The 288,358-nt window shown below is 41.8% G+C and overlaps 1 protein-coding gene across 1 annotated transcript; it reads left to right on the top strand.

Moving 5' to 3' along the window:
* Nucleotides 1–98,414: 98,414 nt before the first annotated feature.
* LOC137502782 (uncharacterized) lies at nucleotides 98,415–241,300 on the top strand. The gene is made up of 3 exons (XM_068229769.1): nucleotides 98,415–99,331; nucleotides 221,256–221,420; nucleotides 241,119–241,300. Exons 1-3 carry the CDS (start codon nucleotides 98,578–98,580, stop codon nucleotides 241,298–241,300), a joined length of 1,101 nt encoding a protein of 366 aa, XP_068085870.1. The 5' UTR covers nucleotides 98,415–98,577.
* Nucleotides 241,301–288,358: the final 47,058 nt, after the last annotated feature.

The following is a 288,358-nucleotide window of genomic DNA, read 5'->3' as shown; positions in this document are numbered from 1 at the left end:
GATGTCCTAACAAAATCCCAGAACAAGATGTGGCTGTTTGAAGATGAGGGTACTCCTGTGACTGTACGAAAGTCAAGGTCAGTGAAGAAAAAGGTGATTGTAGCATTCTTCACTAAACGGGGCATCCTGACTTGAGTTGTGCTAGAAACACAAAGGACAGTTACTGCGAAGTGGTACAGTGAGGCTTGTCTGCCTCAGATCATCCAGGTTCTCAAGCAGCTCCGCCCAAGGTCACGGCTCAACACTTGGCTCTTGCATCACGACAATGCTCCAGCACATCGTGCTAATGTAACAATGGATTTTCTTGCCAGATCAGGGTTGACTGTGCTTGATCACCCTCCATACAGTCCTGATCTTGCCCCATGTGACTTCGCACGCTTCCCAATAGTGAAGATGAAGCTGAAAGGGCGGCGTTTTGCATCCGACGAGGAGATTCTGGCAGCATGGGATCAAGAGTGTGAAAATGTACGGAAGAAAAGTGGCAGAGTTGGTTCAGTGACTGGTTTCGTCGTATGGAGAAGTGTATTGGGTGTGGTGGAAATTATTTTGAAAAAGCGTTCACTCACATTGCAAAGCTTTCCTAGTGCCCTTTGTATTTATTTATTTGTTTGTTTCTTCTGTTTGATCTTTTAGAGGTAAACAGTATACTCATTTATGTTGCTGGAAGGGATATATTCTTGATCGCGTACCGTATATCTATGGTGGTTTGTAGTGTGTTTTGTTGTATCTAAATACGCATATGTATTAAGATGAACACAAACACCTACCCCCGAGCTAGGTGAATTAATTTACATACGCTGAGTGGACCCCGAAACAACCCTCAGGTCCAGGTAAAAATCCGTGATCTGGCCAGGAATCGAAACCGGGGTCTTCGGGTGAGAGGGAGACACGCTAGCCCTAGAAGTTAACCCTGAGCTCTGTACACTAGGGTCCCACAGGCTCACATACATCATTTGTATAGCTTTATCTGTGCGTGAATTGTAGTCTACTCTCTCTCTCATTTGAAGTGTTGGTTGTCACTTCTGTAGCACGCTTGTCAATGTTCTCCATGGTCTCTAAGCATTAATTAGCAAGTGTCCTGTTGCATGCATATATATATTCTTTTATATATTTACATAAGAGCCTCCGTGGCTCAGGCGGCAGCGCGCCGGCCACTCACCGTTGGGTTCTGTGGTTCAGATCCCGGTCACACCATGTGAGATTTATGCTGGACAAAGCGGAGGTGGGGCAGGTTTTTCTCCGGGTACTCCGGTTTTCCCTGTCATATTTAATTCCAGCAACGCTCTCCAATATAATTTCATTTCATCAGTCATTCATTAATCATTGCCCCAGAGGAGTGCGACAGGCTTCGGCAGCCGGCACAATTCCTATTCTCGCCGCTAAATGTGGGCTTCATTTATTCCATTCCTGACCCGGTCGAATGACAGGAAACAGGCTATGGATTTTCATTTTGCATTTATAGTTTTACATTATTTCCAAATGGGGTCTTCGAGACGAATTAAGAGAGGCATTATTCAGCTAAGAGAGGTCTGTGCAGCAAAACTAATATGTCTGCACATTCGAGTAATGGTTTTCGCACAGACAATCCCTAAATATTGAGGTGACGAGAACGTGAATATGGAAACCAAAACGTACTGCGTGAGAAACATGTCTTATATCAAGAAAGATTCCCTGCACGAATATTACGGTACGGATTGCGTCTGTGTCTTTCATGGTGCAACTACAACAGAAATAAGAGAATCTTTAATCAGCATGAACTTGCTGAAGGTGCAATGCTTCTATGAAAGCAATGTATGTAGATCTTCTCCATCTGATTTGCTGAAAAAAATGGCGGTAGGCTGTTACTATTGTAACGGCCACAAGGTCTTGAGGGTTTCGTAGATTTACTTATTAACTAGTATTCGCTTTATCAGCTAACCACAACGACATTAAAAATATAGACTGCTAATCTGATGGCTATCTTCGAATCTACTTGAACCACTGGAAGCCATGACACTTGCGGGCAAAACATATGTTTATTTTCTCTGAATCTGCCATAGGAAGGATCTGCAGAAGTTGTTGTGTGATGGAGTAGGTCTTTGAGAAGGTGTGCAAGGTTAAAATAAATAAATAAATAAATAAATAAATAAATAAATAAATAAATAAATAAATAAATAAATAAATAAATAAATAAATAAATAAATAAATAAATAAATAAATAAATATTGCCTTACTTTGAAGCGCTATTTCATGAAAATTACGTTTCAGACTTTTTGTTTTCTTTTTTGAAACAGGTAGCATCCCTTTTTTTCTGTCAATTGAGACATTAAACGTAATCATAAGTTAAATACTCTCGCCGTTCTACTCAAACACTAAAAGCGTCTTAAATATTTATTTCCATGTACCCGTTCTCGAGGAACGTAAGTCTACGTTAAAAGTGCTTGCAAGGGAACATTCAAACTGCCAATAAAAGTTATAAAAATGTAATTTGGAATCGTGTGCCTAAAAGTGTTCCTGTGGGACACAAAATCTTAAAACAGGAAGTACATGATGTTGTGATAATATTTAAGGTGGGAAATGCAGGAGAAGTTAGGGTACTAGAACATCCAGATAGCCAACCAGGGCTCAATACAGTCGGCGCTCGAAACAGTTTTAAAAGTGTTTATGGTGGAAGCTAATGCGAGAAAGAGAAGCAAACCAGCCAAAATAAGTCTAGAGGGTAAGAGAAATGAGTGATATGCAACAGGGGGATTCTTCAGTTTTGCTCAAGTAAAATCTGTATCAAGGAAAATGTAAAGTAATTTTCTCAGCTATTGTATACTTTTGATTTTAGGTATGATTGGTTAAAATACTGCAAAAGGTAGAACGTTGAAATACTTAACTGTAGTACTTCTAAACATGCTGTATCTAAAGATATGCCTTCACGGGAAAAGATCCGGCTTCATGGCTAAATGTTTAGCCTTTCGTCCAGGGGGTCCTGGGTACGATTCCCGTCCGCGCCTGGGATTTTAACCTTCATTGGTTAACTCCGATGACTCGGGGGCTGCATAGCAGTCAATAAGGATAATTTATGTATGTATGTATGTATGTATGTATGTATGTATGTATGTATGTAAACTTTTAAGTTTTTGAGATATAGTTGTCCTCATTTTAAAAATTCACCCCCGTTTTTTACCCCGTTAGCGACGGAATATCCAAAAATCCTCCCTTAGTGAGCACCTATATCCTAATATATGTCTATCCTCAATTTTTTTTTAATGTCCAGTAGTTTTGGCTCGGCGATGATGAGTCAGTCAGTCAGTCAGTCAGTCAGTCGGGACATGTTCTTATACAGTATATATACTAGCAGTTACTCGCGGCTTCAATCGCGTGGATTTCGATATTTGATAAAAGTAATCGTTCCTCGGCACTGTACTAAGACATTGTCTGAAAATCCCTAAAGTGTAAAAGCTCACCGAAAAATTGAGTTTCATCTACCCCAGAAACTCTGTGTAAACCACGTTTGTGGTATTGCCTTTGGCGCTAAGACGACCATGCGACATAGAACTGTACATGTGAGAAACAGTCTTGTCCCAGGTCGAAAAAAATACATGTTTATTTTTAAAGAAGATTCCAAATACCTATTTCCACGTCTGTAACAGCTTCAGTTTTTGAGACATAAGTATCCTCATAAAAGGTATTCAGCCACTTACCCACTTTTTACCCCCTTAATGAAATTTTCCGAAAAAAAAGTGTTTCTTTATTTTTAAAGGAGATTCAAAATACCTATACGTCTGTGAACTTTTGAGATTTTGAAATATAGATATCCTCATTTAAACATTTCACACCCCTTTTCACCCCCTTAGCGACGGAATACCGGAAAATCCTTAGTGAGCACCTACACCCTAATATAAATGTATCCCCAATACTTCATTTCTTTATGTCCAGTAGTTTTGGCTCGGCGATGATGAGTCAGTCAGTCAGTCTGTCAGTCAGGACATGTTAGTTTATATTTATGTAGATTTCGAAGAAAATAGATCTCTGGATGAGTGGAATAGACTGATAAGTCCTGTGCCCAGACTCCTTTTGTCTCCAGGAATTAGCGTACCTGGTGTTGGCTGAGGGACACACACGGACAGGTGTCTATGTAAGAGGGGCAGCCTCGTTTGTAACCCACGTTCTTTCAAATGAACCGAGCACGCTTTTTCCATCACGGCTAGGCAGTACCTAATTTTGAAGTTCAGTTGATAATTAATTATTCGTCGTTTTCAACGGTCTCTTATGACTTAGAAGCTTGTTGCTCACCCACTTCTCTTTTTAATTCTCCAGGGAGCTAAGTTGGCACTTGATCAAATATTGCAGACGCCGCCGCTCGATTCAAATAAAACAGCGAACGAATGTACAGTAGGTAACAAATGTGAAAATAATTTGCTACAGTAGTTTCTAAGCTCAGGTGAGCATCTATAGTGCAAAGCATATTTGTGGTGAAATCTCTCTGTTTGTTATCAGATAAGGACATAGTTGTGAGGACACGACGAAAACAGAATGAGATAGCTCACTGAATCATCTCTCACTTTCATCCTTAACATAATAATAATAATAATAATAATAATAATAATAATAATAATAATAATAATAATAATTCCGTGTGACTATTTCTAGCCGAGTGCAGCCATTGTAAGGCAGACCCTTCGTTGAGGGTGGGCGGCATCGGCCATGCGTAGGTAACTGCGTGTAATTGTATTGGAGGATAGTATTATGTGTTGTGTGTGAGTTGCAGAGATGTTAGAGACGACACAAACACCCAGCCCCCGGGCCACTGGAATTAACCAATGAAGGTTAAAATACCCGACCCGGCTGAGAATCGAACCCGGGACCCTCTGAACCGAAGGCCAGTACGCTGACCATTCAGCTAACAAGTCGGACATCTCTAACATGATTTGGTATCACAGCATGATCTGCAAGTGATCTTGGAGTAGTGAAGAACAACACTCATATTTATTGGCTAGGCTGTATCGGGCTCTACCATTATTTCGTACGTTTTCATCAAGTGACAAATTTAATTGCGTTGCGCGCATGGGGTACTTAGAAGAAGAAGAAGAAGAAGCTGGGTATGAATGAAAACTATAAGTTAATCAAAGAATGGCGAGTCTAAACCTATTTTCTATTTTAGGTCCTTAGAGAGGCAATATCGCATATGGATAGCCCACTTCACCAACGGGGAGGTCCACCGTCGTTTTGGGAAATTATGTAAAGTTTTAATCCTCACAAAACGCAGGAATGCATGTTATTTCGGTCACATATTCAGAAATGTACACACAGCCCGATTCAACTGATCATAGAAGGCAAGATAGTACGGAAACGCAAACATGGGAGGAGAAGGTTATCCTTGACCCGGAACTTATGACAGTAGTTCGACATCAGTACAATTACGATATGCGAAACACAAAATAAGGGGGAAACTCCATGATGGTTACTAATCTTCTGTGACGAGGCAACACCAGAAGAATAAGAAGTGTAAACATAATAGGTACTAATGGTTTAAGAGGACAGTGTTAGACATTACAAAACTGACATATACTAACTACAAATGAATAAACTGACTTTAAAACTGAGGAGCCTGAGTTTCCTTTCAGGACGAAATCCTCAGCCTCGTTGCGGAATTCTAACAGACTCTGTCATATGCTGTATCGTGTAAGAACAAACAACTTCCGGTACTGGGCATTTCCGGTTCTAATTTGTATTGCTTGATTATTATGGTGAACGACACTGGGAGAGCAACTGATAATATTAAGCTAGAGTAGGGTTTCCCAAACTTTTTGTGTCTGAGAACTTCTCAGCATATCGCATGCATGTCCATGACCCCCTAGCCATAGAAAATAATTCAATAAATAAAAGACAGAATGTTGTAATCTTACCATGTTCAATTTTATTCGTACAATATGTATGTATAGACCGAATATTTACTTTCCGGTACTTTCTTCTTCTTCTTAAGACCCCGTCTCCATAAGGAGGTTGGCGATCCACGTAGGATCTTGACAATGCAACATGAAAAGCTTCTTCCGATGTACATCTGTGCCATCTTCGAATATCGTTTAGTCATGAATTTCTCTGCCTACCAACGGACCGTTTCCCTTGTATCTTTCCTTCAATAAGTAGCTGTAATAATTGATAACACTCGCCTCTCATAACATGCCCTAAGTATTGTGTTTTCCTTTGTTTTATAATAAGGAAGAGTTCCCCTTGCTTTTTCATCCGATAAAGGACCTCGACATTTGAAATTTTCAATATCCAAGGTATGCGCAAGAGACGGCGATACAGATACATTTTTAAGGCATCTATACGTTTATCAGTGCTTGGATCCAGGGTCCAGCTTTCACATCCATAAAGGAGCATAGGGAATATGTAGCAGCGGATCGTTTGTGTCTGGTTCCATGGCTAAATGGTTAGTGTGCTGGCTTGTGGTCATAGGGGTCCCGGGTTCGATTCCCGGCAGGGTCGGGAATTTTAACCATCATTGGTTAATTTCCCTGGCGTGGGGACTGGATGTATGTGTTATCTTCATAATCATTTCATCCTCATCACGACGCGCAGGTCGCCTACGGGTGTCAACTCGATAGACCTGCACCTGGCGAGCCGAACTTGTCCTGGGATATCCCGGCACTAAAAGCCATACGACATTTCATTTTTCATTTCTTCCATCTGTTTCCTATTTTCGCTACTACTACTAATTAATTCTTCCATCTGTTTCTTATTATTTTCGTTATTAATATCAATATTTTCCTCCATTTTGCTACTTAACTCTTTACTAATATTTTCGCTAAATTCGGTCATTTTGGCCATCCACAAATTAAAAAGAACTTGGTTCATCCCCCGCGACTTCCTTTTGAGTTTCAGTGTGCCTCTCAATTTCTGCACTTTCCTGAATTACCTCAGAGCTTCCATCGTATTCACCTGCTCCCTACTCTCAACCTCACCTTGGATATCCTTAGAAGCAGCAGCCTCGTCATCACGTGACTGGCTATTGTATTCCTTGTCCATCTTTGGTTCACTAGTAATAGTACGCGATCTCAAATTAATTTCCCTCTTCAAATCCCTGACTCGCTTACTTTCTTTATAAACGTATACATCTGAATTAAAATGAAATATATGAAAATTAATATTCATTAAAGAAAATACTCATTCGTCGGATTATGTACTCACACTTTGTTCTTACCTGATTACTTACACATATAATATTTGATGGGCGCCAGCTACAACTCAGTGCAGCAATATGAGAATGAGAGTCTTGAATATCTCTAGGGTGTAGGGTAATAAGCTTACTTTTGACAACATACCATATAGGTTATAGGAAAATGAGATTGTTGTTCGGTTTCTCCATTAAATTTGAGGTTATCTAATTCTTCCATTGAAATAAAACGATAAATTAATTTGATAGAACAAAATATATTCTTTAAATTGTATAGAAAAAATAGCAAGATTTGTTGCGATAAATCAGGTGAAAAAATAAAATTAAGACATTACAACTGAAATAAACTAGGCGTTAAATTTGAATTCCGCTTGACCGGACATTTAAACATGATACAAGAAATTTATCCCTCACTGGTTCACTTGACTGTACCTTCAACACTTTGAGTGTAATTACGACGTATTCCTTTGAGTTGGTGTTTTGCTGTAGGTGTGTCAAGCTTTATTTGGTGATGTATCCTTTTTGTTTCATTGACGACTACTGTAAGTATCCATGTGACTGCTGCTTCTCCATTCAGATGACTGACTAATATCATACCAGTACAACACTTCTTGGCAAGTGTCTCCACCCATATGACTTCTTGGCAAGTCTCTCCGTCCACATGACGGACGAACCAACTGTGGCCTCACTCTCCCAATGACTCCAACTAAGTAACCGACTGAGGGCTCTCCATCCCTTTGACTGACTCTATAAGACGCTGGTCCTAGTAGAATAGAATAGAATAGAATAGAATACTCCCGTCCCCCAATTCCGGATCGCCTGGAGCTGGGGAGAGAGCATTCGTTTATTGCAATTCCTTGAATTATGATACATGACTTACAATACCCTCTTACAATTATTGGCTGTTACTATACTGAATATGAATTATTTTGTCCTAGACATTAACAATATTATATAGTCTAGGACAACATGTATCTTCCCTACCTTAACTTACTAACTGAACGAATTTTTATTTATTACGTTATAACATTAAAAGAAAAGTTAGAATCAAAATGACAAATTTACATTGAATATATACTACATCTAACCTGAATCTGTCTGGTCGCGACATCCCCCCTGGTGAGGAACTCCTACCACCCTTCCCAGCGATGTCACGACCAGACCCGTCTCATGAGGCTCCGAAATCGAAACCTCGTAGACCCCTTAAGTTGTCAATATTGTTTCCTCACCACTCCTTCGTGTGACAGCCCACATGTGTGCGGATGACCTAGCTCAACATGTAGGCTGCCTCGCCTGTATTCCACTGCCGAGACGGAATCCATAACTCGGCTCATATTTCGCTGACTGATTGACAACTTGTTTCCTCTGGTTTAATATTGTTCACACCTTACTCTAATCTACACGTGCAGGAGTACTGAGTCAACACTATGCTTGAGATAGGATAGGCCTATCTCCTCCTATCTCAACTCTACTATACTACAGCAGCCAGAACAAACTAACAATCCCAAAGCAAACTAAAAACAGGCTAACAAACAACCTCATTGTAAGGAACACATTACTGCTAACATATTAATGAACTAAATTTACTAATTAGAAATATACAATTCCTAATGTATGAAACAACACTGAACAACTATAAGAGAAACATACTGCTAAACTTATAACCATTGTCGCCCTTACTTCTTAGCGACTTAAACTCTATAATGTTCTGTAAAGTTGTATTATATACTTATATGGTTAGAAGATATCGTTCTTATAACTCATACACATCTGCTATTTCAGAGATCTCTTGTTGTACAGTCGTCATATTGCTTCTCTGCTGCGCTTCTAACTTACATTGTCATCATGTTTTGCTTATTACATTTTTCTATTTCCATATTACCTCTCATTCCTCTAATAATACTTATAGTTACAAATTACTTGTCTATCCTCATGCTCATCTACATACATTTACTATCATTTACTAACACTGGTATTACTTTCAGTTATTGCTAATCTCATTTTAATTTCTTACACGACCTGATTGTAGGGAACTCATTACTGTTAGCATGCTGCTGAATTAAATCTGTTACTTAGCAATATACAACATCCAATATAAATGAACACTGAACAGTTACAAGAGAAACATAGTCCTAAACTTATAACTATAGTATTTCCGAGATCTCTTGTTGTACAGTCATCATCGTGCTCATGTATATTACATTTACTATCATTTACCTGTACTGTTATTACTTTCTGTTATTACAAATCTCATTTTAATTTCTTTCTTCCACATGCTTCTTAGAATACAGAAAAATTTAGCTAGTTTTCCTGGGGTAATCCATTCTCTATTTAACAGTTTGGTTATTGTATAAAATTCTTTCTCTCTTTCTACTTTTAATTTATATTCATCACCAAGGTATTTAGTTCTCAGTGCCTCCGTTCCCTTACATGTTCTCAGTAAATGAGCTTCTCCCATTATGTTATCACAAAATAAACACTGATTTACGTTATGTTTCTCACTTATTCCCTTATTTTTGTATAAACCCAAAAGCCACCACAACACACCTCTTAGTTCCCTATTTGTGATTCTATTTTTTCTTATTGACATGTATTGGATAATGCCACAGAATTCTACTAGTGTTCTTTTGGTTTCACATTCTTCTCTGATCGTCTGTTTCTCTATGTCCTTTACTCTAATCGTTAGTATTTTAATGAAGCTGTTTTCTTTACCGTTCATCTCCTTATCCCAATATAGCCCCATTCCTATTTTGTCTAGCATACCTTTTACTTTCGATAACCAATAATTCTCATCCAAGTGTCTCATCTGGTGCTGGTAGGCTAGATTTAATATTTCCCTCCCCTCTCCTCTTTTTAATCTTAACCAATATTTTACTATTTTCTTACTTATGTCTGCTTGGATGCTGATATCTCCACATATAGTTCTCACTCCACTATTTGCTGCACATTCTGGTAGGCCCATTATTATTTTACAAAATTTGTTACTTATGATATCTAGTTCTTTTTTATCAACTTCTATACCCCATATTTCAACCCCATACAGTGCTTTTGATACCACAAGGGCATTAAAAACATTTTTATATACTTTGTATTGCAAATTAGGCATCTTCTTTTCTAAGGCCTTTATACTTGATAGGGCGGCCACACCTTTTATTTTTGCATGGCGTATCTGTTCCTTCCACAACCCATTCTTTGTTAATATTATTCCTAAATATTCTAATTTATTTACAACTTCCAATTCAGCACCATCTAACAGCCATCGCCTTTCATTTCTTTTTAATTTATTTCCTCTTTTGCAAACCATTACTTTTGTTTTTTTGGTATTTATTTTCAAATTCCATGTATTACAGTATTCCACCAATTTTTTGAGGTTACTTTGCATACCTGCTGTTGTTAGTGAGAGCAGCAGGATGTCGTCTGCGAAGACTAGACCGGGGATCTCTTTGTTGTATAAGCAAGGGCTAGTATTATTCTCTTTCGCTAGGCATTCTATTACATCATTAATAAAGAGCAAAAACAGTATTGGTGATAGTTTACATCCCTGTTTAAGTCCAATGTTCGAGTGTATCTTTCCTATCATTACATCTTCTTTGACTTTAACTGAACATATTACTTCGGCATATAGTTCTTCTATGGCTTTAATCATTTTCATTGACATTCCTATTCCGGCCAGCTTCACAACGACAGCCCGTCTGCTGACTGAATCAAAAGCTTTTTGTAGGTCTATTGCTGCAATGTATAGTCTACCACCTTTCTTTCTTATGTACTTATCCATTAACGTTTTGATTATAAATACATTGTCAGTAGTTCTCATTCTTTTCCTAAATCCTGATTGGTATACCGAGAGAATAGAGTAATCTTCTGCCCATTTCATAATTCTTTTCGCTAAAATCCCAGTGTAGATCTTACTTAGTGAGTCCAACAATGTAATCCCCCTGTAGTTGTTCGTATTCGTTCTTTCTCCCTTTCTTTTGTAGATCGGGCAAATTACTCCTTCCTGCCAAGATCTTGGAATTTTTTTCCCCCTCAAATATTTTATTGAATATTTTAGTTATTATTTCAATCATCTGACTGTTGTTACCTATCTCTTTCCAGAATTCATGCGTAATTCCATTAGCAGCACCTGATTTTCCGCCCTTCCCTTTTTTCATTACATCTAGTACCTCGTCTGTGGTTATTATATCGTCTAGTATAGGCAGCGTACACTCCATTTGTCTCAGTATACCAATTTCGTTTCTGTTCTCTACCCATGTGTCCTTACCCCCTAATAACCCCTTAAAATACGTTAACCATTCCTCATTAGATATTTTTACTTGATCATAGCTTTTATAACCCTTACATATTGTGCTAATTTTGTTCCATACTTTCTTTGTTTCATTTTCCTTACAGTACTTTAGTAATATTTTTGATTCTTTGTCCTGCCATTTACTTTTCTTATCGCTTATTAAATCTTTGTATTCTTTCCTCTGGTTACAAAAATCTACTCGTAAGGCCTGCGATCCCTCATTTCTATACCTTTTTAAAGCCTTAATCACTTGATTTCTATTCTCCTTACACTCCTCCGTATACCATACATTTCTTTTATATTGTCTACTCTTACTCACAACCATTTTTTCCCCAGCTATTTCTATTGATCTTTCAAGCATTCTTATTGCCTCATCTAGGTTATTATCCTCTATCATATACTCCATGCCTATTCTCAGAATTTCAAAGGTTTTACCCCTATAGTAATCTCTAAATTGTTCTCTCTTTTCCTCATTCCACCTGTATCTTACTAATTTTCTCTGTTCATAGTTAAAGAATTGTTTGTCTACTTCATTATCTTCCTCTCTCTGTAGCCGAATAGCAACTGGGAAATGATGAGACGCTGTCCAATTTTTTACCTGGATTTCTTTAATAAGAGTTAAAGCCTCTCTAGATGCCAGTACTAGGTCTATAACACTCCCTCCTGACTCAACTATATATGTTAGGTTGCCTGATTCATCTCCCGGCCATCCCCCATTTAAAATGTACAATTCCTCTATCGCGCATATTTCTAATAATTTCTCTCCATTTTTATTACACTCTTTGTCTTTGCTGCTCCTTTTTTCTATTAATAATTCCCCGATTTCTTTATCGTATAATGGATTATTTAGGCCAACCCTTGAGTTAAAATCCCCCATTATAATTATTCCTGCTTCTTCATTTAGTAATTTTATCTGATTTACTGCGTCGACGAGTTCTTCAAAGAAATTTTCCTTCTCGAACGGGGACCCCGATGGATGGTTATAGCCAAAGCCAATAAACATATCTCTCCCCTTTTGATTTCCTTTTTTTGTTTTGACCCAGATCATGTCCTCACATCCTGATTCCCATATCTCCACTTGTTTGCAAATTTCATCTTTTGCGATAACTGTTATCCCTCCTGGGTGACGCCCTTTCGTACTCCTTTTATATTTTGTTTTACTCCAGACCTTAAATCCCGGTATTATCACATTTTTACTAGGCGGCAACCATGTCTCTACTATACCAATAATCTCACTCTCTCTCATTAAATCTATAAATTCATCATTTCCCAGTTTACTTAGTATACCCTCTATGTTGATTAATCCCACTACCCAGTCTAGTTACTTGTTCATAGGTATATCTGCTGCTACCAGGGCCTTGCTTCTCGTTATTCGTGGTTTTTCTATTTGTATAATAGATCCACTTGGGGAACTAATTATTTCCTCCTCTGACCCTCTAGCTTCCTCTGACCTAGTCAATCCTTTTTTTGCCCATATGTCCTTTAAATTTAACGCTGGCTTACGTTTCTTTTCTTATTTTCTCCCTGCGGTGTCTTGGTTTCTCTGGATCACATCTCCTTCTTGGGTAGATCTCCTGGGTTGGTGATGTCCGGTTTCTGTCGTCACAACATCCAGTTCGTTGTCCTTGCTTGGTAGGATTGCACACGTACCTGTTGACTCAGGAGTGCTGGCGTCGCTCACTGTACTGCTGTACTTCCGCTTATCTGACGTATCAGGACAATGCCCTAGCTCACGTAGTTGACCAGCTGTCCATGCCCTGCTCCACGAATCGTCTGATATAATAAGTCTGTTTCCACGTATAAAGGCTTTTAGTCCCGAATGCCTAGCTTTTCCTTGATGAAAGCGTAGTGTTCGTACATTCTCCATTTCTTCCTTGTCTAGATCTTTCTTTATCCATATCTTCGTGCCTTTCAAGTTTCTGCTATTTTCCAAAATTTTACGGGCCTTCAAACCAGATACCATGCAGACTTTTACTGGTCTTTTTCCCATATTTCTTCCTAATCTGAAGGCGTTATCAATATCACTATCATTACACTCTATTTTCAAATTCTCTCTGATTAGAGAGAGTACTCTATCTATCAAGTCATTGAAGTTCTCTCTCCCTGGTTCTGCCAATCCATAGATTATTATGTTTTTCTTCCTCGCTTCTTTCGACCGTGTTTTTTCTTTTTCCTCGAGTTTCCTTAATTTTTCTTCTACCTCCAGTGCTTTCTTCTTCAAACCATGTATTTCATTTTTGTTTTGTAATACACTCTCTTTAATACCCTTCAGTTCTGTTTGTATAAATGATTTCAAGTCCTTGAAATCATTTTTCTGTTCTAGTAGCATTTCTTTGGTCTTTTCTGTATGGCATTCTTGCATGATCTCTTTAATCTTCTCGATATCGTCCCATGTCAGTCCTGGGCCAGGGTTCATCTCCACTCCGCCAATCACTAATAGTACCATCACTACAACTAATGACACTATTGTATGAGTGATGTTGATATCGTTTTTCACCGTTTGTAACGATTTCTTCCTACATCGGGCCTGCCATCTGCCTATCGCACATCTGTATTGTTCAATTGACACTCCCATGCTCGCGCACTCCTGTACTTGCCGCACGTTCAGCACTACGTCCGTTCACCTCGCTAGCTGAATTGCAACTCTGGTCCTAGTATTTATAACATTTGCTGACACACCTACGCAATCACAAGAAATAACTATGATATACTCCCACCCGGTGACAAATGTTACATACAATGTTGAAATTGCCTGGGGCGGCAGTAGGTTTCTCCAAAAAATGAGCTCACCGCTAAATGCACACAATGACAGAGCGATGACTCGGTAGTTACGCTGGCAGTATTGCAATATGTAGTAATGTCACAAGTTATTACAAAGCATATCCATATATGATATTATGTAGCAAGTCTTACTTTACATGATTAAAGGCTAATATTCACACACATATATATACTCAATAAATTAATTACAATCACGCAAGCGATAATCTTTTCAGAATTGAATTGAACATTAATAATAATAATAATAATAATAATAATAATAATAATAATAATAATAATAATAATAATAATAATAATAATAATAATAATAATAATAATACAGATATCACCTTTTAACGTGATTTCAATCGTTACAATGTCATTTTTTTTTCGTCCGAGTTGAGTTAGTCTCTGGTTCTAAAATTTTAGTTCTTTCTTCTACTCTCCAAAAACTTTTTCCAGGACGAGATTGTAAATGAGTGGTAACAGTCCATCGACTTGTCGAACGCCAGTCTTAACCCCGAAAGGACCTAATATTTCGCCGATGATTTTTACTCTCGATTTTGTGTCAGTGAGTGTTTGCTTGATGAGGTTTGAAGTCTTTAGGTCAAGTCCCTGTTCTTCAAGGATATCGGTCGATTGAATCGTATGCCTTCTTGAAGTCAACGAACGTGCAAATGATTGAACTTTTTCTGGTTGCCCCATATTTCAATGTCATTTTAAAATTGAAGAACTGTTCAGCGCAGGTATGCTCTGGTCGGAAGCCTGCTTGGTATTCACCGATCTTATGTTCAAGTTGTTCTTGTATTCTTTGAAGCAGTCATGCCGAGAGGACCTGTAAGTGACTTGAAGAAGGGAAATCCCTCTGTAGTTATTCACATCTGACCTGTCATCTTTCTTATGTAGTGGATGGATGAGTGCACATTTTCAGTATTCAGGTAATTTTTCCGTATTCCAAATGTCTATGATGCTTTGTGCGAATTCCTCAAGCTTGTTTGTTCCTAGATTCTTTAGTAGTTCAGCTATGATTCCAGGTTATTCAGATGTCCTGTTATTTTTGAGTCTAAGTGTGTGTCTGTGAATGTTTTCTTTCGTCGGTGGTTGATATTCTGGGTTTGTGTGAATGGGAGTCTCTTTGAAATATCTCAGTGGTGGTTCCGGACAATTGAGTAACTCAGAGAAGTACCGATCCAACTCCTTGCAGTAATCTTGATTGGTCAGTGCAAGTTTTCCATCTTGTTTTCTGAAGCATAAATTATGTGGGGTGTATCCTCGGATCTTTCCTGTAAATGTCCTATAGAAGTCTCGTGTGTTATAGTCTCTGAAGTTCTTTTCAATGGAGTCCAATTGCTACTTCATATGTCTCCTGTTATTTTGTCTGATTAATTTTGGAACTTGCTTTCTGGTCACGAAAAAATGTTGTTGAGTCTCATACGATTTTGTACTGTTGTATTTTTCAAAGGCTCTCTTCCGTTATTCCAGTGCTTCTTCACATGCCGAGTCTCACCATGGGTGTTTCATTTTCTTCTTCAGCGGGATTATCTTGTTGGCTCTCTGTATGATTTTGGTGCGAAACTGATCCGAAGTGTTGGTCTGTTCCTTATCCCATTCTTCTTTTATATTAGTCTTCTGGGTCCTTTTCGTGTCGAATTTCTAAATGTATGTTTTCTTATGGTGGATTCTCTTCGGGGTGAATTTCACTTTGACGCACGGTCGATATTTGCACCTTTACGGACTTGCACATCATGGACTTTTTGTGAAAAGAGTGCGTTATGGCCACGTGGTCAATCTGGTATTCGCCCATTGTGTATGGGTGACCTCCAAATATTTTGTTTTAGGAATAATAATAATAATAATAATAATAATAATAATAATAATAATAATAATAATAATAATAATATGGACCCAGCTACTGTGTGGAGACATTATGATATGATACCATTTAGGCTTCCTGGTTTGCTCTATCAGATGATCGAGAAACTGGCACTCTATCGGAGGATCTGTCTCTGAGCTTTTAGTTAATTTTATCGGGTAGACAGCGAATGAGTCACAAGAGATCTGTAACATAGGAGTACACATGGAGACCCGAAAGGACTTTTTTTTCCACCTTTCGAAAAATACAACTGTCTCTGCCGGATTTGCACCCTCTATCTTGGGATCCGGAGACCGATAAGCTTCCAATGATCCTGGCACTGAGACATAGAAAACATATACAAATGGAACACCCTAATTCTAGGTAGGAGCCGGAGGCTGTCTTTGGGGGCGACTCGTACTGGATGAAGAGGCCTCGGTCCTACGGGAGGAAGGAGGTGGAAGGGAACCTGATTCTACCCGACTGCGGTGCCTGCTGCTGCTGTTGCCCCTGCTGCCCCTCGTCCGCCGAGGATCCTTCCGCGGCGACCGCCGCCGCGACTGACCGAGGACTGCCGCTGGGGTATCTGGAATTTAAATCCGGGAGGTAAGTCGATTACTGCGTCGCCTGTTGCCGCGCCCAATTCTAGGGCGTATGCCCATCCCTTTGTCATAACCACGTACAGAAGGCTGGCTCGTGTGTAGGCATACTTCCGTTGCGTTGGGTCTAAGTCCGGTCATGCCGAAATCAGCCAAAGCGTCGGCTATGCGTCATAGTGATCGCGTCCGGCAGGTGTAAGAGTCAATTGTACCTGAAGAGCCTGTGCAAACTGATAGGCACGATCGTCCTGAGGGAGTATCACGCCGTTGGAGTAGAGGGATGGGTGCAGCTGACGTCATCGGTCTGGTAGATGAGGTGCTCGGAGTGGATGTCGGAGTTGTTCTTGTTGTGGTTGTTCGTTCCCCGGATTGTTCTCCTCGTGTTCTTCCTCTAAAAGAAGGCTGGTTTTGGTTAAGACACTGGGTTATTGCCTGGGTGCCCTTCCGGAGCTCCTGTAAATTAACTGTTCTCCAATCTTTTGTTACCGGTACACGAAGAGAAATCATATTTATTCTTCTCTCACTTTAATTACCGACTTTGAAATCAAAGCTGACTGATTTGAATGCTGACGATTACATTACAATAGTTGTCACTGTTACACCTTCTATGTGGAATTAATTACCGAAACTGTGGCAAATCAACTGTTCTTCATACTTTATAAGATACAATCAAATACATTATTTTAGGCAATGTTGAGCTGTTATTGGACCATACTAAAATGAAAAATGCAATCATGATGAATTAATTTTCTATAAATACACTCTCGTAATCCTGTGACCCATAGAAGGGTGTTGATTATTCCTCCGTATTGCTCAGTGAGTTCTGATTGGTTCCAGTGTACCACAGTGAGTAGCCATACTTGCTCCCCATGCTGCTCGTTCTATCAGAATTGGAGTTTAGCCAACATCCACATTTGTAAATTATCCTGTGGATGTAATTACAGTAGCCGTTCTACGGGAGGATAAGTCAGACACACATGTCAGGACGTGTATGACTGACGTTTCAGCTTAAAAGACTTGCCATCACTCTTAATACTTCAGGACAAAGAGTACCAACAACTTAACCCTCTACTGCATACTGTTGCCTTTAGGCAACAAATAACTCTTCACCTGTATAAATGGATAAATATTGTAGATAGAGGTAGTTTTACGTCACACCTTCAACTGTACAATCAATTAAACACTTATCCCAGTGATGCCTTGTTTTTTTTTACATAACATAAGACAAAATAGCCCTACAACCAAAGGTACTCCTTCCACCCCGTCAACATCCACGTGAAGCTACCACCGTTTATTTTACGTGGGCCCTCCCCATCACATTACCACAGGCTTTAGGAGTACCTCTGGCTCAATCTCAAAGACATTACCGACCTACTTGCAGAACCGGTCTTTGAATGTTAAAAGCTTAGCGTAAAATCGTGAAAAATCGTATATATATTCAACTATGGCAATCCACATCACATATGAGTGTTAAGCTATTAGCCCCAGTTAAGAATTGCTGGTACATCTAATACACTGAACGTGTGTTGAACATTAAAGCTTGAAATTTTCTTCACCAAACGAAAACGAAAAATAATTCATGCAGTAGAGGGTTAAAGGAAAAGGCCATACAATAAACAGAGAGAGCTGGACTATGATAGACAGAAAGAGGAAGGTTATAGGCTAGATTCTTGAAGAGAGTTTTATGCGTTTCTAAATATACATTATCAAGGCTAGTATACGTTCTGGCAAAGGAGACGTACTTCATTGAAGACATACGACTTAGATTGTTACTCTCAGCGACAAGGAGTTACAGAGAGCTGCTACAAGAACTGCAAGCAAAGAGGGCTATGATATGGGACGAGTTTTACTCAACTGATGCGATGTTAAACAGGGACTGGACACGTGGTGGATATGACCTGAGGCATACAGTGACCAGGTTTGCCGTACACGGGTTCCACCATAAGGTGTGCAGAACCATGGAATTTCACAAGTCAGGACCGGGTTGCGTATGTGTCTTCTGTGACCAACGATGCGGCATATACCATGCTATCGAATGTGTCCATAGAAAAGGAAGCTTGACACAACTGTGTAAATAAGTGATCATGTTTTGCAAGCATTGACTGCATATTATCACTATTAGTGATATACATCTCAGTGTATTTAAGTGTATATATCATGACCATTTGGTTGCAATACTATTATTATTATAGTCTACTACTGTAGTTTTTACACGCAGTAGTGGCATCGGAAGAAAACAATCGTTAACGTGGGAAGGTCAGACAGGAGATATGAACATGTTACTCTATTAAGATGTGGAAAAATCCAAATCCCAGATTCAGTTCGGAGAACCCCGATTTTTAGCCACATCACAAAGATTAGGAAATCTTGACTGTTTGTGTAGAGATTAGGTAATCATCTCTTATATTGTTGGATCCAATTCGATACAATCAGTTGATATTTAAGAATGATTAAAGGCGAGAGATCGATGTCGGTTAAAGAACTCCCTTCCAGGCTACGTTACGGCACCCCCGTGGAGAGTCATTAAACATTATAGTAACTTATCTTGAAGTAGGCTTTCACGGCCGATATTAACTGACAAGTGATGAGTTTCTTGCAACATGTTAGGACACGTTGACACTAAATAATTATGTCGACATTGTTATTACTATTACTATTATTATTATTATTATTATTGAGTGAGTTCTTGGTTCAAAGTAGTTAGGCAAGGCTGTAATCTTTAAACTTTATTGTTCGTCACATACATCGATATTCTGCAGTAATGTATACAATCGGAGAGAAGGACCTATATGAGATATGTGACTATAAACATTTATCACAAAGGAAAATCACAAGTATTCTGTCTGAATCGCTTGCGGATCTACAGCACAGTACAACAAAACAGCAAATAAAGTCTTCGAAACTTATTAGAATAAATTACACTACACACCCCGTCCAAAAAAAAGAAAAAAGAAAGAAAAGAACACCACCACCACACACGCAGATAAACTGAAACAATGATAAACAAAAAAAAAAAAAAACACCCGATAAACCTTCTTCTTCTTCTTCTTCTGTTTACCCTTCAGGGTCGGTTTTTCCCTCGGACTCAGCGAGGGATCCCACCTCTACCGCCCCAAGGGCAGTGTCCTGGAGTTTCAGTCTCTGGGTCGGGGGATACAACTGGGGAGGATGATCAGTACCTCGCCCAAGCGGCCTCACCTGCTATGCTGAATTGGGGGCTTGTGGGGGAATGGGAAGTTTGGAAGGGATAGACAAGGAAGAGGGAAGGAAGCGGCCGTGGCCTTAAATTGGGTACCATACCGGCATTTGCCTGGAGAAGAAGTGGGAAATCACGGAAAACCACTTCGAGGATGGCTGAGGAGGGAATCGAACCCCCCTCTACTCAGTTGACCTCCCGAGGCCGAGTGGACCCCGTTCCAGCCCTCGTACCTCTCTCTCTCTCTTAATCTGTTTACCCTCCAGGGTTGGCTCTTCCCTCGGACTCAGCGAGGGATCCCACCTCTACCGCCTCAAGGGCAGTGTCCCGGAGCTTCAGACTCTGGGTCTGGGATACAACTGGGGAGGATGACCAGTGCCTCGCCCAGGCGGCCTCACCTGGAATGCTGAACAAGGGCCTTGCGGGAGGATGGGAAGACTGGAAGGGATAGGCAAGGAAGAGGGGAGGAAGCGGCGTGGCCTTAAGTTAGGTACCATCCCGGCATTTGCCTGGAGGAGAAGTGGGAAACAATGGAAAACCACTTCCAGGATGGCTGAGGTGGGAATCGAACCCACCTCTACTCAGTTGAACTCCCGAGGCTGAGTGAACCCCGTTCCAGCCCTCGTACCACTTTTCAAATTTCGTGGCAGAACCGGGAATCGAACCCGGGCCTCCGGGGGTGGCAGCTAATCACACTAACCACTACACCACAGAGGCGGACCAGCCCTCATTCCACTTTTCAAATTTCGTGGCAGAGCCAGGAATCGAACCTGGGCCCCCGGGGGTGGCAGCTAATCACACTAACCATTACACCACATGGGCGGACATACCGGATGGTTCACCAGCCCCTTATTTTTTTCGGAGGTAGGTAATCCAACTAACGCGTATATCATAGTCATCTGAAAAACGTTAGTACCTGCTTCTTTGTGGCTTTAGTACAACCATACCGATTATGTAATGTTCGCAAATACGGTACAAATCATAAGCGGCAGTGTTATTTACTTAAACTATAATGAATGTGGAAAACAATCGCAGCTGCGAAGAGTATCTTACGTTTGGACAGGAAGTGTCCGTAAAGCTAGCCATACACGTACAGGAAATCCTCTAGGAAAAAGCCTCCTTGGGGATTTCCTCAACCGAACCCTCGCCCACACACGGAGAGGAACGGAAAAGGCCTTGGAGATTTTCTCAAGGTTCAACTCCAGGTGAAACACAACAGTTCTGTTGACTGATGGTGGTTGGTTGCTCACGTGGTGTCGCAAATAGTTTTCATAGTGGTAATTTTTTGAACTCACTTGCCAGAAGCAAGGTTCGTTCTGGTATATTTGTATAAATTCTGTTAAAAGTTCTCGCGACATGACGATATAGGACACTCCCGACAATCACTTCACTTCACAAATCCTCAAGGCCTACTGCCGTCAACACATACACGCAGCAAGAGACTCGGAAAATCCGGCCTTCTTGGTCTCAAGGCGGAAAAGAATTGAATTTTGTTCGGGATTTTTGGATCTCTCGCACCCAGCGCGGCCTCAAGGACGCCGCCACACACGTTGCGGAATTCCTCAAGGATTGGACTGTTCAGGCCGAACCTTGAGGAAATCCCGCTCGTGTATGGCCGCCTTAAGGACTACAACGTGCGAGCAACGCACTGAGGCTCGCGGTGGCTAAAGTGGTCAAACTACGTATTAGTGCTAATAGATCGGCCGAGCTATGTGGTAGTAGGTTCGAATCACAGGCTGGTACATATTTTTCTTCGATTAACGCCGTTTACAGTGACTATAATATGGCTGCCTATCATCCTGTTCCAAAGAGTGAATTTTTATTCGGTCCTGAAAAGGGCCGTTTTTATTTGATGTTAAATAACCAGATTGGACTACGACGTGATGGTCTGTAGGTAGGAAGTAGGGTACCGTGCATATTCAGAGTAACAAGTTATGTTGACCACTTTACACTGTACATTTAACTTTTTACCATTACGGAGCATTACATTTTAAGTCGACAACACTTTCCCCATAAATTAGCAACAATAATGAATGTACTGTTCTTAGGAATACATCGTGAGGGAATGAATAAGTGCTGTGATGTGACCTGGTATATGTGGATTACTATTTGCGTGCTTTGGATTCGGTGGGTTGTGGATTCGAATCCCATGGTGGCCGTCCTGGAAACGGTTTTCTTCTGTTTCCCATTTTCACCACCTTAATAAAAGACAAATGCCGATTTCCTTCACAATCCTTCCCCCGGTCCGCCTCTGTGGTGTAGTGGTTAGCGTGATTAGCTGCCACCCCCGGAGGCCCGGGTTCGATTCCCGGCTTTGCCACGAAATTTGAAAAGTGGTACGAGGGCTGGAACGGGGTCCACTCAGCCTCGGGAGGTCAACTGAGTAGAGGTGGGTTCGATTCCCACCTCAGCCATCCTGGAAGTGGTTTTCCGTGGTTTCCCACTTCTCCTCCAGGCGAATGCCGGGATGGTACCTAACTTAAGGCCACGGCCGTTTCCTTCCCTCTTCCTTGACTATCCCTTCCAATCTTCCCATCCCTCCACAAGGCCCCTGTTCACCATAGCAGGTGAGGCCGCCTGGACGAGGTACTGGTCATACTCCCCAGTTGTATCCCCCGACCAAGAGTCTGAAGCTCCAGGACACTGCCATTGAGGCGGTAGAGGTGGGATCCCTCGCTAAGTCCGAGGGAAAAACCGAACCTGGAGGGTGAACAGATGATGATGATGATGATGATGATCCTTCCCCCACCCATCCTTAGGGGAAATACGTCAAATCAGATGGCACCCCTTAAAACCAATAGCAAAAAAATAGTGTAGCAGTAGGCTCATCAGTTGGATTGCTACAGCTTTCCAAGACGCTGGCGCTATTGCGCCGTTGAGACACCACTGCAAGCTTCTTATGTAGGACAACGCGGTGACGGTGCACTAGGGGAAGCATGTGCCTCCACTTGAACAAATGCCTGCCTTCCTAGAAGGAAACCCTAATTTAATTTCATTGATTACAAATGTTAAAAACATTTAAGCTCTTTAAGTCTTTAGGGCTTTTTCAATCGTGAAATTACTAGCGTTTTGCCCCAGTGTAGCAGCGGGTGCGATAAAGCTGAACAAAGAGGAGACAGAATGGGGTAGATCACAGAATTTATTGAACGATACATTTCCTGGTCCGAAGTTGTGAGTAATTCTCTTTATTTCTCGGTTACGTATTGTTGTTCATCTGAAACCGGGAGTGGCACTGTGGCTGAAGAATCATGAACTCAGTCGTTGACCATGTATGTATGTATGTTTAGTTTTTAGCCCTAAGGCTGGTTGGATCCTCAACAACTCTGCCATCAACTGTCATATATGGCCTAGGCATCACTGCAGAGGCGTACTAGGGAAATGAGGAGTAAAGTAGTTTGCCGTTGCTTTCCTCACCGAGCCAGAAGTTGCTATTACATATCAGTCTGCCAAGCCCACTGAAATAACATCTCTTATTATCTGTTGTATCGGAAAGAGTAAAATGGCTCTTAAGTTAGACCATTCAATCCAACTTGAAATGGCATGGCAGCCTGTAAAACAGACCATTAATAAAAACCCCGCTGTTATCCTCCTATCGAAAAGGTGCATATGAGAACAACATTTTAAGAAATTGATTTCCATTAAGGCTGGTAGTTTTCCATTAAGGTTGCTAATGTATATTTTTTGGGAGAGTAAAATCACTGTTTCGACTTCCTATAAACCCCCAAACCAATCCGGAATTTAGAAATAATATTGACCCTAATACCTACCCAAGGACAAATATATAGTTTGTAGAAACATATATAGACTAGTTTGCCAATTATAAGAACTCAACAAATGGATGAACAGACAAATCGACAAAAAAGCTAAAATAAAAGTCCCCTCGAACTTGGACTGAAAAACGGCCTGTTAACGGTATTTCCCTTATTAATCCTCGAATCGAAATTATGCACATGAGAAAAGAGTTTTAGAAATAGATTTCCATTAGGGCAGGCAGATTTCCATTAAGTTTGGTTATGCATATTTTGTGGGAGTGCACGGTTTCGGTTTCGTTTAAACCCGTAGTTAGTTAAGGGATTTAGAAACAATAGTGTCCCTAAAACCTACCCAAGGACAGGTGAATTCTAATTATGAAGTTTGGTAGAAATATATCCAGTAGTTTTCAAGTTATAAGAACTCAGACAAACAGGCAAACAGACAGACACCAAAACTTAAAAAAAATGTGCAGATGGTCATTATTATACCTGAAACGGATAACTGAATGAAAATTTCGCCAAAAAAGTCAATGTACAGATACACGGTCGTTATGGTTTTATTTATATATATTACTGGAGGAGGAAGAAGAAGGAAAAACGAAGGATATATCACTGAAATTGGCGCGTGCTCCCTAGAAGACCCTAACGGAGAAATAATAATAATAATAATAATAATAATAATAATAATAATAATAATAATAATAATAATAATAATAATAGATTAGGGAGTTATGAAGCGAGGGGGCAATGCAAGAATCCCTTGGCCTCCGATGCCCTAATAACGACGAACCGGAAGAAAATTAAACGCGATGGTCAACAACGGCCTAAGCGATAACACGTATCAACAATAACATTACACTCATTGCTGTTCTGTTTCTACGACCCCCTGTGGGTGAGGGTGGGGGGTAGAATACATCCGCGGTATCCCATGTCTGTCGTAATAACGGGGGCCAGGGGCTCTGAACTTGGAAGTGTGTGTTGACGGTACGGTTCCCTAGCTAAGTATCGCATTGTTTCCATTTACTTGTGTTAAGGCGACACTCCGGAGATAAAAATACATTTTTACCCAATGCATGGATTTTCACGAAACTTTGTGGGAATGTGACCTACTTAAAAATAGAGTCAGGAACGTTTCATTCATGTACAATTAATAGTTTTTACAAAACTTTCTTTTGAAATTTTAATTCCAATTTTTCATGAAATTTAATGAAGATGTTAATGTAAATTCGTAATTAGGTAGATCATACTTCTTTTAAAAGCGCTACGTATCGATTTTTCTGTACAGAATTTATGTAAGGAGATATATCGTACTAAAGTTTATGTAACTTTTTACATTCAAAAATTTTGGACTTATAAAATCCCTACTACTCGAAAAAAAAATTGCAATCGAAAATTCCATAAGCAGGTTTCTTAATATAACTCTGATACATAGGGCCTATACCATACGAATTTTGTTACATTTGGCAGAATATTATGGGAGAAAAATGGGATTTAAAAGTAAAATTACAATTGGCAAACAAAACATTATTACAGCAATCAATCAATCAATCAATCAATCAATCAATCAATCAATCAATCAATCAATCAATCAATCAATCAATCAATCAATCAATCAATCAATCAATCAATCAATCAATCAATCAATCAATCAATCAATCAATCAATCAATCAATCAATCAATCAATCAATCAATCAATCAATCAATCAATCAATCAATCAATCAATCAATCACTACTGATCTGCAAGGCGCCCAGGTGGCAGATTCCCTATCTGTTGTTTTCCTAGCCTTTTCTTAAATGATTGCAAAGGAATTGGAAATTTATTGAATATCTCTCTTGGTAAGTTATTCCAATCCCTAACCCCCCTTCCTATAAACGAATATTTGCCCCAATTTGTCCTCTTGAATTCCAACTTTATCTTCATATTGTGATCTTTCCTTCTTTTAAAGACACCATCCAAACTTATTCGTCTACTGATGTCCTCCCACGCCATCTCTCCACTGACAGCTCGGAACATACCACTTAGTCGAGAGCTCGTCTCCTTTCTACCAAGTCTTCCCAGCCCAAACTTTGCAACATTTTTGTAACGCTACTCTTTTGTCGGAAATTGCCCAGAACAAATCGAGCTGCTTTTCTTTTCTGAAGCTGTTTTTGTCGTAGTTAAAAATAAATTGTTTGAATTCAGCGGAATAACTTCGTGACAAGAAAAAAGAAACTCCATCCTTTCAATTTCAGTCATAACAATTTTTCACCAAAATGACCCTAATATCGATTTCTATCTCCGGAGTGTCGCCTTAAGCTCCTCACTTTCATCTATACGACCTCGCTCAGTCATATCTTGTTCCCTTTGGAACCCAGTATTAGGTTGGCGAGGCCTAGGGAACCTTTCTTTTTTCGCTCTTCATGGCCTTTTCTTTTCTGTTGCCAATACTTCGAAGTGTCGGACCTCTTCCATTTCCATTCTGATTGGTATTAAGAGAGGATGGTTACTCAGTTGTATTTCCTCTTACAACAATAATCACCACCACTAAATCTGTCTTTTTGGTTGCCATTCGTCTCCGCTAGATGGCATTACAGCTGCAATTGCATAAAAACTAACTCGTCAGCCGCAGGTTCAGCAGCTAGTTTTACATAAATTCAGAACTAACTTTTGATTACGATAATTTATCGAAATATATAAAATACAATGAAATGTACATTGCAGATTCGCAGGACACTAACATTATTTTCAAGTACAATAAATGAGAAAGTAATTAAATATTATTATTATTATTATTATTATTATTATTATTATTATTATTATTATTATTATTATTATTATTATTATTATTATTATTCAGAATATACGTTTATGAAAGGCTATTCTAAAGATATTGGTAGATATTTTTGAAAACACGGTTCACCGGCAGCTGAACGGTGTGGTCAAGACCAAGGCCAACTCTCTTCTGTCCTACCAGCAGACTAATCTTTATGTAAGCTGGATCACGCCGTTCCCTCTGCGTCATCTGGTTCAGCAAACACCGTTTATTTAAGGATTTCAATATGTCATTCACTCAGATAAATTCCCTAATTAGTGGAATAATCCAAAATAACGGAGACTGAGAAAACGGTGAACGAAGCTAGGAATGAATACATTTTCAAAGAATTGTTCTTGCTTTGTATAAGGAGCTTGAGATATAACCAGCCTTGTGTAGCCTACATGCTTTGTGCGAAGTTTCTTCTTGTACTGTGAGTTGATGAACTGTTTGTTCTGATGTGTGTGTGTATTTGTAATTCCTACTGAAAGATTAGTTTCCCCGGGCACAAGCACGATTGAATACATCACGAACACTGCCTAAGGATATAATGTTGGTTCTTTTATTAAATCAGTATATGTGCCGTGGATATACTCGGTACTGTTAATTATACACACACACACAATCTCTTAGAATCGATGTCTTCCTGGAACACATAATTTATGTATTTCAAGGCTGGTAGTAGTTGACGGGCTGTTAAATAGATGAAATAATAATAATAATAATAATAATAATAATAATAATAATAATAATAATAATAATAATAATAATAATAATAATAATCCACCTCGGGAAAACACATCTGAACGTGCACGAGGCTGGTGTATTTGAGCACTTTGAAATAACGCGGGACTAAGCCGGGATCAAACTCTCTAACTTGGGCTTAAAGGCCAGTGCTCTACCGCCTGAGCCACTCAGCGGACAGATTAGCTTTAAGAGGGGATGGTTATCTTGTAGTACTTCCCCTTTAAACAATAATCACCACCAGCAGCATCCCCACTAGCAGAGTAGCAGGTCACTCCCACTTTCGTGAAATATAGTCAGCACTTCTAGTAGTGAAACAAAAAATAAAGTTGGATTTCAGTACTGAAAGAATTCAGTCGAATGAACACTGAACACAAGCGTTTGTTTACATTCTGAAAATCCACCGACCAGGGTCGAACTACGTATCTTGGGTACAAGAAAATACTCGTATCATGCTATCCAATCAACCCCCTACTTCTTAAAATCTTTGAAACGAATTCTGCTTGGCCTTATGTATGTGAATTACGGTAACACATTTGTATGTTCTAGCAAGCCTTATTTACATAGGATAATTTCACATTTTACGGTATTGATGGCTATAAAGTCCCTAGATCACGAAACAGAAGATACATAAACTAATACTGTAAACAATGATGGAAATTATACGAGATTTCATCTAGTAAAATATTTATAGCAAAGCAATCAGCTGCACGGGTACATTTTAGGCACTATACAGTGCGTTCCTTGGAAGTACTACTCTTCGTTCAGTTTGTCTACATGATACAGAAGGTAATTACTAAACGAGTCGTCTTTAAGTACATACAAACTTTTCGTGTGGTGTAGGCCTATGCAAAATTACTTACCTCGTAAGAAAAAATTATATGATTCCGTCGCTAGGAATGCCATATTATACAGAAAACAATAGTATCTTCAAGGTGGCCATTATTATTACAAAAACAACAACAATAATAATAATTAAAATTTCTTACTCTAATATTTTTTTTTTGCTAGGGGCTTTACGTCGCACCGACACAGATAGGTCTTATGGCGACGATGGGATAGGAAAGGCCTAGGAGTTGGAAGGAAGCGGCCGTGGCCTTAATTAAGGTACAGCCCCAGCATTTGCCTGGTGTGAAAATGGGAAACCACGGAAAACCATCTTCAGGGCTGCCGATAGTGGGATTCGAACCTACTATCTCCCGGATGCAAGCTCACAGCCGCGCGCCTCTACGCGCACGGCCAACTCGCCCGGTGCTCTAATAATTAACAATATTATACGTACTCAAGTAAGAAACACTGTTTTGATAATCTAATTTCTGCTTCCTTGTCTTTCTTTGACCGATACCTTCATTTTCGAAGTGTCGGAAACCTTCCATTATTTTCTCTATGCTTAGTGTTATATAGCGGATGGTTGCCTAGTTGTACTTCCTCTTAAAACAATAATCACCATCACTACCACCTCAGTACACAGGTAGACGTGACTTATCTTCAGATTCAAGGCATTCACCACCTTTGTGTAAAGTCTTGCAAGTAGAAGAGCTCCGCACAATTCTAGAAGAGGGAGCGATGGTTTCTTCAAAGGGGCGACATCTGACTTCGAACATAGTAATTTTACTGCATGGATCCCTGCTCGTATATATACAGCAGGTAGATGCAACTGCCGTACATATTCTTCGAAACCATGTAGCTGCTTATCAATGAGTGGTCCTTCAGTCAAAATTATTCTGCTAGTGCGTATGTCGTCTATCATTGTAAGGTGGTCATACATGTCTTGCCATAAATGTACCAATTCTGTGGACAAAGGTTCGTACCAAGGTAAGGTGTTCCTGACATAGTCGCTGGAGAAATATCGTACACAAAATGACAACAGAGCTAATGAGATCCAAAGGATCAAATATTGATGAAATAGGCCTAATGGACAATACAAGGCGTTTAGTAAATGTGCGGCTATACGTTGTAGATTTAACTTTATTATTTACGATTTTAAAATTGTCAGTTCTGGATGCCATAAAAACCTAAGGATATGACATCGTCGTCATTCCTACCATCGAAGCGAGGAGGAAATTAAGATTCTCGTAGTTTAAGTGCAATATTCTCCAGTAAATCACTTTCGTAGTAAAAATACACCCTTACAAAGTAGCTTCATCAGATTTTGCTACGTATAAAGTGCTTGAGTGCTTCGTTCACCGTCTCACATCCCGGAATAAAGTCGTCAGCGTAGAAGTCCGTCAATAAAATCGCAGCTTCCTCAGCTGCTTCTTCAGCGAGTTGGTGCAGGCACCGCGTGACAAGAAAGAGAACGCTTCCGTGCCATAGATGACGGTTTTCAGTTCATATTCTTGAAGCGAATCAGCTGGATTTATTCCCCACAGTACGCTTTGATAGATACAATATCTGTACTCAACTTGTATCTGCTGGTACATTTTAGCAATGTCAACTGTAGATACTATAGCATGCACCCTGACTATGACAATAATGGAGCAAAGAACCTGTTGAATTGTTGGTCCAACTAGTAGAAATATTTCGCAGAGCATTCAAACACAATTCCTGCCTTAGTCGTTGAACTAGCGTCCTCGAGGACTGAGAGATGAGGCATGTAGTACAGTGGGTCAGCAGTTGGGCGAGCTGCTTCTATATGTCAGAGTTCTTAATATTCATCCATAACTTTGCTCCAGTCTTGGGTTTCTATTCATTCTTTTCTCCGATAAATAGAACCGCTTGATTGCCATCTGACGGGATTCACTCAATTTGTTGGGGTCGTCTTGAAAAGGGAGTCAAACCATGAACCTTCGTGATGAGTCTCGAGAAGCACGTTGTGCAAAATGTTCTTCACATTCCTTTCCCTGCCGTTTTCTAAGAATCCGATGCAATTCACTTATTTGCCAGGATTTCTGAAGTTGTCTTTCAGTTTTGATGTCACTCTCGGCGAAGCATGAAAGCACCGGCCACCGTGATGTGTTGGAGAAAAATGCGATTTCTATCTTTCAGAAAGGATCCATCCAAATTCAGTTTTTTTAAGAACAGAGTGGTTAGAATCTCTGACGAGTTTACCTGGCCGTTGAATGTAAGAACAAACTTTTGCACCTAATAGCCTACAATATAATGTCGATCTTACTAGGCCGAAAGAATCTGAGGTCTGCTAATTGGATAATAGCGGGTACATTCCAACTACTAAAACCAAAACCAAACCTCATGGCACTACAGCTCTTGAAGGGCCTTGGCCTACCAAGCGACCGCTGCTCAGCCCGAAGGCCTGCAGATTACGAGGTGTCGTGTGGTCAGCACGACGAATCCTCTCGGCCATTATTCTTGGCTTTCGAGACCGGGGCCGCTATCTCACCGACATATAGCTCCTCAATTCTAATCACGTAGGCTGAGTGGACCTGGAACCGGCCCTCAGGTCCAGGTAAAAATCCCTGACCTGGCCGGGAATGAAACCCGGTGCCTCCGGGTAAGAGGCAGGCACGCTACCCCTACACCACGGGGCTGGCACATTCCAACTACTACTACTACTGAAATGTTTTCATTCCTCCCCTGAAGGGGTAAGCGGGCCTCTTAGACGATAACGCCGTCTCTCAGGCCGGTAGATTTGTTACGGTGAAGGGGATGTGTGGAGAAGGTGAGGGGTTTGGCGGCCGTGGCCTATACTAGGATCTGTCCCGGCATTCGCCTTAGTGGAGGAGAATGAAAAACCACGGAAACCCATTCTCAGGACAGCCGACGGTTGGGGCCAGCCGTGAGGTCCAGCCCTGTCCCGTCTCCCGAATGCACGGTAGAGCCGTGGCCACCCCTCCTTTGCTCGGTTGGTCGGTCGGAGTGTAGAGCTGTTGGACCACGGACCAGCCGTGGCCACTTGTAGGCCGAGACCCATTCTGCATCCACGGACCCCTAAATTCCAACGACAGTGTTTTATATTGTGTCCTGGCAGATTTTCAGTGACCTTCGGGAGTACGAGAACGCAAGTATGTAAAACGATTTAAACGGCCGGTTCAACTATCTGCTGGTAAATTAGCTGGCAGCTACGCGGGAGGTAAACTACCTGGGGGGTGAAAATCAGCTGGTACTTTGGCTTGCGTGCTACCACACCGCGTAAGTCCTAGGTAGCTACCCGGAGCTAGACACCGATATACGCGGTTGACTAGACTGATATTCAGCGACTTCTCGCTTTCGAGTGAGGTGCTATCTATCGTTAGATGTATGAAGCTCATTTCGATTGTCTTATTTTCCCGTGCTTGCATCTGCTGGTTATCACCAACAGGTCTAATAAGGAGCAAGGATCATATAAGAGAAATAGATCCGTCACTCCTGTATAATAAAGGTGGCTGAGAAAACAGGTCATGGAAGCTACAGTGGCCACTTTCTCTCTGCCAACATAAGGAAATAAATCCCACGATAGTACCTCGTAGTAAAAACGATGATGATAGTTGTTACTTTGTTAAAATTTTAATTGTGATAGAGATAATGATTGTATTTCGGTAGGAAAGTTGTATCTAAAGCTTCTCTCGTGTCTTTTACTTGAAAAGTAAATTGCAATTACCGTATTTGTATGTTGGCAATACTGTTATAACGCTAGCTTGTATCGTTGTTTCACCATTCGTATTTTAATGTAAATTTACATCTATTAAGTGATAAATGCAACATTGATTACTGAAAATGTGAATGCAATTCATATAAAACACCAAAAGCCCATACTTGCCTAAATCACGATCTAACATAACGTCATTCTTTCGTTCGTTCGTTGAACCCTTCCCACGACTTTTATGTATGGGAATGGAAACACGAGAAGGAAAGGATGAAAGTAAAACACAGCATAATGCACACAGTTTATATTTTGAATTTATTTATTCCAAACAGCAGGTAAGAAGCACAATCACACAGACGTTTACTAGCAACTTCAATGTGAAGTACGTTCATGATCATAATACTATTTCTTCACACTAAGAACGCGCATAATTATAATTTCACACCATACTCTCAAAAAACTGGATCAAAAATCTCGTTCAATGCGAGAGAATCTCAACAAATTTTCGTCTAACAAGCACTATTACATACCGTACGACCAAGGTCCCTTTGCGCGCAACGATAACGGTGTTATGTTTTGAATTTGCTGTACCATGCAACTGAATGTGTAATGACAACCTCTGCCTTCTAAATTAACCCTCTAAAAGAGAATTTTAGTTTTCATTAGTTGGCGGAGATCGATTGGCCCATCTCAGAACTGCTTCGGACGCTCCCTATGAAGTGTCACCCCCCTGATAAGGAGAGTCTGAGAGTTACGGACAATGATTTATGTCAAGCTTTCATAAGGTTAATCTATGAGCTTCAAATTCAATACCTAATTGGGATTAAAATCTCGAGATTACATTTTCTTACGCCAGTTATAACCTGTCATGTAAGGCATTTGGAAAGTATTCTCGTAGCAGATTGGTCAAGTCGCTCGCTCCGTGATAGAAGGCATGCAGGTTCTCTTTGTCCTTCTAATTTACATTTAAAAAATTATTTTCATGCCCTGCCGTTGTTCTTAACTCACTTTTACGTGCTTCCATACACGTATATACACACATCTTCCTTATATGCCTTTGAGCATTCTATCTGAAGGCTTCTGTGAATTGATTATCTCCACGATCTTCTATTTGCAGTTAGCTCTGTGACCTCGTTTAGTTCCACATGCTTCCATTTATTGATAATAAATTGCGTTCTAATGGTTACCTTTATGAAGATAAAGTTGGAAGGTAGGCTACTGTAAAGGTAAAGAACAATTTGGAGGTAAATATCCATTCACAGGAAGATTTCGGGAATGGAATAGTTTCCATAGACGACTAGGTGAACAACTGATACGGAATATGCTACCTGGGTGACAGTCCTATATTATATTATGCTTTACTGCTATAATGATGATTATTCCAATCATAACATCAACTTTCTATAAGTAGCACACATATAAAGCATTTTCCTAGTAGATATAATATTGTGATTAAACATTTCAATGAAATGTGTTATTAACAAAAGAACGTATGAAAGAGGCATACATATGAATACAACACTAATTATGAAAATAAAAATATTCGGCACAATGAAATCTCAAACCTACGTACCTCATCTTACGGGGCGAACGCGTTAGCCATTACGCTACAAGAACGCCTGGGGTAATCAAGATACATATACTAACTTATATCTGGTGTCTAAAAACTGAAAAATTAAAATCAGAAAATTAAAGCCCATTTGAAATGATTTCCAAATAGGTTTGGATTTTATATCCTTGTAGAGTTTCTTCGCGAAAGCTTCACGTATAAAATGTGTCCCCGAAGCTGTCGATACGAGAGGCTGGTGTGACCGTCGCAACTCAAGCGAAGCGTTCATGTAATACAATATCGATCACTGTTACGGCATCGTGCTTTTATCAATATACTAAGCTAATTTAAGCTGTATGTCACCAGAAATACAGCAAATAATGTTCAGCTCTCAAAACTTGCCCCGCAGGTAAAGTCTTATCGGGTCCTCGAAGTGGCTGGTAAATTACGCGCCGGGTCACTACGATTTATGCTACCGATAGCGCTACCCGGGAGTGACTGAACGGAAATATCCTTTTACGCGGGGGGCAAGTTATGCGCTACTTTACCCGTAGGTGGTAGAACCGGTCCTAAGTCATTTAAGAAATCCTTAGCGAAGCATTCGGTGTTTATTCCTCTAAATGAATAAAACAGAGCGATTTTCTGTTTGCTAGCTGTTTAACATGGCACCAACACTGGCAACAGTGGAACTGAAAAGGATTTGGACAGGGAAGTTAGCGACCATAGCCTTTATTAAGATACCTGGTGTGAAAATGGAAAACGACGGAACGCCATCTTCATGGCTGTTGCCGGATTGATCCTGAAGCTTCGTACGGGAACACGCAATGGCACGTAAAAAGGCTTCTGGTGGACAAGATTCCGGCACCTCGACGTCTCCGAACACCGTTAGTGGGACGTAATACCGAATTCTTCTTAGAGGTACTGACAGTGTGCCTCGAACCCACCAGCTCCTGAAAGCAAGCTTACAGCTACACTACCCGTACCGTGGAGCCACTTCACTCCATGAAACGTCAAAGTTGACACGCAGGTAGTCCATATGCTCAATTCAAAACGCCGTAGCAGAGTCTGATATTATTATTATTATTATTATTATTATTATTATTATTATTATTATTTCTTTTTTTTCTTTCTTAAACTGTTTACCCTCCATGGTTGGTTTTTCCCTTGGACTCAGCGAGGGATCCCACCTCTACCGCCTCAAGGGCAGTGTCCTGGAGCTTGAGACTTTTGAGTCGGGCGATGAGGCTGGAGAGGAGGACCAGTACCTCGCCCAGGCGGCCTCACCTGCAATGCTGAATAGGGGCCTTGTGAGGGGATGGGAAGATTGGAAGGAATAAACAAGGAAGAGGGAAGGAAGCGGCTGTGGCCTTAAGTTAGATACCATCCCGGCATTGGACTGGAGGAGAAGTGGGAAACCACGGAAAACCACTTCGAGGATGGCTGAGGTGGGAGTTGAACCCCCTTCTATCCAGTTGACCTCCCGAGGTTGAGTGGCCCCCATTCCAGCCCTCGTACCCCTTTTCAAATTTCGTGGCAGAGGTGGGAATCGAACCCGGGACGTCCGGGGGTGGCAGCTAATCACATTAACCACTACGCCACAGAGGCGTACGTTATTATTATTATTATTATTATTATTATTATTATTATTATTATTATTATTATTATTATTCTTTCTTTCTTTCTTTCTTTCTTTCTTTCTTTCTTTCTTTCTTTCTTTCTTTCTTAATCTGCTTATCCTCCAGGGTTGGCTTTTCTCTCGGACTCAGCAAGGGATCCCACCTCTACCGCCTCAAGGACAGTGTCATGGAGCGTGAGACATTGGGTCGGGGATACAACTGGGGAGGATGACCAGTACCTCGCCAAGGTGACCTCACTTGCTATGCTGAACAGGGGCCTTGGTGAGCAATGGGATGATTGGAAGGGATAGACAAGGAAGAGGGAAGGAAGCGGCCGTGGCCTTAAGTTAGGTACCATCCCGGCATTTGCCTGGAGGAGAAGTGGGAAACCACGGAAAACCACTTCGAGGATGGCTGAGGTGGGAATCGAACCCCCATCTACTCACTTGACCTCCCGAGGCTGAGTGGACCCCGTTCCAGCCCTCGTACCACTTTTCAAATTTCGTGGCAGAGCCGGGAATCGAACCCGGGCCTCCGGGGGTGGCAGCTAATCACACTAACCACTACGCCACAGAGGCGGACATTATTATTATTATTATTATTATTATTATTATTATTATTATTATTATTATTATTATTATTATTATTGTCTGAATTATACGCATTTAAACAACGTTTTATTAATACTACCAGCTTTGTCCTGATAATGCAGAATTTTATGCTTGAAACCTATTGCTAGAACGAGAAGAAGAGTTTCAGCCGTTACTTAGTCGCCCTAACATAAATGAACCGAATCTTATCAACCAGTTATCGCAACGGAAGAGTAGATTATTAGTCGTTTTACATAATACGACTTCGGCAGCGGAAACGCCGTTTACTGAATACCGAAAACACACCTTGTCATTTCAGTGGGCTGCTTCATGACGTGCCCACATGTGGTGTATGGAGCTCGGTCATGGGGGGTGGGGAGAGGAGGGGAGACAGGAACTGCTGTTTTTCTTTATCGCTTGACGTACGTACTTAGCCGGCAGTAGTGTGTGCAATGTGTGCTTGTGTATACACCTTTCGTTATATTCCGTATTGTACGTGGCAAACAGATGGAGCTCAATCAATTACACGTGCTCTCGTCTGAGGGATGAGTTGAGAGTTTCGCACAGACTGGCAGATATTTTTTTTTTAAATTCAGGACTTAACTGTGTTGCGTCGTTTGTGCACGTGTATTCGAGTGTAAGTTGACGATCATTATTGGAACTGATTTCTTTGCACATTAGTTCATCATCCCCAGGCATACAGTCCTGAAGGATATCACGATGCCATTGTAAGTAGTTCATGGATTGTTTTGTTCTTGACCAATGGTTAATGGAAACCAGATATCCTAAAATAATAATTTCCATTTTATTAGCATGACTTTGAACATGTTTAAAATGTATTAACTTTAACACGAAATTCCAAATTTCCCTACATATTTTAACGTCGCACTAACACATACAGGTTTTTCCGCGACGCGAACATATGAAGAGGCTAGGACTGGCAAGGAAGTGACCGAGGACTAATAGGAACGGACTCGGCACTTAAGTTTTGTGAAAATGGCGAATCACAGAAAACCATCTTCAGTGCTGCCGATGGTGTGGATCCAAAACATCACCTCTCGAATGTAAGTTTATACAGTAGCTATATCTCATGCAACTCGTAGAGAACTTACTCGGTACTAATTCAATTTCTTTCAATCCCAGGTATTGAATAACAAATGCTCATTATTCGTAGAAAATGTTTAAAGAACGTGTGAATTTCGTTAGAATGAACCACAATATATATATTCACCTAGATTACATGTAATGTGGTGTGGGGAGGTAGCGTTCGATCCCCTTCCAGTCCAGGGATTTTAATTTTCGACTGAGTTGTGGAACGGGCTCCACTCAGTCTCGTGAGACCAACTGAGGATCTATCTGGTTCCAGAGAGAGGGAATCCTGTCACGAAAGCCAATGTCATTGCCTACAAGATTGTGGTTCTCTTATAGAAAATGTCCAAAGTAAATATCTGAAATGTCAAAATCAAAGGCAGTTTGAATAAATATTCCAAGATAGAGGTTAGAAATGCTGCTTTGTGAAATATAAAAACTTCAGAGTAAAGTAATTGGAAGTTGAAGGGATCACAGTTGCAAATTATTTAACGACTATGAACACAAATTTACATAGCGGAATACTAAGGAGTGTTAATATAATTTTGCCCTGTTAAAACTCCAAGGTTCCAGTGGATTCCCCATTATCTATCTCCAGACTTACTAGTATATGTAATTTCGTGTGGCTATTTCTAGCCGATTGCAGCCCTTGTAAGGCAGACCCTCCGATGAGGGTGGGCGGCATCTGCCATGTATAGGTAACTGCGTGTTATTGTGGTGGAGGATAGTGTTATGTGTGAGTTGCACGGATGTTGGGGACATCACAAACAGCCAGCCCCCGGGCCGTTGGAATTAACCAATTAAGGTTAAAATCCCCGATCCGGCCGGGAATCGAACCCGGGACCATCTGAACCGAAGGCCAGTACGCTGACCATTCAGCCAACGAGACTTACTAGTGAGTAGCTGACTATATCATGAGTGAAATATAGTCTCTGGACTGCAGCCCTCATGAACTGGAAGTTGGCAACACGCGTGCTCAAACTGGTATATTTCCCCACGTGCAAACATTTATTCTAGGTGGGTATTAGCTAATAAATGTTAACGGAAATATTTTTAAAATAATAATTCGCGACTAATGACATTGTTGCATTAGTAACAATTACAACCAGTTTATAACTAAAATATATATATTTAAACCTATGTAGTTTAAAAAGCAGCATCATTCGATTTTTCAGTTCTGTAAGTTAACCAAGTAAATGTCTATATGAAGCCAAAACTATTGAAGGAAATATTTTGAGATATTTAACATTAACATAGTACTCATTTGGCAGTCATTTTCCTGTCCGGCTTCATAGCTGAATGAACAGCATGCTACCCTTTGGCCCAAGGGGTTTCGGGTTCGATTCCCGGCTGGACCGGAGATTTTAACCGTAAGGGGTTAATTAATCTGACTAGGGGTCTGGGTGTTTGCGCCATCTTCAGCATAAAAGTATCCTCACACGTACCTTCATAGACGCGCAGGTTGCCAATAGGGCGTCAATTGAAAAGACCTGCACCAGGCTTCTATGGAGGCCACACCCCATTATAGTTCCTTTCCTTGAAATGAACTAAATGCAATATTAATCAAATGCAGATATTTCTTTCACATAAACGTCTCTTTATATGATACTGCGTTGTCTGTACATTTCACGTCCCCTGCGGTTCAATCAATCAATTAATCAATCATCTGCATTTAGCGCCGAAGTGGCAGATTTCTTATCAGCCTTTTCTTAAATGATTTCAAAGAACTTGGAGATTTATCGAACATTTTTCTTGATAAATTATTCCAATTCCTAATTTGCCCCATTTGTCCTCTTGAATTCCAACTTTAACTTAATATTATGGTCTTGAGTACCTTCAAAAGCTCCACTCAAGCTTATTCGTCTACTGATGTCATTCCACACTATCTCTCCAGTGACAGCTCTTAACATACCACTTAATCGAGCATCTCGTCTCCTTACTCCCAAGTTTTCAAAGCACAAGGATCGTAACATTTTCGTAACACAGCTTCTTCATCGGAAATCACCCAGAACAAATCGTGCTGCTTTTCTTTCGATTTTTACTAGTTCTCGTATCGAGTAGTCCTGGTGTGGGTCCCACACACTGGAACCATACTCCAATTGGGTTCTTACCAGAGACTTATATGTCGTCTACTTTACATCCTTACTGAAAATGAAAACCTACAACCTGTTTTCCAGTCATTGACCGGGTCAGGGATGTAATGAATGAAGCAGATATAGGCTGTTAGTACGGTGGGGTCGCCACTCCCAAAGTGATATATTAATGACTGATAGATGCTATGAAATGAGAATGGAGAGTGTTGCTGGAATGAAAGATGACAGGGAAAACCGGAGTACCCGGAGAAAAACCTGTCCCGCCTCCGCTTTGTCCAGTACAAATCTCACATGGAGTGACCGGGATTTGAACCACGGTATCCAGCGGTGAGAGGCCGACGCTCTGCCGTCTGAGCCACGGAGGCTCCCTTACATCCTTACTACAACCCCTAAATCTTTTGAATACTGCGTGTTCTAATACCCAGGCCGTCCATTGTTCGTCCATTGATCTTCATTTATTTGTGCACGCCATCTTTGGTCAAGGATGTAGTTAACTCCTTGCCTCACAGGCAAAGGTCATTACTCGAGTGTATGTGTTTCTGTGTCCGATGTGATGACTTAATTATGTACTGTGCAGTGTATGATGATGATGATGATGATGATAATATAGGGAGAGGGTGAAAGCTGGTGTCGGCGTATAGACTACTTCTGTTAAATAATACACACGGGCCAGCTCAAGGCCTGAATGTATCCGACGAATCAACATGAACCCAGACTTTTTGATTAGGAATTTGTGTACGACCACGACTCTTACTTTGCCGGCTAACATTTCGATGGTGAAAAATCTTTGCCACGAACAGGACTCAAGCCGGTTAACCTCGGTGGTGTCAGACCATAAAGACATGGCACCTTATAACGATGTCCGGCTCCATCGCTAAATGGTTAGCGTACTGGCCTTTGGTCACAGGGGTCCCGGGTTCGATTCCCGGCAGGGTCGGGAATTTTAACCTTAATTGGTTAATTTCGCTGGCACGGGGGCTGGGTGTATGTGTCGTCTTCATCATTATTTCGTCCTCATCACGACGTGCAGGTCGCCTACGGGAGTCAAATCAAAAGACCTGCATCTGGCGAGCCGAACTTGTTCTCGGACACTCCCGGCACTAAAAGCCATACGCCATTTCATTTCATCTTATAACGATCATGGCCACCGGGCGGGCTTTCCTTTCAATACTCATGCAACATACAGTACGTTGCGAAGTCCTCTTTCTGATAGCTTACTGTTAGATACCTTCCTTATCCAATGTTGTCGATTGCGTTGGGGCCATATTTCCCACACGTTTCCGCTGTGATTTGCCCCGATAACAAGTATCAGCTCTCTGCTCGGGGGCAATAGATATCCTAGGGTCGGTAACCTTTGAGTCTGCCATTGTTCCAAATAAATTCTCCTTACTTTTTACGTGTAACGTCGTCCGACTCGTTGACTGAATGGTCAGCGTACTGACCCTCGGTTCAGAGGATCCTGGGCCCCGGGTTTGATTCCCGACTGGGTCGGGGATTTTAACCTTCATTGGTTAATTCCAGTGGCTCGGGGGCTGGGTATTTGTGCTGTCCCCAACATCCCTGCAACTCGCACACCACACACAACACTATCCTCCACCATAATAACACGCAGTTACCTATACATGCCAGATGCCGCCCACCCTCATTGGAGAGTCTGTCTTACAAGGGCTGCACTCGCTAGAAATAGCCACACGAAATTAATTATGTGTAACGTCTATTATATTTCTATTATTTCTGATCTCGAATACCGAGCTCGATAGCTGCAGTCGCTTAAGTGCGGCCAGTATCCAGTATTCGGGAGGTAGTAGGTTCGAACCCCACTGTCGGCAGCCCTGAAAATGGTTTTCCGTGGTTTCCTATTTTCACACCAGGCAAATGCTGGGGCTGTACCTTAATTAAGGCCACGGCCGCTTCCTTCCCATTCCTAGCCCTTCCCTGTCCCATCGTCGCCACAAGACCTATCTGTGTCGGTGCGACGTAAAGCAACTAGCAATTTCTCGAATGCTCAGGTATCGTTCATTCTCTCGCTTTGCATTGCCCAGTCTCTCTTCAAATGGACTGCTACACACCCATTGTTTTCCTTCTTTAACAACAATCACTGCCAGTCACATAGCGGAATACTAAGCAGATTTAATATACTTTTGCACTTTCGTTAATTTTTACTCTTGCCTTTAGTAGCCCTTCATCCTGATAGTTTCCATCCGACAACCTCCCAGGCGGTGGAAGTGTGCGGTGATCATGAGGGCGCATATGAGATTGGAATTACTCGCTTTCTCTGTGATAGACTACCGGTACTTCTTTCTGTACCTGTTGCCCTTAAACTCTTCTTTAAAGAAAATATGTGTTGGACCCTATTCAAACTCTGGGGTGCAGTAGGTTTAGTCGCTGTTCTATTGGGTTGAATCCTGGCTGAGGTGGTAACATCTGCACATAATTGGAACAACTCCGTACCGTTGGCTTCTAACACGTTAAAATAACTACTGTAGGCGTCCGGCTCCATGGCTAAATGGTTAGCGTGCTGGCCTTTGGTGACAGGGGTTCCGGGTTTGATTCCCGGCAGGGTCGGGAATTTTAACCTTAATTGGTTAATTTCGCTGGCACGGGGGCTGGGTGTATGTGTCGTCTTCATCATCATTTCATCCTCATCACGACGCGCAGGTCGCCTACGGGAGTCAAATCAAAAGACCTGCATCTGGCGAGTCGAAGTCCTCGGAGACATCCCGGCACTAAAAGCCATATGCCATTTCATTTTTACTACTGTGGGCCGAAATCACGACACTATAGAATCTCTTAAAATCTGCAGCAGTTGAAGAAGTGTTAACCAATAACAAATAAAATTGGAATCGAAGGCACTATCACCACCAACTTCGAGGGATCCTTTCCTGTATTTTTTCTCTTTCTTTTCTCTCAAAACTTATGGTTAGACCCTACAATCAATCAATCAATCAATCAATCAATCAATCAATCAATCAATCAATCAATCAATCAATCAATCAATCAATCAATCAATCAATCAATCAATCAATCAATCAATCAATCAATCAATCAATCAATCAATCAATCAATCAATCAATCAATCAATCAATCAATCAATCAATCAATCAATCAATCAATCAATCAATCAATCAATCAATCAATCAATCAATCAATCAATCAATCAATCAATCAATCAATCAATCAATCAATCAATCAATCAATCAATCAATCAATCCAAAGGTAAGGAAGTCTTTTCAATGTGTGCGATATGCTGCTGAGTCTCTAAGACAACATGTCACGATAAATTTCACCCTGGATTTGATATTTCTATGAGGGACTGTTAAGGAGTTAAGTAGTAAGTAGCGGTAGTTGAAAGCAACGTATGAAATCTCCTTTTCTAGCTGTTATGATTTCGTGAATGAAAAGGCTCATGCAGTGCGCTTGATACTGTACTTCAAACACTGAGGAGCTGCAATGAGTACGGCATTAGATTCTTGTTTTAAAGGTTGACTTCCTGTCATGTAACAGAATGGACTACTACACTGTTTTCCCCCTTCGAACTTGCTATCAGAGAATTACTGCGGTAAATACGTGTTTGAAGTATGAGCTAATGAATTATGCCCATTTCTTATCTGTCGTATCCACTTCCGTAGTAGATCTTGTCAAGGCACTTTTATTCCATTATTTTAGTATTTGAACATTACTTTTTCTGCCATTTTTCCCACACCTTATTGAGGTCACGGGCGCTATTTGTGTTGTACATGTGAACTTAGTCCAGTTTTAGGGCCGGTTACCCTTCCTGACGCTAACACTATGCTGAGGAAGGCTTCCGACCATACGTGTTACGTGATGGCTGCTTGTGCGGTATGTTTTATTTTAATGAAGAGGCGTGTATTAAGACCACAACAACCAGCCCTTAAGCCAGAGGAGACGCCTCTAACAACCCCCCGTTCTGCTGAGAATCGATCCCGAGTCCTTCTGAACCGAAGATCATTACGCTGGCCTTGCAGTCATGCAGCTTGAATTTAATATTAAAGTATTTAATCTGCCTCTCTGTATTGGATATTATCCTTGAGCGATTAAGACCTTCGTTTTATTGTTGTTGCCAGCGACTTTTTTTTACAAGTTGTTTTACGTCGCACCGACACAGATAGGTCTTATGGCGACGATGGGACAGGAAAGGGCTAGGAGTAGGAAGGAAGCGACCGTGGCCTTAATTAAGGTACAGCCCCAGCATTTTCTTGGTGTGAAAATGGGAAAACACGGAAAACCATCTTCAGGGCTGCCGACAGTGGGGTTCGAACCCACTATCTGCCGAATACTGGATACTGACCGCACTTAAGCGACTGTAGCTACCGAGTTCGGTGCCAGCGATTTAAGGTAGCACTAATTCAGATAGGTTTACTGCGATAATGGAATAGGATCGGGTACGGACAGAGAAGAAATCGGCTATGGCCTTAATTAAACCCCATTTGCCTGGCGTGAAAGTGGGAAATAACGGAAAAGTCGAAATCATTTCTCCTTTCCAATCCTGTCTCTCCATCTCACCGTTTACCTTCATCTTAACCTGTTCCCTGTGATTGATGTATTCCTTGCTCTCTCTACAGCCTCTGTTTCCTTCCTTCTCGTAATATGACCGTGATCCGTCAGTTTAATTTCCTTTGTCCTCTCGGCGATGACAACCATTCTAGTTCTTCCGTGAATTTCTTCATTTTATAATCATCCACCGTAACATTCTCATTCCAATCTTCTCTAGCATCTCCAGCGCTCTTTTCCGTAATAGCCATATTTCTGCTCCATACATCAGTACCCCTGCCTGTTGCCATTTCTTGATTGATGCAGTACTGTTGCATTGTCTCTTGTAGCTTCCACCGAAGTTTCAATCTCATCCATGGCTGCGACAATATGGAGGCTGCTGAGGTATGGGTGGTGCTGAGTAATGACATTCGGAGCACAGCTAGTGTCTGAGTGTTATGAAAGGTATTACCCATAGAGCTGGTCGTGTTGCACTAGCGTTTTGGTCTAGTGAGGAAAGCAGTGGCAAAGGTAATAGTCGGTAGCATACCGTGACATCTTGAAATTATCCTAACCTGTATCAGTTGCGATCGGACATCTCGAGAGTGAGTGCAAACACTGTCTGTGCTGGTCACGGCAAGGGGATGTGAACCGGTGATCGCTACCTTGGCGACACTTGTAGACTTTCGTGGACTTCACGCACCTACACAACGATGAGATATCTAGCAGTATAATGCACCATGACATCGGGCTCAAGGTGTCCAGAAATGAGCATTCCAGAGAGGTTCAACGTCGTTCCGCCACAGTGTGCTAAGTTGGACTCATCAGTTGGTAAATAGCACACTCAGCAAGACGCATGGCTAATGCATACCGTGGAGGCTGTTGCTGCTGGAAAGTTTTCATTTCCCGCCCGAAGGACGGGGCGGGCCCCCTAGATCGTGTCGCGATCTCTCGGACCGGGAGAGATGACAAGAAAGTGGGATCTGATAGAGGAGGGAGATGGGTAGACGATTTGTTGAAATAAGAGATGGCTACGGAGATGGAAGTAGGCGGAAGTGTGTGGGAGGTAAAGATCAGAAGAGAGTATCTGTAGGAAGATGCACGAGGAGGAGTTGGAGGGTAGATATGAGATTATTAAAGGATGTGATGAGAAGGCGAAGTATATCTAATGTCGGAAGGGGTGGGACGAAGTAACTAGATTGAGGAGGGGGTGAACAAACGAGTTGAGGGGGTGAGACAGGTGGAGGAGCAGGCCGGGGGCGATGGTAGATGTTGTTAGAAGAAGAGCGAGCTGGTTGAGGAGGGGAACGAGATGGCTCCACTCTGTAGTGATGACGGTACATGTAGATTCCAGATGTAATAAGGTGTTGGTCGTCAGCTGTAGTCGGTAGAAGAAGTCGTACCATGTAGGTTGGGCCAGTATTTGTCTGTATTCGAGATTCACGACGGGCGGGGACCCTGGCGATGTGTAGTTCTCGGAGGATGTCCTGGCTTGAAATGGATGGTTCTATGCCACGGATGGCACAACTAGGTAGACCGTGGGAAGGTGGGGGCTGCGTTGACGGTGATAACGTCGTTACTGCTGAGGCATCTGCTTGAGGCGTTGGTGAAGGCGATGGCTGTGTTGCTGGTGTTGAATCCAGTGGTGGGGTGGGAGGTTGTTGGGGACTAGATTGGGCGGGGTTCTAAGAAAGGGGAAGTGAGGATGACGTGATAGGCGAGGGATGACAAGTCGAGATCGCAGTGACTGAAACGTGGGAAGGGGTAGAACCGTATGTTGTAGTGGTAGTAGTAGTGGTGGTGGTGGTGGTGCGGTAAGTAGGAAATGAGGGTGTTGTTCTGGGTGGAAACGCGGAGACGACGGAAGGAATAAATGGGTCTGGGAAGAGTTGATCTAGGATGGTCTGAGGAGTTGGTACCACTGGGTGGAAGCTGTCTTGAAGTCGAAGCATGTCGTCCTCTCGGCGGAGATATAGTAGAATCGTCGTGGATGGCAAGGATGTTGTGCTGTGCAACAGCCTGATGACATCATGGACTGGGACGCCAGCTGTGCGAAGTTCGGTAAGACGTCATCCTCAGAGAGGGCCAGGACGACGTCAGGAATGAGACAGGTGTACTTGGGGAGGCCGACTGCCAACTCGGTGTCAACCGATGTGCTTTTTTAAGGTCGGCGAGGTAGCGAGCTAGAGATGTGAGCCGCCCGGCCGAGCAAAAGACTTGGAGCTTCTGCGAAGTTTATAAGTCCGGATAGAGAGACGTGCAAGGGCGATCCTCCCGTGGAGGCCACTGCGTAGGCTACTTGGAGCCACCGGCAGTGCCTATGCACTATGAGAGACTTTCATTTGGCAAAGGTGCCAGGCATGTTCTTCTTTCGACATATTGTTTATTCTTTAACTAATTGATGGGGTGTTATATCGGGTGGCATAGTCACTGGCTTGTCACTAAGGCGGTTGCAGAACGAATTCCCGCCAATGCCTGTGAGATTTTTGCAATGAAAAATAACGTTCCTGTGGTTCGGATTCCTTGTAAACTGGAGGTTTCAGGTTATGATCACGATATCAACAATCACATAAACCTACAAGCATGCTTTTGATTTTTTTTTTACTTCACTGCTTGTAACATTGCAGCCCTCTCTACTTGCTCATGCTCTTACCAGCACGGAGTTAGAGAAAGTGCAGTATCACAGTATCACAATGGGGTGATGTCTTCCATGCAAGTGGGCGAAACGTTGACGTCAAATAGCAACTGAGGTAACTTTAAGTCTCGGAAGTACCGAGCTCGATAGCTGCAGTCGCTTAAGTGCGACCAGTATCCAGTATTCGGGAGATAGTAGGTTCGAACCCCACTGTCGGCAGCCCTGAAGATGGTTTTCCGTGGTTTCCCCATTTTCACACCAGGCAAATGCTGGGGCTGTACCTTAATTAAGGCCACGGCCGCTTCCTTCCAACTCCTAGGCCTTTCCTATCCCATCGTCGAGATAAGACCTATCTGTGTCGGTGCGACGTAAAGCCCGCAGCAAAAAAAAAAAAGAAAGAAGTCTCGGAAGTATCTAGCACATTTCATGGCGCTCGTGTTTAACTTGTGTTGTATGTACTCTGTTAGATCATGTATGTGTTGAGTGCTCAGCCCGGAGGCTGGTTTGGACCTCAACAGCTCTGCCATCAGTCGTCATAGGTGTCCCAGGCGTCACTGAAGAGGCGTACTAGGGAAATGAGGAGTGCGTCAGTTTCCCGTTGCTTTCCTCACTGAGGTAGAAGTTGCTATTACATCTCAGTCTGCCAAGCACACTGAAATGCCCGTACCGACTGACCCCATGAGCAACATTTTCATATCATTCATAACAGGGACTGGCTGCCTAAGGAATGGCATTACTAGCATCGCTCTCATACCTCCGTCACTTTCACATTGTAAAAGCCAAGGATGAGACTGAGACAGGTCAATGGAAGTAACACATTTGTTCTAGCCCACACCAGAAGACATAGTGCACTGTAAACACTAGGTCTCACCATAAAATGGATTCAGTTGAAACAAGTCAGGAGTAAGATTGCTGACAGTGTTCATGATTATTGTTTTAAAAGGAAGTACAAAATAGGTAATCATCCTCAGAAAATATGGAGATCATGGACAAAATTCCCTTCAGACGTTCTGAAGTAGAAGGGGAAAACACACACACCCACATTTACGTTCCGGATGTCATTACCTTGATGTGGAAATCACGTCATTATTTTTTCTAAAGTACGTGGTATATTGCTAGTTCCGGTCAGACTTTAGTGAGTTTTGACTCTATTTGGGCACCTTCGTTAATTTACCGGCAGTAGACGAGGCTAACTCGACACCTCGTAATCTGCAGGCCTTCGGGATGAGCAGCGGTCGCTTGGTAGGCTAAGGCCCTTTGGAGCTGTTGCACCTTATGGTTTGTTTTGTCTGTGTATAAGCAATTACCCACCACCGGGCCTTTCGTCTTGGGAGCGTGGATTGGTAACCACGGGACACCTGAATATGTCACTGTGTTCACTTGTGCCGCGTTCCTCACTTACAGCTTTCATACTTGACCTTCCCTTGTCAACTCTTGTCCTCGACATTATTAGATTTGCTAGGTCTAGGGAGTCTTTCATTTTCACGCCCTTCGTGGCACCTTCTCTTTTCTTTGTCAACACATTCATTCTTCGAAGGGCCAGACCTCTTCCATTCCCTTCACCCTCCTCATCTATGATTGTTAATTGAGGATGATTGCCAAGTTGTACCTTAACTTACAATATCCACCAGCACCATTCGTTTTAAATTCGTGAAGAACCGAACTTAGAATCAGGCTGACGGTTTGAAAAATATTTATTATTATTATTATTATTATTATTATTATTATTATTATTATTATTATTGCCGAGCGAGTTGGCCGTGCGGTTAGGGGCGCGCAACTGTGAGCTTGCAATCGGGAGATAGTGGGTTCGAACCCCACTGTCGGCAGCTCTGAAGATGCTTTTCCGTGGTTTCCCCACTTTCACACCAGACAAATGCCGGTACTGTGCCTTAATTGCCGGGCTGAGTGGCTCAGACGATTGAGGCGCTGGCCTTCTGACATGTTCGATCCTGGCTCAGTCCGGTGGTATTTGAAGGTGCTCAAATACGTCAGCCTCGTGTCAGTAGATTTGCTGGCACGTAAAAAGAACTCCTGCGGGACTAAATTCCGGCACCTCGGCGACTCCGAAAATCGTGAAAGAGTAGTTAGTGGAACGTAAAGCAAATAATATTATTATTATTGTACCTTAATTAAGGCCAGGTCGCTTCCTTCCCTCTCCCAGTTCTTTCCTATCCCATCGTCGCCATGAGACTTTCCTGCGTCGGTGCGACGTAAAGCAACTTAAAAAAAATTTATTCAAGTTTTCAGTTCAAACGAATGTGAAGGTCTTTAAATATAACTTCAAAAGAGGAGAGGGAAGACGTGAGTGTGATATTTGTGACATCGTCAAAGGTTTCTCATTAAGGTGGCCGCGATTTGAATCCCCAGCCAGTGCATACGGGATTTAGGGAAAGGAAAGTAATATCCCTATATTTCGCATTGCACGTACAGTTATTTCTGCGATAACACTAATGGTCACGTAAAACTCCATAGTTTTTCTTTGGTGTGGTGATAATGATTGTGTTCACGGTGTCACCACCTGGCCCATTCGTTGCTGAGACGAACACCTGCGTGAGGCAATAAACTACTGCTGGCCTTGGTGTGCAGTGTATGTGTGTAGCAAGGTACTGTCTATTTTAACTTGACAGAAACACTGTTTCAATTAATACGGTGAATGTATAGCACACTCAGGCAGGACTTCCGATTTTTATTTATTTCACATCGCACCGAGTCAGACGGGTCTTATGGCGACGATGGGATAGGACAGGGCTAGGAAGCGGACCGGGGTTTAATTAAGGTACAGTTCCAGCATTTGCCTGGTGTTGACATAGAAAACCAGAACTGCCCATATTGGGGTTTGAACCCACAATTTTCCGAATGCAAACTCACAGCTACGTAACTCGAACCACGTAGTCCACTCAATTAAAGTCTTGAAGTCTTTTTATATATCATTACTTCTTATCCTTCTTCGCTTTGTCCCGTGAAAGACAGTCAGGTTTTATGATCATAAGGCAAGACTGTTACTGTTGGATGGTCGACGTCTTGATCTTCGGTCCTCGAGGCAACCGGTTCGATTCTTCGCCAGGTTGAAAGACTTGAATCGTAAACAGGTGATTCCCTTGGATCGGGGCTGGGCGTTTGTGTTGTCTTCAACATTCCTGCAACTCACACGTCGCACCCTCGCAAGAATAGTGGCACAACTCAAAAATGTCATTTTTTAATGTTAATGACGTGCACCTTATACAAAAAAAAAAAAAAAAAAAAAAAAGAGATCTCTTTCGATCTAGAAAACTGTCATAAGGGTAACTCCTTTCTTTTTTCTCGAAAAATCAAAAATGCCGTTAGACCACTTCAGCATATTGACACTTCTTAGTTGTGATTTATTCCATTGAAACTCTGTGAAAATGTGATATAACTTACTATGTGCTAAATTTTATCATGTAGAAATAGTCCGGTAAAATATTATCCTTGATTTGATATGGTGCTTTATACTTTCAGTTTTTTCGAAAACGTTCATTTTTGAGTTGTGTCACTATTCTTGCGGAGGTGCGACATAACACTATCCTTCACCACATCAAGTCGTGTTTTCCCATACACGGTTGACGCCGCTCACCCTCACTAGATGGTCTGCTTTACAAGGGTTAAACTAAGCTAGCAATAACAATACGAAATTATTATTATTATTATTATTATTATTATTATTATTATTATTATTATTATTATTATTATTATTATTATTATTATTATTGTTTCGTTTCGGCCATCAAAGGACCACGTCATTTCAACTGTTTCCCTTGAGCTTTAATGTTGGTCCAGTATACCTTCATTCGTATACGGTGTTGCTCCTTTCGCTCTTCCGTCCATGCATTTCCAGTTTTCATCTTCGGCTTTGGTAGGAAACTCTGATGTTCTTGGAGTTTGTTCTTAAGTGGGACACGCTCCTGGATATCTTCAAATGAGATCCAATCTCCTGCAGATCTTTCTGTACTTCACTGAACCATGCCCCCTTTGCCTTTTTCTCTTGGAGGAAAGTGAAAATGCGGTTGGTTAACCGTGTTGAATTCATTCGGGCCATGTGTCCATAAAAAGTAATCCTCCTTTTTCGCGTCACATCAGTTATTTTCTCCACATGCGAGTACAACTCCTGGTTGTGCCGTCTCCTAAACCCGCCGTTGTCTTTGACTGGACCGAAGATTTTTCTCAAAATCTTTCTTTCCTTGGCCTCCAATTTCTCCATCATGCCTTTTTTGTTCATGGCGATACATTCCGCTGCATATAGAGCCTCTGGCCAGATAACAGTGCAATAGTGTTTGATTTTTGCATTCAGAGATATAGATCTTTTGTTATAGACATTTTTAGTCAGATGGTAAGCCATTTCCATTTTATTCATGCGTGAAGAAAAGGCTTCTTTTTCGGACAAGTTAGGTTCTATCCATTCACCAAGATACTTAAATTTTTCAACTCGCTTGACTTTTCCGTGAGTCCCTTCTAGCTCACTTGGCGCCAGTTTGATGTTTGTAATGAATTTCGTTTTCTCAAAGGAGATTTGGAGGCCCGCCTTTGCAGCTTGTGTTTGCAGCTGGTTGATCTGCTTCTTGGCCATATCCAAGGAATCAGCGAAAACCGCGAGATCGTCTGCAAATGCTAGACAGTCAATTGAAAGGTTCTTGTTATTGTGGCCTAGTCTGACTCCGCTTTCGACTCCTTCATAACTCATTTCTCTACGCCATTCACGGATCACTTTCTCAAGAACGCAGTTGAACAACAGAGGCGAGAGACCATCACCTTGCCTAACTCCTGTCCGTATTTCAAAGGCCTCTGAAATCTCTCCTCTAAACTTCACTTTTGAGATGGTGTTGGTGAGAGTTTGTTGGATGATCACTCTTGTTTTACCCTCCAAGCCAAATTCCTTTAAGATCTGAAGTAGGGTAGTTCTATCAATTGAATCATAGGCCTTCTTAAAGTCGATGAACGTTACTACAAAAGTATTGCTCCTTAGTTTAAGATATGAAAGGACAGATTTCAGATTCATAATCTGCTCCACACATGACCGTCCTTTCCTGAAACCTCCTTGGTAATCACCCAGCTCTGGATCTAGCTGTTCTTCTGCCCTGATTTGAAGAGCTTTCGAGAGAATTTTGTAGGTTATAAGTAGGAGGGAGATGCCGCGATAGTTGTTAACATCCGACTTGTCGCCTTTCTTATGAAGTGGGTGGATTAGGGCAGATGTCCAGTCACTTGGAAGTCTTTCAGTATTCCAGATTTCATGTATGATGTCCGTTAATTTCTCCACTGCATTGTCGCTAGCAAACTTCCACAATTCAGCTATTACCGAATCTTCACCCGGCGCTTTATTATTCTTCAAGGATTGGATAATCTGTCTGACTTCCTCTTTCGTAGGTGGAGCTGAATCTCCATGAACTGTTGTTTTATCTTCAAATGTGAATCTGGACATTGGGACCTCGCAGTTAAGAAGGGATTCGAAGTATTTTGTAAGGATCCGGCAGTTTTCCTTGTCGTTATGGGCTAGGTTTCCATTGGAGTCTCTGAACTGTAGGCTCGGTGGGTCGTATTTCCTCAAGTTGCTTTTAAATGTTTTATAGAAGTCGCGTGTATTGTTCTTCTTGAAATCCTGCTCAATTTGAGCCAGCTGGTGTTTATCAAAAGCACGTTTAACGCTGCGGATGGTTTTTGCTGCACACTTTCTCTCATTCAAGAAGTTTGACCAGTTGACTTGGCTCTTTAGCGAGTTCCATTTCTGCCAGGCGAGCTGTCTTTGCCTTATCGCTGCATCGCATTCACTGTTCCACCAAGCATGCTTCCTGGGCTTAGTAAGCTGAACCGTCTCTTTAGCTGTTTTGACCAGGGCCTCACGCAGTTGTTCCCAGTTTTCTGCATCCACCGATTGTAGTTTCTGAGTGAACTCATGGTTCGATCCTAGTTTTTCTCTATCAAATCTTTCAATCCTTTTGGCTCGAACTCTCCTTGTGTTTCTCGGGAGCAGTTTGATTTTTATCTTGGATAGATAGTGATCTGAGTCCAGTTTTGCTTGTCTTAGAACTTTAACATTCTGAATTTCTCTTTGAGCCTTCCGTGCGATCGCGACATGATCAATCTGGAATTCACCAAGGTGGTGATTTGGGGATTTCTAGGTTTTCTGTTTCTTGGGCAGGTGTTTAAAAGCAGTAGACTTCATTACGAGGTTAAATGCCTTACACAACTCTATTAGCCTTTCTCCATTACGATTTGTTCTGTGGTGAGCAGGATAGTTTCCAACGATGTTTCGGAACTTTCTCTCTTTGCCTACCTGGGCATTGAAATCTCCAAGCACGATTATGGAATCTTGGATAAAATCTCCTCAAGTTCTTCCCAGAATCTATCAGTCCCCTCTTGGTCTCTCTTGTTCGCTTGGTTGATCGGCGCATGAACATTCACAATAGTATACATTTTGTTTGTGCTTCGAAAGGACAGACTCGAGACTCTGCTATTCACAGAGGTGAAATTTGTTATTGAGTCCAGAATCATTTTGTTGACTACAAATGCTGTGCCAACGTGGGGGACAGTTTGTATGACACGTTTACCAGGTTTACCCTTGAAGATTCTGTAACCTTCAGATTGAAAGGGCTGCTCATCTGTAAATCTCGTTTCCTGAATTGCTGCAATCAAAATTTGCTGTTCTGATAGGATATCTGTGAGCTGTTTCAGTTTTCCTACCTTCTGGAGAGAATTGGCATTAAAGGTAGCAAAGAAATTCTTGACTCTATGTTTGATCTTTCGTGGAGTCTCCGGTACCTCCGAGCATGTCGGTGCAGGCTCCCCAGAATCCGAAGGCCCGCTAACGTCGTACAAGACGACGGTGGATTGGTTACCACCTGGGATAGTAGCTTTAGCTGAAATTTCCTCCATGCTTTTTTCACAGTTGAAAAACTGTAGACTGGGGTCGGTGATATTTCGCACCGACCAAGGTACTACCAAGGTTATGAGCCTTGGAGCCCCCAGCACTGATCGGTTCACCGACCCAGTTTCCCGCTGGGATTGGTTACCCAACCTTCCACTGGGTTGCTCGGCTTAACAGGGGCACCTCTTGTAGGTTACGTGCTGGAGTTGGAGTGAAAGAGGCTAGTTGGATTCTCTTGCTGAATCCAATAGTTTATTGTTGCAGATGGTCGCAACGACGCATTTCACTCCCATTTGCCTGGACCGTGAAGACCCCTCCTAGGTTGACTCCTAGGACCCTATTATTATTATTATTATTATTATTATTATTATTATTATTATTATTATTATTATTTCTTCCTGCTAGGCAGGTTGTTAGGGATCTACTCCTTTCACCGCCCACCTGTGCGTAGGGGTGGTAGAATACATGCACGGTATCCCCTGTCTGTCGTAAAAGGCGACTAAAATTGGGACCAGGTGCTCTGAACTTGGGAGCGTGGGTCGGCGCTCCCCGAACTGAGTCTCACATTGCTCTCACTTACTTGTGTAAGGCTCCTCACTTCGATCTTTATCACTCAAAAGTGTAGAATTTTCATCTAAAAATCATGAGGCGACAGGAAGTGCATCGGATTAACAGGAATGTGGCTTCAGCGACTCCTGAAACAACTGCAATAAGCTGTAGAAAGAAAGAAAGAAAGAAAGAAAGAAAGAAAGAAAGAAGAGAGGAAACGAGAGGTTTGGGACTCCCTTGTCAGTCTTGTACACATGTGTGTGTGTGTGTGTGTGTGTGTGTGTATGTGTGTGTAGAAACCTTCGATGACCTGCTTTATACGTCACTGCACATGTAATTAAACTCTAATTAATGCTAAGTAACACTGCATTCGTTCCTTCCCGTCCAAAAGCTTGACAAACTTTTTCCACGAAGTAGTTAGCGGAATCTCTACTACTGGCAGCACTCGTAGAATAGAGAGATCGTCTACGACGTAAAAAAAAAAAAAAAAAAAAAGAAAGACACAAAGCGGGAGTATAATCGATCCAGCCATCAGATTCGAGACTGATGCGACACAGCTGGTAGAAGTTGACAAAAAGAAAATGAATAGATACAACTCGTGTATCCTCTACTATCTTAATATCAGCTTATAAGTCGTGGGTTGGAGCTAGAGGCACGTTTACATCTCCGTTGACTTCTGCTACAGACTATCAGCAAAGATCTCAATCAACACGGAGTAGAGTAGGCTTCGGTTTAATAGCGGCTAGCTTTCCCTAGACTTGCAGCTCTAGGTAGGGGACTCTCAACATGGGAGAGTGGGCTGGTGACCACGGAGTTCTTAGCTGAGTCCTAGCATTCCTCCCACTTACTTGTGAGAGGTTCTTCACTTTCATCTATCCTATCCGAACCACCCTGGGCCAACTCTTGTTCCTTTTCGTCCCCGACGCTGTTACGTTGCGAGGACTAGGGAGTCTTTCATTTTCAACGCCTTTCGTGGCCCTTGTCTTTCTTTAGCCGATATCTTCATATTTCGATGTGTCGGACCTCTACCATTTTTTCTGTCCGATTAGTGTTATATAGAGGATTGTTGCCCAGTTGTACTTTCTCTTAAAACAGTAATTACCACCACCACCACTACCACCATCTCTCTGCATTCGGGAGGCGGAGGGGCTAGTCCTCACCGTCGGCTGGCCTGAGAATGGTTTTCCGTGGTTTTTAATTCTACTGCATTAAGGCGAATGCCGGCACAGTTCATATTTTAGGCCACGGCCGCACCCACCTCACCTTATCCGAAAACCACACTATTGCCACACATCTCCCTGGCCAGGCAGACGGCGTTACCGTCTAGGAAGCCCGCCGTACGGAATACAAACTTTTGCCCTCTCCCCTCAGATATCGTCCATGCTGTTGCCCTCATAGCCCTGCAGGGATTCTTCAAGATATTGAGACATCATTTACATCTACTTCTCGTTAATGAACACAATTAATCACAGGCTTCTCCTTTTGTATTTGTATTTCATTCAAGACTTCCGTAGATTATTAATTTGTTGTAGCATTGTGGACTAAAAGGCGCCCCAGGGGCTTTGAACCTTGGAGTGTGGGTTGGTGACCACGGGGCTCTTGGCTGAGTCCTGGCATTGCTTCCACTTAATTGTTCCAGGCTCTCCACTTTCATCTGTCTAATCCGACCTCCATACCCAGACGGTATTAGACGGTATTAGGTATCGAGGCCTAGGGTGTCTTTCACTTTCGCGCCCTTCGTCGCCCTTGCCCTTCTTTGGCCGATATCTTCATTTTTTGAAGTGTCGGACCCCTTCCATTTTCTCTCTCTGATTAGTGTTATAAAGAGGATGGTTGCCTAGTTGGTTGCTTAAAACAATAATCACCACCACCACCACTCTCGTGGTCATCTAATTTCAGGCAGGTTAAAAAAAATCCTCGTAGAGTTTCCTTGATTCCCCATTCCAGATCGAGGGCCAAGCTGGGATTAGTTTTATTCAAGACCATGTCTGCTTCTTACCAATACTATGAACATTAGAAATGACATCACGGAGAAGACGTAATTCATGCACGGAATTAGCATGAGGGGTTTGTTGGCCGGTATGAAACAATGAAGCAACCACCACCACCACCACCACCACCACCACCACCACCACCACCACCACCACCACCACCACCACCAAACAGTGGATTTGTTATCCGAATCTTTGGCTGAATGGTCAGCGTAGTGGCCTTTGATTGAGAGGGCTCCGGGTTCGATTCCCAACCGCGACTAGGATTTTAATCTTGGCTCGGGAACTGGATATGTCTGTGCTGTCCTCAACATCCTTGCAACCTTTTACACCACAATCAACACCTATCCTCCAATTATCCTCCTATTATGCACAGCAGATGCCACCCACCCTCGTCGGAGGGTCTGCCTTACAAGCGCTGAATCAAGCTAGCAATATCCGCACGAAAGTACTATTATTATTATTATTATTATTATTATTATTATTATTATTATTATTATTATTATTATTATTATTATTAAATCAAAGAAGACATCAAAAGCGATACAAGGACCTTAATATGAAGTAGTGCTAAAATTGACACCGTCAACGCAGCGTCTGATCGGCCGACGTAGTGACCCACAAAATTATCACCAACAGCTAATAAAAGAGAGTGTAGAAAGGAGCGAGTAAAGAGAAGAAATTACCATGACTGCAACTACTCTGTACTTTAGAAACGCTGTCCTTTTGAGGTCCAGTTGGGGGCTCGATCTCGGCTCAATGCGGTGGTATTTGAAGGTGCTCAAATACACCAGCCTCGTGTGGGTAGATTTACTGGCTGGCGTGTAAAGGAACGGCTGCGGGATAACATTCCTGTACCTCGAATCTCCGAAAACCGTAAAATAAGTTGGGACGTAAAACCAACCCCCTGTGGGTGGGAGTGGGGGCGGTGGAATAAATCCACGGTTTCCCCTGCCTGTCCTTAGAGGCGACAGAATGAGGGACCAGGGGTTCTCAACTTGGTCTGGCATTGCTTCCACTGACTTATGCCAGGCTCTTCACTTTCACCTTTCCTATCCGACCTTCCTTGGTCAACTCTTGTTTTCTTTACGACCCTGACGGTATTAGCTTTGCCGAGGCCCTTCGTGGCCCTTCCGTTCCTTCTGTCGACACCTTCATTCTTCTAAGGATCGGACCTCTTCCTCTTTTCCCCATGATTAGTATTAAGCGAGGATGTTTAAGTAGGTACTTACTCTTAAAACAACGATCACCACCACGGCAAAACCAATAATAATAATAATAATAATAATAATAATAATAATAATAATAATAATAATAATAATAATAATAATAATAATAATAATAATAATAATAATAATAATAATAATTTCCGGTTCGTTGTATGAGTGGTCAGCGGTGGGGCCTTCGGCTCAGAATGTCTCAGGTTCGACCTCCGGCTAGCTGGGGGTTTTAGCTTCGTCCGGTTATTTCTTCTGACTCCTGGATTGTATGTTTTTGTTCCAATACGCATGACCACATTACCAACCACAATAGAAACACACAATAGCGAATGCATCCTTCCACATAGGGTTGGAATCAGGAAGGGCATCTAGCCGTAACACAGGGCCAAGTCCACTTGTGTGACACAGATCGCTAGTGTGTAGTATAAACTCGTGTTGTCCTCCACCCAAGGTGGTGCAGTTCTTTTGAGGTTCACCTCCAGGTGAACTGCGTGTAGCTTTCCAACCACATACCAGCTCTCCTGCCATTCTTAAATGTCTGGCAATACCGGAAATCTAACCCAGGCCTCTGAGGACGGCAACTAATAGTGCTAACCGTTCCGATACGGAAGCGGACGCTAGGGTGTAGTGAAAGTGACAGAAATAGGTCTGCAATAACAAGGATCTTTGACAGATTTGATGCGCCAGGATTGCGGTAGAACTTGTGCTTTCAGCCATCTAAGAACCCATAGTCGGCGAACTTGATGCACTCGGAAAACATCATCATAGCCGACAGCGAGTAAATGCCTGTGATGATATGATGACGATGAGGAATAATTACGATACTCACAACTCTCTTTCTCTCTCTGAAGTTCGATATCGTTAGAATGATGCAAGGTCCGAAAATTTGGTGAACAAGTAGTAGACGTTATATTTCCTCATGATACATAGTACGATGTTCATAGAAAGGTTCCTGAATTCTTGTTCATGTAACTATAGTTCAGGGGCGATTTCTCCGAGCATGCTACGCTTGCTGCGCAAGCGCAATATTTTTCTAAAGTAGGCGAGTTAAAAAAATTACAATATGTACCGTATCTGTAATAGATCTGCATTATACAAATCGCATGTTGCATTTATCTTGGCGAGTCTAGCGAGGCTTGCTCGTATCTTGGGAGCTTCAGCGGAGCTGTCGACACAGCGAGAAATGTATGCGCGCGCAGGTTTCTTCTCTCCAAGGCCGGTTGCAAGCTGTCACATTTGTAATGTGTAGTTGGAAGCTCTGGTCTGAGAGCTACAGATCTAGTGTGTTATGTCAGTGAGTAGTGTACTGTAAGTTCCTGATCATCTATTCTGAATGATTTGACGTGCTGCAATGGGTTCCGAACCGTGCATTATTGACAGCTTGTTATCAAATCTATTTTCTCGCAGGACTATCCAAGAGAAAACTGACATTATTAAGAATGGTAGGCCCTGTCCGGCGCTGCCAGATTTAAAGACACGGCACAGGGAGAAAAACAGAGATTATGTACGTTCGTTCTCTGTATCTCAGCTATGTTGTCGATTGAAAAAGGATTGCTTGCAAAAATTAGATTACAGTCCTCTTTCTATGATGAAGTTATGGATGGTTTCGTAAAGAGAAGCCGCAGAGTAGAGTTTGTTTTCAAGTAGGAAGATCTAATAAATAGTTGCAGTTTTTCTGTGTACGTAGTTTGACGTTTACTTCTTTAAATGATATAATCACGGGCTTGTCATGATTTGTTAATAATTATAAAATTTGTCTGATTGTTATTCTTTTGGCCATTCTTGAATGTGTGACGTAACCAGTTTGAATGCATGATTAAAATGTTCGTGTGATTTAGCGATTTTTGGGTTTATAAATTTTATTCATTCAGAACTATGCATGTCCCACCCCACCAACTTTCACGAATGGAAGAGCAAGCCTGACTTTCATGACCAGCATTCGCCCCTGCTATAGTTTGCAGAAACACAACTGTCTGCTTATCTGTGGTATGATTATATTTAATTTTAACTGTCAAGTCATAAAAGGCTTTGTTATTCATGTATACAATATTATAGTTTACAGAAGGAGAGGAAAGCTTGACAAACAGAATGTAGGAGGAAGAGTGAAATTAAGAGAGTTTATGATGACATTTAACGAAATTAACTTTAGTTAAATATTAGGGCTGGCTCATGTTACACCGCTGTGGTTTCCTTCTTTCTTGTCATCTCTTTAATTACTGAGGATATCTCTTTTAAAACTTGTCATTTGAAATTTAAAATATGACACTGTTTCTTTAGAAATCTACCCCACTGAGAGAAAACAAAGAACTGTCTGTCACTCTGATGCTACGAAAGTTAATTTAGCACCAAACTGATGATACTAAAGCCATGAAGACTAAAGAGATGAGGGTTTACTTTAATTTGTATACTATAACTATGAGACTCTAACTTGGAATTAACATATAACTAATGTATACAGAAATTTTCATGTATCCTTTTGTACACTAAAGCAGGCAGCATCAACTCAATGCCGTATGATGTCATGGCAGAGTGCTCTGCCACTAAATATTCTGGATCGTGCGCTGTCCTAACGATAACGTTAACGGTGCAGGTCCGTTGCATATTTGATAATAGTTGTTCATCCTTGATCAAATTAATCTTACACTAATGTTAATATTTAATATACCGTGCGTTTATTTCAAAAACCACACACCTTGAATACATTAAATGGTTCGTATTTTCCTTTTTCTTTTTGTTCCTATTGAGGAAAACATGTCAATTTAGGGGTGGTACATAAAAATCAGTCAGCAGTGGTTTTGAACTTCCACCTCAAAAAATTAATTGATGTGATTTTTCTCAGCAAGAACAAGAAAAGAACCATTATATTTATTCAAGGTGGGGAAGTTTTGAAATGAGTAGGTGCATTAGAGGCATATAAAATCAACTCACTGTGAACGAAATATTTGCAGTAGTAACCAAAATACTTATTTTACAACTGCTATTATACCAAATAAAACACATTCAACAATTTTATAAACTGCAAACTGCGTCGTACATATGGTCTTGGCCCTGTTTTACGGCGGATGCCCTTTCTGTCGCCACCCTACGTGTAGGGGTGTAATAATTAATGCGTGTTTCTGTCCTGGTTGGCAATATGGTGTGTTGTCTGAATATAAAGATGAGGGTGTTGGCACAAACACCAACACCCGCTCCCCAAGTCAGAAGAACCAATGAGACGCGATTAACATCCCAAACTGGGCCGGGAATCGAGTCCGGGACCCTGTGAACCGAAGAGGTCAATACTGACCAAACTCTATAATTACCCAACCATCTACAAAGGCGTAATAAATAAATAAATAAATAAATAAATAAATAAATAAATAAATAAATAAATAAATAAATAAATAAATAAATAAATAAATAAATAAATAAATAAATAAATAAATAAATAAATAAATTCTATGTTATGCTATTCTATGCTATCCCAGAATTTAGTTTAAAGTAGCATTTGTACCCGTTCCTTGCACGGGAATTTGCAGTGGATTACATGTTACCTTCAGGAATTTATACGAAGTAACATGGCTCTATTCACACGTTTATGCGACATGTTAAAATATCTTCGTACGAAAGCGCGTGGCAGTAACGTGAAATGTGATGAAGCTGAACAAAGTCGAGAAAGAACGATGACGATTTCCGAATTTATTGTACGGTACAGTTCCTGGTCCGAAGTTGTGCGAAATTCTCCGTGGTTCTCAGGTTGCATATTGTATCTCTGACCACTGGCGTGGCGCTCTGACATTGATGATACCTCCCTTAATATCTGTCATATCGAAAAGAGTAAAATGACTCTTTAGATTTTTCCGTTGCCCACCTTGAAGTGGCATGCACGCACGGTATGTCCCACGGGACTTGGACTAAAAATCTAATTTTTCGTAATCATCTGCGTTATTATCCGTCATAAGATAAATACGTACATGGCGTAAAGGAACGGAAATAACAAATTCTTAAACGTTTGTTGTATATAGTCTTTTGGTAGACCAAATAATAACGAAAATATTTGAGAATAATATTCCTATAAATACCAACTCCATGTGATTACCATGATATCATATGCACCTGATAACACAATCCTGGGTGAGTAGAATTCAAATACATAATTTGGTTGAAGTAAGTCCAGCAGTTTTACACTTTTAGGAATAGACAGACAGACAGACAGACAGACAGACAGACAGACAGACAGACAGACAGACAGACAGACAGACAGACAGACAGACAGACAGACAGACAGACAGACAGACAAGGGGAAAGTTCTGCGTCATATTTCCTCTGTGCTGAGATACATTAGATGGGGGTAATTTCAAAATCGAGATAAATATGATGAATTTTCTGATTTTCTCCTGTTATGTATCCTTCAAATAACTGTAGGTCTCCAAGGGTGTCCGTTACTGGTTGCAGAGCATGAAGCTTGTAATTTTCTCCGTCATTTTAAGGGTAAAGGAAATTGTGTACATAACAACAATTATTTAAAATGAAGGGGCGTTTCACATGTAGCTTGCAGATCAATAAAATCAATAGTGTAAGAAAAAATTGAAAGAAAACTCTTCTAATCTTCCTATAAACTCAGTCTGCTCAGTGCGAGAGAAAACTGGATAAACTCTTCTGGTCTTCCTTTAAATGATACGCATATCGAAACCTGTTCCTGGAAGAGTAGACTCCAGATATGACGTTTGGTCGAGATATAACCAATAGTGTAAGAGAAAACTGGATAAACTCTTCTGGTCTTCCTTTAAACCCTCAGTCTATTTACTGTAGTGATTTTTTAATGATATGCATATCGAAACCTGATTCTGGATGAATAGACCCTAAATGTGAAGTTCAGTCGAGATGTAAACAATAGTGTGAGAGAAAATTGAATAATCCTCCTCTTTTCTTCCTCTAAACCCTCAGTCTATTCAGTGATTTTTAAATGATATGCATATCGAAAACTGCACCTGTATGAGTAGACTCTAAATATGAGGTTTGGTGGAGATATAATAAATAGTGTAAGAGAAAAGAAAAAATCCTCTGGCCTTTGTATAAAACCCCAGTCTGTTAAGTGATTTTAAAATTATATGCATATCGAACTCGCTCCTGGATAAGTAGACTCTAAATATGAAATTTGGTCGAGATATATTCAATAGTGTAAGAGGAAACTGAAAAAGAAATCTCTTCTTGTGTTCCTATGAAAGCTCAGTCTCTTCTTTGATTTTTAAAAGACATTCATATCGCAAACTGCTTCTGGATGAGTAGACTCTGAATATGAAGTTTGGTGGAGATCTATTAAGCCGTTTACCCGTGATGGTGGAACAAACAAACAGACAAACAGAAAACAGACACGAGAGCTAAAAACTACTGATACGATCTTGAATTGACCTGAAAGGGATAAATGCACTAAAATTTGGCAAAATAAATGATACTACAGACAACGGGCCCGCTAGAATGTTACTTATAAGATGAAAATAGGGAGGACGTAGTACCGTTTCATGTTTGGCTGATAAGAACGGTAGAATATTTACGACTCTAACTTCCGGATCCTAGATGGACCCTGTACATGTGGTAGTTTTATTTTTATTTTATTTATTTATTTCATTTCAATATAGGCACCTGAGCCAAGGCTCTTCTTGGTGCAATACAAATAAATGACAATGGCAGCTATATTCACAATCTGATTACAAAATAAAATACAGTAAGTATATAATTTAACATGGTGTAAGAGATAAGATAGGACAAAGCTTCCTAACCATAATTACCATACTACTTCAGGTATTTAGTTAAATTACTTTTGAAGATAGATAAAGTTGGTAACATTTTTATATTTTTTGGAAGCGAGTTATACATAGTTATAGAAAAATGCCAAAGAGAGTTTTGACCATAACTAGTGGAATGAATCTGATTGTAGTGAATATTATAAATAATTCTTGTTTCATAATTATGAATCTGTGAATTGGTAATTACTGATGTGTTTGAGCGGACTAATTTGTTTTGAATTTTATAGATCATAATTATAGAAGCCTTTATGCGGAGGTTTGGAAGTGATAATATATTACAATATTTATACAGATCTTTAGTTGGTGTCAGAATGGGCAGTTTGAAAATTATTTTTAGTGCTCTCTTCCTAAGGACCTCTACCTTTCCAAATAATTCTTTATTACAGCATGCCCAGACATGTATCATATAAGAGATGTGGCTTTCAATAAGAGCATAGTAAATACCCTTCAACAACCCACGAGAAAACTTATATCGCAATCTACTGAGGATACCAATCACAGGGATAATTTTATTACAGATAGTCTCCACGTGATTACTCCACGACAGATTTTCATCTATAATCAGTCCTAAGAATTTAGTACTGTGCACTTTCATTACTCTTTGATTGAAGAAAAGCAGATTTTTATCCAAATTTAATACATATAAAGGTTTGTGAAAATTTATGTAGTTTGTTTTTGTTAGATTGATAGTTAATCGGTTGGAATTAAGCCATGTTTCAAGTAATCGAATATCCTGCTGCATATTTTGTTCAAGTTCATGATTGCTAGAGCCTGTATAAAAAATATTAGTGTCATCAGCAGACAGACAGACAGACAGACAGACAGACAGACAGACAGACAGACAGACAGACAGACAGACAGACAGACAGACAGACAGACAGACAGACAGACAGACAGACAGACAGACAGACAGACAGACAGACAGACAGACAGACAGACAGACAGACAGACATTTCGACATTTTCGACATTTGAAAATACAGGATCGAACTGGATCTTCCAATTACAGCGATCGACTATGGAATTAGGCGAGAACAAGCAATGAAAGTCCCACAGGTTACTTCGTAACACTTAACGTTAATGGGATATGAAATATGTGTTGATAAACAACGCGCAGTAATTAATAGCAATGGGAAGTGATCTATGCTTCTTACAGTCGTCATACGGAAGTTGCGGTAATCCTGGGTATTGATAATGAACAACAGTAGCACTCCAAGCCACGATATTTTTAAGGTTATCCCAAGGTTGTACCGCTTGCTGTGAACGTGACAATTCAGAAATTTATTTTTGATAGTAATTTAAGGTCGCACTAACACAACAAAGGTTTTCGGCGACGGAAGGATGGAAAAGAGCTAGGATTGGGAAGGTAGCGACTGTGGCCTTAATTACGGCACAGTCTGGTGTGAAAACGGTAAAGCACGGAAAACCATCTTCAGAGCTGCCGACGGCGGGATTCAAACCTACCATTTCCCTAACGCAAGCTCACAGGTACGCGACCCTAACCGCACGGCCGGTCAGTTCATAAATAGTCTGTTTTGGGTTACATATACCGAAACTAGCCCTGTCTAGCTCATTAATGCCAAGAGCATAGATTTACTTGTTGCCGGTAGGGAGTAGTATTTGCTATCTGCTTTACGTCGCACCGACACAGATAGGTCTTATGGCGACGATGGGATAGGAAAGGCCTAGGGATGGAAGTGGCCGTGGCCTTCAGTAAGGTACTGCCCCAGCATTTGCTTGGTGTGAAAATGGGAAACCACGGAAAAACATCTTCAGGGCTGCCGACAGTGGGGTTCGAACCCACTATTTCCCGGATGCAAGCTCACAGCCGCGCGCCCCTAACCCCACGGCCAACTCGCCCGGTAGTATAAGTTACTAGTGCTCGGGTTGGTATGCTTCATACACTAATGCAACGCCTACTGAAGTCAGTCGATAACTATAAGGCCTATAGAACTTTCCAACTTGAGGACATAATTATGACCGATCAAGTGGCTGTGCGGTTTGGGTACGTAGCTGTCAGCTTGCATTCGGGAGATAGTGAGTTCAAAGCCCACTGTCGGCAGCCCTGAAAATGGTTTTCCTTGGTTTCCCATTTCCATACCAGGCAAATGCTGGGGCTGTGCTTTAATAAAGACCAAGGTCACTTCCTTCCCATTCCTAGGCCCATACCATCGTCACCATAAGACCTATCTGTGTCGGTGCGACGTAAAGCAGGTAGTAAAAAAAAAGGACATAATTATGATGATCAGTCATATCATAATTAATTAATGTTATTTGTTTTACGTCCCACTAACTACTTTTACGGTCTTCGGAGACGCCGAGGTGCCGGAATTTAGTCCCGCAGGAGTTCTTTTACGTGCCAGTAAATCTACCGACACGAGGCTGTAGTATTTGAGCACCTTCAAATACCACCGGACTGAGCCAGGATCGAACCTGCCAAGTTGGGGTTAGAAGGCCAGCGCCTTAACCGTCTGAGCCACTCAGCCCGGCAGTCATATCAAAACTTACTGTAATGTGCATTATGTTTCCATAATATTCATTGGTATAAATATCATTAAATTATTGCTGGTGATTATTGTTTAAGAGGAAGTAGAGCTGTACAGCTGTACCATTGTATTCAGAAGAGAAAGAAGAAAAAGATCTCTACCTTCGAATATTTAAGGTACCGGTATAAGAAAAGAAAGGTCTATGAAATATCATGAAAATTAATAATAATAATAATGCTATTTGCTTTACGTCCCACTAACTAATTTTCTGTCTTCGGAGACGCCAAGGTGCCGGAATTTAGTCCCGCAGGAGTTCTTTTACGTGCCAGTAAATCTACCGACACGAGGCTGACGTATTTGAGCAGCTCCAAATACCACCGGACTGAGCCAGGATCGAACCTGCCAAGTTGGGGTCAGAAGGCCAGCGCCTCAACCGTCTGAGCCACTCAGCCCGGCATCATGAAAATTAAAGACTCCCTAATACCGTCGGGGTCTGTAGAAAACAAACAGTAAACCGAGTGAAGTCGGATAGGAAGACGAAAATGAAGAACCTAGCGCCTGGAAGCGGAAGGAGTGTCGTCCCGTGGTCTTGAACCCACGTCCTCAATTTGAGAGTCATCTCTTGTAATCGCTTCTTTACAATTTGCTTTACGTCGCACTGACGACACGTCTGATGGCGACGTTGGGGTAGGAAAGGCCTAGGAGTGGGAAGAAAACCCCCGTGGCCTTAATCAAGGTATAGCTCCAGCATTTGCCTGTTAGGTAATGGGAAACCACGGAATATCATCTTCAGGGCTACTGACAGTGGGATTCCAACCCACTATCTCCCGGATGCGAGCTTACAGCTACGCGCCCCTAACCACACGGCCAACTCACCCGGTAATCACTTCTTATTAATTGTTAATTGGTTTCTTTTTGCAATTATTACTCCACATTCATAAACGAAGGCCAGTCTGAAAAAGAAAATATAAATCTCAGTCAAATCACTAAAATAATAAACACACATTTGTTTCAATCCTGAAAAACAGTAGTTGAGATCTTAACCACAGACAGGGATATATTCAATGACCCCGTCTGCAGGGGAGTAGATTAAACATATTTTCTCTCTCTCTCTCTCTCTCTCTCTCTCCCTCTCTATTTTCGCAAGGAGTACTTAATGCAGAAACCTGCAGATATCGTTTGCTGAGAACGTTAGTAATATACGTTTGAAAAAAGTGTGTAGTTTCATGATAACTGCCTCCAAAGTAGTTGTATAAATTTCATTCACAATTCCTCCAGTAGTGGTGGTGGTGGTAGCTGTTTTGGCAACCATCCTTCCTTAATTCGACTTCTTAAATTATTTATCTCTGTATAGCTCCCTCTGTGGAGAAGTGGTAAGAGCGTAAGCCTCCGCATCCCAAGATCGTGGATTTATACTCGGCAGAGGAAGCTGGATTTTTGAAGGGTGATAGAGCGTCTATTGGACGCTCCACGTCGTACGATGTCAGCATGCAAAAGACCTCTGGTGACATGTTTGGTGTTTATCCGACAACTTAATATTATTGGAAAATAATAATACAATGAAAACAGAGCAAGAACTAAACACAATACATAGAAAATTCCAACAGTCAATCAACACAAGGGAAAATAAGGAAGTAAAAGGAAACCATCTCAGGTTCTGAGTTAAAATCCTCAAACACAATACCTTAGCCTGATAACAGTGGAAACAAGGAACTAATGGAAAGATAAGTTTATAATTGTTTTTATGCAATTTTTACTCCACATTCATAAACGAACACCAATCTGAAAATAAAAATAAATCTAAGTTAAGCCACTAAAATAAGTTGAGATCTAATACACTTTTTCAGGATGCATTAATGGTTCCCTCGTCTCTTTGTTCCTCAGTATCACTTAGTTGTGACGGAGTCGGAGTTACAGTATCTTTCAAGGTTATGAAAGTGGTGGTGGTGATTATTGTTTTAAGAGAAGTACAACTTGGCAACCATCCTCTATATAACACTAATCAGAGGAAAAATAGAAGGGATCCGACACTTCGAAAACTGAAGATATCGGCCAAAGGAAGACAAGGGCCACGAAGGGCATGAAAATGAAAGACTCGCAAACCTAATAGCGTCGGGGTCGGAAAAGAACAAGAGTTGACCAAGGGAGGTCGGATAGGATAGGTGAAAGTGAGGAGCCTGGCACAAGTAAGTGGAAGCAATGCCAGGACTCAGCTAAGGGTCCCGTGGTCGCCAACCCACGCTCCAAAGTTCAGAGCCCCTGGGGCCCCTTTTAGTCGTCTCTTACAACAGGCAGGGGATACCGTGGGTGTTATTCTACCGCCCCCACCCACAGGGGGCAAGGTTTTGAAATATGGATACTTCGGTGCAGTATTCTTCACTATGTATTTCATGTCTCATTGTAGATGACACATTGGAATAGTTAACTATGTGTTAGTTAAAGAGAAACAGCAATTTTGTTTGAATGAATGGTCAATTTCTTTAAAATCATAGGAACTGCGAAGGGCATTTTTTAATTCTATGAGAACACCACACAGAACACTATCCTCCACCACAGTTAGACACGTTTCCCATGCATGGCAGATGCCGCTCACCCTCGTCGGAGGGTCTGCCTTACAAGGTCTAGCAAAATTAAAAAAAATGCAGTGAGAAGCCCAACACATTTATTTATTTTTTATTTATTTATTTATTGTCTTGTTTTATATGGCGGGACTCAGGCTATGAAGCCTGCTATTCTGTCCGACCATACATACACCTACATGAAGAGTTAAATATACACTAAATTATCTACAGTTTAATATCTTAAGGTAGCAATTAAATGTTTTAATTAATCTAAAACTTAACTATGATCTAATCCTACTATGTTATAAGAAATCATTATTATTTATTAACCAGGTTCGACAGAGTTTCTTAAAGCGGAGGTGGTTTGACACGCTCCTAATTTCAGCAGGTAGGGAATTCCAAATTCGGCTGGCGGCGACTATAAATGATCTACTGTAGCCAGTTGAGCGGTGAATGGGAATGCTTAGTACTGCGGTGGATGATGATCTGGTAGGAATACTAGAAGGTGATGCTAGGTAATGGAATTGTGTGGCAAGGTATTCAGGTGTGTTAAGGTTTAGTATACGATGTAACAGGGAAAGAGTGTGTAAATTTCGTCGCTCTCTTAAGCGTAGCCATGAAAGCCTAGCAAATGCGGGAGAAATATGGCTAAACCTTGGTATATCTGAAATAAATCGAACGCATGCGTTATGTGCCTGTTGGAGCTTGATGGAAAGTGAGGCATTCAGGTTACTGTATACTACGTCACAGTAGTCGAATATTGGCATTACCATACTTTGGATAAGCAGTTTTCTTACATTTTGGGGGAGTAAATCTCTGAGTTTTTTAAGGGAATGTAAGGAATAAAACACTCGCTGACATATACCTGTTACATGATCGTTCCAACTAAGGTTTTTATCCATTATCATCCCTAAGTTTTTAACTGTGTCTTTGAATTGTAACTGAGTGCCTCTTAATGTTACTGAGTGGGTATGGATGTCTGTAAGTCGTGCGTGGGTTTTTTGGGTAGCTAAAAGAATACACTGTGATTTTTGGGCATTGATCTTTAGTGCATGGTCATCGGTCCACCTACATATTCTTCCTAGGTCGTCGTTCATATTATTTATTGCAGTCGGTAAGTCACGAGGGTGTGCATGTGTATATATCTGTATGTCGTCTGCGTACACATGATATTGACAATGTTTAATTACTTGTGTTAGTCCTGAAATGAAGATCGAAAATAGGAGTGGTGCTAGCACTGACCCCTGTTGTATTCCAGTCTCTACAGATTGCCATGAAGAGAAATTTTCACCTGTAGAGACACACTGCCGGCGATCAGAGAGATAGGAATACATCCAGGATAGTGTGCTTTGTGAGAAATTAAGAGCACGTAATTTTGCTATTAGTATGTCCGTGTCAACGCAGTCAAAGGCCTTACTAAGGTCTAGAAGAGTTAAAACAGTAATTTCTCCCTTATCCATAGCTACTCCTATGTCATTTGTAACTTTAAGCAGTGCAGTAGTTGTGCTATGATTGCTTCTAAAACCAGACTGGTATTTGTCAAGAAGCATATTGTTATTTAAATATGCGGTTATTTGTCTGTGAACTATTTTCTCCAAAATTTTGGACAGAAATGGTAAAATGCAAATGGATCGATAGTCTTTGGGTTCCACGGGATTGTTGGTCTTGGGGAGGGGGCGAACAATTGCATATTTCCAAAGGGAAGGGAATATGCCGGTTATCAGTGAGGTATTTATGATGTGGGTTAGAGTTGGTAGGATTACGTCTAGAGTTTTTAACAGTAACTGTGGAACAATCTCGTCACATCCTGTCGCAGTTGTCTTTATTGATCGTGCAATTTGTCTTACTTCTGCAGGAGTTACGAGGGAAAAATATAACTGTTCTCCTCCATTGTTAGTATTGCCATTGTATAGAATTGTGTTAATCGTCTGTTCTTTTGTTGTCTCGTCAATGTTAACGGGTCTTGTAGTAAAGTATTGGTTTAAATCATCCAGTGATATTTTAACGTCAGCAGTATGTATTTTATTTCCGCCTATGCCCATTTTTTTAACGGTTTTCCAGATTGTTGTCGTGTTTCGGGTTAGCAAAATGTTCTGTGAGTGTCTTATTTTAGCATTCCTTACGGCCTGTGTGGTTCTGTTACGAAGGGTCTTGTACAGGTCAAAATCGTTTGGTATTTGGCTAGTTTTAAATTTTCTGAAAGCTTTGTCTCTCTCTGTCATTAAGTCTCGTATTTCCTGCCTCATCCATGGAGCCGCAGGGCGTGTTACACGAGCAGTGCGTTTTGGCGCGTGTTTATTAAGGAGAGCTAGCAGTTGTGTGTTTAAGAACTCCACTTTATCATCTATATTGTCTAAAATATGGACATTATGCCAAGGTATGTTTGCAGCATCTTCTAATAGGGCTTCGTTATTTATACGTTTTAGATCTCTGAATGTAATTAATTTAGGTCTGTACTTGGGGCATTTAAGTGAATAAGCTAAATAAATTAAGTCGTGATTGGATAGTCCGCAAGCAGACATTTGCCCGTGGGTCAGTACTCTGTCAGGGTTATTCGTCACAATTAAGTCCAGTAATGTATGTGACGTGGCTGTGTGATGTGTTGGTTTAAGTGGCAAAATCGTCATGTTACAAGATTTAAATATGTTGATTAGTTGTTTAGTCTCAGTCATTTTGTCGTTAAGGATGTCAGTATTGAGGTCTCCTAGTAATAAAACATGCTCATACCTGGGTAGGAGGTCAAGTAAGATGTCTTCAAGGTCGGTGATGTATCCAATCTTTGGTGGGCGATACACAACACTCAGTAAGCACTTTACACCTAAAGCCTCAATTTCAATGAACATGAACTCGGGCCTTGCGCAGTATTCACTAGTTGTTTTGTAAATTATTTTATATTTTAAGTCGTTCCTAATATACATAGCTACTCCGCCGCCGGCTTTACCTGTGCGATCATTTCGGATCAAGGTATAATTTTCGATGTGGACAAGAGAATCTGACAACCACGGTTTCATCCAGGTTTCTCCGTTCATGACGATGTGAGGGTTGACATTAGCAATAATGTTACGGAGTTCGTGGAAGTGAGGAATTAGACTTTGAACGTTAGCATGTACTACCTGTAAGGAATTTGGAAAGTTGTTAAAAGCATTTGTAAGCGGATTAGTACTAGGGGGCTGTGTAGGTATGGGAGCGGAGATTCCGCTCAGCTGACCACCAGTAACCTTGCCGAAAATAGAAGCATGTTCAGCACTCTCGCTTTGAGTTGCCAACCTGTACGCTATCTTGCCTAGTTATTATATGTAAATCTAATGAAGATATAATCTAAAAGTAATAGTTTGAATAGTAATTATAGTCTAGTAATTAAAAGTCTAGTGTCTAAGTTAGTTAAAACTATAAAATGTGTAGTGTCATGTTAGTTTCAGTCTGTCGGTTTATTTGATCCTGTCCAGTTCCGCTCGGCTCGACACACGATATTTCACACCATTGTGTTTCACAATAATCGTACCGTCTATTGTCCAACAATTGGACACAGAAAATCTAGTGATCGCTTCTTGCAACAGTTTCATCCTGATTGACGTGAGGTCTTCTCTAATTGTTTTGCCCGTTCCTTTCAGTTTCTTTTTAGATTTGAATAGTTCGTTCCGTTTGCGGTACGACACGAACTTCACTATTATCGGACGCGGCTTATCTGTACTCATCTTGCCTACCCTGTGACTTCTGTCTATGTCCTCGTGCGTTAACTGTACTCCAATACTGTCAGCTAGCTCAATGACAATTTTGTCCGTGTCCTCACCACTCGATTCCCGCACCCCGAACACACGCAGTGATTGCCGCCGTTGATATTGTTCGAGAGCATCGGTTTTAGTTTCGAGCTGCTCCCTGAGGTCTGATATTGTCTTGTCTCTGGCTTCGAGCGCTTCCCTCATCTCCTCGATTACTTTCGTATTAAAGTCTATCGTAGCTTTAAGTTGGTCTATAACGGCCCTGGCTACCTGGTCTTGTATGATGTTTGCTAGCGTGGCGAGTGTTTCCTTGTCTCTCAGAGCTTCCTGTAGGGCGCGCTTCACTGGGCTGTCCGTTGTTACTACCTTTCCTTTCCCTGGCATGGCTGTTTACAAGAAGGATTATGTTCTTAATTACTTGTGATACACTTTGAACTGGCTGTTCGTAGCACAGTAGTTTTACTTATCACTTAGTTGAAAGTTCCACACGTAAATGCCGATCTTACACCTTCAAATCACTGATAAACCTGGAGACTGAAACACACGCTACTAAGCACTGGTCGCCATATTGATATGATACACAGCAAATGATACACATGATACACAGCAAATATTTGAGGCCAAGTTTTTATCAAAATCACCAACTTACACCCATAATAATGTTCATAATACTTTTTTACAAGTGGCATGAATTTCGCCTCTGGTAGCAAAAATTGTCTGGATGATTCAAACACTTTCTTACCATGCTAATATCAAGTGTTATTGGTTTTACGTCCCTCTAACTACAGTGGAACCTCGATATCTCGAATCACCTCGGGAGCGAAATTTTATTTCAAGTTATCGAAATTTCGTGATATCGAGATATCGAAATTTCGAGATATAGAGAATACCCTTTTTGAGCATGTATAGCACATAATTGAATCATATGTATCGACGGGCTTATGCTGAAAACATTATTTTTAACTGAACTCACAAACTCTATTTTACGGCATCACTTTATTTATAACCCTTATTATAGTAGGCAACTCTTTAGAAGACAGGGTACCGGGCGAGTTGGCCGTGCGCGTAGAGGCGCGCGGCTGAGAGCTTGCTTCCGGGAGATAGTAGGTTCGAATCCCAGTATCGGCAGCCCTGAAAATGGTTTTCCGTGGTTTCCCATTTTCACACCAGGCAAATACTGGGGCTGTACCTTAATTAGGGCCACGGCCGCTTCCTTCCAACTCCTGGGCCTTTCCTATCCCATCGTCGCCATAAGACCTATCTGTGTCGGTGCGACGTAAAGCCCATAGCAAAAAAAAAAAAAAAAAAATAGAAGACAGGATACAGTACATACAGTAGTGAAACAAGAACGCCTTTGGAAGAAAATCTGTCAGTCTCTTCTGTTTGTTACTGTTAACCTTTCCTCTTTCCACGTTGAAACTTCTCGTCGGTACCACGCAGCCGAGATTCGTAAATGGAGCTTGTCATCCGCTACTTCGGTGGTTGCTTTCGTACGTGACCAGTAATTAATTTTACACACCCGAGAAACACCGAGGCTTCGCCGATTTTGCGATCACTAGAAGTTTTAGTTTTCCGGTTCCCATTATATTAGCGGGGCTGCCTGGCCGAGGCGGCAAAGGCGTGCTCGGTTCGTCCGGAAGGACGTGGGTTCGAATCCCCGTCAGGAAGTCGTAAAATTTAAGAAACGAGTTTTCCAGTTCAGGAGGTGCGCATGACCCTGAGGTTCACTCAGCCTACACTAAAATGAGTACCAGGTTAATTCCTGGGGGCAAAGCTAACCACTCTACCCCCATCAAGTGCCGAGGTTAAAGATAGTGGAAGCCTTTACTTTCCACCCCTCCAAGGGCCTTCATGGCCTGTACGGAGATGACTTTGCTTTGCATCATATTAGCTCCCAGACATCACTGCACAGTTGTTCCTCACAAACCATAATTGCACAGTTAATGTTGCACAAAATTCGAGTTACAGAGTATTTTTTTTGTTGTTTCAAAGGAGGAAATGTTTGCTTCGAGAAATCGAGAAATTCGTCTAATCAAATTTCGAGTGATAGAGTAATGAATACACGTGAAGAATAGGACAAATTGCCGGGAAATTTAAGTTACTTCGAGATACTGAACATTCGAGTAATAGAGGTTCGAGATATCGTGGTTCCACTGTACTTGTGCGATTTTCCGAGACACCGAGGTGTCGGAAGTTTGTTCCGCAGAAGTTGCTTTACGTGCAGGTAAATCTAACGACACGAGGCTGGCATATTTTAGCACCTTGAAATCCTACCGGACTGAACCCCAGGCTCGAACCTGCCAATTCGGAGCCGGGCTGAGTAGCTCAGGCGGTAGAGGACTGGCTTCTGACACCATGTTGAAACTCTTCTGGAAACTGATAAAACATTAAAATAACAACATACAGCATACAATACTAGGTGTTGACTACAATTTCAGTACTGGCTAAGAATAGAAATGCATTACCTTACCTACATTAGAACAAGGCTGACACAAAAATAAGCCTGCATAATTTTGAGAATGAAATTCTCACATGTGTGAGCATACTCTTCTCTATTTGACCAGAGTTCCCACTTTTTATAACACAGTGAAAATTATACAAAAGTGACTGCCACAAAAATCATGCCTTGAAAGAACAATTCTGATTAATTATTGTCCGGTGATATTGTCCGCCAAGAAATAGAGAGAGAGAGAGAGAGAGAGAGAGAGAGAGAGAGAGAGAGAGAGAGAGAGAGAGATGAAGAGATAACTCACCCTAATAAACATTACTTCTAACAAACCACACCACAACTTCCGTATGATAGCACCGTAAAGCAGAAAACGTATCTCCTAACTACCTAACTGAGTTATCATAATTAACACAGAAAGAAATATTTAAGTATTATGAATTTATACTATATAACATTTTCTTCAATGTATTTCAGGTGTGCATGGGTTCAATGGCTTCATCCTATCTCATTTTTAGCTTTGACCGGGGATTTATGACTATACCCTCCAGGTAAAAATTCCAATCCGAGATCAACCGGGATTTGATCCTCGGCCACCTGGATGGATGGCATCTAATAATAATAATAATAATAATAATAATAATAATAATAATAATAATAATAATAATAATAATAATAATAATAATAATAATAATAATAGTTTAGTGTGGCTATTGCTAGCTTGGTGCAGTTCCTCGGATGAGGGTGAGGATAGTGTTGTGCGTGAGTTGTAGGAATTATGGGGGTAGAACGAACATTCAAAGCCCAAGTTAAGGGAATAAATGTTAACGATTAAAATCCCACGACCTAGTTGGGATCGAATCTGAGGCTCCTATGTCCGAAGATCGAAACGATGACCAGTCGCTCATAGAGTCGGGCAGTCAGCAGATCAGCCACTGAATTAATTACATACATACATACATACATACATACATACATACATACATACATACATACATACATACATACATACATACATACATACATACATACATACATACATACATACGATCTCTTCTCTACGAGATAATTTCTTCATGAAACGTTGAAGATAGTATGAGAACGAAATACTTCCGATTACCATACAAGGTTTCTTCCGTGCGCAGGTGGTGGTGGTGGTGGTGGTGGTTGTTACTGTTTTAAGAGGAAGTATAGCCTACAACTAGGCAACCATCCTCTGAAATGAAAGGGGTCCGGCACTTCAAAAAATGAAGATATTGGCCAAAGGAAGACAACGGCCACGAAGGGCGTGAAAATGAAAGACTTCCTGGCCGTCGGAACCTAATAACGTCGGGGTCGGGTATTAACAAGAATTGACCAAGGAAGGTCATATAGGATAGATCAAAGTGAGGAGCCTGGCACAAGTACGTGGAAGCAATGCCAGCACTCAGCTAGGACCCCGTGGTCGCCAACTCATGCCTCCAAGTTCAGAACCCCTGGGGTCCCTTTTAGTCACTTCTTACGACGGGCAGGGGCTACCGTGGGTGTTATTCTACCATCCCCACCACAGTGGGCGCTCTTGATGAACTGATTATGCGTATATTTTGAGGTGTTAGTCCGTAGGCAGTTAGATAGTTCTAACGAGATACAGTTCCTAAACTACGATGAAAATGTGGTAAGGTGGCTAGTTTCTTCCTTCCTAATATACAATATTGAGCCCTGCATAAATGAAAAATGTCAGGTTTCCTGATAGTAGTCAGTGTGATGTCCTTCGGTTCAGAGGGCCCCTGTTTGATTCCCGGACGTATCGGGGATTTTAGCCGCGTCTGGTTAATTCCTCTGACTCGGGGACTGGATGTTCTCTTCATACTACTATTACTAAATGCTTTCATTCCTCCCATAAAGGGGGAGGTGGGCCTCCTAGACGGTGACGCCGTCTCTCAGGCCAGGAGATTTGTATCGGATAAGGTGTGCGGAGAAGGTTAGAGGGTTGGTGGCCATGGTCTATACTAGTAAATGTTCCGGCATTCACCTTAGTACAGGAGAATGGAAAACCAAACCACGGAAAACCATTGTCAGGATGGCCGACGCTGGGGATCAGCCCCTCTCCGTCTCCCGAATACAGAGGCGTAGAAACACGATAGAACCGTGGCTAGCCGTCCTCTGCTCGGTTGGCTGGTCGGAGTGCAGAGCTTTTGGACCACGAGCCAGCCGTGACCACTTGTGGACCGAGACCCAGTTTTCATCTACCCTTATCTTCATCTACGCACAGCACACCGTACTATCAACCACCACAGAAACACGCAGTAGTGAGTACATCCCTCCACATGGTGTGGCGTCACGAAAGACAGTCGGTTGCAAAATTGCGCCGAATCTACATCTAGTGCCGACCCAAGTAAATTGGAGAAAAGGCGAGGAAGAATAATAAGAGAGGATGAAGGGAAAATATTACAAGTATTGAATCGCATTTCGTGTTTCAGTTCGAGAAAGAATATACCCGTTATCAGTGCTGTTAGGTACGACGCCAGTAGACTACTGTGATGTTTTCGGAGTAAGTTCTGCTGATGATGGGGATGACTAATACTGAGCAAATCATGTGCAAATATTTACAGCAGCTGTCTACCTTCTGTTAAAACTGCATGTGGAACTATGAACAACCGTTTACTGCAGGATGAGACTCGTGTAATAACAGCAGTCTATTGTCAATAGGCTACTTGCAGCTGCTTTAAAGGAAAAACAAAACAAAAAACCCGACGCCGCTAATGTGTAGTAGCTGAAAAAAATGAGCAGATTGGATTATATGTTCCTCGCATATCATATTTTATCAGATTTAATGTTATTTATTATCCAGATATAATTCACCTCCTATGTAGATACAATCCCTGTGGATACCCACTATAACTATCCTCAGGAATCACTTGTATTGTTGTCCGACTCGTTGGCTGAACGGTCAGCGTACTGGCCTTCGGTTCATAGGGTTCCGGGTTCGATTCCCGGCCGGGTCGGGGATTTTAACCTTAATTGGTTGATTCCAATGGCCCAGGGCCTGGGTGTATGTGTTGTCTTCATCATCATTTCATCCTCATCACGACACGCAGGTCGCCTACAGGAGTCGAATAGGAAGACCTGCACCTGGCGAGGCGAACCCGTCCTGGGATATCCCGGCACTAAAAGCCATACGATAGCTGCAGTCGCTTAAGTGCGGCCAGTATCCAGTATTCGGGAGATAGTAGGTTCGAACCCCACTGCCGGCAGCCCTGAAAATGGTTTTCCGTGGTTTCCCATTTTCACACCAGGCAAATGCTGGGGCTGTACCTTAATTAAGGCCACGGCCGCTTCCTTCCAACTCCTAGCCCTTTCCTGTCCCATCGTCGCCATAAGACCTATCCAAGTCGGTGCGACGTAAAACAACTAGCAAAAAAAAAAAAGCCATACGACATTTCATTTCACTTGTATTGTTTAGGGCAAGTATTCCATGAATAATTCATCATGTAACTACGAATATTTTGGTATATACTGTATTTTAATAAGGATATTTTTGTGTAATATTCTCTACTTTCTTGTTTTCAGTCCTAAGACTGGTTTGTCGCCGTGAAATTTAGTCAGATGGCACGATTGTTGGCCACTCTCTTCATTGTTACGTAATTATTTGAGCTCTCTATGATCTGTTTTGTAAACATTTTCCTTGGTCTTCCTTGTGGGAGATTGGTTTCATAGCCCTCTGCTACATGCCTCATCATGACAGGCGCCGGTTTCTAATTATTCATATCAATAACTTATATTTCAGTTACACCCCGCATACGTGTTTACGCTCTTCCACTCGCCAATCACCCAAGCTCTGCATAAGAATAGGGTGTAAACGATATCAATAAATAAAACATTACTACGTTGGATATACACATTTTCCGGATGGGTAGATAGTGATTGCATCGAAGTGTTTTTATATCTTCGTTGTCTTCTGGCGCTGTCTCCTCACAGAACGTTGAAGACCATCACGGACCACATTTTTTTTGCTGCTATTTTGTGTTTCCCGTGTTAGACTTACTGATTACCATGAATTCTGTTTTTTAAATGTTTGTTTCAAGACCAGGCTTACTCCGATGAGGCTGTTCAAAAGGAATTGACATTTTTCTAATTGTCAGCAAGTATCACGGCATTATCTGCATAGTTGATGGTGTTCAGTCGCTTTGCGTTGATCTTGTTTCCCTTGTCAACTTCATCAACGGCAACTAGGAACATAGCTTTAGGATGTGTTAAAACTAATTGTTGAGAGTTTGCATTTTGGTGTCATGCTTTTCATTGTTGATGGCAAAAGAGGAAATGAAAGGTCAAGATCACGTTGGTTAGATGGCGTCAAAGCAGACACTGGCATGGAAGTTGCCCTGAATAGAGCTGAATGGAGATATATGATCCTTAGAATGAGTCGAGTCATCCCCGCTCAGGCTATGAAGACCCTGGGAAGGGTTGGAAGGTAAAGGCTTCCACAATCTGTAACCTCGCCACTTGGTGGGATAGAGTGGTTAGCTCCACGCCTGGCCAGCTTTATCGCCAGGAATTAAGTTGGTTCTCATTTTTGGTGTAAGCTGAGTGAACGTCAGTGCCATGTCCACTCCCGGAAACGGGAATCGAACCCATGTCCTTTCGGGTGAACCGAGCACACCTTTACCGCCTCGGCCAGGCAGCCCTCGATCCCTAGGTAGACCGGGAACTATTTCCGACTGAAATGATGCGTGTGTTTGAGAGAGAGAGAATTGAATTTAATTGAATTTATTGATAATTTATATGCCAGTGAGTCTGAAAACCCCCTTCATGTAGCGTCTACATATAATACAATAGAGGTTTATGAACACACGAACTACATTTTTATGATATTAAAGAGGAGGAGTGAGAGTAATAATATTGATGAGAGCAGTCTGGTTTCAATACAGTAAAATACCAAGCTTCCTTTTTCGTAGTTTTTCCCGTAAGTTTTTTGTTGTTACTGAATATGAAAAAAAGCTAATATTTTAAGGATGGATGCACTTCCCACCGACCGAGAGAGTTGGTAACGCGGTTCGCGGCGTGAAGCTGTGAGCTTGCATTCGGGAGACGGTAGTTTTTAACTCCATGGTCGGCAGCCCTGAAGACAGTTTTTCATGGTTTCGTATTATCACACCAGGCAAATGTCGGGGTTGTACCTTAATTAAGGGCAAGACCAGTTCCTTCCCAGTCCTAGTCCTACTCCACCATCGCCACTGGGCCTGTCTGAGTCGGTGTGATGTAAAACAAATAGCAAAGTGACAAAACAATCTTTCTAATGACACCTCTATATGACAGGATGTATTCACTGTAGCGTGTCTCTACAGGGTCTCTCTTATAAACCCAGACCGAGCGCACGGTGTTTGTACTCTGCGCTACAGCAGTTGCCTCTGCCCAGCTTACATCGCGCGTGGTCGCCCTGCTTTAATCGTGTATACAGTTTTATATAAAATACTACGTTATAAAAGATGCTGGAAGTGGACATCCTTCATAATGAAGGACTTCATAAACACCATTAGGATTTTCTGCTCACCAATAACGAGAGTTATGACAGTTCACATGGCCATTAAGATGAAACCAGGCCTCATCCGAAAAGAACACAAGCTGTGGGTCGAATGAACGATCATTCAATGATGCAAGATATCACTCACAGTGATATCTTGTGGCTGGATCAGCAGGTTTTAAACAATGGGCCCGTGTAAACCTGTACGGTTTGACGTGTAACAGCTTTGTAGTTCTGTGTGCAGAAGAAACCGAAACCCCTACTTGTTATGTCTGTTCAAGATTCACACCAGTGTTATCTAGCTTTTCCTCTGTTAAAAACTGTTTGTGTGTGCGCATGTTTTTTATTGAGCACTGAGTCAGTAGTTTCAAATTTATTTACAATTACGTGAATCTGTGCTCATGAAAGTGGCACTTCACCAGGAAATTGCTGAACAAATGCGTTGCCCCCCCCCCCCCCCCCCGTCGAGCCAACGCGTACTTAAAATAACTTTTACATACGAAAATACGGTGTTGCAATGATAACTGTCTCACCATGTTAACAGCTGAGATTCAGACTGGCGACTGATGCTTGCCAGGTCGAACACGTGCACGCTCCTTGCAAGGTCAAGAACTGTGTGCGCGCCTCCTGTACAGCTTCTTGGGTCTCGGAGAGCAGAAACGCCGCTGGACGGTCTGTATGCTGCTCCTCACTAACATAACCTGGAAACTTCCAGTCCACATCCTTGCATGTGCTATCTACAAAATGTCAGGTTTTACATGTCGGCACATTTCTACTTCCGCCTATGTGGTTTTGTCCTGACCCTTATAACCCGATCACACCGCTATTGATACCCATCACCACACCTGGCCTGGTAACATGCTGAGCACGGGGAGAGGCAGATACTCTTGTAGTATCACACTCCCAATCATCCCTGCTATCTTTTTTCTTCTTAGAACTAATAGCATGTCAGAGGCGATGTAGATTAGAGTCGATCGCCAAGCTAGTCATGGCATATTACAGAAATCGAAACAGGCCCCTTTCAATAACATTTATAGATTTCAAGAAAGCTTACGACTCCATCCACAGACCATTATTATTAATTCAAAAAATTCATTATTAACAATTTTAAGACATTTTGGACTTCACTCAAAGCTAATCAAATTGATTGAACTTACTCTAACTAATACAATTTGTAAAATTAAGTTCAGAGGAGAACTTTTTGAACCATTCTTGGTAACAACTGGTTTAAGACAGGGTGACGGATTGTCACCTCTTCTTTATAACTGTGCACTAGAGTACGTTATGAGGGAATGCTGCAAGAACAACTCGAAAAATATAAAAATTAGAACCCAGAACGATAACATACATTTGAACTGTCTAGGACATTGGTTCCGAACCTGGGGGTAATTACCCCTACGGTGGTAGAACAGCCATACTGCGGGGGTAATAATGCTGGTCATTTTTGGCATGTAGATAATAGAATGATGGAAAAGCTTTGGAAACAAAAGCAACAACCTGTCTGGATAAAATAAATAAAAGAAGACATGAAAGAATTAGACATAACACTGGAGGATTTAAAGGATAAATCAAACAAAGTAAATAAATTAAAGAATAGCAAGGTTAGATTTCTACCAAAATGTGATAAAAGACAAACAACTAAAAGGGTATTTTCAGAAGAAGAACGACAACGAAGATCAGATAGAATGAAGAAATACTGGAAGATCAGAAAAGAAAAAAAACATAAAACATCATAGAAGACCGGACAGAAATTGAGTACAGTGGTCCAATGCGGCCGTAAAAGCACAATAATAATAATAGTAGTAATAATAATAATGATAATAGAATGACAGATTAACAATACGTGGCTTGCGCCTCTTGCACTACGTGTTCATTTATAAAAAGCGTGGCGATGTGTGTAGGTAGATGGCCTGTCGCTGTGTTCTACCACTTTCTAGCAGCTGTCGCCGCCGTGTTTGCTTTCTCGCATGCGAAGGAGAGGGACGAGGACGACTCAGTTTGAGTTTACTCGGGCAGTAACTCGCACGTTTCGTTTGTTTTGCATTGTATTTTGTATCAAGCTTTACAACATCCTACGCCCTGTTCTGAAGAAAATATGTATGTATTATTTGTAGGTAAGTACTAGCAATAATAATTTTCACTTTTTTAATGTGCTCTTTCAACTTTGTTATTAGTAAACCAATCATTCGCGTCATGATAAGTTATTTTCATGCAACACAGTGAACGATAGAATAAAAGTCGTTAGCCAGTAGCAAGCAGCTCATGTAGGTTCATTTCGTAACAGTGTTTAACGATTGTTTTAGGTGACATGGCTTCTACAGCCGGGAAAAACACTCGTATAAAGACGCATTTCTACAATGGGGTTTCTCGAATCTTGCTGACAGGAATATAGAAAAGCCTCAGTGTGTTATATAATAAAGTTCTTATCTCAGAGAGCATGAAACCGAGAAAATTACAATAAAATTTCGAGAAAGTTCAGAAGGAGATTTTTGAGAGAAAAGAGTGTGTTCTGAAGTCTTCGCGATTGGATTTCACAGGAAATGAACAAAAGGCAACTGAATCTTGTCTTCTAAAGCTTCGCATTAAATTGCTTGTCGCATTGCTATGAACAAAAAGCCGCACGCTGTACGGGAGGAAATCATCAAACCTTGCTTTTTGTGATGCAGTGTCGCTTGTTTTTTTTTAAAGTTGCTTTACGTCGCACCGACACAGATAGGTCTTACGGTGACGATGGACAGGAAAGGACTGGGAGTGGGAAGGAAGCGGCCGTTGTCTTAATTAAGGTACAGCCTCAGCATTTGCCTGGCGTGAAAATGGGAAATCACGGAAAACCATCTTCAGGGCTGCCGACAGTGGGATTCGAACCCACTCCCGAATACTGGATACTGGCCGCAATTAAGCGACTGCAGCTATCGAGCTCGGTCGCTTGTTATTGGTGAGCAACATGTGGCTAAGGTTAATCAAATATCACTCTCCAATATAGCATTCCAACTCGTATTTTAGAGTTGAGTAACGACATTTTGGCAACCGTTATTTCTGAAAAAAAGAAAGAAAAAGGAAAAAAAAAGAAAGTTCTATATTTGTACTGCATTTGGAAGAGTCAATCGATGTAGCTTCGTGTTCACAATTATTGGTATTTACTCGGTACATCAAAGATGACCGTGTAAAAGAGGAATACTTGTTCTGCAAGTCTTTGCCCACCACTACTCGCGGCGAAGACGTATTGAAAACGCCAATACATTTTATTGAGGTAAAAGAACTGGTATCTGTTCTGGATTTCAAGCACTCGTTAAAAAAAGGTGCCCTTCAAGTTTTATCTTATCACTGTATGAAACACCGTTACGTTTTGGCTGTTACGACGTTTCCATCAGATCTACTAAGCGCGTTGAGTGGCATAGTAAAAATTGTGAATCATATTCGTGGCAACGTTACAGATTCCAGATTATTCAAAGTCTGTGCGATGAAGTTAGTGCCACATTTAATGGTCTTTTGTACCGCAAAAAATTACGATGGTTTTTGAGAGAGAAAGTTTAAACAGGGTTTGTGAGCTAAGTGAAGAAATAGGATTGTTTCTCGAAAATCAGACAACACAAAAGAAATAGAGTTGTTCTAAAAAATAAGAGATAAAACATTTGTCGAAATGCTAATCTATCTTGCTCATTACAAGGAAATATGAGGAATATCTTGAAAACACAGGATAAAGTTGCAAGTTTTCTGCGTAGATTGGAACTTTACCAACGCACAGCTCTAGTTGGCGATATGTCGATGTTTACACAACTGTGTGAACAATTGGTAAATGACAAATCTGAAAATATCACGTTTGAAAATTCCGTGATTCACCATTATCTGTAGTAATAGACTCACTGAAGCAATATTTCCCAGACATGGAGAATCGTCAGTCAAATTCTTGGATATTAAGACCATTTTCTACAGATGATGAAACGTTTAAAGAAGAAGATGTGTAAGCCAAAGTAGAATTTCTAGGACTACGCGAGGATAGCACTTTCAAAGTGGAATTTCAAAATGATGAGCCGATAGATTCTGGCGAAAAGTAAGTGGTGAATATCTCTTATAGCTGACAGAGCTCTAAGAATGATAATACATTTTGCTACCACTTATAGATGGGAGTGTTTCTCAACTTTACTAACAGTAAAATCAAAGGGCGGAAACCGTATCAATGTGGAACATGACTTAAGATGCGCGGTAAGTGAAACTAACCCTAACACAAAATATCTTGCAAATGCAAATCAATTCCATCCTTCACATTAACTGTCATTTAATTAATTAAGTAAGTACATTCAAAATTGTAATTACGTATATTTCTGTGCAATTATATGATTAATAAAGGCTGTCTGTATACATGTGTTGTTTTCTTCGTTGACATTTTAAAGGGGGGTAAAATAATTTTCCTTGGTGACAAGACTGATTTGCTGATGAACTAGCTCTTCTGGCCAATGATATTCAGAAAGCAAAACAACAAATCAAATCTTTACAGGAAATAGCTCAGAATATTGGTTTGAAAATTTCATTAAAAAAAAACAGAAATTATGCTAACTCAACTTCCGCATGCAAACATTTTTTTTTTGCTAGGGGCTTTACGTCGCACCGACACAGATAGGTCTTATGGCGACGATGGGATAGGAAAGGCCTAGGAGTTGGAAGGAAGCGGCCGTGGCCTTAATTAAGGTACAGCCCCAGCATTTACCTGGTGTGAAAATGGGAAACCACGGAAAACCATCTTCAGGGCTGCCGATAGTGGGATTCGAACCTACTATCTCCCGGATGCAAGCTCACAGCCGCGCGCCTCTACGCGCACGGCCAACTCACCCGGTGCAAACAAATTTAAGCTGGGAGAACAAGAAATAAAAATGTAGAAAAATTTAAATATTTAGGTGAAATAATCACATATAACCTGAACGAGAAACCAGCATGGCCATAGATAAACTGGTTACAGTACAGCATGTTACCAAGAAAAAGTGTCTCTCAATAGCAATCAAATTGAAACACTACAAAACACTCACCCAGCCACAAATTACATATGCATGTGTAACATTAATTCAAAACAACAAACACAGTTGCAATAGATAGAGTAACCAAGTTAGAAATCAGAATAGTGAGAACCTGTTTAAATAAAAATTATCAAGTAAACGGAGTTTGAAGACTAGCTTCCAATGAAATAGTTTATAAGGAAATAAAACGTGTGACTAGCACAATGAAAAAGAAACGAATACCATTCGTAGGCCATCTAATACGGTCACCAGAAAATAGAATCAGTAGAAAAATATTAGAAAAATTATGGAAGAGTAAGAGTAAGAATAATATTAGATGGATCACAGAACTTAAAGAAGACATCAGAGAGCTGCATATTACAATAGAACATTTAAAATACAAAACAAATACACTCAAGATATTGGAAGACAAACACACTAGACTACGGACGAAAATCAACAAACAGAGAATAGGAATAGTGATTCCAGAAGCAGAAAGAAAATTACGTTCAGAAAGGATGAAACAATATTACACTGACGAAAAGAAGAAAAACCTCCACAAATCTGACTAAGTAGTCCTATGTTGGCTAAAAATTACAATAAATAAATAAATAAATAAATAAATAAATAAATAAATAAATAAATAAATAAATAAATAAATAAATAAATAAATAAATAAATAAATAAATAAATAGTTATTATTTTAAAGTAAATCATATTTTCCTTTGATAACTATATCCTAAGAACTTCCTTCTGTTTGGTAACCTTCGCTAACCGAGCTGAGTGGCTCAGAAGGCAGAGTGCTGGCTTTCTGTAGCCAATAGGACGGGTTCTTATCCCGGCTCAACCCGAGGGTATTTGAAGGTCGTCAGATTCGCCAGCCTCGTGTCGACAGACTACTGGCCCATAAAAACTCATACGGGACAATATATCAGTCACTCTCCAAATTAGTGGAATGTACAATCCAGTGACGCATTCTTTGTCAGTCTCAGTCAAAGGAGGTGATTTCTTTCTCAAATCACTCTCTACAGATCGTTTAATACAAATGGTGGAGTACCTTTAAAGCCATTCACTCCGGTAAAAACAAGCACTAGTACGAAACGTTGAGAAACCGGAGAATGTTGCTCTATTCCAGCCTTCAAGGGCATGATGGTGCCACATGATCTGCACAAACAACACTGCCATTACAGTGAAGATAGACAGACAGACAGACAGATAGATAGATAGATAGACTTATTAACCACCAACAGGCTATTCCCAATTACAGATGGCGTACTACACCTATAATCTACTTCCTACTACTAACTTATTTTTTACGTATAATTACATATTATTTACAAATAATCATAAACTATAATGTTCAAAAATTAACATCTTACAATACTTGCCATACGTAATACTGCATTTCTAATTGTCTTTGTATCAGAACAAAAGCAATCCACAGATTCCTCAACACTGTTCAGTGTTCGCAGTGACTGTATTAACCACGAACTCTTGTGGTGTTCAGTTCTGCACTTGATCTCGTGAAAAGTGACTCTGTGTCTTGTGTTTCGTGCCGGAACATCAAGTGGTATTAGCTGCAAGAGCTCTGGACAATCTTTTCTATTTTTTATGCATTTTATTGTGAACACTGCGTTTGTACATTTGCGAGGCAGCAGGAAATTCTCCATTTGCAGCTGCTGGCAAAACTTTGTGAACTTTATCAGCCGCGAACATTTGTGAATCGGATTCGGTGGGTAGTCGCCTAAAAGACAAAAATGAAAAGTACATACATATAACCAAACATACAAACATGTATGTGTATGTTTAGTCCTCAGCCCGAAGGCTGGTTGGATCCTCAACAGCTCTGCCATCAGCTGTCATAGATGGCCTAAGCATCACTGAAGAGGCGTACTAGGGAAATGAGGAGTGAGGTAGTTTCCCGTTGCTTTCCTCACCGAGCCAGAAGTTGCTATTACATATCAGTCTGCCAAGCCCACTGAAATGCATGCACCAACCGACCCTATGAGCAATATTTTCACACCATTCATAGCAGGGACTGGCTGCAGAAGGAATGGCATTACTAGCATCACTCATACCTCAGTCACTTTCATTTTGTCAAAGCCAAGGATAAAGCTGAGACAGATCAATGAAAGTAACAAGATTGCTCTAGCCCATACCAGAAGACATAGTGCACTGTAAACACTAGGTCCCGCCAGCAAAGGCATACATACAAACATAGACTCAAATATAAGCATATTAACTAAATTACGACGCAAAATATAAAATAATAATAATAATAATAATAATAATAATAATAATAATAATAATAATAATAATAATAATAATAATAATAATAATAATAGTAATAATTTGCTTTGTTGTAGAGCTATATGTAAGCACAATCTACCGAGGCGTCAGTATTCGGTCTCATGTGAACAGTTTCGCGTATCATACTACTGTTATGTCAGGCTACTTCCGTAGATTCGTTACATTTTGAAACATAAAGCTTCTCAGTTGTCCTTAAGACGCTAAGCCAGTCCCGTATAGACTACATTCGCCTACAAGAAAAAATAACTCTGCTATTTTTTCAACATTCCTTCAGTTGCTATAGATCTTGAGAGGCTCGTAGGATGTCCTTCCGTAATTCAACTAAAGAGTTGTTGCATTTTAACACCCTGAAATGCCACCGATCTTATCCAAGGTCTAGCCCGCTATCTTCGGAATGGACGGTCAATGACTAACCGAAGCGACTCTTGAAAAACGACTAACCGATTGAACCACTTATATTCATTTTCTTATAATACGAAGCAGAATAGTCATGGACAGAGTTGGGACTACTACTACTGGTCGGGCTGAGTGGCTCAAACGATAGAGTGCTGGCCTTGATTCCAAGTTGGTGCTATTTTCACTTTAAAGAACTCCTGCGGGACTGAAATCCTACACCTCTACGTCTCCAAAAACCTTAAAAGTAGTTAGTGGGTACGTAAATCCAATAACATTATTACTACTACCGTATATTCTTTGGGAACTGCTATTCATTTTCCATACGACCGAGCTATTTGGCCACCCGGTTAGGGCCACGTAGATGTGACCTTAAATTCGGGAGATGGTGTGTTCGAATCCCACCGTCGGTAGCTCTGAAGATAGTTTTCCGTGGTTTTCTATGTTCACACCAGCAAATGTTCGGGCTATAACTCAAATAACGCCATGCCTCAACTTAATCTAGTACCTATTTCAGCATTTTCAAGGAAGAATTGTGGAACGAATTGGAAGAAAATCCACACTCAAGCAAGCCACCGAGAATTGCTGTGAACTGGGCTAAAGCCACTCACGTTTGACCTCCTTGTAACATACAGTTCAGTAAATGCGTTATTCTATATAACCGCTGCTTTCTGGAGAACTTGTCTTCGCCAGGGATGCAGTGGAGAGTCGGGGTAGATCAACCCCTGTATCGAGTGTTCTACTCTCTCTTGCACAATGCAAATGTTAGCGCCACGTCAAATCTTTTTGCCACTGGTGGGACGTCGGTGTGAATACAAATTGGAATGGAGCTCAGGCACATTAAGAAAGCCATTTCTTCGCGATGAACGTGAGCATTAAGTGTACTAAGAATTATACGCAAAAAAATCTTTCCTATTTTTGATACCCACATTATTATGTATTACTTCTAGTGTTTTATTAATTCTTGCTATAAGCGTTCTACGCTGACAGAAATTTGATCGAAGGGCGAGAATATCTGCCATTTTAAGTACTCGGCCTCGCAGCACACACGCAAACAAACTCTCTCAATCTCAAATAAAATGAGTTTATATCCCAGTTACAAATTTCTATATTCCTAGTAGATTCAGATATTGTATTTAAGTGCACCTAGAATCTTTATCAACTTGGCGGGGGAAAGACTAGGTTATCCAATTATGTCGAACGCCTGGCTTGTTAGATAGTCTGCAGTACTCCTTTGCGTTGCGGATTGCATCGATTGTCACAAATCTTCCAGGACTACTTGCTGTTGTACAGAATAAGTACAGATGACATCCAGACTGAAATACTGTTTGTTTTAGTTTCGTGTAACAGGCTAAGGACATGCAGCCAACAGCCTCGTACGCTTAGAGTATACGAAGCCCGCCTGATAAATTGTGTTTGTTACGTGTCTTTACTGGTGTGCACATTCGTGATTAACTGGTGCTAAAATAAGGAACACGTAGTATGTGTCGAGAGCCTGTAAACTTACTTTCTGAAACTTTCAGAGTAGGTTCGAACTCCACTGCTGGCAGTCCTGAAGATTTCTTTTGTTGTTTCCCATTTTCACACCAGGTCATTGCTGGGTTTCTACCTTAATTCACCCTTTTTAGATCATTGGTACAATAGTTTATCACTCTTGTAACATTTTATCACTTACATCCCTTACGAACCAACTTACCACCGACACTAATTCGGTGCCAAAAGGGGATGTGTTAGGATTTAAAGACATCGATTCAGACAACATTAGGTTTATGAAAGATCATTTAAGTTCAATAAATATATTCTGTATAGGTTCTGTATCTTCATTGGTAATGTGATTTATAGTTTACGATTAATTTGTGGAAAAGCTGTGAACATGTTTTCACAGATTTCAATAATTTGTTGTTTTATTTCAACCGTCACCTTAGTAATATAGAATATTTCAGTTAATAGCTTGCTCGTGAGATAGTCAATTGATTATTTTAATAGTGCCCATTTGAAGAGAACTGCTCGAGGTCTAAGGCAATGGTATATCATTTTACCATCCTACTATGTATTATGCATTTTTTATTTTCGGAAGCAATAAAATATTTTCTAAACATAATGCCTGTCTTTTGCTCTATAATGTGTTAAGACTCCGACCGCTTCCTTAATAGTTTCCAGAGTATTTGATATCACATTTTAAACCACATACCTGATATTTTATTCGATTGTTCCATCGGCCGATGACCGCTCGGTAGAGTTCTATGCTTATTCCCATTATGCTTACGCCACAACACTCAGCACTCCGCACACACGTCTGCTTCGTTTGCAGGGCTCCAATCGACTGGGCTTCCTTAATAGTCTTAGCCATTTCCTATTCCATCATTAATGAAAACCTATCTGTGTTAGTGTAACGTTATCGACCTTAAATTATAATTATTATTATTACTACCCTCACTTCTCGTCTTGCGTAGTACACCTCATTTTGGCGCTGCCATTAGTTTTTGCTGCTTCCCTATAATCGCATAGCCTTTGGTGGTGCTATTCGAGGATCCAACCAGATCCAGTCCGATGACTTTATTGTTATTATTATTATTATTATTATTATTATTATTATTATTATTATTATTATTATTATTATTATTATTATTATTATTATTTACATTTCACTCACTACTTTTGCAGGTTTTAATGACATCCAGATGTCGCAAATTCATCTCATAGGTATTCTTTTACGTGCCAGGAAGTCTATCGGCACGAGGCTGGCGTATTTGAGAACCTCAAATACCACGAGACAAAACCTAGATAGATCTCGCCAACGTGGGCTCAGAAAGCCTACGCCATAAAATCTGAGCCACTCAGCCCATTAATAATAATAATAATAATAATAATAATAATAATAATAATAATAATAATAATAATAATCTTCTTCTTCTTCTCCTCCTTCTTCTTCTTTATATTATTATATTTCACTCTTGTCAGCTGTATAAGCTTTCTGTGTGACTGGACTTGGTGACCCAGTAGATAGTAGAACCTGCTGTGAGGGATGTGATATAATCTTTCGCACGCGATGCGATCACTTATATGAGTCAATAAAAAGTATGACGCACATGTGGCACACGAAAAGTGAGTAATAAAACGAATGAATAGCATAGCCATCTCTTGATGTATGTCGTATGTTCGATGTTGAGGAATGAGAGGAGCGGAGAGTGTAGATATAAACCATTTCTATTAACATCAGTATGGAAATATAAACGCGTCTTTGACGACCATTCAGGAGTATTAAAATCGACTATAACTTTTTTGTCGATCACGTTTTTTACCGCTCTATGAATTGAACATGTTGCATCTCTCGGTACGGATAAGCAATAGTATGCAATGGTATCATGAGCCAAATATACCTCATTCACGTGACAAATACAAAGTTCCAAAAACGTTCAACAAGTAAGTATGACTACTGTATTTGGTAATAAATAAATAAATAAATAAATAAATAAATAAATAAATAAATAAATAAATTGAAGATACCAAAAATGTGGGTGCAAAAATTTGTTAAACTAATATTAGTTGATTAAAACTCAATGAATTAAATATTGAGAAGTTAATCTCAGCTTCTTCCGTACTGTTGTAAAAATATTATGGCTCGTAGTTTATTGCAACATGTTGTCACAATGTACCAAGACATTTGATGTTTAAGAGAACACCTTGTGCATGATAAGTAGTGTTGGCTACTGAGAGTATGATTCGAAGCAGTGTATCGATTCATTCAAGTGTCCGAGTGAATCGATTTACAGGAATGGTGAGCTCACGGCACACGATTCAGCTGACTCGCAGCAGACAGTGCGCACTCACGGATCAGTGAGACACAACACACATACGGCTCATTATCGGTATACTGGACATTGGCGGGGAGCCGAAATTCCGCTACTGCGATACGTACAGAGCTATGGAACTCTGAAAGAATCGTTCGCTATAACGGATTCTCGCGCTCAGCTCATTTGAAAATAATACTCAAAATAGACGGATTTATTTGAAGTGTTAAAAAGGTAGTCAAACATAATTGCACAGTACCTAGCTTGTACTGTAAGTAGGTAGGCTATTAGGTTATTCTATTTACCGTATTAGTTTAATGAATCAATATTTTTATAACTGGTTGTATTCGAAAATTGATTAAACTCAGCTCTCTAGCTAACCCGCCTGGCTGAGTAGCTCAGGGTTGAGGCCTGCCCTTTTGATCCCAACTTGGCAGGTTCGATCCTGACTGAGTCCGGTGGTATTTGGAGGTGCTCAAATTCGTAAGCCTCGTGTCGGTAGATTTAAGGGCACGCAAACGAACTCCTGTGGGACTAAATTCCGGTACCTCGGCGTCTCTATAATGGAGTTGTCACTGTCGGGGAAAGGCTTTGTAACATCAAAACTTGATGCGAAGAAGTGGCTGCAGGAGGATCGAGAATATGAAAGCTAGATGACGCATAGGAAAACAGTTCATATAATAAAGATCAGATATTGTGGCAGCAGCAAGCATTGAATGTTGTTGCTGCTGTCTAATCAGTACACACTACACAGATGCAATAGGACCGATGACTCTAATGAGCCGTGAATCGGCTCACTGTATCGATTCAGTAATGTGAACGGAATCAAATGGTTCGATTCAGTAAAATGAATTGAATATCCAATCACTAATGTCAAGGAGGCTGCCTAGACGAAGCGTAACGCCTCAAGGGGCTCTCAGCTTGACAGCAGGAAGTGGCAGTTACAGGTGTCCTAGCTAAGTATGAAATTGGTCTCACGTATTTGAGTCAGCACACAACCTACTCAATTTCCTATCCAACCACTTGTGGCCCACCTTTGCTATCTCCTGATCCGCATAATACACTGACTGACAGAGCAAATGCAACACCAAGAAGGAGTGGTCAGAACTTTATGCCAATTGCAGGGTAGACTGACGTTACTGAGGTATGCTCATGATGTGAAATGCGCCGCTGTGCTGCGCACGTAGCGAACGATAAATGGGACACGGCGTTGGCGAATGGCCCACTTCGTACCGTGATTTCTCAGCCGACAGTCATTGTAGAACGTGTTGTCGTGTGCCACAGGACACGTGTATAGCTAAGAACGCCAGGCCGCCGTCAACGGAGGCATTTCCAGCAGACAGACGACTTTACGAGGGGTATGGTGATCGGGCTGAGAAGGGCAGGTTGGTCGCTTCGTCAAATCGCAGCCGATACCCATAGGAATGTGTCCACGGTGCAGCGCCTGTGGCGAAGATGGTTGGCGCAGGGACATGTGGCACGTGCGAGGGGTCCAGGCGCAGCCCGAGTGACGTCAGCACGCGAGGATCGGCGCATCCGCCGCCAAGCGGTGGCAGCCCCGCACGCCACGTCAACCGCCATTCTTCAGCATGTGCAAGACACCCTGGCTGTTCCAATATCGACCAGAACAATTTCCCGTCGATTGGTTGAAGGAGGCCTGCACTCCCGGCGTCCGCTCAGAAGACTACCATTGACTCCACAGCATAGACGTGCACGCCTGGCATGGTGCCGGGCTAGAGCGACTTGGATGAGGGAATGGCGGAACGTCGTGTTCTCCGATGAGTCACGCTTCTGTTCTGTCAGTGATAGTCACCGCAGACGAGTGTGGCGTCGGCGTGGAGAAAGGTCAAATCCGGCAGTAACTGTGGAGCACCCTACCGCTAGACAACGCGGCATCATGGTTTGGGGCGCTATTGCGTATGATTCCACGTCACCTCTAGTGCGTATTCAAGGCACGTTAAATGCCCACCGCTACGTGCAGCATGTGCTGCGGCCGGTGGTACTCCCGTACCTTCAGGGGCTGCCCAATGCTCTGTTTCAGCAGGATAATGCCCGCCCACACACTGCTCGCATCTCCCAACAGGCTCTACGAGGTGTACAGATGCTTCCGTGGCCAGCGTACTCTCCGGATCTCTCACCAATCGAACACGTGTGGGATCTCATTGGACGCCGTTTGCAAACTCTGCCCCAGCCTCGTACGGACGACCAACTGTGGCAAATGGTTGACAGAGAATGGAGAACCATCCCTCAGGACACCATCCGCACTCTTATTGACTCTGTGCCTCGACGTGTTTCTGCGTGCATCGCCGCTCGCGGTGGTCCTACATCCTACTCAGTCGATGCCGTGCGCTTTGTGTAACCTGCATATCGGTTTGAAATAAACATCAATTATTCGTCCGTGCCGTATCTGTTTTTTCCCCAACTTTCATCGCTTTCGAACCACTCCTTCTTGGTGTTGCATTTGCTCTGTCAGTCAGTGTATTAGGTTTATGAGGACTAGGGACTCCTTAATTTTCACGCGTCATGATCTTTTCCTCTTTTATCCGATACCGTCATTATTTGGAGATCAAGACTCTTCCTACTATGACAAGTGGTTAGAGGGGATAAATTTATCAGTGTTCTTTCCCTTGAAACAAAGATCAATACCATCCCCAAACGGAGGGATGGAAGCCTAATTGGTTCTTCTACGATGACGTGGATTCGAATCCCCGAGGAGAAGTAGAGATATTTAGAAATAGACTACCAATTCTGAAAGGACACACAAGGTTCACAAATCCTTCAGCAGAGGTAAACACCTGATAAGTTTTCGGGCTGATCGAGTTGGCTGTGCGTTTCGGGTCACATAGCTGTGAGCTTGTATTCGGGAGATAGTGGGTTCGAATCCCACCGTCGGCAGCCCTGAAGATAGTTTACCGTGATTTCCCATTTTCGCATGTGTTAAATATCTCATTGTCTTATGGTACGATATTGCAAAGTACAGGAATTCAATATTGATTCAAGGAATAGCCGTATGTTGGAACAACGGTAGTTACCCACGACCATCAACTGTACACCTTGGATTGAAGTGAAACGTTTCTTTTGTTATCACCTTACATGTGTGAATATTATTGGTAAAAGTTCTATGGCAAATATTACTGCCATACAACGTAGATTACTGTACCCTGTATAAGGGAAAATTTTCTTGGCCCCTAACCGCGCAACACCCCATCTTGTCACGCTGTTTAGAATATGGCATAAGTTATTAAGTGATAGGTCCAACGGTTCGGTTGCTACTTAGGCCCTTTGGCATTTTTTGCCATGAAAACTGTCCGTTTTGCTCTAGGATGCACCGTTTTCGAGATATTTGTCTCCTTGGCGTTTAATCCTCCAAATTTGACGAATCGAAACGTTGTTTCAAGCACTTTTTGACATGCCATTGCATGAACAGATGAAGTTATGAAAGTTGCTCCAAAACACACATTAATCCATCACCCCCTACGCACAGAGAGAAACTAGCCATGGTAATTCAATCACCCCACTATGGGCTGGCGTAAGGAAGGGCAGCTAGTAAGGAGGCGGAGGTGTCAATCGACGCAGGAGGCTCGATTTCAATAGAAATATATCAACTTATTGCCCATATGAACCAAGCCTCGGCCGCTTCCTTCCCTCTTTCTTGACTATCCCTTCTAATCTCCCCACCCACCCTGTATAAGGTATACAAGATAGGTTATACGCTCTTTGTGTTAGTTTATTGCTGACTGTCAAGCTGTTAACATCGTGGTAAGACCTCCCGTCCTAAAGCTGCTATAGGCTACTTTTCTAATCTACACAGCTTTGCATTACATTAAATAACTAGAGAGTAGTACATTTTGTTTATTTCTTTTAAAGCAGAATGTTAGCAGAAGGCAAAGTCCATCATGAAACAACCCATTTCTAGCTATATTTGCAAAGAGTGTGGAAAAAAACATTTCTCCGACGCTATCACAAGAGACGTCATGAGATACCTTGTAGGTCAATTTTTCAATGCAAACATTGTAGAAGAGAGTTCAAGAACGCCGAGTGTAATGTAGCTTCATCGAGAAGAAAATATAAAGAGCTCAACCGTATTCAAGCAAATACTAATTTATTTTTAAAAAGTATACCTCTGCGAGAGATTTTTAATTCTCCCTTGTTGTCTAGGCCTGCTACAAGTTCTGTTACTAAGCACAAATTTCGAGATAAAGAGAAGCAAGATGATGATGATGATGATGATGATGAGGAGGAGAAGAAGGAGGAGGAGGAGGATTCTGATGATAACAGTGATAGTAAAGGAAAAGAAGGAGAAAAAGAAAAAAAGAACTCAATGTTTCTTTTTCATTAGAGCTTTATGATTTTACTTCATTTTCTTAGCCTACTACACGTTCTGTCGTCGTGCAAACATCTCAAGAAGAAGAGATGCAAGATGAAGTAGGAGAAGATTTCAACGCTTCTTTGCTATCAAAACAAGTTAAGTTTGTACCTAGAAACGCTACTGCAGAATCACGTATTACATCAAAACAAGTTCCTACACATCAACTGTCTGCATGCAGGGTCAAAGTTTACAAGCCTCGTAAAACGTTTGCAAATGCTAAGAGCCTATCAAGATGCTGGTTGTGCAACCTGTAAGCTTTCTCTCGACACTACAGCAGCCTAAACACCTTCCTACATTCCCAGCCCTCACCTAAATCATCCTCCCGTAGCGTATGGTGGATCGAGTAGCTATACTGCTACAGACTCTTTTCCAACATTCTCCCTTCCTTAGGGTGTTAACTTCGTCTCTAGCTGTAGAGCCGATCTCAAGCCCGGATAAAGGAAGAGGGGCATCCTAAATATTAGAAACATGTAAACCCTTTAGCCATTTAATCCTTTAACCCTCTTGCCCTTTTGGCATTTATCCCCTTTGCCCTTTTGCCATTTATCCCTTTTGGTCCTTTGCTATTTATCCCTTTTGCCTTTCACCATTTAGCTCTTTTGCCATTTGGCCGTATTGCCCTTTTAATCATTTAGCCCCTTTACCCTCTCGCCATTTAGCTCTTTTGTCCTTTACGCGGTCGTGCTCTCGCAGAGGGAGTAGAGTACTTGATACACTTCTGTAAGACGCGCTTACATCCTTTGCTACTGTGATAATGGCGGCTTCTACCTTCTAAAATCCCGGTTGGCTTGTAACCCTAATACCTGCATACCTCCAAGCTGTAACTAGTTGATGTTAGAGCCCTCACAGAGCGAGTAGAGTACTGGCTACATCTCGGAATGACGAGATTACAACCCTCGCTGTGATGTTAATGGCGGTTTCTACCTTCTAACATCCCGGTTGGCATGTAACCTTAACACCTGCATACCTCCAAGCTTTGAACTGCTATCTTTCCTCGAGAACCCTAGTGCAGTTCTCCCCGGGTTAGCCCCATCGGAGCTCATGTATACTCAAGAGTCCCTGCGCTAGACTGATGTTAGGAAGGGCATCCGGTTCGGAGGATGAAACCCCACATTAGCCCAATGCGTGAAGAGCCCTAGCACAGGTCTGCCCAAGTTAGTGCCTTAACAGCTCATGTATCACCACTAGCTCCTGTGCTAGACTGAAGTTATGAATGGCAGCTAGTTAGAAGGATGAGCGATAGCCAAGCTCCTTAAACTTAGTCTAATATAACCAATGTACAGCGGCTATCTTGCCTAGTAGCCCCTGCCTCAGTTCCCAAAAGTTAGGCCAAACAATTAATGGCCCATAAGTTACAAGTTGTAAGACCCAGAGGTAGCTCTTTAGATTTCGGTCCATGAGGATACAGTATAGCAGCCGTTGCCTCAGTTTCCGAAAGTTAGGCTGATAAAACTAATAGGTCATAAGTTACAAGTTGTGAGCCCCTGCGGCAGCTCTCTGGTTAGGTCGATACGAATAGAGTATATCCGCCATCTTGCATAGCAGCCCTTGCCTTAGTTCTCGAATGTCAGTTTAATAAAACTAATAGGTCATCAGTTACAAGTTGTGAGCCCCTGCGGCAGCTCTCTGGTTAGGTCGATACGAATAGAGTATATCCGCCATCTTGCATAGCAGCCCTTGCCTTAGTTCTCGAATGTCAGTTTAATAAAACTAATAGGTCATCAGTTACAAGTTGTGAGCCCCTGAGGCAGCTCTCTATTTAGGTCTATAGGAATATAGTATAGCAGCTATCTTGCATAGCAGCCCTTGCTTTAGTTCTCGAATGTTAGGCTGATCAAACTAATAGGTCATAAGTTTCAAGTTGTGAGCTCCTGAGGCAGACCTCTTCTTAGGTCTGTACGAATAGAGTATAGCAGCCATCTTGCATAGTAGCCCTTGCATCATTTCTCGAATTTTAGGTTGATTAAACTAATAGGTCGTAAATTACAAGTTGTGAGGCCTTGAGATACCTCTGTAGAGTTAGGCCTGTAAGAACAATCACCATTAGCTCCTGGTCCATTTCCTTAATGTTAGTCTCATGTAACCAAGGTATAGTGGCCATCTTGCCTAGGAAGTTGCACGCGGCTTCCATCTTGCGCATTAGTCCCTAGTCCATCTGCTTAAGTCCTATGTATACCGCCTATCCTACCCTGGACAGCTTTCTCCACAAGAACCTATATATAGCCACAATCTTGTGCATTTACCTCTGGCCCAGGTCCCAGGAATTAGTACCATAAGATCCCACGTATAACGGCCATCTTGCGCATTAGCCCCCGGGGCCAGCTCTGGCTCCTTTCCCTACTTACGCGAGTTCCGCCATTTAGTCCAGATGTTTGCACCCACTGTCTGTCCAGATGTTTGGACTCAAAGTCTTTCACCTCTTCGGACCACTGAAAAGTTTCCTAGGGGGTCAACACCGCTTCAGACGTAGTAGTTAAATGGGTCGTGAGCAGATGCCTATAATCTCCGAGAACGAGGCGTATTCAACTTGGTGTCATGATAAGAGAAGTGTACCGAGAGTATTGGTTCATATGTTATAAACTAGGTAAAACGTATAGTGTTTTGTAAACTTTTCTTTTGATTTTCCAACTCATCAACTATTTCGTTAAAAATATTGTGGTTTGCTTTCTAATCCACCCTCGTAAATATATTACGTTCGCCTATGCATGCACCTTGTTAAATTCGAACATTTCCGATCGCAAGACGATGAGAATAATCAATATAATATGACATAACAAAATTTAACATTCATACAATTGTTTCTCACTCCCAGCCATACTTTAAGTTCTTTACTCATAGTTTCCGTACTTCAAAAGGAGGAGAATTCCGGTTTGGTGCCTAATATGCTGTCCATGGTTACTTTTCCATTAAACTTATTATCCCCATTATATCTACCCTCACCGATACCACGAGCACGCAGCGTATTAGGAGCATCAATAATAATAATAATAATAATAATAATAATAATAATAATAATAATAATAATAATAATAATCGTATGGCCTCAGCTACCGTGTGCAGACATTTCAATTTGACGCCATCTGGCTGTCTGCTCGTCAATTTCGACGTTCCGTTTTACTCTAGGCCCCCACTAGATGGCAGACCGAGTAAACCGAAACTCTCTTGGGCGTCTATGGCTGAGATTTAATGAATTTTGTCGGGTAAACACCAAATGTGTCACCAGAGATCTTTTACATGCCGACATCGTACGACATGGAGTGTCGAATGGACTTTTTTCCGTTCTTCAAAAATCCGACTACCTCTGCCGGGTTTGAACCCGCTATCTTGGGATCCGGAGGCCGACACTCTACCGCTGATCCACAGAGGCAGCTCAGGAGCATCAATAATAACGTCAGTTTAGGAACCCGTCATTTATTCAAATCAAGTGAGTAAAAAAGGTATTGTTGACAATGCAAACACAATTTTAAAAGCCTTTTTTTTATTTTTCCTCACCGATACTACTGGCGCACAGGGTATTAAAAGCAGCAACAACAATCACGACAAGTTCTGGAACCCATTATTTTTTAAACCAAATTATTACGAAAGGGTATAGTTGACAATGCAAGTAAAACTTTACATTTGTGTTTTATTTTCTCTGTTTCAGGTTGACAGATCTAGGAATCACGGGATCAGACGATTTATAAGTTTACTTCAATTCAGGGAAGATATGGAAACATGAAAAGTAGAGGATAAATTCCTAATGAAATCATCTGAACATTGCTGTTTATAAAACTTTGCGGGGTAACGTGGCAGTGCCAAAATAGACTTATTTTTTTACAAGAAAATTTGCGGGAGTTTTAGTATTTGAATTACTTTTCACACGAAGTTTAATTAAGATGGCCAGTTTCATTCAGCGTGTAGATCATAGTGTCTTTGGTGATTTGGTGATCGCGCCGCAGTCAACACCAGATATAAAGGAGGCGTCGTTCATGTTAAAGGACTTCTGGACTAGCAACAATGTTTATGAAAACGGGGGACTTACTTTTGAGTTATACAGAAATGCCAAGATAAAGAACAGAAAGCTTGGGCGTTCCAAATCGGATGGTGCAGCGTTTATGAATGGGAAAGCGATAGTTCCTCGTTACTCCAGAAGCATTTCCGAGTATAGTGGTATGGTAAGGAGAGATTCTAAAGACAGTGTGCTATCCTCGATGAAAGAAGAAGAAATAGCTGACGATCGACAATCCTGTGCTAACGATTCCGAGCTCCATCCATATAACATAAACCGGGAGGAAAGACTGAAACGCGGACGATCGTATTCGTATGATTCGGCGATACCACAGGCTAAAACATCGGTCCAGAGGCAGCGCCAGTCGAGTTGTGGTTCCAGATCGTTGTCTCGAGAATCTTCCATCGAAGAGGAAAGTGAGGTTAACAAGGAGGCGGTTAAACAACAGCGACAGCGGCGGGTTTCTCGTCTGGTGGACGAGCTGCTTCTCGAGATATATGGGCCTGAGTGTGCGAGAAGGCTCAGCAGTGCCCAGGAATCGGATTGTTGCAGCACCTCCGGCACCACTACCTCGTGGCGCACTCAGAGCATCCAACGGGCTGTCAGCGAACCACTGCAGCAGGCGCGCCTCAAGACCAAGGGTGAGTATGCTTCCCGCATTGCATGTTCATAAAGTGGCTCTGTATTTAACTCACTGATCTCTATACATGGATCGCTGATGGCAGGTCTCCGCTGCAGGAGAAAGTACGCCAAGTTGAGCGCGCGGTTCGCCATGTTGGCGTACCCAACCTAGAGCTCTCCTTATGAGGAAGCAATGATAATATAGTCAATTTTAAGTCGCAATTAATGGCGCATTGGAATAATTAAAAATATAGAGACATGCTCACTCAAAGCATAAGGACATTGGGATCACTGACACGTCATTTTGAGGTCAGTAAATCTCCGGAATAGCAATAAACATGAGTGTATAATAACGGCCGACAAATATTAACTTAGGTGCTGAATACATGCAATTAGCGATCGGTAACACAATACGAGTGACAACCAGTTTCTGGAAACATTGCTGTAAATTGTATACATGTATGCCACGAAATTATGCATTCTTAAAATGATGTACCTATAAACGTAGCTCACTATACAGGCCTAGATTCGACATATCGTAATCGGTGCTTGATAATGATATTCTGTTTCCTGTTTCCATGAAATAACGCGCATATTATCAAATTAAAATATCATTGAAGCAAATGTACACATTTATAAAACCAGCAAATATTCAAAACTTGTCAATATATCACATTACCTGCAGCTTAATTTACTATTACAGACCTCTTTAATTAAATTCAGCTAGCAAAGCGATATTGATAGTCATCATCAGAAATATGTAACACCAGTTAAAAGAGTCCCAAATACCACGAATAGTATAATGGGATAGCCCCAAACACCCACCATACTTTCCCTTCTCCCACCACTCCAGTGTCTGAAACCCATAATTATTACTGATGTAAATAAGGTCTAGAATTCCTCCAGACTTCATTTTCTAAGATTGTTATAAGGTCACGTCAATTATTTCATCGAAACCGTCAGTTTAATTATGAGAAATAAAAAAATATAAGAAAATCTTTACTCGCAGTTAATGTTCAGTAAAATTGAAAACAGTTGGCTGTACATCACTTCTAAGGTGTACAGTTTGTCCATTTCTATCAAAACAGTCTTCCTTTAAGTGATCCGAGCAGAGAACAGCTGTTTTAGAAGGCTCCCTATTCTCCCGCGTGATAATCCATGATCTTAGAAGTTCGGGTCTCGAGAAAGGAAACCTACCAAAATTAATTGCCATTTTGCTCTCGGAATATGCGAAAAAAGACACAATAAACCTAAAACTCAAAACACTACCCTAGGAAGATTCTTATGAACAGTATAAAACTCCCCGATGAAATGATTTCTCCTTCTGCCAATCGGTTCTGTTCGTACATCCATAAGCTGAACACTGCGGTATGTTAATACCCCGTAGAATGTTTCTTCATTCATATTTCAGATAAACACATACATATTTCAATTGAATCTTGTAATCCACAAGTATACTACAAGGCAGCGAACCTAAATTCGTAAAATACACTACTATTTACTTTGCAATAACACAGCACAGAACACTCTGGAACTACAATCAAGAGGCCTGGCGTCACTGAACTAAGCATATAAACAAATCAAGCGCGCTCCTCGTGGTCTATGCGCTCGCTGCCATCTTACTACGCCAGTCACCTTCTATTCGGCTTACTGCTACCCAAGCTACCAGCCATTCAGGTATAGAGATCAGTGATTTAACTCTTCTGAGCGGGAGCATTTTAACAATCTAGCCTTCACTGGATGTGGGAGGAGCTTTAACTCGGCATTTAAGGGCTAGCATATCTGTGCACCAAACTGTTCTATGATACCATATCTCTGTTAATTTTCAACCAATTTTGATTACATTGGAAATAGTTTTTTGGTCCATCATATATAGTGTGTTTAGTCTCGTCGTTGAAGTGAGGTCATTTGCATATGGTTCAAGTTTGTCTAAACATATGAATCAAATAGGGGCGAGACAGCAGTACAATTTTTAGAGAAGTAAGACCTAAAATTTAGTTTCTGTACTATTCCCATCAACACGAAGAGGACTAAGGTAACATACATCTCATTTTTATTGACTGGTATCAATTCCCTTACTCTAGATAGAAATGGAAATAATATTCCTCGGGACTTTATATAACGCTAAGCGTAGTGATTTGTTTCCGTTGCACACAGCTGGACGAGTTCGAGTGAAAAAGAGACATTTGGAAGACTTTACTGGTTGCACGACATTTAGAGCTATACCTTGGGATAAAAAGACCTTACAAAATGTTTATTTCTTGCGTATTTATCTATGCCATCTCTGTAAAAAGTACACTAACACATCTAGGACGAATAGTGTCGGAAAAACAGTCTCTTCTGTATCATTTCGGCCTCATCACGGTCTAACTCGGCAATATCAACATCGCTGTCATCAGAATCATCGCTAAAATTATAACTACTATCTTCATAATCACTAAAGCACTTGTTTAACATGCCTTGTATAGCATTGCTAGAAAAAATATCCGTGTTTACCGACGACATTGCGAGAAAAGTACACGAGCGAATAGTCGATGAACTTTACATATCGATAACTTGACAATAAATCGTTAAAATGGATCGCTAGATGCATGAAACGAAAGAATAAAGCCTTATCTAGATGTCTGTGAAGAGACCTCGGACATTGTTCGAAAGAAACTCACGAATGGAACGATAATACAGATACGGCGCAATGCGTGTCTGACACGTCACTCCACAGCAGCAGACGGCTACTGCATGACGTGTGCTACACGTCGCTCCACACTGGCAGACGGCTACTGCATGTCGTGTGCTACACGTCACTCCACAGCAGTGGACGGCTACTGCATGACGTGTGCTACACGTCGCTCCACACTGGCAGACGGCTACTGCATGTCGTGTGCTACACGTCTCTCCACAGCGGCAGACGGCTACTGCATGACGTGTGCTACACGTCGCTCCAGACTGGCAGACGGCTACTGCATGACGTTTGCTACACGTCGCTCCACACCAGCAGACGGCTACTGCATGACGTTTGCTACACGTCGCTCCACACCAGCAGACGGCTACTACATGTCGTGTGCTACACGTCGCTCCACACTGGCAGACGTTACTGCATGTCGTGTGCTACACGTCGCTCCACACTGGTAGACGTTACTGCATGTCGTGTGCTACACGTCTCACCACAGCGGCAGACGGCTACTAAATGACGTCTGCTACACGTCGCTCCACACTGGCAGACGGATACTGCATGACGTGTGCTACACGCTGCTCCACACTGGCAGACGTTACTGCATGTCGTGTGCTACACGTCACTCCACGCCAGCAGACGGTTACTGCATGACGTGTGCTACACGTCGCTCCGCACTAGCAGACGTTACTGCATGTCGTGTGCTACACGTCACACCTCACCAGCAGACGGCTGCTGCATGACGTGTGCTACACGTCACTCCACACTAGCAGACGTTACTGCATGTCGTGTGCTACACGTCACTCCACGCCAGCAGACGGTTACTGCATGACGTGTGCTACACGTCGCTCCACACTAGCAGACGTTACTGCATGTCGTGCGCTACACGTCACACCACACCAGCAGACGTTACTGCATGTCGTGTGCTACACGTCACTCCACACCAGCAGACGGCTACTGCATGTCGTGCGTTACACGTCACTCCACACCAGCAGACGGGTACTGCATGTCGTGCGCTACACGTCGCTCCACACTAGCAGACGTTACTGCATGTCGTGCGCTACACGTCACACCACACCAGCAGACGTTACTGCATGTCGTGTGCTACACGTCACTCCACACCAGCAGACGGCTACTGCATGTCGTGCGTTACACGTCACTCCACACCAGCAGACGGGTACTGCATGTCGTGCGCTACACGTCGCTCCACACTAGCAGACGTTACTGCATGTCGTGCGGTACACGTCGCTCCACACTGGCAGACGTTACTGCATGACGTGTGCTACACAACGCTCCACACTGGCAGACGGCTACTGCATGACGTGTGCTACACGTCGCTCCACACCAGCAGACGGCTACTGCATGTCGTGTGCTACACGTCACTCCACAGCAGCAGACGTTACTGCATGTCGTGTGCTACACGTCATTCCACAGCGGCAGACGGCTACTGCATGACGTGTGCTACACGTCGCTCCACACTAGCAGACATTACTGCATGTCGTGTGCTACACGTCGCTCCACAGCGGCAGACGGCTACTGCATGACGTGTGCTACACGTCGCTCCACACTAGCAGACGGTTACTGCATGTCGTGTGCTACACCTCACTCCACACCAGCAGACGGTTACTGCATGTCGTGCGCTACCCGTCACTCCACACCAGCAGACGGCTACTGCATGTCGTGCGCTACACGTCACTCCACACCAGCAGACGGCTACTGCATGACGTGTGCTACACTTCGCTCCACACCAGCAGACGGGTACTGCATGATGTCTGCTACACGTCACTCCACACTAGCAGACGGTTACTGCATGTCGTGCGCTACACGTCACTCCACACCAGCAGACGGCTACTGCATGTCGTGTGCTACACGTCACTCCACACTAGCAGACGTTACTGCATGACGTGTGATACACGTCACTCCACACTAGCAGACGTTACTGCATGACGTGTGCTACACGTCACTCCACACTAGCAGACGTTACTGCATGACATGTGCTACACGTCACTCCACACTAGCAGACGTTACTGCATGGCGTGTGCTACACGTCACTCCACACTGGCAGACGGCTACTGCATATCGTGCGCTACACGTCACTCCACACCAGCAGACGGCTACTGCATGTCGTGCGCTACACGTCACTCCGCACCAGCAGACGGGTACTGCACGTCGTGCGCTACACGTCACTCCACACCAGCAGACGGCTACTGCATGTCGTGCGCTACACGTCGCTCCACACCAGCAGACGTTACTGCATGACATGTGCTACACGTCACTCCACACCAGCAGACGGGTACTGCATGTCGTGCGCTACACGTCGCTCCACACTTGCAGACGTTACTGCATGTCGTGCGGTACACGTCGCTCCACACTGGCAGACGTTACTGCATGACGTGTGCTACACGTCGCTCCACACTGGCAGACGGCTACTGCATGACGTGTGCTACACGTCGCTCCACACCAGCAGACGGCTACTGCATGTCGTGCGCTACACGTCAATCCACAGCGGCAGACGGCTACTGCATGACGTGTGCTACACGTCACTCCACAGCGGCAGACGTTACTGCATGTCGTGTGCTACACGTCACTCCACAGCAGCAGACGTTACTGCATGTCGTGTGCTACACGTCATTCCACAGCGGCAGACGGCTACTGCATGACGTGTGCTACACGTCGCTCCACACTAGCAGACGTTACTGCATGTCGTGCGGTACACGTCACTCCACAGCAGCAGACTTTACTGCATGACGTGTGCTACACGTCACTCCACAGCAGCAGACGTTACTGCATGTCGTGTGCTACACGTCATTCCACAGCGGCAGACGGCTACTGCATGACGTGTGCTACACGTTGCTCCACACTGGCAGACGGCTACTGCATGACGTGTGGTACACGTCACTCCACAGCAGCAGACTTTACTGCATGTCGTGTGCTACACGTCATTCCACAGCGGCAGACGGCTACTGCATGACGTGTGCTACACGTCGCTCCACACTAGCAGACGTTACTGCATGTCGTGTGGTACACGTCGCTCCACAGCGGCAGACGGCTACTGCATGACGTGTGCTACACGTCGCTCCACACTAGCAGACGTTACTGCATGTCGTGTGCTACACGTCACTCCACACCAGCAGACGGTTACTGCATGTCGTGCGCTATACGTCACTCCACACCAGCAGACGGCTACTGCATGTCGTGCGCTACACGTCACTCCACACCAGCAGACGGCTACTGCATGACGTGTGCTACACGTCGCTCCACACCAGCAGACGGCTACTGCATGACGTCTGCTACACGTCACTCCACACTAGCAGACGGTTACTGCATGTCGTGCGCTACAAGTCACTCCACACCAGCAGGCGCCCACTGCATGTCGTGTTCTACACGTCGCTCCACAGCGGCAGACGGCTACTGCATGACGTGTGCTACACGTCGCTCCAAACTGGCAGACGGCTACTGCATGACGTGTGCTACACGTCACTCCACACTAGCAGACGGTTACTGCATGTCGTGCGCTACACGTCACTCCACACCAGCAGACGGCTACTGCATGTCGTGCGATACACGTCACTCCACACCAGCAGACGGCTACTACATGACGAGTGCTACACGTCGCTCCACACTAGCAGACGGTTACTGCATGTCGTGCGCTACACGTCACTCCTCACCAGCAGACGGCTACTGCATATCGTGCGTTACACGTCACTCCACACCAGCAGACGGCTACTGCATGACGTGCGCTACACGTCACTCCACACCAGCAGACGGCTACTGCATGTCGTGCGCTACACGTCACTCCACACCAGAAGACGGCTACTGCATGTCGTGCGCTACACGTCACTCCGCACCAGCAGACGGGTACTGCATGTCGTGCGCTACACGTCACTCCACACCAGCAGACGGCTACTGCATGTCGTGCGCTACACGTCATTCCACACCAGCAGTCGGCTACTGCATATCGTGCGTTACACGTCACTCCACACCAGCAGACGGTTACTGCATGACGTGTGCTACACGTCGCTCCACACTGGCAGACGGCTACTGCATGACGTGCGCTACACGTCGCTCCACACTGGCAGACGGCTACTGCATGACGTGCGCTACACGTCACTCCACACCAGCAGACGGCTACTGTATGTCGTGCGCTACACGTCACTCCGCACCAGCAGACGGGTACTGCATGTCGTGCGCTACACGTCACTCCACACCAGCAGACGGTTACTGCATGTCGTGCGCTACACGTCGCTCCACACCAGCAGACGGCTACTGCATGTCGTGCGCTACACGTCGCTCCACACCAGCAGACGGCTACTACATGACGAGTGCTACACGTCGCTCCACACTAGCAGACGGTTACTGCATGTCGTGCGCTACACGTTACTCCACACTAGCAGACGTTACTGCATGTCGTGTGCTACACGTCGTTCCACATCAGCAGACGGCTACTGCATGACGTGTGTTACACGTCGCTCCACACCAGCAGACGGCTACTGCATGTCGTGCGATACACGTCACTCCACACCAGCAGACGGCTACTGCATGACGTGTGCTACACGTCATTCTAGACTAGCAGACGTTATTGCATGACATGTGCTACACGTCACTCCACACCAGCAAACGGTTACTGCATGTCGTGCGGTACACGTCGCTCCACACCAGCAGACGGCCACTGCATGTCGTGCGCTACACGTCGCTCCACACTAGCAGACGGTTACTGCATGTCGTGCGCTACACGTCACTCCACACCAGCAGACGGCTACTGCATGACGTGTGCTACACGTCACTCCACACTAGCAGACGGTTACTGCATGTCGTGTGCTACACGTTGCTCCACACCAGCAGACGGCTACTGCATGTCGTGCGATACACGTCACTCCACACCAGCAGACGGCTACTGCATGACGTGTGCTACACGTCACTCCACACTAGCAGACGTTACTGCATGACGTGTGCTACACGTCGCTCCACACTTGCAGACGGCTACTGCATGTCGTGCGCTACACGTCACTACACACCAGCAGACGGTTACTGCATGTCGTGCGCTACACGTCACTCCACACCAGCAGACGGCTACTACATGACGAGTGCTACACGTCGCTCCACACTAGCAGACGGTTACTGCATGTCGTGCGCTACACGTCACTCCTCACCAGCAGACGGCTACTGCATGTCGTGCGTTACACGTCACTCCACACCAGCAGACGGTTACTGCATGACGTGTGCTACACGTCGCTCCACACTGGCAGACGACGACTGCATGACGTGCGCTACACGTCACTCCACACTAGCAGACGTTACTGCATGACGTGTGTTACACGTCACTCCACACTAGCAGACGTTACTGCATGACATGTGCTACACGTCACTCCACACTAGCAGACGTTACTGCATGGCGTGTGCTACACGTCACTCCACACTAGCAGACGTTACTGCATGACGTGCGCTACACGTCACTCCACACTAGCAGACGTTACTGCATGACGTGTGCTACACGTCACTCCACACTGGCAGACGGCTACTGCATGTCGTGCGCTGCACCTCACTCCACACCAGCAGACGGCTACTGCATGTCGTGCGCTACACGTCACTCCACACCAGCAGACGGGTACTGCATGTCGTGCGCTACACGTCACTCCACACCAGCAGACGGTTACTGCATGTCGTGCACTACACGTCCCTGCACACCAGCAGACGGTTACTGCATGTCGTGCGCTACACGTCACTCCACACCAGCAGACGGGTACTGCATGTCGTGCGCTACACGTCATTCCACACCAGCAGTCGGCTACTGCATGTCGTGCGCTACACGTCGCTCCACACCAGCAGACGGCTACTGCATGTCGTGCGCTACACGTCGCTCCACACCAGCAGACGGATACTGCATGTCGTGCGCTACACGTCACTCCAGACTAGCAGACGTTACTGCATGACGTGTGGTACACGTCACTCCACACTAGCAGACGGCTACTGCATGTCGTGCGCTACACGTCGCTCCACACCAGCAGACGGTTACTGCATGTCGTGCGCTACATGTCACTCCACACCAGCAGACGGTTACTGCATGTCGTGTGCTACACGTCGCTCCACACTAGCAGACGGTTACTGCATGTCGTGCGCTACACGTCGCTCCACACCAGCAGACGGGTACTGCATGTTGTGCGGTACACGTCGCTCCACACCAGCAGACGGCTACTGCATGACGTGTGCTCCACGCTGTCGGGTTAAGGTCTTCAATCCGTAATACGGAAACGAGTACAAAACATGAGATCGAATTGTTGGATCAGACTGCGTGAATTTTGTTTAGAGGAATGCAATTTAGGATACAGTCTTGGAGAAGGAGTATAAGATGAAAATAAATCGAAAATGGAGTGCAGTCGAATGAAGTCAGGCGATACAGAAAATACTAGATTAGGGTCTTAAAGGGTTGTCGGTTTCGGAGTGGGTTTCGGCCTACAGGTGTACACGGCTGGTCTGTCTCTGCACTCCGACAGACCAACCGAGCAGAGGATGTGTGGCCGCGGCTCTGCCGTGTCTCTACGCCTCTGCATTCGGGAGACGGATAGGGACTGGTCCGCACCATCGGCTGTTCTGAGAATCGTTTTCCGTAGTTAGTTGAGTAGCAGAATAACGAACGAAGGCATAAGTAAGGAAGTTTTTAAGAAAATAAATGTAATTAGAAACATGTTTTCGAATACTTTCGCCTGGAACGTGGCATTGTACGGAAGGGAAACATGGACGATAACTAGCTCAGAAAGGGAGAAAATAGAAGCTTTTGAAATGTGTTGTTACACAAGAATACTGACCGAGCTCGATAGCTGCAATCGCTTAATTGCGGCCAGTAACCAGGAATTGGGAGATAGTAGGCTCGAACCCCACTGTCGACAGCCTGAAGATGGTTTTCCGTGGTTTCCCTATTTTCACACCAGCAAATGCTGGGAATGTACCTTAATTAAGGCCACGGCCGCTTCCTTCCCATTCCTAGGCCTTTCCTATCCCATCGTCGCCGAACAATTCGACTAAATCTGACTAGAAGAAGAGATAGAATGACAGGACACACTTAAGACACCCAGGACTTGTTCAGTTAGTGTTTGAGAGAAGTGTAGGCGGTAAGAAGGGTAGGGGTAGCCAAGGCATGAATATCACAAACAGATTACAGTAGATGTAGGATGTAGTAGATACGTAGAAATGAAAAGGTTAGTGCAAGATAAGGTGGCATGGAGAGCTGCATCAAGCAAGTCTGTGGAATGTTGACCAACCAACAGCAACAACAAAAGCATAATACTCTTCTGATACTTATTGTATGATTTTCGTATCTACTTTGCAATGGTAAATATATAAGTAATTAGTGATAGAAAGTGCTATTTTTACGTGACTATCAATCTTGTGATGATCATCAGACTTTTCATATCAAATATCTTCCGTGTGTCCGGCTCCATGGCTAAATGGTTAGCGTGCTGGCCTTTGGCCACAGAGGTCCCGGGTTCGATTCCCGGCAGGGTCGGGAATTTTAACCTTAATTGGTTAATTTCGCTGGCACCGCGGCTGGGTGTATGTGTCGTCTTCATCATTATTTCATCCTCATCACGACGCACAGGTCGCCTACGGGAGTCAAATCAAAAGACCTGCATCTGGCGAGCCGAACTTGTCCTCGGACACTCCCGGCACTAAAAGCCATACGCTATTTCATTTCATCTTCCGTGTGTTGGATCGGAATCGAACTGTGGACGCAGTGGTCAGAATCCAGTGGCAACATCACTCAGTTAATACGTCGTCCGGTTTCATGGTTGAGTGGCCAGCGTATTGGTCTTCGGCCCTTCCTATGCACGGCAGATGCCACTTATCCTTGTCGGAGGAACTACTTTACAAGGGCTGCACTAGGTTAGAAATAGCAACACGAAATAATAATAATATAATACAAAATAGTAATCATATCACATTACAGAATCACGTCAGAGTACTAGATTAAATACGACAGTCTTCAACTGGTCTTGCATATTCCCATAGGCTTTTGAGGTATTGGTATGTTCTTTACAATTCTTGGATTAGATTAACTGTGTTAGTTCATTCCACTCAGATTATCTTACAGCACAAGCTGGATTTCGTGGGTCGAGAATTTCTCTCGTCGTTACTAAAATACATTAACTCTTGATGGAGAATACATCGAGTAGAAAAGCATTGGGCTGTAAGCTTAGACTACACGGCCAATTTTATTCTTTGTACTGGGTCTGCAGAATGTTCCCAAGATATCTAAATACACCCCAAAATGTTTTTCTTTTTTTGCATTGGCTTTACTTCGCACCGATACAGATAGGTCTTATGGCGACGATGGGGCAGGAAAGGGCTAGGAATGGGAAGGAAGCGGCCTTGATTAAGGTACAGCCCCAGCATTTGCATGGTGTGAAAATGGGAAACCACGGAAAACCATCTTCAGGGTTGCCGATAGTGGGGTTCGAACCCACTATATTCCGAATACCGATACTGGCCGCACTTAAGCGAACGCAGCTATCGAGCTCGGTCTAAAATGTTTTAAAGCTGTGTTAATGTTTCTTCTTCTTCTTCTTCTTATTATTATTATTATTATGTCCATCAAGAGAAAAATAAATAAATAAATAAATAAATAAATAAATAAATAAATAAATATGAGACAGATTGATAATATTTTCCTTTCTGAAATACGACAGAGGGAGTTGACAACACAGTACGACTCACGTAGCTGTAAGAGTGTATTAGGGAGATAGTGGGTTAGGGCTCCACCGATGGCAGCTCTGAAGATTCTCTTCCATATTTCCCGAATTTCACATCAGTCATTTTACGAGGCTGTATCTCATTTAAAGTCACGGCTTCTGCCTTCCAAGTCCTACTCCTTTCCTATCCCTGTCTGTCGTATGAAGTGACTAAAAGAGGAATCCCCAGGGGCTGTCATCTAGGTAGCCTCTATATAAGTCTGATATTGCTTTCACTTAATTGTGTCAGTCTCCTCACGGTCATGTTTCCTGTTCGACCTCCCTTGGTCAACTCTTGTTCTCTTCCGATCGACTGTATTAGGTTTGCGAGGCTTATGGAGTCTTTTATTTTCACACCCTTCTTGGCCCTTACCTTTTCGTTTGACGATACCTTCATTCTACGAATGGTCTAACCTCTTTCATTTTCTCTTCGATTAATGTAAGAGAGAATCGTAACTGGGTTGAATTTCCTCCGAAATGACTAAGCAACACCACAACAATCTATAGAACCAGCATTTGCAGACGATCCAGCAGATATCGTAATTAACAGGCCAGCAAGGAAAGCTATTTTGTTTGGAACCAACTATTCGCTTTGTGAAGAATGTTCAGCAGGCACAGGAAGAGGGCTCTGTATATTCCATTTATTCCACACTTAAGTGAGAGCTATAAGCCTTACGCAGTTGACTTTCCTGGGTGGTACGTGACCTTCTCTTTGGTGCTCGCGGGACTTCATTCAGGTGGTCAAAGGCTCGAAGGATGAGTTTATTCACAAAATAACCCCGAATCATACTAACAGAAAACAAGTAAATCAAATAATAAAGACGATAATGACATAATCTCAAAAATTGAAAAGAACTGGACATTAAAACGTGAATTATTCAAAGAATTAAATATAAAATGAAAGTTCAAGCACAACATTGAATACTTGTGAACTTTTAAAAATATTTATGATCTGATTGTCCAAAGTTCATTATATGTAATAGTATACGTATGCGTATCCAAATACGTATTCGATTCGCATGGAGTAACACGTTTTTAAGTATCACGTTGATACGGGTTTTAATTTTATAGAGACGTCGTAAGAATTAACAAAAAAGGAAAATTAAGACGCAATGGGACACGATATGAATTATGAAAAATACTAGTGGCATTTCCCTACGCTATATTTACAATGAACACAAAATAAGCAAAGTATCTCACATATCTACATCTGATAAGGAAAGGGAAATCTTACATACTACACTGACTCGACGTGAAACGTGGTTCACCAAAAGATCTAGTAAGAACTAGATTGACGACCAATATTACTCAGCACTCGCGCTGTTCCCCATTAAACAACAAGGCAAAATATCCAAACAACATGAAATATCACGAAACACCATCCTGTAAGAGAAAACATTATTATTCTTTATTAAACATATGGAAAGCAATGCATTTGCGCACTCAAAAGCGCGTTCATCCGTCACATATTTCCTTCTGTGCTGTGGGCTGAAAGGAAATGTTAGAACTCAGTACTGCACTGAGGCTTGGTTGCTGTTCGCCAAGATTGTATCACGGAAATAACATCTCATTCACGCTGTCTATGTAAACACGGCTGATAAGTAAACCTGTAAGGCGATATCATATTTCCTCGACTGCACAATCGTGCTTCGTACTAGCATGCTACAATAATTTATCACACACATCAGACTCACTGGTCTGGCATCAATTTCCGTCAATTCTGATTATCAATATTCTCTCAGAATATAATAGCAAGGACATATTCACTACACATCATTCGTTTCACTTCATCAGGCATGCAGTCAGCCTGCTTAATTAATTTCATAAATCAGCATGCGTTAAAACATCTTATATTTCTTACAATCTTATCAGCCTTTCCCATTATGAAACCAGGTTCGATTCCCATACAAATCATTGTGCGAAACAGTTTCCAACCTACATTGGAAGACTCCTTTTCATTCAACGTTGCGATGCAGCTCCACACATGTCAGCTTCTGAAATTCCATGCGTCATGCAATCTAACTGTTACTAACTTTCTAAATGACCAAAATTAAATTGAATTTATTCTCAACGTAGCAAGTGTTTAACTAGGAAAGTGGATGATCTTGTCAATCTAATCCTAATATACAAGAATATCGGAATAATACTAAGCTAATTATCATGCATAATATACCAACAAAATAAATCCTATCAACTCCCTCATTATTCCATCTAACTAATCGTAATGTAAAATAAAAATATATAAATCACGCATTCCTCTCTTATCCGTATTTACAACATTACAAATGTGAAATAAACACATGCCGTCAGGCTAAATTTACGTTAAAGAAAATCCCTGCATTAAACTGCACTAGTATTTAAACATGATTCATATAACATGCCATCTAATTTAAAAACATGCGTCTTATCTTGGACGACTCTCTGGACATTGGCAACGGCTCACATCCTTGCCAGGGTATGCTGTTACTCCATGGTGAGCACTGCTTTAACACATAGAAACAATCTTCTTTCTTCTGTGGGCGGTACCATCTTCCTGATGAAAGTTCCTGAACACTGCAGCTCAGAAGGCTTTAGGTGAATGTCTCACACCGCTCGATTCTGCACGGTCCGAACAAACCCTTGTTAGCTGTGAAACTAAGACAACTCACTGACAAACAAACACACTTGAAATTAAACAATTAGGGTTTCTATATACAGTTATTTAGAGCGGCTCGCGGTACGGTTCGAAAGTTCTTCGCGAAACGCGACCGACACGAAATGCAATACAGCTGAGCGTCTCTTCTTCACTTTCCAATCTGCGGCTATTATTACCATCTATTTATCTGGAGTAAACTTTGCGGCATAATATAATCGGCAATTTAGCACTGCACCAGTTAATTCAGTAAACTGCACGACTAAAAGCACTGTTTCTCGGTCATAAAACCATACACTGTTATATATCTCTCCACGTGGCAACATTCACGCACAAGTATCGGAGCAATAACGTACCACGTTCACTCCCGACGATTCACTTAATCAGAGTGACGGTCTCCAAAGCTTGGGACGCTAAGGAAACGTGGCTAATGCCGCTGTAGCTATGGGATTCCCGCATGTTTAAAAGAGCAGCCAATCAGCGTGCTTGCAATTCATAATGACTTAATATTAATTATAACACACCATATAACACACTCTAAATGACATCACCTTTACTCAGATTATTTATATAGCGTACTCCTGATTATATTTCACTTTTCGACCTGTGGAAATCCGTCAAATAACAGAACTGATTCCTTTATATCCATATTTTCTCCATGCAATTATCATGTTGGTTAACCTGGGATTATGATTTCGCGCGATCCAGACTTAATATTTGCCACACCCACGCGTTCTCATTGGCTGAATATTTCTCTTAGCCAACATCTTCTACACGTGCCGAGATGTGCTAACTTCTGGTGACGCCAAGCCTTTCTCATGGTCCCGAGGAAGTATCGCGCAATATCCAGCGACTTGATGTCTCCATAGACTTCCGGTCTCATCTATCCTGCGATTCACTACTTTTTACCATGCCTGACTGAAATTTATTTCAATAACATTATATAATATGGCAAGGCCACGAAGGGCGTGAAAATGAAAGATTCCCTAGGTCTCTTCTTTTTGCAATTGGCTTTACGTCTCATGAGATAGGTCTCATGGCGACGAAGGGATAGGAAAGGCCTAGGCGTTGGAAGGAAGCGGCCATGGCCTTAATTAAGGTATATCCCCAGCATTTTCCTGGTGTGAAAATGGGAAACCACGGAAAACCATCTTCAGGGCTGCCGACAGTGGGGTTCGAACCCACTATCTCCCAGATGCAAGCTCACAGCCGCGCGCACCTAACCGCACGGCCAACTTGCCCGGTCCCTAGGTCTCGAGTGCTCTAATACCGTCGGGGTCGGAAAAGGACAAGAGATTGACCAAGGGAGGTCGGATAGGATAGATGCAAGTGAGGAGCCTGGCACAAGTAAGTGGAAGCAATGCCAGGAATCAGATCAGGGCCCAATGGTCGCCAACCCACGCTCTCAAGTTGAAAGACCCCGGCCCCCTTTTAGTCGCCTCTTACGACAGGCAAGTGCTACCGTGGGTGTTAATTCTACCGCTCCCCCCTACAGGGGGAGGTGTGGCGAGAGGCGTTTACAGCTGTGCTGTGTTATATTCAACACAATTGTAATAACTAAACGGGAATAATTCCTCTACGTACAAATTGTAAAACAAGCCATTTCGACTGATTGTATAAAATATTAGGCTAGATATAGGCCTATATTATTTTTATTTGCATGCAAGGAGTATCCAAGGACCCTTATATGTCCGGGCCCGCCTGCAATGCAGGCCCTGAAGGCCCAAATGTTACGCCCCTGGGCAGGATCCGTTCCTATTGAAATAACCTAACTTCAGAAAACCCAGTACCCCAAAACCACATCGATATCCTAGAAGAAACAGCGGAGAAAGCCGGTCTTCAGATATCAGTAAAAAAGAAAACGAGAAACATTACCTGCAACAAATAAGCACCAAACTACATGAAAAGAAATGCGGAAAAATTAAACGATGAAACACATCAGCAAACTGGAATCAAAACAAAAGCCAACAAAACTAGTTACGAAAAAAGTGGGAACAACACACAGAATATATTTATAGATTGGAAACAGAACTTGTGAGCAGGGAAATAGACATGGAAATCATTGAGAGAAAAGAACGCAAAATTGCAAGGGAAATTGTAGGCTTGAAACTCACAGGCGAACAATAGAGAGTCAAAAACAAACTGGCAATCAAATGATACACAGACATTCAGAGTAACCTTAGGAAACATTCATTAAAATTTTGCGGGCACAACAATTGATTCTTTACAGACTCACATAACGAATAGTCGAATTCTATGAAAACACGAGTAAAGCAAAAGCAGGCACTATGAAATAGATCGACGAAAACAAAAGCGATTGTTTTTTAAATTGACAGGAATCACACAAGAAAACATCCAGAAGAGGGAGATCTTTAGATCCAAAATTCACGAACGGTAAGCTGTCCATGTGGGCAAACCGAAGAAAACGACCTGAACAACGTGGACCAAAGAAAGAAACGAAACTCACAGCAAAGAAATGAGGTAAATATGTGCACAAAGGAAGGCAATCAAACTCCTCTAAGTACTTTCTGCAGCCCTAAGTGAGCGTATTAACAACAACAACAACAACAACAACAACAACAACAATAATAATAATAATAATAATAATAATAATAAAATAGACAAGATATAACTTTTAAAAATAAATCAAGGAAATCTGCTTCATAATTGACATCCTCACAACCTTCAATCAACACATACAGAGAAGATATCCAAGTACAAAGATCAGGCCACAGAAATAAAAGCCATGTGGAAACTCAACAACGTTATTATCATTCCAGTAGTGATTGGATGTAATGGTATTATACCAAAGACACTACACAGGAGCATTGAAGCACTTAAAATCCACCCTCTCTCTTACAGAGAATTACAAAAAGTAGCAATCCTAGCTACTTGCCATATAGTAACGAAGTTTATTGGCAGGGACCATCCACCATATACAGAGGACTAATGAAAATCATCTACTAATAATTTTGACTATTTATGTATTGTAAATACCCTATAAATATCTGTCAAATTTATTTTTCAATATTGTATGTCAGTATAAATGTATGTATGGAGCATACGCGTATGTACTGAATAGTAGGCCTACTTCTGCCATGTACATTGTACCGGAAAAGTACAATTGAGTCAGCACATCACACCAGAAATTTACTGAAAAACTTGGAAGACGCACAAAGATTGTAAAATTGTGCATATATATACCTATAATAAAATAGTAATAATATACAAATTAAAGTAGATGCAGCGATGTGGAAAAATAAAATCACTGCTATCGCTGACTACTCGTATATTTTCTCACCAAACACACATTTACATATATACACATTAAATTTCAACTGATCCGTCGAGTGGTGTCGATACTAAACACGCCTCGCTGAGTCACAAATCACGACTTACACCATCTTCGAAACTGAACAACTAAATCAACTCACAACATAATCACCACTCTTTATGTACATTCTGGCTACGTTTCTAGATAATTCTGCTTTTTCAGGACATCGCGTTAGCACAAGATACCTGGAAAGCTCTACATTTTTATCACTCTGGTATATTACCTCAAGATACGGAAGACCAAGAGTTAATACACAGACGTCATTGATACATTAATGTTCCAGAGTTCTCTTGAGTCAGCACATCACAACAGAAATTTACTGGAAAACTTGAAAGACACATAAAGATTATTTAGAAGTTACAGACGTAACGTAACCTTGATACATCATAGATATTGCATGTCCTAGTTCCCACAACCTGCAGACAGTAAACACGGAGAAAATATCCACGTACACTGATTCTAAATACATTGCTTAAAAGCTTCAAAATTCTCAATCTGCACCCGCTCAGCTACATAGCAGTGGCGTATAATGAGCCTACCGAGGCTATCGGTGAAGTTCAAACCTCAAATAAGAACGAATCTAAAGCACATTATAATGTAAGCATCTGGCACATTGTTCCATTTACAAAACTTGAACGCAATGAGAAACAATGTCGCATGTACTGTATTTCTGAGAGCAAGGCTTCGGAGACTGATATTGCAGCCCAAGCGCTACGTCTTTCTCCCCTTCCCTCGCCTCACCCTGCGCAGCATGCTGCTGAATGTCGATAGCTGCGGGGAACGGGGGGGATAGGTGTGCTAGGCTTCGCTCCGTCAGATCGCTAGTGTTAACGAACATCCATGCGTTCCTCACCGAATATACTTCGTCACCTTATACTTCTGATAACAGAGTGCTGGTATTTCACTCCCGTTTACTTCTACTTCCTTGTAGGAAGACACTGCAGGGATGCTGTTATTAGGAGTAATATAGATATCTTTTTAAAGGCAAATCTGCTAAAACGAAATGCAATCTTTCATGTTTAATGTTCTCTTTTGTTGGTTGGAATAGAACGCGTGATCATGGGTCGGACACCACGACCGATCTCTCGGGGAAGCTAATAAACCAGTGATCGACGGGTACGACCGCTGGTAATACTGTAAAATTCAAACTTTTAATTTAATAATAATAATTTTAATGTAATACTAATAATACTAGTACAAATGATAATAATGCATGGCATCTGTATAGGCTTGGTGGTAACCTAACGAGGATGAAATGAATGGCAAAGACGTCATAAACAACCAGTCCCCAAGCCAGGTGAATTAAGAGTACGAGGGGGCGGGGTGTGATTCTAAGAATTGAACCGGGGCCATCGGACCAAAGGCAAGCATTCTATCCAAAGTCGGACTTTTACCTTTCTAAACATTAGGCTGCACTGATCATGTGTTGATTATTGACACTAGCAGAGGCCAGGGCAGTAGCCTGTGCAACAGCCTTGACAGGCTTCTCCCCTAGCTATTGGCTGCAGCTCGAAACGCTTAAAGCTTGAAGTTCACTGAACCAACAATCAAAAAGGGATAACCTAAAGTCTAGTGGTAGACCACGTCTTGATCCCGGCATGCGCCACTGCTACATAGGACTTCAGAAAGCAGTCATATTAGCCACCTGTCGGATCGCCCGGAATATTTTTGGAGATGGAACATTAGCTGCATGACCCCACTTTGTAAATAATCAGTAGTTTTGTAAAATAATTGTTGTTGTTGTTGTTTGAGTAATCAGTTAATACACTGGTTTGATGCAGTTCTCTATGCCACCCTTATTCTGTGCTAATGTTTTAATCTCTACGTAACTACTGTACCCTACATCTGCACTAATCTGCTTGTAATATTCATACCTTGGTCTACCCCTACCGTTCTTACTGCCTACACTTCCCTTAAAACCCAACTAAACAAGTTCTGTGTGTCTTAAGATGTGTCCTATCATCCTGCTTCTCGTCAAATTTAGCCAAATCTATCTCCTCTCAGCAATTCGATTCAGTACCTCTTCATACGTGATTCGATATATCCGTCTCAACTTCAGAATTCTTCTGTAATACCACATTTCAAAAGCTTCTATTCTCTTTCTTTTTGAGTTGTTAGCTGTCGTCCATGTTTCACTAACATACAATGCCACCCTCCAGACGAAAGTCTTCCAAAACATCTTTCTGATTCCTATATCAGTGTTCGAAGTGAGCATCTTTCTTAAGAAAGGCCTTTGTTACTTGCTAGTCTGAATTTTATGTCCTTACTTCTGCCATCGTTAGTAGCAATATTCATCTACTTCCTTTAAGACTTCATTTTCTAGTCTAATATTTTCTGCACCACCTGACTTCGTTCAACTGAACTCCATTACTTTTGTTTTGGACTTATTTATTTTCATTTTGCACTCCTTACCAAAGCTCTGTCCATCCCATTCAGCAATTTCTCCAGATCTTCTGCAGAATGAGATAAAATATCATCGGCAAATTCTCAGGGTTTTAATTTCTTCTCCTTGGATTGCGATTCCTTTTCCAAATTCCTCTTTGAGTTCCTTCACCGCTTGTTCTTAATACATATTGGAAAGGAGGGGGGCAAACTATTAGTCTTGCCTCACTCCTTTCTGGATTGCTGCTTCTTTTTCACAGCCCTCGATTCTTATGACGGCAGACTGATCTGTATGTAAAAGAAATAAAAGTATATATATAGTACCTGTTCCTTGTATCTGGTTCCGAATGGGTACTCAGTACCTATTGTAATATTGTGAAATATTGATAATAATAATGATGGTAATGAGAGTTTTGATAAGAATGAAAGGTCAACATATTTGCAAATAGAGCCTTCTCCCTGAGTAAAACGTTAATTGCTGGCAATTAGGGGTAAATGCGTGGGAATTGGCTACGAGCTGACATTAAACGTCCGAGGCTAATCCATCATGGTTCAAGAGTGAGAGCTGGTGTTAATTAACTTACCATGTCCATGGTCAGCCTGCCTGCCTATGAGGGTATGTTGTTTATTAAATGCTATGTATATGTTGCACAGTAAATTTCAATCCTCGAGATACAATGACGTGTACTATATAGATGTTTATGGCTTTGGTCGGCGTATTTTATTAGGGAATGTCGTAAAAACCACAGCTATTCGTTATACTTTAACGACTTAATATCACTATGTGTCTTAATTAAACAGAATGTATTTGATTTTCGTTCTGAATCATAATGGCATTAGATACTGTTTTACACGTGATGAACCATCCAGCTGGTGTACAGGGAATACGTATGATATACATCGACTTATAAAAATTCAATGCTTATTGAAAATTGAATTTCCAATTATTGTTGGGGTCTATCAACGATCTACGCTTTCGTTTTTGCTTTTCATCTAGTGTTTAGACGCAGTGACGTCAAACATCTGGATACCTCATATCATATATGCTGATGACATGTTTTTTGCGGAGAAGAAAGTAATTAGCGTATGGCTACATCACTAAAAATTAATATTTACAATCGTCTTAAATTAAAAACTAATATCCAGGCCACTGATGTAGTCTATTAATCCCTCCGTCATAACCAGGAACTCAGTTGGATCGCCAGGGAAAGCTCTCAGAGGATATTCTTGAAGTACATGATGAACAGTCTGTTTTTCAACAACACGTTCAAAACTTGGAGAAATTATTTTCTTCCACTTGCGCAGGAAATCGGCACATCTGTCATTGTTGGTTCTTTTAAGAACCGACCAGACATTGCGTGGCAATTCAAAGCCAATATACAGTAATGGAAATCCGCCTACCTTGAATGTGACCCGCAGAGGGATTGCACCAAGATGGTTAACGGCCAAAATGTCATTCAAATAACCAAATTTGAATACATCGGATGCGACAACAGCTCGGCTTCTCGGTGCTCGAGTGTTAGTAAATTCAGCGTGGTTAAAATGGCGGCAGGCCACCGCAGTTTTCTGTGACGAGACCCGTTCATCTCAAGGGGAAATTAATGTATGAATCCATGGTTCAGAATGTTAGCCTGCCTACATAAGACACGAGCGAACCTTCACGAAAAAGAAACAAAAATGCTGTTCTGGTCGTCAGGACATAAAAAAACTCAACCGCGTCAGAAATTACATCAGACAGCGAATTGCAATCGCACCAGTTTCGTACAAGATTTGTCTCAGGTGGCAAGGTCATGCGAAGAGAACATACGAGCGCTGAGTTACTAACACAGTCGTCCACTGCAACTAAGAAGGAAAGTGGTAGTGGTGGTGGTGTTTGTGGTGTTGATGGTTATAGACCACGCAGCCGTTCCAAGAAACGAAGGGGTTGATCGTCTCAGGGAAGACATGAAGGATGTGGGAGTTAGACTTGACGATGCCTTTTACAGGATCAAATGGATAATGGCATGCAAAGAAGTGGGCCTTGTACCGCCGCGGGAAGAAGAAGAGAAGAAAAAGAAGAAGAAGAAGAAGAAGAAGAAGAAGATGCACTCGAATTAACGAAGGGTTAACGAGAATGGTGTACATCAAATGAAAAATATTTTTCTACTAATGTTTCCTGCTACTGAGATATTTTTGATAGTTCATGTAACCGTTGCAAGAAGGACGTTCCATGCAGTTTTTATTAGGTGTTTTTCATGTTCTTCTGCAACTAGTTTTTATGTGAATCCTTGATCTTTTAGGAAAGAATATCGTCGCTTCACCGGTAAAACGTTGTATTCCACAATGTTCTTCCTACCAATTATTCTCCTTAAGAGTGGTCACACTTCCCAGCCACGTATGGAAATGCAGTCCATCAGAACAAATTTTGTTGTGTTCATTTTCCTATGCCCATGTGTAAAGGAAAATGAACCTTACTGTATCGCACTGTAGGAATGAATGTTTGCAGTACGTATTTACGCACTCCTAGTGTGTCATGCATGTAAGGTTCATTTTCGTTTACTCGTCGGCATAGGAAAACGAACACAACGGACATTGTTCTGATGGACTGCGTATCCATATGTGGCTGGGAGGCGTGACCAGTTTTAAGGAGAATAATGGATAGGAAGAGTATTGTGGGATACAACGTTTTACCCGTGAAGCGAAGATACGATTTTTTCAAGTATACTGTAACTGTTTGTAACCCGCCTGGTGGGCATTATCGTTAAGGCATCAAGTCCATTTGGTCTGATGCTGTTATTAGCCGGTTCGAGTCCCGTTGGTCGAAAACATTTTCACCATCACAATGTTGGCAATATGTTGCGTGCCAAAAGCATCGATTTAATTCCAAACCTCTCCGCAGTGTTCATTGCAGAGTGACGCTGTTAATGATGATTCGTTCGTTGGATGGGGATTGTTGAGGTTTAAATGCCACCTATCGGAAGGAATAGTAACTAAGTGGAGTTTTACGCTTGTAGATTTTGTTTTGTTTTGTATGTTGTAGTAATAAAGTGTTGTAAGAAAGACGTAGTTATAATTTGCACGTTGCAACTCAACATATTGGTGACGAAAACTTGCTCACGGTTCAAATTACGTATCACTGCATCGCTAGACTACGTTCTTTGAACATTCTTAGACGAATATACGAAGTGGAAAGAGAAGTGAGGTAGAGATTACATTAAATAAGACCCGGGACTTCACAACACGAGACCCCAGCCTGTAACATCTGAAACACACTTGATGAGTACAATATTTATTCATTCTGTGAAATATATCAAGCATCGTTTAACAGAGCATGCTAGCAAAGGAATTCGCAGCTACTGCATGGATTGAGTCGAAATTACTGGGGCATGCACGCATGATTGTCTCATTGTGCACGTGTAGCCATTTTAAATAGCTATAGGAAATGGAGTCAGAACAGTGCATACTGCGCCATATCTACGACTTCGCCATACTACATTGCCTTAGAACTGACCCACCCCACCCCTCAGTCACATACCTACCTCGAGGAGCAATAAATTACCTCACTTCTACCTGACCGGCACTTTCCATTCACAATGACTGACAATGAACAGCAGCTTAAGAAGCTTAAACGGAAGCGAACAAGTCAGTGTAATAATGCTACACGCTTCTCCACATTTTTAAAAGGCTGTAATGGCTCCACAGACCCCAGTGAGATTCAACACATCCATGATCGTCTTCAAGATACATTGCAACAGTTAATAGCCTTAGATGACTATACATGACCTGTTACTAGATGAAGATTATGAAGCAGATGCATGCACTTGTGAAGAAATACCTCGAAGCGCGCTATTCAGAAGGCTATTAACCTTCTCGGAAAGAAGTAAGAACAAACTAGCGTGTCTTCTACACCCTGCTCGGACGTTCATTTCACGAATATTCAAGGAGTAAAATTACCAACGATCAGGCTTGAACCGTTCTCCGGCGACGTAGAGACTTGGTCCACGTTCTGGGAGCAGTTCCAGTCCTCGGTCGACAAGAACCCATTAATATCCGACATAAACAAGCACGTGTTCCTCCGAGGGTATCTCGAAGGGGAGCCAAAGCGACTCGTAGATGGCATCGCAGTACGCGCAGATACCTACGAACAGACGAAGACAATACTGATAGCACGCTACGGAGACAAGAACAGAATAATCCAGGCCCACCTGGACTTCCTGGCTAATTTAAATCCCACCTTTTCGGAGACCCCTTAGAAACTAAACGTGACATACGTGGAGTGCCACCGAAGAGTTCAAGCCCTCAAGGCCCTAGAGGAAGATGTAAACCTGTATGATCGCGTGCTAGCGCCAAAAATCCTGAGAGCATTTCCTGCTGAGATCTGTAGACGTTGGTTGATCCACGCAAAACGCGAAAATATCCCAGAAGGTCATTTGATGACATTAATGGAATTTCTCAATGAAGAAGCAGAAGCAGCACTAAAATCTCAGAAGATACGAGGAGAATCTAGCACGCCACCTCCATCACCCTACACACCAACAGCGGCTACTCTTTAAGTTCCTACGGGAGCAGAAAAATCTAAGACAAAAAGAAAGGCGACAATAACCCCAATCTACACGAACTGCGCTACGGACAATATAACAATTTTGTAATCACTTTTGTCTTCTAAGATGTATGCTATTTGTAAATTCTGTTCTCGTAATGTAGTAATACCCGGTGAAGAAAATCCTTTCCCCGTCCTGATCCTTATCCCACTTTCCCTTTCCCCTTACTTTCGTACTTCTTTTCTTTCAGGTTTTGCTCCCACTTTTCTTATTCAGTTTCTGTATGTATTCATTGTACGCTTGTATTTGTTCAATAGGCTTTTCTTACATGCATTTCGGAAACTCTATTTGTAAATGTGGCACACTTTTCTAATTTTCTCAAGTTTTACATATTTATCTTTCACCACTTGTTAAAATTTATCTTCGATTTATTTATCTTGTTACTATGTTTGATTGTTAAATATATTCTATCCATATTGTTAATTTTTGGTTTTCTTCTTGGCCTAGCTCCTTCTTACTGCGCGTTTCCATGGTTTAATCATTTATTATTATTATTATTATTATTATTATTATTATTATTATTATTATTATTATTATTATTATTGCCGGCCCCGTGGTGTAGGGGTAGCATGCCTCCCTCTTACCCGGAGACCCCGGGTTCGATTCCCGGCCAGGTCAGGGATTTTTACCTGGACCTGAGGGCTGGTTCGAGGTCCACTCAGCCTACGTGATTAGAATTGAGGAGCTATCTGACGGTGAGATGGCGGCCCCGGTCTAGAAAGCCAAGAATAACGCCCGAGAGGATTCGTCGTGCTGACCACACGACACCTCGTAATCTGCAGGCCTTCGGGCTGAGCAGCGGTCGCTTGGTAGGCCAAGGCCCTTCAAGGGCTGTAGTGCCATGGGGTTTGGTTTATTATTATTATTATTATTATTATTATTATTATTATTATTATTATTATTATTATTATCCGAGCCTCCCTTTTTTATGACCTCTTTGCTTAAGCTCTATACTATATTATATCACTTCGGTTGATACTATTTGTTTTATCGCACGCTACCTTCTTCCTTTTACACACCCAAGTGTCACTCAGGATTTCCGGAACCTGACACTCGCAGACCCGAAAATTGACAAGGAAGAACCACCTATTGAAATACTGATCAGCGCGGACCATTATTGGAAAATTGTAAAACTGGAACAGGGGATGTCAATCACGCCTTCCCTCGTACTGCTACCTACAGTCTTTGGCTGGGTACTAACGGGAAACCGGTCTGGAGCTTCAGTAAATCAGGTTACGAATTACCACGTCTCAGTCACTAATAGTGAGATATCTGCAGAAACCATGCGAAGATTCTGGGATCTGGAAACAATTGGCATTCGCGATACACAAGACAGGACACTGAACGATACGGATGCCGCTATCCTTCACAAACTTCGGATCCTAGACGGAAGAAGAGTTGTATCACTTCCAAGAAAAAAGGACATCGTCTTGTCTGCTAACCGGTCAATAGCTGAGAAAAGATTTCAGAGCCTTGAGAAACGAATGGTTCAAGATGCGGACTTCCAAACTATGTAACACACGCACATGTTGGACTACATAGCGAAGGGACAAGTGGAAATAGCTCCGACGTATGCGACTCCCGGAAACGTCTTCTGTCTACCACATCACGTTGTGAAGAAGCAAAAGAGAGAGGGTATAAATTGGAGGATGTCGTTCGATGCATCTTCTCATGAACGAGGCCAACCAGCATTAAATGATGCCCTAGAGATGGGACCAAATCTGCTGCCTGAAATTCTAGCGACGTTGCCCCGTTTTCGAATGCGTCCAAGTGCCATTATCTGCGATGGAAGTCAAGCCTTTCTACAGCTATTCCTAGATGAAAATGACAGAGATCTCACAAGATTTCTGTGGTACCGGGTCCAAACTACCACTGATGGCACGTACCAGATCACCAGAGACGTTGTAACGTATCGCTTCACCCGATTACCGTTTGGACTTACCTGTAGCCCATTCCTTTTGTCCGCTACTTTACGAGAACATGTTACACTGCATCAGGAGAATTATCCCACTGCAGCAGCACTCCTGGATGGTTGTACCTTTATGGACGACTTCGCAGGCAGCGTCGATAATGATAACTTGGCCGCCGTCGTCTATTATGAACTCACAGGTCTACTTCGACACATCAAACTTCTGCAAGTTACTGCCAGAATTTACGACCCTCTAGGCCTGTTTTCTCCCGTCCTGATCACCGGAAAGATCTTCTTCCAAGACACTTGGTGCAAGGGACTGCAATGGGATGAAATCCTCCCAACTGTTCTAAGCCAGAGATGGCAAGTTTGGACATCTAATCTGCCGTATTTGTCTTCCATTCGAATTCCAAGATGGATTGGTATATCTACATCTAACGACGATTTATCCGTACACGTGTTCTGTGATGCTTCCGAAAGGGCATATGGTGCTGCGTTGTACATTCGGATGACTACCAAAAACACTTCCTCCGTCACTCTGGTTTGCAGCAAAAACTGATTGTCGCCCGTGAAGAAAGTAACACTTCCCAGATTGGAATTGCTTGCTGCCTTGCTTGGATCCCGTCTTCTTCACTACTTTTGCCAAGAGACTGGAGTTGAGTCCTCTTGTGCCACCACGGCCGGGCTGAGTGGCTCAGACGGTTAATGCGCTGGCCTTCTGACCCCAACGTGGCAGGTTCGATCCTGGCTCAGTCCGGTGGTATTTGAAGGTGCTCAAATACCTCAGCCTCGTGTCGGTAGATTCACTGGCACGTAAAAGAACTCCCGCGAGACTAAATTCCGGCACCTCCGCGTCTCCGAAGACCAAAAAGTAGTTGGTGGGACGTAAAACAAATAACATTATTATTATTATTATTATTATTATTATTATTATTATTATCATCTTGTGCCACCTTATGGAGTGACTCAACCGTCACATTAGGATGGATCCGCAACAATCCAAACCGCTGAGAGACTTTTGTCTGCAACCGCGTGACAGAGATTCAGATGCATACCGTATCCAGTCAGTGGAGACACTGCCCCGGCGTCGACAATCCTGCTGATTGCCTTTCTAGAGGAATTACAGCCCAAGATCTAGCTTCGAGGGATTCATGGTGGCGAGGACCTACTTGGCTTGCCGAACATCCAAACTCCTGGCCCCGTGACGTCACTGTCCCGGACCTGATCCTGCCAGAAGAAAAGAAGATGTCTCAAGTCCTAGTAGCCACAGCTCCAGAACCATTGCTCCTCGCGTCACGTTTCAGTTCGTGCTGGAAGTTATTACACGTTACCGCATGGGTCCTACGTTTTGTTACGTGTATGATGAAGAAACAAAAGGGCAGCGGAAATGATTTAACTGCCTAAGATATCGAAAATGCCAGGGTGTATTGGATACGTCGGGTTCAAGAGCAATGCTTCACTGCTGAACTGGTAGCCTTGAAGAAAAATCTTCAGTTGCCAAAATCATCCAAGATTTTGGGATTCAATCCCTTCTTACAATATGGTATTATTCGTCTTGGTGGCCGCGTACAATTTGTAGACTTGACCAAATGCTGAGAAACACCCAGTGCTTTTGGATGGATCGCATACATTCACGCACCTGCTAATTCGGCGGACCCATATCAGACTCCATCATTTGGACGTACGCACAATACTCACAGAACTTCGCAATGAATTTTGGATTCTACGAGCCCGCCAAATCATAAAAAAAGTGTTGCATGGATGCCTGCCGTGCAAAATATCCCACAAAAAAAGGTGTAAGGAGATTGAAGCCCCATTGCCTTTAGATCGCGTCCGTCCTATTCGACCATTTACTGTGACCGGAATCGACTTAGCAGGACCACTCTATGTCAAGTCAGTGAACGCGACCAAGAAGATTTACATCGTTCTGTTCACATGTGCAACCGTGAGAGCTATACACCTGGAACTCTCAACGGCTTTAACTACCGACAGATTCTTAATGGCTTTTCAACGCTTCGTAGGACGACGAGGTGTCCCACGCACTATATACACCGACAATGCCCAAACATTCCAAACAGCGAACAGAGAGCTTCAACTCTCAGACGTGCTGAGCAGTCCGAAGACTCATGAATATATGGCACATCACAATGTGACGTGGAAGTTTATAGTACCACGGGCGGCTTGGTTGGGAGGATGGTGGGAGAGAATGATTGGCTCCACTAAGCGCTGCCTTAGAAAGGTTCTAGGTCGCTCACAGGTCGATGAAGAGGGTCTCCGTACAGTTCTAATCAACAATGAAGCCACCCTGAATTCACGTCCCATTGTTCAAGAAGAAAGTAACTCTGAAATGTTAATATCCTCACATTTCCTCAACGGCGAGAAACTCACGACCATTCCAGTTGGACCTGAGCCAGTAAATAAGAAAGACTTTACAAGGGAATTTCGCACCAAGGTGAAAATGTTTGAAGCCTTTTGGTGAAGGTGGAAAAAGGAATACCTTCTTCAGCTGCGAAGCTACCATGAGGTCAAGTCTCCAACCGGTAAACATCCGAGACTTCGAGTAGGAGATGTTGTCCTCTTACAAGAAGTCCTGCCTAGCCATATGTGGAAGAGAGACCGAGTCGACGGAATCCTTCAGGGGAGATACGGCCGAGTGAGGACAGCCATCCTGCGTCTGCCAGATGGTTCAAGAGTCAGCTGACCGGTGCAACTGGTGATTCCTCTCGAAATCGACCAGGGTGGGGAGGATTTTGAGGTTTAAATGCCACCTAGCGGAAGGACTAGTAACTAAGTGGAGTTTTACGCTTGTAGATTTTGTTTTGTTTTGTATGTTGTAGTAATAAAGTGTTGTAAGAAAGACGTAGTTATCATTTGCACGTTACAACTCAACAGGGATGTTTCTCCCTTCATACTGTCATACATCACGTCACGTGTTTCTTCTCAATAACTCCTCTGATGAGGTTAATCAGAAAGGGCATTCGGTCTTCCTTTTTTTCTCCTTTGATCCCCTTGTGGGTTGGTATGGTAGAATAACGCCCGTGGTATCCCCTTCCTGTCGTAAGAGGCGACTAAAGGGGCTCCACGGGCTCTCAACTTAGGAGCGTGGGTTGACGACCAATGGGCCCTTAGCTCAGTCCTGACCTTACTTCCACTTACTTGTGACAGACTCCTCAATTTCCTCTATCCTATCCTACCTCCCTTGGTCAACTCTTGTTCTTTTACGACAGCGACGTTATTAAGTTGCGAGGCCTAAGGAGTCTCTCATTTTCACGCTTTAGTGACCCTTCTTGTCTTTCTGTGACCGAAACCTTCATGTTTTGAAGTGTCGGATCCCTTCCCTTCTTTCTCTCTGATTAGTGTTATATAGATGATGGTTGCCTAGTTGTACTTCCTCTTAAAACAATAATCACCACCACTTTCTCCTTTGATTAATGTTAATAGAGTATGGTTGCCAAGTTGTACTTCCTCTGAAAACAATAATTACCACCACCACCACCACCACCACCACCACCACCACCACCACCACCACCACCACCACCATCATCATCACATGTTACTGTTGTATTTCATTGATTAACGGAAGCATCCATGACAAGAGAATTTCGTAGCTGAAATCCTAATTATTTTCCCCTACTTACACTCTTCGGATATCCAGTAAAAATTTGAAGTACTGGTGAATATTTTCGTCTAGACAACCAGCATAACACACGAAATATCTCATAGTTATATAAATAAGTATATATATTTTACAAGTTGCTTTACGTCGCACCGACACAGATAGGTCTTATGGCGACGATGGAATAGGAAAGGGCTAGGAGTGGGAAGGATGCGGCCGTGGCCTTAATTAAGGCACTACTCCAGCATTTGAAAATGGGAAACTACGGAAAACAATTTTCAGTGCTCCCGACAGTGGGGTTCGAACCCATTATTTCCCGAATACTGGACAAAAAAAAAAAAGAAGTATAGGCAGCTTTTGTGTGTGTGCCTTGATGTATATGGTATACGCTTACCAGTTCCGGGGACGAGTGGCTCAAACGGTAGACCACGGGCCTTCTAAGCGCAAGTTGGCATTCCGATTCCAGCCCAGTTCGGTAGGCTCATTTACTGGCTCATACAGGGTTTTCCGTATAATACCTGACCACTAGCATGCGGCCGAGCCAAAGCTATCCGGCCGGTCGGCTTCCCCCAATCCTACGCCGTGGCCTTAATTAAAGTACAGCCCCAGCATTTGCTTGGTGAAAAAATGGGAAACCACGGAAAACATATTCAGGATTGCCGACAGTGAGGTTCGAACCTACCTCCCGAATGCTAGGTCACAGCTATGCGCTCCGGGCCAGTTTTATTTTGCGCACCCTGTACTAGCTTAGCGTTGTAAATACATCATCATATACGAATTCAGAGGTAACTTAAATATTTCTAATGCCATATCACTACGATTTACAGTAGATTGAGTGGTTCGATAACTTACCACTGGCTTGACATTGAAATGCAACATAATCGACAGAAATTTAGACAATAATTATTACTACAGGATATTGGAATCTATTCTTACAGCAAATCACGTGGTGATGACATTTTTCAAAGCTATTCCGGTTCTGAACGAAATGGACTCTTCATAGGAATATCAAATTTAAAATAGAGAAATTATGAGCACTGTTCGCAGCTATGTTGTTGAGTATCATTTCTGTGTGTCATAAGACTGTTTAGCTGTTAGAGGGGAATATTTGCTAACGTCGATCCTCAGTTCAAACGCCTTGAGGAGGAGGTTTCTCTTACTGCACTTTTTGCAGGCGTGAAATGGGTTGATGCAATCCATCAGCTTAATATAAGGCAAGACTAGCTGGACGCCCGCTCCGTGTGAGTTCACCATTGGAAGAATTCATATTAAAAGTTTGAGATCTGCAGAGCGCTTTCAAGTAGATAGATACTGCATACTGATTTTAAAGCGGATGTATCACAGAAATAAAAGTGGACTTATGAAAGGTATCTAATATACAGTCGGAAACAAAAGTCTACATACACATCAAATTTTCATGTAAATGTAATCAAAACAGACTATTTTACTTATCTCCACTTACTTGAAGATACTTTACGGCATTAAGAATTAAGTGTAGAACTAAAGCCCGGTGAATATACACTCCAAATTTTTTCACTATCATACAAGGTTCAGTACATTTTGTTTCAATCTTTTGCAGTTAGCACAGCTTCCAAACGCAGAGGCATCGATACCACTGCGTTTTTGGTGACATCTGGTGAAATAATGTTCCATTCTGTTCTTATGACTAGTTTATGTTTAGAATCGTTGTCTTGTTGAATGACTCTTGTCATTTCTTAGTCCCAGTTTTAAAACAGAGATTTTCCTCTAAAATATGCAGATACTTCCATTTATCCATTTTATTCTCAGAAAACACTAAATTGTCTACCCCAGCACCAGACATGCAACCCTAAACAAGAATGTTCCCGCCTCCATGTTTCACTAGTGGAACAAGATTTTTCTTTTGGAGGCTTTCATTAGATTTTCTCCATATTTTCTATTATTATTTCTGAAATAAAGGACAGAAGTATTCACTGTTTAGAAGGACGTCACAAGCGCAAGTAAAACAATCAACATGCAGCAAGGCTTTTCCTAACAATTACGGAATAAGCGGGAGTATGCAGACATTTGTTGCCGACTGTATATAATATATAAAATACGTAAAACTTTTTTTTTTTTTGCTATTTGCTTTACGTCGCACCGACACAGATAGGTCTTATGGCGACGATGGAACAGGAAAGGCCTAGGAACGGGAAGGAATCGGCCGTGGCCTTAATTAAGGTACAGCCCTAGCATTTGCCTGGTGTGAAAATGGGAAATCACGGAAAACCATTTTCAGGGCTGCCGACAGTGGGGTTCGAACCCACTATCTCCTGGATGCGAGCTCACGGCTGCACGCTCCTAACCGCACGGCCAACTCGCCCGGTTATATATATTAAAAAAAACTTAGGACACTGAAATGTCATTTAATTGTATTGGTACAGTATGTGTTCAAAATGTGCAACGTCACGTGCCACATTTTGTTCATAAAGTTTCTGAAGATTATTGAATATGTTGATGAGCAACGTCACGTGCCACATTTTGTTCATAAAGTTTCTGAAGATTATTGAATATGTTGATGAGCAAAGGTCGCTGTAAAAACACAAAAATGACGTTACCTTCTCGCGTAATTCGGAAATATTTGTAGGTAAGTCATCTGTTTTGAAAACTTATTCTTTCAACATGCCCCCCCCCCATACGTAGGCATTTAGGTTCGTGAGATTCGGGGAGCAAGAAGGGTACGGTCATAGGGTCTCACGAGAAACTAGGCGAATTCCAAAGTGTCGTTGCAGAAGGGTGATTGACTTTCCGCCGTATGTGCAGCTATTGTCATTGGACGGGTAAGTTTCTGAAGCGACAAGAACGGCGCAAATCTCGTACGAATGGGGTAATAATCAGGTCTCTGTACATTATCTGCTTCACTGCTGTTTGGATTATGTGCTACGTCCTCGACGAAATAAGGGAGTATTCCATGACGAGACTCGGTGCAGCGAATCGTAACCCGTGCATTGTGTGGTGGTTTCTCTACTACGACATCAGGCCGTTCAAACTCTAAAAACGAGTTGTTTGTCGGTTGATGTAGCCATCTAGGTGAATATGACTTTCATTCGAAAATACTCATGAACTCGGCTCACTCTGACGCCCTACTCCGAAAGACCGAAAGCAATGTTCCACGATAAACACTTTCTCATCTCTTGTGAGAACCATAATTGCAGAAATCAACACAACACTGAATTCAAAATACGTCAATCTAGTACATAAAAATAAATAAATAGTTTGTTGGTTTGGGAACGTACACAACAAATTAACTTCAGTTTCGTTTCTGTTGCCGAATCGGTAGTTTGAGAGAACTCTACTTGTTGCTAGGCACCTCTTATAAGCTTCTATTTTAAGTGGTGAAAATAAGCAATGCTCGTATCCGCATATAACTTGCTTCTGTAAGTGGTGAAATAAAGCAAGCATCAAGTCGGAAGACCTGATAGTGTCCGGCCTGATGTGTTACGTGCAGTAATTACCCAGTGCGTGTACGTGGACAGAAGCTAGACACTTCTTGAGTTACAAGCCGAAACGATATTATCCTTCTGCATGACAACGCCAGACCGCTCGCAGCAGAGGCTGTGCGGGGGCAACTTCAGCGCTGGAACACCCTCCACACTCACCGGACCTGCCTCCGAGTTTCATCTTATGCTGAAAGTGAACGAACCACTGCATTGGGGGACGGTTTGGAACTCGAGGGGACATTGACAACGCTGTGAAACAAGATGCTGTACAATTCACACATGGTGAGCCGACTGGTACCCGAGGTCTCCCACGTGGTCGGAAACGTGTTGTGGGCAATCTAGGGGGACTACTATGAGAGTTTACCGTAGGTGTTACTGTACTCTCTCAGAACAATCATTATGTAGCACAAGGATTTCATGGCTGCCAGTTTTCCTACATTATATCCAACACCTGGTAAACCCACTTGGCATTATTGATACATTCCACAGCACCTTACGCTGCTCCTTCCCACCTGCATATTTCCATTTGTCTTCTAGATTCCGCATTCGAATAGTTGCAATGACTTATGCGCTAACCCTCGTACATACCAGGTGGCCCTCCAGCAATGTACTTCCTACTTATAAGTGTCCCGCAAACACCAGTAATGAAAGGGATTCCTAATCGCTGGTTTATGAAGGTGCCTTACAATGTGCTGTATTTCTGATGTGAAACGAATAGCACTCCTTTTACTACACACGTCCTGTAACAGGATGCATTTGTACATATGCCAAAAGATACAGAAAATGAAATAAAGTATAATAACTCATTAACTTCCCGGTCACTCCATGTGGGATTTGTGCTGGACAAAGTGCAGCCGGGGCAGGTTTTTCTCCGGGTACTCCGGTTTTCCCCTCTCATCTTTCATTCCAGCAACACTCACCAACATCATTTCATTTCATCTGTCATTCATTAATCATTGCCCCAGAGGAGTGCGACAGGCTTCGGCAGCCGGCACAATTCCCAACCTCGCCGCTAGAAGGGGGCTTCATTCATTCCATTCCTGACCCGGTAAAATGACTAGAAACAGGCTGTGGATTTTCATTTTTCAACTCATTAACTTATACACGTACAGACATTCCGCTCTACCATAAAGTTGCTTATATGTGGTATTTACCTTGAACGATCCATTACTTCAACTCCGTTCGGGGAAATACGTGTATAGAAAGCAGGCGGCTATTTGGAAACTCCTGCGCATACCGTCTGCGAGCTTCGACTGCGTTCCGACCAGAGTCGTCATAGATTAAAATGATGCCTGTGTATTCGTCGTTGATGAACACACCGGCCATTACCGATATGTTGACAACAACTGTACCAAATACCAGCTCACTGCTGAGCGTTCGAAAACGAAGCTTACCAACTCAAGGGAGACCATTTGACAGGTAGCGCTGAGGAATATGCAGCGAGTGGCCGTTCGGTTGTTATCTATTCATTTTCTGATGTAAATAACCTGCAGGCAGTACTACACCTGTGAAAAATCAGTTATTAGCCATCCCATTCACTGTCAGTGCACGCGGGATACTTATAAGTAGAAAGTACGCTGCTGGATGGCCACCTGGTATATAAAGTGTCTGAAGTAAATTAAAAATGTAATATCACTGCCTTTTTGATGTACAGGCCGTACTGTAGCTCCGATGACGTCACGCAAAGAGGCGAACTGTTTCCTCCGTCCGACCCGTGCAATGCAAGGACATGATACGTCTGTACCTTGAAATTATGCAATATTTACAAATGTTGTATTAATATAACAGGTGAGATAATTAACACCTGTAATCTCATCATAACTCGTAAGTCAGGTCTATGCAATTTTAGGAAAATTAATTTTGAAGTGTGGTCTACTGTACGCGGTCGAAGCTTGAGAGTTTCACTCATCATTGTACCCAACAAATAATTATTTTGCATTAATATAAATGTGGAGACAACAAACGAATAATAATAATAATAATAATAATAATAATAATAATAATAATAATAATAATAATAATAATAATAATAATAATAATAATACCTCCATACCTCTAGATGGCCATAAGTACAGTAGCTTTCGTTTCTTTCTTGATACTTCTGGTGCTATCCTTCAGACCCTTTCTTCCACACAAACAATTGTATCGTTTTTGTTTAGGAATAGCCCATGTTTTCCCAATTATTAATGCACTGACCAGCAAAATCTGTTAGTTACTTCCCACATTCATGGACATTGTATGTAGGCCTATGTATGTTCAGTTCGTCAGCGATGCCGCTGGTGGGATCCTCAACAGTTCTGCCATTGGCTGTCATAGATGGCCTAGGAATCACTGAGGAGGCATACTAGGGAAATGAGGAGTGAGGTAGTTTCCTGTTGTTTTCCTCACCAAGCCAGAGTTGCTATTACATATCAGTCTGCCAAGCCCACTGAAATGCATACACCAACTGACCCTATGAGCAACATTTTCACACCATTCATAACAGGGACTGGCTGCATAAGGAATGGTATTACTAGCATCGCTCGTACCTCAGTCACTTTCATATTGTCAAAGCCAAGGATAAGACAGAGACAGATCAGTGAAAGTAACAAAATTGCTCTAGCCTATACCTGAAGACATAGTGCACTGTAAACACAAGGTCCTGCCATATGGACATTGTCGAGGAATAATTTCTTAATTGTTACTTACGTATTAATTACTTATTAAGTTGCATTACTCTAATATCCTAAATGTTATCTGCCAGCAATAGTTTAATTTTAAAATTTTAAAATGTATGAATAAAAGTGCTAAATTCATTTAACAGAAGGTTAGGTTTAATAAATTGCATTTCGTTTTACTTTTACCATATGTACGTTCAATTGGTTACTGTCAATTTTTATGCTTGTTCTGTAGCAACAATACAACTCCTGCTCTAAATCTGTGTAACAAGAAAGTCGAAAGGAGAACTCATCATCAGCTCGGGAAAATGAGTGAAACATACTCCCTTATTCTTCGTAACAGGTATATTTTCGGGTGGGATTTTTTTTCACAAAGGTATCCTTCCCTCATACAAAGAAAATGAAAATATTAATGTATATTTAATTATATAGTAGTATTTTCTCCGAGGTACGCACACGTTGTTAGCATTGTGGCAACTGCAAAATTTCATTCACTGTATTTAAATTCGCAACACATATTCCACAAAAACGTGTTATGCGATAACAGTTTAATGAACAAATTCCACAAGAAGTATTACGTCCCTTGAATTTATATTACTCATCACGTGAAGATACCATACCTAACCTAAACTATGAGGTCTCATTATCTTAATAATAGCTGTGTACGTACATCCTAATGTGATATAAAGAACAAACATGCAATATACTTAATTATAAAGTTCTGTCTTTCACAATCACAATTATCTAAAGAATGCTCCCATTCCTTATGAATTACATTCACAACTACAACTTGTAACATTCGCTTAGCTCGCTTCAATTGAACAGCTGATTGGCTTGGCGCGCTTTCTACAGTACGGCCTGTATATTGGGAAGGCAGTGATAATAAATATCCTTCAAACAATTACAGAAAATGTAAATGTATGTATTGGTCTGTGATCCTATGTGGACAGAACGACAACAAAGCCTTCATCACCAGAAAGGCAGCTTTAATCACAATTAAAATACCTAAGAAAAAGAATTAGCTGTTGAGAATTTTAGAGTGAATTTTAAAACATTCTACGAAAACATAATTAAGGATGGACATTGAAAGTGTTAGGACGTGAGGTTTCCAGGTGGATGCTGCCAGTATGGAACTTTTACCCAAAGAGTAGAAGGAATCAGTAAAAAATTACTAGTGATTACTAGGGCGCGGAAATTGAGGGAAAATCCTTTCTTTCCCGAGTGTCCGAAGACGAGGCCCAACATAATATATGATCATTCTGGTTCATTGTAGGTCAGACAATGGTGGGTTTTATTTGTCCGTTTCTGCCCTTTTCGGCGTTTTATGGTTTATTAGTCATTTTTCAGCCTTCTTAGGTCTTAACGGAATTTTTGGCAACTTCACCTCTGTTCGACAACATTTTTACTGCCCATTTTCAATTCGAATAATCATTAGTTCATCCATCACTTCTTAAACATCTTTTCTCTAGTAAATGTATATACTGAGGTTGATACCTGCAGTCGCTTAAGTGCGGCCAGTATCCAGTATTAGGGAGATAGTGGGTTCGAACCCCACTGTCTGCAGCCCTGAAGATGGTATTCCGTGGTTTCCCATTTTCACACCAGGCAAATGCTGGGGCTGTGCCTTAATTAAGGCCATGGTCACTTCCTTCCCACTCTTAACCTTTCTATCCTATCGTCGCTATATGATAGGTACGACGTAAAGCCAACTGTAAAACAATATTTTCATTGGAAGTGTAAGGCCTGTAGTACTGGTAATTAACCAGTGGCATATACAAAGGTGACTGTCGCAAAGACAGATGGCTGACATATATTGGGGTGTCACATGGTCAGCGTGCGATATAATTAGCCTATTGCCTCTCATATCTGAAAGTTTCTCTATTGCTCTTGAGACACTGAGTGAACCCCGTTACAGCCTATCAGTCTAGGATTCAAATCCTTGGAGGAGCCAGTAATGGAGCCACTGCTTATTAAGGCAATATATTTAATAGCAAGCATCGTACAACTTTTACTCATAGAGAAACCTTGCGATATTTCTCAAAATCTCGCATAAAATGAGACAAACATTTATCGACATGACTTCTTTCTGTGCCTTAGTATAATATAGGTGTGAACTGAGAAGAGAGAGAGAGAGAGAGAGAGAGAGAGAGAGAGAGAGAGAGAGAGAGAGAGAGAGAAACGATACGGATGAAGATCTTTCATACAGGGCAAGCAAGCATTGTGGAATGCCACTGTGCAATATTTTGCGCAGATTATATTTTAATTTTTGTCTTCACATTAAGGTGCTTTTTTTTTTGCTATTTGCTTTACGTCGCACCGACACAGATTTGTCTTATGGCGACGATGGGGTAGGGAAGGCCTAGGAATTGGAAGGAAGCGGCCTTGGCCTTAATTAAGGTACAGCCCCGGCATTTGCCTGGTGTGAAAATGGTAAACCACGGAAAACCATCTTCAGGGCTGCCGACAGTGGGGATCGAACCCACTATCTCGAGATTACTGGATACTGGCCGCACTTAAGCGACTGCAGCTTTCGAACTCGGTCATTAAGGTGCTAATTTTCATTCTCACATTTTTATAAGAATGCTGTTATATATCGCGATTTAATAAGTTTAAAAGTAATTGGTATGCTGATAAAACGAAAGTTTTAAATTTCTCTTCAAAAGTGATCGTTTCAGACAATCGGTCTACAGGTGCGCCGCACATGCTGCTTCAATTCCCTGGAGTGCAGCAGCCAATAACACTGGTTATAGCTATATCTTATTGGATGGATGTTCGGATCTAAACCAAAGAGTTTAAGATATTCCCTGGAGTAGTAAGCTTTCGCATATTGTAGCATGAAGCTCTCTGTATGTTAGACTTCAGGTATATTTCCAGTATTTTAAACGATGCTCTTTTGAAGAAATCAGACCACATGAAAATCCAAATGGGAATTATCTAATGCTAAAGTAATAATTATTTTAAGGTCACATCTTATGAGAAGACCTTTTTCATTCGGATACGAAACTGTTGTTGTCTGGGGCATCATTAGCCAACAGCCATGAGTTATTTAGCGTGTCGGAAACTGTCATCCACACTTGTGTTTTTGCGAGGTATATATTACTATTTCTTGATGGATACAGTATTTTTTCATATGTCTCTTGATGCAGGCCAGAGCAAAACGCAGCTCCCACTTAAGTCCCGGTCTAATTTATGGCTGCGACAGTATGAAAGTTGCTGAGGTATGGTTGGCACTGAGCAGGACTAGCTCGTCCGGGTGTTATCAAACATATTACTTATTGTACCCATCCTGGGCATATCAGGGGATCAATTAAATAATTCGGCTTCACAAATAAATATATAAATGGAGTTCCTGGATGAGAACGTTCGGAAATCACTTCCCGGGCTCGAAGTCCCTTCCTCCCTACTTAAATTGCGTCAACGGCTAAAGCTCAATAGCATACGGGTAATGGAATGTTCGTAAAAGAAAAATGGGCACTACATTAAATATAACAAAAGTAAGATTCTCTATAATGTGAGAGGAATACACTAATATTATTAAATGAGAAGAGTTTTGTTCCCAATATTTACTTTTTTTTTGCTAGGGGCTTTACGTCGCACCGGTACAGATAGGTCTTATGGCGACGATGGGATATGAAAGGCCTAGGAGTTGGAAGGAAGCGGCCGTGGCCTTAATTAAGGTACATCCCCAGAATTTGCCTGGTGTGAAAATGGGAAACCACGGAAAATCATTTTCAGGGCTGCCGATAGTGGGATTCGAACCTACTATCTCCCGGATGCAAGCTCACAGCCACGCGCATCTACGCGAACGGCCAACTCGCCCGGTCCAATATTTACTAGAATTTTATTAAACTGATAGAACCACACGATAAAATACACGAGAAAATGCCATATTATTACACATAAAAAATAAAACAATAGCAAAAGAATAGCAAAAGAAATCATTTTATACAGTATGCCTGAAAGTCTTTGTCAATTCATACACCGTTTTGGCTATCGGTTGGCATACTTTAAATCACCTTATTCACTTTACACACACGCAGGTTTTATTTATCACTGAGCAATAATACTCAATGGTATCTATTCAATGAATGGATTGACCATGAGGTTTGAATGACATTATATCATTAAGCCATACTCTTAGTTGGCCGTCATGGTTATGGAATTTAGGCAGATAATTTAGTACATTTTTCCAGCCACGTGATCACATCGGCGCATATCGAACACATGGTCTACTTGACCACATTAATCACATATTATACTGAAAACATACACGTATTTCTGGGTTTACCTGACCCTGTTATATACTAAGCGGATCAATACAACGTTGGTTTCCTACCCATCACCATCAATACTTAAGAACAACATAAATACATGAATACATTATACAAAGAAATAATAAACACATTGGCAAATAATACATCTTGAAGATATGGCCTAGTCAACCCATATGATGATAGCTCAAATCCATCGTCCTAACGCGGGTCTAACGCACGTTAACCAGCTTCCAAGGTGCAAAACTCTGAAACTCCTATCACGAGCTAATTTAATAAAGAAAAATGGGGAGGAATACGCCCTTCACGGAATCATAAATTTCTCAACGCTAGTCATAATATATCATTGGCATGGGGATTGTTAATGCAGCGGTGAGTGAAGGCACTTGCTAGGGCTAATATTCTGAAGGCTTTTAAAGAAGACTCGGTCCGCTCACGGGACCAGACAAATCCCTTTCATCATAAATCTGTCCCTCTTGTTTTGGTCAGTGTTCAACCTTGCGGACACAAAAACGCTTTCTACACTGACTGACAGAGCAAATGCAACACCAAGAAGGAGTGGTCAGAACTTTATGCCAATTGCAGGGTAGACTGACGTCACTGAGGTATGCTCATGATGTGAAATGCGCCGCTGTGCTGCGCACGTAGCGAACGATAAATGGGACACGGCGTTGGCGAATGGCCCACTTCGTACCGTGATTTCTCAGCCGACAGTTATTGTAGAACGTGTTGTCGTGTGCCACAGGACACGTGTATAGCTAAGAATGCCAGGCCGCCGTCAACGGAGGCATTTCCAGCAGACAGACGACTTTACGAGGAGTATGGTGATCGGGCTGAGAAGGGCAGGTTGGTCGCTTCGTCAAATCGCAGCCGATACCCATAGGGATGTGTCCACGGTGCAGCGCCTGTGGCGAAGATGGTTGGCGCAGGGACATGTGGCACGTGCGAGGGGTCCAGGCGCAGCCCGAGTGACGTCAGCACGCGAGGATCGGCGCTTCCGCCGCCAAGCGGTGGCAGCCCCGCACGCCACGTCAACCGCCATTCTTCAGCATGTGCAAGACACCCTTGTTCCAATATCGACCAGAACAATTTCCCGTCGATTGGTTGAAGGAGGCCTGCACTCCCGGCGTCCGCTCAGAAGACTACCATTGACTCCACAGCATAGACGTGCACGCCTGGCATGGTGCCGGGCTAGAGCGACTTGGATGAGTGAATGGTGGAACGTCGTGTTCTCCGATGAGTCACGCTTCTGTTCTGTCAGTGATAGTCACCGCAGACGAGTGTGGCGTCGGCGTGGAGAAAGGTCAAATCCGACAGTAACTGTGGAGCGCCCTACCGCTAGACAACGCGGCATCATGGTTTGGGGCGCTATTGCGTATGATTCCACGTCACCTCTAGTGCGTATTCAAGGCACGTTAAATGCCCACCGCTACGTGCAGCACGTGCTGCGGCCGGTGGCACTCCCGTACCTTCAGGGGCTGCCCAATGCTCTGTTTCAGCAGGATAATGCCCGCTCACACACTGCTCGCATCTCCCAACAGGCTCTACGAGGTGTACAGATGCTTCCGTGGCCAGCGTACTCTCCGGATCTCTCACCAATCGAACACGTGTGGGATTTCATTCGACGCCGTTTGCAAACTTTGCCCCAGCCTCGTACGGACGACCAACTGTGGCAAATGGTTGACAGAGAATGGAGAACCATCCCTCAGGACACCATCCGCACTCTTATTGACTCTGTACCTCGACGTGTTTCTGCGTGCATCGCCGCTCGCGGTGGTCCTACATCCTACTGAGTCGATGCCGTGCGCATTGTGTAACCTGCATATCGGTTTGAAATAAACATCAATTATTCGTCCGTGCCGTCTCTGTTTTTTTCCCAACTTTCATCCCTTTCGAACCACTCCTTCTTGGTGTTGCATTTGCTCTGTCAGTCAGTGTATATTCTTTCTTTCTTTGTTTCTTTCTTCTCATTTTTGCTCGTTTACAAGTACACAATTATTCAAGAGCCGCCAACTCTTATTTCTTATTGTTCCTACAGCCTAATTCAATAAGTCGCGATAACCACCATTATTCTAATTCTTTATCATTCTATCATCTCGAACTTTCATCCCTTTCGAACCACTTCTTCTTGGCGTTGCATTTGCTCTGTCAGTCAGTGTATATTCTTTATTTCTTTGTTTCTTTCTTCTCATTTTTGCTCGTTTACAAGTACACAATTATTCAAGAGCCGCCAACTCTTATTTCTTATTGTTCCTACAGCCTAATTCAATAAGTCGCGATAACCACCATTATTCTAATTCTTTATCATTCTATCATCTCGAACATTTCACAAGTATCACCTTCCTCATTGTCACGCTACTACATCTCAAATCCACCTTATTCATTTATATGGAAGACTCTATTACCACAGGTCATTTAACTAATACCATCTTACTCGCGTATCTATATAATTAATAAGTTACACCTTGGGCTTGAACACATTCAATGATCATATTCTTAATTATTATGAGATTTTAAAAATACATGCATTACCATGTGAAGCAAATACATAATCTATATTCAAATTATTACGAAGATCCATACCAGTTAGTAAAATTAGGAGGAAATTATAAATTCAGCTGAAGTATTGTTGTCCTTGAAATATATGCTTTACACGCATTTGAATTTTATGGAATCTTGTGTACTAATTCACGCAAATAAGCCCCTGAAATATCAGTTATTATCCTTAAATCACAGAAGAAATCCTAATTAAATTAATAAAATAATCTTTCCTGGTAATACGCGTATAGTGTTCCCTACATTTATTGTTATTAAATGTTATAGACAAGACTAGTATTTACAATTATATCAATATGCGAACGTGCAGATCTCATGCTTAGTATATTTAAAAATGTACTTGTCGACACTGTGTGTGGTTTGCTGTCATCTCGAGGGTACACCTGGGGTTTTTAGACCTCCATTACGACAGCTTCATTCGTAAATAATCCTTGGTTCCTCTTCCTTGTGGTGTCGTCCATGTCTCGAACTGTGGTCTTCTACTGTTGGAGTATCTCGACGTTCCCTGAAGATATGAATGCTGGCATTAGGCGCGACTCTGGTTGATTCCAATCCTGGGTTTGACGATCACTCATGAACATACAGGCAAAATGGGAAATTGGTTAATGAAAACTGTTTATGCGTTTTCAAAGAATAGACCCAATTATTGATTCAGATGGACTAACCCGAATAGCGGTAAGTTTGTATAATCGCTATTCATTTCCCCTTTTATCACACAACCTAACTACTGTTATTTACCATGAGTGTCCATGGAGTATACAAATGTTTTCCTATCACGAACACCGTTCTTTAAATTTACTGAGCGTCACTCACTGTTTAAATGCCTTAAAATTGGCCACTATTAATTAATGTAATCGGCTGTCTCACTAATTCTAAGCAAACTTATGCATTTGTCCGTTCTTTGATGATGCATCATAAGCCGTCATTGAAGTAAAAAATATTTAAAGGAATAAATGTTGAAATAACACCTCAATTAATCACTACCTATTTTGCCTCGTACCACACGGCTTATTTCGCGATATTTACACCGCGCTGATATGTTTTTCTTCGACACAGCACTTCACACACTGTTATCCATTTTTGCATAGTTCGACACTGACACGTAAGTACTACGGCCGCACAAATTGCAATTGGTTCCCGCAGCTAGGTCTGGGTTCCATTTATAGTATTTTGTCTGAGTGGTTGGAGAGGTGGTAAACCACGCCCCTAATCGAAATTCCGCTCCGCTAAACGTAATCTTCCAGCGACGTGAGGGTAATCAAATTATAGCTCTTGACCCCTGTTTTATACTGATCTAGTCTCATGTCTATCCGATCAGTGGTTCGTTCATAACCTCAAAAGCGTCCTTTTATAAATTCACGCGTCATGGTTTATCTCGTAACAGCTTCTACCTTTTTCCTCACGTTGCCAAATCTTAGTACTTGGTTTCAGTCTGCTCACTGCTATATGACGTGTGTCTTTACCGATCCACTATTAAAGTATTGCGTTTATGTGCCTCAACAATTTGCATAAAATGCGCCGGTTCGAATGAGTCCTGACTTATAAATTTCCATAGATTATCTCAGAAAAAGGTATTCTTCTCATTATTCTTATTAGTCAAACGTAGTGGATTGGCACCAATGAATGCGCTGTTGAATCAGTAAGGATATTTATTTCTTGGGGGTTAACACACCTTAATTTACCCCACTCTCTGACAAAATACACCTTTACGCGTAGTGTCATTTCTTCTTCTTTCTCGCTCCGAGTGAAAGCGCAATTTCAAGGTTCCGCGGTAATACGCTATCCTTCTCTCGGTACAGCACAGAGACCTGCTCCCTTCGAGCTGGCGTACCGGAACTCGTGTCCCGGTTTGAGGTGTAAATTGCTAGTTACGATACTATATTTCGCTGAATGTTGCAGAAAACGGCATATATTATTGCCTGGACCTCCTAACATGCCTATGGTCTGGTGATGAACGGTTCAGTCATGCTTCAGTAGTACTTTCTGGCCCAGTGAGAAAAGCAATGACAAACTACTTCACTCCTCTTCTTGCCTAGCACGCCTGGAGACAGAGATAACGCTCCGCGCGTATGCACATGTTTCCTCGTTCGACTCGCGCAGGATTGTCCTCGTCTCTTAGAGGTGATACTCACAGTTTGTTTATTAAACAGCCGTAACTGCACACACTGTATTTAAGACACACTTGTCTGTCAAGGAATGCACCAGATCATTTCTCCTCTCGTCTGTTGGTTGCAGTAACGTTCTTTATTATTTAACATGCTCGAAGATGTAACGCTGCCACCCCACGATTGTGTATTCCTTCACTCACAACATTGTAAATTGAACGAAATACTGAGCGAAGGAAATAATGCGCCCAATGGTTTGATTACAGTAGATGTTCATTATGGCCCCCTTCTACTTCGATGTACAGTTCACAGTGGTGTAGTAGTGACCTTTGGACTCTGTTCAGGACGTGTGGTGTGTCGCGCATTACCTCTGTCTCCCAGTTCCCACTTTTCCTCCCTTCCCTTCCCTCCTCCGACTCACAGCAACAGGCAGCGGCTGGCTCTCTGGAACAGCAAATACGGCAAGGTCATCAATTTGAAGCGCGCGCCCGGAAGTAAGAAAGTAACCTCATTTTCTCGTAAAGAAACATTTTATCCGCCAAACTATTACACCTCCGTTCTTAACATAACACGAAGGGCTTGCCTGATGTTTTTTGTCGGTATAGTTATGATACACTCTCCTGACGCTCTAACTGAGGCTGTTGTTCATTTTCCTCGAATCTTATAGTGGAATCAATCACCATATCCGTATCTTTTGCCCGGTCGATGACAACGATAAATGCTCGTGTTGTAGATCCCAATTTCATACAACCATTTTCACTTGATACTCGACAATCATATATACAGAAATTGAACCGGTGATCTCTAAGGTATTTTACATGACATGGAAAAATGTTTTTATTCAAACAAGAGTTTTATTATAATTCCTTAAGATTGAAACCATTAATTGTAGTTTAGTGAGAGTAATGGTTTCAAATTCGTGATTGGACCTCACTCTCCAACCTAACGGCAAGCATGACTATCCGGATACAGACACGTCTTTTCATTTTTCATACGTAGGGCGATATCTGATATGGCTGTGCTAGTCGTGTCGTTTCGAATTCCAAGGCAGATGACAATGAAAACTGCCAATTATTCCGTTTACCTTGTCGTCGTCTATTCTGCGTCCTGTTTTTCATTCGCCTCGCATAGCAATTTTATCCATCCAGAAGATTTGCAGTTTACTGCGGAAACTCATTACAAGAGTAACTTGTTAAATAATCAGCAGGCCAGTTAGCAACTGATTCCCTAATAGGAGCAGCTATCAGGTGGATTACCTGTCTAAAATTGTATTACCTTAAATGCTGGACTAGGTAATCGGCAATACGATACGATATTTAAAAGAGAAAGGGAGGCAAAGAGGTGATGTTAAATGGTTTCTTGTTATTCTGAAAATGGACGGCTTTGTTTAGAAATGTTTCTACTCTAAATTTAGTGTCGACTTTTTTTTGTTGTGATAGCTTCGTGGTTTTACCATATTGCTATTCATTTTGTTTCACTTGGTCTGATAATCAAATATTCAATGAACATTCCATAATTATGTATGCTTAACGCTGGTAGAGAGCTTGTTCAAAGGAATTTTAACTCTACATTTTCTTTCTGCGCTATTGATTGTTCTCGCTGAGCTGAGCTGAGCTGAGCTGCTTTACCATGTCCTCGATTATAAAACAGCAGCAAATTGTAATGAATCAAGAACCCTCATTTTACCTTGTTCTTCCTCTTAAAACAATAACCACCACCACCACCACCACCACCACCACCACTACTACCATCTCATTTTCCCTTTGTATAAATAAATATACGAACAGATCCGCAAATGGACGGACTAACAAATAAAAAGTAATTAAATGAATCGTTGAATAAATAAATAAATAAATAAATAAATAAATAAATAAATAAATAAATACATAAATAAATAAATTAAATAAATAAAAGAACAAAAACAAAGGGACAAATAAATAAAAAATAAAAAAATAAATGAAATAAATAAGGAAATTAATGAATAGATATCCCTTGGCACTACAGCCGAGGAGCTCTTGGCCTACGAAGCGACTTCTGCTCATCCAGAAAACCTGAAAATTATGAGGTAAAGCATGGTCAGCGCAAGAAATTATTTCGGCTGTTATTCTTGGCTTTCTAGACTGGGGCCGCCATTTTGCCGTCAGATAGCTCGTAAATTATAATAATACTAAATTAAGCAAACACATAGCAGGTATCGCTTTTATTTTTGTCGTTAACGTTGTCTTACTGAACATGCCTCGGAATAGCTGTGTCTTACCATCAGTAATACTTTGTTGTAAATCTCTTAATCTGGCAGGACTACGTCAACACTGTTACTTAGTACCAGGGAAGTTTCATCTCTCTCTTGTTTTATATGGAGGCCGAGTAGCGAAACTCAAAACCAATTTGGAACTTGAATCTATTCGATGAGGAAGTATTCCCATAAAATAGTCACGCCATTTACTAAAATAAGTGATTGGGAAACTACTTCATGAAAAGCAATTCAGTGGTCGATGGTGGGCGTGCATTCTATGAAAGTTATTGGAAACTTGAAAACTTACGTGGAGACGCAAAATATAGATCTAAGAGCACCTCAGCTATAATTCTTATCTTCGTTTGCAATAACAAACTGTTGGAAAACTTTTCGTGCAGACCCTATAGCAAAGTACTGTACGTTTGGAGAGCAAACTTACTGCAAGAATAACAGGTAGTGTATTAGAACTTTTCGTGAAGACTATTGTTTTTTTAGCCAGTGGTGCATGTTATATAAACGTATTCAATGATCTGTGATTTACAAAAGGCTCAAAATAGGTAACGTACACATTTATGCATGCTGTTTGTGTGAAAAGTGATTATCGCTTAAGAGATCGTGGTTAATCATAACCGAAATTTGAATCACTTGGTTTCCTATTCTTACGCCGTCTGTTTCTCATTCAAATGTTGCTGTTTATAATCATAAGACACGCCTAATATTTCCCTCGTATTCTGTAATAATTTTAAATAAATTTATTTACTTTAATTTATTTCATTCTTTGTAAACACCATCTCTCGTTTGGCATATTAATTTTATTTATTTTAAATTCGAAGTTTGAAGCGCTGTCTTTCACACTGATTTTTGATTGCTGATTTTTATGTTGAAAGAAAAACAAAACAGATTTATGTACTTTACCAATCGTTGAATATCACAAAGCACTAGTTAATACCAGAGAAGCTTCATTTTAATTAGTATAAGAACTCGGGATAATTAGCAGCGTATTATTTTTTATGAACATATAAATTTATCCAAAGGGAAAGAAGGTATTTCAGTCAGGTTACATGGATGAACGATCAGCGCTGTGCCTTTGGTTCATAGAGTTTTGTTTTCGTTTCCCGCCAGGGCTGATGATTTTATCCGCGCTTGGTTAATTCTTATAGTTCGGGGGCTGGGTGTTTGTGATTTCTTAGTTCGGATTTTTATTTACATACAACTTATCACACTTCCACTTAATCCACATTAGTATCGATCCCAGATAATTGGAAAAACGCCAGAAGAGAATTTTTGTAGTGGTTTTCGGCGATGCAAGGATGCAAGGATGCAAGAATGGGAAAGGGCAGGGATTGGAAACGAAGCGGCCATGCCTTAATTAAGGTACACCTCCAGCATTTGTCCGGCGTGAAAATGGGAAACCACGGGAAACTGCTGCCGACGATGGGATTCGAATCCACCATTTTCCGAAAACAAGCTCACAGCTTCGCGACTCTTACCGCACGGCCAACTCGCTCGGTCAGGAAAGAAAAACGAAAGAGCGAAAATATTTAATTTCTGTGTTTGAATTCAATATCGTTGCGTAGCAGTTATTGTACCACAATTACACCTCGCTGGCTTTGGCCTGTAGCAGGTATAAAACATCCTTCTAAGGGTTCAATATGTTTGTATGTATGTATGTATGTATGTATGTATGTATGTATGTATGTATGTATGTATGTATGTATGTGTGTATGTATGTACGTATTTTCTCCATTGAAACTAAAGCCCTAAAGGGCCGTGGTCTACCAAGAGACCGCTGGTCAACCGGAAGGTCTACATATTACGAGGTGTCGTGTGGTCAGCACGACGAATCGTCTCGGTCGTTGTTCTTGGCTTTCTAGACCTGGATTTTTCACTTATAAGGGGACTCTTAATGCTGCAGGACGATCTGGGTAAAAAACATGACGTAGAGCAAAATCACGGAGGAGAGGAGATCTATTTACATAAAAGACGGCAGACAACTGACAATTTATTCATAGATATTTATTAAATTTACAAAGAAAAAATCTCTATGTAGCTACGATTATTAAGACCACTGCATTAAACCAAAGCGCAAACTCAATCCGTCAAAGGTAGATATAGAAATTAAATCACTAACTAACGGGTGTATGACAGAACAAACCCTAAATATTCTATCTAATAAGTTCCATTACAACAGATTTAAATATCAGATATTTTAATTATGTATATAATTCACATCGGAGTTGAATGGTTAGATTTTCTGCTGAGGTAATCATAAAGAAAGAAAAAGCGAAAATACTTGACTGTAAATACCGTTCGCATAAAAATGCAAGCAAGTTCTCTTAATTTTGCAGTTATAAAATTCCGTTATTAGGTCCTGTTGTCGTAAATTAATCTATTATTCTATCTACCTTACTGAACTTGAACTCGACTGGCTAAATCACAGTCATAAATCAACGAATTAAAATAAATTCAACGCTGGACTGATACAATATCAGCGATAACCAAACGACGTGTCATATATAAAAAAACACACCCGAAAACATCGAATAATAGGACATGGTGAGCAAAAATATATTTTAAAAAACACAAAGCATGGCAAAAACAATCATTTAAAGATCAATACATATCGATATAATCCATATTAAAAATATAACATAGCTTCACAATTGTTCCCCCGGGTAGGCTAAATGGATCTCAAATCAGTCCTTAGTTCCAGGTAAAAATCCCTGATCTGGCCGGGAATAGAAGCTGGGTCCTTCCAGTAAGAGGAAGTGCGGTTTGCTCATTCAGCTATTAATAGTAAAGAGACAATTGCTCGAAGATCTCCCAGTTTACAGCTCATTGATAACTTTGTATGATAACCCCAATTCGGTTAGGTGAATCAAGAATACAATCCTCTAAAATCGACGACCTGTCAGGATAATTCAAGGTCTGCCTATACTGATATTTACATATTTTAGTCGCAGTGTTGTTATGCTAATAAATCACAGAATCATGTTCGGTCGTGATATCATTAAACACCTGTGAAGGACTGAATAATTGGTTAGCGTCCTGTATAGTAATTTTGAAAACCTGTCAGCCTCCGATTACACCGTGGTGTTGTGTAGCTGTTCCTGGTTAACTCGGTGAACTGTGGCAGCTCTGTGTGTTCTCTCTCGGCACTGTCCTTTGTTGTGCATACGACCGCATACCTGTGACTACCCGCTTTGTGAACCAACCGCATGAATATTTTATACTAGACTAGGATACCTTCCACTAGTTGTTCTACGAACGGTCAACTAATATTACATACACCGTACCTCTGTGCTTGTTTTAAAACCAACACGTTCTCAGTAGCCTGTCAATATCAGGAGTCGTGCTATAGAAATTAACATCCTCCTACTTGGTCCTATGTCCTGCTCTGTTACGATTTTTGGACGAGCTTATTTGGGGGAGATACATATTCGCTAGCTTAAAGTCGGTTTGAATTCAAAATTTGTATAAATCAGCTTCTACAAACGCTACTTAAGCAATATTTTACATGTTTCACATACATTCATTTTGCTTGCATCCGGGAGATAGTGGATTCGAGCCCCACAGTCGGCAGACCTGAAGATGGTTTTCCATTGTTTCCCATGTTCACACCAGACAAATGCTGGGGCTGTACCTTAATTAAGGCCATGACCGCTTCCTTCCCATTCCTAGGCCTTTCCTATACCATCGTCGCCATGAAATTGCTTTTCCCTGGTGGCCGAGGCTTCGTGGCTATCATAATTGAGCCAGTTAGCTGATGGACCATATGCAAGTATTTTAACGTCGCTCCGGCTCAGTATGGTCTTTTGGCGACGATTGGATAAGAAAGGGCTAGGACTGTGAGGGAAGTGGCCGTGGTCTCAGTTGAGGCACAGCCTTAAGTGAAAATGAAATACAGGAGAAATTCACCCTCAGGGGTGCCGACAATGGTGTCCAAATGAACCATCTCCCGAAAGCTGGCTCATAGCTACGTGACGCAAACTGCGTAGCCAAATCGCTCGGTACACTCGGAGAGAACTCTGTAAGGAACCATCCACAATATCGATTCAGCGTGTTGGTACTCGTCCTTTTGGTCTGGTTTCTTGGACCTTGCCCTCACTAATCAGCTTTTGAAGATTACCTTCTCGAAATATTACATGTCGAAAATCTGAGAAAATCTACTGAGAGATTTGGCCCGGCACGACAGATAATCTTTTATCTGAAGTTGGTTCAGAATCAACATGTTCGTGTGATCAGCTGTCTCAGAAACTCTCAGCATTTTCCTCCAGCACAATTCAAAGCTTTCTATTTATGCACGATCGCAGTGTAGGATGGTCCAGTTCTCTACAGCACAAAAACAGGCTGGGAAGATTAGAGATTCAAGCTTAATTTTTGTATTGATGGTGACGTTATAATCTTTTCAAATCTTCGTAGACTCATTATCATTCATGAAATATTGTTCAGATTATTTTTCTTATTCCTTACATTTCATTTTATTTTTTGCATTACGAATTCCTATTGTTACTCTTCGTTCTAATTTGTTGGGATCGGCATTTGAGGGGATAGGCCTAGTTGTACGGGAAGATGACCTTCCTGGAGGGCTGTACTCACCATAGCGTGCTTCTATGGTGGTTAGTAGAGTGACGTGTTGTGTGTAAATGAACAGATGTGTATTTAGATCAGAGGTGCTCACGCTGGGCATTCCGTCCCGCGGGCACCCAGCATTAAGTGGACGGGTTGGCAGGCGAAGAGCGTATCGTCGGCTTACTTCTAAAACCTCGTATGTTACAATGTTATTCCTACCCATTACATTCCTTAACAATGGTAACGCCTCCCAATCACATATTTATATGCAGTCCATCAGAAACTTTTTCGTAGTGTTCATTTTCCTGTGGAGATGTAAAGGAAAATGGACCTTACCATACAGTGTTGTAGGGATGTTGTTTTCATGGCGAATTTAAACACTCCTACAGTTTAACGTATTTAAGGTTCATTTTCCTTTACACATAACCATAGGAAAATGAACACAACGAAAATTGTTCTGATGCACTGTACATCCAATTGTGGCTGGGAGGCGTGACCAGTCTTAAGGAAGAAAATGGATAGAAAGTGAATTGGGAGATACGAGGTTTTAGAAGTAAGCCATCGGTATGCTATTCAACCACAGTGGCGTTGTGGTTACGTCATAGGCCGTGAAAGTTGGGCGAAGTTCTCCCAGTCACTCTCGATCACTGCGGCGATACCCGAGTTTGAAATGGAGGCAGAAAATAATGAACGAAAGGAGGCAAAAATCCACGTCATTTTCAAGTTATGTTGTAAGAAACAAGTTATTTATGTTCATTGCAGTTTATGTATTTTGACCGGATACAATAGAGAGTTAGGTCTATAACCTCAAATATTTTTATAATGTACGTAATGAATTACAATTTTCACTATTAAATTTAAAGGGGTGCTTTAGAAACAGTTCTGATATAATATGGAGTTAAGGTGGATAAGCTGTGGCTTGTGGTTTTTTTTGAGATTAAATTATCTTATAAACTTACCAACAACCCAATCATGCTTACCGCGAATAATTTCAGTTAGGTTATTTATTTGAAGGTATACTGTATAACTATCTGGTAGATATATTTACATTGTTGTTCTACTTTAATCTTGGATAGTAAACATCTATGTCCTCACTCGTGATGAATCTCCCTCTCGCTATTTAGAGGCTAGCTGTTATCATCGGACGCCTGTTAAATTTTAAATACTATTTTCAGAAATTCAGTGAACACGGAAAGTTACACAACACTGCAGCACTGTGCAAAATAAAGCAGTAAACTTGTTGAATTATGTAATTATATTACTTTTGCTTAATGAATAACAGGAATTTTACTTTCTTTTTCAAAAATGGAAATACTGTCATGTCCACCCAAGGAATTGTAAATCGTAGCTTGTACGCTTAAACCCTGTAGATTGTAACAAAAAAAAAATTATAACGTGTCAGTTTTCTTTGAATGGATAAATATAAGAAAACTGACTGTTTTCATCGAGCGCAGTATAAATCAGCCTGGGATATCTTGAAAAAGTCAGTTCTTTTGTTGCGGTTATAGCGCTTTGTTTTAAATACTGCATCCCAATCAGCATTTCGCTGAGTAGTGGAGGAGAGCTTCGTAATCGCAAGTGAACGTCAAAGCTCCTTCCCTTCACTGCAAAGTGCGTTCGCTCTCTCCTTTCACTGTGCTTGATACGTAAGCTGCTCGTATTTACGTCAAACTAGCCTGGCCGCACTGGGCTAGCCTCAACCGGCACCCAGCTGAGCACCTCTGATTTAGATTAACACAAAAACCCAGTCGCCGACCTAGAGGAAGTAAACCATACACAGTTAAAGTCTTCGACCCAACCAGGAGTCGAATCCAGGTCCCTCTGAACCGAAGACAAGAACACTGACTCTTCAACAATAAATCACCAATAATCTGCATTTAAGACTGTCACCCAGGAGGCAAATTCTCTATCAGTTGTTTACCTAACTTTTTCTTAAATAACTTTAGAAAACTTTAAAATTTATGCAATATCTCTCATGATAAATTATTCCAATATCTAATTTATCTTCCTTAAAACGAGTATTTGCCAGTTTTTCCTCTTGAATTCGAACTATGATCCTTCCTACTTTTAAAAACTCCATTCAAGCTTATTCGTCTGCTAGTGTCATGTCACGCCACCTTGTCCACTGACAGCTCGGAGCATGCCGCTTAGTCAAGCAGCTCGTCTCTTTACTTCCAAGTCTTTCCAGCCCAAAGTTTGTAAGATTTTCATAACACTACTCGTTTGTCGGAAATCACCCAGAACAAAGCGTGCTGTCTTCCTTTGCATATTTTCCAGTTCTCGAATTAAGTAATCCTGGTGAGGGTCTCATACACTGGAACCATACTCTGAGGTCTTACCAGTGACTTATGCGCCTTCTCCTGTACATTCTTACTACAACCCCAAGTGGTGGTGGTTTAACGTCACACCAACACCTCAGAAATATTCGTCATCGCAAGTACGGGACCGAGCTCGATAGCTGCAGTCGCTTAAGTGCAGCCAGTATCCAGTATTCGGGAGATAGTAGGTTCGAGCCCCACTGTCGGCAGCCCTGAAAATGGTTTTCCGTGGTTTCCCATTTTCACACCAGGCAAATGCTGGGGCTGTACCTTAATTAAGGCCACGGCCGCTTCCTTCCCACTCCTAGCCCTTTCCTGTCCCATCGTCGCCATAAGACCTACCTGTGTCGGTGCGACGTAAAGCAAGTAGCAAGTACGGAAAAGGGATTTGATGGGAAGGAACCGGCCGTGGTTTTAATTAAGGTAGAACTCCAGCCTTTTCCTGATTACAGCAACCCCCCCCCCCCCTTTTTCTTTACAAGTTTCTTTAGGTCGCACCGACACACTTAGGTCTTATGACGACGATGGAACAGGAAAGGGCTAGGAGAGGGAAGGACGCGGCCGTGGCCTTAATTAAGGTACAGTCCCAGCATTTGTCTTGTGTGAAAATGGGAAACCACGGAAAACCATCTTCAGGGCTTCTAACAGTAGGGTTCGAATCCACGATCTCCCAAATACTGGATACTTACCGCACTTAAGCGACTGCAGCTATCGAGCTCGGTAATTACAGCCCCTAAATACCCTCTTAAACATATGAAGAGATGTGTAACCTTTATTTACAATGCCATTTATGTGATTAACCCAATGAAGATCTTTCCTAACTTAACATCTAGGTACTTACAGTGATTCCCATGAGATACTTTCACCCCGTTTACCATCTGCTGTACATCACACAAACTAGTCGAGATATTTTTGCAGCTACTCGCAGTCTTATAATTTTACTACTCCATGCATTAAAACAGCTTCCGCAAAAGACTTTAAGTATAATTCCAATTCTTTACTCATACCATTTATATACATAAGAAATGAAATGGCGTGTGGCCTTCGGTGAGGCCAGGTGCAAGTCTTTTAATTTGACGCCGGTAGGGGACCTGCCCGCCGTGATGAGGATGAAATGATGATGAAGATGGCATAAACACCCAGTCCCCGTGCCAGGGGAATTAACCAATTATGGTTAAAATTCCAGACTCTGCCGGGAATCGAACCCGGGACCCCTATGACGCTAACCATTAGGCATGGAGTGGGACTACCTCTTAATTATGGCCATGGTCGCTGCCTTATGGAACCCCCTCTTAATCTTTACAGGGTCAGATAATGCTTCACCTACTCCCATTCTATGAATTCTATTTTCTAGAAATGTAACCACCCAGTCAGTCTCTTTTGTCTGGTCCAATAGCCCCACTCTCTTCTATAGGCTCCTATCATATACGCTATCAAAAGCCTTGGAAAGGTCAGTAGTGATGCAGCGCACTTGACCTCTAGAATACAGCAAGTAGCTGGGCTATTATTTTCTACAGATTAAATTACGTGTATCGGAGAAAAGAACCTAGCGCATGCTGTTAATCTAAATAAAACCTACTACGATGTGAAATGTCCTTCAAGTGTCTTCAGAAGTTTTTAAATTATGATGAAAAACGCGTATAAAAATGAAAGTTACGGACGCATATCCTCTGAAGTCGAGGAGAAGATTTTATTACTTTTGCACCAGATTAAAGAGGAAGATAATTTCTTTGAAGACTTCGACGACTCCTTAAGGATGTAGGGGCAGCGAGTCTGCTACTTACCTGGATAACTCGTATTCGATTCTTGGCCTGTCTGAAAACTTTAATTCTGGACTGAGGGCCAGAGCAAATTTCAGTCAGTCTCGTGAGAACAACTGACCAGCTGTCTGATGTCAGAGACTGCGAATCCGGTCACGAAAGCCAAACGATAGGCTGCTTATCGTCAGCTGAACTTTTCGAACTCCAATAACATCAGGCTGGGCAGCAATCGTAATGAGCTGTAATGAGCTACGGGTCAGGAAGAGCGCCACTCAACCTGGTAAAGGACTATTCATACCTCAAACTAGGCTGATAGGAAAGGACAATGGAATAAACTGACAAGAAGAGCAAACCGGAAAGTTAATTTATAAACAATGAAAACAATGAAACTTAATGCGTTTTATGCACATTGTGTTGTCTGTCATCCACTTTTATCTCCTCAGCAGAAAACAAAATTCTTTATAATAATTTTACAAACAAAACAGCGTCTGTTTTACTACGGTAGTCTAATTTACTTACATACACATTTATACACGCAATTCTAATCAACCATGAATGGCCACACTTATTAATTGCTGTCTATTTACAAGTCTCTCTTCCTTTCGACACAGCTGGCGGTCCGGCCCGTTGCTATTACCCGGGAATGGCTAATCCTTATTTTCACTTCCCAAAGTCCGACCACCTCATACAGCGCTGTGGGTAGACCGCTGGATTTGAACACAGGGCTACGGGCTACACAACACACGATGACTGTTGCTTGGTTCGACTCCAGAGACAGTCTACTAGTTCACTCAGTTACATGCAGTGAACAAATAAACAGCATCAGCTCAACAGTATTCAGCAATAGGGCGACACTCACAACAGCGAATATTAACACAGGCCTATTTACCCTCACACTCACAATAGCGGCTTCCCTTGCTGACTCACGGCGATCCTCAGTCCACAGCAATACAGAAACACACAGTATTCTCAGATAATATGTTTCTGTCTCTGTGTGTAGACCGCTGGATTAGAACACAGGGCTACGGACTACACAACACACGATGCCTGTTGTTTGGTTCCACACTCCATTTTCAATGCAGCTACTCTCTGGACACTTCGATACCAACAACTACAGCTCCTCATTCAGACCTCGGTAGGACACTAGCGACAGCAACACCTCTGTCGCCCTCACACCAGCTACCGAAACCCAGCACATTGAGTCCCGCACCAACAACGACTCCACGACGGAGCCCAACACTGACTGACTGTTCGCGGCTAGCCTCCCTTTTTATAGTTCAGGTGATGGGAACCAGAATATTCGCGAGTGCCTAGAGGCGGAGCATTCCCGTTGAATCTCCACGAAACTCACAGGTAAGCCACCCGAAGAGAACAATACTCGGAAATGCCAGCCATGTCCTCCAGGTCGGTTGGGAGCTCCCTGGTCGGCTGACTCACAAGTCCCTTCCAAGAAGTACCACAAGCCAGGCAGCCTAATACAAGCAAGTGGAAACAAATCTACACTCATCTCGGTTCCCATATTTGAGAGTCGCTGTAGGTGAATTGATTCCGGAACAAATTTCTCCGCTTCTCAGCTATCCCGTATTGAAGGACGGGCAGAGTTATTGATGCAGAACATTCTTTTAATGGTGAAATCCACAAATAATATATTTCCGACGTGTCTTGAAGACCGATAATAGTCGAAGGGACATTATCCACACAACATGATTCTTCTTCTTTCGTTGTCTTTTTCTTAAAGAAGGTTGTCACCCATCTATTCCTATTTTGTGCTTCCCGTATCATGGATGTCGAAACGCAGTTGGATATTCCGAGCCTAGAATAATTTATCTTCTCTGACCATGTACACGCTTCCCTTCTGTTTTGCCTTCTACACTGCCGAAATGAAAGGAAATTGCAACATCTTAAAGGATGATATCCAAATGAACGTGGGTACAGTAGTTGTTTGCTGGACGACTGGTTAAACTGATGAACGTGTCAAGAATGTCTGCCAATAGATGGCGTGGTAGCATTTCCTTTGTTGCATCGTGTCCAGCAAAGCATCCGACAGTATCGTGTACGCCTGGAAGGTTAAATATTTTATAGCCATGGCTCGAAAAGGTTACGTGCTCCTGTTGAGCCGCCATTTGAGACGGGTGGCATCGTGGGGCTCTGTGAAGGTGGATGGACGTATCGGCGGCTTGTTGCACACGTTAGCCTTGAAGCATCGGTAAAGAGCCGCACACGCTTAGGCGAGGTTCGTGAAGACGTCAGCGGCTGCAGAGTGGTCCGACAGCTCTGCACTCCGACTGACCAACCGAGCAGAGGAGAGGTGGCCATGACTCTACTGTGGCTCTACACCTCTCATTCGGGAGACGGAGAGGGGCTGGTCCGCACCGTCGGCTGTCCTGAGAATGACTTTCCGTGGTTTTCCATTCTCCTGCACTAAAGTGAATGTCGGGACAATTCCCAGTATAAGCCACGAGTCTCCAATCCACTTACCTTCTCCACTCATCTCCATCACCACTATAAATCTCCTGGCCTGAGAGACGGTGCCGCCGTCTAAGAGGCCCGTCTCCCCCTTCAGGGGAGGAATGAAAACAGTTTTAGTAGTAGTAGTAGTTCGGGACGGCTACATAGTACAGACGTATGTCCAGATCGGCGTAATGTTAAGACAATAACGAATCTGTGGCAAAGATCCAAGTAGACATGGCACCACGGCTGTGCAACTGTAGCATTGGGAACCGTTTACTTGCAGCAGAACTGCGAATACGCGTGCCTTTGGATCGGTTTCCTCTTTTGTTACAGCATCGTCGTACACGTCTCCTGTGGTGTCGGGCAAGGATCGGCTGGATAATGAAATGGCGCTCTGTTCTGTTTTTTGTTTAGTGATGAGAGCAGGTTATATCTTCATGCAACTGATGGTCATTTACGTGTGCGACGTCAACCTATTAAGCGTCCTTTTTCAGAGTGTATTCACTCCCGACATAACAGCTGAACTGCTGACATCGTGGTGTGGGGCACAATAAGCAGCACTTTTGGCGTAGGAGAGAAACCTGGCTGCAGTGTGTTTGGATAATATTAACGTGTTTGGGTTTTTTACAGTCATAAATAATAAATACCAAGTATTCACATTTACTCTCTTATGTATTGGAGTAAAAACGTGATATGTCACTACCTTTTCTCGTTGTATGATAACCAGCAAAATAATTTAACAAGAGTTTGAAAAAATGTGTCACGGGAGTATTATTACTTATTACACGCATTATTTAGCACATTTTCACAGTTTTCATGTAATTTATGTCAACATTTAAAACAGTATATCCACACATCGTTAGAATTCTACGGAATGTATTCCATGGAATGATTACATGGAATGACTTCGAAATCCCGTTTGACACAAATCACCTTTTTGGCATGAATATTTTGCAAACCAAATGTTAATTTTTGACTGAGCAAGAGGACTCTCTCCATACATTTCGTAATTGATTAACACGTTAGTGCACCATTTCCTCCTTTAATGGCGGAATACCATCATCCCATGGTAAACTGTAACCTACATACCTGCCCCGCTTATTTTCAACATGAGTAATAACATGACCTTGTCTAACGCGACTCCCCCCTTAGCGTCCAGTCAGTCCCTTCAAATACATAATTATGTGTGCATGTGTATGTCACTTTGTTGTACACTTACTTCGACCAATAGCGTAAACTTTCTTACTATCTACCATCATTCTTCCCCTCTGCGACACAGTCATTCCCTACAGCGTCCGAGAGCATTTCGTTCTGAGCAGAGGAGTATTCATCGCAATTGCATATCATGTTAAATCAAAAGAATTCGAGTTACTCAACTGTAAAAATAAATAGTTTCACTCCAGTGGGGCATCGGACTCGCCAGCTAAGAAACTACACCTTTCCAAGATATTAATTCGCTAGGACAGCGTTGGGACATCACTGAAGACTATGATACGTATGATGCAGTGACAGTTCACAAGGGCAGCTGTGTCTCTCCACTTACTATTATGACCTCCTTGGCTTTCATAATAAAAAATAAAGTTTAATTTCACCAACTGAGAATATAAAATCGAATATTTATTTAAATCAAATATTATTTATTAAATATTTAACTAACTGGCTTTCATATCAGTGTATCATGTTGTTTTCGAAAAATTCGTTTCTGTATGGAAGTTCAAATTTATAGCTGTAAAATTGCTCAGAATTTTACGAACAACTCCTTAAGTTAAACGTGAGTTTAATAGAATCTTTTGATCGTTCCAGTTAAATCTTCACGTATCTCACTCTTTCTGTGTTTCCTTCACAAATCGCTGCTCTAATTGCCGCATGCTTTCACGGTTTAATTACAAACATTGCTCCAATGCCAATTACGTCAATTACCATTCACGCTAGAAACGGGGGACGTGCTTTCCATACTAACAATTCTATGGCGTACAAACTGAGATCGTCAAAGTAATATCGTTGGCATGCAATCTTCTTCAGCAAATCTCAGTAGACAGTGGCAGTTAATTTCAGTAGATCTGGATGAAATTATGATTTTCAAAGGAAAACTCTACGTAAGTGTAGATCGTTTCATAAGGATAACTTACCTTTGTAGAAAAGCAGTTAATTTCGTTCTTTGATAATACAGTAATGAGAACATTCAGGATAGTTGACTTTAGTAGCTAGGTAGTGGGTTCGATACCGCCTGCGATATTCAAATGCAGCAACTGCATTTTTCACGATGAAGAACTCCTACAGAGTAAAAATACGACAGTCCAAAGTCTTTTAAAAATCGATAACAATTGAAGAGACGTTAAACAACGGACCTTTTGCCAAAGTTATACTTATCCACAAGTAAAGGTGCACACCATTGTAAGTATGAAAGCTTGACAATGGAGTGCTGTCATTCTTCAGTGGAGCTACTATGGTGGAGAATCCCTCTAACAGCATGCAGCACTACTAATAGGAGCTGTGGATTTCGTGGTAAGTGGCTTTGAAACTGATTCATAAGTAAATGAATGAATGAATAAACGAATAAATAATTGAATTAATAAACGAACGAACGAATGAATGAATCACAACGAGGTCAAATGTAAAATAATAAATAAACAATTGTAGTTTTGTGAAAAACGATGGATCGACAATTTCACCTCGTAAAGCACATCATCATCATCATCATCATCATCATCATCATCATCATCACTATTATCATATCATAATCTTTGTACAAACATGATTTTACGTATATACATTGAAACACACATTCTTAGAACAAGCAAAACTGAAACAAAGGAATTAATATTTTTAAAGATATACTGAATTTAGATATCATTAATTGCTTATGGTTATCCACAGCATTTTATGCCTCTCTCCCTGAAGTACGATACTACAGTATGTTGCTTCTTGATTATCAGGATGATTTCAGCAGAGGACTGACAATGTCTTGTTAAAACACTACCAAGATTGTACTTATAACAATTTAATCCTCTCCAGTCGCCCGGATGCCATCTAAGTGCATTCTCCATTCCTGTCGAACATTTGCTCCTCTTCGACTACGCAACATTTACTGCTCTACTTTCCCAGTGAGGAAAGCAATGGCAAACTACCTCACTCCTTGTCTTGCCTAGTACGCCTCATTTTGGTGCTGCCATTGGTTTTTGCGGTTTCCTTATAACCGCATAGCCTTTGGTGGTGCTATTTGAGGATCCAACCAGCCTCTGGGCTGATGACCTAATAGACAGACACTTTCCAGGTCATGTTTTATTTGAGTGATCCATCTCTTTTGTTGGTCGGCCTCTAGGTCTCTTGCCTTCGAGATTTTCCTCAAGCCATTCTCTGGCTTCGCTGTTTTGGGCCATTCTATATACGCGTACAAATCATTTTCACCTTGTTGTAGCGACCATTTCACGGAGAGGCTCACTTGGATTTCTTGACGGATCTTTCTATTTCGGATAACATTTCTTCTCGTCTTCTGGAACATCGACCCCAGGAACTTCTGCAGCTTTGAGCCTGGATTTATCTGTATTATTAATGATGCATGATGCAAGGCTTTATGTTACTGGCAGGCCTTGTAATGGATTCTTTGGATTTTATAGGAATTTGGTTGATCCAGAGGAGAGTACTAATTTGGTTGTAATAATAATTATATTTTTGAAGCCCATCGATGATTTAAGCAAAGAAATGACGGACGTTTGTTACAAGGCAGCCCAAGATACTGAGCATGTTTTACTGTTTGTTACATCCAATTGAGTGTCTTTTAGTGTGAACCTTTGTGTGCTGACTAGCATTACAATTGTTTTTGTATGACTAAATTTTTTAACAAAATCCCTGAACTGGAGATTACTGGTGTTCAATTTTTTCCGCACATTTGCCGCATGAGGAAAATATACGACACTGAAACTGTTGCTCATCTGCTGTTCACGTTTTCCTAAGAGTAACGAATTTACTTATTGTATATAATGCTTTGACATAATTGTGAGTTTCGTGTTGTGTTGATTTATGCAATCATGATTCTCCCAGCAGAGTGTTTATCGTGGAACATTATTTACGTTCAAACGGCGTGGGGGTGGTTGGGGGGGGGGGAGTCAGAATGAGCCAAGTTTGCTTCACTTTAAAGAAGAGTACGAGGAGCGATTTAATAAGGAGACACAAAATAACAGAGCTGAACTTACCGGGCGAGTTGGTCGTGCGGTTAGAGGTGCACATCTGTGAGCTTGCATCCGGGAGATAGTGGGTTCGAGCCCCACTTTCGGCAGCCCTGAAGATGACTTTTCGTGGTTTACCGTTTTCACACCAGAAAATGCTGGGGCTGTACCTTACTAAAGGCCACGGCCGCTTCCTTCCCAGTCCTAGACCTTTCCTATCGTCACCATGAGCCCTCTCTGTGTCGGTGCGACGTAAAACAAGTTGTAAAAAATGAACTGAATTAGTTGTCGCTGACAAGTTACGTCATATGGGATCATTCTGATATCAACGAAAGGGGCAAGAGGACTCCCAGGAAAGGTCACCACAAACGAGGATCAAGGATAACTTCTCCATCAGATGTTATCGTCCCCAAAGCGTAGTCTACAACGAACATTGCTGAAACTCGGTGGATGTTTAAAGGGCTGGGCGTATTGGCATACCGCATTCAAGTTATGCAGCGTCTAACAGAAAAGCATGAGCGAGCCGGGTTGCAGTATTGCAGCCGAGTGTTGTCTATACCGTATGAGGATCCAGATTTCTTTAGCAGCATATGGTTGAAAGAAAAGGATTGTTTTATTATTATCATAATAGTTTTCAGACGTCGACTTAAATTGAGATGGTGCTCCAGGGAGTAGACGAAAGTTGTGATGATTATTGTTTTTAGGGAAAGTGCAATTAGAGAATCATTCCTTCAGATAAGGATTGATGACTCTCCGGAAGAGATGTTGACAAATGTTGTACATTCGAAATATATCATTAATTCAAATCAGTAATGAAAAATCATTCTCGTAACTTTCAAATGAATTATTTAATTTGCTTTCTAAATTCTAAATTCTAAATTCTAAATAAGACACCTGGCGTTCAGTAAGTAAACCAATTATTTTATGTTACAGTAAATCTGATGTGTGACTGAAATCCGTGCATGCGTTTCGTGATTTATTGCTTGAGAATTATCATATAACAAAAAAAGCTGTCACCTGTGAAAAGTAGGGACTATTACAACAGCTGTGCTGCAAGAGGTAGATCATATCACTGTTATTTAGTGCCACGTGTTAAGACAGCTATGGAGACAGCTTAGAGTGATAACCGGGCTGCAATTGCGTCCTAGGTGAGTTTCGAGCAATTCCATGCAGAACCATTTTAGAAACCTTTCTGACCATTCCTAATAACGTTCTTCTTCTCTTTCTCCTTCTTGAATTAGCTGCTTTATTTTAGAAAGGAGAGATGATTTTAGTCGTCAGCTACATGTACTTCGGGATTGAGAGTCTTGTCTGGAAAACATCTCATTGGTAGCGTGTAGAGTTGTAATTATTCTGGACCGACTAGAACATGAGATTATTTGCTCCCGCTGAATATAACTAGAGCGATTTCGAAAGATCTCTCAGAAAATTCACACTTCGCTCAACCGCCGATATTCGCTACGGATAGAGAGCACATTGTTTAAGTGCAGAATGCAAATTATTGTAGCAATATTGCAAGGGATTTCTAGGGGCGGATTCAAGTTTGTGAGAATATGGAGAAAAGCAGATCATAGCACACGTATTGCAATGTGGTACATGCTCAACCAGTTTGCACAGCGGAAGAACTGCTCAAGGCAACACCAAATGCACTTGAAGTAACCAGCTTTTGGTTCATGAAAGTGTAAATCTTTGACCACATATAGCCTATGTAGGCCTATATTTTTAAGTATTTCGTATGTATGTATGTATGTATGTATGTATGTATGTATGCGTGTATGTATTGTACTGGTAAAAGATAGCCCGTCCTAACTGATGATTGAAAAGAGCATGGATGAAAGTTCTCAAGGCGTTTACTAGGCAAAAAATAGCTAGGGCTTGGTACAGGAGGATAGGTTCTATCTAGAATGAGTGACGATTTATTTTGAAAGTTTAATTTATTCGAAATTATTGACAAGTTGAAAGTCAAATCACCTTGGTGCAGAGAAACGCCATCTCCCGAATCACCTTCCCGAATGGTTTTCCTGACAAACTCGTACTCCCGGGTCCTCTCGTCACCATGGAACTGGACTCGTACTCCCAAGTCCGCTTACCAGCATGGACTCTTAATCATACCCGGTACCTGAAGGTCTCGAAAATCTCGAAGGTCTGCGGCGATCTTGATGCGGGGTAATCACTCGTGATTTAACTTTATACTAGTGTCCACATTCGTACAGTCCCCCGACACGTTCAGAATCTCTTGACACCAAAAACTGTCTTTAATATTGATGTAGGCGTACAACACGAAGCTTGAAGTATGCTAAAACGTCACTTGACACTTGCAGATACAAATTATTGAATGCTACTTCATAAGTTGAAAATGCAGATACCATTGATTTAAGAAACGAAATGATGGAACACAGTTCATGGTTATTTACCACTGAAAATGATGAAACTAAATACCGTTCACTTGTAGTGTACTGTCTGTGGTTACTTGCCACAACGAATAATAATATTGTCGTACTTGACACAAAAATGGCTGTTTAAGAGTTTATCCGTAAAACACTGCTAATAGCGATGAAATAAATGATAACTTATCAGTCACCCTTAGCACAGTGAATCTCGTAAAATATTAAAGTCACTGAAGAATGGTTAGAAGTAATCATGTCCAAGTATAAGCAGAAATTAATTCGAATCCAGTTAAGACTAACACTATAACGGATTATCAGTTTACGTAGCTCAATTTTACAGCGCCGTTGGCACAGTTTATCCTACTCAGAATTTATCACCAGTTAAGGAGCACTTAAGTTTTGAAGTGGAAAGAAAAATAGGCCAACACTTGTGTTATCATGATGAAATATTTTAAAACACTGTTGAATATCACAGTAACTGAAATAATGTTTTAACACTTGCATAGTAAGGGAATAAGTTAAACACTTCACTTGGTTTCTCACCGAAGAAAAAATAAGTTGCGTAGTTGGAGAATTACACTGAGTTCGGTTCTCGGCGTGAGAACTTACACGTTGCGCTTGATAACTAGTACGTTGTCACTTAATTCTACTGTTGACGGACAGAATAACAGAGGGTCTGGCCAGGTAGAGCCCTTACTGCTACTACTACTACCACCACTACTACTACTAAACGTTTTCATTCCTCCCCTGAAGGGGGAGGCGGGCCTCCTAGACGGTGACGCCGTCTCTCAGGCCGGGAGATTTGTTACGGTGAAGGAGATGTGCAGTGAAGGTGAGGGGGTAGGCGGCCGTGGCCTATACTATGAACTGTCCCGGCATTCGCCTTAGTGCAGGAGAATGGAAAACCACGGAAAACCATTCTCAGGACAGCCGACGGGTGGGGCCAGGCGTGAAGTCCGGCACTGTGCCCCAGGCCCGTCTCCCGAATGCAGAGGCGTAGAGCCACGGTCCTCTGCTCGGTTGGCCGGCCAGAGTACAGAGCATATGGGACAACAACCCACTCTGCATCTACCGACCCAGAGCCCTTGTCGAAGAATGCTTGTCTATTGCTTTTTTTTTTTAATCTACATGGCCTCCGACATGCTATTATTTCTAAGAAGAAGAAAGAGATAGCAGGGGAGAGTGGGAAGTGATACAAGGAGTATCTGCCTGTTTCCATGTCAAACACGCTACCAGGCGATATTGTATTAGGTATATGGTATTGAAGTTTGGTATTGAAGGGTCAGGGAAAAACCACATAGGCAGAAAGAAGAAAGAGCCTACATGTAAAACCTGACATCTTTTGATAGCACATGCAAGGATGTGGGCTGGAAAAAGACCAGAGGTTGTGTTAGTTAGGAACAGGTAACATGCACAAAACATAAACCAATTCCTTGCCGTTCCATCGTCTGGGGATCAGTCCGTCTGGGCACTGCTGTGACTAGCACGGTCCTTGCCGGCTGCGGAGCCATGCGTCAAGTACCACTAGGGCCCGCCGCACGACTCCACCTCCTTGGGGTACCTCGTACCCAGTCTCCGATCCCGGAGAGTGAGGCCAAGCCCGCCGAGGCGGGGGCCTCCTGGAAGGGGGTGGGTCATGGCGCCGGGCCTCCTTCCTCTCTGCCCGCGCCATGGCCCGGTAGACAGGGCAACTGCGATGGGAGGCCGGGTGGCCTCCCAAGCAGTTGGCGCACACCGGCGCGTCTCTAAGTGCTGCGCAGGCCGTGTAGTGGTGATCACCACCACAGCGGTTGCACCTCACCTCGAGCCCACAGCTGACCTGACGGTGGCCCCACCTCAGGCAGCGGAAACACTGCAAGAGCTGCTGAGGGGGACGTTTTACTCTCACCTGACTGCCGCTACCCGCTGAGGTCCTCTCCTGATTGGCTCCTCGGTTGACTGCTGTCCTGGGAGCAGTCTTGGGTTGCGGCTGGGCGGCCCTCTCCTGGTGGGCCGGCGTCGCCTTCTGCTTCATGGTCCGGCGTCGTCTTCTTCTTCTCCTTCCCGGGCGTGTCTTCTCGGCAGGGGAAGAGGCCTCGTCCTGGTGGCCCTCCTCCCGGCCTGGTGACCCCAGGGTGGCTGATGGCTCCGCTGCGTCGCCGTCTTCTTCCTTCTTCTGGCTGGCGGCGGCGGCGGCGTCGGTCGGTGCTAACGCCTGACTGCGTTCCCTGTCCTGTGGGGCGCACATCGATGTCTGCAGCTCGATAGACGTGCTGGCAGGCTGGACCTGGACAGCAGCCTCAGAACGCCAGGGGGCGTCGTCCTCCACTGAAGTCGCACAGTCGCGGCGCCAGAGGGCGTCATGCCCCACCTCCGTGGTGGCGTCGCTGGTCGCCGGCTGGGTGGCCAGGACTAGGTCGGTGTTAACCGCCCTATTCCTTAGCCTCCTCGGCGTCTCCCTGGTCTCCGTCACGGCCCTGACTGCGCCAGTGTTCATCCCTGGAACGCCGTCCCTCCCTGGTAGACGGATGACCTGGAACAGAGTAGAAAGCTCCTTCTCTGCGTCGCGCATCCGCTCCTGGTCGTGATGCCGGATAATGAGGCCTCCTGGTAGGAAGCTCTCGATGGCCATGGTTGTCGTGATGATCCTGCCTCCTCGGCGAGGGCGCCGCATTCTGTCTAGGACGAGGCCCCGTTTAGAAGTTACAGGGCGCCCCGCCCTGTAGTATACGAGCAGCGCCTCGTACTCCGGATCGGCGTGGCCTTCGGAGAAGAAAAAGCCATCAGGGGGGTCGCACCCGTCCCTGTACGGCTCCGTCTCCACCTCGGTCTCCGGCTCCCCCTGTTGCTGCTCCGGCTCGGGTGCAGGTGGCTCGTTGTCCTCCGCTGCCCAGCAGTAGTCCGGCGATCGCCACACGTCCGTCTTCTTCATCCTGGTCCTCCTGAAAGAGAATAAGCGAGCACTGAGAAGTGCTCAGCTCAAACAAAAGCCCTTTCGAAGTCGTACTAATAAGTACAGCTGCCTGGTTAGCACTTGAAAGTACTGAGCGCCTGGCAAGGAGAGAGACAACGGAGCGACAGGCACGTACGACCTCTCGCTACGACAGTCAGCTGCTCCTTTTGTCTATTGCTGGGTAGCCTCGTCTTTTATACGTTCAAGGCCTACACGTCATCAGATAACGTGATTATTTAAAAGTGGATATACTCGAAAATCCCCCGGTGGATTTTCTTGAGATTTGATAATGGAGACGTTCTTGTAATTGACTACATAATGGTGTGTCTTCTAAGACGATCCAACCATTATTAAAGAAGTTTTCTAAATCTCTAAATCGAAAGTTCTAGAATGCCTCACTCATTGTTCCAGGTGTATCCATGTCACAAAGCAAAGCAAGTTCCTGAGTTGGGCGAGTAGTCTACCTCGCTCCTGTATCTACGTTATTCACAGCTGTTTTGCTCACACGCTGGCTCGTCCTGGTAGATGTAAACATATCGAGCTTTTAGTTCTCGGAGCGCGTGATGATTATACGACATCGCTCTTAATAAATACGGCATGTACCGTGCGTTCCTGGTACAGTATATATGTATGCATTCCACTTTTTTTTTTTGCCACTTAGTGTAGAATAAAGTCCTCGATACTATCTGCCTGCCTGTTTGTCTGTTTATATGTGAGGGCTAATTTCAAGAACCATTGAGGGATTTTAATGTGGTTCTCACCATTCTGCCAACGGCCGTAGCCGTGTTGAAACACCGGATCTCATGAGATCTCCGAAGTTAAGCAACATTGGGCGTGGTCAGGAGTTGGATGGGTTGCCACGCGCTGTTGGTGGGGGGTAAGGGAATTGAGGAGCGGAAAGGAACTGGCCACCCTACCGCACGTAAACTCCGGCTCAGGAACACCTCTGTGGAGGTTCGGACCTGCCTTCGGGCAGAATAACCCTTACCTTACCTCGCCATTCTAATAAGAATTTCTCGAGAAAGGTTTTTGTATAGTGAATTTCATGTATGACCAAAGGAAGCCGAGCAGTAACGGTTTCAGTGAAGCAAGTCGAAGGAAGCACGGCCGTTCATGCAACTTTTTAGCTTACGCTGGCTAAACCGTTAAAGATACATCTATACTATGAGGGTAAGAATTGTTGAGCATAAAAAGTTCTACAAAATGTCCACAACATAATATATCTATTTTTAACATATAACCCACTATAATTGATTTTATGTTACAATTTACGTTAAAAATGTCAAATTTAAAAACAACTTTTAATTTAGATAGTTAATCCTTACCAAAATAAATTGTCTAATACCTTCAAGTAACTAATGTAGTTTAAAATGTACTTTTCAGAATGTTATTCTCATCTATACTTTCGGGGATATCGTAATTTTAATTTTTTTCCACGCACTGTTGGTTCTGAAATATGCAGCTTCAGAACGACTGAGTAGATTACAAGCAACGCGCGAGCTATCAACGGCTTCGGCCAGCATTCGTTAAACATGCTACGATGTAATAATTAATAGTTTTCCAGTGAAAAGTCTATTAAAACCCATCATGGCGAGAGGCGAGACGGAAAGTGATTATAGGTCATGGTACATTGCATTCAAAAAACTGCGTTTATCACGTAACAATGAAACTGCTCAACAAAAGGATTCTCGAATGTCACAGGACAGAGAAATACTGACTTCACGAAGACAAAGGGAGTGACCTTTCTCGAAATTCACTGTACAGGTTCTAGTATATTACTCACTATACATAGCAGTCAATAACGAAGAAGCTGTTCATTACCATACATAATTTCTATATTATTTACATCCTTTAGGATTGCCACTACAAGGCTAATTTTGAAAATGGGGGTGCCTATTATAATGTTACGTATCTACACCAGTCAAAGTTATGCAATGGAAAGTGACTGGTAGTGAAAATTTTGAAGAACTGTTTGAAGCTACTAGCTGGCTGTAGCACAGGAAAAAAACTGTCTTAATACCGACAGTCCCTATGATTCTTTTAGATTTGCCTTTTGATTTGAAACGAATCCAGTTCCCGGCAAGAGTCTGCTTTGTGTTGACACTTAACGTGACTGGAGTTCATCTCAGTAGAGAATGTTTTTCTCATGGACAGCTTCACGTGTTCCTTTCGGGTGTTACATGAAAACGAAATCTGTTCATGTTCATTACTGGAGGAAAAAAAAAAAAAACCGATTCATGTCGAATACAAGTAAATCTTATAAGTCCTCGGTTAGAAGTAGCCTATCGCCTTATATTCAAACTGATTCCGTGCGAAGCCGGGGGCGTGTACCTAGTGAAAAATATTCACAACTAGAGAGACAGACAGGAAAATAATGGGGAAGGTCTGAAACAAATAGGAGAAAATAAATGAAAATAGGAAAGTGGAATTCGAACCAGAGGGATGTAACATTTCATTTCAAAAATTTCATACGTATTGACAGGTATTCGAACCACAGCCGCCTTGATGAGAAACGGTGACATTGTCACTCGGGTATCGCGCCCCTCACTACAATATCTGGAGACCGATTTTCTTTATATGCTGTTGAAGTAGAAAGAACGTTTAATATTATAATACGCCTGGGATTCTGTGCTGTATTACAGTCTCAACAATTTATTTCGCATAATTGTCGAGATATTAAATATATATTGGTTTAATTGAAGTATTTCACGTTGATATTGTGTGAACTGATTTTAAGAAAACATGTCGAGATATTAATGAACGTAAGTTTTCGTGGCTCATTGTATTAACATAAAGAAATAAATGAACTGGATTAAAGCCACTATATATATATTTATTAATAATAAAGCCAAACTTTCAGCCAAATTGCATTGGCCTTCATCAGGGCATGTGATGTTTTGCCTCCGACAGTGAGCAAAGAAATTATCTGAAGGAACATGGAAGTCATTCCCATACTATCCACGGCCTACCCCACTAACTGGACTCAAGGATCGTGGCGCTGTGCTGTGGTGGTTGGGAGGGAAGTTACTGATGCACCGCCCTCTGTCAACAGTTTGAGTACGTCCCGCTGTGCCATGGTGGTGTTATGCATGTATTTCTGCAGTACAGGTCTCCATATATTTGATAACTTGAAGCCGTCTTCCCTGTTGATGTTATTTGGGCGCAGCTCTATCTCTATGGCTTCCCTCACAAGACGAGCATAGAAGTCTTTTACAGGCGCGATGATCTTCGCCTGGTCAAAGAGGATTTCATGGTCTGTACTGTAGAAATGTTCTGCTATGGCAGACTGGCTTATAGCGTTCTCCGTGGAGGATGAAAGAGCGACATTCTTTACCGATCTGATGTGCTCTTTCACCCTGGTGCTAATAAGCCTTTTGTCATGCCAACATATGAACAACCACAACCACATGGAATTTCATATACGCCCGGTGTTTCAAGACGTGGCTTCTCTTTGACTGGTCGAAACAGGGATTTGAGCTTCCGGTCTGCGGTGAAAACTGGAATTATATTGTACTTCTTAAGAATGCGCCCTATTCTGTCAGTTATAACTGCCACGTAAGGAAGGAATTCCCTCCTTTATGAATACCTGACAGTGCAACGGTTTTTAAAGACGTATGTATTATTTTTGCCAGACAAGCGTTTTAGTATCCAGTTTGACATTGCGCTCTATAATAGTGTATCCGATATTCATGTTGGTATCCCTGACGAGCTGATTAGCCGAATGTTCCATGATCTCAACTATGCCGACAGTCGACATCATAAAGTCGATGAATTCAAGAAATTTCTGAATGATAATCGTGATAAATTTTATTTGTTTTATGAGCAGTGCACAGACGAACAGTCATCAGTTTTGGCAAATCAAAGTGGAGTTAAGTCAGCGAATTGGTGATGTGGGAATTGACAAACTGCAGACTGCATTGTGAAGTACTTGATACAATGGTTCGACATATAACGAACCGTATTTTCCCGAACTGAATAAACTGAAATTTCGTTTCCTTTTTGATTTTGACTCGTTTGAAACATACATGGACTCTTTTCCTGCTCGGACATTCGAGTCCCTGGTTAAATCATGTGCTAGCTACTTCAACGTTCTGGTACTCAAAATCGAGTCGTCGGCCATCTACTCATCACCAGAATTTAAGAATTTCTGCATACTAGAAAATACATATTTAACATTTTCAGGATTAATGTGGAATTACGCAACGTAACCAAACTTTGTTCTTTAATTTTGACTGTTCCTGCTACTAGCGTCTCTGTCGAACGATCTCTCTCGGCAACGAAGCGGATGAAACTTATTTATGAAGTAAGGAAGCACAAGAAAGATAATTAAAATTGTCATTAATTTCAATTAAAAAGAACCTCCTGAAAAGCTGTACGAAGAATGAAGGGTTCTATGATTCTGAGTAGTATAATTGGATGGTTCGGGCGCCGCCTCCTCCTCCGGGCTCCCAGGGGCCCCTCCGCCTCCCGCGAGAAATTTGAATTTTGGCGGGAAATTTGAATTTTGGCGCGAGATTTGAATTTGTAAACAAAGTCACGTGCTTTTTGACAGCTGTCATCGACAACAACGCATCGCTAACCTCACTGCTGCCACCTTGACGGGCCTAAACCTCAGTGGTACCAGCGTAACCTAACTAGCGCGAGATTTGAATTTGTAAACAAATCCACGTGTTCTTTGACAGCCACGTGCTTTTTGACAGACAACAACGCATCGCTAACCTCAGTACTGCCATCTTGACGGGCCTAAACCTCAGTGGTACCGACTTAACCTAACTAGCGCGAGATTTGAATTTGTAAACAAATCCACGTGCTTTTTGACAGCCACGTGCTTTTTGGCAGACAACAACGTATCGCAAACCTCAATACTACCATCTTGACGGGCCTAAACCTTAATGCTACCAACTTAACCTCACTAGCGCGAGATTTGAATCGGTAAACAAATCCACGTGCTTTTTGACAGCTGTCATCCGCCATATTTAAACTACAGAGCACCGTGCTGTCCTCTTTATCGCAGTAGCTGCAAATTCGTCACCTGTCATCCGCAGTGCTGCCATCTTAACGGGCCTAAACCTTAGTGCTACCAACTTAACCTCACTAGCGCGAGATTTGAATCGGTAAACAAATCCACGTGCTTTTTTGACAGCTGTCATGCGCCATCTTTAATCTATAGAGCAGAGTGTTGCCCTCTTTAGCTACTTACCTTTGAAATGTGGTGGCGGATAATTTGAAAAATGCTTTTTGACAGCAGCCATCTTTGAGCACCGTGCTGCCCTCTTTAGCTGGATACCTTTGAAATGTGGTGGCAGGCAATTCCGCGTGACAGCAGCCATCTTTGAGCACAGTGCTGCCCTCTTTGCGGCGGTGGAAAATTCCACGTGCTCTTGTTTGGAAACAAACTCACGTGCTTTTTTCTGACAGCTGTCATCCGCCATCTTGCATCACAAACCTCAGTGCTGCACTCTTTAGCTAGATACCTTTGAAATGTGGTGGCGGCAATTTGAAAAATTCTATGTGCTCTTGTTTGGAAACAAAGCCACATGCTTTTTGACAGCTGTCATCCACCATCTTTAATCAATAGAGCACTGTGCTGCTATCATGCGGGCAATTTCGTCAGCTGTCATCCGCCATCTTTAATCTACAGAGCACCGTGCTGCCCTCTTTATGACATGTAGTAGCGGGCAATTTGAAAAGTTCTGTTAGCTGACATCAGCCATCTTTAATCAAGAGAGCACCGTGCTGCCATCTTTAGCTAGATACCTTTGAAATGTGGTGGCGGCAATTTGAAAAATTCTATGTGCTCTTGTTTGGAAACAAAGCCACGTGCTTTTTGACAGCTGTCATCCACCATCTTTAATCAATAGAGCACTGTGCTGCTATCATGCGGGCAATTTCGTCAGCTGTCATCCGCCATCTTTAATCCACAGAGCACCGTGCTGCCCTCTTTATGACATGTAGTAGCGGGCAATTTGAAAAGTTCTGTTAGCTGTCATCCGCCACCTTTAATCAAGAGAGCACCGTGCTGCCATCCTTAGCTAGATACCTTTGAAATGTGGTGGCGGCAATTTGAAAAATTCTATGTGCTCATGTTTAGTAAACAAAGCCACGTGCTTTTTTGACAGCTGTCATCCACCATCTTTAATCAATAGAGCACTGTGCTGCTATCATGCGGGCAATTTCGTCAGCTGTCATCCGCCACCTTTAATCCACAGAGCACCGTGCTGCCCTCTTTATGACATGTAGTAGCGGGCAATTTGAAAAGTTCTGTTAGCTGTCATCCGCTACCTTTAATCAAGAGAGCACCGTGCTGCCATCTTTAGCTAGATACCTTTGAAATGTGGTGGCGGCAAATTGAAAAATTCCACGTGCTCTTGTTTAGTAAACAAACTCACGCGCTTTTTGTCAGCTGTCATCCGCCAACTTACATCGCAAACCTCAGTGCTACACTCTTTAGGTACATACCTTTGAAATATGGTGGCGGATAATTTAAAAAGAAAAATTCTACAGCAGCCATCTCTCGACGCTAATTGCACAAGATGGTGGCTATATATGACTCCTTAAAGGTGCGTATGCAAGATGGCCACTATACATAGGTTCTTATGAGACGCCCTTGGGATGCTTGCGCAAGATAGCGGTTATACAAGGCTCCTTATGAGACGCCCTAGAGATGCTTGCGCAAGATGGTGGTTGTTCTTATGAGGCGGCTTAAGGGTCCTTGCACAAGATGGCTAGAGACGCCCTAAGGATGCTTACGCAAGATGGCAGCTATACACGACTCCTTATGAGACGCCTTAAGGGTGCTTGCGCAAGATGGCTGCTGCTCTTATGAAGAAAGCTAGCTTAGAGGCTAACGTGTCGTGCTAGTTCGATTCATTAAATTTGGGGCTTAAATGCAAAATGTTAAACATCACGAAAACGGTGCATCGTAGAGCAAAACGGACAAAATTTTTCTACCCAATACCTCGGTTCGCAGTATGGGGAACATGATATCATAAGAAAAACATAGTCTATTGATGAGATCAACGGTTCGGTTCCTACTCAGGCCCTTTGGTATTCGCTCTGTTTTAGCTCGTATTGAAGCAAGTCTTCGTAAATGATCAGGTCTAGCTATGGTAGAGAGTATAACGTGCCGTGCAGGTTCGATTCATTAAATTTGGGGCTTAAATGCAAAATGTTAAATATCTCGAAAACGGACAAAATGTTTTCTACCGAATACCTAGGTTTGTAGTATCAGGAACATGATAGCATAAGAAAAACATAGTCTAATGATGAGATCGACGGTTCGATTCCTACTTAGGTTCTTTGGCATTGGCAGCTATCTAATTCTACAAGATGGCGGCTATACATAGCTTCTTATGAGACAGCTTAAGAGCGCTTGCACAAGATGGCTGCTGCTCTTATGAGACGCCCTAGGGATGCTTGCGCAAGGTAGCAGCGACAAGACGGTGATTATACACAGCTCCTTATGATACGGCCTAGAGGTGCTCACAAAAGATGGTGGCTGCTCTGATGAAGAAAGCTAGCTTTGCATCGTGCAGGTATCTTTACAGCACTAAACCTCATACCTTTGAAATGTGGTGGCGGGTAATTTGAAAAATTCTACGTGCTTTTTCTTAACAGCAGCTATCTTTAAACAATAGCGGCTATACATAAGCTGTTAAGGCCTCCTCTTATGTCAAGGCATAGCTCTATCGAACAAGTTTAAACCTGCATCGGGATAGCTAGAGTAAGCACGTGCTGCAGTGATGTCGTCATTATGCATGTTTAGACTTGCAAATCACAAAAGAAACATAACAAGACTAGAATCGAACACTGCACTCTATGCCGTTAACTTTATCATGTGATCGGAACATTGATTGAAATGTTTAGAACACTAAATAAGTAAAACCGAACACTGTACTCGATACAACATGTGTTTAGAACATGTCAGGGGATACCTTTGTTCTAAGAAGATTAGATTACCGCACATTCCTTGTAGGGCTAACAGGCTAAAGGGCTAATGGGCAAAAGGGCTAATGGGCTAATGGGCTAAAGGTCTAGGGTGCCGCTCCTCTCTTTATCCGGGCTTGAGACCAGCTCTACAACTAGAGGCGGAGTTAACACCCTAAGGAAGGGAGAATGTTGGGAAATAATCTATACGAATATAGCTACTCAATCGACTATATACTACAGATGGATGATTTTGGTGAGGGTAAGCGCTTACTTAATAATACCTACACGACGTAATTCATGCTCTATTTCAAAAATATCTTCTTTGTACTGTGTGTAACCAGCATCATGATAGGCTCTTAGCAGTTGTAAACGTTTTACGAGGACGTTGGAGTCTTTACAGTATCTTATATCTACATAGGGTAACAGAGGCTTGTTGTGAACTTTGAGTCTATATGCAGACAGTTGATGTGTAGGGACTTGTTTAGATGTAATACGTACTTCAGCAGTAGCGTTTCTAGGCACAAACTTGTTTCGATAGCGATGAAGCGTTGAAATTTCCTTCTTCTTTACCTTGTATCTCTTCTTGAGATGTTTGCACTGCGACAGAACGTGTAGTAGGCTTAGGAAATGAAGTAAAATCACCAAGCTGTAATGGCAATGAAACATTAAGATTTTCGTCTTCTTCTACTTTCCCTCTACTACTGTTTCGATCAACATCATTATCCTTATTATCATAATCATGATCTTGCCACTCTTTATCTTGAAGTTTGTGCTTAGTAACAGAACTTGTAGCAGGCCTAGACAACAAGGGAGAATAAAAAATCTCTCGCAGAGGTATACTTTTTAAACAAATCAGTGTTCGCTTGAATATGGTCGAGCTCTTTGTATTTTGTTCCCGATGAAGCTACATTACACGCGGCTTCATGACGTTGAGCGTTTTCCCGAAGCTATCACAAGAGACGTCATGAGATATCATGTAGGACAATTTTTCAATGCAAACATTGTAGAAGAGAGTTCAAGAACGCATACAACGCTTAACGTCATGAAGCTGCGTGTAATGTAGCTTCATCGAGAACAAAATACAAAGAGCTCGACCATATTCAAGCGAACACTGATTTATGTTTAAAAAGTACACCTCTGCGAGAGATTTTTAATTCTCCCTTGTTGTCTAGGCCTGCTACAAGTTCTGTTACTAAGCACAAACTTCAAGATAAAGAGAGGCAAGATCATGATTATGATAATAAGGGTAATGATGTTGATCGAAACAGTAGTAAAGGGAAAGTAGAAGAAGAAAATCTTCATGTTTCATTGCCATTACAGCTTGATGATTTTACTTCATTTCCTAAGCCTACTACACGTTCTGTCGCAGTGCAAACATCTCAAGAAGAGATACAAGGTAAAGAAGAAGGAAATTTCAACGCTTCATCGCTATCGAAACAAGTTAAGTTTGTGCCTAGAAACGCTACTGCTGAAGCACGTATTACATCTAAACAAGTCCCTACACATCAACTGTCTGCATATAGACTCAAAGTTCACAACAAGCCTCTGTTACCCTATGTAGATATAAGATACTGTAAAGACCCCAACGTACTCGTAAAACGTTTACAACTGCTAAGAGCCTATCATGATGCTGGTTACACACAGTACAAAGAAGATATTTTTGAAATAGAGCATGAATTACGTCGTGTAGGTATTATTAGGTAAGCGCTTACCCTCACGTAAGTCATCCATCTGTAGTATATAGTCGATCGAGTAGCTATATTCGTATAGATTATTTCCCAACATTCTCCCTTCCTTAGGGTGTTAACTCCGCCTCTAGTTGTAGATCCGGTCTCAAGCCCGGATAAAGAGAGGAGAGGCACCCTAGCCCTTTAGTCCATTAGACCTTTAGCCCTTTAGCCCTTTTGCCCATTAGCCCTTTCGCCCTTTTGCCCATTAGCCCTTTAGCCTATTAGCCCTACAAGGAATGTGCGGTAATCTAATCTTCTTAGAACAAAGGTATCCCCTGACATGTTCTAAACACATGTTGTATCGAGTACAGTGTTCGGTTTTACTTATTTAGTGTTCTAAACATTTCAATCAATGTTCCGATCACATGATAAAGTTAACGGCATAGAGTGCAGTGTTCGATTCTAGTCTTGTTATGTTTCTTTTGTGATTTGCAAGTCTAAACATGCATAATGACGACATCACTGCAGCACGTGCTTACTCTAGCTATCCCGATGCAGGTTTAAACTTGTTCGATAGAGCTATGCCTTGACATAAGAGGAGGCCTTAACAGCTTATGTATAGCCGCTATTGTTTAAAGATAGCTGCTGTTAAGAAAAAGCACGTAGAATTTTTCAAATTACCCGCCACCACATTTCAAAGGTATGAGGTTTAGTGCTGTAAAGATACCTGCACGATGCAAAGCTAGCTTTCTTCATCAGAGCAGCCACCATCTTTTGTGAGCACCTCTAGGCCGTATCATAAGGAGCTGTGTATAGTCACCGTCTTGTCGCTGCTACCTTGCGCAAGCATCCCTAGGGCGTCTCATAAGAGCAGCAGCCATCTTGTGCAAGCGCTCTTAAGATGTCTCATAAGAAGCTATGTATAGCCGCCATCTTGTAGAATTAGATAGCTGCCAATGCCGATGAACCTAAGTAGGAATCGAACCGTCGATCTCATCATTAGACTATGTTTTTCTTATGCTATCATGTTCCTGATACTACAAACCTAGGTATTCGGTAGAAAACATTTTGTCCGTTTTCGAGATATTTAACATTTTGCATTTAAACCCCAAATTTAATGAATCGAACCTGCACGGCACGTTATACTCTCTACCATAGCTAGACCTGATCATGTTACGAAGACTTGCTTCAATACAAGCTAAAACAGAGCGAATGCCAAAGGGCCTAAGTAGGAACCGAACCGTTGATCTCATCAATAGACTATCTTTTTCTTATGATATCATGTTCCCCATACTGCGAACCGAGGTATTGGGTAGAAAAATTTTGTCCGTTTTGCTCTACGATGCACCGTTTTCGTGATGTTTAACATTTTGCATTTAAGCTCCAAATTTAATGAATCGAACTAGCACGACACGTTAGCCTCTAAGCTAGCTTTCTTCATAAGAGCAGCAGCCATCTTGCGCAAGCACCCTTAAGGCGTCTCATAAGAAGTCGTGTATAGCTGCCATCTTGCGTAAGCATCCTTAGGGCGTCTCTAGCCATCTTGTGCAAGGACCCTTTAGCCGCCTCATAAGAGCAACCACCATCTTGCGCAAGCATCTCTAGGGCGTCTCATAAGGAGCCTTGTATAACCGCTATCTTGCGCAAGCATCCCAAGGGCGTCTCATAAGAACCTATGTATAGTGGCCATCTTGCATAAGCACCTTTAAGGAGTCATGTATAGCCACCATCTTGTGCAATTAGCGTCGAGAGATGGCTGCTGTAGAATTTTTCTTTTTAAATTATCCGCCACCATATTTCAAAGGTATGTACCTAAAGAGTGTAGCACTGAGGTTTGCGATGTAAGTTGGCGGATGACAGCTGACAAAAAGCGCGTGAGTTTGTTTACTAAACAAGAGCACGTGGAATTTTTCAATTTGCCGCCACCACATTTCAAAGGTATCTAGCTAAGGATGGCAGCACGGTGCTCTCTTGATTAAAGGTGGCGGATGACAGCTAACAGAACTTTTCAAATTGCCCGCTACTACATGTCATAAAGAGGGCAGCACGGTGCTCTGTGGATTAAAGATGGCGGATGACAGCTGACGAAATTGCCCGCATGATAGCAGCACAGTGCTCTATTGATTAAAGATGGTGGATGACAGCTGTCAAAAAGCACGTGGCTTTATTTACTAAACAAGAGCACATAGAATTTTTCAAATTGCCGCCACCACATTTCAAAGGTATCTAGCTAAAGATGGCAGCACGGTGCTCTCTTGATTAAAGATGGCGGATGACAGCTAACAGAACTTTTCAAATTGCCCGCTACTACATGTCATAAAGAGGGCAGCACGGTGCTCTGTAGATTAAAGATGGCGGATGACAGCTGACGAAATTGCCCGCATGATAGCAGCACAGTGCTCTATTGATTAAAGATGGTGGATGACAGCTGTCAAAAAGCACGTGGCTTTGTTTCCAAACAAGAGCACATAGAATTTTTCAAATTGCCGCCACCACATTTCAAAGGTATCTAGCTAAAGAGTGCAGCACTGAGGTTTGTGATGCAAGATGGCGGATGACAGCTGTCAGAAAAAAGCACGTGAGTTTGTTTCCAAACAAGAGCACGTGGAATTTTCCACCGCCGCAAAGAGGGCAGCACTATGCTGAAAGATGGCTGCTGTCACGCGGAATTGCCTGCCACCACATTTCAAAGGTATCTAGCTAAAGAGGGCAGCACGGTGCTCAAAGATGGCTGCTGTCAAAAAGCATTTTTCAAATTATCCGCCACCACATTTCAAAGGTAAGTAACTGAAGAGGGCAACACTGTGCTCTATAGATTAAAGATGGCGGATGACAGCTGTCAAAATTGCACGTGGATTTGTTTACCGATGCAAATCTCGCGCTAATGAGGTTAAGTTGGTAGCACTAAGGTTTAGGCCCGTTAAGATGGCAGCACTGCGGATGACAGGTGACGAATTTGCAGCTACTGCGATAAAGAGGGGAGCACGGTGCTCTGTAGTTTAAAGATGGCGGATGACAGCTGTCAAAAAGCACGTGGATTTGTTTACCGATTCAAATCTCGCGCTAGTGAGGTTAAGTTGGTAGCATTAAGGTTTAGGCCCGTCAAGATGGTAGTACTGAGGTTTGCGATACGTTGTTGTCTGTCAAAAAGCACGTGGCTGTCAAAAAGCACGTGGATTTGTTTACAAATTCAAATCTCGCGCTAGTTAAGTTGGTACCACTGAGGTTTAGGCCCGTCAAGATGGCAGTACTGAGGTTGGCGATGCGTTGTTGTCTGTCAAAAAGCACGTGGATTTGTTTACAAATTCAAATCTCGCGCTAGTTAGGTTAAGTTGTTACCACTGAGGTTTAGGCCCGTCAAGATGGCAGCAGTGAGGTTAGCGATGCGTTGTTGTCGATGACAGCTGTCAAAAAGCACGTGGCTTTGTTTACAAATTCAAATCTCGCGCCAAAATTCAAATTTTCCGCCAAAATTCAAATATCCCGCGGGAGGCGGAGGGGCCCCTGGGAGCCCGGAGGAGGAGGCGGCGCCCGAACCATCCAATTATACTACTATTCTGGTATAGACAATTTTGCTGCCAGAATTCGCCGAATAGAACTGTGTTAAAAATGTAGTTGTAGATATACGGAGAGGATCCATTTGCGTAAGTTTAAAAATGCATGATTCTATTTGAGCTTTAATACCAATACATTGATTTTACCCATGTTTCTACAAACTAGTGTGCTAACACTTTGATAAGGGTCACGCGCCGCCACTGGTTGGATTGCTGTTTCCAAATAACAGGCACGGTCATGAATCTCCTATCAAGAAAGGTACTTTATAAAACATGGCGGCGTGTTCTCATCCTCTTATATACAGCATTTCTTACCGGACTGTAATGATATAGCGTAAGCTGCTGTCGTCTAGCGACAACCTGTCCATCAAGTCGATCCAATCTTTTTGCGGCTTTGCAATTAAATTAATTATATAATAAATATCTCATCATAAAAACTACCCATCGGATTTCGTTCAAACAACTTCCTAAACCCTTCCAGGAGTAATAAGGACAACTTGTGAAATTTTAAGCGAAATCGGTCCAGTAGTTTTTGAATCCATTCGAGACAGACGTACAAACATTCATATATATATATTGTACCAGGAACTATTAATAGTCTAGAACATTATTTTGTAATGTCAATTAACTGCAACGACACGGCTTAGCGTGCGAGGAATTAGGCGCAACGACACGGCCTAGCGTGCGAGGAATTACGCGCAACGACACGGCCTAGCGTGCGAGGAATTAGGCGCAACGACACGGCCTAGCGTGCGAGGAATTAGGCGTAACGACACGGCCTAGCGTGCGAGGGACAGCAACGACACTGCTCAGGCAGCTAAAAAGCGAGCTACCTACGTCAGAACTTCCACGTTGGAGAGTGACGTAATGAGCACGCGAACAACGCATGATAGCTCTAGAACATACGAGAAGTATTTCTACTAACTTTTTATCCCGTGGAGATATCAAATAATGACCAACACCATCTTGTAGCCCATGATTTAAACGTCAACATGTGTACATTCCATTAAAATCGGCCCACGGAGTTAAAAGTTATTCCACCGTAAAGAAATGGAATTTGATCAGAAGGGGAGGAAAGCTTATCCTGCTACCCAGTATAAAAGAGCAGGCATTTGCGTAAGCATGCTGTAGAACGCGAATATACACGTCGAGAATCGAACTTAGTTATCGCGTGGTGCTACTATGCATCCAGTAAACAGTATCAGACTTAGAAAAGTTTCAGGACTTAGTAAATTTCACCATTTTCAAAGTATATAATAGTGCTGTGACAGTAATTTACTTTATACCTTTGGCTTTAACTCGAGTGAACCTGTCTGTTTGAAACTTGTAATTTTCTTCGAGACAGAATAACCTTTAACATTTACAGCTGATAAACGTATGCAAGTTAAAATACATTTTACTTATGAGTATTTCGTTTATTGAAACAGACAATCTCATAATAGTGTTTTAAAATACACGTCTAATGACAGTTTTGAACTATCAGCATATTTGATCTTTCGTCGCGAGTGCGTGAAGTTGTACTTCATTCTACTCTACCGTAATCAATACTTATGAACTTTCACCAGACATAACATTTCGTCATTTTGAATAGACTGTGATCTGCGTGTGACAATACTTGTAAATATTCATGAGATATAACATTTCGTCATTCTGAGTAATCTGTGATTTATGTGTGAAGACACTTGCAAATATTCTCACTGTGCTATCATAAATTGCGATTTCAAGAGCAGTGCTCATTAATAATTTACTGCCAGACTTTATACGTGTGGACTTAACATGACACTGTATTCGTTATCTGATTCATAAAAATCTGAAATAGGTTAGATAGGACACTTAATAATCATTACCAGTCGTTGAAATTTTTCGAGTTTTAAACCCAACAAAACGCATTAAAACCTGGCGAGTGGCTATTATAATCATATCTACCTGTCGACGTGGGATAGGAGACGTGATTTCAACGCGGGATTGGAGAAGTGGTTTCAGCGAGGGACATGGGACGTGGTCTCAACGAGGGATTGGACGTGGTACCATGGGTGAGGATATTACGACGCCGGCTGCCAAGGACGTCAACATGTGGTTCGCTGAACCGCATATCTTTTCAATCCAGTCCTGAGTTCCAGATTACAGGTGATATGAGTGTTTTTCAGACTTTTTAAAATTTCTCAAAACTAACTTTTCATTGGTGGAATATTAGGATCATTGACTCTTGATAGCAGTTCGACAAACAATTTATTAATTCTTACTAGTATTCTAACAGTATTATCACAGTGTTCAAGCTTCAATTCGTAAAGAAATAATAAGACCGAACTTTGAAGGAAATGAATTATTTTGCAATATTTTGTGAAGTTTTAAGTGTTAAACATTTAAAGAAACTCTAGAAGGGACTTTAACAATTTCAAGTATTAGATGTTAGCAAGACTTTAGGAAATTTCCGTATTTCTCAGTGTAAGAAATTCGACTACCTCTGTCGTGTTTGAATCTGCTGTCTTGGAATCCGCAGGCCAAAACTCTACCACTGATATACAGATGGAGTCTGTACAGCAGAGATGCTTGGCAAGATCATCGCATTAAAATCACGAGAAATCGTAGTCCGTACATAATTGACGGCACATTTTAGTGCTGATGTTGCACTAAAAGCGTGAATAAGGGTTACTGTACCTCCAGTTGTTTTACTGTATCTTGGTTCCGAAGAAGGATGTCTCACAAGGAACCTATCCCACTTCAAGGTCGGGAGTGCACTATCCTTTTCTATCCTTTTCTAAATCGTAGAAAGGTTTATTCTCTGAATAAGATGATCTGTAAGATGTAGGAGTGACATTTCTCAAAAATATTATCTTCAGAACTGAGAGTGATCAAATCCGAATTTTAACTTGCACCGTTAGTAGCGAATGATGAACTACAGCTACATCGTATTTACAGCGTAATTATTCAATATGCATTTTTCAATATGCATTTTATTTAGTTGATGTGAACATTTGTGGTCATCTCAGATGTGAAGCTTCCACGATCTGTTGAGTTATTTAGTCTTTCTTGCAAGTTCAACCGTGTTGTTGTTTTCTGTATCTTCTATACAGTTTGCCGACGTTTCGAATTCATTGCAGTGTTCTTTGTCACTACTATGGCAAACAACAACACGGTTCAAACTGGAAGAAGAACTAAATATGCGGTGATTTGTTCTTCATTCTGCAATCGCTGCTCATGGATCACTTCACTTGTGACGCATTTGGAAATGCAGCTCCATCACTGTAAGGATGACACTTATGCTTTCGCGGACACCCATTGCCACCTGGGCAGCAGAAATCTGGAATTGAAAGACGACAGACTGCCACGTAATCGATTCTTTGAAAATATGGTGCTACAGAAGACTATTGTGAATTCTTTGGATGGTATATCAGCCTTCCAAGTCCACTGAAATGTACGCGCCAACCGATCGCATGAGGGAGAGTTTCACACCATTTATTGCAGGGACTGGCTGTATACGGAATGTCATTACCAGTATCGCTCATACCTCAGTAATTTTCATATTGTTAAAGCCAGGGATGAGACTGAGACAGGCCAAAAAAGAAAGAAAAAGTTCTAGCCTATACCAAAACACACAGTGCACTTTAAACACTGGGTCTCACCAGGAAAGACATGGACAGACACTACAGTCTTATTATATTAGTAAGATGTCACTGCATCATCATCTTTATCTTTAAAATAAAGTATCCTTTCTTAAAGGTGACTTATTTACGTTGTAGAGTTTTAAGTAATCGAAATGTTATTGCCACTGTGTCGAGATCGTCTTGCGTGAGATGAGTACCAAGGGTTGATTACGTTCACAACGGACCATCACTGAGGACGTATGCCATATAAAACTACATTTTTATTTCTCAACAGTCATGGCCTGGGTATCGCCGTAATTTAAAACAGCCATGCAAAACACCAGATATAGGTCGAAACAGTAGACACTAAATTATTAACTTTGTTGAAAATCAATAACGACTTGACGTATTAATGGTTGTCGCGTCTAGTGACACACGCCTCAAACTATATAACCTACTCCGAGTGTGAGTGGTATGATATTAGGACAGTGTTGTAAAACAGAAAAACTATGAGATAATTCGCTTGCAGTACTGACTATGAATTAAATTACACGTTGAAGGGGAGATACATTCAAAGGAAATCAAAGCAAGCTATTTCTATTTATCTTCTTAGTGAGAAAGCATTTTTTCCTTTTACTGTTTAACGTAACTCTAATCCATCGAAGGTTTTCTGTGATCCAGAGATGGGGAAGGGCTAGAATTGGGGAGGTAGTGGACGTGGTCTTAATTAAGGTACAGCCCCAGCATTTGCCTGATGTGAAAGTAGGAAACTATGGAAAACCACCTTCAGGGCAGCCGATGATGAAATTCGAACCCACCAACTCACGAATGCAAGCAGACAGTTACTCGACACTAACTTCGCAGTCAACTCGCTCAGTGAGGATACTCTCTAAAATACATCGCTTGGATTGGCAGTTGAATACATATTTAACGTAGTTAGCTCTGTGGTCACCACATGGCCATCTATATTAAATCCAAAATATATCGCACAGTGTCCACCCTGTTCTACACCGATCAGAATGATGGCCAGCAACGAAGAGTGTGGAGCACCAATTCCACGTCATTGAGATGCGAATGCTTCGACGGGACATAGCAGTTACACGGTTAGACCATGTTTATAACGACACAAGCAGGCAGCGAATGGGTGCCATACGTATTTTTGAAAAAGATGTGAGGGAGAGGCCATGGCAGACGTGCTGAGCAAGGAACTTTCTCTGGCAGAACATTAAATTCTGAAGTCCATGGTCGACGCTCTCGAATAAGACTCAAACAACCCTGGTTGTATACAAGTAAGTCTGATCTAAAATGCGTCAACTTGCCCCAAGATAAAAAAGATAGGAAAAGAAACAAGTTAATTGAAATAGAATTAGGTTGTTTCTTTTTCAAGTATTATGCTGTTACTATATGTGTTCTTTTTAGGTACTTTATAAATTTACTACTCAAAATTTGTTTCGGCAGACTGAAGAGTCTAACAGTTATTAATATAAGTGGTTAAAAATCACCAGCAGGGGACTTCAGAGAGAGGTTGAAATATAAAACTTGGTGTATCTCTCCTAACGTTAGTTTTACAGGAAACTTGCTCATGACAAAATTTATTTGGAACATTATTTACAATTTTCTTGTTTTGTACCCTTTCCTGATACAGTGAGAAATAAGGGAAATATCAGTGACACTCATGTGCAAGTTTAAGTCCAAGAATCGGTAACTAACTCTATGGAGCGAGTTTCTTGAAGATCTTTTTCACCACGCTTAAACACTTTGTACGTACATCTGTCTGTACTTAAAAACATATTAACCTGATACTTAGCTTTTTACCGGAATTTTGCGGTCTATGGGGTAAGGAGCCTGAACACAAATAAAACCTAAGACACTAATATGTCCTTTTATAATATCTCCATTTTATATTTGGTGCCAGATATCCAAGAAACCGGACAATTACGCATTTCTGAAAGACGTCGAACACTTACAGTGGGTTTAGTGTCGAAAAACGTTTTTTGATTATCAGATGGAGATATTAATAGACTCTTGAAAGACACCACGGGCAAACTACTGCAACCATAATAAATAGTAGATAAGTATCATAAGAGAATTTTACTGAATTTGTCTCAGGAATATCCGATATGTAGAGATTGAATAGAAGAGGTGCCAATACTGATCCCTGGGGAAGGCCATTTTTTAGTTTCCTAAGACGACTAATGTCATCATACAATGTCAATCAACTCTACCCATCCACAGGGATGTTGCAGATCTATGGAGACAAATGCTGAAATCCCGTAAGCCACCAATTAAAATAGCTAAGAATCTAATGGATGCTGGTTTCGGTTTAAAAGAGGAATGGAAAGAGCAATGGTTTCGTACAGCTCCGGAGAGGCCAAGCCTCTTTAATCCAAATCACGCCCCAGCTGGTTTCAGTTTGCCAAGAAGAACGTGGTCATCACTAAACAGGTTTCGCACTAATTGTGGAAGATCTGCATTCTCCCTAGACCAGTGGGTCTTCAGGGACTCTCGAGCGTGTGATTGTGGTGCATTGGTCCCACTGATCTCTATACATGGATGGCTGGTAGCTTGGGTAGCAGTAAGCCGAATAGAAGATGACTGGCGTAGTAAGATGGCAGCGAGCGCACGGTGCAGTAGACCACGAGGAGCGCGCTTGCTTTGTTCATGCTTAGTTCAGTGACGTCAGGTCTCCTGATTGTAGTTCTACGGGTGTTCTGTGCTATTTTATTGCAATACCCCACTCATTTACAAAGAAATTAAGATATGCACCAATTAAAAATCACTAGTTTAGATATTTCACTCTCTGAATTGAAACCATATTCTGCATGTTAGTAAAATATAAACAAACAAGGGAGCCATGCTTGTACCACTACGATTAACACAAATACGAATTCCTAAATGTAAATAATACAAATACATAATATATTTAAACTATCAAAGTATTCATGTGTGGCAGATATAAATTGAATACTATTTTGGAAGAGGTACAACATTCTGTCCGTCAGTTCAAATTACAATATTTCCTAACATAACGTAATTGTATTGATTACGTAGTGAACAAGTGACTGTTAGCATGCCGAAGTGTACTTCTACGGCAAATACGCGGCATAATGCTTGAATATCCGGCGAAAAACACACAGTAAACTATCATTATGCCGTTACAGGAGAAGTAGGTGTGGTTCTGGGCTTTTAAATGTCTTGCGGGCTCATTAAATGGCTTCTACAAGCTTTAAACAAGCCGGAATTACTAAAATAAAAATATTTTCTGAAAGAGGAATAATATGGCTTTTTTGTGTGAATAAAAAGAAAAACAGAGTTTTTGGCTTAAGGTAAGAAAAATTCAGTCATACCTCCCCTTAAGAATGCATAATTTCGTGGCATATATATAAACTTTACAGCAATGTTTCCAGAAACTGTTTTTTCACTCGTATTGTATTATTGATCGCTAACTGCATGTATTCAGCACTCAAGTTAATATTTGTCGGCCGTTATTATACACTCATTTTTATTGCTATCCCGGAGATTTACTGACCTCGGAATGACGTGTCGGTGTTCCCAATGTCCTTATGCTTTGAGTGAACATGTCCCTATATTTTTAATTATTCCAATGCGCTATTAATTGCGATTTAAAGTTGATTATATTATCATTGCTTCCTCATAAGGAGAGCTCTAGGGTGGGTACACCAACATGGCGAACCGCGCGCTCAACTTGGCGTACTTTCTCCTGCAGCGGAGAGCTGCCATCAGCGATCCATGTATAGAGATCAGTGATTGGTCCAGACCATGCATCATATAATGGACGAATGCCCTCTGCGTGCTTATGGTGGAGACCGGAAAGACTTTGCTGATGTCTCAGTATCCCTAGTGCAGTGGATAAATAATTTAGATATCCATGTGTAATTGTTCCCTACTTAGCACCATGTATTCTTTGCAGGTTTTTCTTTTGTATAATATTGTATGTACTTGTCCATTATGTAAATTCCATACGCTTAATAATAAGTACCATAATATACTGTAGGTAGATACATATCATCACACAGGCTATTTTTGTTGGAATGAGATTAATTTGCTTGTGAACTTAATGAAGCGTGAATTTATCCCGAATACTGCATGACCGGGCGAGTTGGCCGTGCGGTTAGGAGCGTACGGCTATGAGCTTTCATCCGAGAGATATTGGGTTCGAGTCCCACTGTCGGCAGCCCTGAAGATGGTTTTCCGTGGTTTCCTATTTTCACACCAGGCAAATGCTGGGGCTGTACCGTAATTAAGGCCACGGCTGCTTCCTTCCAAGTGATAGGCCTTTCCTGTCTCATCGTCGCCATAAGACCTATCTGTGTCGGTGCGACGTAATGCCACTAGCAAAAAAATTACTGCATGTGTATGCCGAAGTCTTTATAGATGACGTCACGATTGATGTAGGTTTAATATGACTTTGTGATACATAGATTTTATTTTTAATTTTTTTTGTTTACAATTTGCTTTACGGCGCACCGACACAGATAGATATTATGGAGACGATTGGATAGGAAAGGGCTAGGAGTGGGAAAACCATCCTGGGGTTGTCGACAGTAGGCTTCGAAACCAGCATCTCCAAAATGTAAGATATATAAAATGGCGTATGGCTTTATAATGCCGGGAGTATTCAAGGACAAGTTTGGCTCGCCAGATGCAGGTCTTTTGATATGACGCCCGTGCGCGACCTGAACGTCTTGGTGAGGATGGAATGATGATGAAGACGACACATGCAACCAGCCCCCGTGCCAGTGAAATTAATCAATTAAGGTTAAAATTCCTGACCCTGCCCCGAATCGAACCCGGGACCCCTGTGACCAAAGCCCAGCACGCTACCCATTTAGGCATGGAGCCGAACAGAATATAAGATGATAGCCGTATGTGGTACAGAAATGGAGTGCTACAGAAGGAAGAGAGGTTTGTTGAAATAATGTCTGATTCAAAGAAAACTGAGTTTATTAACAAAAGTTCAAATTTCATTTCAGTTCTGTACAAAAGAAATACTGGGAAGTGTCCTTTCCTTGTCCTACGGCTGGCGACGTTCCTTGAAATCCGGCTGCTACTCTCGTACTACCATGGGTCCCCTCTCTGCACCATGGAACCATGATTCCTCCCTCGATGGAAATTCTAGACGTTCTGGATGGTCTGGAATTTCTAGAAGGTCTAGATGATCTAGAAGTTCTAATAGTATAGGCGTCGAGATTGGTAGGATGAACGTGAATACACGCACTTATGCCCTGGACGTATTAGTTTGGAATGCGGGTTCTGCACAGATGAGAAAGAGATATTATAATGATCTTAAACAAGGTTTATACCGCGTAGAAGTCGTATTTTCGAAGAATAAATAAATAACTATCACACGGTAGAATGTCGCTAGAATCTACCCCGTGTTCTGACACTAATCATTTGAAGTGAATTCTATGCGACCGAATGTCAATAAAATCGAACATGCAATTCAGTCTTAGCACTTGAAAGGTAAGTAAGCGGAGTCGAATGTCAATAAAATTATACTTGCAAAAAAAAAAAAAAAAAAAAAAAAAAAAAAAAAAAAAAAAAAAAAAAAACACTGAAAACTATATGATAATGTAACTCCGTGTCGTCGAATACCAATGAAATCGACGTAGTAAGTTTGAAGAATGTGACACTTGACGTAAGTTGAAGTATTATCACTTGACAAATATTCTTAAGTTTTTACACAGTTTTGAAGGCAATCACTTTGATCGGATGGAAATTAAAATATTTTACTTGTGAAATTAGTCCTGTTCACATGTGTTAATTGAAAAATAAATTGAAACTGACTCTGTTCGTTAACAGTCCTTGGTTCGATCACTTGTAAGGTTGATAAATACAAGTTCAAATATACAGTTCGCAGTCTATCACCTACGGAAATATTTCCAAGTGTTTGAGACTTATTTACACACGAGAAAATTGCCAGTCCGTTGACGTAGTTACAGAGTTTAAGTTAATTTTATATTCAATCACCTCTCAATGTTCGACACTTGAGAAATTCGGTCTTATAGCACTATTATATCAATGAAAACTGTCGAAATATTTCAATCACTTGACGAAATACAAGCACAATTCAAAAGTCTATCACTGATCACAACGTCTCGTTCACTTTGAAATATGAGCACTTGGAAAATAACCACAAGTCTTAAAACATACATCCTAAATAACCAATCACTTGTAAATGTTAATGTTGGCGAAGCACAAGTTGTATTATATCGCTCTCAGTTTGAGTAAAAATTATATCACTCACGAATAGGAATACCAAAGAAAGTTTATAAGTCCACTTTCGACACCGTAGAGTTCAAGTTCCTGAACGCGAAGAAATTAAACTGTCGCTCAACACTATATCGCGACTGCCACGAGCCGACCGACCACGTTCGACCGTGGTACTTGACACAGTGATCTGCCTCGGGAATTAGCCTACCTTATATACGCAAATCATGAAGATAGCAGTAATTGTATTTCATTGAATATCTTCTTTAGTTTTCGTCGGATTTACACCAAACTTGGTGGAAATGGAGACAAAAAATTTGGCAACACGATGTTGTTCTCACAATTTAATTATTATCTTTAGGAAAATTATTAAGCATAGAACATTTCGAATGTTCTCTAGCTGATGCAATATTTCTGTCACAAGGTGAGGTAGGATGTGACGTCATAAGCTCCACGTCGCATACGGTCTGCATTAGACAGATAGATACCGAAGCAAGTGGCCGTGCGGTTAGGGTCACGCAGCTGTGAGCTTGCATTCGGGAGACAGTGGGTTCGAACCCCACTGTCGGCAGCCCTGGTGTTCAGTGGTTTCCCATTTTCACACCAGGCAAATGCTGGGGTTGTACCCAATCTCCCAACCTTCCGTGGCCGAAAACCTTCGATGTGTTAGTGCGACGTTAAACAAATAGCAAAGAAAAGATAGATAGATAGACAGATAGATTGATAGATATCGGCTGAGGTGGAGTAACCAAGGCCATCTTTAATTACTCTTCAAAATTTATACTTCCTTACTTCGTGATATTTAAATTTTAGCACTTCGACAATCACTATACTCTTCGAGTCAGAAACACAATATCACAACATGCTTTCTTTCAGCTATACAGAACGCCATAGACACCACTTCACCGAATAATTTACATTATAAGCACCGCCTATACAATACTTTCTAATAATAATGTTATTTCCTTTACGTCCCACTAACTACTTTAATGGTTTTTGGAGACGCCAAGATGCCGCAATTTAGTCCCGCAGTAGTTCCTTTACGTGCCAGTAAATTTACCGACACGAGGCTGGCGTATTTGAGCACCTCCAAATACCATCGGACTGAGCCAGGATCGAACCTGCCAATTTGGCGTCAGAAGGCCTGCGCCTCAACCGTCTGAGCCACTCAACCCGGCAGGATACTTTCTAAATGGGGATTTTGTTAAGAGCTACATAGCCTATGTTACCCATTTACTACTGATGTGCCCATAATATATAATGCAGCATATTTACAGTAGTGTAACTTGGAACATGGAAACCTTAAACCAATATCTGGATTTTGGTTTCAGTTCCGTGTAATACTCAATAAATGGTCGACAAAAAATAATCATGCACATGCTAAGTCAATGATAGGTACAATGACTGAGGCTGTTCCTGTTTGTTATACCAGTATTGAATTATTGGCAGAGAGGAAATCGAATCGCGATTAATCTCGAAAAGAAGTTAACGTCAGAGCCACGGTGGTGGTTGTACAGATTTTGTTTTACCATACTCGCGAACAATATTGCAGACCTGAAGTAGCTCCAAAATTTTTACCTTCATTGCTCTTTTAGGTAACTTGATCTACTTGTCTCTGTCTTAAAAGTGAAGCATATCTTATTCTTCTAAGAAGGAACCGCCATGTCAGCTCTAACAGATTTAGTATGCTTCGTCTCGGCGAACTACGAGCAGCATTTCGTCAGAACTAATAAAAAAGATGTGTAAGCCGTTTACGACGGAGAGCACAACACAGCCTCTCCGTTGGCCCATAAATCTCGACTCTCTTTCAGTCTCGTTCTTCTTTAAGGAATTTTAAATATATGGCTTACACCAAGCGAATAAATCATACCGATACCAGGTCAAGGGTCAAGGACGCATCAGTCGACTATTTCTGAAACTATAGACCAGTGCCGGTTCGTGACATTTTACTTTGGCAGGGCTGTGCCGCCATCTCCTCCCCCTCCCCAATCGGTCGAGTTTTCACTGATCAGCATTACGATAATTTTAGATGAATAATAATAATAATAATAATAATAATAATAATAATAATAATTCGATGGCACTAGCAGAATAGAAATCTGCTTGCATTGCAATATTAATTAATGAATTAACTACACTACAATGGCACTTATGCACACACATTAATAGGCTAACAGCTAATGCAATCCCGACTATTATGGAACTGCACTGTTTCACTGATCACAATCACAAGTGATAATAACAACATCCATGTAAACAAATGAACAGTGCACTCCCGAATTTCTCTCTCCTTGCTCAAATTTCAAAGCATGACAACGTATTTAACAATTTGATCACACTACAAATAGATCCGTCACGTTATGGTTACATTTTGAATATTTTAGCTTCTTTATAGAACTAAATTGTTTGAATGATCACTATAATGGAATTCATTGTTTTGTAAAAAGGTTTTGGAATTAATCTCTAACAACACTTAATATAAGACGTGGTGGGGGAAAGCAAAGTGTTGGCGATGTGCTAAGGACTCCGCCGTTCAGCACTTACACCCGCCTGCTGCGCTCTTCCTTCCCCTGACAAGCCGATATCATGCGTACAGGCTCCTCCCGCACCCCGCACCCTTGTTAAACTCGAGCAACCTACTGAGGGCTCTGCCGGACAGACCATACTAACCTTGCAGATCATACACCCACCTGTACTCTTACTTCCCTTGACAAGCCCACAACGTTCTTCCAGGATCCTCCCGCACCCCGCACACTTGCAAAGTCTGGGACCTGCTCAGAGCTCTGCTGTCTCAGACCGAACGCCTCACGACTAAACAGAAAACAGCGGCCACGGTCTGAAAGCCATTGCCAAAATTGAAAAGCAAAATGTTTACAGCCGAAATAATAAAGATAACATTGTATAACTGAACAGCACATCACTATTCGCCTTCGCTACATTTACCCATCTCTTTATGTAATCAATTACAGAGTGAAAAAACGTTAAATGTTTTTGAAAAGGCGGTGGGGCCCTTCATGCACGAACCGCCAATATAGACATTCTTAATATGTGTCGTGCACAATACTGCGAGCATGGCAATCGAGAGTCACTGTCGTTTGTTTCTCATTAAGGTGGCCTCGGTTCGAATCCCTGCCAGTGGACGTGGAGTCTTGAAATAAATACTCACTGAGGCGCTGGCTTTCTGACCCCAACTTGGCAGGTTCGATCCTGGCTCAGTCTAGTGGTATTTGAAGGTGCTCAAATATGTCAGCCTCGTGTCAGTAGATTTACTGGCACGTGAAATAACTCCTGCGGGACTAAATTCTGGCACCTCGGCATCTCCGAAAAACGTCAAAGTAGTCAGTGGGACCTAAAGAAAATAACATTATATATATAATTCGCTGGGGCCATCAAGGACCACGTTAAGTCTTGTTGCATTTGACACAGAACTTGGCCATCTTTAGAGCCCAAATTTCTCTCATTCTTTGTCAGTGGGCCTGCTTACGCTCACTGTCCAAGAGGCACCGTGTCTTCTCTTCGGTTGCTCGTCTCGGTTTAACCCGTTCGTCAATATTTTCATGCGGAAGCGATCTCTGTTGAGAGCGTCTTCAGATGAGATATGTAGCATTTGCAGGTCTTCTTTGGTATTACTAAACCAGGGAATTGCGGTTTTGTGGTTTGAATAAAAAAAGTGAAAGATCTCTTTAGTTAACTTTCTTCCGTCCATTCTTTTCAGATGACCGTAAAATCGTGCCCGTCTTTTCCGGATTGTATCGGTAATTTTCTCTATTTTGCTGTAGACTTCCTCATTGTATCTCTTTTAATAGATTCCATTTTTGTACTTTGATCCCAAGATTCCTCTCACACTTTTGCGTTCTTTTTTCTCCAGTTCTTCAAGGAGTCCTTTGTTGACATTTAGAGACAGGGTTTAGGATGCATATAGAACTAATGGCTTCAGAACTGTTTCATAGTGACGTATCTTGGTGTTTTGGGAAAGGCATTTTTTGTTGTAGATTGTGCGAGATGTTTGATAGGCTATTTCCAGTTTGCGTACTCGCTCCTCAAGTGCTTCTTTGTCCAGTCCATTTTTTATGATGATCTCTCCAAGGTATTTGAATTTGTCTACTCGGGTGATGTCCCCGTATTTTGTATGGAGTTTTGGGTGGGGCTTCTTTGATGTTAGTCATTACTTCTGTTTCCTCAAACGATATCTGCAGACCAGTTTGTTCGGCAATTTCCTTAAACATTTCAACTTCAGCTCTAGCGGTTTCTACGTTGTTTGAGAGAACAGCAATATCATCGGCAAATGCCAATCAATCTGTTGTGATCCCCTTGGATTTGGTTCCTATTCTGAGTGGACTGTAGTTGGTTTCCTGTAATCTCACCCGCCAGGTTCTGATGATCTTTTCAAGAACGCAGTTGAAGAGTATCGGGGATAGCCCATCACCTTGTCGTTCAAATCAACTCCAAATTCATTTAAGATGTTTAGCAGGACCTCCCGATCAATGGAGTCGTATGCTTTTTTGAAGTCCACAAAGACAGACACATACTGCTTTGACCTTAGTATACAATATCTGATGATAATTTTGAGATTTTGGATCTGTTCGGCTGATGAGCGACTTTTTCTGAACCCTCCTTGGTATTCACTTATTTGATGTTCGACTTGTGCTTCCAAACGCTCCAGGATGGCAAGTGATAGAATGTTGTAAGTCACGGGAAGTAGTTGTTGATGTTCTTCATGCTGTATTTTTCGTGCAATGGATGGATCAAAGCTATTTTCCAATCTTCGGGTAGGGTGTCCTTGCTCAAATTTCCTCTATTTGCTTTTGCAAGATATCAAGTGATTCCTCTGGGGCATATTTCCATAGTTCTGCTACTACTGAGTCTTCCCGCCGGTGCTTTGTTACTTTTAAGATGGGTAATGTGGTGCTTGATTTCATCCCTGTCGGGTGGTCTGGAATCTGGGTACCTGAGTAAGGGTTCCTTGGTCTCAATGGGGCTTTGTGGTTTAGAGCAATTAAGTAAATTCTCGAAGTAGTCTGCCCGAGTGCTGCAATTTCCTTCATTATACGTCGCCAGTCTGCCGTCCTTTCGCTCAAAACATATAGAGATGGTGGCTTATAGCCAGTGAGTTTGCGTTTGAAGGCTCTGTAGTACTCTCTGCTTTCATTCTTCCTAAAAAAATGTTCTATCTTTTCAATGAGAGATTTTTCGTATTTACGTTTCTCAGTTCTGAACACCCTAGCTGCTTGGGTACGTTGGGTTTTTGTAGGATTCCCAATCAGTTTCTGATTTTGCAGAGTAGTACTGTTTCCACGCATTGAGTCTTTCTTTTAAGACTGATTCGCAGGTATCATTCCATCAGGCATGCTTTTTGCTTCTCTTGATTTCTGCAACGTTTTTGGGGGCCCCAACAAGGAGACTTTTGGTGTTGTTAAAGTCATAGTCATTTGGTCTGGCCTTCTCCTGGAACTCCTCGACCCTTTGCCGAAGTTTATCGTTGTCGAAGCGTGTGATCTGTTTGGTTGTCTTCCTTGTGTTTGCAGGAATTGGTTTGAATTTGAATTTGATTATTACTAGTAATCATTAATCATCATCAAGCGTGGTGAGGAGACCTGCGCGTGATCCCTACCTCTTACTCTAACTACCTTGGATAAAGTGTTATTATTATCTTGGTATCTTGGACAGTATCAAACAGCGCCTCAGCACCTAAAATGCGCATTACTTTCGCCATTGTACCTAGGGTCCAAGTGACTAGGCCCTAATGTGAATACCCATACTCCGTGACGTGTCACGAGGAAGGGAGAGTGGATGAGCGGCGTATGTTGCCTCTAGGCAACATGGCGCGAGTTACCCTAGTGTGATGGGGTCGTGGAGATTCTCGTTTGAATACTCTAATCTGCCTTCTCCGATACCCTCCGCCCACAAAGAGACGTGGCTCCCGGAGCCTTGTGTCAAAGGGACCAAAGTATGAGATGTTTCCAAGTAGCGCAGTTCTAATCTAAACTCCCGTGACGTGACTACTGGAGACTTATCCATATTGTGGTTTCTGTACATATGTACTAGTAAAACAAAGCAAAGAAAGGCATAGCTCTCTCTGTACAGGCCATAAATCCTCCTGAAAAAATGCAGGGTAAGGACGCCATCACTCAGAACCTCGACACTAAAGTCGGGCAGAGTGGTTGGCTTTCTGCCTGCTCTCCTTTGTCACGACGCATTAACCTGGTATTCATTTCTAGTGTGGACTGAGTGAACCTCAGAGCAATGTGGTTCTTCAGATGTTGTTGCCTCATTTCCAAAGTTCTCGACTTCTGACGAGAAATCGAACCAACGCCCTACCGACTGAATCGAGTACACTATTGCAACCTTAGTTAGGGAGCTCTCTTCTTCTTCTTCCTTCGTTATGCCCATTCATAGAGCGCGTTTGAACTTGATAGTTGGTTTGATGGTTTGTGCCTTCTTATCCTCCCAAAATCTCTTCATGAATGCACTGTGTTGCATCTTGCGTTCTGTCGACCACTTCCTACCAGTTGTCTTTTTTGGTTTCTCCCTAAATTTATGATTAGCTACTTTGGTTCTCTTATTTTTTGTATTTAAAAGAAATTCTTTCAAAAACGTTTATATGTTTCTTTCTGCTTAAAATCCTCTTTTCTGGTACGTTAATTTTATGAGGTGGAATGCGACATGTACTAGAGTAGTAATAATTGCTTGGAGTCGATGTCTGCGTTATATCTGACCTATCTTACCGAAGAACGAACAACGGACTAACGAGCAGAACATTTGTAGCAACTTCCGAATTCTAGGGGGTCCTCACCGGTTTGGCGGCGGAAGTGAGCAAAATAAAGTAGCCCTCGCGGACCAGACACACAACGACATCTAGTACGAATAACAGGCGTAGTTAGGAGCTTGCTCCATACAATGTTGACTACCTTGAAAAGTAAAACATGGAAGGAAATACTTTAAGGAAAAACCGGGCGAGTTGGCCGTGCGCGTAGAGGCGCGCGGCTGTGAGCCTGCATCCGGGAGATAGTAGGTTCGAATCCCACTATCGGCAGCCCTGAAAATGGTTTTCCGTGGTTTCCCATTTTCACACCAGGCAAATGCCGGGGCTGTACCTTAATTAAGGCCACGGCCGCTTCCTTCCAACTCCTAGGTCTTTCCTATCCCATCGTCGCCATAAGACCTATCTGTGTCGGTGCGACGTAAAGCCCCTAGCAAAAAAAAAAAAAAAAAAAAAATTAAGGAAAAATCCACCGCCTGGCAATAGCCAAGGAAGACTGCACTCGGATAAGGTGAGCGGTCACTTGAAAGATAACCTAGATGAATCGGAGCATCTGAAAATACCCAAGACTGACAGAAGATCAAAGTGTAGGCTCAAGGCAGGACAGATAAACAACATAGCACACACGATATAAATTCCATCATACAACCAGGGAAACTCAAAATGTTGGCAGAAAGAAATGAATCGCAAAGGGATTCTAGTAACCCGAGTTCAAGAAATGAGAAACATTGATCAGGAACCGATGGAATCACGAGGATATAGAATTTATAAGGGGAATACCAGAATAAAGAGTAATGAATCAATGTCCACAATTCTGAACGGAATTCGTGGTCAATATCAACATAATTGAGTCCATAATATAATTCAAAGCACAATATCCCAGGCTAAAAGTTCCAAATAGAATACAGTATATACAATAATAACTGCCCATGCCCTAACTAAGAAAGAACACAGAGAAAAGGTGGATGGATTTTGGGAGCTTGTAGATCAGATGACGACAAACATAAATGAAAATCACACCAACATTTTAATTGTAGACTTTAATGTCCTATTTAAGAAGGGAAAACAGGTATAGAGACGTAATAGGAAAGTGGCCGGCGCAAAGAAGAACAAACACGAATGGCATAATATTCGTGGAATTCTGCAGAAATCATGAAATGATCTTAAACTCAACATACTTCAAGAGAAGTCCAATACGCTCAAAACACGAAAACATCCAGGCTGGAAAAAATGAGAATGGCAACTGGATCATTTTTGTAAGGATAAGAAAATACCCCAGGAGAATCTACAATGTGAAAGTCCTGAGAGGGACAGATACCGGATCAGATCATTCCTTGATAAAAATAAAAATAAATTAATTAATGGCGTGTGGCCTCCGAAGAGGCCTGGTGCAGGTCTTCTGATTTGACTCCTGTAGGTGACCTTCGCGTCTTGATGGGGATGAAATGATGATGAAGACGGCATATTCACCCAATCATCGTGCTAGGGGAATTAACCAATGATGGTTAAAATTCTCGATCCTACCGGGAATAGAACCCGGGAACCCTGTGATCAAAGGCCAGCACACCAATCAATGAACCAATAAAAATTAAATTCACCCCATTGACAAAGAAAAATTCAACCCCTAAAATAAGAGAATCTACGACCCTCGTAAACTGATAAATAATAAGGAATACGAAGTACGAACTAGGAAAGTAGAAATAGAGTAACAGATGATCTATACGGCTCTATGGATGTTAGCGTGCTGGCCTTTGGTCACAGGGGTCCCGGGTTCGATTCCCGGCAGGGTAGGGAATTTTAACCATCATTGGTTAATTTCGCTGGCACGGGGGCTGGGTGTATGTGCCGTCTTCATCATCATTTCATCCTCATCAAGAGGCGCAGGTTGCCTACGGGAGTCAAATCAAAAGACCTGCACCTGGTGAGCCGAACATGTCCTCGGATACTCCCGGCACTAAAAGTCATACGCCATTTCAATAGATGATCGAGAGGAAATAATTCCCCAATTGAAACAAATAGCTGAACAAGTAGCCCCAAGATGATATCGTCTGAATTAATATTATATATCAGTCGTAAATAGTCCATATGGTTCAGATCGCATGAATAGGGAGGTCTGTAAATATAAGGATTGCTCAAATGAACTCGAAACTTTAGTACGGGCGTCATAATTCGAAGAAACAGAACATTGCGCATGCGTCGCTGATGGCTACGTACAATATGCCAGGAAGAAATATAGTATCGTCGGGAAGTGTTAGTGTGCTGTTTGTACGTTTCGAAGCAAAGTTACTAGTAGGGAGGATGTTGCTACGAAGTCATTCAGAATTTCTCAGCGTCCTCTGTTATTCAGTTTATGGTGACAGATGGTGTTAGTGGAGCCGTGTGTGAAGGATGTGTATTGGAATGAATGTGTAGCACGGTGTACAGTGTTCAGATAGGTACTGATACGAATAAGGACGCGCTGAAACTTCGTCAGGCACAGTGGCCTGCTTGGTGAGGGGAAGAATTAAAGGGATGCCGGTTCGCAAGTAATGCCGAGTCCGAATTGCCGTTGAAGAAAGATTCTGTCGCCATCCACGGACGTTGTTCCTTCGGGGTATTCGTCATCAAGTCACTATATTTAGGCAGATATATCACCCATACATCACTTGATTATTATTATTATTATTATTATTATTATTATTATTATTATTATTATTATTATTATTATTATTATTATTATTATTGCATTATGCCCATTCATAGAGTGCGTTGGAACTTGTTCATGGTCATTGGTTTGGTGACTTTTACCTTCATATTGCTTCAAAACCTCTTCTCGAACTCACTGTGCTGCCTCTTCTGTTCTTTTGACCATTTTGTACCAGTCCTGCTGCTAGTTTTCACCATAAATGTGTGTTTATTTACTGAGGTTCTGCAGACTTCGCGATTTCTACTGATGTTCAGTTCATAAAGGTCCCCTCTTGTTTCCTGTTTTGGGAAATTATTACATTGAATAATCTTCTTGTTAGTTTATTATTATCCTTCCTAAAAAATGTGTCCGAAAATTGTCAAACGTCTCCTCCGTACAATATTGATGAGAATGTCTGGGCGCCTATAAAGGTCTGCAGTTCGCCTTTTGATCCAAATTTCATTTTCTTTTGTAGGGCCGAAAATTTTACTAAGAATTTTACGTTCTTGTTTTTAAATATCTGCAATTTTAGAATGATCTAAATTCAAGGTTTCTGATGCATATACAGCTTCCGGCAGGATAACAGTTTTGTAATGTTTCAATGTAGCATTACGTGAAATTGCTCGTTCATTGCAGTGAACCCATGTTAGTCTAAATGCCCTCTGAAGTTAAGAGGCCTTTTCTGTATTGAGCAAATTCCCTAATTCCGAAGGAATAATTATTTATCCAAGATATTTATAAAAAGTATACCTGTTTTTATTAAAGATTAAGACAGTTCAACATACCTATCCATGAACAAGGAATCAACCAGCTAGCGGTATCCCATTTACCCCTGCTGCAATAGAGCTATGATGCCAACAGAGTTCGTGCTTTCTTACAGTTGCGCCTGTAATTGGATAATTGAAATTTAAAGAACGTGAGGAAAAATAAACGAATTTTAATCATTTTCCATTTCCAAAGTACTTCCAAACTTACTCAGCTTCACACCGATGAAAGTTGGATCGAGCCCAAGCCATATTTAAACTCCGCTCCTGTCCAGTTTCAGAAAAAAGAAAAAAATATGATTATTGGTTGCTGTTGAACACTGAACTAGATATTTTTATTACGGCGACTTTATTTTTATAGCACTTTTATTCTGGAGAGGTGTTGTCCTATTGGGATGTGAAATAAGAGTATTTCTATCCGCAACATGATAACATGATAGTTTGACGTACTTGTAGTTAAAAATAAATGTGATAAAAAGGAAGGTTATAACACTAGGACTATTAGGTAATACCACATAGTTGATAAGAGGAATTGAGGGAGTTTAAAAAGTAATAGACAGTGGAAAAATGAAAACAGCTTATGGGGCGGATTTAAAGCAATTGTTGAGCAGTGACAAGACAGGTATGTACCGTTAAAGGTCGTAAGGAATGGCCAAGACTTGTAGTGGAAACTATGTTAGTGCAATATCTAACTATATACATACACACATTATCGTTCAGCGTTCAGTCTGCAAGCTTTCTGTTAATCTCTTTTTGCTAGTGGCTTTACGTCGCACCGACACAGATAGGTCTTATGGCGATGATGAGATAGGATAGGCCTAGGAGTTGGAAGGAAGCGGCCGTGGCCTTAATTAAGGCACAGCCCCAGCATAGCTTGGTGTGAACATGGGAAACCACGGAAAACCACCTTCAGGGCTGCCGAGAGTGGGATTCGAACCCACTATCTCCCGTATGCAAGCTCACAGCCGCGTGCCCCTAACCGCACGGCCAACTCGCCCGGTCCTCTGTTAATTTACTAAACGTCGCTACAATCCTCTATTTGCAACTAGTGCTGTTTCCTCATTTAGTTCTATACCTCTTATCTTTAAATCGTTAGAAACTGAGTGTAACCATCGTCGTATTGGTCTCCCTCCACTTCTCTTACCCTCCATGACAGAGTCCATTATTCACCTAGGTAACTTATCCTTCTCCAGTCGTCTCACATGACCCCACCACCGAAGCCGGTTTATGCGTACAGCTTCATCCATCGGGTTCATTCCTAAATTAGCCTTTACCTCCTCATTCCGAGTACCCTCCTGCCATTGTTCCCACCTGTTTGTACCAGCAATCATTCTCGCTACGTTCATGTCTGCTACTTCTAACTAAAGAATAAGATATCCTGAGTTCACCCAATATTCGCTCCCGTAAAGCAAAGTTGGTCTGAAAAAACGTCCGATGTAAAGATAGTTTCGTCCGGGAGCTGACTTCCTTCTTACAGAATACTGTTGATCGCAACTGCGAGGTCAATGCATTAGCTTTACTACAACTTGATTCAATCTCACATACTATATTACCGTCCTGGGAGAACACACAACCTAAATACTTAAAATCATCTACCTGTTCCAGCATTGTATCACCAATCTGACATTCAGTTCTGTTGAATTTATTCCCTACTGACATCAATTTAGTCTTCGAGAGGCTAATTTTCATACCATATTCATTGCACCTATTTTCAAGTTCCAAGATATTAGACTGCAGGATTTCAGCACAATATGCCATTAACACCAAGTCGTCAGCATAGGTCAGACCGCTTACTACATTTCCACCTGCCACTTTATACCTTTCAGCAGATGATCCATGTAAACTACAAACAGCAAAGGTGAAAGATTTTTTTTTTTGCTAGGGGCTTTACGTCGCACCGACACAGATAGGTCTTATGGCGACGATGGGATAGGAAAGGCTTAGGAGTTGGAAGGAAGCGGCCGTGGCCTTAATTAAGGTACAGCCCCAGCATTTGCCTGGTGTGAAAATGGGAAACCACGGAAAACCATTTTCAGGGCTGCCGATAGTGGGATTCGAACCTACTATCTCCCGGATGCAAGCTCACAGCCGCGCGCCTCTACGCGCACGGCCAACTCGCCCGGTCGGTGAAAGATTACAGCCTTCTTTAACCCCTGTAAGTTCCCTGAACCAAGATTTCATTCTACCATCAATTCTCACAGCGGTCCAATTGCCAACGTAAATGCCTTTAATTGATTTTAATAATCTACCCTTAATTCTATAGTTCCCCAGTATGGCGAACATCTTTTCCCTCGGTACCCTGCCATATGCTTTCTCTAAATCTACGAAACATAACACAATTGTCTATTTCTCTCGTAACATTTTTCAATTACCTGGCGCATACTGAAAATCAGATCCTTACAGGCCCTCTGTGGTCTGAAACCAGACTGGCGTTCATCCAACTTCCTCTCAACCACTGATCGCACCCTCCCTTCCAAGATGCCAGTGAATACTTTGCCTGGTATACTAATCAATGAGATACCTCGATAGTTGTTGCAATCCTTCCTGTTCCCTTGCTTATAGATCGGTGTAATTACTGCTCTTATCCAATCTGAAGGTTACCTTACCAACACTGTATGCTAATCTTACACTGACTGACAGAGCAAATGCAACACCAAGGAGGAGTGGTTCGAAAGGGATGAAAGTTGGGGAAAAAACAGAGTCGGCACGGAAGAATAATTGATGTTTATTTCAAACCGATATGCAGGTTACACAATGCGCACGGCATCGACTCAGTAGGATGTAGGACCACCGCGAGCGGCGATGCACGCAGAAACACATCGAGGTACAGAGTCTATAAGAGTGCGGATGGTGTCCTGAGGGATGGTTCTCCATTCTCTGTCAACCATTTGCCACAGTTGGTCGTCCGTACGAGGCTGGGGCAGAGTTTGCAAACGGCGTCCAATGAGATCCCACACGTGTTCGATTGGTGAGAGATCCGGAGAGTACGCTGGCCACGGAAGCATCTGTACACTTCGTAGAGCCTGTTGGGAGATGTGAGCAGTGTGTGGGCGGGCATTATCCTGCTAAAACAGAGCATTGGGCAGCCCCTGAAGGTACGGGAGTGCCACCGGCCGCAGCACATGCTGCACGTAGCGGTGGGCATTTAACGTGCCTTGAATACGCACACGCACTAGAGGTGACGTGGAATCATACGCAATAGCGCCCCAAACCATGATGCCGCGTTGTCTAGCGGTAGGGCGCTCCACAGTTACTGCCGGATTTGACCTTTCTCCACGCCGACGCCACACTCGTCTGCGGTGACTATCACTGACAGAACAGAAGCGTGACTCATCGGAGAACACGACGTTCCGCCATTCCCTCATCCAAGTCGCTCTAGCCCGGCACCATGCCAGGCGTGCACGTCTATGCTGTGGAGTCAATGGTAGTCTTCTGAGCGGACGCCGGGAGTGCAGGCCTCCTTCAACCAATCGACGGGAAATTGTTCTGGTCGATATTGGAACAGCCAGGGTGTCTTGCACATGCTGAAGAATGGCGGTTGACGTGGCGTGCGGGGCTGCCACCGCTTGGCGGCGGATGCGCCGATCCTCGCGTGCTGACGTCACTCGGGCTGCGCCTGGACCCCTCGCACGTGCCACATGTCCCTGCGCCAACCATCTTCGCCACAGGCGCTGCACCGTGGACACATCCCTATGGGTATCGGCTGCGATTTGACGAAGCGACCAACCTGCCCTTCTCAGCCCGATCACCATACCCCTCGTAAAGTCGTCTGTCTGCTGGAAATGTCTCCGTTGACGGCGGCCTGGCATTCTTAGCTATACACGTGTCCTGGGGCACACGACAACACGTTCTACAATGACTGTCGGCTGAGAAATCACGGTACGAAGTGGGCCATTCGCCAACGCCGTATCCCATTTATCGTTCGCTACGTGCGCAGCACAGCGGCGCATTTCACATCATGAGCATACCTCAGTGACGTCAGTCTACCCTGCAATTGGCATAAAGTTCTGACCACTCCTTCTTGGTGTTGCATTTGCTCTGTCAGTCAGTGTATTACTCTATGAAGCCATTTCAGGTCTAATTTAATCTATTCCTGCTGCTTTATGACAATGGAGTTTATTCACCATCCTTTCCATTTCCTCAAGCGTAATTTCATCAACATAATTTTCCTCCTCCCCATCAGCTTGGTCGTTCGCGACACCACCAGGAAGATTTCCTTTTATGTTGAGAAGATTTTACAAATAATCCCTCCACCTGTCCAGTGATTCCCTGGGATCTATTACGAATTCACCTGAATTACCCCAAACACTGTTCATTTTCTTTTTCCCTCCCTTCCTAAGATTCTTTATTACTGTCCAGAAAGGTTTCCCTGCTGCCTGACCTAGCCTTTCCAGTTTATTACCAAAATCTTCCCACGACTTCTTTTTGGATTCAACAACTATTTGTTTTGCTCTGTTTCTTTCATTTACGTACAATTCCCTGTCTACATCGGCCCTTCTTTGGATACATTTCTAATAAGCCTTTTTCTTACGTTTACAAGCTGCTCTCAATTCATCATTCCACCAAGATGTTAGCTTTTTTCCTAGGCATTCTCTTGCTGTTTCTACTACAGCATCCCTCTAAGCCACCCATTTTCTTTCTGTATCCTGAACCTGCTTACTGTCCACTATTCGAAACTTCCCACTAATCGTATCCATATACTTTTGTCTAATTTCCTCGTCCTGGATATTTTCTACCCTTATTCGTTTGTAGACAGAGTTCACTTTCTCTGTCCTAGGACTAGAGATACTTAGTTCACTACAGATCAGATAGTGGTCTGTATCCTCAAAAATTCCCTCCAAAAACCCGCACATTCCTAACAGACTTCCTGAATTCGAAGTCGGTCTAGATATAGTCTCAGACATTTAAAATATGGACAGATCATTTGGGCAATCGCATTCACAGATATAGTAAGAGAATTTGAACATAACTCAGTCCTGTTATCTCTCATTTATCTCGAATACAGGAAAACTTTGTTATTTGTTTTGAAGGAATCGAAATCTATTGGAACGTTTTGTACACAGCCAAGAAAAAAAAAAGTTAAGCACCGTTTCCCGTATCGATATACATGCATACCATCGATGTGCTTTCCGGCTCCATGACTAAATGGTTAGCGTGCTGGCCTTTGGTCCAGAGGGTCCCGGGGTCGATTCTGGGCTGGATCGGGTGTTTTAACCTTCATTGGTTAATTCCGATGGCTCGGGGTCTGGGTATGTGTGCCGTCTTCATCATTAGAATTCATCACAGGTAGGGCCCCATTCTCATAGACGTGCAGGTTGCCTTTACGGGGTCAGCTCGAAAGACCTGCACCAGGCCTTTTCGGAGGCCACACTTTATTATTATTATTATTATTATTATTATTATTATTATTATTATTATTATTATTATTATTGATGTGTGAGTAAAAGTAAATGATTAGATGTACAAGGATCTGTAATGTGCAGAACGCCCACCAGAGTGCATTTGTTATGACACCGTCCTGTTTTTGATGAGTTGTTACCAGTCAACTGCTGTGAGTTAAGCAAGAAGTGCGGAGAGGACTACGTACAGTACGAAGCAGACAGCCTGTCCACCAATCGACAGCATTTGACAGAGGCCGCATTGTGGGACTGCATGAGGCTGGTTGGTCGTATCGTACAATTGCCAGGAATGTGGGCCATTCAGATGTCACAGTGGTCCGATGTTGAACTCAATCGGTATATGAGGGCACCCAATCACATCGTGCAGGTTCGGGTCAACCAAAAAACACCACCCCGAGGGAGGACCGTCGAATGGTGCGCCAAGCAATGCGGGATCCATTAACTTCGGCACCCGACATCCGCGAACATGTACTGGAGACTCTACAACATCCTGTAAGTTCCCGCACAAGTGTCTTGACAACTCGCATCCGCCGGATTGGTGTCCTACCGCCCCATGTGTCGGTTGCCACTGACACCAGAATTTTAACGTCTGCGTTTGGAATGGTGCCTTGTCCGGGAGGCATGGACAGAAGATGACTGGCGTCGCATCATGTTCAGTGAAGAGTCCGGCTTCTCCATAATCTCCGATGACCATCGTGTGCGGGATTGGCGGCCCATATTGTAGAAAAGACACTCAGCAGTAATCCCATGGCATCGTGGTGTGGTGAGCCATAGGATATGCGTTCAGGCCACCTCTAATAGTGCTTCCGCAGACTTTGACGGAACAGCGGTTCGTCACAGACATTCTGCGTCCCCACGCCCTGCGCCTTACGGCACAGCACCCTGGGACAGTGTTCCAACAAGATAATACACTTCCACACACAGCACGTGTGTGTATGGACTGTCTAGTGCATGTAGAGATCCTCCCGTGGCCCGCAAGATCCCCGGACCTCTCCCTCATTGAACACGTGTGAGATGACATTGGAAGGGGACTCCATTCCAATAGCAACCTGCGGGATCTGGAGGGACAACTGCAACAACTGTGGACGAACTTGTTTCAGGAGAGGATCCAAAGGCTGTTTGACACCATGCAATGCAGCCGGGAGGCGCCGACATTCTACCTGTAACTGCCAACGGTCTTGTCTCTTCCAGCCCATAATGTAATCAGTTCAATAAAGGCACATGGGGTTTCAGCATATGTAGTTTCATTCAATTTCAACCACTTCTTCTGGGTGCTTAACTTTTCTTTCAGGCGGTGTATATACACGTATTTAATCACCCGCACAGTCCTTAGGAGATTTTAAAATCTCTGCACTCTCTCAGCAATTCTTTCTTGTGGGGTACATGAGATATGAAATGTATGGCCATAAAATAAAATTTAACATGATACACGTCTCACTCAGAGCATTCAATTGTGAAATTCACTACTTAGTCTTTTGCAGTTAAGTTCAAAAACGACTGAAATTTCATACTCCAGAAAATGCTCTGAATAACTGACATGCATTCGGCCCTTTTTCCAAATGGTGTCGGATGAAAGCGGATAAAAGACTTTGGTTTATGAAGAACTCCTTCAGTCACTTCTGTGGTGTGTGAGTGGTGTCTATGCCTTTTACTAACAGGTGTAAAACCCTTTGGACGAATAGAATTGAATCAAAACTTTTATTGGGTTCTTCCAAATGGATTTCTGAGCTTTTGGTGAATTAAAGTATATAAAATCTGAAGAATACATACTTTAATTTTTTCTAACATGGTATATATAACCTTGATACAGACTATTAAATTCTTGAATTTATTGAGCTCGAAATCGTGATCTGAATTTTAATAACTAAGGTGCAGACTTACTTTATCTACTGCAGGGTCATGGAGTGGTCATGGAGTTATGGACGCTAGGGTTGAGAGGCCTAGGCAGTATAGAAAGAGAGGGCTAATGTGAGTTATTTCAGGAAAAGAAATTGGAAGGTTTTCATGTATCCAGGGGGAAATAAATTGTATAAATTAGAAAGCTAGTTACGGAATATTAATTATAGATGTGGTTTGTTTTTGTAAATGCTCATGGTTCTATTATGGAGTGGATTCTATCTCACACTAATTCCTTTCTGTTCATTTATTGTTTTCATGTTGCTACATTTAGGGTTATTGGACAAAGGAATAGATTGACTGACTGGTTGTTTGATATAATCTGAATGATATTTATATCGTGATCATTAAGTCTATGGTTGACTAATCAGCAAATTTAGCACCCCCCCCCCCCAGCTTATTAGATTTTGAGAAGTGAACATTGGATCACAAATTACTGGAGGCTTTCACTTGTTGTTCCTCCCACTCACTGCATTTAAATTCCTCATCTAACGGGTACCTGATAAAGATTTAGTAAAACTTGTCGTCTATAGTGTTCTTAAGGGGGAACATTTTGGACATTCGAGGTACCAATACATTTATTATTGGCAAGTCAGGTTGGTCACCATTTCAACTTGGAGTAAAAGCAGAATACTAATCAAAGGATCGCAAAGACTCCTTCCTTTCCATTTCCATGACAATATTTTTCCTTAAGTCCTATTCGAAGGCGAGGCGACCTTTTGATAAACTACTTTCCGAAGAAAACCTTGGTGAGATGCAAAATGTTGCGTATTGTAGCACAATTCTTTAAATTATTTATTTCAATTACATAGTGGGAATTCCAATTTGAATTGTGCTGACCAAAAAGAATCAATATCTGAATATATTTTACTACATAAATAAAAAAAGTCTGTGGAACAGGAAAAAAGATAACATATTTGATCAAATTAGATCTTCACAGATGTTCAGTAGAATTCCTCCATTGGAATAGCCAGAATACTATCAACAACTACAGTATTATAATTAGGAGATGGAAATTATTGCAATCACGTTTCATACTGTAATGACTCTGAGCCAAAATAGATCGAAGAGCTAAGTGGTGGTGGTGACTATGTTAAGAGGAAGTACAATTAGGCAACCATCCTCTACTAGGCCTTACACTATCCAGACGGAAGAAATGGAAGAGATCGCACACTTCAAAAATGAAGGTATCGGCCAAAGAAGGGCAAGGGGTACGAAGGGCGTCAAAATGAACGACTCCCTAGGCCTCGATACCTAAGTGTCATAGTCGGAAAAGAACAATAGTTGACCAAGGGAGGTCAGACAGGATAGATGAAAGTGAGGAGCTTGGCACAACTAAGTGGAAGCAATGCCAGGACTCAGCTAAGGGTCCCGTGGTCGCCAACCCACGATTCCAAGTTCAGAGCCCCTTGGGCCCCTTTCCGTCGCTTCTTATGACAGGCAGCGGATACCGTGTGTGTTATTCTTCCGCCCTCACCGACAGGTGTATTATAGAGCTAACAGAAGTATTGAAGACTGAAGAGTTCGAGCCCCACTGAAGATGGTTTTCCGTGGTTTCTCCATTTTCACACCAGGCAAATGCCGGGGCTGTACCTTAATTAAGGCCACGGCCGCTTCCTTCCACTTCCTAGGCCTTTCCTATCCCATCGTCGCCATAAGACATATCTGTGTCGGTGCGACGTAAAGCAAAAAAAAAAAAATATATATAAAAGACTGAAGAAGAGAGAGACTAAAGCAGTAGACATAAGACTGCTTTGATCTTTAACAGTGAGCGTTGTCATTAACAATCAGTGAAATAAAATCATCCGATAGATGACATATGTACAAAGCATAACTACGTGACTCATTATATTACACTTTTGTTCCACAGTTAAAAATAATTTTTGTCTGTGTACACGTATTACTGGTTAAATGTTTATAATAATAAACTAAAATAATAATACAGTCCCGGTCACTCCATGTGAGATTTGTGCTGGACAAAGCGGAGGCGGGGCAGGTTTTTCTCCGGGTATTCCGATTTTCCGTGTCATCTTTCATTCCAGCAACACTCTCCACTATAATTTCATTTCATCTGTCAGTCATTTATCATTGCCGTAGAGGAGTGCGACAGGCCTCGGCAGCCGGCACAATTCCTATCCTCGCCGCAAGTTAGTGGCTTCATTCATCCCATCCCTGACCCGGTCATCGACTGGAAAACAGGTTGTAGGTTTTCGATAATACACTCCAATTAGTATTCTGATGTAATGCACTTATATATTATAAACATTTATGTACATCTGGTTATAATAAAACTGACCCGGAAAGTATTTACAATAGGACGTGAGACTTGTTAATGAACATCACAGAAGATGCTGGAAATGGCCACCGCTGTCATCAATGCAGCGCTGTGCTCTCGATTTATCACACTCAGAAACCAGCGGCGGAACTCAACATGAGTAAGTTCGTCTAGACGCTTTAAAGCAACACGATGACCTCTTAATTTCCACTTACACAGATAAACGGTGTTGAGCTTTCGTCGGACTTCGTTCCAGGCTTTCCTACACTCAAGCAATGTTTTCTGGTATTCGGACTCTTTTGGGATGGTCACGGTTTTTATTCGCTACGGAGCTCGTTTCGCGTTATTTTGCCACTTCGTTTTGCATTGCAGACTTTGCTGGAGATTTTTCCAAAACACTTCCAGTGTTAGACTATTGCGCAAACAGTTCCGTACAGGTTTTCCACGAATCGTGCTTCCCATAATACCTGGACAACGAACACGCGCTGTTTTATCGTGAGCACCATTTTGCATTGCTTTCAATAGGTCACTAAACACGTCTCATGGCGACGATGAGATGGGAAAGGCCTAGGAGTTGGAAGGAAGCGGCTGTGGCCTTAATTAAGTTACAGCCCCAGCATTTGCCTGATGTGAAAATGGGAAACCACACGAAAAACCATCTTCAGGGCTGCCGACAGTGGGATTCGAACACACTATCTCCCAGATGCAAGCTCACAGCCGTGCGCCTCTAACCGCACGGCCAACTCGCGCGGTCTGATACTAATGATAATAATAATAGGAATAATGACATTAATATCTTTCACTTCTGAATACAGTGCGAGGGTGTGCTATATGTACTAACACAAGATATGTACCACTGATACGTCCATTATTAGAAGATATTTCACTCGGATATGGAATCCTAACCTACTCTTTTCATATCTAGGATAGAGTCTGTCCAACGTAAAGTTTTACGTATTTATTCGCACAGATTTGGTATCCCATACGACTGCATAGAATGTAAAATATTGAAAAAATATCTGAAATTACAATCTTTCCAGGAAAAGCGCGAGAAGGGAGTGAAAAAGGAGAGGGGGGTGGGGGCGTGAATTTTTAAAATGAGTGTAACTATATCTAAAAATCATAAGTTTAAGGATGTCAATGTTGGTATTTGGAATCTCCTTTAAATTTAAGGAAACACGTATTTCTTTCTGTTTCCGGAGAATTCTCTTTAGGGGGTTTGAAGAAAGATGAAAAGGGTGGTTCAATACCTTTTATGAGGCTACTGACTGAAGATGTTACAGTCATGAAAATTGATATTTGGAATCTCCTTTAAAAATAAAGTAACACGTACGTATATTTGTTTGTTTTTGTAAAATTTACTTAAGATGGGGTAAATTGGAGTGATAAAGCGGGCGATTTTTTAAAATGAGAATATTTACAATATATCTCAAAAAACGTAACATGTTACAGACGTCAACACTGGTACTTGGAATCTCCGGTAAAAGTAAAGGAACACATATAATTTGTTTTCTGAAGATCTACTTAAGGGGAGGTGACAGAGGGGGTGAAATTTTAAAATGAGCATATCTACAGTATATTTTATAAACTTAACCTATTACAGACGTGAAAGTTGGTACTTTTAATCTCTTTAAAAATGTGGTTACACGTATTTTTTGTTTTCGTAAAAACACTTAAGGGGGTAAAAATGACCGAATAAGTGGGTTTAATTATTTTTATTAGGATACTGGTATCTCCAAAGTTGAAGATATTATAGACGTGAAAATTGGTATTTGGAATCTCCTTTAAAAATAAAGAAACACGTATTCTTTTGTTTTCGGAAAATCCACTTAAGGCGCGGGGGGGATAAATGAATTGGAAAATGATTAGAATTCTTGGTTTGAGGATACTTATATCTAGAAAACGAAGGATGTTACGGACGAGAATTTGGTATCTGAAATCTCCTTTAAAAATAAAGAAATAAGTATTTTCTGACGGGGAGGGGTTGGAATCAACATAAGGGGGGTGTAAAAGGAGTTAAATTCTTTTTATGAGGATACAAATAAGAAATAGACTTAAAACAATACACCCCTAAGGCGGTTTTGACTGGGCGGTGGGGAATGATGACAAAAGTATGCAATTTATACGAAATCGTTTGAATTATGGAGATAAATTTTCAAATGATATCCTAGGTGTTAAATAACAGAAGATTTGAAACAAATTTAACCGCTTAGAGTGTTAAATGGTAGTTAAGTTCTGAAAACAAATTTTTTCATTCCTTCCTCGGAAATGGTTTAACGTACGAATACAAAATTCCTAATAGCGGTATATATTTTAAATCATAGGTATGAAATAGGAAATATTTTTAAACGTTTCACCCTCTAAAGTGTTAAATGAGGTTAGTTCCGTAAACGAAATTATTCATCCCTCCAAGACCATTTGACGTATAAAGATATTATTTTACGAGAAGGGTCTTCTTTTATGTCCTAGGTAAAAATATCGTATACATCAAAATATTTCTCCCCTCAAAAACTCAATGTCCATTCTTTCGAAACTGTTTCAGGCACAAACTTATTTTTTAATGGAGAGTGGTCTTCTATATCTCAGGTGTTAATAAATATTTAAAATCATTCACCCCTTAAAAAGTATTCATTCCTCCATTACTGTTCGACGTATCAAATCAAATCAAATCAAATCAAATCAAATCAAATCAAATCAAATCAAATCAAATCAAATCAAATCAAATCAAATCAAATCAAATCAAATCAAATCAAATCAAATCAAATCAAATCAAATCAAATCAAATCAAATCAAATCAAATCAAATCAAATCAAATCAAATCAAATCAAATCAAATCAAATCAAATCAAATCAAATCAAATCAAATCAAATCAAATTAAATTAAATTAAATTAAATTAAATTAAATTAAATTAAAATTAAAATTTCACAGATTGGTCGCTTTTACATCCTAGATGTTAAGTAGGGGTTTAATAATAATTTCTCCAAAACCGTTTGACATACGAACTGAGGGTGTATTTTACAGGCTCAGCTGACAGTGGACTCTCCAAAATGTAAAACTTTGAATAATAACTTTCGTTTTAAAACTGTAGCGAAGCACGGGTGTCTTGTTAGTGCTATATAATGAGATAATTTGATAATTAGTCCGGCTCCATGGCTAAATGGTTAGCGAGCTGGACTTTGGTCGCAGGGGTCCCAGGTTCGATTCCCGGCAAGATCGGGAATTTTAATCATAATTGGTTAATTTAGCTGGCACCGGGGGGGGGGTGTTGGGTATACGTGTCGTCTTAATCACCATTTCATCCTCATCACAACGCGCAGGTCGCCTACGGGAGTAAAATCAAAAGACCTGCATCTGGCGAGCTGAACTTGTCCTCGGACACTCTCGGCACTAAAAGCCGTATGCCATTTCCATTAAATTTCATTTGATGCATTACCGACTTCTCCTTTATGCCTTATGTAAATATTTCTTAGTTGCATATTAGCAACTCTGGGTAACTTATTTTATGTCGTCAATAAAACATTTATTATTATTATTATTATTATTATTATTATTATTATTATTATTATTATTATTATTAACGAGTTCTCCCAATATTGAAAGACGTTAAGCAAATAACTCAGTCATTTCTTCTGTGGGTTCTTCTTGTTTTTGGAGTAGGCTTTCATTCTTTCCGAGAAGACTTGTTTTCGTTCTTCCGACCACTTTGGTCTGAACTGCTTATGTTGTGCTTTCTCTGATTTAGCTTCCCAATTGTTCACTTTGTGTCTAAGTATGTCTCTTTCTAGAATTTCTGTCGAACTTATGTTTGTGTTTTTGAGGTCCTTTCAAAATCAGTTAAGCCAGGGTGTTAAGTTCTTAAGTGAAATTGCATAATCTATTATCCTTTTTGTCAATCGATTTTCTTCATATCAAATGTAAGGCTTTTCAGGCGTTTGCTCTATTAACCTGCGTTTCGTCTTAGGTCTGACACTAGACTCGTCAGAGTGCCTCTGATATAGGCTCCTGATAAGGTCACCTGCATACAGTGGGTAGCGTCTGACACATCCCACTCTGACGAGTCTAGTGTCAGACCTAAGACAAAACGCTGGTTAATAGAGCAAACGCCTGAAAAGCCTTACATCTGATATGTTTTTGACATGCTCTATTGGTGAAAAAATATCTAATTCCCTCCATGGGAATTTAGAATTTTCCAGTCGATTTTTCTGGTAATTTAGTGAGATGACCGAAGAATTTCATTCGTCTTTTCCTAATGCCAATTTCGATGTTTGCGAACTTTTCTGTTGTTTTGATTGATTGTAACCTGTAACCGTCTTGCTCTTAAGATTTTCCTAATGATCTTCTCTTCTTTTTTGTTTTTCAAGTTCTTGTTTCCTGTTGATGACAATGTTTCACTTGCGTAAAGGACTGTTGGTTTAATGATGTTATAATGCACAATTTTTGTATATATACACATGAATTTCGTTGTTGTAGATGTTTTGGACTAACCCCAATGCTTTTATTATTATTATTATTATTATTATTATTATTATTATTATTATTATTATTATTATTATTATTATTATTATTTTGGAGACGGGTTTGTTGTGAAACCTTTTCAAGGCCTGTCGGTTCGATAAATTATCCGAGGTATTTAAAGTAAGGGACCCTGTCAATTGTACCATATTTTGTTCTCAGACACTAGATGCCTGTCTTTGAACATAAGAATTTAGTTTTCTCGAACGATATCTCTAGTCCCAATTTTTCTGCACTTTTTTCAGTATCTCGAGCTGTTTAACGGCAGTCTCCTTATCCTTTGTTAGTATCGCCAGATCATCTGTAAAAGCGATGTATGGTATGTGGAGGTTATCTTTGGGAAAGCCCAGTCGGATTGGCTTCCAAAACTCACATTTATTGAGTTCTTTCTCCCATTCTTCCATAACCTTATCTAGGACGACGTTGAACGGAATAGGAGAGAGTCCATCATCTTGTCTCATGCTTGTTTGAATGTCGAACAGTTCTGAGATTCCCCAGTAAATTTCACTTGAGATTTCGTGCCAGTCAGTTTTTGTTTTATGAGTTCTCGAGTTTTGGAATCTAGTCCTAAGCCTTTTTGAAATCTACAGATGTGCATGCGAGGGAATTTTTGTCTGAGAACTCGCATTTTGAGTATGGTTTTGAGGTTAAAAATTTGTTCGGAGCATGACCTATTTGGTCTGAATCCTGCTTGATATTCAGGTAATTTGGGTTCTAATTTTTTTGTTCTATGTACTATGCCGATAAAAGTTTGTACCTGACAGATACAAGAGAGATACCTCTATAGTTATTTACATTTGATTTGTTACTTTTCTATGTAGTGGATGGGTTAGAGCAATCTTCCAGTCATCCGGGAGCTATTCAGTTTGCCAAATGTTTTAAATTATTTGTGTGATTTCTTTGAGTGAATTTGGGCCTAAGTTTTTCAAACGTTCAGATACAATTCCGTCCTCCCCTGCTGCTTTGTGGTTTTTAAATTTCTTGATGCGTGAATGAATTTCTTCTTGTGATAATGGTGACGAATTTTATAGTGTGATTTCAGGCTGTATTTTCGGGTATCTCTCTGTAGGTTCTGGACAATTTAAGAGCTGTGAAAAATACGTTGCTGGTTCCTGGCAATTTTCTTTATTTGTTAAGGCCAGTTTATTGTTTCCGAAAGCAAGAGTTTTGTGGAGAAAACCCTTTAATTTGGTTCGCGAAGGTCTTGTAAAAATCGTGTGTGATGTAATATTTGAAATCGTCTTCAATTGACTTCAGATGATCGTTGACGTGTTCCCGTTTATTTTGTTTTAGAATCTTAGATGCTTGTTTGCGAAGTTCGAACAATTTCCTCTCTGTTTCTTCTGATTTGTTACAATTGTAGTTTTGAAAGGCCGTTTCCCTTTCTTATAGTGCGCTCTCAGATTCTTGATTCCACCAAGGATGTTTTTGATTTCTTGTGAAGAGGGATGAGATCTTTTGCCGTTTTGATGATTTTAGTTTGAAATTTCTCCCAATTCTCTGCAGGTTGTTCTTCCCTTATTATTATTATTATTATTATTATTATTATTATTATTATTATTATTATTATTATTATTAAATGAAATGGCGTATGGCTTTTAGTGCCGGGAGTGTCCGAGGACAAGTTCGGCTCTCCAGATGCAGGTCTTTTGATTTGACACCTGTAGGCGACCTGCGCGTCATGATGAGGATGAAATGATGATGAAGACGACACATACACTTAGCCCCCTGCCGGCGAAATTAACCAATTAAGGTTAAAATTCCAGACTCTGTCGGGAATCGAACCCGGGACCCCTGTGGTCAAAGGCCAGCACGCTAACCATTTAGCCATGGAGCCGGACATTATTATTATTATTATTATTATTATTATTATTATTATTATTATTATTATTATTATTATTATTATTATTATTATTATTATTATTATTCATAGAATTTGAAACGTACCAGCTCTGGGTGATAATAGACTTCACCTCTTGAAATCAGCAGTGAAACTATTGGTTAATATTGCTGTTTAATGGTGCACTATTTCGTTCCATACAAATTTGTTTAATTTCAGGTAGAAATATTTGCTTTTCTAATTTAGAACGTTATTTACAACGACGTTACCATAAAACATGAGTTCGAACTCTTCGAATAATTAATGGGACGCAGAGCTGACTACGACCAGGCGGGTCCACAGGTGGCGGATAGTGGGCATCCCTCCAGATATGGAGGGCAGCTGCGATATAAGCAGGGAAACCTGACAAATAAGCAGTCCCGGACCAACAGCGGCATTGCCATCAGGATGTGGTGGGACTATGGAGGGCACCATAGTCTGTAAAAAATGCCACATAAATCCAGTGACGGCAATGTGACAAGGCGAGTGAGTGCCGCCTAAAAAGCACTCTGCCATTCCCGTGGCGTCTGTTCCCCATGTTAGGGGCGGCCTGGAAAACTTCTTGGTGCAGCGAACCAAGGCGTAGCAGATGGAAATGCAAATTTCTAGAAGCACAAGCTCTAAACAAGTATCAGTCATGAAAGCTGCAATGAGTAACTCATATCCTCGTGGTGGCGAAGCTACCGAAGCTGGGCATTCGGATCCGGGGGTCCAGCAGCATTGCGCAAGTCAAGACCAGTCGGAGGGTCTTAGAATCCCAAAGACAAATCACAAATGTAAACACAGAACGTTCATAGGGACACTGAACGTAAACTCGATGTTGAAAATAGGGAAACAAATGGAACTGACTAAAATGATGGATGAACAAGAGATGAAAATATTAGCTATACAAGAAACAAGATACCGAGACGAAAATACGGTACAAACACACAACTACAGGATTTATAAAGGTAAACCAGCAGAGAAAATACAAAACACTAAAGGTCTTTGGATGTTTGGAACAGCATTTGTAGTAGCCTACACAATTCACTGGCAGACAAGATAACGAAATTCAAATCCACCTCACCAAGGATATCAACACTAACTTTCAAAAACAAGAACAAGAAATACACAATAATAAATGTACATGCACCAATAAATAAGAACAACCAACAAAATCCACAGAAAGTAGTAACATTTTGGGAAGGTCTGGAAGAAATCCTAGGAAATACTCCAGAGAAAAATGTAATTCTGCTAGGAGACTTCAATGCACAAATTGGAAGGAATGAACCATCAAGAACCACAGGAAAATTCACGGCTCACAGCAAGACAAACATGAATGGTAAGAGGTTGTTAGAGTTGTGCGAAAAATTCAATTTGAACATCATGACCACCAAGTTCCAGAAGAAGCCAAAGAAACAAACAACATGGATATCACCTAACAAATTATTGGGCGAATTTCAGATTGACCATGTTGCAATCAGTTATGAAAACTCCAGAGAAATTCAAGATGTACATGTAGCTAGAGGAGCAAACTTCGACTCTGACCACTATCTGACAAAAATTAAGATGAAATTAACACCAGAAAGGAGAAAAAGTAGTGGTACAAAAATTACAAGATACAGAATAGAAGATCTGAAGTTCAATCAGCAGACTGTGAATGAATACCAGAACAGGATAAATAAGATTCAAAGTCACAGTTGGACTGAGATGGCAACATCAATACAGCAAGCAGCGGAACAAACAATCCTACGAAGTAAAAAGAAGAAACATCCGTGGTGGAATGAAGTTTGCGAAGAAGCACTACAAAGAAGGGCTCAGACATGGAAGAAATGGAACTCAACTAAGAAACCAGAAGACTGGGAGGCATTCAAAGCACAAAGGAAAACAACAGCTAAAACCATAAGAGGTGAACGGAAACATTATGACACACAGCAACTAAAGAAACTAGAAGAAGATTTCGTGAAAAACAATACACGTAATTTCTACCAGACATTCAGGAGGAACTTAACAAGATACAAACCGCCAACCCTATGCTTCAAAGATGACGAAGGAAATCTAATCACTGGAAATGAACAGAATTGCCAACACCTTGCAAATTATTTCCAGAAACTACTGAACTGTAAAAATCCTGAGGAAACTCTAATGTTTTTTTTTGCTAGGGGCTTTACGTCGCACCGACACAGATAGGTCTTATGGCGACGATGGGATAGGAAAGGCCTAGGAGTTGGAAGGAAGCGGCCGTGGCCTTAATTAAGGTACAGCCCCAGCATTTGCCTGGTGTGAAAATGGGAAACCACGGAAAACCATCTTCAGGGCTGCCGATAGTGGGATTCGAACCTACTATCTCCCGGATGCAAGCTCACAGCCGCGCGCCTCTACGCGCACGGCCAACTCGCCCGGTACTCTAATGTTTGAGAAACCCAAGAACCAGATACCGGACTCAGAACCACCTAATAAAGAAGAAATCAGGGGAATAATAACAGGACTGAAGAACAATAAGACGTCAGGTGAAGATTCAATAGTTGCAGAGTTACTGAAATATGCCGGAGAACACTTAGTGACTCAGCTAGAAGCACTGTTTGAGGAGATTTGGCAGACAGAGAGCATCCCAAAGGAATGGAAGACATCATTAATACACCCGCTGCACAAAAAAGGAGACAGAACAAACGTTAACAATTACAGAGGAATATCATTGCCACCAGTTGCCTCTAAAATTCTATCCAAGGCACTACAAAACAGGACTGAAGGGATAATAGAAAAAGAACTTGGTGAACACCAGGCAGGATTCCGGAAAGGGAGATCATGCAGCGAGCAAATTTTCAACCTAATCTCCATAATACAACTACGTGCACCCACAGCCAAAAATCTAGTGATTGTATTTGTGGATTTTAAGAAAGCCTATGATTCAGTCGACAGAGCAACCTTGATAAGCACGTTAGAAGAGTTTGGGATAGATAAAATAACTAGAAATTTAATCAAAGAAACCATCACTGACACTACATCACAGGTTAAGTTTATGGGTATGTTGTCAAAACCATTCAAAATCGAAACAGGTGTCCGACAAGGGGACGGGATGTCACCACTCCTGTTTAATGTTATACGTGAAAAAGTGGTCAGAGAGTGGAGGAAGAGACTGACGGAATTAGGGGTGGAAAATGGAATATCACTGGGAAGATCTGGAGTCAAAATTGACTGTCTAGCATTCGCAGATGATATGGCAATACTGGCAGAAGACACTGAAACAGCCAAGGTACAAATTGAAACACTTCAAGAGACTGCTGTAAAGACGGGACTTCAGATATCCTTCGAAAAGACGGAACTAATGATTCAGGACAAAAAGGATCCGACACAAAATATTGTCACCAAATATGGAACAATTAAAAGAGTACAGAAGTTTAAATATCTAGGGGAATGGATAACCCCAACAGGACTACCAGGAATAGCATTACAGGAAAGGGCAAGAAAGATGGAAGCAGCGTACCAGTTATGTCGAAATGTCTACAATAAAAAATCAGTTTCATTCACTGCAAAAATCAGACATTACAACACTGTCATCAAACCAGAAAGTCTATATGCGATCGAATGTATTCCACTGAACAGGAAGGGCTTACTAGAAAACATTGAAAAGACAGAAAGGAAGATCTTGAGGAAGATACTAGGGCCCAGGAAAGTGGGTCAAGAATTTAGACTGCGACCAAATGAGGAACTATACAAAAGGACCGAAAAAATCACAACATCCTTCAAGAAGAGAAGACTCTGCTTCTACGGACACATTAAAAGAATGCCACCAGAGAGAACAGCCAAGCGAATTCTGGAATACATGGAGAACAGGAAGACACAAACTAGCTGGCTTAAAGGGGTCAAGGAGGATATGGAGGAAAATAATATATCACAGCAGGTAGTATAAAACAGACAGGAATACAGAAAAATCATCAACAAAATTAAGGGATTCCAAGATCAAAGTAGCAAAAAACGGACCGGCAACAACTGGTCACGAGAACGTAAAGAAGCCCACTCCGAAAGGATGAAGAAGTACTGGGCCGATCGAAAGAGGAAGAACCGTAAATGAATGATGCTTAACGTGGTTTAATAGTAGACCCATTCGAAAACAAGAATAATAATAATGATGATGATGATGATGATGTAAAAATATGCGTTTGACATCTTCAAGGTACAGGAACTATTAGCTTTAAAGGATTTTCCGGTGTTATCCTTGAAATCGAACGTGGTAATCATTTGTTGATATAAGTATCTCTCATCTTAACATTCTAAAATGCCAAATCAGCCTGCCGGGGTTCATTACCGTACACTTGAGCACAAGAGGCAATTACCTAACTCGTTACGGTACGCAGCCAATCAGGCAAAGATAGGGAAGGTCGTCTTAGACGAGAGAATGAAACGTGGAAATAAAAATTGCGCCCGGGAAGGAAGAAGGGAATCCAGGCAAAGGAAGATGTGAAAGAGGGAAGCTTTCTTCAAGCAGGTGGAAGTAATGTCGAACTTACAATTTGGGCCGATGACCTAGATATTAGGTCCCTTTAAACAACAAGCATCATCAGACTTACAATCAACTGAAATTCGCGAACGCTATGGACTATTATTGACGTGTGTTGCTGTGTATTTGCTCGTGTTTGGATATGGAGTTTCGTCCAGAAATAGAAGAGGAAGCGATCTTTGATGCTGGTGGTAGTTGTTGTTTTCGTTTTTAGAGACAAAATCATGGGAGTATCAGCCTCTCTCCTAAATATTTTTTGGTTTTGAAATTAGACGCCATGAAGAATTCAAATTACCTCGTGTCCAGAATTCACGAATGGAATTGTGGACCACATTATACATAGCGAAACTCCACTTACCTTTTCCTTTGCAAGCAAGCGGCCAGTCTGTTGGATTATGATGGGCCTTCTTTTACTGAGTTGGAAAGAGTGGCCAGAAACGACCTAATTCTCTAAAGAGACTTAGTTTCTTTAAGAAGAAAGTACAGCACACACCAGACTGCAGTTGTCACAAATTATTTTTCCAAACTAATTAGTATGAATACTTAGTTTCTGAAGACATTCGGTATTTTCATTAATTGAAGTATTTTGGATGCATGTGGAGTAGGAGTGTGTTAGTAATGTACCATCATGTTTCCAGATGTGAGCGAGCTAAGGACACTGCACACCACGCTGCGGGCGCACGTACAGTTCGTGGGCTCCCTGCTGGTGAGACAGCTGAAACGACGGGACGCTCTCCGGGCGCGCCGCGACAAGAACAATGACGTCATCACAGCGCTGCTGCAGGCCCTCTCTCCCAAGCGCAGTAAGTAACAAGTCTTTTAAATATTACACTCAAGGAGTTGCCAGTGGACTACAATTACAGACTCGGGAATTTATCCAAGTTCTCAATAATTATATTTATATTTTCTTTTTCTTCTCTGGGACAACAGTCTGCTGTGGATTTAAAGTATGCTCTCATCTATATGTGCTTGTTATAAGCCGCAAAAACGCATCAATTTGATCATTTTGTGCTCGACATTTTGTCATTCTAAACTCTAAAATTTTACTCTGCTTTAATTGTTTTGTAATGTTTAGTGGCAGTTTGGACGTTTATTAATTGTCATTAAATGTAAATGTTGGGATACAACTGGTATCAGAATTTAAGTACTCCAGTATTTATATGAAAATTGTTGACCTTGTGCTGGCCTGTGAAATTGACAGAGCATATGTAGAAATTTCCTTGATGCTCTCATGGGCTCTGACACGGCAAAGCCTAAAATATTATCATGTCTAATTTACTTCTAATTAAGTGATAGTAGAGTGTGGAAGAAAACTGGAAAACATCCAAGAACTGCGTAGTATTAATATTAGACATCATCAACGTAATCTGTTGGCCTGTTTCAGATTTATTAATATTTCGCATCAGTGACAACGTCTGCCCTCTCAGAATTTCTCTACAAAATCATTGAGCATTCGACTTGGTCCTAGACTTTTGGGTTACATTTATTCGAATTTTCAAATTCACACATGTTTGCCTTTGATTTTCTTATCAATCAATTTCTAAACTTAACAATATCTTTTATGTCTTGTTGGGCAACGTTTCTCTTTTTAACATTCAGTTCACGTACCTAAACGAAGTAGAGTGCTTGTATTTGGTATCACTCGCGGGATCTTTACCTCTCGTGAACATTGTTACACTTTTCATGTAATTTGTTCTCTCTCTTTGTCAAGAAAGCGTTTGTTAAGAGAGATTTTAAATTTTAAAGTTATGAGAACGTGATTCTGATATTATGAGATGAAGTTAGAGAGAGTGGCGATGAATCATTTTTACTGGCAGCTACTCCAGGAAAAGATTAATAAGGTTTACTAGCAGTTTCCCGCTGGCTCCGCCCGCAATGTACAAAGTATGGTGTTGTTCGTTACTATCCTCACGGATGTATTTGCAAAGTTTCGAGTTAATGAAATAAAGCACATGATCTGCTGTGGTAATAGAATGTAATATTATGTCAACAAAACACTTAAAAACACATCACACAAAGAAATTGAATTAAACGTTCCTTGGAACAACACTACGCGTCGAACTGTTAAAAAGTCCTTCGAAGATCTTCGTCCGGGAGACAAATGTACTCATAACTTTTCTAAGAATCTACCCATTTAAGTAGTTATTACCTCAAAAGAAAATGCTTGATCTACTGAGTGTTGTTAGACCAATACGAACTGCGTGCCTCAATTAGAACGAAAGATATGATTGCTTCATGAGAAAAATTGTTGAAGAAATGAGACGTCAAATGGAAAGTGCACTCATAACTTTCCTCAGAATAGTTAAGAGCTGAAATGAAAGAGCTTGATCCACTGAGTGTTCTTAGGCCAAAACGAACTCCGTACCTCAATTAGAACAAAAGGTATGATTGCTTCAAAGAGACAAAAAATTGAAAAGTAAAATAATTTGAGGAAGGCGGAAGTTAAGTGATTTATAACACCTGATGATAAATCTGTGCATGAATAAATTTCAGTTAAGAAAAGAATGAGTGAAATCGACCGGATAGAATGGCCGGACTGATTGACTTCAGTTTTCATACATTTTTTAATATATAGTTATGCATTGGTGGTTGAAATTATTTGCCGCGTGGCACGTAAATACGTACTCGTGTTAGACGTGAAGCATCAACAGTGAGTTTTGTTCTGAAGCATTGTAACACAATTAGTTACATATTTTAACGGGCACAGCACAACTATGTTTACATGTTGTTAGATAGATAAAATGAAAGTTTAGGAATATACCATAAAACTGAATATATTGAAACTTGAGAATATTCTTATGGTATAACAAACTGAAACTCAAACGTTAAGATAATAATGTGATTTGTTTTGCTTTATTCTGTCCATTACGCGTGGTCTTGAACTCAACGGAAGGCGAAATATTGAAGTCACCCTACTGTAGTGAGTGTTTGTGGAAACACTATTATTAAGCATAAGATGGAAGAATATTACCTCCTAATCTTGAGGGATGTCTACATTTGTTTGTAATATCGGGCAGAGCTGAGGACTTGGCAAGAATCACAGAGATGATTGAAGAGGACACGAGAAAAGTAGGACGTAACATTAGCATCGAGAAGACTAAGTGTTTAATTGTCAGCAGATATGGACACACCGGGATAGACAGCATTAGAATAGCTGACAGGACCTTTGAGAGGACCAGAAGATTCATGTATGTAGGATCTGTGCTATTACGTCATCGAGGAGGATGTCCCGAGCCTCATCACAGCAGTAGAAACGGCATTATTCTCGTGCAGATCACTTTTAAAATCACATCTATTGTCTAAAATCACAGAAGTACGACTTGAAGAGAACTCAACGGAAGGCGAAATATTGAAGTCACCCTACTGTAGTGAGTGTTTGTGAAAACACTATTTTAAAGCATAAGATGGAAGAATATTACCTCCTAATCTTGAGGGATATCTACATTTGTTTGTAATATCGGGCAGAGCTGAGGACTTGGCAAGAATCACAGAGATGATTGAAGAGGACACGAGAAAAGTAGGACGTAACATTAGCATCGAGAAGACTGACCCATCCTACTCTATAACTCGGAAAATGAAATGAAATGGCGTATGGCTTTTAGTGCCGGGAGTGTCCGAGGACAAGTTCGGCTCGCCAGATGCAGGTCTTTTGATTTGACTCCTGTAGGCGACCTGCACATCGTAATGAGGATGAAATGATGATGAAGACGACACATAACCCAGCCCTCGTGTCAGCGAAATTAAACAATTATGGTTAAAATTCCCGACCCTCCAGGGAGTCGAACTCGGGACCCCTGTGACCAAAGGCCAGCACGCTAACCATTTAGCCATGGAGCCGCATAACTCGGAGACATAGTACTTAATGAAGTTCAACCGACACTACTCGCAGTCTTCGGAAACAAGGTGCTGCGACGAACTTCTGGGCCCGAGCTCGTCGAAGGGGTGTGGAATTAACGAAGAAAGGATGGTATCCACGCAAGACACGTCCATGCAAGGTGCGGCAGACTAAGTGTCAATAACATCATCCGCGACAGAAGGCTCCAACAGATCAGTCATTTAAAGCGGATGCGTGACGACAGAGAAGTGAGGGGAGTACTGAAATTAAGTCTGGGACATCGGAAAAGATCCAGAAGACGTTAGTGTAGCCAACTGAGACTTGCGAGCTGTGGGGGGCATGGCGACTGATGACTGGCGTTTGTTGACACAAGATGAGTTATGAGGGCGGTCAGAATACACCCTGACTGATCGCGTCAAGTAACGTAAATATGCTATAAGTTAATGTCTATTGCTGTGACCCACTGCATCTCACGACTGGCTATTGGATAGAAACGCTTATAATGTGGCTATAACTATGATTATATTCGTGTTCAAGAAAACAATTTTACGTTTAAAACATTTGTTTAAATGAATGCTATACATTTCTAACACAAGTACTATTACTAACGTACGAATTTAGATAAAGGTATACTAAAGGATATGCTACGTCTAAAGTAACGTTTTAATAGATATTAATAATTTTGGACTCAAGTTTATGTGTTTCATTAAACACTTTGATTTAATGAAACACTTACTTCAAACTGAGTTTTGAGGTTGGAGGTTGTGTGGGATACATGAAATGCATGACAAAGAGATGTTAAATTCGAAGGAAATGAGGACCACGTGGAATCTAAATATTAAATTCTGTTTCCACTACGTATTCCCTGTGTACAGTATATATATATTAGTCTTAAAAATACGGGTTGTAATAATAAATACCAGTTTATTCTACACGTTATGTGTTTATAAAATATATTTACCTGTTGGATATGCATTTTGTCTAATGGTAATGTGTTATGTCCATAGAGTGGTGTTTATATTGTTTTGACAATACGAACTCGTAATGTTTCGCTTCTTTGCCGTCAGTACAACACAATACTCCTCTTATGCAACCATAAGTAGGAAGGATTACTCTGACCTTTTAAAATACCACGTCTCGATTTTACTATCAGATTAATAAACACACTGACCTTTAAGCGAAATAAATATTTGTTGTATATATCATGTATGCGCACTGAAATCCACACATGCATTGACGTAAGAGGACCATGCAGTCCGCGGTGGCTGAAATGATGTTACGTTTGTAATGTCCAAACGCTTTGAAATGCTACTTGATAGAAACGTGCTGAGCATGTATCTACATCATTTTATATATGCATTCCTTATTGTCGTCTTCTTCTTGTTTCGTATAGGCCGACTAAGGACCATAATATTCAACTATTGCGTTTGGGGTGGGTTCTGATGTTTGCTAAGTAACTGCGCATCCTCTGGCTGTGTTCTTCCTCTCTTTCCTTTTAGTCTGTTGTTTACAAGACGATAGCTGTGGATAAAAACTGGTACAATTATTCTAAAGAAACCTAATTTTCAATCTCGTGACATGTAACCCCCATATTTCTTTCTTTCTTTCTTTCTTAATCTGTTTACTCTCCAGGGTTGAATTTTTCCCTCGGACTCAGCGAGGGATCCCACCTCTACCGCCTCAAGGGAAGTGTCCTGGAGCGTGAGACATTGGGTCGGGGATACAACTGGGAAGTATGACCAATACCTCGCCCAGGCGGCCTCACCTGCTATGCTGAACAGGGGCCTTGATGGGGGATGGGAAGATTGGAAAGGATGGGCAAGGAAGAGGGAAGAAAGCGGCCGTGGCCTTAAGTTAAGTACCATCTCAGCATTTGCCTGGAGGAGAAGTGGGAAACCACGGAAAACCACTTACAGGATGGCTGAGGTGGCAATCGAACCTCTCTCTACTCAGTTGACCTCCCGAGGTTGAGCGGACCCCGTTCCAGCCTTCGTACCACTTTTCAAATTTCGTGGCAGAGCCGGGAATCGAACCCGGACCTCCGAGGGTGGCAGCTAATCACCCTAACCACTACACCACAGAGGCGGACCAACCCTCATATTTGAAAGGCAATTTCTATTAAGACCTTGTACAGGAGAAGAAATTGCATGATTTAAGTGGGTAAGCATATTGATGTCGGGTAAACAGTTTTCGTATTACCTTTCATCATAATTCATTGTAAGAAGTTGCAACCAGCTCCCTAGTGTATTGCTATTTATGTCCCGTGACGAATGTTTAGATATAGATAAATATCTAAATACCGAAGCTTAATGTCTGCAGTGAGGGGTACTGCAGACTAAATGGTTAACGTGCTGACTTTTGGTCACAGGGGTCCCGGGTTCGATTCCCGCCAGAGTCGGCAATTTTAATGGGTTAATTTCTCTGGCACGGGGACTGGGTGTATGTGTCATCTTCATCATCATTTCATCCTCATCACGACGCGCAGGTCGCCTATGGATGTCAGATCAAAAGACCTGCACAAGCCTCTCCGGAGGCCACAGGCCATTATTATCGCAGTGAAGCAAGTACGTTTTATGTTGGCGACCACATGGCTATGTCCGTATGTAAAACTTTGCTCTCTTCCAAATGTTTACGTTCAATTAAGAAATCATATGATAACGGGGAAATTGATGAATGGGGAAGGAATACGGGATGAAAATTAATAAGTCCAAAACAAAAGTAATAGAGTGCGGTCGAACAAAGTCAGGTGATGCAGGAAGTATTAGATTAGGAAATGAAGTATTAAAGGAAGTAGACGACTATTGTTACTTGAGTAGTAAAATAACTAATGATGGGAGAAGTAAGGAGGACATAAAATGCAGACTAGCATAAGCAAGGGAGGCCTTTCTTAAGAAAAATAAATTTTTTCACCTCGAACATTGATATAGGAATTAGAAAAATGTTTTTGAAGACTTTCGTGTGGAGCGTGGCATTGTATGGAAGTGAAGCATGGACGATAACTAGTTCAGAAAGAAAGAGAATGGAACCTTTTGAAATGTGGTGTTACAGAAGAATGTTGAAAGTGAGATGGGTAGATCGAATCACGAATGAAGAGATACTGAATCGAATTGGTGAGAGAAGATCGGTTTGGCTAAATTTGACCAGAAGAAGAGATAGAATGATAGGGCACATCTTAAGACGCCCAGCACTTGTTCAGTTGGTTTTTGAAGGAAGTGTAGGTGGTAAGAACGGTAGCGTTAGACCAAAGTGCGAATATGACAAGCAGATAAGAGCAGATGTAGCATGTAGTAGTTATGTAGAAATTAAAACGTTAGCACTGGATAGGGTGTCATGGAGAGCTGTATCAAACCAGTCTATAGACTGATGACTCAAACAACAGGATAAAGGATACAATATAGTATGCGATATATTTAATAATATGATGTATTTAAATTATTATTATTATTATTATTATTATTATTATTATTATTATTATTATTATTATTATTATTATTATTATTATTATTATTATTATTAACGTTATTGGCCACATTGGACCACTTGAGTCTTCCGACGTTCACTTTCCCTTTGAAGATTGTACTGTTTGGTTATTGCGATATGCCCAGTACTTTTTCATTTGTTCCGATCGTAATTTTCTCAATTCGTCTGAAATCGCTGTAGCCTTTCTATGTGTCATTTCTGCTGAAAATTTGCTAGTCTAAAGAAGGGTGTTAAATTAATATTTGTTTTCTGCATCTGCTATCTCGAGTCCAAGTACTTTGAGATCTTACTGAATTTCGTGGATCCATTGCCCTCCTACCTTCTTTCCAACATTTTTCATCACTATTTGTCATAAAAGCCGATTTCCTGGCAGTCGCAAGATGTGAAAGAAATACGAGATTATTTTCTTCTTCGTCGTGCTGATGACTGGGTCAATCTCTCGGTAGACTGTTTCATTAGGAAGGATTCTCCAGACACCTTCGACCTGGTATTTTTTATTTATGCAAGTTCTGATGTTTTGAGGAGATGATCAGCTCTTCTTTCGTTTTGAGTCTGGAAGAGGGTTTCACAAGCGTAAGTAGCTCCGGAAGAGTTACGGTTTCATAGTGCTGGGTCTTACCGTCTATTGACAGGCATTTCTTATTATACATTGACCAGATTAAAAATTGGTGTTTTTTCATTTTGTTAGTGTTTAAATAATAATAATAATAATAATAATAATAATAATAATAATAATAATAATAATAATAATAATAATAATAATAATAATAAAAGAGTAAGAATAAAAATAATAGGAATACTCGAGCGGAGAGGCCGCGCGTGTTAACGTGCTACGGCTAAGGAGCCAAGCTCTACATTCGGGAGACAAGTGGGGACAGTTCCTATTCATAGGTCACCACCGATTCCTTCCACCTTCAGCTCAGTTTCATTCCACATCATTCATTTAATCTTCATTAGTCCTGCACTGAGTTTGGCCTCAGGAAGGATATACGGCCGTAAAAACCTACCATATAATTTTATCTCACCTCACTCCCTATGTATTCAGACGTGTTTTCCCGAAGAGTTTTTTTTTACCAATCCAGCTCGTTCGTCATCATTATACTCACCGGAATATGCTTTATACTTTATTTAAAACTGCCTTTTGATGTTTTACTTTATCATAATAAAGTACTGCTTGCACACTAAATATTGCGTTATTATTATCTGCAACTATGCACAGAAATGAACTCTCCGAAGAAGAATTACATTATTTCTGCAAAGTACAAGATTCCGTTTGAGACATAGCCATTATTCACGCAGTTTCATGCCTGCCGTCTTACAACTGATGTGGCAATAGGACTGACTTTCGAGCTCTGGGCATGAAGAACAATGACCACAGGCTTGTGGCGAAACGAGAATGACAGCCACTAGTGGCCGTTTTTGACAGCACTGGTATACCCAGCATAAAGTGAGTGAAGTAAGATAATCGTATCTCACTTCTCCCCAGAGTGGACTTGTTTCACTCGTAAACTTTCATATCTGTATCTGTCTATTACTGCTTCGTGTCTGATCTCTGTATATACTGTTGGTCTTCCTCCAATGTTTGGTGGTAGGAAAGGAGCTTCCTTTCCTTTGATCTGAATATTCAGAATATTTTAATTTAGCAGCGTCCCTTTGCTTTTGATATGTTGTTTGTAAAGTTGTTTTAAACGATCTTATGTTGTGGGTACTCCTAGATATATACGTGCATGTAAAAATCGCTAATTATTATTTTGTGGGTACTCCTAGATATATATGTGCTTGTAAAAATCGCTAATTAAGAAATATGCACTTCCACAAGAATAAATTATTTCCTTGCGGATAGTGGTAACTAATCCTCTAAAATTTAGGGCCTCTCAGGGTGCATGCGCCTGGTGCATACACTGTGCACGGTGCAAAAGACGACTTCGCTTGGTTGACCAGAGTGCAGACCCCCACTCCTCGATTTGGAGCAATAGCGCCGTCTCTCTCTTTCCCCATGCCTGTCTCGCTCGCTCCCCCTGTCTTCCTCTTCCTCACTTGCTCCGTAGCGCTCCAAATCCGAGCCGAGTTGAGCCGAGCTTAGTCGAGTAGGCCAGAGGCTAAGTATTAGTCCGAGCCGAATGGGACCGATGCACTGTGCAGAGGAACGCTGCGCAGCAGTTTGCACGCGTGAGATTTTGGGCGTTTGAGAGGCCCTTCTCTAAATATTTCTCTCTCTCTCTCTCTCTTAAGATAAGTTATAGGCATTATCATCGTAATTTCTTTTTGCTAGGGGCTTTACGTCGCACCGACACAGATAGGTCTTATGGCGACGATGGGATAGGAAAGGCCTAGGAGTTGGAAGGAAGCGGCCGTGGCCTTAATTAAGGTACAGCCCCAGCATTTGCCTGGTGTGAAAATGGGAAACCACGGAAAACCAGCATCGTAAAATGAATGTATGTTGTAGTCCCAAGTGTACTGTACAAAAGAGAAAGTCGAACCTTTATTTAGGGTTTCCCAAAGACAGAAGAGAGCAAATTAACAGCTGAAGTCGAAACTTAGCAGTACTTTTAGTTCTTATTCTCTTGAACAGGGTGATTGTGTCACTCCTACTTCAGAGGAATGTTTGGTACGTTGCCGTAAAACCGCATTTAGACGGTGCATCTCTTCTTGCTGCTAGAGGCAGACTGAAGTATGCAGCGCCGTTTGATTCTATCGTGTGCTCACGGCTAGGTGCAAATAGTTGCAAGTGCTCACCGTACTGAATAGTGATCTCCGTGCCCCATTTTGTGCAACACGTGCTTTGTTTGTAATGGTGTCTACGTTTGTTTGTGCTTGAAGTTAAGGTATAAGGTACACATGTAAATTCAACATGTGTATTACTCTTAAATGTGCAGACTGATATTTTAAACATATACTGAACATAAACGTATAATGGGAATCATCGGTGGCTAAAAATCGGACGTGTGCTTACTAAAATGGCCTCTTTCATATTAATAACTTGTTTCTTTAAACAGTAAATTGCCGGTATTCTTGAAAATTTTCGGAATGAATGACAGTTATCATTCCGACCCAAAAAATGTAGTGTTGTATGTGGAGAGTCACGAAAAGGTGCAGTGTCTAAACTCGGTTTTACCGGGCGAGTTGGCCGTGCGTGTAGAGGCGCGCGGCTGTGAGCTTGCATCCGGGAGATAGTAGGTTCGAATCCCACTATCGGCAGCCCTGAAAATGGTTTTCCGTGGTTTCCTATTTTCACACCAGGCAAATGCTGGGGCTGTACCTTAATTAAGGCCACGGCCGCTTCCTTCCAACTCCTAGGCCTTTCCCATACCATCGTCGCCATAAGACCTATCTGTGTCGGTGCGACGTAAAGCCCCTAGCAAAAAATATAATAACTCGGTTTTGGGCTACCTTGGCAAAGGACATGCACCATGTCGCTCCTCGAGTAACCTCAGTGAGCACTAAGCGAGCGTTCAGCGGGCTAGTCTAAGGTTAGGCGCAATACGTCAGAGCAACATAACGACAGTACGTACACTATAATGAAGCAGTGTATTAGGACGAAGGTCATTATGACTGATACACGAGTAGTGCGGTACACATTTCAATGTACTTTAGGATAATTATTATTTGTTTAGTGAGTATACTTAGCGTGTGGTGATATACAGTATTATCCCTTAGGACATTTAACTTACAACGCCATTACAAGGCCCAGTACTTTTTGCCTGGGTGACATGAGCTCCTTAACGTATACTTACTTCATGATCATTATGCATTTCATGAAATTGGCTCTCTTGCCTGTTGTTTAAAGGTGCCTAACATCTAGGTCTGGCTCTCTTGATAACATCCGTATGGGTGGAGGCGGGAAAGTACATCCGTGGTATTCCCTTCCTGACGTAAAAGGCGACTGGAAGGGGTCGTGTCGGGCTGCCCCTAGCTTAGTCTGTTGTTGATTCCCATTACTTGTGCCAGATCCCTCACTCTCCTCTTCCTATTTGACCTCCATTGGCCAACTCTTGTTCTTTTCCGATATTACAGTTGCGAGACAGGGAGGATTTCATCTTCGTGCAATTCGTGGTTCTTTCATTTTCTTTGCCGATACCTGCATTCGTTCGAAGGGTTGGACCTCTTTCTAGGTCTTAATATAAGGAAAGATCTTCATTGGGGCAATCACATAAATATGATTGTAAATAAGGGGTACAGATCTCTGCACATGGTTATGAGGGTGTTTAGGGGTTGTAGTAAGGATGTAAAGGAGAAGGCATGTAAGTCTCTGGTAAGACCCCAACTAGAGTATGGTACTTGTGTATGGGACCCTCACCAGGATTACTTGATTCAAGAACGGGGAAAAATCCAAAGAAAAGCTGCTCGATTTCCAAGTTTGTTGTGTTTCCAGCCATTTACCCCAGATGCTTCTTACCCCTCTGTGTACCACAGAAACTCCGAATCAATAATAATAATAATAATAATAATAATAATAATAATTTAAAGATTCTGTACTGATGTAATTTTACCCTGAGCGAGACCTCAATTGCGTGTAGGAAAGGGCTTTCCTTGTAGAGCGGACGAATATTAAAATAGGCTTCATTAAATCAAAAACTTGTTTATATATTTAGTTCTGCACGTTTCCAAGCGTCATGTATGGTTTGACTGCTGCTGACCGGCCTGTGATTTCTCCAGCCACAACATCGGTCCACTTAATGGACCACGTCTCCTCTTTGTCTCCATGACAATGCGAGCTCTACCAGATGGGGAAGTTGCCAAATGATACGTTTAGATATGAATGGGATTGTTTCAGCCGGGAGCTCAGAACATTCGTAGTTGTAAGCTCTTTATGCTAACAGAAGGGGCGCAATTTGTCTAATGACCTGTGCTACTGTAATGTCGACACTGATATGTACCTGTAGTACCTGTTGAACAACTAGAGTAGAACGCAGCCGGGAAGGCGGTTTGAGGAGGGTGGCGCAGTAACATTTGCGTGCTTGGTAGTATGACGTATTTTCCGCAGAGCCAATAGAATCATTTCAGTAAGAGTTACCTGTTTGTGAGGGTCACGAGTGAATGTTTCGAGTTTTATTTGTAAATATCATAATCAGCGAATTTAGGGAATTATTTGCGTGTGTAAGATGGATCCAGAAAGAGCAAAAAGACAAGTATTGCATCGCCAGGCGAGGGAAATAGTATTTAGAGTGTATTTGTAGTTTGTAAGCATGCAGCAGCAGGCGTTCAGAGGCGGGGAAGGCGAGGAATGCGATGTTGCCATGCCACAAAAGAGACAGCACTCGCGTGTGGTATCGGCCTAAAACTGTACAGAGGATAACAAGCTACAGAAATAAAAATAATGTAGTGTTCAGGTCGCCAGGGAAGAACCCGAAGAGAAAGAAGCCAGTGACGGACCTCGATGATTTCAATAAAAATGTTCTGCGTACAACAATATTTGATATGTATAAAAATGACGAATATCCTACGGCATTGAAACTGGCCCGGAAAATGAAGGTAGCAGTGGGTTTTAAAGGCAGTAAAGATTCTATACTGCGGATTCTGAAAAGAATGGGTTTCTTCTTTAAGAAATGCAATGACGGGATAAAAATCCTAATGGAAAGGGTTGACATTGTTGCAGCTAGAATAACCTTCTTGAGAACAATTCATAAAATAAGAGAAGCCAGGAAGTCTTTAATATTCTATCTAGACGAGACGTGGGTGAATAAGAACCACACCAAAAGTGCCTGTTGGGAAATGCGTGATGGTTCTGGAGGATTGAGGGTACCCGTTTGTAAGAGAGGACGCCTCATTGTTTGCCATGCCGGTTCATCTGCTACTGGACTCATCCCGCAATGCAAAGTAGTATTTCGCTCGAAATCCAAGACAACACATTCAGACTACCATTAAGATATGAACTATTCCCGTTCAAGAAATGGTTTGTGGAAAAATTATTGCCTAATATACCACCCAATTCCACAATAGTAATGGACAATGCCAGTATTCATTCTTTTCAACTCGACCGAGCTCCATACACCAATACTCGGAAAGCTGATATACTGTCTTGGCTTTCGAGGCGCAATATTCCTCGCACTTCTTCCCAGACAAGAGAAGAATTACTCGCTGTGGTAAAATTATTTACTTCAAAGACAGTATCATATGAAATAAACAGCATTGCCGAACAACATGGCCATCAAGAAGTTCGCCTCCCCCCACCACTGCCATTATAATCCAATTGAGCTCATTTGCGCCCAAATGAAAGGATATGTTGCCGACAAAAACAGCACTTTTAAAATCGCCGACGTTGAGAGACTGACAAATGAAGCTATTGCAAGCATATCAACTGAGGCATGGGAAAAATGTGTACGGCACGCGAAGGAATTACAAGAGGAAGATTATTCGCGAGAGATTCCTAGGGATTATGTAATGGAGCCCTTCATTATCAATCTCCAAGATAGTGACGAAGAAAGTGGGAGTGGAGACGACGATGACGGAGAAGACGATCTTCGCGGTATCTCTGCGAATTAATGCTCAGGTAATTTTGTATTTATTAATTTAATTTATGTTTTAATTTTGTTTTAATATCTGCTGTAGTTTTCTTTCTGTGTTTATTGTTAGCTTTTTTCATATTATAAAATTAGTACTCAAAAGCTTCTCAATTCCAATACGGTATACGGCTCGCGCAAGTGTATTTATTACATTAGTTTGGCAATTGCATATTTATTTACCGAACTCGATAGCTGCAGTCGCTTAAGTGCGGCCAGTATCCTGTATTAGGGAGATATTGGGTTCGAACCCCACTGTGGGTAGCCCTGAAGATGGTTGTCCGTGGTTTCCCATTTTCACACCAGGCAAATGCTGGGGCTGTACCTTAATTAAGGCCACGGCCACTTCCTTCCCTCTTCCTTGTCTATCCCTTCCAGCCTTCCCATCCCCCACCAAGGTCCCTGTTCAGCAAAGCAGGTAAGGCCGCCTGGGGGAAGGTACTGGTCATCCTCCCCAATCGTATCCCCCGACCCAACGTCTCGTGCTCCAGGACACTACCCTTGAGGCGGTAGAGGTGGGAACCCTCGCCGAGTCCGAGGGAAAAGCCAACCATGGAGGGTAAGCAGATTAAGAAAGAAAGACATATTATTATTTTTATTTATTTTCCAAGGAAGGTGCACCTATTTTACCTGAAAGTATGTTAGGGCTATCATTTATAACGATGTAACATTAAAGGTTTTATATATAGTTCTTGAGAAAAAATTCTGCATGAACACATTACAAAGAGTTAGATACGAATACGAATAAAAGCTGAAGTGAAAAGCCTTTACCAAAATATATCAGAAACTGGTGGGGAAAATTTACATTGCAGTAAGTGAGGTGAACTAACAAATTGTTTCTTTTGTTGGCATGTAGTAGACAACAGAAAATTAAATGAGCTACAGTTTTTTCTGACTGGCACTTACAAAGGTCCAGTCATAAACTTTGTAAGTATAAACATAGATTCGAGGAATTTTGAGATTAAACGTAGATGAACAGTTGGAAAGAACAACTCCCACGTGACATGTCCCTTCATACTGTTTGTCCATAGAGAGTTCCAACTCTCTTCCATTTCATTTCTAAATTTCTTCTTCACATGAGATACGGGACACGTAGAGAAGCTGAAATCGATATGCCATCGAGCTGAGGATCTTGCTAATATGTCCACCCTCTCATTTCCAACAGTTTTACCGAATTAAAACAAATATGAAAGTTGCTGATTAAGATTAAATTCCTAACGTGTGAGGCCAGTGGAAATAAATAAATAAATAAATAAATAAATAAATAAATAAATAAATAAATAAATAAATAAATAAATAAATAAATAAATAAATAAATAAATAAATAAATAAATAAATAAATAAATAAATAAATTACATGAAACATGAGGCAAACATTTGAAAAGTAGAGACAAAATTAAACTTTTATTTGTCCGGCCCCGAGGTGTAGGGGGCGATGTGTCCGCCTGTCACTCGGCGGCCCCGGTTCGATTCTCGGCCTGGTCAGGTTTTTTAAATTGTAACTTATTAATATCCCTGTCCTGGAGTCTGGGTGTTTGTGTCGTCCTTTCCTCACATTCAACACTTTACACTTCCGCCATTTACATAATACACGCAGGTTCCTCACTTATGGTGAAAGTGGGAGCAAACGATCTTCATAGATCGACGCCCCGAACAAATAGCATTTTTTTAAAAACTTTTATTTATGTAAACTGGATTGAGGAAAATGTCCAGGGATCTGGTATAAGTACTTTCCTGGAGTGAGTGTGAGAATATCACGAGTATATCTGGTTTGTTCCACTTTGCTTTCGGAACGAACACCTCAACAACGTCACTTGATACTTGCAAAGGTGTGGTGGTAGACGGGAAATGAAAATGTGTGCTGTGTGATTTTTATCATAATAAATCATCATCGTAAATCACGTCCAGTGCCTAAACCGAGAAGTACTGGCTTGCAATTTGCGGTAATCCCGTTCTCGCTAATAATATGAAATTAGTATACACTGACTGACAGAGCAAATGCAACACCAAGAAGGAGTGGTTCGAAAGGGATGAAAGTTGGGGAAAAAACAGAGACGGCACGGACGAATAATTGATGTTTATTTCAAACCGATATGCAGGTTACACAATGCGCACGGCATCGACTCAGTAGGATGTAGGACCACCGCGAGCGGCGATGCACGCAGAAACACGTCGAGGTACAGAGTCAATAAGAGTGCGGATGGTGTCCTGAGGGATGGTTCTCCATTCTCTGTCAACCATTTGCCACAGTTGGTCGTCCGTACGAGGCTGGGGCAGAGTTTGCAAACGGCGTCCAATGAGATCCCACACGTGTTCGATTGGTGAGAGATCCGGAGAGTACGCTGGCCACGGAAGCATCTGTACACCTCGTAGAGCCTGTTGGGAGATGCGAGCAGTGTGTGGGCGGGCATTATCCTGCTGAAACAGAGCATTGGGCAGCCCCTGAAGGTACGGAAGTGCCACCGGCCGCAGCACATGCTGCACGTAGCGGTGGGCATTTAACGTGCCTTGAATACGCACTAGAGGTGACGTGGAATCATACGCAATAGCACCCCAAACCATGATGCCGCGTTGTCTAGCGGTAGGGCGCTCCACAGTTACTGCCGGATTTGACCTTTCTCCACGCCGACGCCACACTCGTCTGCGGTGACTATCACTGACAGAACAGAAGCGTGACTCATCGGAGAACACGACGTTCCGCCATTCCCTCATCCAAGTCGCTCTAGCCCGGCACCATGCCAGGCGTGCACGTCTATGCTGTGGAGTCAATGGTAGTCTTCTGAGCGGACGCCGGGATTGCAGGCCTCCTTCAACCAATCGACGGGAAATTGTTCTGGTCGATATTGGAACAGCCAGGGTGTCTTGCACATGCTGAAGAATGGCGGTTGACGTGGCGTGCGGGGCTGCCACCGCTTGGAGGCGGATGCGCCGATCCTCGCGTGCTGACGTCACTCGGGCTGCGCCTGGACCCCTCGCACGTGCCACATGTCCCTGCGCCAACCATCTTCGCCACAGGCGCTGCACCGTGGACACATCCCTATGGGTATCGGCTGCGATTTGACGAAGCGACCAACCTGCCCTTCTCAGCCCGATCACCATACCCCTCGTAAAGTCGTCTGTCTGCTGGAAATGCCTCCGTTGACGGCGGCCTGGCATTCTTAGCTATACACGTGTCCTGTGGCACACGACAACACGTTCTACAATGACTGTCGGCTGAGAAATCACGGTACGAAGTGGGCCATTCGCCAACGCCGTGTCCCATTTATCGTTCGCTACGTGCGCAGCACAGCGGCGCATTTCACACCATGAGCATACCTCAGTGACGTCAGTCTACCCTGCAATTGGCATAAAGTTCTGACCACTCCTTCTTGGTGTTGCATTTGCTCTGTCAGTCAGTGTATTTCGCGTGATTGCATGACTCTCTCGTATTTATATAGCAGAATACCTAGCGAATACTTGTATTTAGATTAATCTGATTTTCCATTCTGTACATCAAATATAAAGCGACCTACTTTAGCTGTAGAAACATGCTGGAAGACACCGCATTGCTTGGCAGGTTATAAATTTTAAGAAAAACTTGATGAACTACTAAACAGGATGAGTAATACTTGCTTTCTTTCCTTTTAACACATACATATGAGACAGTAGTCATACAGCAGATATTTACGCCTACATAAAGATAAACCAAATGTGGTTTTAAACTATCCGAACTCGAGTATGATAGTCGAGTATCAGTTACTGGCTTGTCACCAAGGGGGCCATTTTTCAAATTTAGACCTATATATGTGAGGTTTCTGAAATTAAAGCTACCTCTCTATAGTACAGATTCCACGTAAAACTTGGAGATCCAGGTGTTCACGTAATCAATTGTCATGTCTTGAATTCTGCATTAATTCACTCCTAGAGTGAGAGGTCTGTTTGCTCTTATCTTCCGTGTTTTCCCATTTTCACGCCAGGTAAATGCTGGGGCTGTACCTTAATTGAGGCCACGGTAAGAACTATCTGTGTCGGTGCGACGTAAAGCAACTAGCAAAAAAAAAAAGCTCTTATCTTCTCTTTCCTTCTGTCATCTGTCTTAAAACCTAACTGTGGAGGCAATGGATTGGCGACCACACGTCCCCTGGCTGAATTTGGCATTGTTCCCTCTGACTTGTACAAGGATTCTCACTTTCAATAATCCTATCCGACCTCCTTTGTTGAACTCTTGTTCTGGGGCCGATGACCTTAGATGTTAGATCTCTTTAAACAACAAGCATCATCATCATCATGATGATCATCATCACACTCTTGTTCTGGTCTCGGCATTACTAGATTTTCGAGGCCTAGTCTTTCGTTTACACGCCTTTCATGGCCCTTCAATTTTTTTAATCAGTAACCTCTTCCTTTTTTGTTTTGTTTTTACAAGTTGCTTTACGTCGCGCCGACACAGATAGGTATTATGGCGACTATGGGACAGGAAATGCCTAGGAATGGGAAGGAAGCGGCCGTGGCCTTAAATAAGGTACATTCGGAGTATTTGCCTGGTGTGAAAATAGAAAACCACGAAAAACCAAATTCAGGGCTGCTGTGGGGTTCAAACCCACTATCTCCTGAATGCCAGCTCACAGCTGTGCGACCCTAACTGCACGACCAACTCGCTCGGTTAACTTCATTATTTGAAGGGTTGTAGCTCTAATACTTTTCCTCTATTCATGGTAAAATACATGTCTTTATTATTATTTTTAACAATTTGCTTTACGTCGCACCGATACAGATAGGTCTTATGGCGACGATGGGATAGGAAAGGACTAAGAATGGGAAATATCTCCCGAATGCAATCTCACGCCTGCGCGATCTTTACTGCACGACCAACTCACTCGTTTAGCTTCATACCTTGAAGAGTTGTAAGTCTAATAGTTTTGCTCTGATTCGTGGTAAAAGACATGGTTGCAAAGACGTACTTCCCTTTCAAACAATGATCACAACCACCACCACCACCACCACCATATTTGTTAAATGGTGACCGACTATGACGGGATTCCATCTCGTGATTTCGGATACAAGGTGCGAGGATATAACCAGCAGCACAGCACGTTCTGATTCCTATGAACAAATTAGTTCTGTACTTGTTATCACTCTACATTTATAATGAATATGATGGCGAGACACGATACATGTAATGTTTTGGGTCAAATAAATTATCTTGCAGCACTGGGGCCATATCGTCTGCATATGTGTAAATCGCAACCCTCTCTATCCTTACCGCTTGCACATCATATGTAACGGTGTTGAATAGGAAGGGGCTTCAACCGTTCCTCTATAGCAGGGACTCTCAGAGTGCATGCGCTTGGTGCATGCACTGTGCACGGTGCAAAAGACGACTTCCCATGGTTGACCAGAGTGCAGACCCCCCACTCCTCGATTTGGAGCAATAGCGCTGTCTCTCTCTTTCCCCACGCCTATCTCGCTCGCTCCCCCTGTCTCCCTCTTCCTCACTTGCTGCGTACTGCTCCAAATCCGACCCGAATTGAGCCGAGTTGAGCCGAGTTGAGCCGAGCTTAGCCGAGTAGCCCAGAGACGAAGCGTTGGTCCGAGCCGTGCCGAGCGGAAGCGATGCACAGTGCACGGAGCTCATGCGCCTCGATTTGCACGCGTGAGATTTTGGGCGTTTGAGAGGCCCTGCTCTATAGAACACCAATATTCGGTAAATTGCTTCGAAGACCGGTATCGTGTTGTCGATCACTACCTTGTCACTCGCCAGTATGTCCTTTACTAGCCGAACTAAGTGGTTCCCTTGTCCTCTGAAGTGTTGTGAGTTTCGTTCTACTGACCGAGTCGAACACCTTTGGCTGCAGTATATATTATTATTATTATTATTATTATTATTATTATTATTATTATTATTATTATTATTATTAAATGAAATGAATATGACAGGTGTCACTCTCAGTATTCTTTTTTTTTTGCTATTTGTTTTACGTCGTACCGACACACATATGTCTTATGACGACGATACTCCCAGTTTAAGAACATCACGGACGACCATAAATAAAAAATTAACAAATGTTCAGCATGACGAAGCTCTGTTATGTAACCAAGCTCAGCTACGCTCAGGAATTAAACATTACCATCGATCTAATTTTAACTACTTTAACAGCTTTTGGAAGACCGGTATCGTCCGCCGAGGTGCCGGAATTTAGTCCCGCAGGGATTATTTTACGTGCCGGTAAACTTACCCACACGAGCCTGATATATTTGAGCATCTTCAGATACCACCAGACTGAGCGAGGACCGAACCTGCCAAGTTGGGGCCAGAAGGCCAGCGTCTGAACCATCTGAGCCACTCAGGCTGGCGATCCAATTCTCTTTTCTTTGATTTTATAAACATTATCTTTGTTGCTCTGGAGTTAATAATGCTGAGCCGATGTATCAATGTTGTTAAATTATCCAGCAATCTGTCATAACTGTTATCCGATGTATATCTCTTACTGTAATTATAGGAGAGTGCTGATTTGATTTATTCAGATGTAAGCCCCCAATTCAATCGATTCTGTCATCATGAATAAATCACGTTAATTAAGTGAAGTGCGCAGCATAGAAGTTTATTCTGATTTACTTCTGAAAGCATTTCATATTTTGACCGGCAGCAGATGAGACAAGAGACGTAACTCTCAGGTGAAAATGTTAATTACACAGCGTTTTGAAAGATATTGTGACAATGAAGGCCGAGAGTGTGGGGGTTCAGCGAAAGTCTACAAAGGCTGGCGAGAGGCGAAAATACTGGCGCAGCGGCGACAATCTGTGTGGATCATGTGCGAGCAAAACAATTCCGGGAACTGTTGAGGCTCGCGATAAGAAAGCTCTTTGGAAGAAGCTGGAAGCTGGTTAATGATGAAGAATGCGCTCAGAATGATCTGGAAATGGAGACTATGAGGATCTTCCGAGGGTTTATATAAAGAGCGCAACCAACGAACTCTAGTCAGTATGGAGTGAGCCACGCGTGAGTACAAGCCAATCTTGCTTGAGTCAGTGGCGAGTGAATGCCTGCAGTTACGAGACGGTCGCGAATCCAAGAGGAGTCATTCAGTCTGGGGTGAGTCACGGCGAGTAAACGCCAGCAGTCACGAGTTCGTCGCCAGTTCGCGAAGAATCATTCTGTTTTGAATGAGTTAGTAGTGAATGAATGGCAGCAGTCACGAGTCGGTCGCGAGTTCGCGATGAGTCATTCAGTCTTGAGTGAGTCAGTGGCGAGTGAACGCCTACAATTACGAGTCGGTCGACAGTCCGAGACGAGTCATTCAGTCTTGGGTGAGTCAGTGGTGAGTGAACGCCTGCAGTTACGAGACGAGTCATTCAGTCTTGGGTGAGTCAGTGGTGAGTGAACGCCTGCAGTTACGAGACGAGTCATTCAGTCTTGGGTGAGTCAGTGGTGAGTGAACGCCTGCAGTTACGAGACGAGTCATTCAGTCTTGGGTGAGTCAGTGGTGAGTGAACGCCTGCAGTTACGAGACGAGTCATTCAGTCTTGGGTGAGTCAGTGGTGAGTGAACGCCTGCAGTTACGAGACGAGTCATTCAGTCTTGAGTGAGTCAGTGGCGAGTGAACGCTTGCAGATGCGAGACAGTCGCGTGTCCGAAACGAGTTATTCAGTTTTGAGTGGTGAGTCAGTGGCAAGTGAACACCAACAATTCCGAGACGGTCGCGAGTCTGTGACAAGACGAGTCATTTCAGAGAAGAGTGAGTATGTCAGAGGGGTACGCGTAGTTCACCGCGGCTTGTTAGTTGTGAACCAAAGAGTTGGCTATGCAGTTAGGAGTGCGCAGCTGTGAGCTTGCATTCTGGAGATAGTGGGTTCGAACCCCACTGACGGCAGCACTGAAGATGGTTTTACGTGGTTTTCCATTTTCACACCAGGCAAATACTGGGGCTGTACCTTAATTAAGGCCACGGCCACTTTCTAACCACTCTTAGCCCTTTCCTATCCCATCGTTACCATAAGACCTGTCTGTGTCGGTGCGCCAGAAAGCAAGTAGGAAAAGAAAAAGAAAATAAGTTAGTTGTGGACTGAACTGCACTGTGAACGAGGCTGCGCTGCTGGAGGCTTATTTTAAGTATTGTCCGGCTCCATGGCTAAATGGTTAGCGTGCTGGCCTTTGTTCACAGGGGTCCCGGGTTCGATTCCGGCAGGGTCGGGAATTTTAACCATCGTTGGTTAATTTCCCTGGCACGGGAGCTGGGTATATGTGTCGTCTTCATCATCATTTCATCCCCATCACGACGCGCAGGTCGCCTTACGAGTGTCAAATCAAAAGACCTGCACCTGGGGAACCGAACCCGCCCTGGGATCTCCCGGCACTAAAAGCCATAGCCATTTTATTTCATTTTAAGTATTGTCCTCTTAGTTATTTACATGTTCTTATTAGGGGTTGTCTAGTTGAGGCGGAAATGGCGCTTTCAGTTCACCTGAAAGGACATGGGTTCGATTCCCCGCCAAGAAATCATAATATTAAAAAAAAAATTCCACTTCTTGTGGTTAATTCCTGGGAGCAAAAGCGGCTGGGCCTAGAGATAAACCCTCTCAGAGGTTACGGGTAGATGAATCATTTACCTCCCACTCTTGCAAGGGCCTTCATGGCCTGTACGTAGATGGCTTTGCTTTCTTAAAACTCTAACTACGTTTTAGCGGCAATTCGTTACAGCCAAAGGGACCTCCGGTCCATATTTTAATCAAATTTAGGTACATAAAAACATTACCAGAGTAAAGTGTAGTTTCCACCGAAGTCCCAGTCAACATCCATGGCTGTGACAGTATGGGAGTTGCTGGGGTATGGGTAGTGCTGAGTAATGACTTTCAGAGCATGACTAGTGCATCTGAGTGTTATGAAAGGTGCTGCTCATAGGGTCAGTTGTGCTGCAGTAGAACTTTCTGACCCAGTGAGGAAAGCAATGGCAAACTACCTCACTCCTCATCTTGCCTAGTACGCCTCATTTTGGTGCTGTCATTGGTTTTTGGGGTTTCCTTATAACCGCATAACCTTTGGTGGTGCTATTTGAGGATCCAACCAGCCTCTGGGCTGATGACCTGACAGACAGACAAAAACATTACATAAATAAATTTCAATTTCACTCAGCCCGGTTTTTTTCTCCCCGCCTGTTGTCTGCAGATTAACTCATGCTCGTCTCGATTTTTCCACGTAGAATGTCAATATTATTTGACCAAAGCACAGCCTCAGATATTCATTACGTTGAGACCGATTGACGTGTACGAGTGGCCAGTTGGCGTGAAGTGTTGCTAACAGTGAGGAAGGAAGCGGGTCTGTCCCGATAAAGAGCCCCGGCCGGCCGGTATCGACGAGGTGAGGCCTGGCTATAAATCTGCAAGCGAGCAGTGGAGCTCGATGAAAGCAAGGCACCGAACCTCACCGACAGCACTTTCCACTGCAGCTTAACTACTCACTAGTAATAATCATAGTTAGACACTCTTCATCGCCCCGCTGATACAAATGTTGGTCATAGAACCAGGAACAATTCTCAAGTTCTCGATTATTCGAAGGAAAAGAGTGAACATCTTAGGCTGGAATTTCATATCATGAAATCACCCTACCGCCAATCATTCCACGAACGAAGGGTTACCGTGGACGATGCAAATAAAGGGAAAAATAGCGAAAATGTCAAATTTCCCGCTGGGAAAATCAAATGATAAAAAAATTTGTCTTTCAATAAATGCACCTCAATGAGGATTAATTTATCTGCATCTAACGAATCGTTTTTCAGAGACGTCTGTACGGAAATTGAAGTCGTCAAGTGCATCAGTCCACCGAGCTCGATAGCTGCAGTCGCTTAAGTGCGGCCAGTATCCAGTATTCGGGAGATAGTAGGTTCGAACCCCACTGTCGGCAGCCCTGAAGATGGTTTTCCGTGGTTTCCCATTTTCACACCAGGCAAATGCTGGGGCTGTACCTTAATTAAGGCCACGGCCGCTTCCTTCCCACTCCTAGCCCTTCCCTGTCCCATCGTCGCCATAAGACCTATCTGTGTCGGTGCGACGTAAAGCAACTAGCAGAAAAGTGCATCAGTCCTTCGGACATCCCTGCAACTCACGCACCACACATAACGCTATCCTCCAAAATAATAACACGGAGTTATCTAGACATTGCAGATGCCGCCCACCCTCATCGGAGGGTCTGCCTTACAAGGGCTGCACTGGCTAGAAATAGCCACATCGGGTGAGTTGGTCGTGCGGTTAGGGGCGCGCAGCTGTGAGCTCGCATCCGGGAGATAGTGGGTTCGCACCCCGCTGATGGCAGCCCTGAAGATGGTTTTCCGTGGTTTCCCATTTTCACACCAGGCAAATGCTGGGGCTGTACCTTAATTAAGGCTACGGGCGCTTCCTTCGCATTTATAGGCCTTTCCTGTCCCATCGTCGCCATAAGACCTATCTGTGTCGGTGCGACGTAAAGCAAATAGCAAAAAAAGCAGAAGAAAAAATAGCCACACAAAATTATAATTATTGTTACAGCAGAAAATATCCACAACATAAAAAGGCATTAAAGGCATTAAACTATCAGATACGCCACGGAAGCTAAAAACGCAATAAAGGCTAAATAATAATTCGTCCTACCGTTCTCAAACATACGGAAACATGTTTTTCTTTATGTGACACTTTGATATATGCACCCAGATAAAAAAAATACATTTTGCCTAATTTCCGGGCTCTAATAATGAGTCTGGGGTAACGAGCGTGCCTCTTACCTGAAGCCCTTTGTTGGGTTCGTGGCCAGGTCAGGGACTTTTACCTGGATCGTAGGGCTGGTTCGAGTTCCATTCAGTCTAGGTGAAAACAGTTTCGGAGCTATTTGATGGTGAGAAATCGACCATGATCTAGAAAGCCAAGAGGATTCGTTGCACTAACTACGCGTGACCTCGTAATCTGCAGGACTTCGAGCTGACCAGTGGTTTTGTGGTGAGCTAAGGACCATCAGGGCGTTAGCGCGATGGGGATTGGTTCGGGAAAGAAACAACGGTTGCTTAAGACACACCGGATAGGAGAAATTAAAATCAGGAACCTATTACAAGTAAGTGTAAGCAATGACAGAGAGCTCGGGGTTCTGTGGTCGCCAAGCCACGACCCTAAGTTGGGGGTTCCCCTTTTAGTCGCCTCTTACATCAAATGGAAGATGTCGTGAATGTATCCTATATTCTACACCCTCACCCGCAGGAGGGTATAAAACTTTCATGCAGCCATTTGATTCCCTCACGAGTTTCCTTTGTAGCCCGACCTCTAAACAATTTACATTACTACCACGCGGTTCGATAAATTGGAAGAGAGAGACCGAGTCGATGTAATACTGGGACACGAATATTGGTAAACCACAAACAGTTCACTGAGTTGTTGATATATAGGTTAATATCTAGTGCTGACTTCGCATCGAGCAGCTGCCATGCATCATTCATAGCTCATCAACCAACTAACTGTTTCTCACGTCACAGTAGTAGCATCCATTTCAATGCGCTAAGTCTAGACAGAAATCATCACTCAGAATGGAACTTAAACCTCTCCGAATACCAACTTGAGAAAAGTCATTAAACATTTTAAGCGTATGATAATGAAAATTTACCTTTAATTTCGTGCCATAACTAATAGGAATCGTGGAATCTAAAGTACTCCAACGTCTTTAGAAGTGTTCTGTTATAAGTATCTAATTTATGCAGTTCTACTTGGATATTAAAAGAGCACTAGGTACGTCTTAGAATTTAACTTTTTCGGATATGTTATGCTACTGTAGTGTTTTTCTGTACCTGATAGCAGGCACTGACTAATAATACAATGTGTTGATGGCAGACATGTTTCCAAGAAACAAAGTATAAGCATCTTTTGCTTTCTAAAAAGTTAAAATATCAGGCTTGAATACGTAACGAATTGTCTGGAACAAGTTCTGCGCAATTGGTTTTGTTCTAGTGAACAATTGTCTTGTAAATATCAAGAAGTAATGGACGCTGGTGTCATGATTATTCTCACACACGGTGCTTAGAAATGGTCTCCAACAAAGAAACAGATGAAGCAACTCCAAATTATTATTATTACTAGCTGATGTACCTGTGCTTTGCTACGGAATTCTACATTGTATACAGAATTGTAGGTTAGGTAGTGTACTCGTTGTGAGCAAGACTGTATTAAATTGCATAGATCTTAACGTTACCTTAGAAACGTGACGGAGAAATCACCAAACGTCTTTTCTCATATGAAGACTGCGTTAGGGAATTTTCATTGTAATGGTAGGCCCGCTTGCCTACCATCAGTCACAATCAGGTTGGGGAATTTCATTATAATGACAGACACTCACTCTCCACCTGCCTGTTTACATCCTCAACAAGACTGTCTTAGTGGTTTTCCCAACTGAAATGAACATAGGTCATTACAATGACGTCAGTAGGAATGGGGCGATTAAAAGCATGATTTCACATTAAATACTCGATCAAATGAAAAACTACACATTTTCTCACTTTTAACGAACAGTACTACGCTGCCGATCTAACAGTCCAAAGGTCCGGAGCTGGAATGACCAGGTCGCAGACAGTCGTGATCTGTGAACACTCTTAGCCTTTTTTTCGGGGGGAGGGGGGTCGAATAGAGGAGAGTCCCAGGCCAAAAACTATGCCCTTTTACTAATCTGTTTCCTAGGAGTCGGACAATCTCAATTCATTACACTGACGGCGGAAATATCTATCTGACTTAAAGGCAAATTTTTTCTCCAAGCCAAAGGAGAAACCAACTCTTCACTGCTAATTTTGAATAAAATGAATGTAGAATTTAATAAAAGTGAAGAGGAAGAAGCTCTTTTTAAGAAAAGACTATTTTCAGGGTTGAAATTTGAGTTATGTAGTGAAGTGTGGTGCTATAATTTGGAATATGCCTAAATTGTAATTCTAGACCAGGTCATACTACTACTACCAAGTGAACCTCTGCATTAAGTGTGCACACTGCTCATTCAAAACAGCGCGTCAGAGTAGGGATCGAATAGCTGGAATACTATGATGAACCAGTGTGTTACGTAACAGCAGTACGGTATCAGAAAATGTATGAACAAGAGGAATGACATGCTAAAGAAGAACGTTTTCTAACCCCCCAGCTATTTCCCGCCAATAATCTATCAGGCTGTTATACTCGGTACGCAGCAGTGATTCCATCTATAACAATGGTCACTGTAATGTTACTGTTGATCAGTGTTATGCGCTTTCAATATTGAAGGCCTTCACATTTAATTTTCTTCCGACTCTGAAATACCACTCTTATCGTAGTCGGTACGGTAAAACTAAATAAAACATAAATGGTCGGAAATTGTATTCTCTATAACTTTTGTTCTGTAGTACTTTTCGAAAGGACCAATACGTTTGGTTGCACTATGTCTTCTGGTATAGGCTAGAGCAATTTTGTTACTTTCATTGATCTGTCTCTGTCTTATCCTTGGCTTTGACTATATGAAAGTGACTGAGGTATGAGCGATGCTAGTAATGCCATTCCTTCTGCAGCCAGTCCCTGCTATGAATGGTGTGAAAATGTTGCTCGTAGGGTCGGTTGGTGCATGCATTTCAGTGGGCTTGGCAGACTGATATGTAATAGCAACTTCTGGCTCGGTGAGGAAAGCAACGGAAAACTACCTCACTCCTCATTTCCCTAGTACGCCTCTTCAGTGATGCCTAGGCCATCTATGACAGCTGATGGCAGAGCTGTTGAGGATCCAACCAGCCTTAGGGCTGAAGACTGAACATACATACACATTTAAAAATTAAATTTTAGGCGCCTTCCCCTAAGCTACAATTTCATCCAGGGTGAATAAAATTGTTTATAACTTAGACTGTAGTTTCTTATTCCCCGACTCTATATACCGACTTTCATTAAATTCTGTTAACCCATTTTCTCGTGGCTCGGCGTTGATATGGACTTGGCAAAAAAAAAAAAAAAAAAAAACAACAAACATGAATATCTGTGTTATCATAGCCGGTACGGTAACAATGTATGACATACATGATCGGAAGTTTAATTCTATATAACTTTAGTTATGTAGTATTTATCGATAGGACCACTAATAATATAAATATTTGAGAATTACATTTTAGGCCTTCCCCTAAACTACCATTTCATTTAGCGTGAGTAAAATAATTTATAGCCCAGATTGTAGTGGCTCATTCCCCGACTTCATATACCGATTTTCATCAAATTCTCTTCAGCCGTTTTCTCGTGATGCGTGTACATACTGCACCCATAAGCCTTAAAAGGGCACAATACATACATACATACATACATACATACATACATACATACATACATACATACATACATATTATCTGCGCACTTTTTTGCGATAGATTTACACCCTAGTGCTGAATCGGTCGACTTCGATTATCTTCGAGATTTGTAATGGCAACCTTTGAAACACAAACTAAGAATCGCTTATCATCGCTGTGCGACATCTGGCGTACACTTTAAGTACTCGTACTGTTGTTGTTTACACAGCAAATCCAAACTATAGAATTCATGCTAGGAACACGTTTAGCATCGGGAAATGTTATATAGTATTATATATTGTGTGTGTGACACAGTTGTTGGCGTAAGATAATAAAGGTTTACAAAAAAATTCATATCGATCGATCATATTATCGAATCAATTCATATTTCATTTCCATTCAGTTGGCAATACTACCGGAACCGGCAGTGCTCCCTTCTCACTCCCCAACCTAGTACAAAAATCTATCACTAAAAAGTGCGCGTACAATAAATGAATACATACATACATACATACAGAAATTATGGAAAAGTAAAAAGTGCATTTCCTTGTTACTATGGACATGACCGATATAGAAATACCATTCTTTTCAAATTCTGAGCAATGTACAGACAAAACTCTTATTTTATATATATATATATTATTATTATTATTATAATTATTATTATTATTATTATTATTACTTCGAAATGGTTAACTAAGGAAGGACCACGACGTTCAATATTTTTGTTTGGAGTGGGCCTTGGTGTTTGCCCAGTAATCTCACATCTTCTGATTATGCTCTTCCTGTTATTAGGTACAGAAAAACACTATAGTGGCATAACATATCCGAGAAAGTTAAATTCTAGGATATAACTAGTGCTCTTTTAATTTCCACTAACGGCCAACTCACTCGGTGTGATATTATCTGATAGCCTACTTTATTGCAAAGCGTGTGATGTGTACGGTACATGAAATATTCTCTGGGGTAAGTTTCCTGAGATTTGACAAAAAAAGTTGAGCACCCAGAAGGAGTGGTCCACTATTCGGTATACATGCATACTATTGATGTGAGGTTAATGATTAGATTTACAAGGATCTGTAATGTGTAAAACGCCCACCAGGGTGCATTCGTGATGGCACCGTCCCGCTGTTTATAAGTTGTTACCAGTCAACTGCTATGAGTGCAGTCTACGCTGTGCTACGAACCGATTAGGTTGTACGGTGTGTGAGTTGTTTACTTGGTGGTCGTGTGGTGTTAGTTCGTGCTTCGTTTCTTGTGAAGGTTCCGTGTGATGGCTGCCTCCAGTGGAGGGGAGGCCCTTTTGGACGATTCGCAGTTAACGGTTGATAATGAAGTTGAAGTGGAAATGGAAGATGATTCTCTGAATAATCAATCTAACGATCAGCGTACTCAACAACAAATACCTGACAAACAAACAACGCAGAGTAGTCAAAAGCCACCACCTCCTGTTATTCAGGAAGTGTATACCCGAGAACATTCTGGACCTTATATTGTGTTGGTGGAATCCGTCGCAGATAAAAATGTCGGGCAACTTCACCCTATGGCCTTGGGCCGACTTTTTTACGATAGGAATTTACCAGTCAAATCCATAACACGTAAAGGCAGAAATCGTCTGCAAGTCGGATTCAATTACGCTGTCCAGGCGAATGAATTTTTGAGCCATTCGTTACTAGAAATTATTCATGCTCGTGCATACATACCCAGCTCAAATATATTTCGTGTCGGTATTATAAGAGGAGTAGATAAAAACTTGACTGAGGACTCTATTCTCCAACACCTCAAAGCCGACTACAAGGTCAAATCTGTCCAGCGTTTACATCGTAAAGCTGTTATCAATGAAGCTGTTGAATATATACCTACTGGTTCTGTCAAAGTTGTCTTCCGCTCACAACACCTTCCTCGTTATGTCTCACTTTATAGTGTATTTCTTGATGTTGAACCTTTTATTTTCAGTCCAATTATTTGTAAAAAATGCCAACGCTACGGTCATACCGTCCGGCAGTGTAAGCTCCCAAGCTTTCCGATGCGGCAAATGCTCCCTGCAGCATGCCACAGATAAGTGTACCGAACGGATTATAAAATGCACACACTGTAAAGGAGAACATCCGACAGGGCATGCTACATGTCCTGAACATAAACATCAACAGCTTGTTAAAAAATAATGAGTACTGAGAACATCTCATTCCCAGAAGCAAAATCAAAGGTTTCTCCCCCAGTTTATTGCCCTACTCAACATCCACAACATTTCCCTCCCCTCGCTAGTGAACCCTACTCCCCCCCTGTCGAAAACACAAGAAAACGTAAGTTTACTCGGGTTATCGTGGAATCGCCACGATCTCAACCCCTTCCGGGCTACGACAGAGATGCACATATGGAAATTCTTAGAAATCCATCTATTTCACTTAACCCGCCTGTGAGTATCAACGCTCCGCCCCAACCCCTCTTCGGGCACAACCCTCGACTTCTACCGCTAATGTTCCTCCTCCCATTTCCTCCTCCGAATATGCGGAACATCCTGTTTATCGCCAAAAGGTCCACCTGCAGAAAGATATTCATAACATTTTACTTCTATTACAAGCTTTAGGTGATCACCCCTCTATCAAGAATACTATCTACCAACTGAGAGACCGATTGTGCGACATCTTTACCTTGTATGATCAACATAAATCAATGGAATGCTGGGAGTGTCGTCAATAAAAAAAGTGAAATTCAGTTAATTATTAACGACACCTGTGCTCATATTCTTGCGTTGCAAGAAACATGGTTTCCAGATAAAACAACCTTCTCGTTACCGGGATATACTCAAGTGTGTCAAGATGGCCCAGGATATGGTGGGGCTGCCATTTTTATTCATTCTTCTATATCTTACTAACAATTATTTATTCATTATTCCATCCCTAATATTGTCGGCATTTCTTACCATCAACTTAATCTTATTAACCTGTATTGTCCTCCTGATGTCCATATTACGAGTACGCAATGGACTAAATTTTTCCAACAATTTGACCATCTAAAAAAATATTATAATCTTAGGGGACTTCAATCTGCACCATACTGCATGAGGTGGCGCCAGTGACATCCCACGCGGCTCATACCTTCTCTTAGCCTCACAACATCACGATCTAACCCTTCTTAACGATGGATCACCCACGAGAATCACCTTACCCGGATCCCCACCTAGTGCGGTTTATTTAACTTTATTTAACTTTTTATTTAACTTTTTGTCGCTCAGCTTTGTTGTGGATTATAGAGTATTACCAGTTAATTCCCAAGCACCAATATGCTTTCCTTAAAGGGAAAAGTACTCACGACCCCTCCAACATTTTTACTATTGATCTTCTTCTCGCCAAACACCGTAAACAGAGTACACTTTCAGTTGTTTTGGATATAAAAAGTGCATACGACTTTGTCCCCCTCCACCTTCTTTGGGAAAACCTCGCTGCGAAAGGCTTACCTCCCGCCTTTGTCATCATTTTACAAAAATTATACACATATCGTTCACTAACAATTAAATCTTCATATCATCAATTACCTAGTCGCTTTTCTTGTACTGGCTTGCCTCAAGGTGATATATTAAGCGGAATTTTATTTGCACTCTATATTAGTGATTTAGAACATCTCATTTCACAGTATGCTCGAGTGCTTATTTATGCAGACGATATTGTTTTATATACATCACATGATAACACTGATGATGCACGACTATTAATGAGAGACGTCATGAGTAAAGTACATCAATGGTTTAACGATAATGGTCTTCAAATTTCTCTTGATAAATGTGCAACAATGCTTTTCAGTCACAAACGTGTATATAATCGCTCCCCACTTACATTTGATGGTCGTAGTATTTCCTTTACTCCCCACCATAAATATCTTGGCATAATCTATGACCAAAAACTCACTTGGCAGCGGCATATTATATCGATACGTCACAAAGCTAAAGGATACCTCACAATTCTAAAAACTGTAGTCCGTCGTAGTTGGGGCGCAGACCCCAATACTGCTCTCTCTGTATATAAAGCAACGATTCGCTTCCTTCTGGACTATTGTGCCCACATAATAGACCTTGCATCAGTCACATCTCTTACTACATTTAATTCTTTACAATTTCATGCCTTACGTCTCTGCACCGTAGCCCTTAAAACTACTCCAACCAACACATTACTCGTAGAAACAGGTGAATTCCCACTTGTAATTAGACGGCACATGCTCGCACAAAAATACCTGCTTAAACTCCTTGCCTTTTCGTCTTCCCCCTTACTACCTAAGTTGCAGCTACTACAGGAATATTATGAACAATGCTCGCCCCGTTCAGGGCGATTCCCATCTATATATATATATATACTGCTTATATTACTCTAAGCCGATTACGCACTTCGATTCTCAAGATTCCTGCACATCCAATGTACTCCATTCCCTTTACTAGCCTCCACTACACCCCCAATATCACCTTCTCTAATAAATCCGCATTCTCTGGATCGATATCTCTTTCTACTGCTCCCCTTCCCATGCCGAAAAAAGTACGCATAACCCCTTCTGCTCGTGGTGTTAACATCTACACCGATGGAGCAAAGCATTCTCAAGGAGTCGGTGCTGCTTTCTTTATTAGTGATTCTAATACGGTAAAACTTTTTCATCTTTCGACTACCTTTTCTAATTTTTCTGCCGAGTTGTTTGCCATCCAACAAGCTCTCATTTATACACAACATTCCTTATCCAAAGTTACCATTTATACAGATTCTAGAAGTGTTTTACAGGCACTATCGTCATTTATCTCCTCCTTAAACTTGTATATATATATATATATATATATATATATACTGTCAAATATTTACTATACCAGCTTGAACAGGATGGAGTATATATAACACGTGTATGGATACCCGGACATTCTAACATCCCCGGTAATGATCAAGCCGATTTTGCTGTCAAAGAAGCTAGCCGTTTTCTCACCCCCCCCCCCTCTCACAGTAGCTATACCACCTCTTGACTTCTATCCTAGTTTTACAGACAATGCCTACCGGTCTTGGCAAGTGAGTGGAACCATTCTGCATGTTATAAAGGTGCATATTATTACCAGCTTCAACCATACATTCCAACAAAACCTTGGTTCTCCAAGGGCACATATACACGCCGACATATTACTAACATAATTCGCTTACGATTCAATCATGCCCTTACTCCACAATATAAGTTCCGTTTTCATTTGGTTAATCAGCCTAATTGTGTGTGTGGGGATTCAGGTGGTGATCTTAATCATTTAGTTTTCTAATGCCCTGTTTATATTGTCTCTCGACGTAAGTTACTCATTAGTCTTACACGACTGAAAATCCCTTTTCCTACTAGCCTTACTTGTTTGTTATCTGAGGTATCCCCGCCATCATTAATGTTATTAATCAATTTCTTGATGATGATCAATTGATTCTATAACTACCCTTCGCTCCAGGCTTATTCATTCACCAATTACTCCAGCTCTGTAAAATTTTATATCAATTTTGGTTTTAAGTCGATTTTCTTCCGCATTCCATTTTACTTTGCTACTGTTTGCTACTCTACTTTTCGCTACTGAACATCGATAAAGTCTACCGTTAGTTCCACTACTCATTTTTCAATCATTATCATCTGTGTTTCCGGTGCGTTCTTCTTTTGTCACCCAGAGTAAAAACCGCGTGTTATGTTTTTAGGTTATTTCATTTATCTACTCACTTCACACTTCCGGTATGTAACTCATATTTATTACCCTCCCATTTGTGTTTTCCCCTTCTAATAGACCTTTCTTTAATGTATGGTAATCCCAATTGTAGACCCGGCCATGTTTGACTCGTAAAAGACGCCAAGATGGGTCACTTCGGCGTGAAGATTAGCACCTTTGTGTCCTTGTGTTTTCTCCTAGGCCTCTTTACCTTTCTGTATATTTTACTCACTCCCCCTACTATCAGAGGTTCTGGGTCATCCTACCTTTTCACATAGTTGATCTCATTGAACTTTCGCATGAGGGAATCCTATACAGTCTTTAAACAAACCTTAGCAATTCTGTCCAACACGGAAATTGTGGCACTACTATCCGGCTTCCATTTTGAACTATGTGCAAGATCTTTACGTGTGTGATCAGTGACTAGCTTGCCAGTTCTAAGTGTGCATTAGTTCTAAAACTGTACTTTAACATGAAAAATTACATCTGTCTTATGTTCTCCAAACTCTCTTTTGTGTGTGATTAATTATATTTACAAGAATCGTGGCTGGGCAACGGCAAAAGAGCCCATAAGCATCAAGAAAAAATACTGCTGTGAGTGAGACAGTTAAGCAAGACGTGCAGAGAGGACAACGCACATTACGAGCACCCGAGATGCCTCACAAATGCGTGAGACAGCCTATCCACCAATTGACAACATTTGACAGAGGCCGCATTGTGGGACTGCATGAGGCTGGTTGGTCGTATCGTGCAATTGCCAGGCATGTGGGCCATTCAGATGTCACAGTGGCCCGATGTTGGACTCATTGGGTACATGAGGGCACCCAGTCTCGTCGTGCAGGTTCGGATCGACCAAGAAGTACCACCCCGAGGGAGGACCGTCGAATGGTGCGCCAAGCATTGCGGGATCCTATAACTTCGGCACCCGACATCCACGAACATGTAATGGAGACTACAACATTCTGTGAGTTCCCGCACAGTGTCTGGATGACTCGCATCTGCCGGATTGCGGTCCTACCGCCCCATGCTTCCGTTGCCATTGACACCAGAACACCAACGCCTGCGTTTGGAATAGTGCCTTGCCCGGGAAGCATGGACAGAGGACGACTGGCGTCGCATCATGTTCAGTGATGAGTCCCGCTTCTCCATAACCTCCGATGACTATTGCGTGCGGGTTTGGCGGCGACGAGGGCAGAGGACAGATCCTGCCCATATTGTAGAAAATACACTCAGGAGTAATCCCTAGCATCATGCTGTGGGGAGCCATAAGATATGCGTTCAGGCCACCTCTAATAGTGCTTCGGCAGACTTTGACGGCACAGCGATACGTCACAGATATTCTGCGTCCTCACGTCCTACCCTTATGGCACAGCACCCTGGGACAGTGTTCCAACAAGATAATCCACATCCACACACAGCACCTGTGTCTATGGACTGCCTAGAGCATGTTGAGGTCCTTCCGTGGCCAGTAAAATCCCAGGATCTCTCCATCGTTGAACACGTGTGGGATGCCATTGGAAGGGAACTCCGTCCCAGTACCAACCTGCGGGATCTGGAGGGACAGCTGCAACAACTGTGGACGAACTTGCCCCAGGAGGGGATCCAAAGTCTCTGACACCTTTCCGAACCACATAAGGGCATGCACTGCGGCCAGGGGTGGGGGGGAGGGGGAGGGCGCAACACCCTACCGCCCTGGCGCCAACAATCCACCTGTAACTGCCAACAGCCTTGTCTCCTTCATCCCATATTTAATCTGTTCAATGAAGACACAGGGTCTTTCAGCATATTCAGTTTCATTCACTTTCAACCACTCCTTTTGGGTGCTTAACATTTTTCGTAAGGCAGTGTAGCTTGAGTCGTCTTCTTAGCATTTTCTTCCCAATTTACTGTGGTCTGCAATTCTGAGAATTTTTCAGTTTTACGGCCGGATGCCCTTCCTGACGGCAAAGCTGTGTGGACTAATGTTTACGCTATTGCGTGTTTCTGCGGTGGTGGGTAGTGTGGTGTGTTGTACAATATATATGAAGTAGGACGAAGAGAAGTGTATTAAGACGAATACAAATACCCAGTCTCCGACTCAGAGGAATTAACCATATGCCACTAAATTCTCCAACCTGGCCGGGAATCGAACCTGGAGCCCTCCCAACCGAAAGCCAGTACGCTGGCCAATAAACCAAACAATCAGACGCAGTGTGTGTGGGTGTGTGATGAAACTGGGGAGTATTCAGTCTTCGAACAAGCCCTGTCGAACCTGAGATCTGCCAAAGGTCCAGCCAGCTTCGCTGTTTTGTTGTGGAGTGCGTGTTACAGTTCGACTTAGAAAGCGAGTCAAACACTAAATAAAAGACCGTCTAGTGTCCAAAGGAATTCTATTACAAGACTATTCAGTCATCAGAGTAAGCACAAGGGGTTGCCTGGCCAAGGCCGGTGAAGGTGTGCTCGTTCTCCCGGAAGGACGTGGGTTCGATTACCCGTCAATAAATTGAAAAAGGAATTAAGAAACGAAATTTCCACTTCTAGAGGTGCAGATAGCCCTAAGGTTCACTCAGCCTACACCATAAATGAGTACCACGTTAATTCCTGGTGGAATATGCGACCGGGCGTAGAGCTAACCACTCTAACCCACCAAGTGCCCAGGTTACGGACAGAGGAAGCCTTTACCCTCCCACCCCTCCCACCCCTCCTATCCCTCCCAGGGCCTTCATGGCCAGCATAGAGATGACTTTGCTTTGCTTTGATTTTATAATAGGCAGAACAAAATCATTTTTTAACGCTAAGTTGGCTCTAAGTTGGTGTGTTTATATGCAATTTCTTGTTCCAGCAACGTGGGTCCAATTTCCGAACCGACCGGAAACCGGAACTTTATTCTTCCCAATGTTCCCTTCATTAAATACCACCATAGCCCGAATACCTCTGATAACGTCTTATATCCAACAGACGTATTTTTTGATATTCTGTTCCATATCATCCTGTTGAGGGCTCATTAGCATTCAGAGGCCACCCAGGCAAGATCTTCTGTAACTGAAATGGGTCAGCTAAGCTTTTAAATGTTGGCGTGATAGCATCGCAGATACTGACAAGCAAAGAGTGTTAGTGGCGTACTCTTCTCCAGTTTCTATTGTCCCATTAAACTAGAATCTTACGGAAGCTTTCATCCTGATATGGCAGCGGTGCACTCAGCGAATGACGTGCATGCATCTGGCGAAACAACAACCTCTGCAAAAGTCATTAACAGGAGTATAAAGTCGTGATACACGAACTCATTAGGAAGTCAGACGAAATGTGTATTGTTCTTCGTGGCCTTTTTTCAATTTATAGGGGTCGGCACTTGATTGGAATTGGCTCAGTTTTACGGTTTCCCCTTTCTGACGATAAGCTTATGTGGAGGGATGTGTTCGGTATTGCTTGTTTCCGTGGTGGTTAGTAGTGTGATGTGTTATATGTAAGATTAAGACGATCACAATCATCCAGTAACAGAGCAAGAGGAATTAACCATGCGCAATTAAAATACCTGCCCTTGTCGTGAATCGAATCCGGGGCCCTCTGAACCAAGCGCCAGTATGCTGACCATTGAGCCAAGAAGCCGGAAAAATGCCACAAGTTATATTATAAAAATTTAAAGAACGATTCGTTGAAATATACAGTAGTTAGCGTTAAGAGAAAATAGTCTCGATGTGTAACTTCCATACTCTATCTTCTTCCTCTTTTAATGGACACTAGTATACATAGTACCTTATAATCCGAACAATCCCCATGACGATACAGCCTTTATGGCCTTGGCCTACCAAGCGACCTCTGCTCAGCTCGAAAGCCTGCAGATTACGAGGTGACGCATGAACTATGTGACGAATCTCCTTGACGGTTATTCTTTAATCTCTAGAACAGGATTACCCCGTAACATCCAACTGATATTTGCTTCAGATAGTTTAGAAGATATCAAACCACTATTATATGCTTTTTAACTGCGACGTGCAAGGACCTAGGCCTCTATATGACTTTACATTTTTTAAATAACACAAATAACGGAATTACTAGAGTATCTGTGGGTACTTAAGAGCAATAATGACAACAGTAGGTTTCCGTACGTACTAAACATTCTTGATCTCTGATATAACAGGTTAGTGATGACTGTTTGTGCAGGGATACAGACAAGGAGTTTCAAGTGGGTATTCAAGGATATAACCCCGAAAGTCCATCGAATATAAATGAATAGTTTTGCCGTTCTAATAGACAACGATATAAGTAGACGCCAAGATGTCAGGATTTAAGAACACAAGATCGAATCACAATCAGTTCTACTGTTCTGGACGTCAGAGGTATACTATCGTAAATTCAAAAACAATGATTTTGAGGTTTTTATCGTATCTGACTTGTTTTGGTTGTTTCTTCTTGTGGGTGAACTACTGTACAGTGAAATCACGATATCTTGAATTACCTCGGGAGCTAAATTTTATTTCGTGTTATCGAAATTTCGTGATATAGAGTATATGTATGTATATGTATATGAATAGAGAATTTAAAAATATACTAACAAACTTGTATTTTACGGCATCGCTTTAATTATAATCCTTATTATAGTAACTTACTAGAAGACAGAATACAATAGGCCTACATACAGCAGTGAAACAAGAAACATACCTCCGTTAGCACCTTTGGAAAAAATCTCTTCTGCTTTTTTTTACTGTTAAGCTTCTTTTCTTCCACAAACCTTTCAGCAACATTTATTGCTGTGAAAACACTTGGTCATTTACGTTCGACTGACTGTATGTAGGATCGAAGAATAGCCACTGTACTTAACGCCTGATCTGCTGATGGTACAGGAGAAGGCAGGTTGATTCTTCTTCTTCTTGCTTAGCAGCAGCGTTGACGGCATCTATAACGTCAGAGTCTACATTTACACTGAAGAAAATGGAAATTGCAACACCCAGAAGGATTGGTGCTACATTGCTGCAATTGAACATGCAGGACGAGTGTTCGGTTGTGATTCGATGATTACACTTTCAGGTCCGTCTGACCGCAAGTTTGGACAACAATCAATACAGGATATGCCCACCACGAGCTGCAATACATTGATGAACTCGTCGAGGCATGGAGTCAATAAGGCTCTGGATCACTTCCTGAGGAATTGTGGCCCATGCTTGCTGCACTGCACGGGTCAGTTGTTCCAGAGTTGTGGGTGGCTGAGGACGTTGGCCAGTTGTCGACCCATCATGTCCCACACATGGTCACTAGGACTGAGGTCCGGGGATCTGGCAGGCCATTCTAAGGTTGTGATGTCGTGGAGAGCTTCTCTGGAGATACGTGCTGAAACATCCCATTAGCAATGTTCGCCATCATAGGGACAACCACTGGATTGAGTACCCTATCAACGTACTGTCCAGCAGTAATAGTACCCCCAACAAACACTAATTGTGATTTCACATTAAAGCCAATAGCTCCCCAGACCATAATGCTCGTTGGCCCTGTGTGCCTCTCGACAATAAGATCTGGGCGGCCCTTCTCCCCGGTGCGTCGGCGCACACGATTCCGGCGATCACTGCGGACAAGACAGAAGTGCAATTCATCACTAAAGACGACCCTATGCCATTCGTCGACCCACGTCGATCTTTCTCGACACCAGGCAGCCTTACACGTCGCTGTCGTGGGGTCAATGGAACACCTTCTGCAGGGACACGAGCTCGTAAGCCAGCTGCATGCAGGCGATTACCAATTGTTTGTTGTGTAACGTGGGGTGCCACAGCTGCTCGAATTTGCGCTGCTGTTGCATGGGGTTCCATCCGGGCCATCCGAATGATGCGGCGATCCTCTCTCACAGTTGTCCGTCGCGCTGGGCCTGTGCCAGGTCTACGAGTGTGGGTACCTTCATTTGACCACTGCTGCCATACACGTTGTACCGTAGAAGCCTGTCGGCCAACACGTGCAGCGACAGTCCTCAGCGATAATCCAGCCTCACACAGACCAATTATTCGAGCCCTCTCAAATGGCGACAGTTGTTGATAGCGTGCTCTTCTCTGTCGTCGAGGCATGTTTGACGGGGAACACTTCACTGCACAGACTGCAAGTCAACTACGCTACACCAGAGTCCGTATACTGGAATTGATTCCTCCGCGACCAATCGTGTGGGAAGACCTGTAGCAACAATCCAATGGGTCTGAAGCTTTGATCGTTTACATACCTACATGGTATCGTTCCATATCTTGAAAATAAACACAAAAGAGAAATGCCTTCATGGTGTTGCAATTTCCATTTTCTTAAGTGTATGTAACCCTCAAAATCAGCTTGGCAGTTAACAAGCTGCTGATACTCTGCCCATTCTTCAAGAATAGGAGTGACTTCCTCCTCTTCGTGTTCTGAAGCTTCTAGGTCACCTTTCAAAAGTCTTGCTTTCCGGAAGCAGTTTAATTGTCTCCCCTCTCATATCAGCCCACGATTTACTCAGCGTTCTTATCGACTTTAGTAGATTAATGTCTGTTAATGACTTCTCGGATTCAATTTATCTCAGAATTCTCTGAATAGCGCCCTTCCTATGGACATGATTCGAGTTTTTATCCCTTCCCCCCTTGGTTCATGGGCTGTTATGTGGATGTTAAGTTCGATGGCAATTAAACCATGTGCACTGCCTTTTAACTCCTGAACGAGTCATTTACGACTTCCGAGCTTGATTTCGTACGTGACCGGTAAAGAATTCACACCCGAGAAACAGCGAGACATCGCCGATTTTCCTCTCACTAGAAGTTTTAGGTTTTCGGTTCCCATCATATTAGCTTCCAACATCACTGTCACCCTTCCTTTACTTCTTAACTCTTCCTCACAAACCACAAATGCTGTATTGCACAGTTAATGTTGGACGAAATTCGACTTACAGAGTATATTTTGTTTCAAGGGACGGAACGTTTGCTTCGAGAAATCGAGAAATTCGTGTAACCGATTTTAGATTAATAGAGAGATAAATAGACGTGGAGAATAGGACAAACAGCCGGAAAATTGAAGTTACTTCGAGATAGTGAAAATTCGAGTTATGGAGTTTCGAGATATCGAGGTTCGATTGCATGTGTACGTTTCGCAGGAATGAAGATAAGCTATGCGATACTATCGTATGTGCAAGGAGAACCGAGCGGTAAACAATAAGTATATAACAGCTCAACCTTATCCCGTCCACCGTATTGGCTTCTACGGTAGTTTACAATGGTCAGAACTGTCAGTTCGACCTGCCATAAAACTAGCAAAATATGCGCCTCAGTAGCTTCGTTCAGCTCTCCTGTCAAGTGAATGAAACATCATTCCAATGTCGGTTATAGTAGGAAATGTATACTATTGTGGGAAATATTTTTGAGTTTACTTACTTGCATTTATTGAAGTGTAATGTTTGAGGTTGGAAAATGTGATTTAATTCTTTTCAGTTAGTACATTCACCAAGTGCGTTTTTCTATGTGACGTAACGTGACTGTATAATAACTTCCGTCTAGCATTAGACATATGGGTAATTGAGTTTCGATGAACTATACTGAAAACTTTCATTACAATGAATATGTTCGAAGCATTATTGGACAAGTTTTTGCGATAAAATAACCGTAAAAAAACACGTTAATGTTTGATTGACAAAATTGTTCTTTACTATTGTGGAATATTCTTTCCAACATTTTTCATTTTATTAGCTTCCATTGAAGTAAGTAAACTTGTGTCTTCGTCCCGAGTTGGTGCAGCTCTATGGAGTTGAGCTTCATGTACCATTTTAACCACACAAGAGCCCTCCTGTTATTTTCAAACATCTGGCAGTGTCGGAAATCGAATCAGCGGCTGTGAGCTTGCATCCGAGAGACAGTGGGTTCGAATACCACTGTCGGCAGCCCTGTAGATAGTTTTCTGTGATTTCCCATTTTCACACCAGGCAAATCCTGAGGCTGTACCTTAATTAAGGCCACGGCCGCTTCCTTCCCACTCGTAGGACTTTCCTATCCCATCGTCTCCATAAGACCTATCTGTGTCGGTACGACGTAAAGCAAGTAGCAAAAGAAATAGTTAATAGCGCTAACCGTTAAGCTACGGAGGCAGGCCAGTCAAGTATGCTTTTCTTTACAGTTTTCTATTACTTAATTTTATGCTACTTTTTAAAATTAATTATTTTCTCGTAATAATGAGAACATGGACGAAAATAATTCAATTCCAAACAATTTTCTCTTTGAAAGGGGTGCGTAGATAACCCAGATAAGCGTCATTGATGAAGGTTGAACGGCACAAGCCAGGCATCCATAAAACTCTCGAACTAACAGGCTGTTTCAGATTTTCTTTCTTCGAGGACATATTGTTTAAATTGCTGCCAGCGATCAACGGGGCAGTTCATTTCAAATAGTTTATCGTACACTAATAAATCAAACGTGCAATATTGAACTTACATAATATTTCTTTGCCATTTATATTACATCTCTCCGACACAGAAAGTGACGATGGGCTAGGACTGGGAGGGAAGCAACGTAGCCTTACTTAAGGTGCAGCCCTACCGTTTGCGTGGTGTGAAATTGGGAAACCACGGGAAAACTATCTTCAGGGCTGCCGACAGTAGGGTTTGAACCCATTATCTCCCGAATTCAACGTCACAGCTACGTGACCAAAACAGCATAACCGACTCGCTCGGTACGCGCAAAACCTGCCATCATAATCTCAGATATTGCAATAGTTTATCATTTCTAAACCGTAGGAATGGGTCTTCTGTTTCTAATCATTTTCGATGACCAGAAATTGAGGAGGCACGGTGTGCCTTGGTGAGAAGGTGGGCTCCACATTTTACCGCAGAATGAAATTGGATCGGTGTTACCTCGAATGTTGCACTTCGACCAGACTTCGCTTTAAGTCTTGTCTAATGGACTAAATTAGCTTGTTGAGCACATAATACCGGATTAGCATAGGATTCCCTTCCAGTACGTGAAACGGGGATCGCATTACATGTCTCTTGTAAAGACAGGACAAATCGGGATTAAACTATCATAAACTGCACGTACGTGCTAAGTGCACAACATTCCGCCTACATTACAAAGCACGCAGTCAAACTGTCTTCACAACTAATAATAATAATAATGGTGATGGTGATAATAGGCTTTATTTGCAACGGAGCACGCCAGAACACATGTTAGGATCAAGAAGGGACTTTTTCTGTAGATTCATAAAGGTACTTATCAGGTTACGGAGTCCGACTCGTTGGCCGAACGGTCAGCGTACTGGCCTTCGGTTCAGAGGTTCCCAGGTTCGATTCCCGGCCGGGTCGGGGATTTTAACCTTCATTGGTTAATTCCGATGGCCCGGGGGCTGGGTGTTTGTGCTGTCCCCAACATTCCTGCAACTCACACACCACACATAACACTATCCTCCACCACAATAACACGCAGTTACCTACACATGGCAGATGCCGCCCACCCTCATCGGAGGGTCTGCCTTACAAGGGCTGCACTCGGCTAGAAATAGCCACACGAAATTAAAAAAAAAGTTAGGGAAATAAAAAGTATATCTGTGGTTTCCACGCTAAAATATAATTCATTCCATTTGTTTCGAAATGGGTGAAAGTGGTAGGAAGTGTTAAATCGTAAAATATATTTTGAATTAAATTTTTTATTTCATTCTTCAAAAAAATTCTATTGTTTCCTCACATCATTTTCCGTGTTATTATTATTATTATTATTATTATTATTATTATTATTATAATTTTTATTATTATTATTATAGTAGTAGTAGTATTAGAAAGATGATACACCGGGCGAGTTGGCCGTGCGCGTAGAGGCGCGCGGCTGTGAGCTTGCATCCGGGAGATAGTAGGTTCGAATCCCACTATCGGCAGCCCTGAAGATGGTTTTCCGTGGTTTCCCATTTTCACACCAGGCAAATGCTGGGGCTGTACCTTAATTAAGGCCACGGCCGCTTCCTTCCAACTCCTAGCCCTTTCCTATCCCATCGTCGCCATAAGACCTATCTGTGTCGGCGCGACGTAAAGCCCCTAGCAAAATAAAAAAAAAAAAAGAAAGATGATACCGGTAAGTAAAAATTATACAATTATTTTGACATGATAATTATAAATGTTATTGTATGCGATTTTTTAAAGTACTTGCAATGATACTCATCTTGATCGTTCGGCTCCATTGCTGAATGATTCAGCATTGAGGCCTTAGAAACAGAGGACACTGGGTCCGATTATAGGCTGGTTCGGGAATTTTAGCCTCGTTTTGTTAATTCTCATGACTCGGAGATTGGGTGTTTGTGTTTGTTCAGTACACTGTTTTCATGCTCACACAACACACCATAGTACCAATCGTCGCTGAAACATGCAATATTGAATACATCCGTCCACACAGGATTGCCGTCGGGAATGTCATCCGGCGGAAAAAAAAAAAAAAAAAACACATGTACTGTTACACAGTTCACAACCACGATTCCACCAGGATGCGAGGAATGTGGCATAATAATAATAATAATAATAATAATAATAATAATAATAATAATAATAATAATAATAATAATAATAATAATAATAATAATAATAATAATAATAATGCATTTCACCCTGACTGAGACTGTTGGTAGTAATGATGATGCTTGAAATATAAAAGTGTAAACATTAAGGTGAGCAATTTTAACTGAGGATATACAGTAGAATAGCTCAACTCCTAGCCGACTCAGGATATCTGCGTTCACAATATGAAGGGTCTCCGAAGACAAGAGTGAAAATAAAGGAAAGTCAAAAGTTTTAGATTCAATAACACCATACGAGTAGGAAAAGAAAAAAATCTGGTCAAGGCAGATAGATAGCATAGAAAACCCTTTGAAAAATTACTTTTAAATCTAAATGAAGTTATAATTTCAATTATATACTCTTATGAAGAAATAATTTTCGAATGTTAGTTTTTTATTACAATATTAAGCAGTAAAAATATCTGTGGTCCCAGAATATTCCCATGCCAAGCTATAGCCTGTTCAGACTTGACGGTAATCTGGTCGACTATTATCCTTCTTCTCTTAAAGGGCTTCTGTCTTCGCAGTGAAACCTCTTAACCTTTATAGAACAAAGGAGTGGAACCGCACGATAAGATCTGAAACCTTCTCGTAAGTTGCAGTCCAGAGTAAAACTCAATTCGTTTTCCTTGTTTTTGTTGTTGTAGCTCATATTACAAGTCAGTATTGTATACTTGTGTGCGAAGACTACACAATAACGTGTGTCATTTTGGGGTTTGCAGTAGTGAATTGTTTATAGTGCGAGGATTAGAGTAGATATCGAGATATTGGAAAATGATACTATTTCAATATATCTTTGGAGTCCTAAGGAGAAGAACCATCCAAAGACACGCATGGATCTCTGTGTCGTTTCACACGGATACTAGAGACTCTAAAACGAGATATACATTATCAGTGCCCAGTGTACCGTTTGCCGTTAACATATCACCTTCGGCAACTTAGTGTGTGGTGGTGTGGCATGAACAGCTGAGGACTGTCGGCTGGGGTGTTTCGCGATAAATCCAAGTTTCGTATGGATAAAAAGACAGATGCATCTTTATTTTAAAGACATTTGAGATGAGCACATCATGTGAAAAGAGTAACGTGTACAGAGGAATTAAATCAGGGCCTCTCAGGGTGCATGCACTGTGCACGGTGCAAAAGACGACTTGGCTTGGTTGACCAGAGTGCAGACCCCCCACTCCTCGATTTGGAGCAATAGCCCTTACTCTCTCTTTCCTCACACCTGTCTCGCTCGCTCCGCCTGTCTCCCTCTGCCCCACTTGCGCCGTAGCGCTCCAAATCCAAGCTGACTTGAGCCGAGCATAGGCGAGTTGAGCCGAGCTTAGCCGAGTAGCCCAGAGACGAAGCGTTGATCCGAGCCATGCCGAGCGGCAGCGATGCACAGTGCATGGAGCTGTTGCGCCTCTATCTGCACGCGTGAGATTTTGGGCGTTTGAGAGGCCCTGAATTAAATGAAACATTTGCACTTTCATGGAGAAGTTTAATTGAATGAATGATATATTAACGAGAATGGCATTAAATTAAAGAATAATTTCATTTTAAAGAAATTAATTCAAAGTAATTTTAAGGCGATGTTTGAAAAGATAATTCTGTTGACCAAAGGTGCTTTATCTAGTTTAAGAAATTAAGAACTATTGATCTGTTACCTCTGGTATTCTGTAAAAATAATGGTGAAGCATCAGAAATGAAAGGGAAAATGTTCAACTGCAGCAACCAAATGGTGTTTCTGACTAATTACGTAAGTACTGTAGTTGTCGAGGTGCATCAGTCCGCCCAGTGAATCAGGATGGAGACCATGCCTTTTATCAATTAAAATGTTTCCCGCCGTACTGAAACATATTTAGATGGATGCACTAGTGTCTGGAATGAACAAAATTAAACATGCCAACCCGCCAAGTTTTGGGAATTTAGTTTACTAAAATTAAAACAAAGTAATTTTATCACAAGGCGGTGAGAAGTGTGCACTATAAACTCCATTAACCAAAATTAAAATAGTGGTAACTTTACCTGGTCCTTGCAAAACTTCAAGATGACCGAGGCATTATATTCAATCGTGATGTATATATTCATTTTTTTCACGATCTTCAGAAGTGGGTCCCTCGTTCATCCACCCACCGCGAGCATCCTGTAACGAGCCCCATATTCTCTTGCTCGGAGCTTCAGATACATTGTCCTGAGTTTCGAACGGCCCATACTCCGCATGCACGCACGCAGTTCCCTCCGAGGAGTCGACCATTTTCATTCCTGAAGTCCGGTTCTATGGCCAAATGGTTAGCGTGCTGGCCCTTGGTCCAGAGAGTCCCGGGTTCGATTCACGGCCAGGTCGGGATTTTAACCTTACTTGGTTAATTCAAAAGGCTCGGGGGCTGGGTGTGTGTGGCGTATTTCAGCATTAGAAATCATCTTCACAGGCATGCAGGTCGCCTAATAGGCCTTCTACGAAAGACCCGCACCAGGCTCCTTCGGAGGCCATACGCCATTATTATTCCTGAAAATTAAAGTGAGAAATGTGGCAATTCATTGCTTTCTTCGTGACGTATTTTCTTTCGGAAGAAAAATAAACAGCGTTTTGAAATGTTTCCGATACGCTCGCGATATTTCATCTTCGGTGGAAGAGATATCTTGTATGCTTCCAGAACATACTCCTTTAAGAGAGGATACGGAGATGCTGGTTGCTTATCCGCATGGATGCTGCCACTTTATGCCTGAAAAGGCTGAAGGGAGGTCATCAGATCCTGCGTTGGTTCCACATCTATGCCTGCAATTTTCTCTGATTAGCCCCTTTTATCTAATAGTTCCTCTATTTCACTTTACTGATCAATAAAATAATAATAATAATAATAATAATAATAATAATAATAATAATAATAATAATAATAATAATAATAATTGTACCGGCTGGTACACCTCTACGCCGCACATTTGAATTTTCCGCCGTAAAGTACTCCTCTACAGGAGAAACTCTGAACTTTAACAACTGTATCAATTTATAATTTTTCTCAGAAGATGTCACTACCGGACATTTTGTGATTACGAAGTTGTCAGTACTGTGTGGATTTCAACGTATTTTGTTTTCTATTGATCAATAAGTGTGGACAGTCTCTCATAGATGTCTCTACTGTAAAACTGGGATCATGCAGCCTGGTGCGAAGTGAATGAACTTTCTTGAAGAAATTTTGTATTCAGAAGTTTTTGTCTTTACTAAATTTTGTTCTTTCATTTGTGGTTTGGCAATATTAATCTTTCTTTCCGCCAGTTTTGAACTTAGCCAATCAGTAATTTCTGCAATTAATTTCCAACCAATCATAGGTTTCTTCTTCGATTTTGATGTGTAACTTTAAGCGACCAATAACATGTAGTCGGTGTGTCTTAATTATTAATGAAAGGTCTCGAATCTTCCCTGAGTGTTTAAAAACTGCTGATTTTCACGACTCCTCGCCACTTATTCAACCTCTAGCTTAGTGTATGGACGTGTAGCAGGGGGCGGGTAGCGCCTCTTCCTTCGGGCAGCAGCTCTTCAACAACGTAATGGCCGTTTAACGTCTTTCGTTCTTGCTAGCTCAGCAGTTTAACCCTCGGGGAAGGTCCGAAACCTTTTCAATGTAACCTACCTGTCTAAAAATGTAACTTAGTGCCGGCTTATGTAAAATTTTCTTATTACTTTAACTGTAAATCGGGTATAGAGAGTGCTTTACCCTCTCGAGCTCCCCTTCATTTTTGATTTGAGGTGACTACGTTTTCATAACCAATTTTCTTCTCTTCTGAATGTGTTAAAATGTTTTTTCTTATACGAGTCACCTCCCTAGTTTGGGAATAGCCCCTGTGTCATCGGCCTAGTGCCTCTTAGGTTTTAATATGTGTATTTAGGAGTGCAAAGTCTCGCCTCCTTTCATTTTGTTGTCGGGCCATTTATTTAACCTATTATTTTTCGGCTAAGGCCCTGTAGACTGGGTACGAGATACCCCTGTTTAATTCTTGTAAGTTGTGCCTGGATGGCAAGTGATTGCGATGTATGGTATTGCCTTTAGTAGGCTTGAAACATTGAGAGCGGGTCAGCTCTTTCTGATGTGGTAAAAGTGCCTCTAGGAGACCCGTTATGATTTTTGGAGTTAATGCTCTTTGAATGAAGGGGTTTTCTGCCCTTTGATCAAGTGTGTACCTTGGTAAGGTTGGGCTAATAGCTCAAGGGTTGTGTAATTGGGGGCTCGAAGCCCAGAACTTGTAAAGACCCCGAAAATCGGGCTTTCGTTTGTAAAATTATACCTTGTACCTGATTATTGGATAGTGGTTGAGTTGGGTTTATCTGTTTAAATTCTATGTGAAATTTCTTAAGTTTTTCTACTTGTGAAAATATAACCTTTCATTGAAATTTTAATTCATCTTTCGGCCTTGTAGTTAGACCCATTCCAGCCCGCATCTTCTTTCACCTCTGCCTTCCACAGGTAACTCCGTAACAACAACAATAATAATAATAATAATAATAATAATAATAATAATAATAATAATAATAATAATAATAATAATAATAATAATAATAATAATAATAATAATAATCTTAGTGTTCCAGCAAGTTTCGGTTGGTATTGCATTGATCCAATTCACTTCAGGTGCGTAGCCAACGCCTTGCATGCGTTCAAAACGTGGCACGCTGTCGGATCTTCGGCAACTTTCTCCCCGTAATTGTTCTCAAAAGTATGGTGAAGGACATCTGCGTTCCTGCAGTGCTAAGAGTATTTCAGGACAAGCCTTTCGAAAGTGCATCTCGAAACAAATGTGGCAGAGCCCACGACACCCCTTAAGGGATGGGAGAATACGTATTCTTCACTGACAAGTCCGGACGAGGCGCCAATAATTATCGCTGCCAGTATGAGATTTATTAACTCCCTCCCTTTCAGTGTTTCGAATGACCACCAAGTGTAGCGGAAAGATTTCGACGGAAGTCTTCTTAGAACTTTATTTAGTCTCAGCTGTAATAGTAGAACTCCTGTACGTCGCAGGAAGACGAACGGTTATCGCACAAATGTTAGACAACTAGATAACTTTTACAAACAAATGCTTTCCTTGAAAACGTACCCTTGTACTGCTGTTCAGACTTGTACAACAAATGGTTTTTTTTTTTTTTTTACCGTTTGAGGCACTTGTAACAGCCCACGAATCCAACACATAGTCTCGTGCCTCTAGCGCAAACAAAGTCCATAGACTTACATATGCCATGTTTTACTCGCTTACCAATGTTTTACTTCAGCGTGTCCGTCTCTAACATCGCAAGAAAACAGGAGTCGTACTGACGGGAATCGACGCAAGTGACCACCGACCGGCCAAGCATCTGACACTGCGCACAGTGCTCGGACACAAATTGCCGTGTTCACACAGCCATGATTGGCACCTGTGTAGCGGGATCCCCTACCTTGCTAGAGTGAAGGGGCAACACTTTGTCACAAAGGACGGGGAGTAGTAGAGCGAGCGAACACAACCTCAGACGGGCTTTGCGGTCTGCACACAATCGGTGCACAGCACGCTATGTGAGAAGATTATTTCCAATCGGTACCAAATCCCAAAATAAAATTTTACAGGAGAGAAGAAAAACGTTGATAGTGCAACATTTCAAATGAAAATTCATTATAGCACTTTTATTACGTGCATGCCTTTGCTGGCGGGACCTAGTGTTTACAGTTCACCATGTCTTCTGGTATAGGCTAGAGCAATTTTGTTACTTTCATTGATCTCTCTCTGTCTTATCCTTGGCTTTGACAATATGAAAGTGACTGAGGTATGAGCGATTCTAGTAATGCCATTCCTTATGCAGCCAGTCCCTGCTACGAATGGTGTGAAAATGTTGCTCATAGTGTCGGCTGGTGCCTGCATTTCAGTGGGCTTGGCAGACTGATATGTAATAGCAACTTCTGGCTCAGTGAGGAAAGCAACGGGAAACTGCCTCACTCCTCATTTCACTAGTACGCCTCTTCAGTGATGCCTAGGCCATCTACGACAGCTGATGGTGGAGCTGTTAAGGATCCAACCAGCCTTCGGGCTGAGGACTAAACACACATACAGTACCTTATTATGTTCAAACAGAAAAAATGCCTTATTATAAAAAGGATGTCCGACTCGTTGGCTGAATGGTCAGCGTACTGGCCTTCGGTTCAGAGGGTCCCGGGTTCGATTCCCGGCCGGGTCGGGGATTTTAACCTTCATTGGTTAATTCCAATGGCCCGGGGGCTGAGTGTTTGTGCTGTCCCCAACATCCCTGCAACTCACACACCACACGTAACACCATCCTCCACCACAACAACACGCAGTTACCTACACATGGCAGATGCCGCCCACCCTCATCGGAGGGTCTGCCTTACAAGGGCTGCACTCGGCTAGAAATAGCCACACCGAATTATAAAAAGGATTTCTGTTAAAAATATTGCAGTTTAAGAAATATTTAAAAACAGGTTGAATTTGGTGTTTCTTGGCTCTAAAACTCTAAATACTTCCCTCTGAAAGAGATAAATGTCACTACACTCATCAGGACACTAATTGTGTTTAAATAAACAATGACCCGAGCAAGTGGCTGTATGGTTTGAGTTACGTAGTTATCAGCTTGCATTGGAGAGATAGTGGGTTCGAACCCCACTGTTGGCAGCCCTGAAAATGGTTTCCCGTGGTTTCCCATTTTCACACCAGGCAAATTCTGGGCCTGTAACTTAATTAAGGCCACAGTCCCTTCCTTCCAAGTCCTAGCCCTTTCCTTCTTTTTTTGCTTGGGGCTTTACATCGCACCGACACAGATAGGTCTTTGCTATTTGCTTTACGTCGCACCGACACAGATACGTCTTGTGGCGATGATGGGATAGGAAAGGCCTAGGATTTGGAAGGAAGCGGCCGTGGCCTTAGTTAAGGTAGAGCCCCAGCATTTGCCTGGTGTGAAAATGGGAAACAACGGAAAACCATCTTCAGGGCTGCCGACAGTGGGATTCGAACCCACTATCTCCCGGATACAAGCTCACAGCTGCGCGCCTCTACACACACGGCCAACTCGCCTGGTAGCCCTTTCCTATCCCATTGTTGCCCTGAGACCTATCTATGTCGGTGCGACGTAAAGCAAATTGTAATATATATATATATATGTAGGTCTATACAATGATCAAAATTAAGTTATTTAGGTGAAGGCGCAGATGAGTTAAACAGTTGTAAACTAAGTAATCGAGCACGACAAGGTAAATTAAACAGTGTTCTGTTGCTGCTGGTCACGTGCCCCAGAATGGCTCGTCATTGGCTGCATGGATACGTTATGTTTTGGCCAATTCACTCTATGAGATTTGGAGCTTTTTGGCGTCAAACGTGATTTTTAACGCCTTTTGAAATGGATTTTAGCTGTTTTGATGAGTTATTTTTTTAATATTATGGAGCTTCCTACCAATATATGGTTTTCATCATCTTTTGAATTTTTTGGATTTGGTACATTTTTTGGAATACGCTCCTCATGTATGAACAAACCTTTATGTGTCAAGAAATCAATTATCAAGAGTATCTTGCATTAAAGAACACTGAAAAAATGAAATGGTGTATGGCTTTTAATGCCGGGAGTGTCCGAGGACAAGTTCGGCTCGCCAGGTGCATGTCTTTTGATTTGACGCCCGTAGGCTATCTGTGCATCGTGGTGAGGATGAAATGATGAAGAAGACGACACGTACACCCAGCCCCCGTGCCAGCGAAATTAACCAATGATTGTTGTTAAAATTCCCGACCCTGCTGGGAATCGAACCCGGGACCCCTTTGACCAAAGGCCAGTACGCTAACCATTTAGCCATGGAGCTGGGCGTTAAAGCACACTTAAGTGACAACAGACTTCACCAGGGTTCGATCTTGCAACCTTGAGTATGGAAGGTGAGTACGCTAACCAACTAGGCTACATCGCCAGTGTTTACTCAACACATCTCAATATAATTCACTTCTGGGTGTTGATATTAATTCTTCATAGCGGTGAGGAGACTGAGGGACTTTTTAGAAGCCCATGTCTTTCTGACGAAGTAGATAGTATAGAAACTGTCCACGAGGCATTCGCATGATTGATTTATTGCATTATACCTTCTGTGAAGTGGAAAGAGAAGCGGCATAATCCGTTCCACTCTATGCCTTTACACAAATAACATTACTCAGTTGTATCGATCGTAACCTTTATGGTAGGATATGTGAAGTGGAAAGAAATGCCTATTTATTTCTGCTAGTTACGACGACGATTTCTTTCTTTTACTGTCATGGTTCGCGTGAGTGTTCTTAGTATCCCAAAGTATACATTTGGAAGGACTTATGGTTACTGTTCATTCAACTCCGAAAAATCGTAGTAGTTATGAACGGAAACGTGTTTAAACATAACAGCACTGGAATATTCACCTGGTTGACTAAATTTCTCCACATTATTCTCTTTAATGAATTTGTATGTAGGTATAAATAACATATAGCTTATAGCTGTGTACTTATGTCACCATTCCACTAACTTCTATGTACCATTAAATTCTATTAACAAGTAACTATCATATCGTAAATATGATTTAATTTCATGCCCCAGAAGACGGATCAGTTACAGTAACATGACAGTACGATTTATGCAGACATTTAATTTATTTTATTCATTGGTAATCTGTACGACTTTCTTATGTTGAAAAATAGTTTTCAATAATAATAATAATAATAATAATAATAATAATAATAATAATAATAATAATATATTTAATCGAAATCTACAGTACTTTCAACCTATTATGTCGCGTTACGTACATTTAGTACGTGTTGAAGAAATGTTAAGCACAGAACAAAAATGCCCACTAGTGTCCGGTTTGCCGGGAGTGTCCGAGGACAAGTTTGACTTCCGTAAGCGACCTGCGCATCGTGATGAGGGTGAAATGATCTGGTTCACCGCGATGGTGTTCGCCCACCGTAGCATAAGGGACAACGTTATTAACAACCAACCTCGCAGGCCCGGGTTCGATTAACGGTTCTGGCAGATATTTAAGAAGAACAAGAGGGTTAGTATGTGATTAAAATGGTGCATACAGCTCACCTCCATAGGGGGGCGTGCCTGAAAAGAGCTGCACCACCTGGGGACGAAAATACGAGTTTACCTTTATTTGCCGAAATGGAAGAGGACTTTAAAGTGAAGGTCACACGTGATCCCTTCCTGAAACGTGATCCTCTTTGAAAGAAACTTGGAGTAAAGAAAGAAAGAAAGGACGCTCACCGAAGACGAATGGGGGAATACTGAGCAAAGATTAAATATCATGGGAGGAAACAGTTAAAATAATGCGGCCGAATAATAATAATAATAATAATAATAATAATAATAATAATAATAATAATATAATTATTACTGAGTATTCAGTACAGCACGGAACCCTATTTCACAAAAGTACATTAGGGCTGTAGTTTATAATCACAAAATATTCCAAAACGTAAGATTAAGAGTTCAGTTTATTAAAGATGTGTTGAATGAATGTCAAGAATTGCTTATAACAACAAGGCTTCTTGAAAATAACATGCAACAGTTTATAAAATGCAAGATCACATGTGTTCAGGTGGCACTGAAATATAAGTCTTTTCATTCCGAACGCGGGGCAGTAGGAAAGTAGATGATCCACTGTCTAAGGAAAACCACAAAATCAGAAATATCCATCTGTAATTTGAATTTTAAATCGCTCACAGTAAGATTTAAATTTTCTATATTCCGATAGGAATTGCGTTAGGACAAAGTTAGGCATTAATACTGTACTCTGAAGTTGATCTCTTATAACAGATCCTTTCAACCTAGAAGTCCAGTTACCGTTCCATTGATGTACAATATATTTCTTGATTTCTCGCTTAACATAGCACATTGGAGGTTCATGATATATAATTCCGATGTTTGATGTGGCGGCTAATTTTGCTAAAGAATCTGCTCTTTAATTTCCATAAAATCCTGTACGACCACACATCCAAGACATACAGATGTGGGGACATTCTTCAGCTTCTGCTCTTGTACTAGCAGCTATCGGGTTCATAGGCACATCCAACTTTGTAAATTCCATCAGTATGAAGTATGCGCGAGCCGTCTGTATATATGGTACAGTCATGAAGATGTTAGCAATTGTTGCAAAGAAGTTTCTTGAAATAGCCAGGATGGCCAGACTACAGAAAATGACACTTCATCTCAACAACAGTGTTTAAGACTGGTAGAGGTGATACTTTGTTTCTCTTAGACAGTTTGTTCAGCTATACCGATTCCAGTTAGAAATAATAGATCCATTCCCGCAATTACCAGAGCAGCTTCGGTAGATGTTGTACGGTAGGCATGTGATATTCGAAGAGCAAATCCCCTTTGAAACTGTAGCAGTTTAACGTGAACCCATTTCCTTTCCAAAATGCTGCGAAAAGCAGAAACACAGTATAAAATTAGTGGCACGTAGGCTGTGTAATAAATTACTCATAGAACCTCCGAGTTAAGACCCCGAGATGGTCTACAAGCAATCGATATGCCTTGTAATGATTTGCTTGATTTCAGTTGCAGTTTGTTCAGGTGTGCTTTAAAAGTTACAGTAAGTGTCTATCTGTTATGGCACCCCAGTATGGTAGTTGATCTTCCAAACGTATATTATGACTATTCATCATAATATTTGGTTTTTCCAGTTTTTTTTTCTTCTCGTGGTGAGTATAGATTTGGTGTTTAAAGGATTAAACTGAAGTTTAATTTCAGTGTCCCACGGAAATAAAATATCTAAGGCTGAGTTAACTCGGTTGCCCAAATCCTGTGAGCTGTCAGCTTCAGTTAAAAGAAGAGCAACCAGTCGAAAGAGGCAACTATAGAAGCTCATCGTAGATGGTATTCCAAAAACCAGATCCTTGCGGGCATCCTTTGGTGATACTGTTTGTAATGACTGCAGTTGCAATCTAAAGTTTTACTTTCCGATTGCTGAAATAAGGTTGTATTAGCTGAAATAAGTTCTTAGGGCATTGCTTTTCCATCAACTGAGAAAGAAGTTGTGGCCACCAGGTGGCATCGAATGTGCCGGTTATACCAGTGAAATCAGTAAACCCCCCTTCTTCCGAGAGAATACATCCTGAATCTATTCAACCACTACAAGAACAGCATCCTCAGTGGATTTTTGTGGCGTGGAGCCATATTGCTTTGATGATAGTAAAACATGTGCTATATAACACGATCAATCATCAACTTCTCCAAATCTTTCCTAGCACTGGAAGGAGGCAAATCTTTCGAAAAGATTTAACAATTAATTATGTAAGAAGACTGTCTTTGAGATTATTTTGACAATAGTAGTTTCCATAAGGTAGGGAAAAATCTCAAAGTTAAAGATTTGTTAAATAGGATCACAAATAGAAGTGGCAATCAGAAATTAACATTTTAAATAATGTTAGCAGATAGTCCATCTCAACCTGGAGCTTTCGTACCATCTTGTGATAGAATAATGTACTTAATCTCCTCATACAAGAAGGGCAAGTCATCAGCAGTGCCAGAAGGAAATTAAGAAAAGTTCCTAGTAGCTCTTTATGAGACAGAATAGACGGTATCTTCTGGAAAAAATGCGTTGACCATGACTTCAACAGTTTCACTGGATGATTTAGGAAATCCATTTTTATTCTTAATTGTGCTAAGATTATTATTAACATTTTTTGGTTTCTTTGAGAGTTTGTAGATCAGACCCCACGGATTACTATTTGCCGGAATAGAGCAAAATGCCTTCTAAATTTCTAGCTTCCTTTTTAACATTAAGTTCTTGTATTCTTGTTTGGCTGCCAAATATATATCAGCATACATCTCACATAACAATGGACAACAACAAGCTAGTACCCGTTTCCTCATGAGATCCAGCATTTCATTCCACCAGAAGTTTTTACTAGGTTTCGGAGAGGTTCTAGCTAAATTGTCTTCAGCTAGTTTTATCATAATACCGGTTGAATTTTACCACTTGACTAGCTCGTGTGTTGTACTGCAGGATGCTATGTCTGCCATTACTTTCTGTAGACTTCTTTTAGCCGACAGCTGGAAATGACTCCACTTAGAATTTTTTGTTTTGTAAATCCTTGTTACGTAATTGGTGGAATTTACTGTTGATATGTTAACAGTAGGTTGGAGAGTTATTATCAATACATGATCGGAGAGCGTAGGTATATCACTAACTATCCATTCAAATATAAATGGAAGAAGCGATTGATTACAGACAAGCAACAGAATGTCGTCACGCAGATTACGTTGTATTCCAATGTCTACAGGCAATCCACTTCGAGGATGACTAAGGTGGGAATCGAACCCACCGTACTCAGTTGACCTCCCGAGGCTAAGTGGACTCCGTTCCAGCCTTCGTACCACTTTTCAAATTTGCTGGCAGAGCCGGGAATCTGATCCGGGCCTCCGGGGGGTGGGGGTGGAGTGGCAGCTAATCACGCTAACCCCTACACCACAGAGGCGGACAATTGCAATGTTAACATGTTAATATTTGTAGTTACTGCTGAGCAGTTGAGATGAACACTGTAGTCCGTCAGGTACCAACAATCAGTGGACTTCGGATTTCGAAACTCTTGCTTCAGTGAGATAATGAGCAATATTCTTGACGAACCTGGTGGTGTAAACGACTTCTCATTTCATAAGATGACTCATATTTTAATTCAAAGCTGAAGTTAAGTGTTAAAACTAATTTCTGGCACTACATTTTTTATGTTGCATGTTAAACTTGGTTGCTTTGAAAGTGGTGTGCTCATATTTCTGTCTGAAAACATCAGTGCAGGAAAAAAGCGAAAATAGCCATTGCCGTCAGCTAACAGGATAAATGCAGTTATATATTGACCACACTTATGTAAACCATATTTTGCTGTTGGGTGTTTTGTCTTGTTTCGTTTCAGCGTTGCTGATAATTCCGCACCGAGCAAGTGTCCGTGCGGTTACGGTCGCGCAGTTGCGAGCTTGCATTCGGGAGATTGTGAGTTCGAACCCCATTGTCGGCAGCCCTGAAGATGGTTTTCCGTGGTTTCCCATTTTCAGACCAGGAAGATACTGAGGATGTACCTTAATTAAGATCACGTCCCCTTCCTTCCCACTCCAAACCCTTTCCTATCCCACCGTGACCGTAAGAACTATCTGTGTCGGTGCGACGTAAAGCCAAATGTAAAAAAGAAAACCACAATCCCGGTCAGATGAGCATTTGAGAGATATTACTTTCTCTGTTTCCTCTCTCTCTCTCTCCTTTCATTAACTAGCATAAGCATAGGCCTCATACTGACATTAGCCTTAAGACATGTTCTGTTAGTCTTCGTTGTAATTCCGTAAATATTCCTAAGATATGATTTAATTAAAGATCAGTCCTAATGCAAAGTGTGAAAGATGTATTCTTGAATTTATTCTAGGAACGTTTCTCTGATTTGAATGTGAAATAAAAGAAATTCAGCGCTCATGAAAGCTGCCTCTGTGGATCAGTGGTAGAGTGTCGGCCTCCGAAACTCAAGATAGCGGGTTCAAACCCGGCAGAGGTAGTCGGATTTTTGACGGGCGGAGAAAAGTCCATTCGACACTCCATGTCGTACGATGTCGGCATGTAAAAGATCTCTGGTGATACATTTGGTGTTTACCCGACAAAATTCATTAAATCTCAGCCATAGACGCCCAAGAGAGTTTCGGTTTACTCGGTCTGCCATCTAGTGGGCCTAGAGTAAAACGGAACGTCGAAATTGACGAGCAGACAGCCAGATGGCGTTAAATTGAAATGTCTGCACACGGTAGCTGAGGCCATACGATTATTATTATTATTATTATTATTATTATTATTATTATTATTATTACTATTATTATTATTATTATTATTATTATTATTATTATTGTTAGCGCTCATGAAGAAAGGAGGTCGCCTAGAGAAGTAAGCCAGAGACTTAGTGAAGAATACAGCAGGAATACATGACTGAAATGATAGACGGTGGCAGGTATGGAGGAATCTTTCAAGCGTGTTTATTTGTATATTCAATTAACACAGTCTAAGGGGAAACTTGGGATACAAATTTTACTGTTTTGGATAGAGGATACATTGATACTAGTAACGATATTCCACTGCCAATTATCTGTGGTCGTTCTGTCGGAAGAATGTTATCATTGAGAAAGTCTAACTCCAAACTGAACTCTTCATTACACATTATATGAAGCATTCTCCTTACAGACTCGTCAGAATTATTACTGAAGACGTTTTTAAAATTCTTTTTCAAGATGGGTACATCTTGTTAACATTGGTTCTTTCACGGCCCCGTACTTGTAGACATGATATGGGCTTTGGGCTTATGCCGTGTTAAGGAGACAAGGTGAAATTCTTGACGTTTCGCAGAGAAGTAAATTTCGACTGTTTACGAGGAAGACTTCTCCAATAAATTTTTAAGTTCCAAGTTTCACATGGAGTTACTAATATTTAAACCTGGAATGCAGTGAGAAAAGGTCAACGTTTAACCGCCTGAGGCACGGTGAACCTAAATGTTCTGTATTGTATAGCAATGTATCCTAATGTTAGCCACACTGAGTTGGGATGGTGCTAAGTTGAAACTTCGGTGTGAGATTCTCGGGACTTCTAACGAATTGCTATGTAACATTCCATGTAGTTCAAAGTGTGAAAATGGAATGGTTGTATGGAGAGTGTCGTCTCAATGATTAGAAAGCATCTGAGATCTATTATTTCCTTATGCCATTGACTTCAGGGTTACTCTGCTGCATATATATATTAGAAGGGTTAGTACGTGATATGGTATATCGACGTAACCTCTCCTATATACTGTAAGAGTAAATACAGTACTTTGACGAGCATGAGTTAGACGTAGGGCGTGTACCGTTCTGATTGAAGTGCTGGCAGAGTAAGAGGGGTTTCTTGAAATGATTCTTAAGTTCTTTTTTAAAATTCTGAAATTATTAACAAAGTTCAAAATTATATCACCTTCATACAGCAGATATGCAGGAAATGGTTCTTTCCTCAGGCTGGTGATGTACTAGAAATCCGGCTGCTCTCTTTGTACTGCCATCAATCTCTTCTCGGCGCCATGGAACCACGATTTCTCCCACGACGGAAATTCTAGAAGTTCTGGAATATCCATACGACGTCCAGCAGATCGGGATAACGTAGTAACGTGAGCATTGAGATTTGGTTGCACGGAGAATGACTTTTGACTGTACATATTAGCACCTGGGACACGGAAAGAGTTTCTTGAATAACAGGTTTGAAGGTTGAGCAAAAGAATCACTTGTAGTGTAATGTACTCAAATGTCAATAAAATTGACTAAAGAAAATGTGACACGTGCAACAGTTGAAATTCTCTCACACGAAATACTTGTTTAGGGTTACGTGTAATTTTAACTCAATCACTTAAAAAAGAAAATGTTTCATTTGTAAACCGATTTGATTCATTAATTTGAAATTAATGAAATGGGTTTCACTCTTCCACAGTCCGTGGTTTGATCACAACGAAAAAAATACTGTCTATTGAAAACCCACAGTGTAAATGCACAGTTCATTGCTAGTTATGAATAAACAATTTAATTTCACGGTATATGTACACCTTAAACATAGTCTAATGTCTGCCATGAATGCAAAGTTCGAATAGCAATTCACTTTTTAGCACAGTTCAATGTCTACCACGAGGCCACGGTTCAATTACGTGTTTCACCTCTTAACACAGTTCAATGTCTACCACGAATGCAGGGCCTAAATAAATATCCATAGTCTATCATTAACACACAGATCATTGTCTATGACGAATGCACAGTTCAAATAAGTGTTTCACAGTCTATCATTAACTTACAGTTCAATGTATGCACATATTAAATGCGTAGTACACGGATTGAAACTAATCACAGTCCAATGTCTACTCTGAATGCACGAGGTATTGGAAAATCCCACGATTTCTACAAGTCCGATGACACGGTCATATATTGAAATTAATTCATTAATTAATCACTTGTCACAGTCTGGAAAGTTCTAAATCTGGTACACAAAATTTACGAAGTATTTCAATTAGTTGGCAAGGCGAATATCGTTCACAATTTATCACTGTTCGGATTATTTCATCAATCATGGGTTATGAACACTTGTAAGAAATGTAAGTTTGAAACATCTGTCCGAATAAACCACCATTAAAGTTTAAACCAGTCTTAACTGAGGCTAGATTCTATCACTCGTGAGTCTCGGAAAATTTACAAGTCCACACACAGTAATATAAAGTTTAAGTCGAAGACTCGGCAAAATAAGACTCCACTTGCAACTCGCTGAAATATTTATAAGTTTGAATGTGGAGTTTAAGTCTTGAACTCGGTGAAATGAGACTATCACTCGCGTAGCGTTGAAATCTTTGTAAGTCCGTACTCAGTACTGTGGAGTTTAAGTCTTGAACTGGTCGAAATGAGACTATCACTCGCGTAGCGTCGCGGTCCCCACGAGCCGACCGGCGAGTTCGACTGTGGCATAGAGGATCCGTGTTCTCGCCCGCTGTTCGCCGCACGAACTCCATACACACACTGACACACACTGTTCTGCTTAGGGAAGCAGCTCTCAATTTATGCACGAACCAAGCCAAAATCTGTCTTTACATTTCACTTAACAACTTCATTATCTATTGCCGGATTTTTACCAAACCTTGTAGGAATGGAGATAAAATATTAGGCTACATGATAATGTTATTAATTTTACCCAATTATTGCTGTGAGAGAAGTTATTAGCCGAAAAACCTTTCGAACATTCCATGCTGACGTAGGCTCTCTCTGTGTCACGGGGAGGCAAGCTGTGACGTCAACCCGCTCCACGTCACACACACAGGTTGCTCGCTGTCTCTGGCTGTCGTCTGCTGCTGAGCCGGCGCGTAGCGCGAAGTTTAAGCTTTAATTGCAGGGACTTAGTTCTGTACCGCTGTTCCCGGTACAGTACAGTAAAGTGTACTGCGATCTGCCTGTGCAAGAATACTTGTGTCAAAAAGCAGGCTGGTGAAAAATGAAAATTATCTCCACTTCTTCAAAGTATATTTTTGTAAATGTCTATGAATATCGACCATTGTTTCGTTCTTTCAACATGAGAGATGTCTCGTCCTTTGCTCGCTAGCCTTAAATCATAATTTTTCCGGCTGTCAAGATTGATCACTAAATTCAAAAGGAACGAATGAGCTTGAAGATCAATGTTCTCCAGGCCAGAACCATTTTCCATATGCTGGATATGCTGAATGTCTGCATTGCGTCGTTATATGAAAGTGTGCAGTGATGAGATTTGGAGATATATCTGGTGTACTTTTTCATAAGCATAAGTAAATTTTATTTTCGAGTGATTTTATTAATGTGATGATATATGAAACTGTACATTTTCTCTTACTTCAATATATACACCGCAAAAAAGAAAAAGTTTGTAATAATAAAGTTACAGAATGTTGTTTATTATATCACAGAGACACACAAACCGGAAATGTAAAATTTTACAAACTCAAATGTTTTTCTCCATTATCTATCGCAAATAAACAGTAATAATGAAAAAGTTACAATTTGTTTTTTTAAGTGAAGGTATGCGTTAGGACCACGTGTGACCTTTTCTGGCATTCTTCAGGTCTCTGACACTCTGTAGAATGCTTGTGACTAGTACACTGACGTCATCTTGAGGAAGAAGGTCTCATTCCATGTGGGCAATTCTAATGAGGTCTGGGAGTGTCTGTGGAGGTTGCGAAAGATCAGAAACAGTCATTTTCAACCGGTTTCATGTATGCTCAATGCAGTTTATGTCCTGTGAATTAGCTGGCCAATTCATATGGTTGATACCCACCTGTCTCACGAAGTTCCTCACTGACGCACCTCAATTAAAGCGAGCATGGTCTTCGATGAAAAAGAATTCAGCACGATATTCATGCCTAAGGGGTTTTACAGATGTTCGAAGAATTTCATCGTTATATCGCCGAGTAGTCCTTTGAATTGGTATCAGAAGTGTACGACGGCCATACATTATCCCAGTCCAAAGCATTACAGGAACACCTCGAAATGCATGCACCTCTTGAACACGCTGGTACTTTCCACTGCGTCTTTTACTTCTCAGTACCCTTTGTCGTCGTGTATCTGGCCTTAATGGTATCCGTGTTTTTTTTCTATTTGATTTACGTCGCACCGACACAGATAGGTCTTATGGCGACGATGGGACAAGAAAGGCCTAGGAATGGGGAAGGAAGCGGCCGTGGCCTTAATTAAGGTACAGTCCCAGCACATGCCTGGTGTGAAAATGGGGAACCACGGAAAACCATCTTCAGGGCTGCCGACAGTGGGGTTCGAACCCACTATCTCCCGGATGCGAGCTCACAGCTGCGCGCTCCTAACCGCACGGTCAACTCGCCCGGTTATCCATGTTTCATCTGCAAACAATTCATTACACCATTCACCCATCCTCGAGTTAAGATTACGGATAGTCAACCTTCTCCTCTACACACGATGATAATTCTCTAGTGGAAAACGTCAAATCAGTCCAAATTACCTTAATTGGGCATTATGCAGCCAATTGCGTGCGGTAAAAATACACGGACCCAGGTTGCCCTCAGGAGGTTATTCTCGTAATTGTTGAGCAGTCGAAGTTGGTCTTCTCCGCGTTGTAACGTGGATATGCTGATCTTGACATGACGTTGTCACCCTTGGTCGACCTTCCCTCGGTCTGTCAGTCACATCACTGGTCTCGCGGTACCTTTTCCACTTTCTTTAAACTGCACTTCGGGTAGCCACTACGTTGCGTGATACTCCTCCTTGTGTATGTCCACTCTGAATCAGTGTCACAATTCTGACTCGGTCAAAATGAATAACACGCACTGCACATGAAACGTAAATACTACCTAGTACTGCAGTGGATACTCTACGAGCGGTCTTCACCTGAAATGGCATAGTTCGCCCCAGGCTTAACACAGACAGTAGACACTGACATCTGCTGTAAGGTAAACTAGCAATTGAGTTACTTGTGTGTACAGTGCTCTCTACCACTTACAACAGGACTATACACGGCGTAAAGCAACGGTTCTCAATCTGGGAAGCTTTTAGCACGTAATCTGTAGATAAACAATTATATGCCATCACCTGTCTTACCCTGCCTGCCAACAGTCTGATAATGAAAATGTCTTCCATCAACGGGACTCGAACCAGCTAACAACGGTGTCAGACCATGTAGATTTTACGCCTTAACGATTATGGCCACTAGATGGGCTTCCAAGTGAGGATGAGTGACACTAGAAGGTACAGAGCACTATAATGCTATTGTTAATCAATTCTTGGGACTTGATGTCATTACAAACAAACAAACAAACAAACAAACAAACAAACAAACAAACAAACAAACAAACAAACAAACAAACAAACAAACAAACAAACAAACAAACAAACAAACAAACAAACAACATTGAACTGATCCTACTTTCAGTTCGTCTATACCGAATCCGAGAATTTGCATTCAGAACTGAAATTTTATTTATGTATGTGCATGTTGAGTTTTAATCCCGAAGGTTGATTAGATCCCCAACAGCTCCACCATTATCTGTGACAGACAGTTTCGAGGTCGCTGAAAAACCGTACTGGGGAAATGAAGAGTGAAGTAGTTTCCCATTGCCTTCGTCACTGAGCCCGAAGGTGCTATTACTTATCAGTGTGTCAAGTCCACTGAAACACACACAGCAGTCGACCTATGGGGGATACTGCAGTCACTTCCATATTCCGAGAGCCAAGGATGAGGCTGAGATAGATCAATGAAAGTAATAATTTTGATATAGCCCCTACCACAAGACTTAGTTTGCTCTCCGTTGTCAGGAACCGTTGAAGAAAAAGTGGGTTTATGATTTTGCAAGAATCGGAGTGCAACGTAGGGTTACGTGTTTACTTCGTGGGTCATACACTTTCTAACAGATATCCTCCTCCTTTTGATTCGGAGCAAGAGTACCCGAAACATAGGTAATTTGTCCTCTGCCATACGGTCGCATGGAAGGCAAATCACGTTGAATTACTGAAAGGCAGCTCCATCCCAACAAAGAAATAATTAAGCTATGGAGAAAAGGAAACAAGACAATGATTTTTTCCATCCCATATAATAGGGAGCTGTGAAAAGGATTCATAATAGATGTAGCACGACCTTGCGGTGATATACAAGACAATGAAGACAGACCTGGCAGAAACAAAGACCAGCTTTCAATGAATGAGGTATTAGAACAGAGGAAGAAAGGTGCAAGTGGTGGAAAAAATAGGGAGACCGTCAATGGTAGCACCTCTTATGCATTCAGACAAAGAGGATCGTTCGGGAGTATTTGAGGTAAGCAGGCGAGCAAATCTTGTATTCACAATCTATGGGACCTAGAGTTTTACGTTGAATACAATTAGAAATATTTGGAAGTGAGATGAGTTGGAAATTAAAATGAATATGGAATTATTCCAAGCCTCCGTGGTTCAGACGGCAGCGCGTCGGCCTCTCACCGCTGGATACCGTGGTTCAAATCCCTGTCACTCCATGTGAGATTTGTGCTGGACAAAGTGGAGGCGGGGCAGGTTTCTCTCCGGGTACTCCGGTTTTCCCTGTCATCTTTCATTCCAGCAACACTCTCCATTCTCATTTGATAGCACCTATCATTCATTAATAAATAACTTTGGGAGTGGCGACCCCATCGTACTAACAGGTTATATCTGCTTCATTCATTACATTCCTGACCCTGTCAATGACTGGAAAACAGGTTGTAGGTTTTCATTTTAATGGAATTATTCCAACAATACTTGATATTTAACTTGTAAGATTCGATCCTGGCTCAGTCCGGTGGTATATGAAGGTGCTCAAATACGTCTGACTCGTGTCGGTAGATTTACCGGCACGAAAAAGAACTCCTGTGGGGAAAATTTCTGTACCTTGGTGTTTCCGAAAACCATGAAAATGTAGTTAGTGAGACGTCAAACCAATAAAAATTATTATTATTATTATTATTATTATTATTATTATTATTATTATTATTATTATTATTATTACCGAATTTTCTGTGGAAACCCTTAGGAAAAATAATATAAGACACCTTTTTTGTTTTCTCATAATTATTATTTTCCGATCTTTATGTTTGCCATTCACTACTTCGCCTTTCAGTTATTTCTGACTGCTGCTTTCTTTTAATGCTTACTCTCACATGTAAATTATTCACTATTATTATCTGAGAAATTCATATTATGCCCTTGTCTTATGAATATCCTCCATAGGTAACCTGGGAAACCGAAAGACTTCCATGATGATAACATGGGCTACACTCAACTGGATACAAGCTGGATATTTGTAAACGAAAATGAAAATGAAAAGGCCTAGGAATTAGAAGGAAGATCATTTAGGTCCTCTTGAATTAGAGACCTTGCGGATGGTTGGGACGGTGTAGGTTCTTCCATTCTCGTACCTTTACTTTTCATCTCAGTTGTGGTGGCGAGATATTGCTGATGGTATAGGAGTATATTTCTGTTCTCCCGTGATGATGCTCATGTATTCATACATTCTTCATAGTATGGGCACTGCATTGGCACACTGGGATGCAGTATTCAGCAACAGGGTACTGTACATTAAAATTAAATAATATAATGGAACAGTGCACAACCCGGCTATCCCTGAACTTAGAGAAATTCTGTTGAGTTGTTTTCCCACGATAACATGCCAAACAGATGGACAGACAGACATTGAACTGAACCTAATTTCGACTTTTGTTTAACTGATCCCAGTTAAATTTGAAAGAGCTAGGAAGATGGAATTGGCTTTTACACTGAGGAAGGATACTTAAAAATCCAAATCCCTCTCTTTCGAAGCAAAACTGAGACACTACAACACAGTAGTTACACCAGCATGTCTCTATGCAGTGGAGACACTTTCTAAGATAGCAGACCCCTTGATTGAGAAAAGAGAAAGAGATTTCCTAGGGAGATCTTGGGACCAAAGAAAGTCGCTGGAGAATTTACCTTCCATCTGAGGTCCAACAAGGAAGTGTATGAAAGGATTGAGAAGATAACCACCAAAATGAGGAGGAGGAGACTGACATTTCATGGACATTTGAAGAGAATGAGCCCAGACAGACCAGCATATAAATTAATTATTCTTCAGGATAAATGGAAAAATCATCCCTGCTGGTTGAACGAAGTGCATAAAGATCTCAACGAAGGAGGTATCACGTCCACAGAGATTCAAAATAGAAATATCTTCAGGCAAAAAGTTGCGGAACTGGGGGATAATCCAGAGAAACGACTTGCTAAACCACGGAACATCTCGGTGGAAGAACGGCAAAGGAGGAGCCAAAGGTTAAAGAATCTTTGGAGAGAATGTAAAGAGAAGGGTATTACCTTTAGGAAGAAACGTGGCAGGTAGCTGGTGTATTCGTAGCCCAAAGTTGGCTGTATCGAAAGAAAGAAATAAAGAAGAAAAATGAAATATGGAGCCAAAGTTCAAAGTGTATAGACAAAAATTTAATTATATTTGTATAGGTAGTTATTATGTCTATGTTAAGTTTCTCTTTCTACATTATATGCCATGTGCTACGTACATAATATTATCATCCATGAACGAACGGTCCGTGGACAAGAAGTATTATAAGGAAAAGTCGCCTGCTAATTATTTAAATCTACAATCTGCTGCAGTTTGTTGTAAGGAGGATCTGAATGGTGAGAACTTTAGTTCCTCAATAATGAGCTGCGAAGCCGCTAGCTGTTCAAAACATTTGAACTTTTTGCGACTTCCAATTGACTTCACGTAGCCTACAATATCTCGGAATAAATAAACCATGAATCAAACGGAATGAAGTAAAGTTTTGTAAATATAACTATAATTAACACTATGGAATATTGTGAGCTACATCAGTGCTATGAATCGATTAAATTTCCAATCATATCGCTTTTGTGATCCCAAACCAAACCAAAGCAAACCCCATGGCACTATGGCCCTTGAAGGGCCTTGGCCTACCAAGCGACCGCTGCTCAGCCCGAAGGACTGCAGATTACGAGGTGTCGTGTCGTCAGCACGACGAATCCTCTCAGCCGTTATTCTTGGCTTTTTAGACCAGCATTTGTGATCCACCTAATCAAAATTTAAAACATTACTGTCATGAAAAAGGTTATTTTCTCCACGCTTTTAATATCATCATCATCATCATCATCATCATCATCATCATCATCATCATCATCATCATCACCATCACCCTTGTGGAACATCCGCAGACAAATCAAAGGACATAACATACAACTTGTTTCCACGCTGGGGTCCAAAGTTCTATTCATTGTTAGTCACGTGGCATGGCAATTCCAGTACTTCAAGATGGGGACGGAATTGCATCACCCTATTACGTCATACCGAGGTAAGACTCTTGTTACTAGGTAAATTGACTCTTACTCTTTACAGTGAGATAGTGAACAGTGTTGATGTTGTCGCACGCGTTATCTAGAACTATTTTCGACTTTAAAACGTTGACATTTTTGTAACGCGGA

The sequence above is a fragment of the Anabrus simplex genome, chromosome 1, assembly GCF_040414725.1.
Source record: "Anabrus simplex isolate iqAnaSimp1 chromosome 1, ASM4041472v1, whole genome shotgun sequence".
Classification (NCBI taxonomy): domain Eukaryota; kingdom Metazoa; phylum Arthropoda; class Insecta; order Orthoptera; family Tettigoniidae; genus Anabrus; species Anabrus simplex.
This window is presented reverse-complemented; position numbering and strand designations above follow the sequence as displayed.

What these genes read in the sequence shown, in the direction of transcription:
- LOC137502782 (XM_068229769.1), top strand. Translation starts at nt 98,578, where the DNA reads ATGGCCAGTTTCATTCAGCGTGTAGATCATAGTGTCTTTGGTGATTTG. An exon ending in GGCGCGCCTCAAGACCAAGG is followed by an intron (nt 99,332 to 221,255) that starts GTGAGTATGCTT and finishes TCATGTTTCCAG; the next exon opens with ATGTGAGCGAGCTAAGGACA. An exon ending in GGCCCTCTCTCCCAAGCGCA is followed by an intron (nt 221,421 to 241,118) that starts GTAAGTAACAAG and finishes GCGTTTTGAAAG; the next exon opens with ATATTGTGACAATGAAGGCC.